General features: G+C 36.5%; 3 protein-coding genes and 1 long non-coding RNA gene across 4 annotated transcripts; 3 read left to right on the plus strand and 1 right to left on the minus strand.

Annotated features, from left to right (window-relative positions):
- Nucleotides 1–881: 881 nt before the first annotated feature.
- Nucleotides 882–21,193, minus strand: LOC119086750. Its single transcript, XR_005090095.1, has 3 exons — nucleotides 21,158–21,193; nucleotides 9,722–9,797; nucleotides 882–1,013 (listed from the first exon to the last, which is right to left on the minus strand). It is a non-coding gene; the product is annotated as an uncharacterized LOC119086750 (long non-coding RNA).
- A 57,227-nt stretch (nucleotides 21,194–78,420) lies between these two features.
- Defb110 (defensin beta 110) lies at nucleotides 78,421–195,661 on the plus strand. Its single transcript, XM_037199576.1, is given in 3 exon segments — nucleotides 78,421–78,427; nucleotides 190,747–190,881; nucleotides 195,427–195,661. Coding segments are annotated over 3 exon segments (285 nt in total). The 3' UTR covers nucleotides 195,570–195,661.
- Nucleotides 195,662–214,369: 18,708 nt separating this feature from the next.
- On the plus strand, nucleotides 214,370–215,310 carry Defb113 (defensin beta 113). The gene is given in 3 exon segments (XM_028868121.1): nucleotides 214,370–214,413; nucleotides 214,415–214,437; nucleotides 215,120–215,310. Coding segments are annotated over 3 exon segments (258 nt in total).
- Nucleotides 215,311–223,947: 8,637 nt separating this feature from the next.
- On the plus strand, nucleotides 223,948–227,570 carry LOC114692379 (beta-defensin 133). The gene is made up of 2 exons (XM_028868111.2): nucleotides 223,948–224,076; nucleotides 227,287–227,570. The coding sequence occupies exons 1-2, from the start codon at nucleotides 224,019–224,021 to the stop codon at nucleotides 227,568–227,570; spliced, it is 342 nt and encodes a 113-aa protein (XP_028723944.1). The 5' UTR covers nucleotides 223,948–224,018.
- The last annotated feature ends 50,863 nt before the right edge of the window (nucleotides 227,571–278,433 follow it).

Consider the following 278,433-nt stretch of genomic DNA (forward strand, 5'->3'; position numbering starts at 1 on the left):
TGATAGGATTAAAGGTGTGTGTGTGCCACTATTTTCTGACCTCTATATCTAGTGGCTGTTCTGTTCTCTGACCCCAGGTAAGTTTATTAGGGTGCATAATATTTTGGGGAACACAATACCACCACAAACAGCCTAGGTGATCCTTGCACTATCTGTAGGACTGGACCATACCAAGTTCCCAGAAGCAGGACTGGAAGTGGCTAATAGACTAGATGACCTCTACACTATCTTCAAGACCACACTGGATCCTTCTCTAGGTCCTTAAGATACCAAGTGTAGTTAATCTATAGAACCTATCTTCATGGAAGAAGGAACATGTACTTTTGAGAAGTGTTATGATGTAATTATGCCTCATCGTGTGTATGGGATTGTGTTACACCAGGAGCATTTTTATTGTTGTTTTTGTTTTGTTTTTTATTGTTTTATTTTGATTTTACAAATTGTACTGTACTTAATAATGCCTAAAAAAACTGCTCAGTGTTAAAGACTATAGAATTTTGAACTGACACCAGTTGTGTGGAACCAAATTTTCTTCTTGACTCACATGGACCATTCTCCTGGCCCTAGTGGTCACAAAGACCCCACACACACACACACACACACACACACACACACACAAAAAGAGTAGAACACAACTCAAAAATTAGTAACAGATAAGCGCATAAAAACACATTTGATAGTAAACATTAAATTCAATTTGTCTCTTCATAACTAAACGACTTCTCTAGATGTGTAGAAGTTCATTAAGTTGTACAAATATGAGACCTTATTAATTTGAGTGGATGGTGATATTTTTTGCTTACAACATTTTAAAAATAACAAAAAACTAAATAATAATAGAAAAGAATGTTAATATCTAAAAAAATGTTCACTTGCCTGACTAGTCCATCCTTGAAAAGTGAATGCCTGGATCTGACGGGCTGTACCCACTTTCTTTTCATCACCTAAACTTGTACATGGAGTAGAACATTTTTTCTTGTCTTCATCTATGATTGCCCCTTTTGTCCTTTTACCTAAACAATAGCATAAGTAAGTATATATATGCAAATGTAAAATAAAAGCCAAACTGAAAACAGTGAAATTTCACATCTCCATTTATGGTTTAAGTGCCCCCCATGCCCCTGTCTCTTTCTCTTTCCTCTCTCTCCAGCTCCCCGACACAATACATATACCATACATTATTATCAGTAAGTTGACCTGACCATCTCCTGAATATCCATCTCTCCTTTAATTACTCTTATATCTACCTATCTCTCCATCCATCCACTGCCCAGCATTGGATGGAATCATTCATTCATCCCACTTGCAAACTGTGAGCTCTTATCTCTCTCTTACTTCAATGAGAAGGAATCCAATGTTTCTCAGGATTATGTCTTCCTGATATTTTCAGAAAAATACATAAAATTGTGCTCATATTTTTCCTAAAGACCATTTAGAGCAAGACTATGAGTTCTTTGTATAATTCCTTCATGTCTGTCTTCTCTTAAGAGGCTTGAGAGTTCTTCATTCACATGTGGCATATTCCATTCATCTAACTTTTGTTTTCTCTCAAAATATGCAAGAATAGGAGTAGAGGTATAATCAGAATCAGAGTTTAATTGAAACTTAGTCTCACCTATTCCCCAGCTGAAGAATACCTTTCTCATACTGTGTCTTAGTTTATTTCTTTTGCTAAAGTGAACACCATGGCCAAAAGCAACTTAGAGGAGGAAATGGATTATTTCATCCTGTACTTCCAGGTTACAGTTCATCATTGAAGGAAGTCAGGGAAGGAATTTCAGGCAGAAAGTTGGAAGCAAGAGCTACATAGGAATGCTGCTTACTGGCTTCTTCATACTCATTCACTCACTCACTCACTCACTCATTCACTTGCTCACTTACTCAGGTAGCTTTCCTGTATAGCTCAGAACCACCCACCTAGGAATGACGTTGCCCATGGTGGGCTGAGCATTTCCACATCTGTCATCAATGGATATGATCATTGACAAAGATGGCCTTTGCCAAATCTGATCCAGGCAAACCCTCTGGGCAAACCCTCAAATTTGATTGCTGCTTCCCCAGTGACTCTAGATTGTGTTGAGTTGATGTTAAAATTACTCATCACACTCTGATTTCTGCCTTCCTCAGTTTCCCACTACTGCTTAAGAACCTGTATGCACAGACAGCATGTGTTATAGAAGATGTGTGTTATCTTCATAACACTTGCTTTCTTATCTTGGCTTCCAATTTCTCTCTTATCCACAGCTCACATCTTAGGCATATTTTAACTTTCTCCGGTTATGACTGGATGACTGATACGGGCAGTCATTGAACTTTCCATAACATTTAAGAGTCTTGACATGCTTCACTCTCTCTATGAGCTTTCTGTAACATTTTAGTATGCATACTCTTTTATGTGTGAACCCACACATTTACACGCATACTCATGATACTTTGGGTGGAGAGTGTTGCCTACTCCATATGGCAACCTCAGTGTGTCTTAGTGTCAGCCCAGATAACACACTGCCTTCCCCTCAACACACTGCCTCCCCCTCACTTCTCACAAGAAGTTCAAGTTTTCAAAATTCTATGCCTTTCTAGTAAGGGACATAGACAAAAAAATGCTGCCTTCTTGTTAGGACCCCGTGCATCTTTTTAGGCCTTGGGACTTTAGTATCTATAGTTCAAATAATACCAATTAGGCATAGAACAAATTCAAATCAGCTTTGCTTCAGAGTAGCTGGCACACTTCTATGTTGATGGTGCTAATTCTGTCTACAGGGTTTGTTTTACTACTTATCTGTCAAATCCTGGTGTCCTAGGTTGTGTTCTTATTGACACTGGAATATGGTCCTTTGGGGTTCATATAACCTCAGTGCTAGCAGGATGATGACTTTTGATTAAAGTCAGGATTGAGATCATTGTATTTCTTTCATATTACTGGATCAGTATCTATGCTCTTAAGTTGAAGCCCCAGAGGATTAGAAGATTTGTTCTAAAACCACTGTTTGGGGAAAATTCTTACTTGGACTTTACTGGGAACTTGGTAAGAGATACTTAATTATTTCATTATTTTCTGATGGAGTGGATGGTTTCGGCATTGATTTAGTCTGCCCTTCCCTTGGTCCAGTCCTATCACTTTTGGTTCTATCCACATATCTCACACTTAGGTTAGCATGTGTAATACTTAACAGCTTTTGAGAACTAGAGTTGGTCATAGATTTCTTTTAGTCTTATATTAGTTTTCAGTCCTTCCTCAGATCCCAAAATGGGCTCCACGAAACTATATGGTCTGTATGGTAGAATGTATTGGTTGTCAAAGCATATATATATATGCTTTTTTCAAAGGTGCATGGCACTGTCTTCAGACATGCCCTTATGTTCCCTGCAGAATTTGACTTCATATTTAGTGTCACCTATGTGTGGCACTGACCTCTAGAGTTCTTGCACCACTCTTTTGTTTTTGATTCTTTTTGAAAAGTAGCTTGCCCTTTGCCCTCCTTCTCATTAGATTTTTCTCACTGGAGCACCATCAATCATTCTTGTCTTTTTTTATGTCTAAAAATAAATGGAAGTAATTAAGGGTGAGTCTAGCCTGACTTCCTTTTAGCTGTAACACTTGTCTCTAAGGCTTTCAGGAGCAGAATTATTTTTTCCTCTGACAGGTCCTAGGAATTTAACCTATATGGTTTAGAATTCATCCATTCTGAAATCTTGTTTAAATATTCCTATAAACCTGCCACAGTTAAGAAAGCTTTGTCCTCCAAGGACTCAATGATTTCTAGAACAACCACATACATAAGCTTTCTAGTAAGCATTTCTTTTATTTGTATATATGCATACACATATATTTGTTCAAATATATGTATACTACACATATTCATACAGAATTTGAACCTTTTAGAATCTTATTGAAATACTTTTCTTAGAGTTGAAAATCTGTTCTTTTAGAGCTATTACATCATTCTATAAGGTGTTTATTCATTTTTAAGGCTTTTTTATTGCATTCAGAAGTCATATAATTCTTGCAGGATAAAAGTTCATATGTTGCATCCTTAGTCAGTGGTCATCTTTCTAGAGAGCTTGGAACATCCCGATCATTAGGATTTTGGAGACATTTCCAAACCAAATCTGTTGTCAAACATGGAAAGGTATGCTTGTTTCTTGAGGAAGTTTGAAATGCTAAGATTAGAGGAATAAAGTATTACCTTCTAGAAGACATTTGCTTCACAGAATTTTGATGACAGATAATAATGAACACATCAAATTCTGGTCACATTGGTTTTACCTTCAATTGCTTTTAACGAAGTATATCAGAAGACATCATTCTTGCATAATTTTAAAAGCACTTGCTCAAGTTCTAGAATTACTTAACAGTCTCCATGTCTGCATGGAGTATACTGCATGCAGTATAATAGTATTCAAATAACAAATAAAGACATCGCAATTCTTCCCTATAATCATTATATTCTAGAGATCATTACTTTATTAAGCTTCTTTCCTTGGTCATTTGGGTGTTAGACACAACATAAGAATATTTTTCAGTTCTAAGAATATGGCTCTGCTATATGCTTCAAGAATAATGGTTATAGAGTTGTAATCTACTTCAGTCAGTGAGTGCTTTGGATGGATAAAGCCCTGGGTTGGACTTCTAACACCAAACTACATAAACTGGGCATGTAAGTGCATGCCTCTAATACAAGGTCTTTAGAAATGAGGGCAGGAAGATCAGAAATTCAAGGTCATCCTTTGCTACATAAGGAGAACCAAGCCAGCCTGGGCTACATTAATGCCCTATTGAAAACAAAAAAAAAAATGAAAAATGATAGTTTTATGTTACATCTATGCTATAAATACTCTTAATATTTTTCTCTCCTTTGACTAATTTGAACTATCAGAAGCAAGCATTGAACTGTTTGAATACGGTCCTTCCCATGCCTGGCTCCCTCAAGTGGAGAGTGGCCAGTCAAATGGTTTTATTTTTATTTATTTATTTGTTTGTTTGTTTGTTTTTTGGTGAATGGTTAGGTGCCCTTATGGTAGTCTGGATATTTTGAACATTTAATAGACATTTAGTAGAAATTATTCCAGGCACAGGGAACATTGCATTTATGTCTAGCTGTTGGGATGCAACCACTGATACGGGACTGACTTTACTCATCATCCACATTTCAGGGATCATTATCCTTATTTTCTTGATACCACTGTCTAGAAACTCCTGTTTTGTATATATGCTATGTATAATATTGCTTTTGTTTTACACAACAGATAAAATAAACCCATTTTTCATTATTTCATCTTGGCTGTAATTTAAGGTTATTTTCTAATGGTTGCTGATATCTTCTGTGATTCTTTGAACTAGGCTAGCTACCTGCAAATAAATTCTTTTTGTCTAAGATGTCCTAACTTGGGTTTTTACAACTAACATCTAGAAAGAACTCATTATTAATAAACAGGCAGGATTCAAGTATGAATTGGATAGACATTGACAAACCTATTTAATTTTCTTAGTGATTAAATCTTGTTTCCTGAAACTCTTTGGTAGTACTTTCAACTATGTCTATAAAACCAGAGCAGGGTATACAGAGTATAACTCATCTGCATTTGCATGCACTCTGAAAGGTCTGATAAGGATACCATTAGTTCACAGAAAGCAGAGACATTTCCATTGTTTTTGACAAAACCACATTTTTAAAAAATAAACTAAAACTGTGACCTAAATATTCTCTAAAGTCAGATGCAATAGAGATTCAAGTTCACTTCAGGCCACAGGAACTGCTCATATGACTAATGCCATTTCCTTAAACATGCTAAGACTCTCATACTTGAAAATAAGCTCCGTAAATAGTAATTCCGAATATCTCAATAGGTAGTCATAGAAGGAGTCATTTGTTCTTCCTGGTATGTGCATGAATCATCATCTCCATTTGGAACCTTTCTTTTCTTTTCTTTCTTTTTTTTTTTTTTTTTTTTTTTTTTTTTGGTTTTTTCGAGACAGGGTTTCTCTGTGTAGCTTTGCGCCTTTCCTGGGACTCACTTGGTAGCCCAGGCTGGCCTCGAACTCACAGAGATCCGCCTGGCTCTGCCTCCAGAGTGCTGGGATTAAAGGCGTGCGCCACCACCACCCGGCTGGAACCTTTCATGATGCAAATGTCATGGCATCTTTGTTTGACATTAGTAAGTGAAAAACCACAATCCTGACCTCATAGTGTGGAACATCAGTTACTGTACAGTTTGAAGGGCTGGGACCAATGAGCAAAAGCTCTTGAGATGTAAAGTATTGTTTTGATAATTTTGAAGCTGCCTGACTTTTTGGCTCATCTCGGTGGCTCTATTCCTACTATATTTTAGTCACAGAACAAAATTTCTGTCCATGGTTTTTGAATAGAAAGTAAGGTTAATTTTACTCCCCTTATCTTTTCACATAATGCTCTTTCACTTGGCATTTATGAGGCCACTTAAAACTAATGCTGAATTTAAAATTACATTCAGTCATCTGTCTCATAACAGAGGGAAATGTCCTGAGTCTTTTAAATGATACTCCACCAAAAATGGAATCTTGGCATGTTAAAAATTTGGAGAAGAAAAGATAAAAGAAATAGACATACTGTGAAATAACAGGAATTTAAATATTTAAATTTACTAAATAAAAAAAATTTATTAACTGAAACAATTAACTGATTATTTTGACTGATTGAAATAGGTACAAAAAGAAGTAACCAGACAGGCCTACTATAATATCCACTCTTTTTAGGAACAAGATGACATATTTACCATATTTGGGCTTGATGAGAAGTTAGAAAAATATGTATGCTTCTTCCATGACAGAATTTGAAGTAAAAATGATCTTGAAGGGTTAGAAAATTTAGCCTAATTTTATCATTTCATCAGATGCAATACATTTCACAAAATGCAAAGTTCTTTTAGAGATTTAACAGTTTTGTTTTGTGTGTGTTACACATAAATATAGCCAGCTAATACTGTTATTAATAATAAAATACTTTGTGAAATGACCTATATATTATTTCATTTTTTGACAGATTATAATTGCTATTATTAATTCAATTGTGCAAATGAAGAAAAAATGCAGCCTGGTAGGTGAAGGACATCATTAAGAAATGAAACTAATTCTAAGTGCAGTTGAAATTGCTGTGGATCTTCTGTGTCTCCCCTGTAACTAAGTATAAATCAGACAATTTACATCATTGATGAGGAAAGCCAAATGACATGAAAGATAATGATATGACAGTAGGGAGGTAACAGTCTTTCTAGACTAAAGCAAAGAAAAATATCTGAGACTGTTTTCTTTGTAAGCTGTTGAACAGGACTCCTTTATCCCAGACACAGGCACGTGTAAACTGAGGGAGGTCATTATGAAACAGTGGTTAATAAGATGCTCTTGACTCTCTTGAAGTTTACTTGCTCTCTCTGTTCATGCTGTATTTTGTTTGTGATTAAATAACAGAGACTGCCTTAAATAACTGAGATCTACTTCTTCATAATTCTAGAGGCTGGTTTGTGGTTAATATATTGTGTGTCCTAATAAACTTATCTGAGGGTCAGAGAACAGAGCAGCCATTAAATAGACATAGAGGCCAGAAAATGGTGGCACACACACCTATAATCTTATCACTTGGGAGGCAGAGATCCATCCAGATCTCTGTGAGTTCAAGGCCACACTGGAAACAGTCAGGCATGGTGACACACACCTTTAATCCCAGGAAGTGATGGCAGAAAGGTATTAAGGCATGAGGACGAGGAACTAGAGGCTTTTTAGCTTTTAGGCTTTTAGCAGCAGTTCAGCTGAGATGCATTCCAGATGAGGCTTCCAGTTTGAGGAAACAAGATCAGCTGAGAAGTTGACGAGGTGAGTTTGGCTGTGACTTGTTCTGTTCCTCTGATCTTTCAAATTTTACCTCAATAGCTGGCACTGAGTTTTTCATTTAATAAGACCTTTTAAGATTCATGTTACACTGGTTCAAGAATAAAGTATGGACACTGGTGGCCTCACCATGGTTTGTCGATAGGTATTATCTTTCAAGTATTTTCATATGGTGATCCCCTTGCGGGCATTTTTGTCCCCCAAATTTCTCTTTTAAAAGTACATCAGTTTTATTGGTTTGTAAAATAAGCCCTCATTTCTTTTTCATCTTAATCACCTCCATATCCAGATGGTATGCCATTCTGATGTAGTGAGAGTTTGCATCTCAATCTATGAAGGCAAAGAACAATTCAACTTGTTAAGTGTGTGGTAGATTACATAGGCTGAGTGACACCTTATGAGCCAGCATAGAGTACTGATCCTGCAGTAGATTCTACTCAGAAAGGGCAGTTCATGGCATTCTGCGTGTTCTTTCTCGCTGTGAGAAATGAAAAGCATTTCTAAGAGAGTTAAAAGTATGAATCCATAACTTTCCAAGAGGATATATCCATGTATTAAAACAAGACATCAAACTACTTTTACTTTTCACTCAGGGTCAGTACTCAATATAACACAGCTACTCGGTTGGGCATTTGATCTTCTTGAGAACTAGTATGCTATTAAAAGTCTAGTTCTTCCACAGTTATCTTTATCCTGCTGGAGTAGAGAGACTCTTGATAAACTGCGAAAGAAGATTACTGGCCTTCATTATATGACTTCAATGACATGTAAACTGTTCACAGCTTTTCTCTGTCTAGAAAATATTGATGCTTGGTGGTAGTGTTCCATGCTCTACACTTTAAAACATTTGCTACATTGCAGCATTTAACTGATTCCTCATGCCCTACTGCTGTGTTATTTTAATGTGGTAGTCACTATGAAAGGCAGGTGTCTTCAACGGCTGATTCAGGTGTATAATACATTTTGGAAATATCCTTTGCATTGCTTTCAGCTAAGCCTTTGTGGTGCAACCTGAAAAGGCAGAGGAATGCACTTCTAAAATGAGCCTGCTTAGAAACTAGCCCACTCTAGTATGAATATATATGGATCTCCTAAATAAAATCCTCATACTTTGTTTGAGGGGAGCGTTACTCTGTAATTATCAACCATGATCTTCTTAGATGCCACAAGTAATGAACCTTCTTCCACTCTTTAATGTCTTGGCTCTGATTATTTTTTCTTTGCATTCATTAAGATTTGAACTCATTGCATTCAGTTACAAATGCATCCTCCATAAGGACCATAGGGCTGCTATCTCAAGCCAAGTACTTTCTGAATTCTCATTACTATCAGTAATGGAGTTTTCATTGACAGGTGGGTGGCTAGTTAGCTCCACAATGATATCATAATATTATTCCTTAAAAAAAATTCCTGGTTTTAAATAGCACAGTGGTTCTCTGAAAATATATTACTGACTTGGAATTCTGTATAAGATAATTAAGCAATGCTTAGGGGAATAGAAAAAAGAATCAGAAAGAAGGAGAAGAGAAGTTGTCCTTATATCATAACATGTCCTCATAAATATCTAAAAGAGCTTCTCAATGCTGGCCAACTGAGCAGGCTCTATTCAACATTGCACATGCTATACCCATGCCATTTAATAAGAGTGCACCTCTGTACACAGCATCAATGCAGTTGAGGACAGTAAAGAAAGCTGAGAAAAGGTCTATCTGCACAGCAAAACTGCTTTATCTCTCTTTGGAAGATGTGATTAATGCATCTCCATTTCTAATACCAAAGTCAGGTTGCATTATCTACGAATAAGTAAAGGAACAATAAATGCTACAGTTATTTTATTTATTTATTTATTTACTTACTTACTTATACAATATGGCCTTAATGAAGGTAAAATTCACCAAGACAGGAAGTGTGTCTAACATGAGCCTCATTTGTAGTGCTGCAAACAGAGATGGGTATGTATCAGTCACACAAAAGGACATCGGGTAAACGCCTTACTGAACACAGATAAGAACAATTACTCAAGTAGGAAAAAAAAAATTCTCTGATTACTGAAAATACCAAAAAATATTTTATTGGAAGTTTGGCAGTAAGAAATATGGGGAAATGAGACCTGTGTTAACTGAGTCAAAATGGGTATTTATGAAACTCTCCTGCTTGGATTTCTTTTTGTCTCAATTTTCTCCAAAATGAAGCAAAGTTTATATCTAACTATCTTTAGTGAGCCTTATTAAATGCAACATCTCATGGTGTTGAGCAAGCAAGCTGTTTGGGAAAAGATTGCTAGAATTAAATATATGTATATATATTTAAACACATACTATATACCGTCACTCCTGTAATTTGTATATGTTCCTATTCATAATAGTTTCAATTAAAAGAAAACATCTAGGAATAAATCTAACCAAGAATTTAAAATTCCTCTATAATACAGCTTCTAATCTCTCAAGAAATTTATCCCACAGAGTTCAATTTGTGTTGCCCATATACTCCTTGCATGTAGGACCATCCACTGTAGTGTGGTTTACTGCTAGAGTCCTTAAAGAAAATTGACTGCAGTAGAATTCTGCATATGAACAGCAACAGGGTTTGGGTATAAGAAGCAGGGTGGTGGACAACAAAAGCCTGTGTTTACTGGATCCAACAGCTATGCATTGGACAAAGAAAGTCATCTCTGAAAAGATTTCTGTTAAGAAATGATGAAAACACATTTTCTTCAGTATTAAATATTTATAACTTTCTATTTAAAACTCATATTTTCTCTTGTACTAAATTTGTGCCCCAAATGTTAACCTAGTAAGCATTTTTCATTTCTATTCTGCTCAGCTTAGCACTGAAGGCATGGGCTCCAGAATAGTCTGCTGTGACTCAGTTTCACGCATCTGAGAAGCAGGGAGGCACAGAGCTAAATTTATCCAGGATATAAAGTACCTTTAATACTTAATCATCACCTAAGAAAGCTACTTACTGCTTTGTTTAATGTTATTTCATCATTTTATTCCTCTTATATCCTGTGAAGTATTTCTTATGTGAACCAGTTTTCAACTTTACTGTGTGCACAAAATTTCAGGTACATAGACTATTTTAACTTTCACAATTCTCTCTCTTTTTTTTTTAAATGGGAATGAAAACAAAAATTCAAAATAATGAGGACACAAAAATGACTCATGGCAAAGAGGTAGATTTATTTCCAACAAAAATGCCAAGACAAAAGTTCGGCAGACTGGAGGTAATATGAGCTCAGGATGGGTCTCCATTTTGACTCTGACAACTCACTGGCTACACATAGAAACTTATCTCATAAGGGCTATTTCCAGACTAGTTAATTACTAGAAAAATCATTGCCAATGTATATGCTAGATAGGTTTTGCTCAATGCAACTGAATGGCTATGATAACAATGAACAACAAGTAACAACAAAGAACTGTCCTAATTAAAGGCTGTGATAAAACAAAAGTGAATTAGTAATAGCTTAAAGGAGTTAAAGACAACCATAAGTGTGAGGGGAGGGGAGGGCAGAAAACAAGAGGGGTAAAAGCAAGCTCTCCTTGACGGAGGGCACTGTCATCCATGTCAGGGCCACAGCATCACAAGCATGCAACACCAGCACAGTCCTCTTTCTGCTAAACAAAAAGATAGGATTTTCCAAGAACTTGGCAGAGAAAATAACTTTGTAAAATGTTAGTGCTATTAAGATATAAGTCTATTTATAAAATTAGACTATTAAATAGTACAATGATAGAACAAAAACAGTCTTGTTAATGTTAGCATATGTTGAAACTGAACTAATGCTTGTTTGTTTTCTTTATTTCTTACCTTTTTCTGATACACACAAACATACAGGTTTTCCTTCCCTAAGGGAAAGTACACAAGGATTATCTGTTTTCACTGAACATGAGAATCTGACAATAATATCTTGTATTTTGTGTTGTATTTTAAAAGCAATATTCAAATTAATACATATTAAAAACCTCAATGTAAGCCAGGTGGTGGTGGCACACACCTTTAATTCCAGCACAGGTGGATCTCGGTGAGTTCGAGGCCAACCTGGATTACAGAGTGAGATCCAGGGCAGGCACCAAAACTACAAAGAGAAACCCTGTCTCAAAAAAAAAAAAAAAAAAAAAAAAAAAAAAAAAAAAAAAAAAAAAAAAAAAACCTCAATGTATTTACTGAAATTTGCCTGGGATGAAAAACACTTTACTCTTAGAAACTCTTACCAGTTTCTAACATCTATTGCGAACTATGCTTCATGTTTGGAACAGATGTAGCCCATTGGGTAGTTAGGACAAAAGGAGGAAAGAAGAGCTTATGTATCCCTCACTAATTTTATTCTTTGATTTTGTGTTTATTTGTTTGTCCATGCATTTATTCATTCATTTATTTGTTTATTTAGAGGTTTGTGAATGTGTAGAGCTAAGAGAACAACATGCTGGAGTGTGTTCTCCTTCCACCTTATAAGTTCCAAGAATCCAACTTGTTCTGTCAGGCTTGGCTGCAAATCCTCTTATCCGTGGAATCGCATTGCTAATCCCTCAGTTACGTTCATTTTTATTATAAAATTCTCCATCTATAATGTTATTTTTTTTTGTTCTTTCCAGATCTTGATAGACAGATCTTGAAGCACATCCAATTCATCTTAAACACTAATCCATATTGAATTGGAACCCTTAGAAAATCAACACCTCTTGTAGCCTCCTCCATAAGAAGGGATGCAAGTTCCTACAAGAGTAGGGGAGACATCAGAATACTATGATAATCACTTACCATCATCTGCACCATTGTTAAAGTTAGGTCAATGCTAGAGCTCACAGATTCAGAAAACCAGTAAAACCGCACGATCATTAATCTCTACTGTTCAAATTATCACTCAAAAAAGTTGAACTTTGTGAGGAAATCTAGAAATATAAGATTTGCTTTATTACACCCAGAATATGGTGTACTTTATGAGAAATTGTATAAAGCAGCTCACATTATCCTAATGATTCTCACCTATACTCCCATGCTGACACTCTGTTCATTACCACATATTTTGAAGTCCAACACTAAGCATTAAAAAAAATAGACAAATCTATTCTTTTTAATCTTTTATGAACATGTACTTGACTTATATTTTAGAAGTACATTCATGATCCATATATAATCTCTGTGTTGTTTCTCTAGTCCTCTTCCATGATTATTTATTTATCCTTAGTGATTTCTTTCTTCCTTTAAGTTAATTGAGTCAGAATAATATGGACTTGTGGTAGTCATTCAAGTGTTGTGCTTTCTCTACTGATGACTATTTTATGAAAGTTCTTTTATTCTTGAAGCTCTCAGACATCATCAGAGAGGCTTTAGGTGAAGTGGGTGGTGGTTAGTGTAGAAACTCACAACTGGCCGTACTATAGAGAGTAAGTGTCAATGTAGTGCTCAGCCACAAATAGGTCATCTATAGGTCACACCTCCCCCAAAGCCCAGAGACCATCAAGAGGAGATGGAATGATTGTAAGAGTCAGGGGTCAGAGAAGACTTGTGTGAAACAGTATCATCTGGACATGACAGGACTTTAGGAGGTCAGGGTGCCTGTGGTTGCCTGAACAATATCTGCACAAGGGGAAGAACAGCAAGTGCTCTTAACTGCTGAGTCATCTCCCTAGGCTCATCATTAATTTTTTATATACTTTTTAAATGTAATTTATATAGTAGTACATATTATTTGTACATAGTGTGAATCCATATTTTACATAAATTATATATTTGCTTGCATTATCATTATTTTCTAAAATTAAGAACATTTGCTCATCTTTTAAAAGAGGCGAAAAAAATTTTAACAATTATTGTATATAGGTTTTGGTAACATCTCTTCCTCTAGTATCATCAGCCCACCTAGATTTTGTGCAAACTAAAGGGAATATTATAAAGTCCACTCTGCTAATTCTACCTTAAAAGATATCATAACAATGAATAAAGAAAATAAGTTAACTTACAGTGTGAAAATGTACACGTATTCTTATTTTCTCCTAGTCTCACAAATCAAATCATATCATTTGTGTTATTTGCCATTTCTTTTCAGTCAGGTCACCTTTCAATGTGTGAAATTATCAGCCTGTATTAAATTAATGTACCAGTATATAAAACATTTATTACCTCTGTCATAGTTACTTTTCTATTGCTGCGGTAAGATACCATTATCAAAGCAACTTATAGAAGGGGCTTAGGATTTCAGAGAATTACAGTCCATAGCCGTCATGGCAGGGAGCATGACAGCAGGTGGCAGGTATAGCAGTAGAGCAACAGCTGAGAGCTCACATCTTGAGATACACCGTGTAGCAGAGAAAGCAAAACATACTGGGAATGGCTAGAGGTTTTTGGAACTTCAAAGACCATGACTGGTGTTACACCTTCCCCAACAAAATCACACCTCCAAATCCTTCCCAAACAGTTCCACCAACTAGGGACCAAGCATTCAAACATATGAACCTATAGGGGCCATTTTCACTCTAACCACCACAACTCTAATACCATGAAACCTCTTGTTAGTCTTTAGGATACAGATTGAACATCACCTACTGAAAGTTTTTGCTCCCCAGGATATCATGGGTAAGGAACTCATGCCTAAAGACAACATTCATTTCTATTTCCTTTAACTTTATACTCATAACCTGAAGGAAGTTTTGTCTGATATTTTATTATACTTATATTTTGACTGCAACATATTAGGTATGGAATTTTCTATTTGTGACATCATGTCAGCACTCAGAATTATTTAGATTTTAGAGAAAGTCAGATTTAGATACATTGTATTAGAGATGGCCTATTTGTAATGATTCTATCATAAATACCTACTATATAAAATGATTTGGATAAAGGTAATATTTTCAAGAAGGAGCTTTAACTAACCCACAGATAACACAATGTAAATGATAAACATTTTAAGATTGATCCTAAAGTAATAAGTCATTAGCGTTATACAGATTTTTTAAAAGATAAAGTGGTACAGATCATTCTCATCATCATACATTTGGACATTCATGTCTTTCTAGCCCTTGCACCCCATCTCCATCTAGTGTTAATATGTGCTGAAAGCTTTGACGCAAATGCTGGTAGCTGAATGTGGTCACTACTGAAAAATAGTTTGACTATATTTCCCATGCACATTCCATGACACATTTAAGAATCATGAGACAGAAATCGAAAGCAAAATCTTTCTCGCGTTTGCTCTTTATTATTTTTTTCCATCCACACCCATCTATTTATCTACTTCCTTATCATTATCTATGACTGTTTCAAACTCTTCTTGTTCTTGTCTTGGCATTATCTAAATATGTCAAAGATGGTAAGTGTATGGGAAGAGAGTGATTTATTAAAATAAAACCAAACCACAGCCCTGTCTCAAATGGTGAGGCTGGCCAGCATATGCAACTAATTCTCACAACGGCGTTCCGGAAAACTGATGACAAGATTGGGACTCTGGGCTAGCCCCAGGGCAGTCAGCAGTGGTAGACTGGTACACACGGCCTCGTGTGTAAAGTTTCTGAACTGACACAAAGCTTAATGGAAATGAACCTTGACGATGTGGCCAATCGAGTGTAAGTGACATCCTGGCTGGCATGCCCTGGTGATTTTTTTCTTTTCCTCTCATGAAGGCGTAATGCTTCCTATGGGGAAACACTGACTTAGAATCCAGTTCTGGGCTTAGATAGAAAATTTTCTAACCCCAAACTGAGTATCAGTGAATTCAGAACCTTCTATACTTCACATTCTAATAATCATAACCACCCCATGGATCATGATGGCCACATCATTAGTTTTATCTGACAAAATGATGATTGATGAATGGCATATTTTATAAAAATTAAAACACAAAAATTGTGCTAACGATAAAAATAAGTATCAGTCATTTCATATTTTCTGAAATGCTTATTATGTTAAGCCTGAGGGAAATAAAGAACAACAACAAAAAAAAAGACACCTGTACTTGTTCTTAGGGAATCTGCACTTCTGTTGGAAAAATATGATATGTAAGATAACGATCTTAATGTTTTGAGTAGCTAGTATTATCTAGGAATTATATAGATAGACATTTTAAAGTAACAAGTTTCATGAAGAAGCAAAGAAGAAAATAACTAAATTTCACTTTTTTCTTTTAGAGGAACTAACCATGTTCTAAGAGAACATGATAGGATAGATAGGTGCCTATTATTCTCTCTACTTCCTTTATCTGGATTGCTCTTCTCATGGTGACTAAGCCTATTAAACTTGTTAATATTTTTGTTAATTATGACAAGATAATCTATGAGGCAGGAAGAATCTGATGGATGGACTATAAATAAAGAAACATATAAAAAAAAACTACTCCAGGCACATTTTACTCAATACATTGAATCAATATGTTTTCAGTTTGTTGGGAAATACATCCCACAAAACTTAGTAGACATTCAGGAAAGATGTAATATGTATTTTGATAGACCATGGAACAGTAAAGCATAGGCAGGACAGCAATTAAGACATACTTGAAGCTGGAAAATAATACTTCAGTAAAGGATTTTCAAAATAAATTCAATATAAGTTTAGATGGACCAGATATGTGGGGGTAGTGATAGAATTTCAGAATTCTTTAAGTGGTACAACTCAACAGAATGAGTATTAATGGAAGAATTTACACTGATTTCATTGTGGTTTAAAGACTCTGAGCAGGTTGTATTTATGTATTTGGATCACACACAATACACACACACACACACACACACACACACACACTATGAAATTGAAATAGAGTAAGGAGAAACTGTACATGGAAAGTTTTGGTGGCAGGAAAGAGAAGGCAAAAATGATATAACTGTATTATAATCTCAAAAATAAAACTATATCTTTATTTTTTTCTGAAGAGAAGGCTTGAAAACTTTGCAATAATTGTGTGCTATTTAAGTACTCTGACAGTGACACAATTGTACCAGAGTAGTAGAGTATTCAGGTTTCCAGAAGCCAAAATATCTAGGAGAGAAGTTGACTGTCTTTTCAGGATATTGGTTTCATGGCCTTACATAATATTTGTGTCTAAATTCTGTGTTTCTGGAAATCTACCAAAGAAAATTCTGCAGAGGTGTTAAAATTCTGTCTTATTATCCAGTCATTTTTCATAGTTAAAGAAGGCATAAGAGACAACTTTGGGATCATTCAAGGGGCCAAATCATATCCAAGTATAATGTTGAATTTATTTGGAATTAATAGATATTAAAACTGACACACACACACACACAAAAACACCATAGCAATGTCTACTCAGTGAGATTCAATTGTGATATGCCATCAGAAATGCAAGAAGAAATAACAAATTAACTTAAACATTGAAGAGTATGAGCTGGTTAAATGACCTTATGGTACAAGGTACTTGAGTTAGCATTGGTTATAAGAGATGCTGTAAATATGATCTTATGTCACCATAATATAGAGAGCATATTTGCAAAGCCATCACTGACTTAAATTCAGTTAAATATTTGCTAAAATTATGATACAAAGCTAAGCTCCATTTATATACTAGTTTTGATAAAAGCTAAATTGTATTTTGCAGTAATTTCTGTCGTTAGTATATGATATACTATATACTAGTATACTATATATATAGTATATTTGAGTGTTTTTTTAAACAGGATCTTATGTATGTAGTTCAGGCTAGTTACAAGATTTCTATGTGGAGAAATCCTGAGTTTCTTTCCATTCTTGCAAATGCTGAGTTTATAACTTGTGGGTTACCCCAAATTAAGAATTTGTAATTGCTATAACATTTGTTTATATTTAAAAAAAATACAGTACGATTATTTAAAACATACATAACATAGTTATTGTTTTATTTCATTGGGCATTATATGGCATTTATACTGACTTCTACATTTTTAATACCTTACTATAGCAAGAGAAATTTAAACAATACTAGTGAGTCTCATAATTTAAATTTTATCTTATACTTACTATTTATTCAAATTTGTGAGGTGTTTCTTGATACAGCTAAGTTATTTATGGGAATGTACTTTTGGGGATACTTATTTAATCATCCTTTTGTTATCTAAAATCATACAAGGAGTATTTCCAAACTGTCTGCACAATAAACCCAAGGATGGGTTTCTATTCTAGTCTACAATGGCCCTCAGCTCATGGTTTTTTCTTTTCTTTTTTTTTTCTTTCTTTTTTTTTCCTTTCTGAGACAGGGTTTCTCTGTATAGTTTTGGAGCCTGTCCTGGAATTCGCTTTGTAGACCAGGCTGGCCTCAAACTCACAGAGATCCACCTGCCTCTGCTTCCCGAGTGCTAGAATTAAAGGCATGTGCCACCACCGACCGGCTCTCAGTTCACTTCTTATGTGGCTACTTCATTATTAGTATCTATGAAGCACAGATATTTTTTTTAAAAAAAAAACTGTAATATTACAACTACAATTATTTAATAATTGAATGTATTTAATAAAGCTGTTGCTGGGAATGTCTCCTATCTAGCAGGTCACTGAAGGATCTTTCAAGTTGACCTGGGTTTGTATCTTTGCCCTGAGACTTAATGGCTTTACAACCTCATAGCACTAAATGATTTGTGAGCTGAAAGCTCTGTTCAAATATCATTTGTCAAAGAAAATTTGACTCCTGGGGCTTATAGATCTTAGACATACCATAGCTATTCATTTTCCTTCTGACTGCAACCACCTTGGCCTTATGTATAGTAACTAGGAGAATACCTGGAAAAGTGTCTTTCAATGTGTCAGAGGACACTCAGGGCAAATGGCTGATAAACTCACTATTAGCATATTTCAAAACTGATCTGCATAGCAGCATAGCAGTTATATAATTAGATTAATTAAAAAGAAGAAAAGAGAGTTAAACCACAAACAGGAGATTGTGTGATTCCATACAGGACAAATGGCTGGCAAATTCTCTATTAGCATATTTCAAAACTGACATGTATAGCAGTTGTATAACTTGATTAATTAAGAAGAACTATTTGAAAGACAAAAGATTTAAACCACAAATAGGAAATTGTCTGATTTCACACGCTGTTCTTCACATCTCTAGGCCCTACCTCTTTTCTTGCTTAAGTGGCAGCTACCTTTCTTGCTGATCTAATATCTGATTACCTCACTTCAAGCTCTGATAACCTACAAGTTACCGTTCTGGTACATTAGTTAATTGTGAATGTTCATATTTTAGGAACCGGTCTTTTATACATTGCTAAATTCGATTACAATGTAAATAAGTCAAGGTATGTAAGAATGCATCCATAACCTATATTCCAAATTAAATTAGTCTAATTGCTTCCTGAACACCAACCATAGTTGAAAGTAGCGGTAGGGATTTCAGTGTTCTGAGATGTCAAATACCAACCCCAGGAAACCAAATTTGTTCAGTTTTGTAATTACTTTTTGAGTGTTAAATGACTCCATTAAATGAAATCCCACAAATTAAATATTGAAATGAACTGACCTGAACAACAAGCTGAATGTGCCTGAGGCATCAACCAGGTTTCTACTTTATTTTTATTCCCTTTTATTTGTGAGAATGATACGACAGACGAGTCTTGACTGATTTTTGAATACTAAATAAATTAGTCATGGCTGGGATGGCATTTCAATCATCCTGAGAGAGCAGACTCTGTCCTCAAAGATCACCTGCTCGCTCGTGGCTTTTCTCAGAACTGGAATAAGCTGAGCAGAAGCTGTGGCAAATGCCAAGCAATTTAGGACAGCCCGGTACTTGGAGAACAAATGTGGGGCTGTGTCGTGTGAGAGCTGGAGCTCACTCTAAGGCCTGTGCTGAGAATGGTCCACATTCACCCACCTTTGTGAGGCCGACAGATTGACGGTGGGAGAGATGGAAAGAAAGACACAGACACTGCTGTGTATGAAGTACAGCCACATGCCAGTGCCTGGGCTGACAATCCTCATGGCCCTTATTCCACTTAAGGAATTATGAAAATTTTAGCTATTAGATCCTTCTCCATGCAACAAAAATTAATAAGAAATCCGGATACATTACAGAAGAAAGTCAGTACCTCTAGTATATAGGGCTATAGTAATTAACTAGTGAATTCCCACATTTGAGTATGTGTGGACATTATTTGTATAAAATAATGGTTTCATTATGATATGTCGCATTTGCCCCATTTTTTTTTTTTAAAAAAAAGCATGGTCTAATTATAGCACAGTTTGACATTGAGTTCCTTATACAGCAAATGATGAACTTGAACTTCTAATCATCCTGTCTCCACATTTCAAAGTTCTTTCTGATCCTCCCATCCCGCCCCTCTCCCAGTGCTAGATTATAGAAATGTGCCACCATGAACAGTGTGTGTGGTTCTGGAAGGTTTCAGCTTGTCAAGCAGACACCATAAAAACTGAGCTACATCTCCATGCCTTTCCTACCCTCTCTTTTCTTTCTGTCCCTGGCTGTGATCCTCTTTTTCCCAAGTATTGTTTGGTTCTACATCTCTTTTTTTTTTTCTCTAACGCTTGATTCTAAGTTTAGAATATGTAAAGTTGATGCACTTGTCTTCTGTTTGTTCTGGGAAATATTAGATAGGGATTAAATGCAAAATGGATTCAGCAGGTGGCCAGATTGCTACCCGGAGCTTTATGTTAACTTATGTTTCATTCAGCTCTTCTCTACTCCTTTGTGTGTACTAAGTGATAACATTAAACTCAGTCTTTTTGTACTTGGTCCCCCTTCTGGTCAGCTTTCACTGTGAACTTGACACAGCCTAGACTCTAGAGTCACCTGCAAAGGAAGTCTCAGTGGAGGAAGTGCCCAGATCAGGTTGGTCTTTAGGCATGTTTATGGGGACTGTGTGATAGGAGCGTCCAGACCACTAAGAGTGGAACCATTCTCTGGCAGAAAGGCAGCTAAGCATGAGTCTGTGAGCTAGCCTGTAATCAGGGTTCCTTCATGGTTTCTACTTCCTGGTCCTGACTGAGTTCTCTCCCTGGCTTTCCTCAGTAATGGATTGTGTAACCTGTAAGCTGAGATTAACCTTTTTCTCCTAAAGCACTTTTGGTCATAGTATTTTTCATAGCAACACGAAGAAATGAGAGCGGTCCCTACAGGAAATCAATCCTTAGAAAGATTAAATTACTGTGGAATCACCACAGACTATCAAAGAGGAGGTGACAGTAAAATCTTCTAATGTACATGGATTCATTATTAACATGTTAATTTCTTTAGAAAAGTAATTCTTGCTGTCAGAGAGAGGCTTATGAGAAAATTTAATCCTGCCATTTGAGAAACATTTGATGGAGTCTTTAAGAGTGCAGACTAGAGATTACCAAAGAGACTACTCTTACCAGATGAAGTTCTGTCCTCAGACTGCTGCAATTTATTGCTCAAGAAAGAGAAAAGGTTGCCATAGAAATACATGGGAGTCATAGAGTCAGTCAGTGATGATTTAGAATTCCGACCTAAATTCCAATTCCGAAGTTCAACCACTTCTACAATCTACACTTCCTTCAATGTTCAGGATTTACAGACATCTAAACCAGACTCATGCTCTTACATCTTTATTCCCAGCCTTAAAACAAGGGATGGAAATGAAAAGTACAGCTTGTATTAGAGGTATTTTTGTATGCTTGAGACTGACCGTTCACGTGTCAGTTTTAGTGAGTGGCCTCTTGAATAGCTATCTGGCAAAACTTCCTTCACATTGACAGAACGCAGTATAAGACCCTGGCAGCCTTTAATGATTTCTGATTCTTTTGGCAAGGTTGCCGATATGGTGTGCCTTTGCCACCTGGAATCACTGACTTAAATTAGCTTATTTCCTCTGTCATCTGTGTAGTTGGGAAAAATCATTGAATTTATCTGATTCATCCTCCTGCTAGTGCACCACATCACCTTTTTCAAGAAGACAGGTTAGTAACACCAGCGTCCTCAGTTGGTCAGAGAAGATAAAATCGTCCACTTCAAGTGATGCTTCTAGCGAAAGACTGGTCTCCAGCCACTAAGAGGTCTCATTATGAAGCAGAAAAAAGTCAGTTGGTCCAAGTGTGTATATAATTTTGTATGTTCTATGAATGGGAGTAGCAATTTCTTCTGTGAGATCATGTGATCATCAATGGTAAGAACAGGGGCATGGAAGTAAAGGCATACTGCTCACAGGGTCAACAAGCTTCACAATTTCTCCTGGTTTAAATGTCAACAATGTGCATGAAAATAATAATCGATTTATTATTTATTATAGGAGATAATAAAAAAAATCACAAATCACTTAAGATACAGGCATCAGTTAAAAGGACTAAAGATGCCTTGCAGAGGCTCTGAGAATAGAAGGAGGCAGAGAGAATGATCTATAGATAAGTATATCCATTACTATCTGCACTGTAACCAAAAGAGTGCAGCACATTCTTGACAAAAGACATGTTGTGAGAGGAAACAGTTACTGTATCGACATATAGTGCTGCACTTCCCACACTTGCCATTCACTATGCATTCTGTGTCCTGAAAGAGTGGAGCATGAAAACTGAGTTAACATTAGCCCACTTATCTAAAATCTACTTAAACAATTATAATGTCTTCAACATTTTTTAGCAATTTCTAAGGCATTTGGTATAATGAATTCATGTGACAGTAAACACAATAAAGAAAATCAGGAGAGCCTTTAGTATCCCCTTCTCTTGACAACATTCAAAAAAGAAAGCATTAAGACAAACACAGGCAATTACAGCCTCACTTGTTGAAGCCACTTCCAAAGTTCCCCTCAGATCCCTTTCCTTATTCTCTGTGCTTGCTTTGGGGTTGTCAGAAGAATCCTCAGGCACCTCTTAGCTACTTGCAAGAGAATGCAATTTAGAATTTGCAGAGTATATTTCCATGGTCTTTAATTGCCCAAACTAAATTCACCAACTTGTTTAATAAGTGCATTTAAGCATATAAATTTGCTGTTTGCAGTTTGATTCAATTAAATGTTTATTTCTCCAACCAAACATGCTCACTCTAAATGTATACCAGAAGAATGATTTGAGGGAAGTGGGTACTTTATCACAACTTTCTGTTACTAGTTTTTCATGGAGAGAAGCTAATACTCTAAAAGTATGTGTTTTGGATACCCGCTGTTTGAAATGTTTATGACCTGAAGACAAACTTCAGAGCATGCAATATTTTAAGAAGTCTTAGCTAAATGTGTTCAGTGAATCTCAATTTGGCAAGCAATCACGTCATCATCAGAGTCTCTCTCAGTGGCACATATGGCAAAGGTAGGTGCGCAGAAATAGACAAAGGTCCCGTTCACTACTTAGAAGAATTCCAGGGGTCTTTTTATGGACCCAGGCTTCTGTTTGTTTTAGGAGAAGGGGCCATCCACAGGATTGGCAATGAGCCTCTTGAGTTGACCAACCTAGCAATGTTTGCTAGCAAACCCATAGGCATGTTTCTCTACAAAAACAAGTGAAATACTTCATTGCATATTTATGAATACAATTTGGCTGGAAATATGAAGAAATTAAAATAACATAAAAGTTTACAAGGAGGTAACAGGTTAACTGTGAATATTCAGCAGGATATTCTGATGTGATAAGCAGGATAAGTAGTGTGAGAATGCCCAAAGCACTTTATTATAGTGGGGGGAAAAACATTCATTCTGAAAACTGTAGAAACATTTCTGGCATTTCATGCATTCTTTATAAATACCCCATCATAGAGCAACATTTTTTAAAACTGCATATGTGTGCATGCTTATATATAAATAAAAATTATTTATCTTCACATGTACAGATGTATAGTTGGTTTATCTGAATAACTCACTAGACTACACTGGTCACCTAATTAGCTGCATCAGTTTTTCTCATTTTGGATGTTGGGTAGATGCTGCTGAAGAACTTATAAAGAAAATGTACATAGCAGCCAGCCCCTGTGCTCTGAGACGACCTCATCTGAGAAATCTAAATGGAACTCTGAGGCCTGGAGAGGGTTATGCTTCTGACAGCTGCCCCAAGACTCCAGGGAGCACTGGCCCTAATCACCAATTCCACAAAGAGAATTCACAAGGGGAAACCAAGAAAAGAAAGGACCTGATGACCATCCCCCCACCCAGCTTCCTCCAACTAGGCCAAGTTTATCCTGCAATGGTGGGTAAAGCTCTTAATAGAGAAACTGGAAGACCTGACAGTCTGGAGGGAAAAGGGGGCCTCTTACAATGCGAATCTGCCCTTAGGCAAATCTACTTTACATAGTCATGGTAATTATTTTGTGTGATTATTCTTCTTTAATCATCATTAGTATTAGCACATTTAATATACAAAAAAACCATTTCGCTTTGTTTTTCTTTCTAAAGACCAATATAAAATATATTTAATAACCATTCAGAAATCAACAGTAAATGCTATTTCTAATTAAAGTTAATGAATTTTTGATATATGCCTTATTTTTTTAATGGTAAACAAGCAAACCCTCCTTAATTTCTCTATACATTATTTGGCTCTTCAGCCTTCTATGAAGCCAAGTAATATAGATGAAATGATCACATGTTGCATGAGAAAGATAGGTAAATGTTGCTATGTAAATCAGTTTCTGTTTCTTTACAGATAAGTCTCATAATGGATTGCCTTTAAAATTCAATTTCTAGACAACAAAGAGGTTTGCATTAAATACTTGGAATACCATGAATTAACTGACATTTTCAGTATTTAGGAAGTAACTTGATTGTTTTTTACATGGATATTTAATCGTCACTCTAAAAATCTTAGACCATTCTTCCAGTAACATTTGTTACCACTGCTGATATCTGTAGTTCCTGTCGGGCCATGGGTAAGTAGGCATTTAGCAACTGCCACGTGGCATATACCATGGGAGTGACTACATGTTTCAGCAAATCAGAGGAGCTCACCTTTGGAGATGTGTCTCTCTACTGGACTATGATGATCAAGGTCCTACATTTGCAAATTGGTAAAGGTGTGTTTTGGTTTGGAGAGAGGCAGCAGGAGAAAATGAAGGATTGTAAGCAAGCCCAGCTGCACATAAAACAGTCAGAAAGCACACCACCAAATTTTTTACCCTGAGTTTTATCCTAGAGGCAGGACTTTAATTCTCTAATTTCATTGTCTCCTTTGTGTCTGACTTGGCTCCAGGTTGTTGAGTTACAGAACATCTTCCTCATTTTGGATACTGACAGGACCCCGGTCTCCTTTCTTCTGTTTGTTCCACACCTTCTCTCTGTTGTCTGGAGCCCATCTGTCCACAACACTAGATAGGCAAATCTAGATATGCCTCCCATGTGGATATAGTGTGGGTCTGCAGTGCTTCAGAAGCAACTCGATTGAAGAAGACAGAGAATCTGTTGCTAATGGAGCTGCTAGCATAGTTTCTCATAGAAAGCCCACCATTTTTGTTGTAAGCTGTTAGAAATGATTTTCGTGAGGAACCCCATCTGCTCACAACTCCATGTTTGCTGCTGCTCTAAAGAGCAGAAGACTGAATTTTTGAGAAAAACAGGTGCTTGCCTTGAGATTTACTATAATTTCTGTAATTTAAGTTTCCTTGGACTAATGGCAAGTGGCTCAGATATCATACAACATTCCTAATGACTTCCATTCAAATGCATCTTGGCAAAGTTAATGCAAGTCGCCTGGACCAACAGTGTCAGTAGCAGAACTTTCAAAGGCCATTGTTTCTCATCTTTCCTGTTATTGTCCTGGATGGCATGAATACTTTCTCCTGTCAACTGGCGTGATGCATGTTTTGAGAAGAGATAATATTCTCGAGAAAGAGAGCTTCCATTGACATTTTTGTAAGAAGAAAATGCTATTCATTTCCTACTTCATCAATCTACTTAATGAAGTAGGTAAACTGATTTAATCACTTTCAATAAAACAATAGGATGAGTAATCTTCAAATGAATTCCACATGGAGGATTCCTATCAAATTAATTGGTGGCTTTGCCATTGTGATCTAGTTAGCTACTTCCTTGAATTCTATTTTTGTTCACGTGAAAAAAAAAAGAGATTGTTTTGCTTTTAAGTCTTAGGTTTTAGAATAGTTATAACAATTAAACAAAAAACTATATTAAACACATTGATTAACAATGTTCAGCAAATTATGAAGTGATGCTTTCTCTTGTTATTACTGTTCCCGAATAAACAACCTCTGTTTTCATTAATCATCTTTGTTCCTGAGCTCCTGCCCTGCTAATTATCTGCCTCTCACATTTAAAAGTTTTATGATTGTTTGTTTTATCCTCAGGATGCAGGACATTTTCAGCGGCTGCATCAGGCAGTGAATAGTTAGGGTGATTTCAAATTGCACATTATTAAACCAGGTCATGTGCTAGGAGACCAAACAAATCGCAACATAAAACTTTTATATTCAGGAGTAGGAAAATTAGAGCATTTTATTGTAAGATAGCTTCATCTTTTCTCCCTTGGAGATATTCTGACCTCTTTTGTGGGGTTATTGTGATGACTATCTAATAAAAATTGTTGCAAAGCACTTTGCAAATATAAAGTGCAACATAATTGCTTAATAATAATAATTAGATTTGAGCCCATTAGCACACGAAACAATCACCATAATCGTAGCAAATAATTTAATTGTTCTGCCTTCCTTTCTTGAGGATTTTCATATTTTGTCTGAGGACACTTACCCTTCTTGTTTCTGAATGACTTTCTCTAACTGCGCTAGCATCAACAAGGCTACAAAACTGCTGATAGTCCTCCTCCTCCCTAACACTGCTGTCTAGAGGCTACAGGCTTATTATGAACTAGAACAGGATTAACGGCCCAAGTTCTCTGGGTTGAACTATGAAGTATGGACAACAGCACAGCAGTATGATTAGAAACAGCCAGGTTTGCTGTTTGAGTAACAGCATGCAGACTCTCTCTTTGCACTTCACCTACTCTCTGGTAAATTCATGAATTATCTTTGTTGTTAGTAAAAATGAGTTTTTAGTCTTTTAATTCATATTTGTTGTAAAAAATTATTTATAGTGTACCATGCAGCATTTCGACACTGTGTATACTGGCAATGATCAAATTAAGGCAACATATTCACCTACTCAATCATTTATCACTTACTTGTGGTAAGATCAATTAAAAGCTCTGCTAGCTTTTTTAAAATATTTGTTTTGTGATTCTTATGGATCTGTTGGTAATGAGCTCAAGAAGAGGGGAAACCATTTTCATTCTTGTAATCAACAATCACACTGCTACAACCCCTGAGAACATAACCAGTATTTACTGAGTGTTTACATCTACTTTGGTTCTGTGACAAGTGTAAAATAAGCATCAAGCATCCTGTGTTAAGTTTTACAGAAACAAATCCATAAGATATTTTGGTTAAAACCTCATCAAAAGTTGCACATGTAGAAAAGAAAGACTCTTATTAAGAATGATTTTCATACTTGAACTATTGTCATGATGGGACTAGAGAGATGGCTCATGGATAAAGGCACCTGTCACCAAATCTGATGACCTGAGTTAGATACCTGGAAACTACAGGGAAGAAAGAGGTTATCAATTCCTACAGGCTGTCCTCTGATCTCTGTTTGCATGCCATGTACATGTATGTGCACACACATGACATGAAATACATAAGTGCAAAAATATTTATAAAAAGAATGGTATCTCTGCAAATAAAAAAAAACAGTGGTTTTTCTCTTTGTGAAACTTCAGGTCAAAATTTAAGTAATTTTAAAAAATCTCGTTTAGAATTTTTAATGCCCTAACTACCAGTTTAACTCTTTTCTCCTGCATAGACACTAAACCTAAAGTTAGCTTTAGGTTCAGCCTGCCTACAAGAGGAAAATAATAAGTATGACAATTTTAGCCAACAGTTAAAGCTGCATTGCAGCCCACTGCTCAGGGATTTATGTGAATTAATTCGTTTCTTCTTCATGGCAGTCATCAGAAGCAGTTCCTAGAAGCAGATGCAGAAATCCACAGCCAAACACCAGGCAGAGCTCCAGGAGTCCAGTTAAAGAAAGGGATTCTAAGAGCAAGGGCATAAATATCATGATGGGGAAACCTACACAGATAACCAAACCAAACTAGTGGGAACTCATGAAATTTGGATCAACAGCTGTGGAGCCTGCATGGGACTGGAATAGGTCTTCTGCATAATGAGACAGTTGTGAAGCTTGATCTGCTTAAGGGGCCTCCTAGCAGTAGAAGCAGAATCCATCCCTGGTGCATGAGCAGGCTTTTTGGAGCCCACTACCTATGATGGGACACCTTGCACAGCCTTGAGGCAGGGGGAGGGGCTTGGACCTGCCTCTTCTAAATGTACCTTTCTATGGGAGACTTACCTTCTTGTAGGAGGGAATGTGAGGTGGGTTGGGAGGGGGAGGCTGGAGGGAAGAGGTGGATCTTTGATTGATATGTAAAATGAATTTAAAAAATTCTTGATAAAAAGAAAAGTAGTTCCTACTATTATTAAGGAATTTAGAAACTTATCAACCAGCTCATGATTCAGAAAAGATGACTGGGAAAGCTGGAATCAATTCCATAACCTAACTCAAGTGCTCATAATCTTAATTGCTGTTTGAATGCATATAGTTGGGTATCTGGTATGAAGGACACTATCAGAACTAAGTCCTTAAGGCACTAAGTAATATTAACAGAAACAAGGGAGGGACATTCTAGGTGCTGTATATTTTAAGATTTAACCATAGAATAAAAGCATGCATGGGAAGCATCTTTGTTCCCAAGAAGCACTGTTCCATGGTTTTAACATATTAGTTAGACATCTCCTTATGTCCTCAGGTTAAAATATCTTGCACCCCCCATCTTGTAGAAATTTTTCCATAAAGGGTCATTTATAAATCATTCAGTAACAGATGATGTTATAACTAAAGCAGTGGGAGTTTTGAAACATCTACATCGGATTAAGCTTGTGTTTATTTCAAAAAAGGCTCTGATCTAGCTTAGATTTTGGCAGGCTCAACATGAGCCCAACATGAACTATTGTAATCAAAGCTCCCTTTTTATTTTTTATTTTTTTGAAAGTCAAACTTGGAGTATTTCCAGTCCCAATTAAATATCATTTGATGTGTTTAGACTTATCTTTTTCTTTTTAGAAAAAAAATACTTCTCATTCTCCCTTCATATTGATGGTCATGAGAAGTTTAGACCTACAATTTTAAAAAGCTGTTATGAAAAATTATAAGAAACCCTCAAGGCTTTTATGAATTTTATATCAATAATTGTAGATCTGAAACTCATAGAAAATCTTAAATATAAATATAGTCATCAAATATACAAATGTACTTTGTCTTCTTTTTCTAATTGTTTCAAACATTTGAAAATCTGGAATACTGCTATTGCTTTGTGCCTCTGCTGTGGATTGCTTCAGTATTTTACAGATGGGACTTATAATTATTTAGTAATAAATAACCCATTCCTGATTTAGCCAACCAAAAAGTGTGAGGCTGCAGTCATACCAATGGGGAGAACTCAAGGGAAGACTCTTTAAATGTCTCTCAAGAGATTTTGTTAACAAAATAATTTATGATTATCTCATACTGTGCATGAATAACCCTCATAAATATGGCACAATACAATCCAATTAATTATGCATCCTAAATGACTTGATAATTTATGAAATTGTGGGATTCTATTTAGCCTCACTTTGAAAACTGAATACACAATTCAAGAAAAGGATAACTTTCTCACATCAAACTGATGTTTTTGTTTTGTTTTGAGTTATTTTGTGGGGTTTTTGTTGGTTTGTTTGTTTTAAATGCAGCTAGAAAAGCAGCTCTCACATTGTTGTGTGGACTTCTATTTTTTGGGGAAAACAATTTATATATATTATAGTTTGGTATTTAATTTTTGAAGTGTTTCTGGCTCAAGTGATTATATTGTAAGTGAATTGCACCCTAAGTAATTCCTTTATAACATTAAAAATATAAATAAGAAAGTGTGCCTATCTAGTAAACAAAACTATATGTCATAAAAAATGGATCTATTGTAAACAATTAATAAAAATCTTAAATGAAATAAATTCTATATGTGAAGGATTAGTAAAGAAATACAAAAGCCTTGGAGTGTACAATGTTATTTATTTTTAAAATGAGGGATGCAGACATCTTCAGTTCACCTGTGGCTAAAGCTCTACATGACCTGAAGAGGATTAAATCTCTGTTTCTTTTGTGGGATCCAAAAGTTGCACATTGCTGTGAGCTACAGAAACAAAAGCCCAGCTGGCTACGGCAGTTTCCACAGCGTCTGTGAGGGTGTCTTGCTGTATTCCAATGTTTTGAATTATTGTGACTTGTTTTACAAACTCTTAATTATCAAGGGATCAATGCTTTGTGAAAGTATCGCCTAGATGAAGAATGAGAGAACTGAAATGCCTCTTGATGGTGTTTAGATAGATGATGGAGTGATTGCCAGGCTTCTCCCTCTCTGGTTTATAGACATCTGAAGTGTATTCATGGCAGAGTTATTGGAGAAAGGCTAACAAGCCCTCCTCATAGCTCAGCTAATTTTCAATGAGTATAACCTGCAAAGGCAGTGAGTTGGATGCCAAATACAATTCTATACATATTCTATAGCTTTTTTCTTCCTCTTAATTTTTTCAGTTTAAAATCATTATATATTTACAGAAAGTAAGGAGAAAGAAAGAAAGGAAATGCCATAAACTCAAATCCTTTGCCTGACTTCACTAATATTAATATTTTGCCTATAATACAGTATTAACCTTGAACCTTGATACTGTCACAAATCACAGACTGAATTTCAGATCTCAGTAGTCAGTTGATTTTCTATGAGTTTCAGGTCTACAGTAGCAGAGGGAATGTCATTGCATGTTCAAGGGTCTGTAGAATTACTATTGCTCAAAAGACCATATTACAAAAGTCAACAGATTCAATGCAATTTCAATTAAAGTTACAATTGCATTCTTCAGAGAGCCAGATGAACCAATCCCATTATGAATACAGAAACACATAAACTTAAATAGCGAAAATATTCCTGAGCAAAGCGAATAAAGCTTGATATGTCACAAAAGCTGACTTCAAATCTCACTACAGAGACATCACTACAATAATGCCATGCAACTAGTGTGAAAACAGAAACAGAACAATTAATAGAATAGAAGCCTCAAAATTAATCCGACACAATCACAGCCATGTTGTTATTCAAAAAGGTAATCAAAACATATGTAGAAGGAAGCATAAATGAAAACTGTATTTCAATATTAAATGGAACCAAATTCATACTTCTCACCTTGTACAAACTAACAAAAAGTGAACAAATTTCTTAACAGAAGACTAAAAAAATTGAAACTACTTGAAAAAGACTCAGTGCAAACACTTCAAAATGTGAATGAAAGCACTGATTTTTCTGAATAAGAATTGCAAAGCTCTGTAAAGAACAAATCCATTAACAAACGGGAGTGCATGAAATTGAAAAGCTTCTTCACACACACACAGAAACACACACACACACACACACACACACACACACAAGTAATGAAACAGATGAAGAGATGGCCAGCAAAATGGGGGCAATCTTCACCTGATATTCACCTATGAAAGAATAATATCCAGAATATCTAAATACTAAAAAAATATAAATATCAAAAGTGCAAATATTCCAATCAATAAGTTGGAAAATGAATTGAAAACACATTTTTCAAATGAATAAGTGGAAACCCGAGTAACTACATGCCCAATATTTTTATGCATCAGAGAAATGTAAATCAAAACTACATTGAGATCCCATCTCACCTCAGTCCAAAGAGAAGAAGAAACAACATTTAAGGGTTGGTAAGGATACAGGAATCTAAAACGTTATGCACTATTGGAAAGGATATAAATTAGAATGGCTACTATGGAAACAAGAAAGGACATTCCTCCAAAAACCCACAGGTAGAACTTTCTTGTAATTAATATGCTTTACATTCTGGAGATGACTTCACTGTTAACAAAGTCCTGATTCTCCTTAAATATTCTGCTTTGTCAGATAGTCATCTTATTTAAGATTAATGTGTACATACTGGCCTAATCTTCTGCTATAACTCCAACAAAAGGTAAGTTTTCAGAGTACTTAAAATACTGTTCTGGTGTCCCTTAGTTTTCTGTTTTCTCTGAGGCTGCTGCATAACTATGGATATGGTACTGCACAACTCCTTCATTACTGGGGCTACCTGGAACCCTTCCATGGGAAATACTGTACAGACTGGCAATGGATATCTTTCTGCCATAAAAAGCGTGGTTATAATGTGGCTGGAAACTTGCAGCTATCAGACAACTACTCAGGAGATGTTCTGGATTTTGATCTTCAGTTAGGAGCTTCTGGCAAGCTCTGTGGTTCATTTCTTGCCAGTCCTCTCACTGGAGAAGCCAAGCCTTTTTGGCTCTTTTAAACTTTTTATGTATTGTAAGTTCTAAATTACAGACCACTCTGAAATACATATAGAAAATAAAAAAAACTTGAGAACTTCAATATGTTAACTTATGGAGGGTACTAACTAATCAATCTTCCATTTTCACATTTATTAGTCATCTTGTTATAGTTGAACTGTACAAAGGATAATTCATTTAAAGGGAAGGAGCAAAGGAAACAAATTTATGCCAACCTGTTCCTAGAACCAGAGTCTTTGATATCCTGGTGTTTAGTTTTCTTTTGTGTACCATGGGTATACTCTTATATAAATAACATCACTGTAAATTTGAAAATAGCACATGTTAGCTGGACAGTGGTGGTGCAGGCCTGTAATCCCAGCACTCGGGAAGCAGAGGCAACTGGATCTGTGAATTTCAGGCCAGCCTGGTTTACAAAGCAAGTTATGGGACAGCCAAAGTTGTTACACAGAGAAATCCTGTCTCAAAAAACAACAACAAAAAAAAAAAAAGAAAAAGAAAAGAAAGAAAGAAAATAACACATGATATTCATTTAGTGCAGTGACTATGGTAAGAGATCTAGCACATATTATTTCTTCCAATCCTGGTTCTTTCTTAATCATGTTTTTCAAAGCTGTTGAACGATTCCACTAGTATTTTCAGAGTTCTCAGAATAATGAGAACAAAACAAAACTATCATTTCTCTCTCTTTTATAGCAGTGGTTCTCAACCTCCCTAATGCTTCAGCCCTTTAATGCAGTTCCTCATGTTGTGGTGACCCCTAACTGTAAAATTACTTCATTGCTACTTCATAACTGTAATTTTGCTACTGTTATGAATCCTAATGTAAGTATCTTTGTTTTCTGGTGGACTTAGGAGACCTCTGTGAAAGGGTTCATTTGATCACTGAAGAGGTCGCAACCCACAGGCTGAGAACCAACCACTGCCCTATAGAAATCGTTGCAGGACAGAGTTACTTCTTTTCAAGTTCACTCTGAAGTGCCAATTCTCAGAATAGGACTGTGGAGTCTCAGTTTGAGAAGAAGAACTGTTTTTCTACTCTTCCTCAGTCACAAAGTGGTTCATTAGAAACAAGAGTTAAAGGGATATTTCTTTCCATGCTTGTAAATTAGAGAAGTAAATTTTTAATGTCCTTATCACTAATATCTTCCCTCAATGTCACTATTGATGCATGTTTATTCCTTTTGACTCAATGAATCAAAGGAGTGTCACACTATTATTAAAAATAAACAACACAATGCATTCAAAACTCCAGACACCAATTATTTTTGATTGAGTTACCCAATTCATGACAATTATAAGGTTGCAATATAATGAAGAAAATATTTTTCAGTGGGTAGTTTGAGGTCAAGTACACCTTTATGTGAAACAATAACCACAAAATTACAAGACATTATGAATAGACATCTGCACAAATAAACATATGTTCAAAAGACTGAATGGACAGAAGTGTGGAAGATAATATGGATTGGAAGATATATAGAAAGATTCTACAGAGCATCATTCCTGGTACCATAGACAGATATCAGGTAAGTAGTAGCATGAATAATTCAACTGTTCCAAATCAATGTTAGTCTTGTGAAAGACAGTACTTTAGGGATGAATACAATTTTGACAAATAAAGAGTATATACGTGAGTCATGAGAATGAGATGACTGGCAATATACAAAATGTGACACACAAAAAACCTACTATTCTATAAGAGACACAAGGCAAATGGATTAAAGGTAATTTCCAGAAAAATGAACTACATCTGCACAAAGACCCAAGGTTTGTCAATAAAGTTTGATCTAAGTGTAAAATGATATGTGGTATAAGGACATGGTCAAGGAACAGTTATGGAGTTCATGAATGTCTGTACTGTTCATGACTTTAAAAACTACCACAGAGGTTATGGACATAGATGCCTGACTGCAGGAGATCAGAAAAGAGTGAGCTTTGGCTGAGGAAGCATGTCATTGGTGGAGTGTTTGTCTAATATGTCCAAGGTTCCGATTTTGATTTCCAGCAATGATTTAAAAAAAAAAGAAAAAAGAATGAGTTCTGAAACTGTGCATATTTTAATATATTTTGGTGTGAAAAAAGATAAATAGGAAAGTAGTGTCAAGAGTTGGGACTTCAAGGGATACTGAAACAATAGTGGATAATAAGGCTTATTTTTCACACTCATTGAAATAACTCAATAGAGAAAGCAAATGAATGAAGCAGAAATGATGGTGACACATATGCAAAACTTTTCAGGTATCATGGGTGAGAAAACATCTGTAAGAAGGCAAGACTATTGAGCAAGGAAGAAGAAACTTAGCACTATGACATCAGCTATATATAGATATATAAATACTTGTGTGTGTGTGTTTGTGTTTTAGTATATAAAAACCTAGAAGGCCTATATGTAAGGGATATTCCCCAGATGTATTCCAGCACTGCTTTAACCAAGGAAGTGATCCTAGATGACTGAGTTATACTTTGAGGATTTTCATCATCCATAACTCCTACCTGACTTTGTCTATCCATGAAGTATGGTTCATTTCTGATGTAAAATTGTTCTACAAAATCCACAGTTCTCCAGCTGAGATTTGACTATGATTTGCTATTAAGAGCAGTTGCTAATACTTAGTGGAAATAATATTTCTCTTCTGAACAGCTTATGATTTTTTCCAACACTCAATTGAAAATAATATTAAAAAGCTAAAAATAAAAATTCCCATTTTTGTAGATACAACAACTTAAAATGCCATTATATATTTTGATGATTTTATAGCTCTGGGCAACATGATTATCATTTACAACGTGTAACATTTAATAAGGCAATTATAAATATAACATGCTGTAAAGCACTAGACAATAGCAAATAAATGGAGCCTTTTCATCTTAGCCCCAGAAAGGAGTTAATGTAGCATACTCCTAATTTATAATCCAAATACTAAATAAAATTCAGCTTAGCAGTTATAGCACATCTAAGGTGTTTCGTATCATAAATTTCATAAAGCTGATGGCAACTCTGTTTTTTTAATTGAATGAGATTTGAGATGAAGTGAATTTTAATACGTATACACTGTATAAAATTATAATGTGCTAGGATTTTAAATAGTGCTAAATTTTGTCAATATTACTTCTCTCTGCTTTAGGACTCTGTATAAATTATATATAAAATAACTGCTAAAACTAAAAGAAATGACAGGGATGTAAAATTAGATGAAAACTTTTAATGCAGATTTTAAGGACAGTAAACAAGAAACACGCTTTAGCACTTCCTGGAAGGAGGGTCTGTAGCTAGAGTTTTCCTGTCTTGCCCACAGTCAGGACAAATCTTTGTCACCCGCCAGTCCCACAGACGCTCAGACCCAACCAAGTAAACACAGAGACTTACATTGCTTACAAACTGTATGGCTGTGGCAGGCTTCTTGCTAACTGTTCTTATAGCTTAAATTAATCCATTTCCATAAATCTATACCTTGCTCATGGCTTACCGGCATCTTCACATGCTGCTTGTCCTGGCTGCGGCTGGCAGTGACTTCTTCTGCCTTCCTGTTCTTTCTTTTCTCCTCTCTGTTAGTCCCACCTATACTTCCGGCCTGGCCACTGGCCAATCAGTGTTTTATTTATTGACCAATCAGAGCAACACATTTGCCATACAGAACATCTAACAGCAAGGGTCAGTCACTACATTTTCTTTAAAGTAAACTTTTGGTTCTGGGAAAACAGGTGAGAAGTTGTGAGTGCTTGCTGCCCTTTCAGAGGACTGAAGTTCAATTCCTAGTGCTCATATTATCAGGTAGCAAATAAGCATGCGTAATTACAGCTACAGAGGCCCCAAACAGCCTCTTCTGGCCTCCATGAGAATCTGCACACATACACACAGACACAAACATATACGCATAAGTAAAAATAAATCTTAATGGAATTGGGACAAAATGACAGGGGATGAGTCATACACAGATGTGCTCAATTCTTATTCATTAGCATATAATTAATGTAATTCATTAGCATATATAGTATTCATTCTCATTGCCCTGTCTTGCTGCCTTCCTGTTTTCATATATCTCCTTTCCCAACTCACCATCCTTCTAATTTCACTCTTTTTGATCACTTTGTGAGTTTAATTAAGGAGCGAGGTTATTTACAACACCATGAGAACCTAATGGAAGGACTTTCATTGAACTGTATTTTGAGAAAGATACAATAAATAAATAAGATGAACAGTATTCAGAGATGCTATATTAGCAGCAGTTATAATTAATGGTAATAGAAACAATACTAAGATTGTTGAACATATTGTCAGTTATTGTTTTGTGCAGTCTTGATTATATAAGAAAACCCAGTTACTCAATATTTACTATAGACTTGAAATTGCCTGTGGGATAGTGTAAAGAGGTAGGGATTTTGATAAGTGATCAAATGCTGGCAGATGAGGCGATAGAATGTAAGATGAGCTTGCTCTTTCTTATTTTCTTTCATACATGCTCCTTACTTTCCACCATGCTGGGCTGATACAACACAAAGACCTTTTCTACATGCTGCCCTTCAACCTTGGGCTTCTCAATCTCTAGAACCAACAGCAAAATCAACTAATTAGGTTTATAAATTATAGAGTTCAGATATTCAGTTATCATAGCATTCAACAGACTGAAACAAAATCCAGCATTATTGTTAAGCCCATGTTCCTCCTCCTCCAGTCACTTTTCTTCCTTTATTTTTATGTCTCTCCCTTGTTCCTTTCCTTCTTCTCATTTGAGGATGACCAAACTTATGTCTGTTTGTTGTAGAAAACCAGATGATTTGAACTATGTATACACTATGATGTTTCCATAGAAAGAGACGTCATATGTATTAACACAATTTCTTACTATTTGTTTTTGTCACTTCAAAACCAAGTTTTTAGCTGTTTTTTAATGTACGGCATGTTGTTATTTAGATATAGCCTCTATTTGTATTCTGTAACTTTAACAAACATTCCATAGCCCCTCAGCATATTTGCTTCCCTCTACCCCTGGTAAGTACTGTTTAACTCTCTTCTTGTGAGTTCAGTCTGTTTTTATTCTACACTTCAGTGAGGTCACACAACATTTTTTATTGTTTGACTTCTTTGTTTAACTTAACTGGCCTTTGTACTCATCTCCATTGTTACAAATGACAAGATTTTAAAATTAACAAAACCCACTGAACTAATCATGCTAATATTGATCCAGTGCCCTGCCTTTCTCATTTCTCATTGCTTTATTTCTTCATGTTAGATGTAGGAAACAAGACAATTTTACCTATACAATTAAGACCATGAAATCCTTTAAACAGTGGGAGAAGGGGGAATTACTGGAGACATCTGCTATTCATTGCTCCAATGTCTACATTGTTAACTTGTCCTTTATACAGCTATTCATTGTTTCTAAAAGTGAGTATCAATTAGTTCAAGAAGATGTATAGAGAGAATGTGAAACCTTGTCTGTCCTTTGCTTCCAGCCTGAGTTTTCCAAAGTGAAATTCAATAGTTACTTCCAAACTTTCAGAAACAAATAAGTTTTACATGTTATAAGGCATGTTATTATTATATTTTCTTAATTCCAAGCAAAATTTGTCATTTTCTCACATTAGAAACTTAAAATACACAAAATTTAAACTTATACATCCCCCAATGCACATAACTTGTTTCCTTTCAGGTTTATTATCATGGTTCTATTTTTAGATTTAGGGATCAAAGCCAAAACATTTTGAAGACTGTTCATTCTGGCTTTCAGACTAACTACTCCTGTTTTTCTGTGTGCAGGAGGAGGCTGAGTAGTCTTGTGGAAATTAGTCAGGATGCACACTAAGGAAAGGTCTGATCATTAGGATTTGTTTCAGATTAAAACTTCTTCTCTTGAACAGTGTAGTAAACAACTCCACACACCAACAGAATTCTATCTGATACTCATGTAATATACATGAGACCTGGGCATTTCTTAGGCAAAATAAATTGGCCCTCTCAATGTAGCTAGTCATGCTTGCTTAGTGAGAAGCAAGACTACACACCTTGCTTCAAATGAATATCATAGTCTCTTCACCTAAGGAGAAAAATAAATTGGTATTATGTAACAAATACCTCAGTCTATAACCAAAACAGGAAAACACTGAAAAAAAAATCAACCAAACTCTCCTCTTAGGCAAGGCATTTTAATACGTGTCTGCAAGTGTTTTGTCTTTACCCTTATAAAAGATGTAGTCTATCTACATTGCTGCCCTTGAAGTACAATACGCATGTGACAACACAGAGGATTACAAATGACACTAAAACTGTGTCACATAAGACCACATAGCTTGAAACTTGCAAGAGTGAAATACTCATTTTAAGAGAGATTTGAACTACAAGATAGAAAGGTTGCTGGTCAAAAATAACACCCATACAATATAGAGAGCTGAGCTTAGCAGGGTACCCCCTCAGGTGAGTCTTCCAAGTAAAAGAATAATTAACAAGTTAGCTAACCAACAACATTCATTTCTTGCTCTGGCCTATGATTTCTCCATCCAGGTTTTTGTTGATATTGTTTCTCCATGTTTCCATTACCATGCATTGACTCTTCCCTATAGAACAGGCCTCATTTCTAATCAGAGGGTAGTAGATTACCCTATGTGGTGGTCTGACTAGGAATGCCCCCAGAGACTCGTGTGTTTGAATGTTTGGAGTGGCACTATTAAGATGTGTTACCTTGTTGAAGGAAATGTGTCATTGTGGGGGTGAGCTTTGATGTCTTATAAGCTCAAGCTATGCCCAGTATGAGACACAGTCTCTGTGAGTCCCAGGCCAGCCTGGGCTACCAAGTGAGTTCCAGGAAAGGCACAAAGCTATACACAGAGAAACCCTGTCTCCAAAAAGAAAAGAAAAGAAAGAAAGAAAAGAAAAAAAAGAGAGATTAAGTCTAAAAGTCAGGTCAAAGGCAATGGAATTTCTTCCTCAAAGAAAACCTGCTAAACAGTTCTTTTTTTTAATTAAGAAAATTTCTTCATTCATTTTACACACCAATCAAAGATCCCCTCTTCCCTCCTCCCACCCCCCACCCTGGCCCCCAACTCACCCCTCCACTCTCCCCCACAAGAAGGCAAGACCTCCCATGGGGAGGCACATCCAGTAGAGGAAAGTTCAAGCTCTTCCCTCTGCCTCAAGGCTGCACAGTGTTCCATCATAGGTAGTAGGCTCCAAAAAGCCCCCTCATGCACTAGAGATGGGTTCTGATTCTACCGCCAAGAGGCCCTCAAGCAAATCAAGCTACACAATTGTCTCACCTTGAAAAGGGCCTAGGGTGCTAGAGGGAAGTTGCCAGAAATCTCCAAGGATAATCCCAGCTTGGAGTATCCAGGGTGAACGCTGGAAGATCAGAGAAGCAGAACAAGCCACAGCTTCCTCACCTCACCAGTTCCCCAGCTGATCCTGTTTCCTCAGACTAGAAGCCTCTGTGTCCTCATCCAAATGGACCTCAGCTGAACTGCTGCTAAAAGCTTAAAACTTAACCAAGCTTTAGTTCCTGGTCCTCACGTCTTATATACCTTTCTGCTTTCTACCATCACTTTCTGGGATTAAAGGTGTGAGTCACCATGCCTGACTATTTCCAGTTTGGCTTTGAACGCATAGAGATCCAAATGGATCTCTGCCTCCAGAAGGCTAGGATTAAAGGTGGGAATGCCACCATTTTCTGGCCTCTATGTCTGTCTACTGGCTGTTCTGCTCTCTGGACCCAGATAAATTTATTAGGGTGCATGACATATTGGGGAACACAGTATCACCACACTAGTGGGAACTCATGAAAGTTGGATCAATGGCTGTGGAGCCTGCATGGACTGGATAGTTGTTCTTCAGATGCAGAGACAAAGATTTGCATAAGGAAGAGGATTCATTCCCACTAAGCCAATGCTACAAAGCTACTCAGAGTAATCTCAGGGGAAGAAACAAACACAGAGTAACAAGATCTAGTGCGAGAAAGCAAATGATTAGTGGGAAAATACAAAACACTAGTAATTCTGTAACCAGGGAAACTCTGAAAGTAATAAGGGAGAAAGAAAATGAGAGCATTTGAAACAGAATAAAATAACAAAGTGACAAAGGTAATACATGCCTCTCAATAATAATTCGGAATGCAAATTGTTCTAATTTCACAATTAAAAGATACAGGTTAGAAAAGAAGACTCAACTGTCTTCTGTCAGCAAGAAACTCACCTCATTGGCAAAGACACACAAAGACAAAGAGTTGAAGCATTAAAATAAGTAGCAACAACAAAAGTAAATAACAAGCAAAAATGATGAGGAATTTGAAAGAAAGCCAAGAGGAGCATATGGGAGAGTGTGGAGGAGAGAACAGGACAGGGAAATGATCTATTTACATTATAATCTCAAAAATAAGATAAAAAGGGAAAATTTTTAAAAAGGAATATAAAGCTATCATGTAGAAACCAGAAGCTTTACTAAACACCAATAACAAAGTTTTTGAGAAAATAATCAGGGAAATAATCTCATTCACAATAGCCTCTCCCACATTGCCCCACCAAAATATCATAAAATAAACCTAACTATGGAGGCCAAAGATATCTTCAAAGAAAACTATAAAGCAGTGCAGAAATAAAGACACTAGAAATAGACTTCCCTTGAGTTCATAGAATTAATATTGTTAAAATGATATTATGAAACCAATCCACAGAGTCAATGTAAATACCATCAAAATCCCAATGATATATTCTTTCCAGACCTACAAAAAAAGTACTACAACTGATCTGGAAACACAAAAGACCATAAATAAAGTATCTTGGGCAAAAATAATTACTATTTGATTTCAAAATATATTACAGAGTGATAATAGTGAAAACAGCATGGTGACAGCCTGAAACCTGGCATGTAGGTCAGTGGAATAGAGTAAATCACCCAGATATAAACTCCTTGACAAAGATGCAAAAAAACATGCACTGGATACAATCAGCCTCTTTATAAATGTGACTTGGAAAACTATGTTTACACAAAAACTGAAACTTAATGATCTCTCATGCTGTATAAGAATCAATGCCAATTTAAAGAAGATATTACTGTAAGACCTGACATATTGAACTTGTGTGTAGGGAGCCGCTATTCAAAGATGGCGCTGGCTTCCTGGTAGCCTAGCTGTAAACAACTCCATATTTGGCTATGATGCACGAGTATGGTAATTGGCCTTATGTCCTCAGCCTATCCCGTGGCTCCCCGTGTTCGCATTCTGGCGGGACCCAATCACAGTACGGCACGTTTGCCTGATTCCCTATATAAGCAGCTGCAGTTTAGTCCTCGGGGCCCCTCACCTCCCGCTCTCCCTTGATCAAGAGGCGCTCCAATAAAGTGTGTTCTGAGAAGGATCCTCGCATGGTGGTCGTTCTTCCTCGCTGGCCGAGGAGCGCGCCGCACTTGTGGGAGGAAAACATACTGGAAACATTTCCAGATATAGGTATAGACTGTGACATTTAATCTCTAATATCTCGGGAAATAATATGAACTGACAAATGGCCTTGCATCAAATTAAAAGCTCCTGCCCAGCTAAGGAAAAAGAGTTTCTTTTTTCAAAAGAAAAACAAAGACAGTAAAGAGGCAAACTGAAAACACATTTCTAAAAAAGAAAGAAGAGAGCAAATACGCATATGCAAATGTAGTCAACATCTTTATTCACCAGGAAATGCAGATCAAAACAAAACTGAGACTCTATCTCACCCCACAGAATGTCTAGCATCAAAAATAGAATGATAATAAACCCCAGAGATTAGGCAAGCAATAAAAGGACATTTATATACTAAAAGAGTGAATGTTCAGTTGTTCAGGAAATCAATACAGAGATCCCAAAGTAATGATAAAACTGCCATGTGATCTCATGAATGTATACCTAAAAGTCAAAATAAGCAGCATATGTGTAACCTACCTTTACTAGGGCATAGTTCATAATAGTATAATTATGGAATTAAACTAAGTGCCCACATACATACATGTAAGTAACAATAATTAATGAATAAGAGACTATGAATTTGAAAGAAGTATATGAGAGTGCTTCAGGGAAAGAAAAGGCAGGGGGAAATGATATAATTATATTATTATATCAAAAAATAGAAAAATAATTTTAGAAAGATGATCATATTCAATAAATATATAATATATATCTTTGAAGTATTTATTATTCAAACATAGAGAACAAAATCATATAATTATAGGAAAATGTTGGAATTTGAGATCATCAAGTTTGCAAACTCAAATAGCCAGCTATCACTTTTATCTCTTATATATGGTATCTTTAAAAAGAGAGAGTGAAGGAAGAACATCAAACTTGAAAGGCAGGCTATGAGTGGGGTTATGGAGTATCAGGTGAGTAGAGAGGAGAGGGCAAGGGAGGGTATTAGAGATAGAAATGATTAAAATATACTGCATGTATGAAACAGTCACAATGAAACTCATTCTTCTATGTGACTAATATATATTACTAATAAATATAGTTACTGAATTATCTCAGTAAATACTTGTCTTTTGTTTTCATTGATAAGCAGTTAATCAGATATAAATGTTAATAAGGTAGATTAAGTTGCATCTAATATTCACTTATGAGTGAGTACATACCGTATTTGTCTTTCTTGGTATGAGGTTACCTCATTCAGAATGATTTTTCTAGTTCCATCCATTTGCCTCCAAATTTCATGATGTCATGGTTTTTATCACTGCATAATACTCCATTGTGTAAATGTTCACATTTTCTCTATCAATTCTTTGGATAATTTTGCCTTCTTTGTTCATTGGTGTGTGGACTAATGTCAGTGTCTTTGAATTGATTCCATTGACACATGTGTCTGTTTTATGCAAATACCAAGCTGTTTTTAATACTATAGCTCTATAGTAGAGCTTGAAATCAGTGATGATGATGCCTCTGGAAGTTCCTTATTGTATAGAATCATTTTGGCTATCCTGGGTTTTTTGTTTTTCCATATGAAGTGGAATATTGTTTTTTTTGAGGTCTGTGAAGAATTTCATTAGGATTTTGATGGGGATTGCACCGAATCTGTAGATTGCTTTTGGTAGATTGCCATTTTAAGTATGTTGATTGTACCTATCCAGAAGCATGGGAGATCTTTCCATTTCTGATGTCTTCTTTGATTTCTTTCTTCAAAGACTTAAAGTTCTTATATACAGAACTTTCACTTGCTTGGTTAGATCTAACCTCAAGGTATTTTATGTCATTTATGGCTATTATAAAGAGTGTGGTTTCTCTGATTTCTTTCTCAGCCCATTTATCATTTGTATATGGGAAGGCTACTGATTTTTTTGTTGTTGTTGTCAATCTTGTATCCTGCAACATTACTGAAGGTGTTTATTAGCTGTAAGAGTTCCCTGGAAGAATTTTTGGGGTCACTTATGTATACCATCATATCATCTGCAAATAACAAAAGTTTGGCTTCTTCCTTTCCAATTTGTATCCCTTTGATCTCCTTTTGTTGTCTTATTGTTCTAGCTAGAACTTCTAGTACCATATTGAATAAATATGGGGAGAGTAGACAGCCTAATCTTCTTCTTGATTTTAGTGGAATCTCATGAGTTTCTTTCCATTTATTTTGATGTTTGTTGTTGGCTTGCTGTATATTGCCTTTATTATGTTTAGATATGTTCCTTGTATCCTTGATCTCTCCAAGACCTTTATCATGAAGGGGTGTTGGATTGTGTGGAAGGCTTTTTTAGCATCTATTTAGATGATCATGTGGTTTTTTTCTTTCAGTTTATTTATAGGGTGAGTAATTACACTGACAGATGTTCATATGTTGAACCATTCCTGCATCTCTGGGATGAAGCCTACTTGATCATGATGAATAATTTTTTTATGTGTTCTTGGATTCAGTTTGCCAGTGTTTTTGAGTATTTTGCATCAATGTTCATGAGGGTTATTAGTCTGTAATTCTCTTTCCTAGTTGCATCTTTGTGTGGCTTGGGCATCAAGGTAACTATAGCCTCATAAAAAGAGTTTGGCAATGTTCCTTCTGTTTCTATTGTACAGAAAAATTTCAGGAGTATAGGTATTAGCCCTTCTTTGAAATTCTGATAGAAATTCTGCACTGAAACAATCTGGCTCTGGTGTTTTTTGTTGTTGTTGTTGTTTTTGTTTTGTTTTTTGGTTGGAAGACTTTTAATGACTGCTTCTATTTTCTTAGGAGTTATAGGTTTATTTAAATTGTTTATCTAATCTTGATTTAATTTTGGCATGTGGTGCTTATCCAGAAAATTGTCCATTTCTTTTACATTTTCCAATTATATGGAGTATAGGTGTTTGAAATATGACCTGATGATTTCCTCATTGTCTATTGTTATGTCTCCTTTTTCATTTCTGATTTTGTTAATTTGTATGCTCTCTCTCTCTGCTTTTTGGTTAGTTTGGATAAGGGCTTATCTATCTTGTTGATTTTCTTGAAGAACCAACTTTTTCTTTCACTGATGCTTTGTATTGTTCTCTTTTTTTATTTCATTGAATTTAGTTCTCAATTTGATTATTTCCTGTCATCTACTGTTCTTGGGTGAGTTTGCTTCTTTTTGTTCTAGAGCTCTCAGGTGTGCTGTTAAGTCACTAGTGTGAGATTTTTCCATTTTCTTTTCTTTTCTTTTTTTTTTTTTTTTTTTTTTTTTTTGGTTTTTCGAGACAGGGTTTCTCTGCGTAGTTTTGTGCCTTTCCTGGAGCTCACTTGGTAGCCCAGGCTGGCCTCTAACTCACAGCGATCCACCTGGCTCTACCTCCCGATTGCTGGGTCCATTTTCTTTATGTAAGCATTTAGTGCTATGAATTTTCCTCTTAGCACTGCTTTCATGGTGTCCCATAAATTTGGATATGTTGTGCATTCATTTTCATTGAATTCTAGGAATTCTATTATTACTTTCTTTGTTTCTTCCTTGACACAATGATGGTTCAGTTGAGCATTGTTCAGTTCCCATGAGTTTGTAGGCTTTCTGCAATTTGTGTCATTGTTGAATTCTAACATTAGGCCATGGTGGTCTGATAAGATACAGGGGGTTATTCCATGTTTTTTATCTACTAAGATTTGCTTTGTTACCTAGTATGTGGTCAGTTTTGGAGAAGATTCCATGAAGTGCTGAGAAGAAGGTATATTCTTTTGTGGTTGGGTAAAATGTTCTATAGATGTCTATTAGGTCCATTTGACTCATAATATCTGTTAGTTTCCTTATTTCTCTGTTAAGTTTCTGTCTGGCAACCTGTCTAGTGGTGAGAGTGGGATGTTGAAGTCTCCCACTATTAGTGTGTGGGGTTTGATGTGTAATTTAAGCTTTAATAATGTTTCTCTTACAAATTTAAGTCCCTTGTTTTTGGGGCATAAATGGTCATAATGGAGACTTCATCTTGATTGATTTTTCCTTTGATGAATATGAACTGTCCTTCTCCATCTTTTTTCATTAATTTTAGTTTGAGGTCTATTTTGTTAGATATTAGGATAGATACACAGCTTGTTTCGTAGATCCATCTAATTGGAAAATCTTCCTGACCCTTTACTCTGAGATAATATCTGTATTTGAGGTTGAGGTGTGTTTCAGAAGAATGGATCCCATTTTTGTACCCATTCTGTTAGCTTGTGTCTTTTTATAGGCAAATTGAATCCAGAGATATTAATGACCAGTGATTGTTAATTCTTGTTATTTTTGGTTTTGGTGTGGTGGTGTTAATGTGTATGTATATCTATTCTTTGGGATTTGCTGGTATGAGGTTATTTATTGCCTATGTTCTGGTGGTTGCAGCTAACTTTCTTGTGTTGGAGTTTTCCTTCTAGTACATTCTGTAAGGCCGTATTTAATGTTTAAATCTGGTTTTGTCATGAAATATCTTGTTTTCTCCATATATGGTGATTAAAAGCTTTGCTGGATAAAAGTCTGGGGTGGCATCTGTGGTCTCTTAGTGTCTGTAGAATGTCTGTCCAGGACCTTATGGTTTTCAGAGTTGCCATAAGTCTGCCTTCATATGTTACTTGACATTTTTCTTTTACTGCTCTTGATATTCTTTTTTTCTGTATGTTTAGTATTTTGATTATTTTGTGGGGAGGGGACTTTTTTGGTCCAGTTTGTTTGGTGTTCTGTAAGCTTCTTGTACCTTCATAGGCATGTCTTTCTTTAGGTTTGGACAGATCAGTTATCTTAATACCAGCAATATGTGGCAGCTCTCTCTTTCTCATTTGAACTCAAATTCTTTGAACTTAAATTACTAATCACTTATAACTCTTTTTTATAAATTAGGTCACTTAGGTATCACTACTTTATTACACATTCATTATATTTATAGCCATATAGCAGTCTGACCTATATGATAAATATTTCAAATTTTTCTTCTTGTAGAAATATCTGACAGCAAATATGTAATCATGGTGCAAGATAATGGACATCTGGTTAAGTTCTGGGTTCTTTGAGAATACATATAGGAAGTATACTGCTTGGTGCTTAGCAAAGATTTGCTAGAAGAGATGACAGATCAGTAAAAATTGGTATGAGTTGCTTTTTGTAGAGAAAGATTGCCTGGATAGACTTTGTAAATGTTTAAAGACTGAAGAGAATGAATTAAGTTTGAAGTGAGACCACACTAAGAAAGGTATCATAATATAAAAAAACTAAAACAAATAAATAAACATTGTTATAAAAGAATTTGATGCTGTAAAATATTTTATGATATAACAAATTTCAGTGTCACTTGAAAATGAACTGAAGCCGCTGATATTTAACTAATCTCAAATGAAAACTTACAACATCAAATGTTTGACTATGGTAAAGAAGAGGACAGGTGTGGTAAAATGCGTGGAGGAGTGGAGGGCCACCTTAGAGGCAGAATGTCAGAGACAAGACTATGGATGTCATTAGTCTAATAGGCTGATGTTCTTGGGAACCAAGGAGACTATGATAGCTGTTGTGGAATATTTAACTATGTAAAGATAGTTATTTGTTTATGCTGCAGAATATTACTTTAACTGTGTAAAGGTGTGATACATTTGTTTATGCTGCATTTGTTTAATGATTTGTTACATTTGGTTATGGTGCATTTGTTTAATTATGTAAAGATGTGTTGCATTTGTTTCACCTTGCTTGTCTAAGGCAGCTGATTGGTCTAATGCAAAAGTTGAACAGCCAATAGCTAGGCAGGAGAGGAATAGGTGGTGCTGGCAAGATAGAATAAGTAGGAGGAGAAATATAGGTGAAAGGTGGGGGCAGGGCCAGAAGCCAGTCAGCTGCCAGCCAGTAACAAGAAGTAGTGAAAGTAAGACATACCGAAGGAAAGAAAGGTAAAAAGCCCCAAAGGCAAAATGTAGACGGAGAGAAACAAGTTGTTATAAGAGCTAGGAAGAAATGAGCCTAACCTAAGATCAGGCATTCATAACTAATAATAATTATCCATTTTATGATTTGGGAGCTGTTTGGTACCATCCCCCCACCACCACAAAAAAAAGTTTGGTACAGATTGCAATGGTGTGGCAACCCTGAGAATGGGATGTTGGATCTGCACTCACAGTCTATATAAGTGACAACCCTATCTGATGGTTTCTGAAGTCGATCTGAATTTTCACTGCAATGAAGTTTCCCAGGAAACAGCAAAATGAAATCCATCAGGGTTGTCAAAGAAGGACAACTTCTGGGAGGTGTGATCCTCCCTGACATTGTGACACCGACTCAGACTCCAAGATGATCTTTCCAAAGTTTTCTCCATCTGTACTACTTTCTCAGATTCTTCACTCAAAGCAATTTCCCTTTCTTTCCTCTCCCCTCCCTTCTATCACCTTACCGTACAACCATAGCTTCATAGAGGTCTGATAAATGATTCTCCAAATCCCTTCACTAACTCCTCATAAGTATTTCCCTGGTGTCTTGCATGTTTAATCCTGTTTAGTATCAGTTTCTTGGAGAAACTGAAATAACACAGAAATAAGGGAACAGATGGAGAAATCAAGAATTTGACCCATATTTATGACTTGTGTTCCTAAGTGGCTAGAAATGTTATTCCCAGAAATAGAAAGTGCTTAAATCTAGGACATTGATAATGAATTTTATTAATATGGGTTGAATTTTTAACCCTTTCAAGGTATTCTCCTTTGCACATGTCTCTGTCTCTCTGTCTCTCTCTGTCTCTCTCTGTCTCTGTCTCTCTCTCTCTCTCTCTCTCTCTCTCTCTCTCACACACACACACACACACACACACACACACACACACACACACATACATCACTTCCAGGAATAATTTACCTCTGAATTTTTTCATAAAAATGCCACATATCCCATGACCTCTGTGAGTGGTCAATTGTAAAGGGGCCTTCTCTTGTCAGGGATGAAAAGAATGTGAGTTGAACTTTACAGTGTGCAGAATTCAGAAGATGATGGATGGACAAGGTTTCAAGCTTGCTTCAGTATTCACTGTCATTTATCTCTTCCTTAGTAAAGAAAAATACAAGATCCAATATAAAAAAAGAATAAGGAACAAGTACTTTCTGAAAAGCCTCCCCCAAGCCCAGACCAAGAAAGATGTTTTTCCCATCAGTATATTGCAGAAGCTTTTTCTAACACAACCTGGCTGTGCCCAGCTCTTTCAGACTGTCCAGTACTGGAGTGGTGATTGAGAAAAAAAGATCAGTCCGATAGATATTTAGGAAATCAAGATGTTTGGACACCAAGGTATCCCATTGCAGTGAGGGTGTTGATGATGTAAACCATTTGCCATTTAAATATATTTATATAAAACCCAATGTCAGCTTTCCATTGCAAATGCAACCTTGATGTCTAAATACAGATTATGACACTACGTTTAGATGCATTTGTCACTTTTATGTATGATATACATGAATTTTAAGTTTTTATTTGGTAGACAAAGAAATACTTGTAATGAAAATATGTTTGTTTGATAGCCATCAACCTAGGAATGGTCATTAAAGCATGGAACCCTTATCTAGGCAACAGTATGTTGATTAGCACTTGAAAGAATAGTAAGTGTTGAGCTATTAATGGGAAATGCAATATATAAAACATTGTAGCATTTGTCTTATATTTCCCAAAATAAAAAATATCTTTTTAAATTGCAGGTTTTTATGATATTTTTTAATATATTCTTGGTGACTTTGAGCTTGTCGTCTTCTTCTTCTTCTTCTTCTTCTTCTTCTTCTTCTTCTTCTTCTTCTTCTTCTTCTTTCCCTATTATTTTTAGATTTGGTCTTTTCATATGCCCCAGATTTCCTGGACATTTTGTGTTATGACTTTGTTGGTTTTAATGTTTTCTTTGAATGATGAATTTAACTACTCTATGAAATTTTCTCTTCCATCTCTTGCATTCTGTTAGTTATGCTTGCATCTGTAGTTCCTGTTCATTTACTCATATTTTCCATTTCCAGCATTCCCTCAGTTTGCATCTTCTTTATTGCCTCTTTCAGTTTTCAAGTCTTGAACTGTTTCCTTCACCTGTTTGATTGCTTTTTCTTGGTTTTCTTGGCTTTTTTAAGTTATTTATTATTCTTCCAGTCTTCTGTTTGTCTTGTCCTTAATTTCTTTAAGGAAATTTTCATTTCCTCTTTAAAGGCCTCTATCACAATCTTAAAGTTATCATTAAGGTGGATTTCTTCTGCTTCTTCTGTGTTGGGATGTTCAGGTCTTGCTGATGTAAAACCACTAGGTTGTGGTGGTGCCATATTGATCTTTATGCTGTTGAATGTAGTTTTGCACTGGCATCTACCCATCTCTTCCTCCAATCAGCGCAAACAATGTCTGTGTCAGAGGGAGCCTCTTTTGATCCAATCGATACTCTTGGTCCAATGGGAGCTCTTGGTTCAATCAGAGCTGGCAGAATTTGTGTCTCAGGGAGCATCTGTGATCTCAGAGGACAAGTAGGTTTTGGGTGGAGTGGGGCTTGTAGGTTACAGAATCCAATGAGGAATGGTGGTAGTCAGGCCTGCCTGCAGGAGTCCTACCTGCCAGCCTGCAACTGGGGCTGCAATGGGTGGGGGTATGGGGACATGGGTTGCACACCTGGCCTAAAGCCTAGAGGCTAGGATAATTAGCTAGGAGAACAAAGACTCACCTCTTCGTCCAATTGGAGCTGGCAGATGTTGTCAAATTGCAGGTTTTTAAAATTTATTTATTTTTATTTTATATGCAAAATATTTTTAATTAAATGTAAATTAGATGAACGAAAAACTAATTTACAATTATAATGCTGTGGGATGGTCTGTATGTCAAATTGCTCTGATTGGTCAATAAATAAAACACTGATTGGCCAGTGGCCAGGCAGGAAGTATAGGCAGTACTAACAGAGAGGAGAAAGGAGAGAACAGGAAGGCAAGGGGAGTCACTGCCAGCCGCCGCCATGACAAGCAGCATGTGAAGACGCCGGTAAGCCACAAGCCATGTGGCAAGGTATAGATTTATGGAAATGGATTAATTTAAGCTGTAAGAACAGTTAGCAAGAAGCCTGCCATGGCCATACAGTTTGTAACCAATATAAGTCTCTGTGTTTACCTGGTTGGGTCTGAGCAGCTGTGGGACTGGCGGGTGACAAAGATTTGTCCTGACTGTGGGCAAGGTAGGAAAACTCTAGCTACATTATAATTTTTAAATTACTGTAAAATAAAACAACATAGTCTTGTTCTAAGGGAATGACAAAGAAAACATTTCCAGGTATAGAAGTACTGGGAATGTGTTTGGGTTTTGACTTTCAAACCTAGACTAGAAGTTCACCCAGGAAAGAGTGAGTAAAGTATTTTTAAGCAAGGAAACAGCACAAGCAACTCCTTCATCAAAGGATATTGCATCTCTGAATGTTTTGTATGTTTTAAATTTTTCTGCAATGTAAGAAGTGCCATTATACAAATGCTAGTATTACTAATTTTCCCACAATTCATTTTGCTCTCCATCCCCAGGTTCCTCCCTTTTTATCAGTTACCTTTAATGCAGATAATTCTCACACACCTTCATAATCATCTTCTTCTCCGAGCATTGGACCATATCCAGTTATTTAATTCTTTTTCACTGTGATTTAAAATTTAAAGGCATCTAAAATAACACATCAAGAGTCAAACTTAAGGATTTTGCCCTCCAAAACTGACCTTCCTATGTGCTCATCTTTTCATAAATGGAGACATCACTAAGTCATTTTAGAAGCTATCAAACCTAGAACTAGCCCTTCCTAGCTTGGCCTCCCTCCATCATTACCAGCAACTGCCAATAGACTTGTTGCATGTCTATTAGCACTGTCTACTAATTCCCAATGTGAACTTGTTATCCGTTTGTTTGGCTTACATTATTTCTCTTTGGGTTTCTATAAAAGTGCCCTACTGATTTTTGTGCTTCTTCTCCCATACCTTTTCTTTTTATGCACTAGAGTGAAAGAAACTTCGCACAAACTATAATTAGGTTACATAGCACCCCCGCCTTCAAATGGTGACTTAAACTGAAACTTTTCAATGGCACTAGACCCTTAAGTTATTGGGGGATATGTCTCCAATATTTGGGTGACAAGATCTCCTAGGATTTGTTAGCTCTCTTGTATAATACCTGTCTATTCAACATTTGTGCTTTCATCTCACACTGTTTCCTTACATCTTTCATTTTGTTTCTGAGAGAAGGCTTCTCTGTGTATATATCTTATCATCACCCCTAACTACACACTTATCTTCAACTAGTTAACTCTTACTAATTCTTTTGATTTCAGATCTACTATTTTTTTCAGGGTAACTTCATATAATTATCAAATTCTCTGAATAAGCTTCATATTAAATTGTGTAACTATAGCAATGTCTCTCCACTCTTCTAAAGTTCTATGAGAATAGGTGAAGTGACAGATTTGGCTGTCTTCGTTTACTTGGTTTACAGATTTGGTTTACTTCAGTGTAAACCTAACCACATAGCCCACCCAGCACAGGGTAAATGTATAATAAAATGTTCAATGAACGTTAGTGAAGGGGTGAAATAACGTGATGAGGGTACTTGTAGTATATCAGGATGCTGGACAACTCATTCAAAGAAGAAACATTTAGTGGTTTCTGTGTGCAATGCTAAAGTTCTATGCCATTTTGCTGTCCAACTATAAAGTGGGATCATGGTAAATTTTCTCTACATTGACACTTGTGATAAAAAACTTAAAATATCCTGAACTTTTGCTAAATCCATTCTACATTAAACATAAGTTTGCCACTAGTAATTGGATGTCACCATCAATACCACAGCCTGCCCCTATGACTTCTGATTAATTTTTAATTGATTCTTGCTATAAACACAATAGATACCTTGCAAACACTCTCTTCTTGTTGTCAACATACCTCACACCTATGTACTCTTTCCCTATGCATGCATATGTACATCAAAGCACAACCCTGGTATCTTTATCACCACTATTACCACTCTGTTTGGTTTGTCATCAAGTCTCCCTCTTCTAAGACATATATTACATAGTATTATTACATAATATTACATATTCTAAATTATGTATTACATATATATAACATACATATATATCCACTTTCTTACTTTCTGTTGTAGTACATGTGTAATTTTCTTTAATTGAATGCCACAACTTCTAATCCACTTTATAACACATATGCAATGAACATTACATTTTGTGTGTGATTATACAAAACCAATGTATAGGCTTTCCCAAATCAAGTTTTCATTTAAATGAGTAATGTAAATGTATTTCCAGAATGGGGTCTGTTGACTCTGCATTCGATTCGTTCTAGTAGAGTGGAAGTATGCCCCGGTGGCATGGCTTTGGTCCCTTCTTTGGTCTCCACCCTCCCTTTAAAGCCCTAGTTAAGTAGCACAGTGGCTTTTCACCTCTTCGCCTGGTTCATCTGGCCCAGTAGTGCTCTTTCTCCCAATTTGCCCACACTGAACCATGAGCACTAAATGAAGCGAATAATCTGGTGCCTTGTTGGGGGGAGACAGTGGGGGTGGGGAGGGGAGGGGACAGCTGACAGTGAATGGTGTCAGCTGCAGAGGCAGCAGAAAAAGCCGACATCTTAATAAAACAGCCTCAGGCAAAATCCCATTAAAGCCTTCAGAAGGTTGTTTCCCTGCAGTTGAGCAGGTAGGCGTTGAGCAGTAAGAGGCAGCCCTGAGTGCTCTCAGGGAGCCCAGTTCAAAAAAAAAATGAGTGCTTTTTTTTTTTTCTTATTATAAATCATCCACCAGCATAGCTCCTCAGAGTCATTTGCAAGGCAGAGAAAGAGAGCTAGCATGGGAAAGAAGGAGGGAGGAAGGGAGAACGCTGGAGAGAGAGGGAGAGGCATAAAGGGATGGAGTCCTCTGCCACAGCAGGAACAGTGAGAAGGCTGCTTGTGCACCCATTAGTAGCGGAGTGAAGACCCCGAGCTGACCTTTGGCAAGGCAAGGAGGCAAGGAAACAGTCAAAACCCAGGCGGAATGATAATGAGGATGGGGCATCCAAGAGGTGTATTGTCTGGCTGGCTCCCAGCTTAAAGAGAGATGGTGCACGAATGGCAAGCAACACTGTCCTGTGAGCTGAACACTGCTGAATAGCCTAACAATTGCTCTTGCAAAAGGAGAGCTAGTATGCCATAGACCCATAGTAAAAAAGGAACATATGTACACTTACGCACCTCTCCAGTGCACACACTCAATATACGGCAACACATGTCACAAGAAGTGCCCTCCCCTCTCTCTTTGGGGTTCTCACAGTGCACCCACAAGAGCTGCTTCTTCAGCATATTGGCTGATACCTCAGGCTGTTAAAGCTACCAAAGAGGGGATTGCACTTGACCTAGCACCTGCTGCAGTGTTCAAAGGTTCCTTCTCTGAGGATGTTCACTGACATATGTAGAAAATTTTCCTGCTATTACTGTAAAGGATCACTTTTAATAGAATGACCACATTTTGTTGATAAGCACTTTAACATAAGTGCAGTCTCTCTAATTGTCGAGAAGCTGATTATTCTTTAGTTGGTAGACGTTAAAGTCTACCTGAAGGAGGATCACTTGTTCAGTGTACATGACTTAATAACTCGTTTAGAGTTTGTATAAACTTCCTACGTGCAGTCCTTCTCTATGTACAGTCTGTATGGTCCTGATAAGTATGTGGGTTTAAAGTCATTATAAATTCAATCACATTTGAGTATAGAAAGTTTGGCATTTAAATAACAAATATTGTGAATTGAGTCCTCCATCAGGTAAGACACCTGTCTCTATGTTTGTTTTGTTTCTTTGTCAGTTTAATGCAGATTTTCCTTATTAGGCTTTGCAAAGATTCTATGCTAAATTAGACACAGCTGATATTACAGGTTTCAGGCTCAGCCTTTCACACTGGGGAACCATGCTTAACAAATCTTAGTTCACTCACTAAAGAATATTGTAATAATAGCAAAAGTTTTGAGAGAAGGCTGCACTTCAGCTTGCATATATTTTTATGGTACTGGGAACTGAACCTAGGGCTTTGTGCATCCTAAGTGTAGGCTCTAGCAGTGGAGTGAATCACAAATATTTTTACGTTTTTAAAAATTTGACACAAGGTTTTATTAATTTTTCCAGCCTCATCCTGAACCTATGATCTTTCTTCCATAGCCCTCTCATTCCTGCACAGCTGTCATATGATTTACCTGAGGCAATAATAAAACTGCTTCTAATGCCTGAGCCTATATGTAATATATGTAGGGGATTATAGGCCTCATATCTTCTAAATAATCAGATTCTATATTCAGTCCTCAGACCAGCTACAAACTATATAAAGGGTATAGATGTTTAATTTTATCAACTTGGGTGAGATTTTTGGCTTCTACTAAAGTTTAAGCTATTTTTCCAGCCCATCACTCCCCAGTGTCTATCTCCAGCACCTGCTAGCTTCAGCTGTAAAAGAGAGAACTAACTAATGGTATTGACCAGGTCTAAGCAAAGTTAATGGAAAATCAATTTTCTAATTCTAAATCAAGGTTATTTAGCATCTGAATCTCATGAGTTCTTTCCTCCTTTATTTCTTTTTAAGGATTTTCTTTCTTTTTTAAAAAATACATATCAGTGCTTCTCTTAGTCTAAAAGAAGTTCTTTATCCAAATGAAGATTACTATAAAATGAACATGAGGCAGACAGGTTTGTTTTAACATCCTCAGTGCAGATGTAGATAAAATTTTGTCTTCCACTCAGTAAGAAAACACAACATATAACATGTGATTTGAGTGGGTTTGAGTGATAGTATATTGCTTTATTGAGTTTTTACATGCCATACCTCAAGAATGTATTAACATCAGGGTTTACGACCAAGAAGATGGGCATTCAGCTATTACTCTGGATTAGTGATCTCTGGGTAGATAAAGTCTGTATGACTTCACTGGGTTCACCGACTTTACTGGGCATTTTGATTCCATGTGGGTCAGGGTGAGATATTATAGGGATAAGTTCTTGGTGATTTTGCTGTTACTGTAGTTGAAGTGAAGTGTCATTTTTCTGTTTGTTTCTAATATGGTGTAACACTGGAAAAATACTAAGAACTGAGGGTTCAAGAGTCAGTGGCTTGGTCATTTCAAGGCTTATCTTGATTAATATTTGACTTGCCTATAACAAACCAGAGTAACCCTAAATCTTACCAGGCTGTGTGCCGTGAGACGCAAAGCCATCTGCAGGCAGGGAGGGTGTAAGTAGGGAGAGACCTCTAGTGTTGAGAACCTCTAATTGCAGTTGCAGCTGTGGCTTGCTGATGATCTCTCAGAGAAAACAGGACAAATGGGCAACATAGGGATGGATGCTTCACATTCCTCTCCAAATGGTCTAGTCATGCCCAGACTCAGACCTCAGTACACACACACACACACACACACACACACACACACAATCACACAAAGAGGGGAGAAGTAAGGAGACAGGGGATAGGATTAGCTGAAAACATCCAAAATTTCTCAGTTTTCTGAACATGAGCACCTGTGATTGGCAGATGTCAATTTTCTGCATTTTCTGCATTCTGTCTTCAACCAATTTTCTCAGCCACATTAAGTGGTCATGGTAATGTCTTTTAAACCCCCCTAGTATGAATTTGACTAGAATGAGATTGTGAAATACATAATTCTACCAGCTTTTTGACTAATAGAGCAAATGAATTTTCCTTTCCTTTTCATGACAAAAATTCCCAGGCAAAGATTTGAGTGATTTGCCTTGTGTCATGCATTTATCGCTGACCTAATGGGGCTCAGGGATTAGAAGCAGTTCTATTATTGCCTCAGGTAAATCATATGACAGCTGTGCAGGAATGAGAGGGAGTGCTGTGACTTCTATGGGATGCCACTGCTGGAGAGTACCTGCTCTTAGAAACTGATGTCAAAGGAGGTCATGAAAATAAATGTTCACTATAACTTCTGTTCCATCTCTTCCAACTTTTTGGGCACATAATTTCCTTCTATGTATAAGTTGTATTTTGCTTAAGGTTATCTATCTGTTAAGTAGTAGTAATACTCAGTGCTTAAAAGTCTTCATTATAGGCAAAGATACAATCTATCTATTTATCTATCTGTCTATCTATCTGTCTGTCTATCAATCTATCTATCATCTATCTATCTATCTTCTCATACAGAGAATCTTGCAGTGTAATGTGGTAGATGCTGTAATGAACCAAGTAGATTTAAAAAAAAATAGATGTGTTACCCGGATTAAAACCAACGTAGCAGGCCGGCATTTAAGCTCACTGCTCTGCAAGAATTGCCTCCTCTATGGAAATCTACTTTACCCAAGGTCATGTCTGTACTCAAAGCAACTCATATCTGAAATCTGATTAATGCTTGCTTAAAACACGCTTGTCCTCTTATTCTAACTGATCATCTCTGAAAGAATATTCTAGCTTGAGATCTTCCTCAATGTCTTACCCAAATCTCACTTTGGATATGTGTTATATAATTTCTGCTGCTCATTTCTGCTTCTTCTCCATCCTTTTGCAGTTCTGGATTCCAACAGCACATTTCAATGAATCTCTCATGCTTGTTCTTCTCAAAGCGTTTCCTAGGGAAGCAAACAGTTTATACAGGTGATTTGAATATAGCCCATTTGAACATGAGGAAATGAAGGTACAGGGGGGAATGAGCCTTTCTTTTTCCAAACAGTAACTTTTTGTATTGTTGTCTGATAATTTCATACCTGCATATAATGGACTTGGTCAAGTTCACCTCCAGTCCCCTACCACTTTTCCCTCTCAAATTCATGCACTGTTTTTACCCTGTGCGTCCACTGAGTGCTGCCAGTATGTGTGTGGGCATGGAGCCATCTGCTGGAGGTAAGGTTTTTGCCCCAAATCACTAATTGAGTAAGTGCCATGGCTGATGCAATGATTCTAGACTGCCTACCCACAAGCCCTGTTCCCTAAAGCTTGCACTTGCCTGGGTAAGCTCCAGTTCACCACCAAGCTCCACACCGTGAGTTTAGGACATGGGGCCTGCGGCTATAACTGAAGGCCTCAGCACAGACAAGGAAGGCACCATTAGGATGAAATGTCACTGCTGTGCTCTGCATACAAATAAGGAGCCATGACATTTGGAGAGCATAACAAGATTTCTTTTTTCTACACAGATTTTCGACGTGTGTTTTTACTAAAATAGTCACAAAATATGAAAATACGGGTGTGATCTCTTCAATTGAAGAAGTTTTAAAGTGATATTTATGATGATATCAATATCATTACCTTGAAGCTGAATCTTTATTTGTGGAAGATTCTGAAGGATACTCATTAAAGTAGGGGTTATATATGACCTTAACTAAGTTTTATTTCCATGTGGCAACCTTATCCTCCCACTAAATAAACATTATATAAGTGGGTATAGTTTACCTAGAATTCCAAGGTGCATCTGCCTTTCAGTCTTGATTCTCCCTGGGGTACCCATCTGTGACCATTTTCTCCTTTATTCTACACCTGTTCTCTTGGCCTCCATTTTCCGAAGGAAAAACAACAGTGTGATTGTAATTACATCATTAGGTATTATGAGGACTGCATACAAACATTCTGTGTGTGTCACTGGCACCGTATCCAAGAAATGCTTGGTGGAACAGCCCCTACCTCTCTCTTTCTCCTTATTTTCTTTCTTCTCCTCCTTTTAATTTGTGTCAGTGTCTAAAGAAAATTTAAGAATTGTGACAATCTTGCAAAGCTAAATTATTAAAGGAGTATATCCTTAGAAGCATGTGTATTTCCTAATTGTATGGATTATATCACAAAGCTATGGCAGAGTACCCTTTCATGAAGTACAAAGTTGTGTGTAGTCATTGATACATGGTTTTAAGACAAAACAAGAAGGCAAAGATTAATAATATGAATGAAAGCTGAACAAGTGCAAAACAACAAAAATATGAGACCATCATGACATTTTGTCAAATATTAGCATGAATAAATATGTAATATTCAGACCCTACCACTTCAGCTTCTTCTGAAAAATCAGAATTCAATAAGACCAACAATTGTAAAGATTAGAGTATATAAAAATTAGAATAACTTTCACTTACAGATTGAAAAGATTTTTGTTTGGAATAATTTGGAAAGATTTCTTCTTCTTGATAATTTCAAAGCCATTCATATTTTACATAAGTAGCTGTAGTTAACCATTTCCAACTCCACCCCATGAGCCTTGTTACCATGACAGTTAGTTTTGGTAATATGTAAATTGAGAGAGTCCAAATCGAGACACAAATGTCATTGTACCCTGCCATCAACACATAGCTTGTCGTGCTTGAGAGCATGTGTCCATACAGTGTAACCACCATGGAAGCACCAATCACCTTCTAAAGGCAGGCTTTTCTCAGTGATAACAATGGAACAGGGGCTGAAATACCAGCAGTACTTCACATTTCAGGTCTGATAAGCTTGCCTCTCAGAGAAGATGGCTTGGGGGAATCCATTCTGTCTGAGGACTATTTAAACTGTAGATGAGAATGTAAGCTGTGGTGTGATGGTTTGAATGAGAATGGCCCCCATAGGCTCCTATATTTGAATGCCTAGTCCTCAATTGGTGGAACTGCTTGAGAAAGATTAGCATGTTGGCCTCATTAGAGGAATTGTGTCATGGGAGCCTTTGAGGACTCAAAAGTCTATACCATTCTCAATTAACTTTCTCTGTCTCGTTCTTGTGGATCAGGATGAAAGTTGTGAGCTACTGCTCTGGTGCTTTGCCCACTTGCTTGCTGCCATGCTTCTTGCCATGATGGTCTTGGAGGCTAACTGCCCTCTGAAACCATAAGCAAGCCCCTAATATTTCTTTCATAAGTTTTCTTGGATATGTCTCTTCACAGTGATAGGAAAGTGACTAATCATTCAGTTTCAAAATTGTTATCAATAGTTCTTTTGTAAAAATATTTTATCATTTATTTATGTAAATGTATGTCATTCATATGGTTGCCCATAGGGTCCAAGAGAGGGCATTGGATCTCTTGGAGCTGGAGTTGCAAGGAGTTGTGAGCCACCTGACAAGGATTCTAGTAAGAAAGCCTAGGTCTCTATAAGAGGATCAAGACCTTTTTATCACTGAGACATCTATCATGCATATACGTGTATAAGATGAATTGCTAAATGGTCTTATTAATAAAAAAAAAACAGATCCAGATATTGGGGTTCAAATGGAGTGATCAGAGGAATAGGACAAGCTACAGCCAACCTCACATCACCAACTCCTCAGCTTCCAAAGAGACCTACTTCCTGTATACCCATGCCTATATGCCTTTCTGTTCTGCATCTCTTCCTCTCTCTCCCCAGATACATCACTTCCTGTCTGTCTGTACAGACCTCCAGACCTCTATGGTTAGTGCTGGGATTAAAGGCATGAGTTATCATGCCTGGCTGTGCTCCTCAGTGTGGCCTTGAAATCACAGACATCCGGATGGATCTCTGCCACCCGAATGCTAGGATTAAAGGTGTGTACTACCATTGTCTAACTTCTATGTTTAACTTAGTGGCTGGCTTTTTCCTCTGATTCTCAGAGAAGCTTTATTAGGGTGAACAATATATTGGGGGACACAAAATATCACCACATACGTAATAATTAATATAGGCAGCTTTTTAAAATAAAATTAAATATCATTTACTTTTCTAAAGTAAAAATTGTGAAGTATGTGTTTGAAATTGTCAATATGTACAGACACAGACATGTCAAGTATAAACTATATGTTAAATGCAAACTTCAATCACTTACTTTTTAATTTTTTTAATGAATTAATACTGAAACTTTTGTCTGACAAGCTGTGGATTTATTTGTTTGAATTGCTTATGTACACAATGCACTAATTTTTGTATCTGCATAGTCATTAACTTTTCTCATGGTTTGTATTTTCTTTTTGTATAAAGTTCAAAGTCTTTTAGGGTGAATATATTTCTGATTTTAATTGAGTTAAAGTCAATCCTTTGTCATTATATGTATGTTTCTGTATCTTACCTACCAAATTATTTCTTTAAAAGAAGCCACATTTTGACAATTTTTTCATAATATTGTGAAACTGCATTTGTTTTTATTTAAGTACTTAATCTGTTTGATCTTTATCTGTCAGAGAGACAATTTTCTTTAGATCTATTATTATTTTTTCCAGATAAACAAGTATTTTCCCCCCAGGGAAGTTTTCTATTTACTGCACGTTCCTCATGGGTTTGCAATACTGTCAACATGTAGCAAGTGTTCATATTAGCTACAGGCCTAAAGGCTTGTTAGTTTCTAAATGTTGTTGCATTTTTAAAAAATTAAAACTTGATTTATCAATGGGTTAATTTTATAACTAAGAAATGATAATCAGAACTTACATTATGATCATTGGGATTTTTAATATTTGTAGTAAATTTCAATGAATCTGGACTCAACTAAGAAACTGGGCACACCTGTGAGGGATTTTCTTGATCTGATTACATTAAATGGAAAGGCATACGTTAAATCTAGAAAGCACTTTCTGGTGGTAACTTAGATAAGAGGAGGTCCAAGAGAAAAACTTTATATTTTTTACTTCCTTGTCTTTGGATCTAAGTGCAGAATTCACCTTCTTGTCTTTGGGTCTAGTTGAAGGATTCACCTACTTGGTAGCTGCTGCTGCTCCTGCCTTCACTGATGTCAGAAAACTGCTTCTTTAAACTTGCAATGTTGACTGAAGAGCAGAGGTTCTCCAGGAATTCCCCAGTTTTTGTCAGAAGATTGAGAATGCTGAGTTATCCTGCTCAGTGGACTGAGAGGCTAATGGCTACTCAACCTCTCCAGTGAGGATAGTCATGTTAGACTACCCAGATCATCTTGTGAAAGAGAATGTAATAAATCTTTCTGTAGTATTTATCCATTTTCTGTTCCTCTAGAGTAGTGGTTCTCAATCTGTGGGTCATGACCCCCTTGGTAAACTTCTATCTCTGAAAATTTTTATATTATGGTTCATAACAGTGAAAAATATACTTATGCAGTAGCAATGAAAACAATTTTCTGGTCAGAGGTCATTACAACATGAACTGTATGAAAGGGTTTCAGCACTAGGAAGGTGGAGAACCACTGCTCTAGAGAAACCTGACTAGACAAGTCAGTATCTAGTGTTTAGTCCAGAACATATAATGTACATTTTCTCGATAATTTTAACTTCACTAGTGCCTTTTAAATTAAAAATAGGTACTCCGTCTTCAAATAACCCCACAATATTTAAAATGTACTTCACAATTCATATTTTAAATCATCCATTTACTAGAGTGCTTAGTGTCTTTCTAATTCCAAGGAGAACTATTTAAAATCTCAGGTGATAACACCATTCACCTTTTATTTTTATTGAAAATAATTTTAGCCGGGCGGTGGTGGCGCACGCCTTTAATCCCAGCACTCGGGAGGCAGAGCCAGGCGGATCTCTGTGAGTTCGAGGCCAGACTGGTCTCCAAAGCGAGTTCCAGGAAAGGCGCAAAGCTACACAGAGAAACCCTGTCTCGAAAAAAATCAAAAAAAAAAAAAAAAAAAAAGAAAATAATTTTAGACAGTATATTCTAATCATAATTTGCCCTCCCTTCTCTCCTCCCAAATCCTCCCTATCTCATTGTCCACCCAACTCCATGCCTTCTTCTCTCTTCATAAAATAAAAAACTCAGTAATAACAACAACAACAACAATAATAATAATAATAATAATAATAATATAAAAACAGTAAAACAAAGCAAACAGAGAAAAGAAAAGTAAAAACAGAAATAAGCACAAGAAACACAGATGCATACACAGATGCATATAGGCACCTTGCACTACACACACAAAAACAAGCAAACAAACAAACAAACAAACAAAAAGATAAAAAATGCTCATGTAAAGCATTATGAGACAAACATCTCCAAAAATAGTGTTGAGTTCATTTTGTGTTGGCCATCTACTGCTGGGTGTGAGACCTTTTTAAGTGTGGTTTGTATACCCAGGTGGTGTCGTGACCACCTCGACCAGCAAGGAAGACGCAACACCGAGCTCTTCTTTCAGCTGTTCGTTCAGGAACCTTGAAATAATCTTCTGCCGCGGGGAGAGCCCGTCCCCGCCTTATATGGACCCCAATACTCCTACCACAGTTCACCATGTGGGCTCTTTTGATAGGTACACGTACACATCAGCAAACCACTCTCAACTGCCAAGCCAAATAAGGAGTTGTTTTTCTCCTAATGTCCCTCCAGCGGGAAGGCAGGGACAGGATATAGGCGCCATCTTTGGGGTGCGGCCCAAAGCGGTCCTCTACAAGGTAGATGCTGTTGGAATTTTTCCTTTGTGAGTAATTGTCAATCACTGTGGGTTAGGGATAGGGTCTTGTGTCCAATTCCCCTATTGACACTGGGACCCCATCTGGCATGAACTTCTTTCTATAGCCCCTGTGCATGCTGGTGTAGTCTCTGCAGACTCACATGTATGTCAGTCCTGCTGTGTTTGTAAGGTGCTATTTCCTTTGTGTTTTCCATCCCCACCAGCTTTTACAAGTTTTTGGACTCCTTTTCTGCAGAGTTCACTGAGCTCTGAGGGGAGGTAATTTGATGAAGACAAGCCATTTATAGGATTGAGTGTTCCCAGGTCTTTCACTCTCTGCATGTTGTCCAGTTGTGGGTCTCTGTATTTATTCCCATCTACTGCAGGACAAAGATTCTTTGATAGTGACTGAGTACGACACTGATCTATGGGTATAACAAAATGTTGTTTCAAATCATTTTATTGCTGTGTTTTTTTTGTTTTTTTTTTTGTTTGTTTGTTTGTTTTAGCAGAAAAATAGTATTTGGTTTTCCCCTAGGCTCATCTATTCTCAGGTTCTTGGCCACCTGGGCAGTGTATGGTACGAACTCCATCTCATGTAGTGGGATGTGAATCCAATAAGACAGTGGTTGGTTGCTCCCACCATGTTTGTGCCACCATTGCACTAGCGTATCATGACGACAGGTTACCATTGTAGATCAAAGGGGTTTTAGCTGTTGATGTTTACCTTTCTCCTATGATAGTGTGCAGAATTCCTACCAGTACCATGAACATTACTCAGTAGAGGTGAAAACTCTAGTTAGGCATCAGCTCACCTTCTCGATCTTCACTGAAATATGTGGGTAGTGTCTTCAACAACAGAGCTTTACCATCAGTTGTAGAGAGCAAACAACAGACTTGGAAATAGTTTGGGTGGTTTGGGTGTTCCCGTAATTACATATAACACATCTCTGAAGCTGGAGGTTTCACTTGGTATCAGGAGAGATAGTTGGGACTTTCTCTCCCCTGTCATTTGTTGATTCCATTTAGATTTTTTCATATATGTATATATTTTAAGAAGCTTCTACTGTAGTAGGATTCTGTGTAATGCTGTTTTAGCTGTCCCTTCTTGCATATATTCCCTCCCTTGCTCCCCCTCCCCTTTTGATCTTTCTGTTCTAGTTACCCTCCTCAACTCCCCATAACTATATATTCTGTTCCCCTACCTTAGGAGTTCCTTCCTTCCCTCCTAGTGCTTTACCCCATACCTAACCACTAGTTATATGGAGAGCAGTATGCCTATTGAAGGCTTAAAAGTTAAGCCTCTACATGTAAGCAAATACATACCACTTTTGTGTCTGGGTAACCTCACTCAGCATAATTTTTGCTAGCTCCACCAATGTACCTGTGAATACATTATTTCACTTTTTAACAACTTAGTAATATTCCATTGTGTAAATATACTGCATTTTCATGAACCATTCTTCTGTTGATGGATATCTAGTCTGTTTCCACTTTTCTGTCTATGATGACTAGAGTATCAATGAGCATGGATGAGCAAGTCTCTTTGTAGTGGGAGATAGAGCACTTTGGGTATATATACAAGAATGGTATGGCTGGATCTTGAGGTAGCTACCTGAGAATCTGTCACACAGATTTCCATAGTGGCTGTACAAGTTTGCATTCCCATCAGCAATGGAGGATCCCACTTCCTCACCAGGAATTTGTCTTATGGATCTTGATCAGTCTGACTGGCATAAGATGAAATCTTAAAATAGTTCTAATTTGCATTTTCCTGATAATTAAGGATGTTGAACATTTGTTTAAGTGTCGTTCAGCCATTTGTGTTTCATTTTTGAGAACTCTCTATTTAGTTCAGTACCTCATTTTAATTGGGGTATTGTTTTCTTGATGTCCAGGGTGTTTTTCGTTTGTTTGTTTTTATATATTTTAGATATTAGCCCTCTATCAGATATGTAGTTGGCCAAAATCTTCTTCTGAGCTGTGGTCTGTTGCTTTGTCCAAATTATAATGTCCTTTGTCATTTAGAAGCTTTTCAATTTAATTTATTAATTGTTATTGTTGGTGCCTGTGTTATCGGTGTTCAATTCAGAAAATCTTTTCCTCTACTAATAAGTTCAAGACTATGCCCCATTTTCTCTTATGTCGGCTTCAGTGTGTCTAGTCTTACATTGAGATCCCTGATTCACTTGAAGCTTGTCACTCATCTATTGTACCAGTTTAAAGTTATTAAAGTATCTTTATCCTTACTTTTAAAATTGGAGGAATAATCAAATATGTTTTGTAGTACTTCCGTGAAGGGAAGGCAATACAATAATTGACAACAGTGAGTATATTAATTATTTTCTATTTTAGTTAGGGTTTCTATTGCAATGAAGAGACACGATGACCAGGACAACCCTTATAAAGGAAATACGTTTAATTGGGTGGTTTACATTTTATAAGGTTTAGTCCATTATCATGGTATGACATAATGGCATGCAAGCCGACTTGGTGCTGGAGAAGTAGCTGAGTGTCTTACATCTTGCAGGCAGCAAGAAGTGAACTGTCTGTCTCAATGGATGTGGCTTAAGCATATATGAAACCTCAAAGCCAGTTTCCACAGTGACACACTTCCTCCAAGACCACACCTACTCCACAAGGCCACACCTTCTAATAGTATTATGAGATTATGGGAGCTAATTATATTCAAACTACCACAATTTATTTATATTATTTAAATATATCAATTAAATTTAATTAATAAACATATTAATAACAGTAATCAATTGTCTTAATACATTAATTTTGTGGTTGTATGATATATGTGTATATATGATGATTTTGTGTATGTGTTCACATGTGTGAATGTGCATGTGCCATGAAATGCTTGTGGAGGTCCTTTGAAGTTCTCAGGTTTCAGTTCTTTACTTCTATCTTGCTTGATACAAGGACTCTTTTGTAGTTCTTTGCCAGCTCCACCAGACAAGTTCATGTACAAAATTCCAGGCTGTGGTGGTTTGAGAAATGTTCCCCATTGCCTTGGGCATTTGAATGCTTGTTTCCTAGTTGGGGAAGCTAAGGGTATGTGTCCTTGTTGGAGGAAGTATACTGTTGGAGGTGAACTTTGAGAGTTTAAAGACTCCTGTCATTTCTAACTCTCTATCTCTTTTCATTTCTTGCAGTACAAGATGTAATCTTTCAGCTTCCTGGTCCTGACAGCATGCCTTTACTCTGCCGTTATCTATCTTATTCCTCTGGAATCATAAGCATAAATAAACTCCTTCTTCTATAAATCACCACAGTGGTGGCATTTTTAGCCCAGTATTAGAAAATAAATTAAATAAATTAAAACACAGCCGTTCTCCCATCTCCACATCTCACCCCTTCACAGGAGCACTTCAGGCATATTATTACTATATGTGACTTTACAGGGGCTTTAAATATTCAATCTTAGGTCAGTGAACTTGTGTGACCCATCCCCTTAGCCCAACACATATTAATTTTGTAAAGTTTGTCTTATTACAAGTAACTTCTGACTTCCCTACTCATTCTAGCTTTAGAACATTTTGAGAAATCTCTCCCTCTAAAATTGCCTGAATTTTCCTTAAGGTCTAGAGGTATTGAGTCATCTTTGAATCCTGACTCACATAGCTTTTAGAGGAGAGAAGAATGAATAGGTGATATTTTTATCACCCTCTCTCCTTATTAACAGAGTTCCTCTCTTCTGTCATATTTCCAAATTCTTCTGCTGTCTGCAATAATACAATAATATTCTTTCCTATTTCTCTCTCATTTTCTTTCTTTCTTTCTTTCTTTTTTTTTTTTTTTTTTTTTTGGTTTTTCAAGACAGGGTTTCTCTGTGTAGTTTTGGTGCCTGTCCTGGATCTTGCTCTGTGGACCAGGCTAGCCTAGAACTCACAGAGATCCACCTGGCTCTGCCTCCCTAGTGCTGAGATTAAAGGTGTGTGCCACCACTGCCTGGCTTCATTTTCTTAAGATACTATTTCAAGTAATTTCTTAAGGGGAAAGACGTAGATGATAAAATAGCTAAGAAAAAAATATTTTTTCTTCACACTTGCCTGAGTTATAGTTGTACTCATCAGAAGAGAATGACTTACTGGGTAACAAGCTACCCAAAGTATCAGGGCCTTAATATGATATAGGTCTAATCTCATTGATATCACATAGATATCATAGGACAACCATGAGAAACATTGGATAAACATAAGGCACAGGATGATCTTCACCAGAAATTATGTGGGACAGCAACTCCTTTTATTTTTTGCTAACAAAGCACTTACTATACATTGACATATCTATCACTGAGAGGATACCAAGAAAATAAATTCATATACTGTTGCCAGAAAAAACACATACACACACAAATAAATGTTTCATGGTCAACATTCATAGCTCTCACAATAATTTAACTCACTTTCATTCTGGAAACTCTGTAAGTTGAAAACTGGATTTCTGAGATTTACTCTCTATGATTTCTGTGTTCCTATGCAGTTTTGGTGTAGATTCTGTTTTTATAGAAAATATCATTATATCCAAAATTATGTCCTCACTGAAGTTCATGATCACTATCAGCAGTTTCTATTACCTTTGCTCCATTCATTTCAGTGATTTTAATTTTACCTCATTGCTTACCTTGTAAACATAAAGACCATTTACCATCTTCTGCTCACCAAGACAGAAGTTGGGACCAGGGACTGGGGTATTGCTGTGATAAGTCTGACTATGGTTTTCTTTGGAAGAATTTGGACTGTGATACTTTGGGATAGGAAAGCAGTGGAACGCTTTAAGCACTGCTCAATGTTCCATACCAGTAGGAGCATGGAAGACAGTGGTGCTAAGAGGGATTTGAACTGTAGGAGGCTAGCTTAAGAGGTTTCAGAGGAGAATAATTTTAGTATGTTGCCTAGAAATTATTCTTGTGATATTTTGGTGAAGAATGTGGCTGTTTTTTTGGCCTTGTCCAAAAAGTTTACCTGAGGCTAAAATGAAGAATTACCCTTGGCTGAGGAAATGTCAAAACAACCTAGAATAGACTCTGTTGTGTAGTTACTAGTGTTAATGCTAATAAAGACATATAATGAGAAGAAGCAAACTGAACAATAAAAAATATTTGAGGAGAAAAGATAGTGTAATGGAGCTAAGTCCTGTATTCAAGGAAATAAACAGAGTAAGAAATGGAATAAAAGGGATGGTGACTTCAGGGCAAGATCCCACCCAGTCACATTTCCAACGTGTGAAAGAAATTATAGAAAAGCTTAGAGCCAGGTATGATGGTGCAGGTCTTTAATCCCAGCACTCAGAAGGAAGAGACTGGTGGATCTGAGTTTGAGGCCAGCCTGGTCTACAGAGCAAGTTACAAAATACCCAAGCTTTGTTAATGAAGGAAATAATCAAAAACTGAAAACTGGTGAAGATGTAATTGAAAGATCTTTGAGTTCAAGGGCAGTCTGGTCTACAGAGAAAGTTCCAGGACAGTCAAGCTTAGAGAGTGAAGAAAACTACCAAAATAGGAAACCAGTGACTGCGTAATTGAACAAAAGGACCATGTTCCAACCCCAGCAAGTAGCAGAGCTTGGTAGCTTTGGCCGTGTGATTCTGGCTTTAGATTTAAGGATAGAAGAAAGAGGCTACAGAATTTGCCTCCAGAATTAAGGAAAGCCACTGAGGTAAGGCATGTGTCAGAGTGCCCCTGAATGAAGGCCTAGAGAGGCCATTGTGTGAAGCTCTGAAGTTGAGCCTGGATTGCCTTAGAGACCCCAAGATGTTGGAGATGACAGATCCATGGGATATCTGTGGAAGAAAGCTGCTAACAGGGAGTGGAACCAGCTTAAGAGAAAACTGCGTTGCAGTCAAAAAGCTGAAAGGAGTTGGAGATCTGAAGAGTCCTTTCTCATCCAACATGGAGATGCAGAGTTTGGAGCTTGCCCAGCTGATATTTGGTCTTGCTTTGAACCGTTATTTCCTTACAATGCTCCCTTTCCTATATTTTGGAATAGTAAAATATATCTTGTGCCATTATGTCTTGGAAGCATGTGATCTGTTTTTATTTTGATTTTGCAGGGCATTACAGTTAAGATATTGCATTACTCTGAGAAGTGACTTTGAATTTTGGTCTTTAAAACATTGTGGAGACTGTGATAGAATATAGGGACTTCTGAAGTTGGACTAAATGCATTTTGCATTATGATATTGTTAAAAGCTTACGGGGGCTAAGGAGTGGAAAGTGGTAGTTTGGGTGTAATTGGCCTCCATAAGCTCATAGGGAGTGACAATATTAGGAGGTGTGGCTTTGTTGGGGTGGGTGTGGTCTTGTTGGAGGAAGTGCATCACTGTGGAGATTTGGAGGTCTCATATATGCTCAGGATACTGCCCAGTGTCACAGACCACTTCCTGTTGCCTTTAAGATATAGGACTCTCAGCACCATGTCTGCCTGCATGCCACCATGTCTCACCATGATGATAATGGGCTGAACTTCTATACTGTGAGTCACAGCAATTAAATATTTTCCTGTATATGAGTTGCTATGGTCATGGTATTTCTTCACAGCAATAGAAACCCTAACTAAGACAGTTACCTTCATAGTACTTATTGGTTCTTAGCATCTTGCTATGCATTAGTCTGTCTAATACTTATCTCCTTTTCCTCTGAATGATATTTTTCATTAGCATAGTGCAATGGTTTATTTATTTAATATTTATTTTTGGATTGGTTTTCTCTGACATGTGAAAAGTTTTCCCAAAATTACTGATGGTGCTTGGTTACTTATTTATTTCACTTATTTTCCCTAATCAGGACTTTGGCTAAGCTAAGTAGAATACCTTTGAGATGGTAGCAAGAACTAAAGCAAGAAATAACTCCTTACAACTCCAACAGCTGCTATAAGAGCTCCTTGTCCTGAGCCTCATAATAATGGTGGTTTTCTTTCTGTATTAAAAACGTTTGTATTTGCAGTTCATATATGTATGCTGAACTTGACCATTTTCATTGAAAGCAATAACTATGATACCAAGGAATGACCGTATACCCAATCACATTGATACCTGAAGAGTGATGAACCACTCAGCTACATCAGTACCAAAACAGTTATTACCCACTGCCAAATTGTTAAAAATGGATTGACCAACCACACATCCACATAGATTCCATATGAATGACCAGCCAGCCACACAGTCACATTGTGGTTGCTGCTATTTTCTTATTATTTAATTTTAATCCATTCTGTCTGGTTTTTTATTATTAAAAATACATCTGCATTTTGGAAGATTATTTAGAAGTAGGGAAGAAACAAGCAAAAAGGAGACTATGGGAAAGACAGTGGGATAAGGGTAGCCAATAAGAACATATTGACATATATCTGTAAACATGCCATAGAGAACCCATCATTTTGTATGATAACTTAAAAATTAATGAAAGCATTTGAGATCAATTCACATGAAATGAAAAACATATATTTTAATTGGACTTTGATTAAAGTATATACCTTTTTACTTATAATTACAATCATTAATGATTGAACAGTCAGTAAAATATTGATATGGTCATCAAAAGTTCCACCATACCCTTTTATCATTACTCCAGGTTTTGTCTCTTTCCTCATTGTCATGGCAAAAGAACCAGACCAAAACACCTTAATAGAGGAAAGGTTTGTTTGAACTTACAGTTTAAGGGCACAGTCTATTCTGGCAGTAAAGACAACTTAGCAGGAGATAAACACATCTGGCCATATTGTATCTGCAACCAGGAAGCATAGAAACATAAATGCTTAGCTTATTTTTTCCTTTTTTATTCAGGCCAGGACCCCAGTCCAGAGGACGGTGCTACCCAGATTTCAGAGTGAGTGTTCTCAGTTATACCTTTCTGGGAACAGTATCATAGACACAATCAGAATTTTGCCTCCTAGGTTTTTTCAAATCTAATCAAATTTCCAATCATGACAAACCATCACTGCTCCCAACCTTTGACTCAGGAAATCAGAAGTCAAAAATCTATGGCCTCTGTTTTATTTTTCCATCTCTTGTACTTAATCTATATAGAACAGTACAACATGTATGTTTGTCTGCCTTCCTTCCCTCAGTACATTTTATAAATACAGACTCAAATCATTAGGTATTAGTAGGTCATTACTAACTATTGAAGAGTGGTCTTCAATTGCAAGAAATACCAAAATCTGTTTATTGATTGTTTTGTTGATGAGTGTTTAGAATTTGTTCAGTTTGAGGGTACTATGCAGAAGGTATTAAGAACATTTCTGTGCAAATCTTTGTGTCCAGATACATTTTAATTTCTTCAGAGTAGAAGCATATGTGTAGGACAGTTAGATTGTGCAGTAAGTATAACCTTAATTTTAGATAAAATTTCTAAACTTTTCCCCAAAGTCGCTATGTTGTTTTATGTTTGTGTGTGTGCTAATATCATTTAAAATATAAGTAAATATTCAGCTTTGTCCATGCATTTATTTTTAATTGTTATGGTCAAAGACATTTTTTCAGGCTTTGTTTACTTACATGATGTTCTTATATGTGTGCCATTGTTATGTCATATTTTGTGAATTACACACTTAAATATTTTTAAAATATAAAAAGGTTTATTCATCTTCATAATATTGAAAGATTTTTATATATGCAGTTTACAAATGCTTTAATCAATGTATATGTTGCCAATATATTCCTAATGTATAATTTGACTTTTTTCTGTTCTCTAATTTTGTCTTTTGAAGGGCAGAAACTATAAATTTTAATAAAGCACACTATATTTTTAATTTATGATTTGGAAGTGTAAGATTTTTGTTTGTTTTTCAATATAAGATTTCGCTTTGTAGCCTTGGCTATCCTGGAACTCTATCAGTAGACAAGTCTGTTCTTGAACTCAGAGATCTACTTTCCTCTGAGTAAAAGGATTAAAGGATATACAATGGTTTCTCTTTCTCCCTGTTATTACTAACAGATTTAGCTTTTAAAAATGAACTTTACAGAACTGGAAAAATGGTTACATGGTAAAGAACACTGGTTGCTTTTCCAAGGGACCTCCTTTTGATGTCCAGCACCCATGTGGCAGCTAACAACTTCTGTACCTAAAGTTCCAGTGTATCTAACGCCCTCTTCTGGCTCCTACAGGCACTGCATGTGTCAGGGACCAAACATAAACCATCGAAAAGTACTAGCTAGGCCAGAGAACAAGCCACAGGCCCTAAACCAGATGCCCTCAAAGATAAAGAACATACTGTGGTCAGGTAGCATAGCGACAGAACAATGGGCCCTGACCAGTGACCTTATCACCTAGCCTCACGACTTGCACGTCCTCCTTCACCTGCATGTCCCCCCTCAACTGCATCTCCTGCATGTCCTGCACCCTTTCCCTCCTTCCTGCCCCCTCCCCCTCCCATGCTATATAAGCCTCGCTGAGGAAAATAAAATTTGCAGCTTGGTCAGAACCCTGTCTTGCGGTCTTCCTTCGTGTCTCCCCGTCTCTTTCATTCTCTCCCGCAGGTTGGTCGCCCCTGTTGACACCCCGCTGGCTGGGGCATGCATGCACATGCCACACAGACATATGCAGGCAGAGAATCAATACAAACAAAAATGAAATACATCTAAAAAGATTATCTTATCAGGACACTGTATGCCTAGGCATTACTTGTTACAGGTATATATGATCAGAAATGTAGTGTATTATTTCAACACATAGCTTTAAATATTTTTATTACGTCATGGCATATAATTTGAATAACAGTTTTTAGGGTTTTTGTTACTGTTATTTGTTATTTCTGAGTTATACTCAATATCATCATTTATTCTTAAACTTTGATTTTTTGTTGGTTTTTTTTTTCATTTTTTAAAAAGTCTCCTCACATCATTTTCTCTTGTACATTGTAGCTCATGTGTTCTTTTAAAATTTGGTCTTTTCTGAAAATTCTTTCATTCATTATTCTTATTTTAGCTGTATGCTCTCATGTGTGTATTTATTCTCTTGCTTTCTTTCAGCATTTTGTGAAATAACAACTATTTTGTTTTGCAAGTCTCTGTGCTGTACTTTTATTGTCTTTGAAGTAAATTATATTTTTCTCTTTTTCCCCTTGAATAAGGTATGAGTTGACTTTGACCATGATTGATTTCTATTGCTCATTTTATTTGAAATTTATCTTGGAGGAGAAATGCCAAATGAGTGAGGGCTTTGGAAAAGTTTTCCAACTTTAAAGAACTCTATCTTCTCTTGTTCGGTCCCCCAACAGTTCTCTTTATTGCTTTGATCTTCAGTTTCTCTTTCTACCTATGTTGTATGGTTTCTATTCCATTGACTGCAACTTTTCTTTATTACAATCTCCTGTTACAGAAAGGGACGCTGGGTTTGAAAGGTAGTCAGACCTAGTGCTGTATCTGTTCTTTTTGATCCTCTGAACTCACAACCCCCCCTTACAGGAGAGGGAAATTCTTACCCACATCTCGTTGCTCTTCTCACTTAGCCAGACCACTTTCCATTAAATAGCTATTTGATTTTGATGTTTCTCCTGTTCTCAACTCCATCAATATCACCTCTACAGTTTGGTTCTGTCCATAAAGATATAGTACTATGTGACTGGGAGTCTTTTCTTTAATCACTTTGCTAATTTTGTCTTAAGTATTATTTAGCCTCGGGTATCTGTTTTTCCAGATTTATTTAGAGTTTAGAAAGATTTGATATCTATGACAATATGTTACTGTCAGTCCAGACCGTCTTACCAATTTGTTGGTTTAAACAATTTCATCCTCTTTCATTCTATCTCTCATAGACTTCCAGTCTTTCTTTAAAATACTTTGTGAAGTACCTTATGGCATAATTAAACAGACTATGGAGACATTTGCTCCTAAATAGTATTTATGCTACTGTTAGTTCTTTGAGAATATTGTATAGTATATTTTACTCATATTATTCCCTCCCTCCCCATCTTCTGGACCCTTTTACACATCATACACCCAACTTTGTGTCGTTTGTTAGGTTTTCTTTTTACACCCATATAATCCAATTTGTGCTATTCAAATATTTTTTGATGTGTATCATTTCACTGGAGTGTGTTCAACTTACCAGCGGCTACACTCTTAGTGAACTGACTTCCCCTCTCCTGGCAACTATCAAATTCCATTCACTACTTGTCTAGGGGTAGAATTTTGTGCTTAACTCATCTCTCTATGCTGGAAGTTTGTCTGGTTTGTGCATACCATGTATAATGTCATAACCACTGTGAGTTAATATGTATAGCTGCCATGCTGTATCCAGAAGACATTCTTTTCTTGTAATCACCCATGGCCTCTAGCTCTGACATTTTCCTGCTTCCTTTTCTTCAATGATCACTGAGCCTTATGAAGAGGGGGTGGGATGTAGATGTCACACTTAGGGTTGAGTATTCCATAGTCTTGTATTCTCTGCAACTTGACCAATTGTGGATCCCTGTTAGTCACTATCTACTATAAATAATAGTTTATCTGATGAGGGTTGAAAGGAGCATTAATTTGTGGATGTAATACTAGTCATAAAGAGTTGACTTAATAATATGGTCATTTAGTATGTTAATACTACTAAGCTCTCCTGTAGGGCCTATTGCTTGTTTGGTCATAGGTTGTTGTCCCTTGACTCAATAATGGTTCCAAGCATAGCTTTCATCTTGTGTAGTAGGCCTTAAATACAAGAAAGTAGTCTGTTATATCCCTGATGTTCATGCCATTATTTCATCACTAGGTATTTCTTGCCTTACCAGTCATTATATTAGCTTACAATGTTTATGGCTGGGCGAGTTTGATTACTGTTGTTCCAAGGTAGCGTGCATAGCACCTTTCAGAAATATGAAAGCTCGCCAACAGAGTTGAAGCTTCCAAGTGAGTACCAGCTTGATAGCTACATGTTTGATGGACTCAGGTACATGGTATCTCAGGAACAGTGTCATACTTGAAGGGTTCACAACATGCCCCCATGGTCGGGCATGTTTGCATATGCCTGGTGGACACTTCTGCCTAGCCAGTTCCAGGTCAGGATAGCCATTTCCGGGTCAGGGCGTCTCTCGTAACCAAGATGCCCGGTGGACCCGGACACTTCCGCCTAGCCAGTTCCAGGTCAAGATAGCCATTTCCGGGTCAAGGCGTCTCCTGTGACCAGGATCCCTGACATTTCATGGCTATGTAAGTGCGCAACATGGCCATGTGATCTACACACATGTGTAGAGTAGTGACGTGACCTGTGCATGCCCAGCCTTTAAAATCCAGCACCATGTTCCCGGTTCCTTCCTCTTCTCCACACATGTCTTTCCCACAGGCCTGTGCACTCTCTGTCCCTTTATCTTTAATAAAACTCTTATTAGCGGATTCTGTCGTGTTTCGTGACATTTTCTTGCAGGGTAAGAGCACAATGCGGTCAATTAACTAACAATACTTTCAAGTTCTGGAAGATAATCAATAGTAATGGGAAAACTCTGTAATGTTTGAGGGTCTGTGGGAACTCACTGACCAACAACTCTAAAAATGGCAACCTGTTTCTGACACTGGACTTTTTATTTGTTAGCTGAGAAAGCAATGAATTTGTCTTCTATTGGTTTATTTAGTTTTTATTGGCGGTGGTTTTGGGGGGAGGGTTGTGTTTTTATTTGCTTTTGATTTTTGAGATAGTGTATCATGTAGCCCACTCCCTCGAATTGCTATGGAGCTGAAACTGGCCTTAAAATTTGATCTTCTGCTCTCCACATCACAAGTGCTGTTTTTGTTTGTTTGTTTGTTTTTTAAATAAGATTGTATAAAAACATCTCCAGCCATGTATAGCAAGTATCAGTAATCATATACTGATGATTTATCATGTTAAAAATTCAGAATAGTTTTATTAAATGGCCCGATTTTAATATCAAACATTAATTTTGTTTGTTTGTTTTTTGTTTGTTTGTTTGTTTACAGGGTACAATTCTTGTGGGCCACAAGAATATACTATAGAGATTCAGCTGTGTATGAAAGCTGTATTTTGACCACCAAGGGCCTGTCAAATGGGAAGCCATTCATCACGGAATATTTGGTGTTATACAGCTTTAATATTCAGCTGTGCCTTGCTATGAATTTCTTGTGGGCTCATATACTACTAGACTATTTGGCAAACAGTTCAGCTTCTCAGACCTGCTGAACCTCTAGGTAACTGACTCCCCTGCTGAGACTAGGAGACAAGCGGGCTATAGATGCTTCTTGTGCAAATGAAGCTCAGACCATCCCTTGCCTTCAGGCCTAGTGGCTTCCTAGAGCAATTGACTGAGAAGAAAAGAGATTTTTACATAACCAGGTGCTGTAAGGACTTGAGCCAAATTCCAGAGGCAGACACAGAACCACAGAGAAAAAAGGAAGACAGAGATTCTGTAGATGGTAAGGCAGAGTGGCTCAGGCTGAGAAGTGAGGAGCAAGGAAAAGTTACTTGTAGATTTTAGGTAAATCAGATCAGGAGAGGAGAAGAGGAAGAGAAGATGGAGGACGAAGAACAGGGAACAAAGATGAGACCAAAAGCATAAGGGCTTAGTTATTACCAGGGCATTGAGGGGGCAAAAAAAAGTAAGTTCAAAGAGGAACTGAGACTCAGGAAGGAACTGAAGCTGTATAGATAGTTTTGTCATAATAAAATAAAGGAATAAAATAAACAGACAAAAGAGTGTAATGTATGCAGATTCCCATCCCATGCCTGACGCAGCATCTTCCCTAGGACTCTGGGAGGAATTTTTGCAGGGCTGGAATTTGGGAAAATTCCATCATACAGTGTACCTATCAAGTTTGACCATGTGCTAACAAAGATATTCTCCAGATCTCTTTCCCTTTCTGTGTATTTGCTTTTCCTCTCTGTTCTCAGTGTCACATTTATGTTGCACTTCTGGTTTCCATAATTTCTTTTAGAGAACTTGAATGGGAATGTGTTAGATAATAACATCCTATGTGATACTGTATAATATTTATATAGTCTTGTTATAAAGTCAGAACTGAATGGACTATAAAACAACATCCAATACAAACTCTTAACTAGAATGATCAAATTGATAAGTAGAAACACAAAAAGAAATATCCATTTTCATTTGTCCTTACTGATGTCTATTTCTGATTCTTTTACTGCATCATGTACTATGATTGCTAGCTCCCTCTCTGTGCAAATGTGGAGTATGTGATTTGGGGAGATTTATGCTTTCAACAAAATTACATAAAGGAAGAAATATTAATGTTGCTTTTTATATTTATATTTAATTTTATATTACAAAATACATATATTACAGTTGTTTTTATTACTATGTACAAAATAATGGGTTCCAATGTGACATTTTTATACATTCCTATAATGTTTTTTGCTTGTCATTTGGATTGGTTATACTGTGCCTAATAGGACAATTATTCTTCTCTTAGATGCAGCTATAATTTTTAAAATATTAAAAACTGCACATATTCATACATATTTGTTATATAATAAAAGTGAACCCTATTCATAGTATTTTTGTAGAAATATTGTTCTAATGATACATTTTTGAAACTAATTATGCACAAAGTTCCTTATTGACAAAGAAGCCTCTTAAAGAATCTTGAAGATATGAGCTATGTAACAGAAAAATTAAAATATCATAATTCACAAATGCGTCCCACTATCCTCCTCCTTAACTTCTTTTGCTCCAATTCTTTTTAGACAGTCTGTTTCCCCACAACTTTGCTATTGCTTTCACCTTGCCTCTGTATCCAAGCTGCAAACACAGAAAGTGTTGCATCTCTTGCTATTGTGACTGACAAGACATTGAATCTCTGGTGACACATTTGGCAGTTTGACAGTGTGAAGGTCATAGGTAGATGTTTTGACTAAAGAGGACAATCACATTTCAAGTTTCATGGTGTAGCATTCTGCACATGTTGGATTAAAGCACAAAACATATAAGCACTATATAAGCGTGTATTTCTTTTTCCTTTTTAAGGCTACAAATACATTGGTTTCTCCAAAGTGGATTAACCAGCCTAGACACACTATGAAATGTCAGTGCAAGTATGGATCCTCTATACACCAGTCTCAGGAGATCAGAGCATGTCTGCCATGCTGCTCTTTCCCAGTCAGATCAATAAAGTCACATATTTTTCCCCACTTTGCGACAAAAAAATATTATCAAAATACAGAGTCAGTGTTTTTTGTATTGTTTTCTAAACAGAAAGTAACATAGGACCAGAACTCAAGAAGGAAAAAGTTAGCTGACAAATAAACACTCAAAAACTTGGGAAGAAAGTATATATATTTTATTACCCACTAAGCCAGGATAAGGGTTATTATCATGAGATAATCATTCCTCTGGAGCCATACAAGACAGGGGACACAGCTGAGTGCTATCATGCCCATGGGATGTGATTAGCTCATGATAACAGCATCCCCTGGACTCATTGCTATTATGAAATGTCTATTTCCCCCCATTTTCTACATATAAATAAATGATTTTGGCGGACAGATTCAATTCCCACAAACTGCAAGTTTGCATTAAAATGCGTCAGCTGTGAGATTCACAGATATTAATCTACCCTTTTGGAATGCTGAACAGTCAATCAGAATCCCTCTTCGTCTCAAGCTGTTTTATGATATTATTACAATGTATTTTGTGACGGAATGGCGGGTAAGGCAAGTCTCAGAGAAATAGGCTTGTTTGGGCTCGATTTAGTTGCTTGAGGGAAACCTCTACATAAAATGACTCTCCCTGCTCATGAAGGCATCCTAACTTTCTCATTATTTTTTTTTCCTGCCTGACTCAATTTCTTTCCTGTATCTTAGAAGTCTGAAGTTCATTCCCCTAACTAGATTAATAAAAGCAGATTTCTCATTTTATATTTCTGAATTGACAGAAGAAAATACTACTGTGGTAATTTCAGAATAAAGTGAGAAAATGCTAGTACAAAATCAGGAAATTAACTTGGAAGTAAGTTTCTTTTTTTTCTATTTAGGAGCAAATGGGAAGATTTTGATATAGTAGCAGATTGGTGGGATAGCTTTATCTTGAATTTAAATGAATATTGTGAAAAGGCAATAATAAGTTGATACAAATTTAAAATTTAATAATCATTAAAAATGCCAATATATTTTGGAAAATATTATTGGGATGAAGCTATCTCCCTCATTGTGTGCACAAGAAGCACAAAAATTATATCAGACATTTTTAATAAAAATATTTTTATCATGAAATATTTGTGTATATGCTAATAATATTAGAATTAATTATTTTATATGAATAAGGTTGGTATCTAAATATGAAGGAGGAGTTTAGGACTAAATTCCAGTCCTTAAAACTATTTCCTTCCTTTGGATTGACTATCTCTTTATCACCCTTTATCGCGAGTGCTCTGTATTGCTGAAACCATCTAGGCATCCATCACTTGAATACGTACTGTCTTTAGCAAGAAATATACAATTTTCTATTTTTCTTTCTTCTCTCATTCTATAAATGCTACCCTATGGTATTAATGAGAACAAGTCTGCCTCACTCCACACAAACAGAATTATATACTGGCTTTTCTGCAACGTTGGATGGAAATACAAATTCATAATCAACTTGGATTCATAAATCATAAAAATACAAATAGTGTTGTATATGTAATTTTAAATTATAAATACTGTCAATATTTTATGAATCAATAGCCTGATATTATTGGCATGATATTTTGAAATAAAATTCTGGCTTGTACATTTCTAGAGAAAAAGATTCTCTTTTCCAATTGATAAAGCATTGGAAAGTGTGTGTCAAGGTTTGTTGAAGTAAGGGAATATATAAAAGTTAGGCTAAACATGCAGCATTTGCTTATGATAAAAGAAATACCAAAATCATTTATAGATAAAGTTCAAGATGATGTAGATATCCTCCAGCCTAATCTCAGTTGTGTTGTTACACACCAGCATCTAAGGAGTTTATGATCGCAAAATATGTTTAAGAAATGGTAAGTGAAGTCTGACAACTTTTAAATGTTTAATTTTGATTTTGTATGTTTTTGTAAGATTTTATTGTATATTTTTAATTATGTTAGTGTGTGTCTGTATATGCATTTGAGTACATTGCCTATGGAGGCCAAAAGACAGCATTGGGTCTCCTGGACCTGTTTGCTGTAAACTGAACTTGGGTCCTCTGTATAAACAGTAAACACTTAACAGATGAGCCATCTCTCCAAGCCCAGACTTTTCATTTCATCTACAAAGATTGTGTTTTACATATTTTTCCTAAAAATGTTCTTAAGTGTATGTCAAAGGTAGAACAAAATATGAACAGGCCCACATCAGTAAGTTTTCTAATTATTTAAGACAATTGCTATGTGGATGATTATTCTCAGACTTGAAGGAGTCCTGTAGCTGGAATAAAGTTTGAAAGTTAATAACTTGTTTCAAAGTTGATAGTAAAAATTAGTTCATGATACATGCAAAAAGTAAACAGCCAAAATGAGGAAAACGTGGTACTTTATCAGATACCTTTCTTGAGTAAAAACACTTTTTTTTGACATTGAATATTGCCTTCCCTTCCAAGAACACATAATAGACCATGAAGCTGCAGAGACCATGGTGTTCCATTGTGCTTGCCTTGTACCTACAGGGCCTCACATTTGTTCCCTAGCACTGGGGAGAGGGGAGAGGAAAAATAACTTCACTCTAAATTTATATGAAATGCTGATTGATAACAAATAGTTGTTGTCTAAGTCAACATTTTAGTATCAATATCAGAAAGTGGAGTGAAAAGAATTCAAATTAGATAAATATTTCACTTGTGTATTCAGAATAGTTAATATGAAAGCATGTTGAATTAATGCTGAAAGAAAACAGCATTAATTTAATGAGGATTTGTCTGTGTGTTAGGAATAAATTTGCCATAGTACACATTTACCTTTGATAGTGTTTCCTCTGGATATTCAAGGAACCTATCTAAAATTTTTTTTCATAAAAGTGCTAACTTTAGAAAACAGTGCTACACTAGTAGTAAAGACTAAAAGGCAACATATTTTGCTATGTACTCTTTAGGCTTTGGGAGCTTTTAAATCCACATTGCCATGTGGAAAACTAAATACAATAACACAATTGCACAATTGTGCTTAACTTGGGTTTTCTTTTTCTTTTTTTTCTTCTTCTTCTTCTTCTTTTTTTTTTTTTTTTTTTTTGAGACAAGATTTCTCTGTGTAGTTTTGGAGCCTATCCTGGAACTCACTCTGTAGACCAAGCTGTCCTTGAACTCACAGAGATCTACCTTCCTCTGCCTCCTGAGTGCTGGGATTAAAGGGATGCACCACCACTGCCCAGCTTAACTCGAGTTTTCTAATCCTGTCTACAGGAACTGACATTTGTCTCTCTCCTGCCTCAACACACTGGCATAGTTGCCTGAAGCATTAGAACACGTGTCTACTAACACATCAAAGAAATCATTTTCAGACAATGAGTGCAGGCCCCCATTATTGATGAAATTAGGTTGTGAGGCCAGTGCTGCTTGTAAAGTCACAAATAGTAAATACTTTAGCATCTAGGGGCCACAAGTGGTCTGTGTTGCATATTCCTTTGCTTCTTTTACCACATTTTGAAAATACAAAAGCATTTTTAGCTTGAGGGCCATATTTAAGAGACTGTATTCCAGAATTTATATGGCCTTAGAGTCAGAGCTTGTGAACTCCGAATTAAATAACAGAAATTATTTTTAAAAGATGACTATAAAGAAGAAAGTATAATTAATTAAGTCAAATCACATGTAGGTAGCTAGTCAAATGTGGTTTGGGGCAGCAAGTAGACACAATGGCATAGAGAAAATTAGGCATGGACAATGGGTTTAATTTATGATGATGGGATCAGGACAGGGTTTAGAAATTTGTTTAATTGAAAATTATGAAAAGATGCTTTGGTTAAATATACCTATGCATCAAGTTATACTTAAAATTTATGATTATGATTCATTATTGTGATTATTATGATTATGTGACTATAATGTCTGTGGGGGTGCATGTGTCATGGTGAGTGTGGACAGCAGAGAACAATTTTATGATATTGGATCTCTCCCTTCACCTTTAGGAGATTCAGGGATCAAATTCAGGTCATTAGACCTGTGCATCAAGTAAATCCTACTAAGCCAAGACATTGGGTACTAAATGTGATTTTATAAACTAGCTTTTATTAGGGTACCCTGTAGTACTTAGATTTTTATAGCACTCTGAACTGAGTGAGCATAAGTACACAATTTCTTCTCACTCTTCAGGTATATCAGTAAGAAAACCTGATTTAGTATGCACTAAATTCCTTAGAGTAAAACAGGAAGAAATACAAGTTTGAAGTCCAAATTTGTGATTTCAAATTTTTAATAGTGTAAAGTTAGAAAAATTACATAAAAAAGCAGACTATGTAAATTTAAAGAAAATATTAATCAGTAAGAAAAATGAGTATATATTAAGAATCTTTGTTTAGGTGAAACTAATGAGTAATAGAATACGTATTTAAATTTATAGTATTCAAAATATGTTGTTTGTGAAAGTAAAGGACTAGAGAAAGTTATGCTTCCAAGTGCTGTATTGATATGAAGCTATTTTTTCCAGAAGTATGCTCATAGTAAAAGATAAATGAGGGAAAAATCAAAATACAATCAATAATATTGGATCTGGAATATTTATTTATTTATACATTTCTGCAAAGGATACAAATTTTACATTTGGAAAGGAATGTGGAAGTGGTTTAAGTTTAGCCAATGTTATTGTGTAATGGTTTTCTATGCTTCACGTGTTGTAGCATGAATCTTAAAAGTTCTTATTAATAAAATCAAACCCGAGGCCAGTTATTGGGGTCAATGCTGGTAGATCAGAGAGACAGAACAAGCCACAGCTATCTCACCTTGCCAGTTCCTCAGCTGGTCCTGTTTCCTCAGACTGGAAGCTTCTGTGTCCTCATCCCAATGGCTCTCAGCTGAACTGCTGCTAGAAGCCTGAATGCTTAACCAGCCAAATGCTTAACCAGCCAAATGCTTCTAGTTTCTGGTCCTCACGCCTTATATATCTTTCTGCTTTCTACCACCACTCTCTGGGATTAAAGACTGGCTTTCTGGGATTAAAGGCGTGTGTCACCATGCTTGGCTTTTTCCAATGTGGCCTTGAACTCACAGAGATCCAGAGGGATTTCTATCTCTGGAATGCTAGGATTAAAGGTGTGTGCTATCACTGCCTAACTAGTGGCTTTTCTGTTCTCTGACCCCAGATAAGTTTATTAAGGTACACGATATTTTGGGGAACACAATATCACCACAACGTGTCCTATACAACTTTTGGATTTTACAACACAAAGAATCTACTGTTATTAGGTTCTTTGCTTTGAAGGTATGTTCTTTGACATGGAAAACCTTATCACAGTTCCATTTCTGGACTCAAGGAGTCTAGACATTGAATGTCAAGTAGGAGTTCTAATCCACTATCTAGCTAATTTACCTCGAATGTAATAATGATGTGCACTGGACATAATATCTTGTGAGTTCTCTCTTTCCAGGTGATGTATGGCAGTGTGCATTCCATGCAAACTGAAGTCAGCAGACTGAGGTGCTGCACAGGACTTCCTTCTATGATTACAATCATTCTACCTCCCCAGGCTTGGCCAGATGGGGGTGCCTCTCTTAATTTAACCAAATATCTCTATTGTGTTACTATTTTTCCTTTTGTGGCCTGACCAGATAGCTTTATTGAGCTGCCCACAAGGCTGCCTGGATCCCCCCTCTACAGCTCGCTGAGATGTGTCAGTCTGGAGGCCTGCATAAGCCTGAGGAAGATGTTCTACCATTCCTTCTGATGTGCTTACATCAGGACCGGCACTGTCTGGTCTGAGTTTCATCTGTCATTTGATTGCAAGGTGATTTCAAACTTCTCCCTCCTAGCAGCTACGTCTTACTTCTACATGACAGGGTGTCAGCATCACTGTTGAACAGAAAGCAGTTTTTGTTTTTGTTTTTAACATAGTTAACATTTCTGCAAAGGGTTTAAAACCCAGCTATCCCGTCGAGCAGAGCATGGCCCTCTGTGGATAGCTTGGGTCTTTGTGCCTGAAGGACTCCCCCATTGTACACCTGTCTTGACAGATTGAGGCCCTAAAACAGTATCGCTTAGTCACACACTAACCAGCAGGGGGAAAGTCTGTGCTTTTTATTAAAGCATACCTACTGGCTTAATGTTTGGAATTCAGTTCTACCTATAAATCAACATCAGAGCATACAACCCAGCGTGTTCAAGTGCTTTGTTTAGACATCAAAGGAAGAACACAGGCAAGCAGGATGATAGAAATATAACTAATCACTTGCAAATACATCTTTCCTGTCAGTGGGAGCTTAACCTTTCTGTTTAATGTGACGGAGAAAATGCAGGTATTTCCATCCTATCTGCTTCCTTTAAAGAAATATGGACTTGTTTCTACGGAAATAGGTATGCGTTCTCCATGCAACGCAGAGCAGAGCGAGGCATGGAAGGAAGTCACAAGAAAGTGAACCCTGTCAAAATCTAAAAGCTGATTGTCACTGAGTGAAGGACAAATGCACTCTTATTGAATCTTCTGTCGCGTAGAAGAAGGGGAAATATTTGTGACTAAGTAGCGTTAGGACCCAAAGCCAAATATAATTTTTAAAGGGGCTTTTTTTTTATAAACATAGGAAGAGGAATTCCTTATTTGTTTTTTTGACTGTCAGGGAATACAGTTTGCTCTTCTGTGGTGCATTGATTGGGATCAATTAAACTTCATCTTCTTCTCACGGTTTAGCCATCCATGAAGGGCCTAGTAAGGATTTATTTGAGGTGCTCAGAAAAATCCTAGAATCTATAAACCCTTCCTTTAATTTAAATGCTACAGATTACAGAAGAACATTTGGTCACCTGCATGGATCAGTGGGATTAGAGACATCAAAGGAAAAACATTAAAAAAGAGAGAGAGAAAGAGAAAGAAAAGAAACATAGAGAAACAACAAGCAAAAAGTGCCACAGTACCCGGTCAGGAGGCAGTGCTGAGGAGAATGTGAGGTTCGGCTGAGATTCGGTATTCCTGAATGGACGAACTCTGTGCCTGTGCTGGCCTTCTATCTGAATCTGGGAGCAATTACAGAGGCAAGACAGCTCAGACTGAGCATCTCTGCAAAGGGATCTTTCTATTTCTTCCCTGTTTGATATCTCTGTACAAGGTTGGAAATCTTGATTTTCAAATATATGAGTGTAATGAAAACATTTGTGGTGCTGTAAGAACCATAGATGATTGGTATTTGATATCTGATAATTGTATGTCAGTGTAGTTCTCCTCATGTACCTGAGAGTTGATGTTTTCTAGTGATACTGGTACCCATGTTAATCTCATAACAAGGGGAAAAGGCAGAACTACTGACTTTGACACATCTAAGACTATCCTGGGTCAGTAGTTGTGAAATGTTGAGTAATCAGTATTTTGGACGTTTTGGAAAATAAATGAACTCTCCCATAGAACACACTAAATTGCACTTTCTAAAACCTATATACCCTATTTAGCAGTGGTAGTATTACTCCTTAAACAACACAGCATAGATAGGGTCAATTTTTTTGTGTCAAATCTGCATGACTCAAGAAAATGGTATAATTAATTGATTCAGTATCTCCCTGCTTAGTATTTATGATGATACATTTTCCTTAAAGAGCAAGATGGTTTTCTTCTGATATTGTAGCAGAATAATAATGAGTTGTCATTGATCACACAAATTTTATCTTACACCTGTGCCCTGGTATCTGGAAGTACTTCTCCACTGTACTTTCAGATATATCAGCATTACCAAATAGAGCATGGCTGTGGCCTCCCACTCTTCACTCCCCTCATGTTACACCCCAGAAATGTGCTCTGTGCAGAACATGGGCACTACGTGGGAGTATTCACATATATCAAGGTTAATAGCCAATTCCCACTGGCAAATGCTAATCCATGTTGCCAATGAGTCTTCTCTGGAATAAAATGTGGCAGTTGAGCCCAATTAAATAAGGCTTGTCTAACAGCACCACAGAATTATGGCACTATTAAAATGCTAATGCACACACAGTGCTTTGAAAGAGATGGTAACATCCTTGAGGGCAAGAATTTGTTCTGTCCTTAGGTTGTGTACTGCATGGAGGAAAGTGGAACACTTAACGATTTTATTCGTAACAGCAAGCTAATTCTCTTTGTTTCAAGAAAAATTTAAGAGTGAAAATAACTTCCTGGGGCTTTCTTCTCAGAAGGAGGAAATAAATTGGTGACTTACAGAAATCAAGTCTGGGGTATCTTAACACCATTAGAAACTTCTGTAACATTCAGGAGATGGAAAGTTAAAAAGTCTTAGGGAATCCACATGTGCTCTGGAAGGAAGGCTGGGCACGGCTCCCTCTAAGTAACTCTGTTCAGAGCACCTCAGTTCTGACATTCTCTAGAGCTTCCACACCTTTCTTCTTTAGGTTGAAACCCAGAACCTTCCCAGTGATATTTCTTTCATGCTTTCAAGGCAGACTAATGCACTGTTCTGTACCCAAAAGTGAGTGAAAATACAGAAGTGTTTAGAATGGGTTGTCATGATCAACTATCAGTTCACAAGAACCTCTACAAAAACACTAGGTGTTGGTGTAGTACAGCGAAGTATCAGAATAGGGTGAGTGGGTGGAGTTTACAAAAAGGATTTGGGAAACGAGTCACCATTATTGAAGTACTAAAAAAACTAGTGATTCTTGGTTACTATCTGTCCATCTGACATAACTCTACATAAGGATCAGAGAAAACATTAAATAAGATACTCTGATTCTTTTATATTCTCAAATCTTAAAATCAACTTAAATCTGTTTATTAAACAAAAGTTACATATGTGTCTAAAGTTCATTTATGTTTTGTAGCTTTCCCTTTTGAAGTTGCTTGGGTAGTCATCTGATCCCGAAAGTCAGTGTTTGAAATAAACATGTATGGATGTATATTGTCAAATATATTATATATTTTATTAAATAGATACATTAATTAAGCCATTACTGACATTTGAACATGAACAGAGAATAAAATTCTCTTCGAAACAATTTTCTCTGGTAGCATTTATTTAATTGTTGGGTTTCTGTGATTTCTGACTCATTTCTGGAAGCTGGAGACAGTTGTGTTAATGAATTGACCAGCATTTTTCACGGTACTCCACCTCATAGTCAGCCTTGAATCAGGCCATAACAACACAGAATGCTTAGGCCACATTGGCAGAATCAGATTTCCTCCCATTGAAGGAAATTACGCATGTGAGTAACAGATGTTGGCAAATCAGTCTCTGCCTTCTCTTTCCTGAGCTCCGCACTTGTAGCTGGACATATAACATGTTGTTAAATGTGCTCACATATCTTCACAAGAGACTAGTAAGTCAACAGAAATAAACAAACAAACAAACAAACAAACAAACAAAACCCTGCTCCTATTTGCTTCACTTAGGCAGACAAATCTACAAATAAATACCTCTAATTGCAATAGAGGATATTACATATTCTTTACCTATTTCTATCATCTTGGTAGAGAGAAAGGGTCTAGTCAATACTTTTAAGAAATTTGTGTAAATGAAATTACTTTTTCCTGTATATATTTTACTGAATTGTGTGCTTTCAAGTACACAACTTCTTTAATGGAGTTCCAGATCCCACATATATAAAATCAGTCCTAGCCTGTGATGTAAACTATGATGTTATATGTTCAGTGCACTGGAAAACCAGTGGTTGCTTCTTCTTTTTCATGTTTCATTGGCCCTGAAATATGAACAGATGATTCTGATCCTAACTTTGACAACAACACAAGAGACACATTCAACCTAGGTGAATTTTCCAAGGGTAGATACTGTAACCAGTCTCCTCAGAAATGACCATAAGTTGAGTGCAGTCAAAAACAGTGCATATTATTTCTACCTGAACCAGAGTCTAAAACCATTTAAACAACACAATGTTTCCCTATTTTTTTCAGATTATTAAATCTGCCATTGTTTTTCCAAGCTAGCTAATTATTTTTTCTCCTCAGCTTTAGTTATCTGCAGGAGATGGCTTGAAGCTTAAATAGTTTTTTTGTGTCCACAAATCCATCCTTAACACACATAGGAGCAAATGCAACACACACACACACACACACACACACACACACACACACACACACACACAGAGTCTTCTCTTCTATAAGGACTTTATGAACAAGTAGAATGGAAGCTACTTGAAAGGCTTGGAGAAAACTTTCAATAATGATCCTTAAGTCTCCTGTCATCCTTTATAGGGAAGAAAGAAGAGGAGGAAACATGTGGGCAATCATCATCAGGAGATATTGCCTTGGTGCATAGATGATCAAAAAGAAAGGTCTTCTCTAGTCAGCTCTAGACTCTTGCAATAGTCAAACAGCTCATCTCTCTGCCTACTGACTAAGACAGAACATCGGATCCTGCTTGCACTAATCCTCCAGCTCCACTCCTTGAGCTTGGCATTCAGAAGTCCTCAACTGCATTGCAGCCTATAGGAAGATGTTTCTTAATAGATTCTCAGCCCAAAGGAATCCTAGTCTTCCCCCTCTGGCCGGTCTATGGGTTCTCCTTGAGAATTCCAAGGAATTATAACATGGGCATACTTTTCATATTTGGTAGTAAGGTGTCTGAGTTCAGAGTCAGTTTACTACATTAAGTTTATTTTTTTCACTTTTATCCATCTCCTAATATAACGATCACTTTTGTTTTCTACATAATGCTGACTTCCATAAAGTACAACCTTCCACAGTTGCAGTAACCTAAATATAGATTTTTTTTCCCTTCTGGACACCACAGCCTACTACAGATTTAATCCAGGCTCAAGTTTCTCTAAATCCAATGGATACACAAGTCACAGAACTCAGAAAAAAAAATCTGGCTTGCTTACTTTAAAGAACAACTGTATTCCATGTTCTATCTGGCAGACAAACTCATGAAACTTAAAAACTATAGATAGTGTAGCATTCGGTTCTATTGGTTAGAGGAAGTAATAATTCCTTTTTTATCTATCAACTTAAAGACAAATTGTGAGCCAGTGAAAAGTGAAGTGAATTGGAAATGTTTATATACTTTTGGTATAACTCTATAATTATTCATGTTATACTGACTAATTCACCCTTCTTCATGGTGTCTAGGTTTTCCTCTTCTGAATAGGAATAATAAACACATGCTTAAAACCAAGCTAACATCTGTGAAGTTTTACAAGGGGCCCATATAATTTTGAGCTAAGGCTCTGCTTCCCGGGGCTTTAGGTTATAACCCAAATAGAAAATTTAAAGCTAAAACTACTCTTCCAGAAAAGAATATCCTTGCAGGATACTAAATTTCAAAGGTGACATAGATAGGGAACACAGGTACGTTTATCTGTCTAGAAACGAAACCACCAGGTGGGACACATGATAGAGATGCACAAATTAGGAAGGCTGGGTTAAAACTGTGTGAGTAACAGACCCTCCCTAATCCTTATCCATCTTAGGTACAGATGACATACTTAGCGATAGTTTATTTCCCACAGAAACTTTCCAAATAAGGGATTTACCTGAAGCAGAAAGTTCAACAGTACATTAAGGTATATATACATATATATCATATCAATGTAGAGAAGCATGTTATAAAAACATGTTTTTGACCCCCCAAAATTGATAATGTGATAATCACATTATGAATATCTGTATCATATGTGATTGTCATGTGATTAAACAGGAATGGTTTGTCATTATAGTTAGTAATTCTTATCTTCTAACACTAGAAGGTTCTTGTCAGAAGATATGTTTTATAAGGCACTGTATTGTCTAGAATATAAAAGGAGTCCAGAATATATAAATTGTAAGGGTTTCAGGAGCAGCTGAGACATAAAAGACTTATTAACTCAAAATTAGAAATGGAAAGTTTGAAATATTTTTTTTCTTTTTTAAATTTTTATTCATTTTTACTCTGAAACTTTAAGAGATTATAATAAATTTTAGATATTTTCAAGTAGAATGCTATGGTAATAATTCAGGCAAAATTTAACTCATAATATCACACACAATGTTGCATTATTCTTTTTTTAAATTTATTTACTTAAACTAAGTTTTTTTTTCATTTTGCATACCAATCCTAACATTATTCTTAATGTGGAATACAATATTCTTAATTTAGAATATAGGAACACTTTCATATCTAATAAGGACCTCTATGGATAAAAGCATTTAGAACAAAAAAGACTGTGTTAAAACGGTCCTACTTCAAAAATATTCTTATTGAGGACTACATGCACACGCACACAGACACATATTTTGCCATTCTTTACAGAAACCTGTCACAGACAGCTCTTTCCCTTCCTAATGCTGTTTAGTAAATACTTTTAAACTTTTGTGGCTTTCTTTGTTATTTTACTTTACTACCTCCGTCGTTATGACAGACCCACACTGGCTACCTCATTAGCACGAGAGACCACTCACATCTACTGATGCTTGCCTGGCACCACGTATTTACATATTCCTTCCTCTTCTTCCTCCTCTTTAATTTCCTTTTGCATTAAGCACGGTGCACCTCCTCCTAGTGGTAGCGCGAGGGAAATCACAAGCTCACTGCACTGCACCACAGTGACAGAATGTCATTTCAATTGCCTTATTAACCATATGAAAAAATATATCACAACCGTGAGAAAACTTCTCAGTTATCTATATCTTCCCCCTTAGGCTATTGTCATGAGCCACTGGCATACTAAGAGGAGTGTACTAATTCAGTTGTCAGCTGGTTCACCTATTAAAAAGGGGGAAATACCAGCAAAAAATACGAAACCCATAACAGGAGTGCTGAAGAGGTCTGGAGAGCTCTGTCCACATGTAGTCCCGAATTAAACAATTGCTCAAAAAATATCCTATTTGAACTGTCAGGGAGGATGCTGCTGTCACACATCTGGCTTGGTAATGAGACATTAGTGTTGTGAAGACACCTTCTGGAGGAACATAAGACCAGGGGCTCATGCTTGAAGTTTTGAGGTAGAAAGAAAGTATCTAGGTATCAATCACCTCCTGTTCTTTTATGAGACAAATTTGTGAGAAAGTTATAAAAGTAAACTAGTCTGGAAGTCGGATCAAAATCATAGGCAAGGCAATTAAACATACACATATTCACAGAGAGAAAGAGAGAAGGGGATAGAGAAAGAGATTTATGAACCAAAATGCTAGTATGAAATATAGAGATATCAAAGTTGTTAGATTTGACCAGAAAAATGGGAATATGCTGATTCTGGGAGACTCAATATTCCAATATAGGAAAATGAATATTTGATTTAATATATAAATGTTGTGTTTTTAAGCTACTAAATATGGAAATATGCATGGAAGCTGATATTTAAAGCATATGTAAAATATGCTTGCTTAATCATAACGGCTAAGGTAATTCCTCATGTCTGTGAAAAAAACTTTTAAACCTTCCTGCTTTGTTCTTTGTGGTTGATTGTTTGAAACAGAGCTTTACCATGTAATTCTGATTGTGAACCAGGCTGGCCTCCAACTCACAGAGACCAACCTGCCTCTGCCCCCAGTGCTGGAATTAAATCATGTACCACCATTCTTGCCTGACATATGTGCTTTGCACTAAAACAATACTTTATATGATAACACACAAGAATACCAAAGTGATATTATGCTGTTCATACACTGCAGATACCAGACACTCTGCAGAGGGCTTTATGGTTTGTTCTATTGTCATCTTCTTTAGCTTGGCAAACGATAGTGTGTGTGTGTGTGTGTGTGTGTGTGTGTGTGTGTGTGTGTGTGTGTGTATGCATGTGTGTATGTGGTCATAGTTTAATTTCTGTAGAGTGTATTTTCTTCACCTGCTGTTATATAATTAACAGGTTACCATCATCATGGCCTTTGAACACAGGGCTGACTCCAGACTCTTTGGGTTTTCCTCTGAAACACAGTGACTCATGAATCTGTACAAAAAGTTTTAATTTTCAATCCACATTAAAAGTCATAAATTGTAAAAGTAAGTTTACTTACATACAGGATGTAAGACTTAAATGTGTCCTTTGGGATTATCCATTAATATAAGATATTAGAAACATCTGTGGTTTGCCCTCTTTCTCCACAGTCTTGGACTGTTTTTCACCTAATTATAAATAACTGTGTTGTCCTTACCATTTGCTAATTTTTAATTTCACATAGATTCTTAAGGTATTCTAATTAAAAAAACCTATATGTGGCAGCTTTAATGTAGCCTTTAAAACTCATATTTTTGTAGATATGAGAAAAGGTCACTGTGTGCTTTCAAAGTGTACATGGGAGACCATGAGAAATATACAAGGCTATACAAAATTCCTTGGTAAGAGTTTTGATTGCCCAGTGAAAATCTAGATTTACAACTTTAGCCACATACAAGACAGTACTGCATAAAGTATGCTGTCTCTGTCCTCACATCTATTTTGAGTGTTTGCTCTGCTCTTTGTTCAGTCTTTAAAAGGAAAATGGTTGGTCCAGCTCATGAGATCCAAAAGTAGAAGACTCAGAAAAACCTATGAGATGGTGGTCTTTGAGGGGATGCATACAACTCATCCAATCAGTTGTATAAATGGTAGTTTATGATTTGGAAGGTTCTTTTCAGACAGCATAGGCTTGGAGGAGCATGAAAAATTATGTAGGGCTTTATGGGGGGTGAAAATAGTCTTTTTATTATCTCCTTGGTAGACAAAAGACACTGTTCTACCAAGGAAGTCAGTACACCACAACTGTGTTTTAGGAAAGTGATTCAGAAAGAGAAGTCCCAACATTGGTGCAAAGTCTCAGCTTAGGTTACATTCACTGATCCTTATGAAATACGGTATTTCTGCTGGATACTTCCTTCCACAGATGCTCATAAAGATAAGCCCGACACGACAAGTGAAAGATCTGAGAGATTAGAAGTTTAGTGTCTAGATCATAGACAGTTGCTCACCTGCCTTTCTCAAGTTTTCTCAATCTTCAAATTTAAAACAGTAAAACCTAAATTAAAAAAAAAAAACCTATAAGGTTTTCTTTAGGATATGTAAAATACTTTTAGCACTTTGAGTGAAGGACTTATTACTAATGAGAGATACACTAGAAAATAAAATATCTGGGACATTGTGATTCTCCTATCTTCAGGAAAATTGGAATTATTATAGACATTATGAATTTAACTGCATAGTTGACTTCAGTTTCAAATCTTTATGTTCTACTAGTTCTTGAGAGTTTCAGGCAATATGCTTTGATGATATTCACCTCTCCATCAGCTTTTCCATGATTCACCCCCATTTCCTAGCCATACAAATTTGAATGCCTTAAAAAAATATTTCAATACCAATTTGTGCTGCCTAAAATTTTGAATGTGTAGTCTTCCTCTGGAGGTTAGTTGACTTGCCAGGGACTCCACTCTTAGAGAAAACTGTCTCTTCCTCACCCAGCAGCTAACAACTGCCAATAACCCTATGGTTAGGAATAGGATTGTGTGCCCAACTTCATTTTCCATGCTGGGATTTGGTCTGGCTTGACAATTAAGGATACTTAATTTATATCATTTAATTCCAGTTTCGGTCTCATTACTAAGAGAGAACAAGTCACCTCTGAGTCTGTAAAATGGTGACAAAAAGTATCTTTAAAGAGTATTGTGAAAGGAAAATTTGGGATGGAAAACATCTAATATTTGAAAAAAAAAACTCAGAAAGCCTAAGTCTCTTAAAGAGTTAACCTTGGATCCAGAAAATTCCTTAAACTTACCTCTTTTCTATGATGAACACATAGATCTGAATTCTCTATCCTCTTTTTATTTCTCCTCATAGTTTACAACAGTATTTTCTGGAGCTTTGGATAGTGGGAGAAAGTATAGGTATGTCTGTATAAGAAAGGGAGGAAGGGAGGGAGGGAGAGAAGGAAGGAGGGAGGAAGGGAGGGAGGGATTTTATATAGGCATGTGGATGGAGAGAATGGCCAGTTCTTACCTATTTGGTAATACACTATGATAACTTTACTCAGTCCTTTAAGCTTAGAGATCTCAACCATAAGAATCATTTGTAGTTTGTTTTTTAGAGTTGAAGGAACATATTGATAGGAAGATCTCATAATTACTGGGCATATGATTTTAAGTTTGTTGTGCTAAGATATGAAAGGAGTGGTGATTATGGTCTCAGGGCAATGATAAGCATAAGTAAATTCCTATGAGGGCAACAAATTTAGAGTTAACTGATGATGAGGATGGATGTTGTTAAGAAAACCACAAAGGAAATCATCACTAGATAGATATAGGGCCTCTAGAGCAAGTATCTTCTGTTCTTTTGGTTTTAATATTCCTACCATGGGACATGTTTGTCTCCTGACATTCTGCAACTTACTACTTTAGGTCACAGTATCACCTCAGACTGATGCTTCTGTGTGTGCAGTTCAGTGTCCTTTTCTCAATGTTCACATGACCATTCTGTTTTTCCTTACAGATAGATAACTTCACCGCTGCTCTTCCTCTGCCTTAGGATGTGATGTTTTGTTCCTATGTTTCACCAGAGGGCTATATATATTACTATGACCACCAGCCATTTCCCTCCAATGACAATGTCACAGATTTGATCCTCAAACATGCTCATCCTAGGGTATATTTTTTAATGTCATTAACATTAAAATACCAACTTCAGACTTAAATGAATATATTTTTGAGATTTCTTTTCCTGTTGCCGTGAAACAAAGTACCCTGACAAATACAACTTAGGGAGAAGGATTTATTTGACTTACAACCCAGGTTACAGTTGATCATTGCAAGAGAAGTCAAGGTGGCAGGGATTTGAAGAGCTTGAGAGATTGCATCCACAGGCAAGAGAAGAGAGCAATGAATTAATACAGGCATATTTTCACCTTTTCATTAGGACCATAGACCAGCATATAAAACGATACCTTCCACATTCAGTGTGGGTCTTCCTATTTCAAATGGCCCAGTTAAGAAAGTCTGATCTAAACATACCCAACTAATCTAAACAGTTCCTCATTGAGACTCCTTTCCCAGGTTAATTCTAGAGTGTGCCAAATTTATAATTAAATCCACCATCACATACATACCAGAAATGTAAATGTCACCTAATCTATAGTGTTATCATTTAATTCAGCGGGCAGTCTAAGATAGTGATGCTCAAAATCTTGCTTACTGATAAATCAGCCCTATTAGTATCTCCTCAGAACTCATGATCAGATGAAATTATGATGAAGAACTTGGCTAGATGATGCTGGAATGCTTTTCTAGGCCAAGTAATTCTGTTACTAGGTGAATATTTGAAACTAAGAAAATTATTTGTGATTGTTTTCTTAGCTAATCATCTGTGGGGGTTCTTCATTTTCATGAACAGCTTCCTGGCATGAGTCGTTTGAAGTTCTGCAATCATCCTCAGACTCTACTGCCAAAGACTTCTTCTTACAATATTGTAAAACACAGTGACAAGTTCATAGTGACGTTTTCACACAGACAAATGGTTTGTTTTTTGCTTACCACTTGATGATTCTCCCTTGTGCCAGGGTGGTCTGCTTCTAACACCAATACAATTCAACTTCTGTTTTAATTTAATTTTTTTTCATGTTGTGGAGGGCACATTTGATTTGTTTACCTTTTCTTCTTCCTCATCTCTTCCCTTCTTTAGATCATTCCTTTGCACAACCCACCTTCTACCTTCCTCGCATGTACGTACATCCCCAGGCATTTAAATGCACAATGTGAATAAGACAGTACTCATGACAATTATCCTTGATTCTTGCTTATTTCATTGAATATGATAATCTCCACACCCATATATTTTCCTGCCATATATATATATGTACATATTTATATAACATATGTAATGTTATATAAGACAATGCAAATATAAATTATAAAGTGTATATACAACATTTTCTTCAATAATTCATCCGATGGACATCTAGGTCAATTCATATATTGTTTGCTGTGGAAAGTGTGGCAATAAATATGATGTGTAGGTGTCTCTGTTGCATTTTGACTTAGGTCCTTCCAGGTGCATACCAATAAGTTGTGTAACTGGATTATACGATGGCTCTAGTTTTCGGTTTTGAGGAAGTCTGTCTGACCTCTATACCCACTGCACTATATATTCCCACCAACATTGTGTAAGACTTTCATTCTCCCTGCATCCTTGACAGCATTTGCTGATGTTTATTTTTGGAACACAAATTTCCCACAACAATGAAATCAAATTAATATTACTTCAAAATTGTACATGTCATTAAAATTCTGACTTGTTCATGATTTTTTTTTTCAGAAAGTTAAATCCTCCAGTTCAAACAAGCTTATTTTTTCATACATAACCCATAACTCCAAAATCTCCTTCTGTGGCATAGTTTTCCAACCAAGGGGAAAACAATTTGCCACATTCCGCAATAAAAAAGTGAAACAAACAAACAAACATAACAACAACAAAAATCAGGTCCTAGTGTGGAAAATAGACTCACACTCTTTGAAAGTACATGGTCAAATTTTAAAGAAACATAGTTTGGGGCGTGGATATTGCAAGAGAAAGGCAGGCACATTTTTAGACACGTCATAACATTTACAGTGAGTTTGGGTGAAAAGAGCAGTAAATTCCAGCAGACCAAGAAAAATCTGAAGCACAGCCTGCCCCAGGGTATCGAAGAACAAAAATCTGTCTTCCACGGAGATCTTGAAACCTTCTGTTGCAAAGGCTTCCTGAAATGTGAGGATGCTGGATATTTTCTCCAGAATTCTGTATTTGCCGCATTGTTAATGTAGCATCTCTAAACACTTAATCCTTTCTTTCTGTCATCTGGGAATCCCTGGGAGTAATGTAGGTTTAGGATTCTCATCATCATCACTAATGCTGAGGACTGATTTCAACTCAGGGTGTTGTGTTTGCTTAATTAGAGGTGAGGGTAATAGTGGGGATTGAAAGTGAAGGGGGGCTTTGGTTTCAGGTGCCCCCTTCCTTCTCTTAACCTTTGGGGTGCCCTCCATATATACAGTCATTTTTTACAATTTGGTTCATTTCCCCCCAGAAGAGGCTGTTCTCTAATTCTCTACATCAACACACTGCTCTTCATCGGTTCTGGGTGTGACTACTAAGACTGTACACTTGCTGGAGAAGTTTAGTGGAGTCACAACTTGGATATACAAAAACCAAGATTCAACCCAAGAGACATAGGAAGAAATTTCATTACTATGATTATTTTCTTCTTTTCATCTTCCTCTTCAACTTTGGTGCTTTATATGTTTTCATTACCTTTTTAAAAACTTCAGTTCTGGCATTCTAACTCTGTTTTTGCACATGCTAAGCCAGAGCTCTTGTAGTGAATTATACTTCTGAGCTGTTTTTGCCTTCATGTGAAAGCTTCAATGCGTACATGCTTATGGGTACACACAGCCAGCTTTGACAACTCTGAATATGGAGAGACTAAACGTATAGCACATTTTACAGCCTGGCATGCTTTGGAACATAATCAACAATATTGTCATATACTGAGATTTTCATCTGTTACTGTACTCTTAATTTTACTACTCTTTAAAAAAAAATTCAGGGCCTGAGATGGTTGTTATGTTTCTAATACCAGACATAGTCTTTCTCCTGTTGAATGGGTCTTAATTCCAGTTAGAGAGCTGTCTGTTCTACACATCTACAAAGATGTGTTCCATTATTGTACCTTTAGGAGTATCTTGTAGGGCTGTTTGTTGTTATGTTTCATGGGTATCACAGCTGAATAGAACTATTGGTTGCTTTGGCAACTTGCATAGCACCTTCTGGTACTGTGAAAGCAAGTCCTCCATAAGGAGGTTCTCAGGTTAGATCCAGCACGAATGTTCTTCGTCTTTTGTCCAAAGTACATGGAGTGTTTTTTCAGCAGGTAATTGCAGCTTTAGCAAATTTCCACTGCAGGTTTCAATTACTCCATGTCTTAGTTAAGGTTTTGATTGCTGTGAAGAGACACCATGACCATAGCAACGCTTACAAAGTAAAATATTTGGTTAGGGTGGCTCCCTTACAGGTTCAGAGGTTCAGTCCATTATTATCACGATGGGGAACATGGCAGCATGCAGGTAGATGTGGTGCTGGATCAGAGAGTGCTGCATCTTGCAGGCAACAGAAAGTCAACAGAGATACCAGGCAACATCTTGAGCATAGGAAACCTCAGAGCCCGCCCCCACAGTGAGACACTTCCTCCAACAAGGCCATACCCACTCCAAAAAAACCACACCTCCTAATAGTACTGCTCTCTATAAGATTATGGGGGCTAAATATGTTCAAATTACCACACTTGGGGTGGCCGGAAATAACGCAAATGAACTGTCCACAACTTTAACTACTTTGTACATAAAGTCATGGTGATTTCTAAAACATATTTATTTTCTTACGTGCCTAACTCAAAATCAGTAAAAATTCTTTTTTTTTCCTTTGTGTCTTTCACATCTTGCATCTGAATTCCATTCATTCACCATCCCTGTTTATCTGCCCCCCCCCCACCCGCCTAGACAAAGTTTAAGAGAAAAAAGAAAAGAACAAAAGGGAGGGAAATCTCACCATGGAAGATGCAGTGTGACACAGTGAGTCACGCAGTAAACCCTTTTATCCATATATCTTTACTTGTAAGTGTTCATTGCAGAGTCATTGGTCTGGTTTAAGGCCTCTGGTTTCTGCTACACTGCATACTGGATCCTCACTGGAACTCCTCTTGGTTAAACTGTTATTGCCCTGTGATATGGAAATCCTGCAGCTTTGGGTCTGCAGGACTGGTCTCTTCACAAGCTCCAGCAGATCACAGATGGGGTGGGCCAACACATAACCCTGGTTCTGGGCCTGAGTAGTTGCAAGGTTGGTCAGCAGGTCAGCTCTCTCTTGTCCTCACCAGCAGGATGAACTCTCCTGCATTGCTCTGATGAGTTCACCCTTTGCAGCGATGGGGGGTGGGTGCAGTTCTCTTTCTTTCTTGTCCTCAGAGTCAAACCCCTACTCCCACACCTTCAGGAATGGCTCTACTGTGGTGCCCAGGCATGGCATAGGGCTACTCTCCTAGTGCTGCTGTAGATGAGGGACAGGGCTAGCTCTCTCACTCTTAGGACCTCAGGGCCAGCTCTCCTACCTGCCTCAGGCATTGATAGGGGTGTGGGGGGTGGAACACAACACAGGACACGCACACACATCTCTCCAGTCCAGCCCATGCTGACACATGACAAGTGAGTAATGGGGAGAGCTCTCCCATGCTCACAACTTTGGGGCTGGCTCACCCACACCTCTGCCAACAGGACTGGCTCTATTGTGCTGCCCAGGCGAGGTCCAGAGTATTGCAGCTGGTGAGGAGCAGGGGAAGTTCTTTGACCCTTCTGACCTCAGGGCCAGCTCTCCCACCAGCCTTAGGTGTTAATGGGTAAGTTGTGGGGAGCAAAAGTTCTTAAACTAACCTGTTAAAAAGCACACACAAACTTACATACACCACACACACACACACACACACACACACACACACACACACACACAAAAGACAAAACAAAAATATAGTTTTAGGGAAAAAGCTGGAATGAAGAGATCTGAACTATTAGGATCTTTTACTATTATTTATTGTTATTATTAAATTTATTTTACATTCTGACCTCAGTTTCCTGTCCCTCTTCTCCTTTCATTACCCCTCTCCCACCTTCCTGTGCCCTCCTCCCCCATTCACTCCTCCTCTGTTTCTGTTCAGAAAGGGGCAGGTCTCCCATGGGTATCAACAAAGCATGGTGTATCAAGTTGTAGTAGGACTAAGTATCTCCCTTTGTATCGAGGCTGGGCAAGGCAATCCAGCATGAGGAATAGGTTGCCAAGAGCCCGCCAGAGCATTAGGGACAGCTCCTGCTTCCATTTTTAGGAGTCCTACAAGTAGAGCATGCTACACAACTGTCATACATATGTAAAGGGCCTAGGTCAGTGCCATGCAGGTTCCCTGATTGTCACTTCAGACTCTGAGAGCTCCTATGAGCCCAGGTCAGTTGTTTCTGGGGGCGGGGGGTTCTGGTGATGTCCTTGACCCCTCTGGCTCCTAAAATCCTTCCTTCCTCTCTTCAACTGTGTCCTTCAAGCTTAGCCTAAAATTTGGCAATGGGTCTTTCGGGGTCTGTTTCCATCAATTACTAGATGAAAGTTCTCTGATGATAATACTGTTGCTAGGAGTCTTAGCTGGGGTCATCCTTGTAGAATTGTGGGAATTTCCCTTGCATAATGTTTCGATCTGACTCTGAAATGTCCCCCATCTTTCCAGGCATCTCTTTCAAAACTCTCTCCCTCCATTTACTCCCCGACCCAACCCCTCAAGTTCCCATCGCCACACTCACTCAGTTCACTTAGGAGATCTCTTCTATTTCCCTTTCCCAGGGATATCCAGGCATCACCCCTTGAGCCTTCTTTGTTACCTAGCATCTCTGAGCCTGTGGATTGTAGCATGGTTATCCTTTACTTTGCGGTGAACTCCTTCAACACTGGCTCTGGGAAGAACTAATCTTCCTCAAGTTCCTATGGGATAGTATTTCTACTCCTGGGTAGAGTAAGGCCCCACCCCCAGTTGCAGACATTTCATTATTTTTAATTTCTTATTTTGCTTATCAACTTACAAGCACCAATCTTTTGCATTAGGTATCGTATTATAGTTTATAAAAGTATTCACATACAGGGCTGGAGAGATTGCTCAATGGTGAAGAACACTTGGCTGCTCTTCCAGAGGATCTGAGTTCCCTTTTCCAGCATGAACATCAGCTCACACAGTCCCAGGAAATCCAATGTCTTCTTCTGACCCCTGTGGGCACTGCATACACATGATGCATAAACTTACATGAGACAAAAAAATTAAACACATAAAGATAAAGGTAAAAAAAATTAAAATGTCCTTGCACATTTACTGTTCTAGTTCCAAGGAAATTTTGTTGAAATCATTCTCCAATTGTGTACTACTCTGTGTAACAGAATAGACTCAACATTATAACAAAGTACAGAAGGCTATTCTGAGGCCCTGAAGAGCATACTCCTTTCTCCAAAAGAAGAGTCTGATTATACCAATGACTTTTGGACCCTTGCCAAGGGCAGAGCAACATGAACCTCTGCAGTCAGAGTTCACTTGACAAAATAAATATTAACTAAATAAATTCACTTTAGGCACTTCAATAAAAAAATAGAAAGAGAAGAATTATGACCTCTCTCCCCAGCAACTTTCTTATCTGCAGAATAAAGAGTCTGCTCAGTAGACTTTGCACAAGCTATTCTTTGCTGCCTAATGCAAACTGAAATAGGGAGAGAAGTCAGGGAGAAAATAACAGAATTTCCACTTATATGACTGTTTTCCACTTCTGCCTAAACAGAATTTTATCCCAAGAGAGAAATGGAATAATCGAGTAGTGTTTTTTGAACACATAGATAGTTTAATGAATGAAAGCTAACATAATCTCAGCCATGGGAGAAAGCACTGAGGTCACCTGTGTTTTTTCCTTCCCTAGAGAACTACCCTGAAACCCAGTCCAAAAACTGGGCAGACATTGAATTCAAGCCAAAATCAGGAAGAAGCAATACAGAATTGCTTAGGTAAGATTCTTATTAAGCTCATTTTTTTCTAATGCATAAAAGTCATCCAGCAATGTATAAATGTAGAGGCTTAATTTTATTGGAAATAATATGTATTCTGAAAAAATAAATCCAAGCAAACCAGGCTGAAGTTGATTCAGTATTTATGTTTCAAGATCAATTACTGAGACACTGAGATAAAAGAACAAACATAGCCTCCAACTGTACCAAATATGATGGCTCCAACCAACCAGTTATAAATTTTTATTAATTAAATTTTCCTTGCTGCATTTTGGGTACATTTCTTTCCTTCCTAAGGAATGATCAATTTCAGTATCAGCCTGTTTTTAGATGAGAGTTTCCATTGGGGATGCCCACGGATGTTGCATAAAAACAATATTTTCTTGTCATTTTTACATTCTCAGTATTGAGTCACAAAATTAATAATGAATGTTATTTTCATTTCTAATTGTATACTTTTAATTTTTAAGAAGTTATGTATGAAGGCAGAGTGTCATGTAGGTCTGTGATTCACATTACAATCTTGCACTGGCACTAGAGTCATGACTGCAGATAGTTACATCCTCTTCAAGAGGAAGAACAGGTTTATAGAAGCAAAGGTTGTGAAAGGAATGGAGATAGATTTCATGATAGTTTCTACTGCTATTTATCCTGCTCAATGATTATTCATCTTAAATGTTCCATACATGGCTATTCCGTTTTAAACTTTAACAATTTGGGTGTGTATTTTTATCAAAATTAATTTGGATAAACAAAAGAAAGATGTGCAGTTTTAAGATGTTAAAATAAAAGCAGAATCCTAAAGTTCAGGACAAAAACAAGAGCAGATACTATTCATATATATGTATGTGTAATATATATTTCAGATATCTTACAATATAAATGACTGTCATTCTGAATATTTTCTTCCCCTCAGTCTCATAGGACGTTTATATAATTTCTGCAATGTTACAATAGAATCACTCCTCTGAGAAATCTCATACTGTGAGAATGTACTGGAGTAATTGAGCTGGCAGATGGTCTTAATATAAGAAATATATTGATACAACTACCACTTACTTTCTTGACCGATGAAGCTGATAAAAGGCAGAGTAGAACGCAGAATGTATGAGGCGGAAGCATTCAGGCTGCTTAGACACCTGCTGTGGGAGTTGGAGTCAACACAGTATAACCTACCTCATTCACTTTGATTAATTTTTTCCTCTGGTGGCATTATTTTATTCTCCTCTCATTGTTCAGGATCTTTACTTCACTGAAGTTATTTTCCATTCCTGTTGATATGAAGTATCAAGTCCCCCGTTTTATTCTCACAGTGAACAAAGCACCCCTTGCTCAGTCTTTACCAGTTCACAGGACCATGATTTCTCATTCGCATGTAAAGCTCCATCTCTTCCCAGAACCTATTTCAATCATTTTCTTTATTTATTTCTGCTCCCAGGTCCCTCAGCACTTGACACACTGTAGATGTCCAATAAGCATTTTTTAAGTGAATCGGGACTGTTTATTAGTAGCTATACCTCCTCGTGAGTTTTGTAGACCTAAATTATTCTCTAACTGTAATTAATTACCTTCCAGAGCTGATCTTTAAGCACTTAACTGTGCTTTGCAAACACATATAACCTCAGTTACCTTAAATTACTTACTCTTTCATAATGTGATCACTACTTCTGCAAGCTTTTCTAGTAGGAAAATATTATCATTGAATTCAGAAATATTTGGATTTAAATTCTGGCTTCCAGAGAGATTAACTGTGTGACCATGTATACATTGTCAATCACCTCTGAAATTAGGTTCCCTTACTTGTGGTAACATCTACCTTCTGGAATATTTTAATCACAGCATTACCAGTGAGTGATCAGCACAACTCCGGCAGCACAGAGCAGCTCACTCAAAGCCATCTATTACTGCTCCCGGGCTTCACTTTATCACAACACACTGAGCCCAATTTTCTAATGATATATATTAAATAGTTCATAATATCTTTCATTAATTTAAACCAAAAATATACTCCTTGAAAAGAAATCCAAGCTGGACTCTAATACTTCAAAAAGTATTGAAGCATTCAATTCAAAACTACTAGTCAGAACAGTATACATATTAAAAGTAAATGTTAAAACTCCTGAATTAAATTGCCCCTGTGATTTTACTAACACTGCTACAGTAAACTGGTATTATTTCCTATGTCATCAAGGTGAAAAGAATAAGGAGCCTGAGTCTTCTGACAAGTGGTGAAGCTACAGGACTGACTGAATCCAGCTGGCTTTTCCTTTGTCTGTTTACACAGCCTCACCAGTTCAACAGTTAAAGACCCACAGGTTACGGTAAACCAATCATGCACAAGAAGGGATATTTTTATAGTAAATTCCAAGAAGAAATTTGAAGAAACAACCTGCTATTGTTCCTTTGACATGATATTTGCTATTTTTGTTTATTAGGTTGTTCATTCTTAGGAAAGATTCTTATTGTCTAGTGTGTCCAGTTTGAGTTCATTGTTGAGCATATGAAATTGACCTTCACCATCAAGTACTTTATAGTCTAATGAAGAGGGAATGTTTTATGGTAAATAAAATGGTGTGGGTGCATATATTTTAAAATGCAGTTTAGAGTTTTCGCAATATGACATGTGTTTCAGAAACAAAGAATAAAGTCCACAAATAACAGCATAGTACTCACATTTGTAATTCACATGTTACTTGGTTTTAAATGTTTGTTATGCTAAAATTTTTGGTTAGTGGGTGGGTTTTTATGCTTTTCTAAAATCCTTTAATATTAATAAATCATTTTCTCACAGTGTCAGCAGAGATATCAGCAAACTAGTATATTGTGTGAGTGTCTAAAGTTTAGGGTCTAAACCCCCATTTCCCTTAGGTTGAAGAGAATATGTTCTCATAGTTTGAAGACTAACAAAAAGATCACATGTAATAAGAGCAGTATAAGTAGTAAGCATAGAGACAACAGTATCTAACACAATCTGAGGTTCCATTTCGTTTCTTATTGTAGGTAGCTGTTCTCACTATGCCTTCCTGAAGGTAAGGGTCATGCCCTTTATCTTGATTTTGCATGTTATATACTGAGAGTCTAAGAAACTGTGATTTCCAGAACTCTGAAGTGGGGTGTGATGTTCTATAGAAACAAAGTGAAAGGAACCGAGGTTCTTCCACCTCTAGAACCATAGACCAGTATCTGCATGATATGGGGTTATGTCCTGTGTTTATAACAGATACCTGAGTGATTGATTTATAAAGAGTAACAGTCTATTTGGATCCCCAGGTTTAGAGGTTTCAATTGATGCAGCTTGTTTATACTCTGGGGCCTGTGGTAGATCCCAGTACTTTGGAGGTAAAGGTAAGCCGATGGGGAGTTTAAGGCCATCTTCAGTTACAGAGCTAATACATGACCTAGACTATAGGAGACTCTCTCAACAAACAAAACAATCCAAAGTTCTTGGTAGACAAGCTTTTGTTGGAAAACAGAAAACACAGTTTTCTAATAATACTTTCGAAATAACAATCGTAGAGTGCCTCAAACTCTCCCATGAGGGTCTATACCTGAAAATTTCATCACCTTCCAATAGAGCCCAGCTGAGGGCCAGGCCATAAGCACATGTACCCCGGGGGAGGCATTCCATAAAGTCCTTTATAATCAGATTTTCCATGTCTGAAAGCTACATGTCAGGAAGCATCTGTCCCCACTTCGGCAGTTCCAGGACAATGTTACCAATAGCAACCTTACAGGCTGACCTCTGGCCCCTCCTTTCTAACAGAACCTTATCAGTCCACCAGTCTCTCTTCCTTGATTTTCAGTTCACCTCTACGTAATGTAGTTACTGAGATGTCTGCATAAGAAGTTGAGGTCAGGAAGTTTAGTGAGTGGCTTGAAGTGGCAGAATTGAAATTCAGGCATCTTATCTGCAGATCTGTGTCCTTCCTCACTGAACTAAATTATTATCCTGGGCAGAGGGTTGCAAAAGCATGCCTGTGCACCCAAGTGTTCACCAAACTTCCCTCCTCATTCCTATGCAACCACAAGGCAGAGAGAAGCTCACCTTCCCTTTGGTAGTTGATTGACCTACTGCGGTGTCCTGTTTGTTCTGCAGAATCATGAACCACCCTGTTTCTTTCTGAAATATTTGCATGGCCCTTCTAAAACTCCTTTTAGCCTTAAGAACTTTTTTTTAGAATGATGTTTTTCCTTATCCCCTTTTCTTCCTCCTATTCATTGTTTCCACACATACACATATGAGACAATATTTTAAAGAACTATGTGTTATCTATGTTAATTTTATTTCAGATTATGTAGAGTGTCTAGAATTATTTCTTCTATCATTAAAAAAAAATAAAGTTTTTTTTTTCAATGGTTGTTCTCTATCATAAAACTCCAGGAAATATTTTCAGGAAGTTTTGCTAAACAGTATTGTTTAGTATTGTACACTAAATAAAAAGGGTGTGTGTGTGTGTGTGTGTGTGTGTGTGTGTGTGTGTGAGAGAGAGAGAGAGAGAGAGAGAGAAGACAAGGAATAGCACAGATAGTTTCAAACCCATGATCCTCCTGCCTCAGCCTTCCAAGTATTAACATTACAAGTATACATCATCCTTCCCAGCATCACAGTAAAGATTTTAAACAAAGAAAATAAGATATTTATTCATAGTAGCTACTTTATTCAAAGATTTTTTTTTAAACTCTAGGACACACAGAATGTATCCTTTAAAAGTTATGGTTCACACGTTTTAGTGAATAGCAGAAGTTGACAATGAATTTTAATCTATTTTATGTTTATTACAGATATATTTTAATCACACTGGAAAATGAAAGTCATACACACTGAGGCCTCTAAATCTTTAAGAGAAGGCTTCGAGAATATAGAGCAAAGTTGCAATGCTGTAGGTTTTCATCGTGACAACATTGCCACCTAGTGCTGATGTACGGCTATAAAGGAAAAATCAACATCGATTTTGGCTTTAAATTCTAGATCTCTATTCATACAAAGGTTGACACTGGATAATGCAAACATTGATGAAACTGGTCAAATTGCTTCAAACTATGGAGAAAGCATACTTAGTTCCTCCGATCATTTTAGCATTCGATAACAATTTCTCAGTTGTCTTAGTGAAAGAAAGAATTATTTGGAAACGAAGAATAAAATTGCATCTCTTTATTTCATCTATTAGAAAAACTAGTTATTAAATTATTTCAGTGTAGTTAAATTGTATCTTTATTAATTGGAACATAAGGAGATGGGACCTTTGTGAATTGGCAAACATTTGAATTACACTCTTTAAAAAATGCAGATTCTGTTGTACAATTAACTAGATACATTGTCACAGAATAGGACTTAATAAACATCCAGAATGACAGGAATTCTTGTGGGTGCCAACCCAGGCATTTAATGTGACTAGGAATTATGTGCTTCATTATGTTGGTTAAACGGTATTTTTTAATTCTCCCTAATAAGTCAAAGGAATAAAATTCTGTACTTCATTGCAGCCTTTGTCCAAATTGTCTAACACATCAATTAAGATACAGATGCACAGGCTCTGTATTTAAGGGAGCCCTATAATCTGCAGTTCATCTTTGAATCTTTCTACAACTTAAAATTGGCTGTTTTGCAGACTGCATTTCCCAAGTAATAGATATAGTCCTGTGGTACAGGCATTCAAAGTCTGTTTGGTTGGTTGGTTTTTGCTCCAAAGGTAGCAACTTCAATGCGAAAGGAGAAATGAACATTATATTTAAATGATTTATGATTTTGACTCTTGAACTTTTCAAGTCATTCCCCCAAATAACTCAGTTCTAACTTTCTTCATGTATGTGGAACTGGTGCTTCATTTTTATGAACAAGAGAATAAATGTTTCTCTAGTTTTCTCTAATAGTTTCCCACTGTGTTGAGAATGAGTTGTTCTGGGTGCAAAAGGAGACTGGCAGAAAAGAGAATCAGAGCACCTAATTCCTTTCTCTTTCGTGTGTGTGTGTGTGTGTGTGTGTGTGTGTGTGTGTGTGTGTCAATGCCTAACAAATGCTTGCCTGTAATCCAATGGCTGCATAGCCTGGTTGCATTGTGTTTCATTTTTAATATGATTCATTACCTAAAGTTTCTAGTTAACACAAAGAATTTTGTTTTATCTTCATTGCAAACACTTTACAAACTAAACTTCCTCTGACATAATGTGCTGTGGGATTATGTCTAGTTTCCCACCATAGAAACTCTTACTAATAAGTTTAAGAAATACACCTCTGTACTTCAATTCAGCCTTTGTCCAAATTGTCTAACAATTATATTATGATCACAATGCACGTGCTCTGCATACAAGGAAGCCCCAGAATCTGTCCACCATCATTAGATCTTTTTAAAGTAAAATTTTAAATGGTCTGTTTTGTAGTATGCATTTCCCAAGTTACATGGGCCATATTTCATGAGGATGCTTGTGGTAGATAGTGTAAATTAAGTTGATGCTGCCAAGTTTACTCACTCACACTATTCCTTAATCTTTACAGAGCTGTGCAAAAAGAAGGAAATGTTTCTTGAAATGCCTTAGCCTCTTTAATCAGTTACTGTTTCCACTTTTCCTTTTCTCCATCTTTTTGTGTTAATGTAACTTGATGTTCATCACTTTACCAGCCATTTCACACCTGCTACAGAAATGGTGGATGCCTTTAGAAGTGTTGGTCCTGGTTCCATGATTTAGTGTCATAAGTCTATCACCAACCAAACAGAATACAGTAAGACCCTTCAGACAACTTTGCAATACTTTAATCTGAGAAGTATATCAAGAGATCCAGTACTTAGGATAGACATGATAGACACCATGACAAAAAACAACTTGGGAAGGAAAGGGTGTGTTTCAGCTTACAATTGTGGTCCAGCATGAAGGAAAGTCAGGGAAAGAACCTGGAAGCAGGAGCTGATGTAGAGGCCATGGAGATATGCTGCATACTGGCTCTTTTTTAATACTTTTCCCAACCTGCTTTCTTATACCATCCTGAACCAACAGCCCAGACTTGGCTCTGCTCACAGTGGATTGGATCCTTCCACATCAATCATCAATCAAGAAAAGCCCTATAGATTTACCTACAAGCCAATCCTATGGAGGCATTTTCTTGATTAAGAGTCCTTCTTCCCACATGACCTTACTTTTTGTCCACTTAACATAATAAAGTAGCCAACACAAGGTCCATAAATGTAAATGACAGTTATTGATGTAAAATTTATTGTCTAAGCACTGTGACATGTCTGAATTCTAATTGGTCTTAATAATAAAAACCCAGAGTTATATATCAGTGTGAATGCTGAAAGATCAGATTGTAGAGCTAGCCACTAGAGGTCAGGCAGTGGTGGCACACACCTTTAATCCCAGCACATGGGATCTCATGCCTTTGATCCTAGTGCTTGGGAGTCACACTTTAATCCCAGCACTTGAGAGGAGGAAACAGGAAGTGATATGGCTGAGTGGAGAGAGGGAGTGATAAGACAGAGCTGGGCCCCTTACAGTCTGAGGGTTCCTAGAGGTAAGAAGTCTTTCTAGTGGCTGGCTGCTCTGCTTCTCTGGTCTTTCAGCTTTCACGCTGCTATCTGACTCCAGGTTTTTATTATTAAGACCAATTAGAATTCGTGCTACACAAAGGGTTAGGAATAAAAATCTATGCCTTATCTGTGTTATTCATCACTGCCATCATATGTTCATATGTCCCAGGACTGGGTTAATCAGCTTTTTTTTTTAATTCATTTTACAAACCAACCACAGATCCCCTCTCATCCCTCCTCCTGCTCCCCACTCCTCATCCCCTCTGCCAACAGGGTAAGTTCTTCCATGGGGGACAGCTAAACCTGGTACATTCAGTTGAGGAAGGACCAAGCTCCTCCCTGCTTTATCAGGATGAGCAAGGTATCCGACCATAGGTAATGGGATACAGAAAGCCAACTCATGCACCAGGGATAGATCCTGATCCCACTGCCAGGGGCGCCTCAAACAGAACTAGCTACACAACTGTCTCTGCAGAGGGTCCGGTCCCATTCAGGTTCCACAGCTGTTGGTCTAAAGTTCGTGAGTTCCTACGAGCTTGGTTCAGTTGTCTCTGTAGGTTTCCCCATCATGATCTTGACTCCGCTTGCTCATATAATCCCTCTTTCCTCTCTTCGACTGGATTCCCAAAGGTCAGCCTGGTGTATGGTTGTGGATCTCGGCATCTACTTCCATCAGTTACTTGATGAAGATCAGCAAATAATTGAGTGACCATTTCAGTATAGACCATTGTCTGTGACTGTATTACGACTGATTAAGGGCATAGCCATTGCATGGATATAGTTGCAAATCCTACGGGGAAGGGGACAAGCATCTGACATGGCAAATCAGCTGCTATGTGCCAAATAGGTAGACAGGCAGTATTTGTTTAAAGGTATGCTTGAAGAGCCTCTGGAGATTGATAACCAGGTAAAACATTTATTGTGCAAGTGTGAGGACCAGCCCCAACACCTATGTAGAAACTGGATGGGCATGGCAACAATCCTTATTCCCAGAACATGGGAGACAAAGAAAGGGATCACTGGAACAAGCTTGCCAAATCATGAGCTCAGGTCGAGAATACTCAAGGAAGACACTTGGTGTCACCTTGGGCCTCTACATGCTTGTACACACACTTGAACCCAAACTCACACTGCACACATACACATGCATACACATAGGCACACCTTATAGACCTACGAACAAAGAGCAAAACAAACATAACACTAAAGGTATGCCTATAGATGTGTACTGTTATGGTTATAAAGGAACATGATTGAGAGAAAGAGTAAAGGCATTTATTGTTAGAGAAAAAAAATGAGAGGCTGGGCATCTAAAACAAGTATGTATATTTTTACTCACTATGCAGTGGTCAGTAAAGAAACAGGTTAAAATGGGGGAAAAAGAGACTTTTTCTAATCCTTTGCTCAGTTGCCTGTCTTAGGAGAAGATTTGATACTTTTTATTGGGGAATATAATGAGCAACAAAAGGAGAAAGAAATGATTAAGGAGAAAGAGATACTCAAGACTCATGAGACAAAAACACAAGATTATTTGCAGGACTGAAAATCTGAAAATTAATAATCAAGTCTAGTTTGAAACTGTCCATAAAATCATGAATCTGAAACCATAACATATGTGCCACAGCCAGCCTCTGACCTAACACCGGAGCCATCACGACTTTGACAAAGAGTGTCAGGTGTTGGGAATTGAATTCTAGTTCTCTTGCCAGAGTAACACATGCCCTCTTCCACTGAACTATTCCTCCAGCCCTGTCATGTATTCTTTCAATAATCATTCCTCCAGTCTGTACCAGGAGCTGTGAAGGCCACGAGGATATGGAAACTCGACCGTCACCACTCTTACCGTTCATGCATTTGACCACATATTGGCAGCTACTGAACTATAAATACACATTAAGAGACTAGGTTTACAAAGCGTAGTCAGAAGTTTAATTCCTAACTCAAGCAGAAAGCATTTCCATTGTTTGGAGAAGACATAAAAGAGTGTTTATTATAATTTGTCATCACCAGGGAGAGGGTTGAGAGGCCCATCTTTCCTTGTCATTTGTATGCCCCATTAATTCTAAATATTATACATATACGAACAATTTTATTGTCCATATATAATTATGATGCATTGTGTACATGTATCACACTATCAAAATGCACCCCCACCCCAAAGATGCTCAAGGGCTGGCTTGGAAGATGGCTTCATGACTAAGAGCACTTGAAACTCCTAAAGAACATCTGAATTTATTTCCCGTACCCGTATTTGACTGTTCATAACCACCTGTAACTCCAGCTTCAGGACATCCAATGCCCTTTTCTGCCCTCAGGAGGCTTTTGTGGACAGCTGCACACCTATAGCATACATTTCACACACACACACACACACACACACACACACACACACACACACACACACACTATAAATACAAATGAATCTTTTTTTCAAATGATGTCTAAATTTCCTGTAGCTGGCAGAGTTTCCCTCAGTGTGGACAGGAAAAGACCAGGAGGTCTCAGCCCTACACAGAGAACTACAGGCAACTAAGGAAAGCTGAGAGCAGGAGAAAGAGTCTTCCCTAGGGAAGAGGACACCAATTAGTTATCCAATGCCATAACATTATATAGGCTGAGCAGGTTGCACTTAAGTAATTGGGGAAATTATGCATATAATTGTAAAATATACATAATATATAGTTGTATATGTAATTATATATAGAATATGTATATAATATATATTTGTACATGTGTATATGTGTATTTGTGTGTGTACATACATTATTAATAGCAAATGAGGCTGTGGATTTGAAAGAGTACAGGTATATTATATGGAAAGAATTGGAGGAAGGAAAGGGTAATGTACTTATATTATAATCTCAAAAACTAAAAGATATAATTTTAAAAGAATGCGCAAATACTACTCATGTACCAATAAAAATTGTTTGTATTTTATGAACAAATCACAACAAAAAAATTTCACCTACTACCCCCAAATTTTTCTACTTTTGCATCTGAACCATAACATCTTTATTTTTTTAAAGAAAATTTTCCACTCATTCTACATATCAACCACAGATACCCCTCCCATCCATCCTCCCACTGCCCCAAAGATACCCCTCTAACCCACCCTTCATCCCCTCCTACCAAAGGGTAAAGGCTCCCATGGGGAGTCAGCTAAGCCTGTTGCATTCAACTGAGGCAGGACCAAACCCTTCCCCTCTGCATCAAGGCTGAGCAAGGCATTCCACCATAGGTAATGGGCTCCAGAAAGCCAGCTCATGCACCAAGGATAGATCCTGATCCTACTGCCAGGGGCCCTTCAAACAGACTAAGCTACACAACTGTCTCCTGTATGCAGAGGGCCTAGTCCAGTTGGGAGACATTATGGGGTTAGGGAGAAGCTTGGTGCTAGGGAAACTTCCAGAAATACACAAGGATGACCCCAGGTTAGACTATTAGCAATAGTGGAGAGGATGCCTGAACTGGCCTTCTCCAGTAATCAGTTTGGTGAATACCATAACTGTCATTATAGAGCCTTCATCTACTAACTAATGGAAGCAGGTATGAGATCCACAGCCAACCACCAGGCCAAGCTCTGGGAGTCTGGTGGAACATTTCTACTTTTTATAAAAAATTAAGCTGGGCAGTGGTGGTGCACGCCTTTAATCCCAGCACTCAGGAGGCAGAGGCAGGCTGATTTCTGTGAGTTTGAGGCCAGTCTGGTCTACAAAGCAAGTTCCAGGAAAGGAGCAAAACTACACAGAGAAATCCTGTCTCAGAAAAAAATTAATGTTTTTAAAATTTCTCTTAATTTTGAGTAAAGTATTTCTTAAATATCTTCTAACACCTAAATTGAATTTGTGTGTGTGTGTGTGTGTGTGTGTGTGTGTGTGTGTGTGTGTATGTGTGTGTGTGTGTGTACTTACATGTGTGCCTACCTAGGTAGACATAGGAATCTATCCATGAAAACGGAGACTAGGGGAGCAGATTATTATGTGTAAAGAATAATTGAAAGAGATAAAAAGGATTCTGGGAATCAGAAAACTCAAGTTAGGGCAACAAATAAATTATTGAAACAAATGAATGCATGATGAACTCTATAAATCATGTAGTTGTTTTCTGCTAAAGTCATTTCAATATAAGCCAGGTCTCAGAAAACTTAAATTTTTACATAGTTTGATGGTTCTTATTTCCTTATCATCTAGACAGAACAGAATAATATTCTTTTACATGGAAATGGGAGGAAAAACCTCTTGCTTTATATGGATGAAACTGTTTTCCCATCTTTGAGTCTTTTGCTCAGATTCTGCACAGAAGTACTGCACCATGAATAGCAGCCCCATGCAGGGTCTCCTAGAAACAACATTTTGAGCTCTTGCCAGGCACAAAGAGAGTATATATTTGGGACACCTAATGTCCCTTGAGTTGGGATGGAGCATGGTCTGTACCGTTCTGAATCAATCTTTCTTTTCCACTTTCAGCTTTTCTCATTTAAGTGTACCTCTGAAGGTTTTAGTGCTTTAAAGCATTTCTTAGAACAGAAAAGAGAGAATGTAAGCTGTACTGAGTTATCTCCAAAAAGTTAGCTGTATTGAAAGTATTAGATTTTGAAAAAATTTCTGGGACATTATTTCTTTCACCTTTAAATGCATATTTTAACAATGTGAATGTGGCAAAGTGCATACTCACCATTTGTAGATGGAGTTTTCCTCCCCGACTGCCTGCTCCCAAATAACCAACACAGAATCTTAATATTATTTATAAATGATCAGCCAATAGCTCAGGCTTGTTACTAACTAGCTCCTACAAAACACATTTCTATTAATCTATGTGCTGCCCCACATCTCGTGGCTTTTATTTCTATTGTTTTGTGTGTCTGACTTGTTCTCCATTTGGCTGGTGATTACTCTGGCTCCACCCTTCTTCATCCCAGCATCCTTGAAGTCTGTTTTTCCTGCCTAAACTCCTCCTGCCCAGCTATAGGCCAGTGAGCTCTTTACTAGTCAATGAGAGTAATGCATATTTATAGTGTACAAAAAGATTGTTCCACAGCATTTACCCTTTTTGTCTAATTAAAAAGGAAGATATTAACTTTAACATAGTAAAACTACATATAACAAAAATAGTTGTTAAGAAAGAATTAGTTATCACATCCAGTCTACTTGTATTTGGCCATATTAGAGAAAATACTGTATTATCTATCTTATCTTTGTGAGTCAAAAGTTTTATACCTAATTTTCCTTTTATTATAACTAGGTAAAATGATGACTGTAACTATCTTGTCTTCAACTCCATCAAAGACCCCCAAAGGATGAAATGTTACCTAAAGATAGGGGCACCAGGCTGCCTGGATACTCACCCCAATGTTCCTCTGCAAAACTGGGGCATCCAACTCTGGCTTACAGGCACAGTATATCTGATAGACTTTTTCTGAGAAGCGGGGAGTTTTGAAGGAATGTCCTATGTTGTTGTCTTGGCAAAGTTTGACAGTTGCCTTCTTTTGCATCCTGCTGGTCCAGTTTGTATAGTATCTGTCAGCAAGTTGAAGAAAGGGCAGTTTCTTTGCCCACATGGCTTGCTTTTGCCATAAAAGAAAACAAACTCCATATGGAGTTTATTTGATGACCATCATCTTGTCTGAAGTAGATTGGTGCTGCCAGTAACAGACATGTCTCACTGTCATGGTTATTAAACATATTAAATGCCATGTTCTGTAGGTCTTTGGAGTGTTTGAAGATCATCTATCTATATAAATATATCTGTTTATGACCTTTAAAACATAACTAACATGACTATAAGTTTGACTATTATAAATGACTATTAAATCTGTATTTTTAATTATACATTGCATTGTTAAAAGAGCTACATAAATGCAATACCCTAAACAACAGTAGAAATATACATACAGTATAACAAAATTAACTTTAAATTTGTATCAATATACCAAAATCCATATTAATGTAAAATACTTATTTCAAAGTAGACTTTACCATCTATGTTTCTATTCCATTACTTCTCTACTATATCCTCCTTTTTTCTTTTTAGAAATCTCTGAACATAATCTCCTTTGTTCAGTTTTTTTTGTCTGATCATGACTGATAACAATTTGTAACTAAACCCCCTAAACAATCGCAAACATCCATAACCCACTGAATGACCGAAAATCATTCACCCTACCTCTTTGGAATGTGGATGTTGTGGTTTCTAGACTGCTTCCAGTTATCTGGGGGCACTGAAATATTTGGGGGACCTGAGAAAATTAGAATAATAGTCAGGTCCTGACTAGAATAGAATGGACCATCTCAGCCAGCAGCCTTGAAGCTGTTCTGGATCTAGAACTCTGAGGAAACTGCAACAGAGGCACTCTGAGAGGCTGGATTATCCGGGCCACCTATTTTCATTGGTGTCTGGTCCTCTGGTTCTGAAAATACACAAACTTTTAAAGGTAACATACATATTTGCGTTAACACAGTATAGAATGTGTGGTGTGCACAAGTCAGGTAAAGATGAGTTTTTGTTTTATATTTGAGCAGGTGAAATATACATTAGGCATCTTTTGGTTCTTCTAGGTTTTTATGTCTATAGCCAGGATTTCAGGGGGTCTTCCCCCATTCAAACCTGATTTTCTTGAACCCAGAATGAATCTACATCTTCTCATTTCCTGTGGAAATAAAAGAATAATCTCTCCCCTAAAGCAATATACGTTTTTAACAATATAAGTTTGAAATCCAGACATTTTCAAAATATATAAGTGGGTTTAATTTAGCAGTCCTCACAATCCAATTGTACTAGTAGCAAAAAAAATTCAAAGACAATAATATACAGGTCCAGAATCTGTGTATTTTTCATCTTTGTGTGACTTTTTTCTGTTACTTTACTACCTTTTTAAAGACTTTATTATTTTAAAACTACATATTTCATTTTTAATGACTGTGTATCTGTGTATATCTTCTTTTTTCTCTCCTAAGCCTATGTATATTTTTAAACACACTGTAACCTGTTTAGAGTTTTTTTGTTTTTGTGTTTTTTTTCCTGAATCTGTCCTTTACTGAGCATCTGTGACTTTTTTTTTTTGTCTGAAGGAGCAAAACTTAAACTGCTGTGTAACTTAGATCATTGCATACTGGCAGCTGGCTCCTTCCTTCCTGAGAACCTAGTCTCATGGTGGAGATACATTTACTGATCAAACTCCAGAAACTTTCTGGGTCTAGGCAGTCACCAAGCTTGCTGCTCATAAACAACATATAAATGTTTGGCATCAGGGCCTGACAAAAATCCCTTGGTTTTTGCATCTAGCACTGAGCCAGGTAACCATTTCTTAAAGGAGTCATTCCTCTGCTTGCTGCCAGCAAACAGAGCCCACCCAAGAAAATATGGCTACCAAGAAGCCATGCCTGACTCCATTCCTGTGTGCCTAGAATTCTTTTTTAAATTTTGTCATGTTTTATATGGAAATTTTGACCCCATGTTGGGTGCCACTTGTAGGCAGAGTTTTCCTATCCTAGTTGCCTACTCCCAAATAATCAGAAGCCACTTCTCAAATAACTGACTTGGAGACTTAATATAAATTATAAATGATTGGCTAATAGCTCAGGCTTGTTATTAACTAGCTTTTACAACTTAATCCATTTCTATTAATCTGTCTGCTGTCCTGAGGCATCCCAATTTTGTGTGTCGGACTCATTGTCCATCTGGCTATTGACTCCTCTGACTCTGCCCTTCTTCATCCCAGCATTCTCTTGGTCTGGTTTTCCCACTTTTCCTTCTCCTGCCCTGCTATAGGCCAATGAGTTCTTTATTGGCCAATCAGAGTAATACATATTCATAGTATATAAAAGATTGTTTCACAGCAGTCATTTTCTCCTGGGTGATTGAAGGAGAGAGATACTTTGGCTCCAGAATTATGCAGTCTTTATTTAGCTGACAATGAAAAGCAGTAAAGGTTCCTTCAAAACAAACAAACAACAACTACAAAATATGAGCTGGGAGATTGGTCATAGTTTAAGTACATGCCATGTAAGTGTAGGGACAGAGTTCAGGTCCCCAGCACCTACTCTGGAGATAGGCCAGGGTTTTCTTGTATTTCAAGAGGAGGCTATTGAAACATTGCAGGTGAGACAGGATGAAATTATGTGAACAGAATTGAAGGCACAATAAGAAAGCAAAGCCTGTGGGAAGCATTGTTGAGTTCGATAGTGGGAGGGCCAAGCAGTGGAAGAATGGAATTGTCATAGCAACTGATTGATGAAGACTTTGTGCAAAGCAGTTTTAATGAAAGAGTTCTGAGCTCTTTGGTGGGATATACAGGGGAAACACCAATTGCCAATATAGCTGGTGTTGTCAAACCACCAGCAGCTACATATAGTCAGAGTACAGGGAAAATTCTGGGGAGGTTATTTTTTTCTTTAAGTTTGTAAACACATTACTAATATTAAAAAATAACCAGCTTCAGAAACATCACTGACATACCAAGCAAAGATGGAGAAAATTTCCCATACTGAAACCTGCCACATCCCAGAGCTAAGATGTCAAAGACACAAAGAAGAGTAGAACAATAAAGGTTCTGGAGAAGGGGCGAAGCTAGCTCCCACAGATGGATCAGAAAGACATTATTGTTCATTTAATGAAGTAATTTTATTTTGTGGGGATAAGTGAAGTTTTCCCCAAAAGATGGTGTTGAGCTTGTTGGTTTACCTTCTTTATTTCATGGAGAGATGATAAAAAGAAAAGAGTTCATGTAGGAAATTTTTGCTATTTGTCTCAAATACTGTTTTTTAATTTGATGGTCTAAAAATCCTTGAAAACCTCAATTGAAAAGATATTGATTTTCAGATGATTAGAACTAACCTTCATGAATCTCTAAAGTAAGTTCTGAAACATTCAGATTATATGAAGTGATAAAATCAATCAGTTTAACTTCTGCTTGTTTTTTTTTCTATAAATACTTTAGCAGTGTACCAATAATTTGTAAAGTTTTACTAATCATGTATAAGAAATGAGGACAGTGTATATTTTATGATAATTTCTTAAAACCCTGGCCATATAACATAGCTCATCCTTATCATAAAAACACTTCAGGAAATGCTGTTTTAATGCATGGATCTTGCTGTTTATGAACAAGTAAAATATTGTTTTGTGCTCTTGCTGCCATTAAATGGTTGACAGATTTGGGAATGGGATGTAACAAGATGCCCATAGTTATCCAATGCAGGTTTTTCCTCTTCTACAAAATATAAAATCAGTCATCGTATGAGTGCTCATCAGATCGTGTACAAGGTGAAACAAACTGGCAAATGAATGTCCTGACCCTCCCGTTGTATAAGTAGGACAGATTTGCAACACACATTCATAAAACTAGTTCATTCTGTAAAACATGTGTGACACAAATGTGATTTTAGGAAAGGAAAAAAACCTCATTGTCTTGAAAACAATCTCTTCTGAGCTCTGGATCACTTGTCATGGTTGAGGGAGGTAAGCTACTATAGTGTTAAAGGCAACCTGCACCTTCCTCTATGAGATGTCACTTTAAGTAGGAGCTGAAAATGACAAAATGAGATTCCATTTGGAAAAAAAAGAAAACCTGCACATTTGGCATGTAGACAGTTGAGAAGAAAAAAATACAGAAATTTATACTGTCAAAGGACTTAGTCACTGGAAGGTGGACAGTTTATGGAATGATCTCACAATCAGTAGGCTATGTAATATTGAGTCTGATAGGGTCGATGTTACTTAGAGATGCAGACATAGAGTCATCAGACTGCCCTGGGAAAGTTGTAGACTCCCCTCTAATGACAGAGACATTCCATTGTACACTCCCATTTGCCTACAGACATCTCATTTTGAAAGCAAGTAGACAAATTGGGAAGCAGTGAGATGAAATGTGATGCGATGATTAAGAGAATGATGAACAGGCATCCTGAAAACATCAGGCAATCAGACACAAATGTAAAACTCCGAGTAAGCAACAGTACAGTGTGAATCTCACAGCTGTGAACGGAGGTGAAAAACATCAATGGCTGAAAGTGGGGCAAGTCAGGAATCTGCAAAAGTTACCTTATTTTCCTTCTGATGATGCCATTAATCATTCGTCTTACCAGACAAAATGCACAAGACATATAGAGTTTGATTCTTTTGAGACCTGCATGAAATCCACTCTTTTTCTAGCAGTGTTCTTGAAGCAGAAGACTGATAAAATATTTCCAAGAGATGAAAGGCAATGCCCAGTATATCTCATGATCAAGAATTAATAACAGAATTATAACAGTATTTTAACTTCACATATGTGAAGTATATATAGAATTTTAAGTACCTAACAGACACACAAAGCCACACCCGTGTTAAAGATTCTGTAAGACTGATTGATCACACTGTCAGGGTTGTGGAGATTTGGAATATTCAGACCCAGAGCCACACCACTTAGAGTTATCTTTAGGCATTTATCACCATACTCCAGTAATAAACCAAACTGGTAATTGACATGTGCACTAACTGATTCAGTTATTACTCAAGCTTAATGCATTATTGAACAGACTATGGTTCAAGAGCAACATCAGAATATGACTCAGAATCACAGAAACTCTTACCAGGTGGCAGAAACTAGGCTTTTCGCTGCATGAATGTTCTCATAATTTGAGGGTGGTGAATGGTTGAGAAAATTACAGTTAGCATTTATTAAAACCATCTTGCACTATGCCCCAAAGTGTAGTGTTATTATTTCTTGAAGCCTGAAATGACCATTGTCATCAAAAAACATAGTCACGGGAGTAAAATGAGCAAACCAACACAGTGACATCCAGGTCAATGATGATAGTAATGGAGCTGATATATTCAATCCTAGGAGAGAGAGAGTGGGTCACAGGATACTCACCTGAGATTCTCTCGCCACTCTCCTCTGCCGTGAGTTTTGCTGGTCTTGTTAGGTGCTGGAATATATAGGAGGCATAAAGTAGACTGGGTTTGTGGCTCCAGTGACTTCAAGAGCCATCATTCCTAGTAGAGAAAGACTTTTCAGTGGTGTGCTACCTTTGAGTTACTAATGGCTCTGTAACTCCTTAACCCATGCTTCCATAAGTAACCACAATCAACTTTTTGAATCACCAACCTGGTTTTGAATGGAATCATTCCTTTGTTCTGTTGGTGTTCTACATGGCACAAATAGATGTTTATCTTTATCTCATTCAAAGAAAAGTCACACAACACCAACAAATACTGGTCTCAGAAATAGAATCTATTATTACAAAAGGGATGTAGTCTTGGAAACCCATGTGGGCAGTAAGAAGCCAAATCAAAGAGCACTTAGAAAAGAGACAAGAAATGGGAGGACTGAGACACAGGCCTGAAAGGTCACTGAAGACACAAATATCTGAGATCTAAACAGAATCTGCAACATGGTTAGTGCTGTATGTAAAAAGATCAATGAGAAGGATTTCCATTGTTAATAACCACCTCATTTTAAATGGAAGTCATATGTGGCCTAAGCTATGACACTCTTAGCTTATCAGGCCTAGAGGGGTTCTGTTCATTGATGGCTTTCCTTTACTTAGATAGATTCAACATCTTTTTTTTAAAATAATTTAATTTAATTTTACATATCAGCCACAGATTTCCTTGTCCTGGCTCTCCCCACCCCCGCCTTCCTCCCAGCCCACCCTCCATTCCCATCTCCTCAAGGGCAAAGACTCCCCTGGGGATCGAGTTTAGGCAGGTCCAGTCCCCTCCTCCCAGGCTGAGCTACGTGTCCCCTACATAAGTCCCAGGTTCCAAACAACCAGCTCATGCACTGAGGACAGGTCCCAGTCCCACTGCCTGAGTGCCTCCCAAACAGTTCAAACTAATTAACTGTCTCACTTATCCAGAGGGCCTGGTCCAGTTGGGGGCTCCTCAGCTATTGGTTCACAGTTCATGTGTTTCCATTTGTTTGGCTATTTGTCCCTGTGCTTTTTCCATTCTTGGTCTCAACAATTCTCAATCATACAAACCCTCCTCTTTCTTGTCAATTGGACTCCTGGAGCTCCACCTGGGGCCTGGCAGTGGATCTTTGTATCCGGTTCCATCAGTCATTGGATGAGATTTCTAGCATGACAGTTAGGGTGTTTGGCTATCCTATCACCAGAGTAGGTCAGTTCGGGCTTTCTCTCAGCCATTGCCAGTAGTCTATTGTGGAGGTATCTCTGTGGATTTCTGTGGACCTCTTTAGCACTTTGATTCTTCCTATTCTCATGTGGTCTTAATTTATCATGGTATCTTATTCCTTGTTCTCCCTCTCTGTTCTTGATCCAGCTGGGATCTCCCACTCCCCTAAGCTCTCTTTCCCTCAAAACTTGCCCTTCATTACCCCTACTCATGTCCAGGTTGTTCATGTATATCTCGTCCATTTCTCTGTCATTGGACAATCCGTGTGTCTTTCTTAGGGTCCTGTTTTCTAGGTAGCCTCCCTGGAGTTGTGAGTAGCAGTCTAGTTATCTTTGTTTTATATCTAGTATTCTCCGAGTGAATACATACCATGTTTGTCTTTTTGAATCTGGGTTACCTCACTCAGGATGATTTTTTTCTAGATTCATCCATTTGCCTGCAAACCTCATGATGTCATTGTTTTTCTCTGCTGAGTAGTATTCCAGTATCATTCTGTTTTTAATCTTAGGATTCTTGGTTTAGCATGCAGTTAAGTTACACATTATAGCTAAGTATTTTAAAACTGTTGGCTTTTTTAAATTGATGAAATTATTAAGCCACAAACTATCTAAAAACAAAGTCCACTATAGCCTCATGAGCAAACTTTGGATATTGAGCAAGAAAATACACAGGGTCACACATTCCATGTCTGCAATTTGAAGAAACACATTGAGAGTTCTTTCATTGCATTCTGGTTTTTATTCTTTTAACAAAAGCAGTTTAGGTTTAAGAAGGGACAGAAAATTAGTTAGAACCCTTTTAAGCTAAATCATCTATTAAGTTTATTTAATTTTTATCTCAGTATCACTCAAGAGAATATTTAAATTTAGGACTTTTATCTCCGAAGTGCAAAGGCCTTTCTTTATTTGCTCCTTTGCAGGTCTGCTTTAATTTTAGTCTAGTAAAGAGATGAAGATATAGTTTTCCCTGCTACCTTTTAGGTTTCTTTAACCATGTAGGGAAATATAGCTGCTCTTGGTTATTCCAAATGGTAAGAATTATGTCTGAACCTACATTTGTTCTGACTTACGCACAGTCCTAGAGCCTTCTAGCAGAAGTCCAGGCAGTGGCAGCCCCATCCAACTACTTATGACCAACAATAACAACAACCAATCAAAGAAGTGAGCAACAGTGAAAAGCAGAGGCAGAAGTTTCAATCAACATTGTCACAATGGAATGAAGAACAGATAAAGGGTCCAGTGATCTTTAAGTCCATTTGAGGATATTGACATGAACTTCAGATTTAGACAGTGATAGACTTTGGTATAGGAGGTAAGAGGCATGCATGATTCAGTAGTCTAGTCCTAGTCAATGTTTTGATTACTTTCTCAGTTCTAGTTTGCAATGTGGTCCTGAAGAAGTTGTCTTCACTCTCATCAGTTGAGGAAAGCAATGTAATTCTCATGAAATGATTACTTTTGATCCATCATAGATAATTGCTACCATTTCAACAAAGTAAATTTGGCAAACTGACAGTAGCTTAAAGGCACTTTGAGATCCATGTCACAAAGTTACTTATTTATTAATCTTCTAATTTCTGGAATTCAAGATGACTCAAAAAGACAGATCAAACAGACACATATAGAGCCAAGGTGGGAAAAGATGGAATTTCTTAGGCCAGTGGCTGTGTGTGTGTGTGTGTGTGTGTGTGTGTGTGTGTGTGTGTGTGTGTATGCTGTGTGGGTATCTATATGTATATCACTATACATATTAAATCTTTTCCTCTCCTTTTGTCCTTTTGAATTTTCTCCTTTTCTTCATAACTACTAGGGCAGAATTCTTGTTTCTCATACAAATATACACATAAATCTTTCAATTTCTTTCTCTATTTACCTCCAATTTTCTCTTGTTTTTTAAGAAAGGTATCTGTTTATGTCTGGTTCTCCTCTTCTAGATTTTTCTAGCTAGACCACTTCTAGGTAGACTCCCTTTTCCAACATGCCAGTAGAATTGATCTCCTTGGGGTTACTAGAGTCTAGAGTCAAACTTTTGTTCCTGTCCTTCCAGTAAGTACCACATTTTAGTCTATTTGCACATCTTAGTACTACTTTCATCCAAGTAGCTTCGTGCCTTTGTGGGACACACTTTACTCTGTACATTGTATGTAAGGCTATGTTGATGGCATAACTGTATGCTAATTAAACCTTTAACTATATTCTATTTATCTGTAATATATAGATACATTTTCTATATTGTGTTTGCTCATATATATATCATATGTATATATATAATCTATGATATATATGTATATAATCTATGATGTATATATGTATATATATATATATAATCTATGATATATTTCCCTTGTCTGAATTCCTGTCGCTGTGTATCTTACTGCTCTCACTATGCATTCTACCAGAATGCCATGAAATGCAATATGCTCACAATGCATAATTAAATAGCTCAAATTATGTTTCAGTAATTTAGGATATGTTTAAAGTTAGTTGACTTGGGGGAGATTATCCTATAAGAGCCTTCATCAGAATAATAAAATTTCATATTTAACAGTGAACATATATTTTCTGACTAAATTAGAGAAAATATTTTTAAGATAATTATGAAAATGATTTTATTGGCGTATCATAATAATTCAAATGTCCAAAAATAAGCCCCAGATACATGAAAAATATAAACCTATACTGGGTGGGCAACTGCTTCTGTTTAGGAAGAGTCTATACTTTTTTTCTTTTTAGAAAATAACTAGGAAAACCTTTTCCTTGCATGTATGAAGTAATCCATTTGAAGCAAAAAGATAAGCAGTAGACACTTCAGAAGTGGTGGATGAATTGGCATGTACATACAAGTTAGTATCAGTCAACTAGAGATGTTTGGTCTATTCCCCACAAATGGCAGCCAAACATAGCATGGGTAAGATAACTCTCAAAATATCCTGTAGGGGGTTTAAAAATTTAAATGAGAATTCTGTTTTCTTGTATTAACATCAAAAACAGAGTGAAAAGGGCAAGAGGGGAGGCTAGTTAGGACTCGTTTTGACTCTTTTTGTAAACAAGACAATGTGATGAAATATGGGGTCAGGAATGGTTTAGTTTGAAATTATGATTAGGACACCTGAATTTCAAGTCCCAGTATATGAAGATGAGTCTTACAGGTGACTGACTCATTGGTGTTTGGTGATGTCATTCCAGAGATGGAATCTGTGAAGTGTTGTGGGTCAAAGCAAGAAGTTTAGTGTGCAATAATGAGTTTGTAATATTTAAAATACTTCTAAAAACATCTCCCAGTGGAGCTATCAGGCAGGAGGGCAACCATATTTCCAAAGTTCTGAGAAATGCAGACTTGGTGCCTATCCATTACCATGGAGCTTATTCTTTAGTCTATGTGTGGGGAGATGTTTCCTAATGAAGTAATTCAGGATGGAAGGCAGGAAGAAGTCACATGAATCCATGAGAGTCTGTTAAAGGATCTCAGGAATTTATTAAGATATAAAATGAAGATAATACACTCACAGATACACATCGAAATAAACACTACCACTAATCCAGCTATTGTTGTCCTACGTCCGTTCTTCCCAAGAGTGATGGAAATCCACTGTCTGATCTCCAACTACCCAAGAGTATGAGCGCCCCCCCTCCTCAGTTTTAACTGGTCATGTACCCAGAAAGGGCCAGCCCATAGGTCCAGATAGCCTAAAGTTCATTGGTTGAATGGTACAAATTCCCACAACAAGAGGAGCTAGCCCTGAATGCTGAGCCAAGATTTGTTAACATAAATGGGGACAGTTCATGGGACCTTAATCAATGACAAAAAACTAAAAGCAACAAGGGAAGGTTGAGACTAGGGAAAGTAGTCTTGCCTAGGAAAGAGCCCCCAAAATGGTTAGCCGATACCACATGTTCAGTTCGAAAATCATAAGAATACAAGTAACAATTAAAAAGACTGAGGAGACTATAATCATTGATTTAGAAAGACATGTAACTAAAGAAAAAGAGAGGATGATTTGAGAGAGAGCAAGGGGGTATATGGGAAATGTTGGAGAAAGGAAAAGGAGGAGGACAGGATATAATTAAGTATATTTATATTTCCAAAAATAAAAAATAAATTAAAAATGAGGACAAAAAGGCCCATTGGACATCTTTGTTTTGTGGCTTCTAACTATAGTTCCAACACTCAGAAGACTGAGGCAGGAGGATTACAACTACAGGCCAGCTTGGGCTACAAAATGGCATTCTTCAACACACACACACACACACACACACACACACACACACACACACACACCAGTTAAAGTTAAAGCCATGGAGATTAGACGGAATGATAACAAGGTGCATGTTTCCTGGGAGGGGAGGTGGGCGAAGGAGCTGAGATTGAGACAAGGATTCGGAAATGAATAGGAAAAGACTGTAGAAAGCACCTGGAGACTGCTTTCAAAATTGTGGAGGGGGTATACAAATAGTGTAAAAGCATCCTGTGAAGAGATGCCAGTGATGAGTTCATTACTTCCTCCCTTCCTGCCCATCTCCCACCTCTCTCTCTTAATATATGGAAGTAGCTGATTTGGTCTCAACAAACAAACATAGGTAACTGGAAAAACTCAATGGTAAGAGAATCCTACGGGCACCTAGGTGATAGCAGATTAAAGTCTTCAAACATCAACTAGAGTGTTGGGACTTGGGAGGACAATTGTATGTAATACAGAAAGAAGGGGCAGTGGTGGGTCTGAGTTGTGGTAGTGATAACAGGAGCTCACACAGGAGGCTATGGCCCTAGCCAATGCTCTGGAATGTTAGACTCTCACTGATTACTTAATTGATAGATGGGTAATTTTTATTATAGCCACAGTTACCAAAGCAAACTTTCAACTTCAGACACAGAAAGAAAATCCTTGGAAGGATCAGAGTGGCTGAAGAGAGCTAGTGATTCTATTCAGGACTCCTATCATGGAGTTAAACTGTTCTAATGAACTCAGAAGAGCTCCTTCCTCTCTCATCTTTCAGTTCATTCATTATTGTATGGCACATCTCCTGTTATCTCACACAGTATCTATCATGCCTATGTAGGGTATAAATACTTTAAATCCAGTAAAGAGAAAAAAGTACTCACTTGCAATGGATGAAACCATTTGGGATTTACTTGGAGTAGAAATGGGGGTTCAAGTGTAATTGTGGGTACAGCTGGGGTTCTCTGGTCCTTCCTTAGAGATGTGCAAAGCTTTGTAGTGATGCCCTGCAGCCAGATCACTGCATTTTCCATTGGCTGACTCTCAGTTTCAGCTCAGTAGTTGCAATAAGATCTGTATTCCACACGACATTCATTCAACATAAGAAAAATCGTAGTCTAGTATTCTGGCTGCCCTATTAAGAGCGACTCAGGTTCTTCCAGGTACATAAAAATTGAAACTGTATGTATTACACTGTGCTGGGTATCAACATATTTGATTGTTCCTTATCCACATAACAATTTTATGTAAAAATGTGATTCCCACTACATGAAAAACAAACTCTACAATTTCTATAGCATTATTATGGTTGCTGAAGAATAAAGGGGCTGGATGAGAATGGGAACAAAAGAGACAAAGGAGAGGAAGCAGGCAGAGCTGGGAGAGATTTCTGGAGGCTAGAATTAGAACCCAGGGATTTATATCTTTGTCACTGAAACCTCAGCCCCTTCCCAAAGGCTCAGGCTAATGGAAACAGAAGATGTCTCTAATCTGTGAGGACTGGACACCGTGGCTTTCTCAGACACACCCAGGGGTCAAAGGGCAGCAGCTTTTGCAAACAGACAGAGAGAGAGAGAAAGAGAGAGAGAGGGAGAGAGAGAGAGAGAGAGAGAGAGAGAGAGAGAGAGAGAGAGAGAGAGAGAGAGAGAGAGAGAAGGGACAGAACCAGGTGGAGTAAAGGCTTGCCCAGAGAAAATTTCACAAGAGGTCCTGCTTACTGTAAAGATGTCCTTGACATCAGCGTGAGTTTCGAAACAAGCCATTGACTTAGTGTCGTGCTGTTGAAATGCATCACCCAAACTTCTGTCATCAGAAGGCATTCAAAGTGCATTTCTCTCTTCAAGCTTGGAAGCAGAACTTGTTTAGGAGGTTGAGATTTGAATCATTCTGCTTTCTGGTAACAAACAAAAGAAAGGTCTCCTAAGGCTTCCCCTCTAATATATTCATAAGTATTGACTTCACTTGTTGATACTCTTTCTACACACACTAAAGAGAGTCTGGTTCAGATCCCTGAAGTCAGCCAAGCACCATCATTGGTGGGAGGTGTTCTTCTGTGTGCAGCACTGTGTACTGATCTGAAATTAGTAATTTCTTCTTTTGTAATTAATTCCTTTACTTCTGTAGTCCAACAGTGTTGGCAAGTTAGTATCTACCTGCTAGTTCTGCTGATGAGGGAAAAAAAAAAGCACAGAGAGAAACTAAGTAGTTGGTCCAAGGTGACAAAAATTTGCCAATGATAAAAGTGACCTCTAAAGGGCAAATTCAGCTCTGGCCAATGTTCTTAAGCACCGTATTTTACTTCTTGGGGGAATTTCCAAAGACGGCTTTCTCAGAGCCATGAAATGGATTGGCAGGTTTAATGAATGTCTATATCCTCATCTCTGGCAAAGATAGACTCCAAGGGCTATGCGTGCATCAAGTACTTTAGTAAGAGGAGAATTTCCTTCAGCTTCCAAGGAACTGGATTGCTTGTGTGTGTGTGTGTGTGTGTGTGTGTGTGTGTCTGTGTGTGTGTGTGTGTCTATGTGTAACAAGGATTATAGCAGCACAAGATAGGCTGTTTGAGGTTTTTTTTTTATTATCGTATGAACCTCCAACCTGTTTGGAAGACACGGTTGCTCCATTTGACACTTTCACTTATTGTGAGACTCACTAGATTTATTATATTATCTCACAAACTAATTCAGGCTGATGCTCAGCGGCTCCATTTTTACCTTGTCTCTGCTTCTCGATATTGCCCAGGATGTCCTTTGTTTGGTTCTGTGGCTGTGGAGGGAGGGGTTGCGTTCTGCCCACCTGTGCTGGTGTCCTTAGGAGGCTACCCAGCGGTTCCTCTGTCACCACAGCCTCAGGCTGACACTAGCATCATAATAGACAGCGCTGGTCCAGGACCTGCGGAAGCACTCCAATTCTCATGTCAACTGTGTCTGAATTGCTTTTTTAAAACAGAAATCTCTGACAGATCTCACCGTGGACCTCTGATTAGCCAGATGACATGTAGATAAGGTTTCGGGCCCTACTACAGAGAACGAAACTGCAGGGCCTGTCACCAGTCTTCTTTTTGTGAAGCAACTTCTTCATCCCGAGGTGTCAAGAGGGCAAAGCTCTGACAAAGGGAGTGCAGAGAGAGCAATCGCTGAGCCCACCACACTGCAGAAGAGACATAGGCAGGAACAGATGGGACAGAGACAACAGCAGGGGCTGCAGCTGTAGCCCGGAAGTCCTGCCTGGCTCACAAAGCCAACACAGAGCGCCGAGTGCCCAAGGCAGGATGCCCCAAACCTGCTCTCTGTCCCCACGACTCTCTGGTGCTCATTTCCAGAGAGGCAGAAATAGTCTCCAATTTTGACAGATACCCAAGGAGGGAATCTGCAATCTCTATACGTGCCTTTGAAATGTACCATTCAAGAAGTTGTACCACTAGGCAGTAATTAAACATCCGTGTGTTTTCTTATACCTGAGAGATTAAACTAAACCAGCATGCTCTCTGTTGGTGGTTGAGGTCAGGTAGTCAAAAATTTCAGATCCAGTGAGCTAGCAGCATATATAGAATGTATAGACATTCTCTGTCTCTGTCTCTGCCTCTCTCTCTCTGTGTGTCCCCCCCCCCCATCTTCTGGGCTGGTCAGTCCTTCCACCTTAACCTCCCTTGTGCTTGGCCTATAGGCATGTGACACCCAACCACTTCATTTATTTTAATATTTGTTTATTTTATTGTACATGTAAGAATGTTGCCTCTGTGTGTGTGTATGTGCACCACATGCATTCTTTGTGCCCTGGGAAGCCAGAGAGGGCGTCAGATCCCCAAGAACAAGAGTTACAGGAATCTGTGAGTTGCTATGTATGTATTGGGAACCAAACCCTGGTCCTCTGAAAGAAGTAAGTGCTTTTTTTTTTTTTTTTTTTTTTTGAGACAGGGTTTCTCTGTGTAGCTTTGCGCCTTTCCTGGAATTCGCTTTGGAGACCAGGCTGGCCTCGAACTCACAGAGATCCACCTGCCTCTGCCTCCTGAGTGCTGGGATTAAAGGTGTGCGCCACCACCGCCCGGCGAAGTAAGTGCTCTTAATCAATGAACCATCTCTCCAGCACCAGCTCAAGGTATGATTGTCATTAAAGAGAAATACTGTATTTACATTTATTTGCTTGGTATACACTACTGAGAATATACTTCTGATCTGACAGGACACCAGTGGGAATGGCAACAGCATGTTCCTCCTTCGCTGATTCCTATTTCAAATACACACTGGTATAGAACACTCTCACAGAGTGAAGGGACATCAGACCATGCCTTTTTGATGGTATGGAACAACTCTTCTCAACATAGAAGAGAGTCTAAACCAATGAATTTCTTGACTAATTTAATTAATGTATTCCCAATTTAGTTTTCCTATAGTTGAATTCCCAAAGAATGACAACATTGTACATTGTAATTTGACCAAGAAAAAAAAAAAAACTTAACTTTTTGCAAACTTCACAGAAGTCTACATTGTATCTTTGGAAACTTTAGTCAGAACCTTTGGGGAGCTTGTGGAAGTAAAGCCTTTAATTTTTAAACTTTTGTAGCCTCCTGGTACTTTGAGAGAGTATAAAAGAAAAAAATAAGTGTTAGAAAGATAAGGAGATAAAGGAGGTGAGATAGGAAAAGAAAAAAAAATTAGGCAAATGTTTCTTTGAAATAATCACCATGCTGCTTTGTCTTTTTAATGGAGGTTGCTAAGTGATGTTTTTAATTCTTCTCCACTTGTATATTTCCATAGTAATAAATCACATGTGATTGGTTACTATTCACATAACTTACTAAATACTTACACAAATGACTTAATGGACTAATTTAAAAATACATAGATTCTTAATAAAGGGGAAAAAAGACTATGGATTTGAGAGAAAACAAGGAGTGTTGAATGGGAGGTGTTGTGGGAGAAAAAGAAAGGGTGGTTATGATGTGATTGCATTACAATATAAAAATGATTGGTATTTTAAAAATTAACTTTGGCTCCTAGTTTCAAGGGAGTTTTAGTCTACTATGGTAATGTGACATGGCAGAGGAAGTCATTCTCTTTGTGGTAGTGGGAGTGTGTTCTGGCAGGTGTTTGCATGAGAAACTTAGGAGGCAGAGAGCTTGAGACCATGAACGAACAGAGGCTTGCTCTCTCAGACTACTTCTGTCCTCTAAGCCTTACCTCATACAGGCTCCAGACTACTCAAAAATGTTGCCTCAAGGTGGGGTCAGAATATTAAAAAAGCAAGTCTGTGAGGGACATTTCAGATTCAAATGGTAACAATATGCAATTTAATGTGAATTTAAAAAAATATACAGAGTGCACTGTAACTGTTATCTCAGTGTTTTGAGATCTGTTCAAATGTTTACAGATAGCCTTCACCATTTTTTATATTAGTTAATAGGCTGTACAATAATGATCATTATGTCACCCTACTTTTGTATCAAAAATATCTAATGAAGATAATGCCTAATCTCTCTTTAACACATAGCACTTTAAATAATATTTCATATACTATCTAATTTTGTTCTGTTTTGGAATTTGTTTGATTTACTTTATTTCAATGAAGTTCTCATATAACTTGCTATGTAGCTGAAGCTGGCTTTCAACTCTGACCTTCCTGTCTCCACTCCACAGTGTTGAGATCAAAGTTCTGTAGCACCCTGCCCAGCAAAACATTTTATAGTAAAATAAATTAATATAAGCAAAGCTATTATTATGTGTGTAATACATAATACAAAGCTACAAATGTGTGTAAAATTATCTGTGTGTTATATCTAATCTATTTGAAGGAAAATACAGCCAACACAGTTTTGTTGGCTAAGTTTTGTTGGCTACCATAACGAGTTTTGGCTAAGTATAGTGGTGAACACTAGCAGCTGGGAGGTGGAGGTAGAAGAACCAAGAGTTCAAATTAATTCTTGTCTACAAAGAGAGTTCTTGGAAAGCCAGTCAAAAGAATAGATGAACAATGAAGGAGAGAGAGAAGGAGGGCGAGTCAATATTACTGTCTCTCGATTTCTCACTCAAATAGAACCATTTTCCTCCTATTTATGGAGCCACTGTTTGTGTCTCCCACAGTATCCAAGTGTACTTGTCTTAAAACTATTAATAGACATCATGGTGTCCTCATGTCTATTTTAAGAAAAGCACCATGAGGATTGGAAAGACAACTCAGCAGGTAAGCACGCACACTACTATTGCAGAGCACTCAAGTTCAGTTCTCAACACCCAATTTGGTTGACTCACAAAACCCCTGCAAGTTCAGCTCCTGGCAACCTGATTTTTTTTTTTTTTTGACTGCACTTACATGCATATGTCTCCTCACACAGGCACAGACAGAAATACACACTTAAAACTAATAAAACTAAGTCTTTTTTCCCAGTTATTAAAAACAGATTATTTTCAAATACAATACATCTTGATTTCAGTTTCTACTCATCCCAGTTCCTCTTTACCTCCTCTCCCATCTAGATCTGCTCTCTTATGCTCTCTCATTAGAAATGACCAAGCTTCTAAGATGTAATAACAAAACAAGGTATAGTAACATAAAACAAAAACCATCGCATTGAAGTTGGACAAAGCAAAGCAACAGAAAGAAAAGAGCCCCAGAGAAGGCAGGAGAGTCAGAGCCCTACTTGTTCACACACTTAGGAGTCCCATAAAAACACTACACTGAAAGTTCTAATACATGTGCAGAGGACCTGGTGCAGACATTTGCAGGTCCCGTGCTTGCTGCTTCAGGCTCTGTGAATTCATATGAGTTTTGATCAGTTGATTTAGAGGCCTCATTTGCCTAAAAATAAATCTTTAAAAATATTATTAAAATAAAATTAAATTAAAACTGAACAAAATAAATATTGCTGGGGCAGTTATTCCTATTGAAAGCGAAAGATTTTCCTTTTGAATTTGTTGTGCTTACAAACTATTCCTTGTAGGACCCTAGCCATTTTCAATGTTATTTCTTGTAATTTGTTTTGTACCAATATGTCAGAATTTTTGTTAAAAATCATCACATCTGCGTCGTTTGCATTTTCTGCAGTTTGGAATCAAAGGCTCTATGGGACTCAGACTAAAAGACCATACATGTGGCATTTTCTCTCAGGGAGAAGTGTCTCTTGTCTGGATTTAACTCTTCTTGTGAGTATTCAGAACTTCACTTACTGATTACTGGAGAATACAAAAGGATAAAACTCATTTTTTAATTTTTTTTTTACAAACATTTTAATGTCATTGATTTTTGGCTGAGATTAAATGTGATTTTTAAATACTTGCATTCAGAATACACAAATATACACCTTCCAAATCCCTTTCCCAACCTCTACCACAATTCTCCTACATTCATTCCATTTTGCTCTCACATACAGGAAAGAATGTATGGTTTTTATTTGTTTGAGTCTAGCTTATTTTGTTTAACATAACACCTTTTGGTGTCTTCTATTTTGCTTCAAGTGATAGAATTGTATGCTTCTTTAGAAAAGAGTAATATTGAATAAAGACAATGAAATGTATATATATACTGGATTTGTGTTCGGTCATCTAATGATAGGAACCTAGGCTTTCTCCATGTCTTGGCTATTGTGAATAGTGCCACGTTGAATGTGGGCTGCAAATATCTCTTTCATGTACTGACTTCATTTCCCTCATACATATATCAAAAAGTAGATAGTGGGATTCTGATATTTTTAGCTTTTCTGGGGAGCCTGCATAACCTTCTTCACATCAATTTTTCTAATTCACATTCAGAGTCACACTTGTAAGTAGTAATAGTTCCTTTTCCTCCTGTGCTAGAATTTATTATTTATTTGAGTTTTGTTTTGTTTGAGACATGGTTGTCCTTGAGACCTCTATTAGACAAGGATACTAATACTTCTATGTCCAGAGTGCTAGGATTACAGGGATATGTCACTACACCCAGTTGTTTATTTATTTGTATATAACAATCATGCTGGCTTGGATGAGACGTCTCATTTCAGTTTTCACTAATAGTTCTTGACCAATAAAAAGGAAGGAATGCACTTTTTAAAAAGCATAATGATCATTTGTGTTTCTTTTCTGTTTCATTAAAAATTATCAAAATCATGATATTTTGCTTCTTTTTTTTCCTTATTTGTCATTTATTAGCTTGAACTCTTTCTATTAAATTAAGTTTTTCTCATTTATTATCTGATTATTTGAAAATACAGAAAAGATACTTTATTCTTCATATACAAGCTCTTCAAGAAATATTTTAGTTTATTTCATTACCTTCTGAAAGTGACCATTTAATAAAGTTCATTATAAATTCAGAGCCTTAAAATCTTGTATATTTCAATTTAGAGAAATTATTCCTGTTGAAGTTCAAATTGATCCATAATAGGCCTACAGAAGACTCTTCAAGTTGTTTCTCGAATCTGATGTAATCCTTAAGACCTTTGCTTACTATGTGATATCAATCATTTTGTATGTTGCCCATGTCAATCTTAAGGTCTGTTCTTTTTCTATGGAGTAAAGTTTCATTCAATGGGAAAGATATTCTGAGAGCACTGACTCTCCCTTGATACTTCCCCATGCATCATTCATATTCATAATCATGCTGATCATTATTTCTGACACTTGCAATGGAGATATGTTGAAAATTTATATGTCACATATTTATATTGATCTTTTCAATTCAAAGTTCACATTTCCTTCTATTTCATACAAGGAAGCGTGGACTTTAAAGACAAAGAAGATGGTATATTACCTCGATTTTTTAGTCTCAATTATTTCTTTTTTTTTTTTTTTTTTTTTTTTTTTTTTTTTTTTTTTTTTTTTTGGTTTTTTCGAAACAGGGTTTCTCTGTGTAGCTTTGCGCCTTTCCTGGAACTCACTTGGTAGCCCAGGCTGGCCTCGAACTCACAGAGATCCGCCTGGCTCTGCCTCCCGAGTGCTGGAATTAAAGGCGTGCGCCACCAACGCCCGGCCTCAATTATTTCTTACTCCCGAGAAAATACCCTACAGACAACTACAGTGACATGGTCATCACAGCAGAGCTACTAAGGCTAGCCGTGTGGTTTCAGGTGCCCTCTCATTGTCCTACATGCTTGTAGCTGCACATTTCCTTAGTCTGGTCATTCTTTAACATTCTCTCATTTTTATTTTTAAAATATGTATTTATTGTTAATGTGGAGCCCAGAACAGCGTGTTGGATCCCCTGTAACTGGAGTTACACATGATTGTGAGCCTCCATGTAGGTGCTGAGACTCAAGGTCAGGTCCTCTAGAGGAACCACTGGTGTTCTTAACCACCAACCTATTTCTCCAGGCCAATTCATCCTTAGATTGTCATTTGGTCTCAATTTTGTAAATAGCTTTATGTTTTGAATGCCCATCCTCAGTCCCCATATCAATGTTCCTCTAGTCATATTTTTTAGAACACTTGTTCCTTACTTGTTCCTTTGTCTAGCCTTGGCAAAATGGGTGTAATTCACTGAGTCTGTGTGGGTCATGAATAGATGTGCCCTTTATGGTTCAAAGTTTGATTTCAGCCAGGCATGGTAGCACACACCTTTAATTCCAGAACTCAGGAGACTGAGGCAGATGGATCTCTGCTATTGGAGGCCAGCCTCATTCATGTAGAAAGTTCCACGCCAGCTAGAGATAAACAGTGAGACCCAGTCTCAAAAACAAATGAACAAAAAGTTCAGTTTATTAGATTTGCAAGTCTTGACACTTCTTATTCCCTTGGAGTCCTCCCCTTTCCTCTGGTGGGAAGTACTGCAGTCTGAAGCATCTGGTTAGGAGCTCATTTTCACACTGTATTAGAACTCCTCTTTTTCAAAGGCAGCCAAAGAAAATTTAGCCTTCTTTATTTCAAAATCGGTAGAACTTAAGGAGGTCTAGCGCTGATCAGTTTCACATAATTGTTCCTCATTTTCCTTTCTGTTTGACTCCGTTCCATGAGATGATTTCTAGAGTTCTGCCAATTTAATGCAACACTTTCTATCTTCTTTGTATTGGTTACCTGATTAATGAAGGTTTTCCATATGTTAACGGACACGAATTTCTAACATGGTCCTCCTTACAGTAGTGTTATCCTGTGCTCTTGAAACCTATCTTACATTTTGTAAGAGTCAAGTGAGACATTTGGTCTCAACACTGCTTCCTTTCTATTTTATTATTAATGGTTTTTGTTAAAACATTAGAAGATTAGTTTTAGGACCCTTGCAAAGTTGACAGTGTTCTCACTGCTGTTTAAATGTAATGTTATAGATGTATGCTCACTGCCCCTTTAGACAGTCTAGCTGTTTCTCTGCTCCATATTTATGTAGTTAGTCCTTCCCCTTTCTTAACCTTTGCAATTCAGCCAGTCAGTACTGTCCACTATTGGTTGCCCTTGTGTGCAGGACCCCCTGTGGAGGGCTGCTTCTTTTCTCACACCCACTGAGGCCAGGCTCTCCCCACCACCTCACCACATGATTGGATAAACAGTAAGTATTCCCAGTTTCATAACAGCACTTTGTAAAATCCAGCAGATACCTGTTATCCATGTTTCAAGTCTCCTGAGCATGCTCAGTTGCTGGGAGCTTCCCTCTTGCTCCCTGACCCCCTCTTTTCACAGTGTCCGATAGCACACAGGCCTTGTTGCTGCTGGGGCTTTACCTAAAAATACTTTGTCATATGTATTTTGTTGCAAATAATTTTATTTGGCTTTTGTAAAACTTTGTTAACTGATTTTCCTTTTGTTTTGATGTGGAAATCTGCTGAGTCAAAACCAAATCATAGTTCTCTTGCTATTTTCTGGAATCTTCCAAAATTCAAAAAAAACAAAAAAAAAACAAAAAAAAAAACTTTAAGTGACTTCTGCTTATTACTAAACTTAAAATGCATCTTCCTTAAAATTATGATTTGATAATATTCAAAAGCATCTGGTGTAGCAATAGAATTTTTATGAATTGCTCTAAAAATACATCGTAAGTCAGAAATATTCCAATATATGATAGCTGGTAGATATAGTTTAAATTGATATTTTGAATAATCCTTTGGAAATTTAATATTTGTATATACTATATTTTGATTTTATTCACCCCCATCCTTCCTTCTATCACCTGCCAGATCAACTTCCACCTTCTCATCCCTCCCAATTTTATGTTCCCTCTTTATTTTATTTTTCAGACTGAGTGTGAACCTAATTTGTCCTGCTAGTATCCACTGAAAGGTGTGTGTGTGCCTGTGTGTGTATCTGTCTATCTATCAATCAATCTATCAACTATCTATCTATCTATATGAAAACCTATAAAATATTTTCATGTGATCTTTTCAAACCTCCTTAGTGTTAGTTATCCCTAACCTTCCACTTCCTACTCCATTCTAATCCCCCCACTTAAACTTGCTTCTTCATCATTTTCCCTTTCTCCTTTATATCAAATGTGGTCTATTCCTCCTTCATTAAGATCTTTCTTCTTCTTTCCAACCAAGGGTCCTGTTCTACATTCCTTGACTGTGTAGGTACTCCTTGTTAAATATACAGATCCAAGGAATTGACCCTAGACTCCACCTTTTTGTGTATCTGCATTTCTTTATTCTCTATTCTATTTTTCCAGTTTTATCTATTTACCTGAAAATTTAGTTTTATTTCATTTTTTTTATAGCCAAAAACACCTCTGTTCTACATAGGTGCCATGTTTTTATTGTCTGTTCCTCAGTTGTTTAACATCATGTTTTCATATCTTAACTATTGTGAATTAAGAAGCTACGGATATGGATGGGCATTAATCTCTGTAGTAGGCAGTAGAATCTTTGTGGTGTGTGCCCAGAAGTGGTATACCTGGGTCACTTGTTAGGTATAGCTCTGGTTTCAATAGTGCCTAGACTGGTTTGAGCTTTATTGCTCTATTAGTTGATTTCTCATTGCTGCAATAAAATATCATTACCAAGGCAATGTCTAGGAGGATGAATGTCTTATCCTTCTAAAGGGTTAGCTTTCATAATGGCAGCAAGCAGATGCCATGGTGGCAGGAACAGGAAGCTGATAATTCACATCTTTAACTGCAAACACCAAGCAGAGAGAGCAAATTAGAAGCAGGCAAAGCTTTCTACTACCAAAGATGACCCCAATTTCCCACTAATGCACTTCCTCCATAAAGGCTGCACCCCTGAACCTCTTGAAAAATCACCACCAATTGGGAACAGAGTATTTGAATGTCCCAGACTGTGGATTTTTTTTAATTGAAAACACAATACTTGCGTAGGCTGAATTTAACCCTTTGGGTTCCAGAATTCCTTCTGACTCCATATTCTCAGTAGCTGGGAAGAAAAATGAGTTTTACTATGATGGAATATCCAAAATGGGTGATTGTGTTTGATTTTTTCAGTGTCCTATAATTAATATTTCATAATTATAATTTTGAGCACACACAGAACAAATACCTCAAAGGAGTAATTTACTTATTATCTCTATGAACAGAACATTTGGACAACTTGAGAATCTCATTTTCACAAGGATAAAGAAATATACAATTGGTCTGAGGAAATGGCAGTGTGAGCAAAGTTCTTGCCATCCAAGTGTGAGGACCGGAGTTCAAATCCTTAGAACCCCTCCTAAAGCTGGGAGTATTGGTAGATATCTCTACCCCTAGTACTTCTAAGCCAAGAACCCAGGCAGAGACATAAGATGCTCAAAAACCAGCTAACTTTATATTCATGGTTGTGAACAATAAGTGACTCTATCTTAAACAAGATGGAAGGCAAAAACCAAAAACAAAGGTGTTTATCTAACTCTGTGAACTGTTGCATGGTGTGCCATTACAGAGAGATGTGTTGGGCTTTGCTGTTTGTAGATACTTCTAAATATTTTTAATCTAAGTGGTTTATTCATAACAGGCATGAGAGGGTCTGTATAAGGACCCACCTTAATTCTTCCACAGTGCATTTGGCATGAGAGCCCGACTCTTGGGAAATCTTTCCCTTGGCAGATAACCTGGTATTTGGGAGGTGATGCTCTTCATTGAAGTGTGCTCAAGACAAGGCTGTGACTGTCAGGCCTGTGGAAATCATACGAGCAAAGTACTTTGGCCTATTGAAAGACAGATGTTGCTGGGCCGTGGTTTTGAAATCAAGCCCCTATCTCGACCACAGATCTGCAAACATGATCATCACTGCATTTTTGGCTTTGCGCAGGAGCTGATGTTGAACTTCAGATTTGCCTACAGAACTGCTTTCCTGACAAGGAGTCACTTACTGCCATGGCATCTTTTCACTTGATTATTAAGATTCCCCCTTGCTGCGCTTCTCCCCGGAGCTTTAATTACAGGATTGCAGCATGTTCAAAACACGCTGCCAGGTTTCTCAGTGTACAGGAGACAGTGCATTTTCACATCCCCCGCGTGTCCTTTATCCCTCTCATTGATTTCCTAGGCAATTCTGTATTGATTTTATCTTCATATTTCAACGCCTCCTTGGTCTGTTTCCTCTTATTTCTCTGAGCTCTTAGAACTCTGGCTTTTTTCCTTGATCAGTTAGGTCATCCAATTAGGATTCATGTGTGATCCTTTTTTTGCCACTCAGAGGACTCTCCGTGATCCAGGCCAGAGCCCAAATATCCTTAACAGGATAGCTTTTATCTAAAACTCACACTGGCTTTCGAAACCCTGGCACCAGGGCGAGCAGAAAGTGTAAAAAGAACGTATAGCTAGAGACCTCCTGCATAACAGTATCATGTATTGTCTTATGCACCCCTCCCCCACCCCACACAAGCAAATAGTCACGATCTGGGCTACTCTGCTTCGTACTGGTAATATTGTTTCATCTGGTGGTTTTGCTTCCATTAAGCACCAAATAGTATCTTGAAAATTGTATGTTAGCTTCTCTTGATAAAATTCAGAAATGATTAATAAAAAGGAAATAAACAGCAGAAAACAATCGGCTTTCAGTTTTACCAACATCCTCGCGGCATCCATCGGGAGCTTCCAGCATCTACTTCAGGGCCGAGTATTTTGTGGATGAAAGAATTTAGCCAACAGGAAAATAGTAAATGACACCTGCGTTGTAATAAAAGGCAGGAAGTGTACCTTCTGAATGAGTTTTAAAAGGGGTAAGTTTGGTCTAAGAGGTCAGCTCAAGTGAATATAATGCACATTTCACAGGAACTTCAAATTGATGAAGCTTGAATTCAAGATGGAAGACGGGGGCATCAAAATCTTTTATTTTAATAAGGGGTTGTTTAAAATTCTTTCACAAGCTGGAGAGATAGCTCAGCGAGTAAAGTGTGTGACTCGGAAGCATAAGGACCTTAGTTCAAGCACCAGCCCTCACCGAAAACGTGAAAAGCATGATGGCTTACACACAGCCCCAACACCGAGGAAGCAAAACCCGGACCAGGAGGAAACCTTGTCTCAAAATAAATAAATAAAATAAAAAGAGGTGAGTGCTATCTGGAGAATGAAGCCCGAGGCTGACCTCTGGCCTCCAGATGCACATATGTGCATGCATCACCATGCACAGGTGTGATGCACACACACACACTTATTATATACTCTGAGCACTGTAAAGGTAAATGTATGAAATTGCAGACTATCTCTTCTTCAGGTAAAAGTTATTCTGAGACTTTGTTGTTGTTCTTATTGGTTGTATATATTGTATGTGTACTATTTTAGGACTGACCACTTGGTGTTGGATCACCAATTACGAGCTTCATCCTTAATTCTCTCTCTCTCTCTCTCTCTCTCTCTCTCTCTCTCTCTCTCTCTCTCTCTCTCTCTCTCTCTGTCTTTCTCTCATGCATTTACTTGTCTGTAGATCTTTGTCTAGGGGTGGGGCCCCATGAGAATTATCTTCCATCTTAGCATTTCTGTTGGTGTTGCCTTTGTTCAGGTCTTGTTTAGGCAGTTCTGTTGTCGAAGTATGGTAGAAGTAGCTCCTCTCTCTTCCTGAGCCTCTCGCTCATACAGTCTTTCTGCCCCCTTCTCCATGATGTTCCCTGAACTTCACTTGTAGGAGTTGTATTGTAGATGTATCCATTGTCAGAAATGGTGACATGATTAGCTGTTCTCTGCATTTGGACAAATTGTGGCTTTCTGGGAAGGCCTCCCTTTGAGACTCAATTTATTAAAATCTACTACTTCTGCTCTACCAGTCTGTAAGGACATGCTCATTCTGTCTTGGCTGTAATGGCAGAGATTTGCAGTTCATTTACATGACTGAAGAAATGCAGAACTAGGCAACAAGTGGCTGTAATCTATTGAGCGTTACTTCATCAATTGGTTTGTTGGGCCAATATGTGTACTTTTTTTCTGGGAGTATAAAATTTAGTGTAACTACTCGATTCTTTTTCAAATATGTGTGTGTGTGTGTGTGTGTGTGTGTGTGTGTGTGTGTGTGCCTGTATGTGTGTTTGCTTACAGAATAGAGATTCAACTTAAATCAATTAAGAAGGATGAATTATTGCAACTGAAATTTTTCCTACATCAACAGGTGTATAATTAGGCACAATTATGACACAGATTTATATTTTATTCTCTAGTAAGATGTATTTGGATACATTCTCTAGTGACAGGTTCTATCATTATGTAAGACTTCCTAGTACTGCCACCTAGACCTCTAGTCTGCCCATTTTACCCCTATAGGTCATATATAGTGAATGACAACACGTATCCTGCTCTCTGTCCTATGAAATTAGCCAATGAATGGCAGTAGAGCAACACAGGAGCCGGCCATTGTGTCTGAGGATGCTCCTGTGGAAGAAGATGGAAGACAGGACTTGGTTTTGGATGATGTCAGTCTCTTGTGGGCTTCTGGTTCCTACCAAGTAAAACAAATGACTGAATAGAGACATTGTTACTGTCTATTTTAGATGCAGAGAAGACGTCTCTGTGGACTGAACAGTGGAGAAGGAAATAGTAAAAGGGGTAACTTAAGCAACTGTCCTCATTAAGAACAGCAAAGTCAAAGGAAGAGAGTGACAGACTCTCAAAGCAGCAAACTGGTGTATCTGATCATAATGGGAATGTTGCTTTACTTTGCAAAGTGTGGTGAGCTCACATTGGACATTTTACCAACTGAATCACAATATTTCTTCAAAGGAAACTTATGCTGCGGTGCAGAGTTTTCCTCCAGAAGATGAACTGTTATTATCCTTTCCCAAGACACTGAGAGAATGTGTTTATGCAACTGCACTAATTCATATTTCCTCTGGGCAACCATGAAGAGGTATTTATTAATAAATCACTCATTTGTTATTAAGCATATAAAATAATGTAATTACTTTGTGGTTCTCTTATTTTTATTTAAGTTGACTTAAAAGCAGAGAATTTATGTATGTTTAGCAAAATAACAAAGATCAAGGAAAATCATGAGTTTTACCATTTAAAATTTTAGCTAATTCCTATGTTAAAAATTTGCAGCCGGGCGGTGGTGGCAGATGCCTTTAATCCCAGCACTCGGGAGGCAGAGCCAGGCGGATCTCTGTGAGTTCGAGGCCAGCCTGGGCTACCAAGTGAGTCCCAGGAAAGGTGCAAAGCTACACAGAGAAACCCTGTCTCGAAAAAACCAAAAAAAAAAAAAATTGTTTAAATTTTACTACTGGGAATTATTTGTGAATTGATTGTCTTAGCTTCCAAGCATTTCATTTTTTAATAGAATGTTTTATTTATTCTTCAATGATTACAAATAAAATTTTCATTACAATATGATTTCAGGGATAGAGGTGTAGCTCACTTAGGAAAATACCTCTCCTAGCATGCACAAAAAGCCTGGCTTCAACCTCTAGTATCTCATGAATTTAGATGTAGTAGCACATACTTACAATCCCCAAACTCAGGAAGTGGAGGCTGAAGAACCAGAAATTCAAGGTCACCCTCAGCTACAAAGTAAATTTGAGCCAGCTTGGGTACAGGAGACCCAGCTTCAAAAAACACAAAAAAGCAAAAAAAAAAAAAAAAAAAAAAAAACACCGCAAACACTTTATAATACCCTCCTGCTGCGAACAGTTCTTTCTTTTCAGTATTTCCCATACAAGCGTTAATTTTTTTTCTAAGTTCAGTGGATGAGTCTTAAGTTCTATAACAAATCTGCAGTAGTTTTCGTGTTCTGCCTGCAAAAAGGGTAATCGGGGACATGCTATGTTTCATCATTTCAATGCTTTCTTCATTATTTGCTGCGTCAACACCTATATTTGCAGTTTTTGGTGTGACCACAGAAAGAAAGAAGCATTTTTTTTTCAATGCTACTAGGATTATGAGTCAAAGACAGAAAATAGGGTGCTAAAAACATGTATGATTAATTATAATAAAACAAAAACGGAATTATAACAGGACAGAAGATACTTTCTACTGATTAGAATTTGCATTTATCCCATGGAACTTAGTAGATAGCCTTATGTGACAGAATATTTCTGAATTTGTACATTTATTTCATCATATTTTTATTTATTTTATCAGTTTATTGAGCTGCATGATACTCTTGATCAAAAAGATTTCATGACACTTCTATACTGTGTATTTAATTAAGAAAAAATAGTCTGTGTTAACATTGGGCATTTGTGAGAATTTATTTTTACTTGTTTTTTATAGTAACAGTGATTTTATTATTAAGTAATAAATTTCTCAATAATAACTTGACACCTATGAAGTTTCGACTTTTAAACTTGCACCATATTATGTAGCAATGTTGCATTAGATCCTTAAACAATAGTAAGAGATACTTTCTCACATGTTTCTAATGCAAACAGACTTTAACACATTTGCATCACCTTTTTATCAAGAGAAATACAATTTTCCCCAAAACCTACATTACATCATTTCTGCCCAAACATTGTATTTTCACATTTTATAAAAATCAAAATGAGGTGTGGGTAGGCTAAAAGTCTGTACCCCCTGCCCCTCTCTCTCTCTCTCTCTCTCTCTCTCTCTCTCTCTCACACACACACACACACACACACACACGAGAAATCAAAGGAATAAGGGATAAATCAAAGGATAAATAAAAATCAAGGAAAGAGGAATATTGAGTTAGAGGACTTTGTTCATAGCACCTAAGTTTTGAATTCTCTTTGTCTTAAAGTAAGCAAATTCAAAGAATTAGAATTAATAAACAATTTCTGATGATGTACATCACCCTCAGTCTGTGAATGGAATTTGAGAAGAATGGTTCATTTGGAATATCTTGAGTTTGAAGTGGTTGTGGGATAGCTACTGGTTATATCCAGCCTGCAATCAAACCCTTCAGTTTGACAACTCATTTTTAAAGAAAAGTGAATAAGGATTATATTCAAGTTTGACAGAAACTGAAATACTATTATGTAATTTAGTATATATGGCAGTTTACAGGAAAATATATTTTATAAATTCTCAACACCAATGGTTCAGTGCAAGTGTACTAAAGAGTTGTTAGTGTGGTGTATTGAACAATGCATGCCAGTTAACACTGACATCACATAAAAGTTAGTGCACATAATGCCAGTAATATCATGTGAACAAATCATCCCAAAGATATTACATATTTTGGAGGGATGCTTATATATTCAAAGTAAATTATTGTAGAAAGTGAATGAAGCATTCCATGTACCCATAAGAAAATAGGTTTTTTTTTTTCATGGTTTATTCACTCTGTAAAGTTAAAAGTAACTGGTCATTTCACATTTATTTAAAGGTGCCAGGTTGTATTATGCTTAATTATATACATGGAAAGTAAAAAACTATTTGAGAGTCTTCTATTAATATAAATGTTTTTTTTTTCAATTTTGAAGAGTGCAAATGAAAAGAGGGTTGAAAAAAAAGGAGGAGGATAGAAGAGAAGTGCCAAATGTGTGTTGCTCACATACATCTCAGATTTAGGATTGTAAAATTTTCAGTATTTAAAGCTCAGTTCCCTGTGTTCCTTTGGCACTTCAGTCTCTTGTGAGAACAGAAAGAGCCAATGGCTGCTCAGAACAAAGACTCTTGAGTCACTCTGGTAAAGGTGAGTCAGATGATCTTCTTTGAAGTAGAGCATGTTCATGGAGCCTCAATAAAGCTGTCCCGAATAGAAATCTCAAGGAGAAAATGAGATAAAGCAACTCTGAAGTGTTGTAAGTTCTCCAAGGTGAATTAGGATTCCCATGCTATGTTATTCATGGTTACATTTACTGATTTTTTTTTCAATGTATTAATGAACAGTGAGGCCACGTGGCAGTTAGAGCTGAAATCTTCCTACTAACAATGACCAGAATAACATGCAATAATACTACACATACAAACTTTTTTTTTTTTTTTTACAAAAGGAAATTACCCAAGTAATATGAATTGACACATGTAGGGACAATATAAAAAAATAGATTTCTCAGAGAAATAGACTTTGCATAAATTTAAATCATTGATATTTTTATAATAGCAGACATACCCTGAAGATTATTTAAGCAAACACATTCATGACTAACACGTTTTCAAATTAGCTATAGTACAAATGAATATTTGATGAAAATGTGTTTTTGAATACTAAGGAAGTATATAAAATTTTTGAGGAAAATTCATTGTCACAGCTCAAGGTAGATCCACAGTTACAACATAAATTCCAGTATCATAATTTCAATTCATCTATTCTATTTTCTTCATAATCATAGGACCATTAACAGACAGTTGGAATTTCACATTTTCCTAAATTATTATTTTGATGCAATTCTCAATAGAAGATTGTACTTGCAAATCCAGGAATATTTTCAACAAATTATCAGCGTCTGGGAATTTATACTTCATTTCTGCAGAAGTAAATAGAGATGGAGCATAAATCCTCCAAACCTCCTCCTGTAGGCAATACTATTATAATGCCTGCCATCTCAAAGACTCAGAATGAGCACAGTTAGTGATTCTGCAGGTGAATCTTCGTCTATTTATATTATCCTCAATGTCCTCTTACTCGGTTGTGCTCCTTATTTGATATTCCAATTTGAATAATAGTCACGTTTTAATGTCTGATGCTCCTGAGCAGCCCCAATGTCTCAACCCCAGTCGGTGCTAACTGCTCTCACCCTGAATTGATTCTCAGAGACATCAGTGTGTGCAGGAGCATGAATAATCTCCTTGCTTCTCCAGTCAATGCCTCTGCATCCTCGCGGTCTGGCAATAACACCCACAATTTGAGTAGTGATGGGCTAGCTGTGAACTATAAAATAGCATATGCATGACCTTCTGTTGAAAAAATAAAAATAGGAAAAAATTAATATTAATAGAGTGATCTGTTTTCCCAAGAAGAAAACACTTAAACACTTCCCTACTTTGCTCTTGCTTTTATCTAGTGACAGAAGACTAAACTTAGCCATCAAAACGGCCAGTTATCAGCAGGGTTAGACCCTGAGATGAATAAAGGGGAATCTGTTATCTTTGTCAGAAAAGTAGGCAAAACTGCTAGGAAGTGAGTGAGGTACTTTGATCTGTTACAACCAGGACTGGCCACACTGAAACTTTACCTGTATCACCCACTGTCACAGCTTAGTTCTTCATCACGTCTGTCACTAAAGCAGTCCCTACTTGACCTATCTGTCATCAAACGTTTTACTTTCCTAACCTGCTCCATTTTGCTGCTAGTGAGGTATCATGGTGATTCATCACCAATCTCTTCACACCCTTGTAGGCTTGGAGGTGGCTCCCCATTAGCAAGAGAAACAAGTGTAAGCTTCTTAGCTTGCTAAGAAAGTGTCTCCTTTATTTGGTCTTAATTTGCTTTCCCAAGATTATGTCTAACGTATTGTTTTCATGCTTCACTGTCTCCTCCCAGCACTCATCTTGTGCTTTATTGCTCGCAGTAATATGAACCCCTCATTCTTACATACTCATGTTCATGATGTTAAGTGTGCTCTTTCCTAAGCCAGTATCAGTAACTGTACAATCACATACCAAGACTGGGTACAAATGAAGCCTCCTCTTCACTTCCCCCAGAAAAACCATGGGTTTGATTGCCAGGTAACACTGTAATATGTGTATCAAGGACTGTACAGGGGTCTCGTGTCTTTTATCAACAAAATTTGAGGTATAATATTCATATTTTATTATCTGAAGAACTTCTTTATCCCACGACCTCTTAAACTTTGTTGATAACACATTACTATACAAATACTTTTCCTGTATGGCATATTGAGACTTTGCAAATAACAAAACTACTCTGGTGTGCTGATGACTTTAGGGCTAACATAGTTAAAATAGAGTGTTGAACCATGTGTGAGGGTAAAGTAATAAATACTTATTCAAAGACTTTCTATCAAAATTCTTGTACTAAATTGAAACATACCAATTATGCTAATAATTATAATTACTTTTTAATAACAATGAAAAGAACAAAGAGTTTGAAATTTTATGTCATACTTGTTAGTAATCCTAAAGAAGATTAATTATTTACTTGGTGTTATACTTCAAAAGATTAGAATGTTTTAATGTTTCAGTAAATACAATGGGGTTACATGGTAAGAAATTGCCAACTTTCCACCTTATCTACTTTTAGACAGAGAAAGGTATTCCTTGTGGAAGAGAGTCTCACCTTAGATACTCCAAGTTCTTCCTTGTGGAAGAGTCTCACCTTAGATACTCCAACTGGGTCTTGTATGTAAGAACTATTCTCTATAGATTTGATGATTATTAAGAGTATTTATTGATGGTGTCAATCAGATGTAGTATGATAGGATGAAGTGATGAAGATGCATAGTGACGATGATCTCAGTGATGGCTCGCTGAAACTCACAAACAATACACATGATTTAAATTTACTCCATTTGTGCTAAAAAAAAATACAGCAAAACAAGCTCATGACAACTTGCACTCCATGAACTAATTCACTGTTAGTAATTCACTGTTGTTAGTATGTAATTTTATACCAAAAGAATTAAAATTAATGTGAAGCTCTACAGCTTCCATTCTGAATGCCTATTCTAACTGTATGGAAGTTCATTCATTGCATTACACAGATTTGAGTCTGGCTAATTTTGGTAGATGAGGTTTTTATTTATCTACAAGATTTTTTAAATAATGAAGTTTATAAAATTAAAACAAAACTGTAATAAGTATGGAAATTAACGGCTAGACGATGCATTGGTATTGATGAAGCATCTACTGTGGGCTTTATTTTTGATGGAGGAATATAAGGACAAGTGAGGTGTAGTGTTTAGTTTTGAAAAGCTATAGTTAGCTCTTATGCAAGACAGACATCAGCATATTTGGAAAGACATTTAAGAGACTGGCTACCCAAAAATATAGTGGATGATTTATTATATTTTTAGACTTCACCTACCTCTAAGACCTTATGAAGTCTCCTGTTTTTATCTATATGTCGGTGAGTTGATTTCTTCTGTAGTCTAAACCACTCACTGAAAGAGAATTCTGAAGAGTTTATGAACATATAACAAAATTGTAAATAAAAGATTATTTAGTCACACACCGAAAGAGAAAAACACACATGTATCAATTACACATCAGAGAACGTGAGATAATATGTGACATTTTGGCTTCTGGAAAGGTCTCTAAACTTAAATAGTGGATGCAAACATTCCATTAATGTGGGGTGAAGGTTCATTCCTTGGTTATCTTGAATTATAAGAAGTTACAAAAAAAAAAACCACGTAGGTGTTAAAGAACAATTGTACATATAACCACTATTCTTTATTGAAATGATTTTTAATGTTATTACTAGACATTTTCTATGATGATATCATTTTCTGGCATTAAAAGTTGTGTCTTTTCCATTATAGGATTCAGCTTTATGTAAGGCTACAAATGATTAAAACTAACTTAGTTGATGAAGCTATATTTCTGCAAGCTATGTGTAGCTAGAGGATGCAAGAAAATTGTTTTAACATTCATATTGTAAGAATTGACTTAAGTTTGGCTTGTCTTTATTTTTCATGTAGTATAAAATACACCAAAAAGATTTTTCTTTAATTTGAAAAATGTGCCATAAACCATTATTTGTACTGAACTACCTGAGAGACAGACCTCCTGTCTTATATGTTATCAGTGTTTAAATTTCCATCTGGTAAATCAAGTCTGTAACCAAATATTTAATAGAAACATGAATTATTGGAAGGTAAACAGATTTGAAAAGAATTTATTTTCTTTTCTCTCTGTTCTAATTCAAATTACATATTTGAAATTGGAAATTGTTTTAATGTGCTGGAAGCCGAAAGCTCTCATGACTTTTATTCAGATATAAACTATAAATCTTGCAATCAGGTATTTTTTTTTGAATATAGCATATTTGCTTAGAAATAGATTGTTTTGTCATCCAATGAAAGAATACGTGCATTTCCAATTTAAAGCTTTTAGAATTCACTGCAATGCTCACATTCCTATTTTATCTTAAAGAAAATTATATGTTTAAAAAAATAAAAGAAGTTTGACAGGTAGGGAAAGATAACATTTAAAAATCTGTCTATACAATTCACCAAATTTTGATTCTAATTATTTTATAAGGCATATAGTGCTTATAAAAACTATGATGAATTAATATTGTGTGCTAGCCAAGAATTTTTAAGAGCTAGATGAGTACCAATGAAACATATGAGGGAGAGTGAAAGCTACCGACATGAGAAAGAAAACAGAGCTGGCCAGTCTCTGCCTAAGCGCTTCCCGCTCCTGTGTGATGAGTTACTTTACTGGGTCACTTTATGTTTCAGTACATTCTTTGAGATGAAGGAAGGGACAAAGCTATCGAATAGTGAAAATGTGGTTTAGTTGTATAAGAATTGTACCAAAAGAAGCATTTCCTATGTAATCAGGAAGACTTTTATTTCTACTGCCATTGGTAAAATTTTTATATGACAATTTCTTAATGTCTTTCAGGAAAAAACAAACAAAACAAAACATGAATTTGTTCCTTTCTAACTAGAGAATAAGCTGAGAACTGTATAGCCTTTCCTTTAAAGTTCTGATGAAAATATCCAGGAATGCACAGGCAGAATATATTTTATATTTGTCTTTTATAATTGTTTAAGTTACACTATCTGTGTCACAATGTGATATAAGGTGGAAAGCCCCCCCCCAAAAAAAAAAACAACCAACAATACAATTAAAAATAATAAAATCCAAAGTTGCTACATGTGAGGCCATCACAGTCATACTGTGGATTTCAGCATCAGTGCCAAGTGATTAATGAAACCACACTGATTTCGTGCTGACTCTCAGTTTGCAGAAGATGCATTAGCCACATTAAACATGCGTGCACTTGCAATTCTACCTGGAGTGATGTTTCCTACAAAAGTTAAATTTACAGCAACATAATAACCAATTCTTACAATTTCAAGATGTGAAATAAATCTGAGCTATCAGTGCCATTTAAGAGAAAAATCTATTTCAAATCACAGATGAAGATACATCACTCTAACAGTAAATGGCTTGCTTTTAAAGTGTGTGTGTGTGTGTGTGTGTGTGTGTGTGTTATGTATGTACACATGGAGAATGCAGAACACAAGAAACATTGGTTAAGTTTCCAAATTGGACAATATTATGATGAGTTGATTCCTATTGGCTAGGAGCTATAGTATATCACAGCCAAACTGGAAGCTGACAGTTTATTTTTCTAAAAAAAAAAAAAATCAAAATTAGCTGAAGTAACAGACACACAGGCATATATTAGACCTCGAACAAAGATAATAAGCAAATGCATGTACACACAATCCAAAGACAGAGATGAAGTTTAGGCCTTTCCCTTTTAGTCTGTTAAAAGCAAACACTGTACGTTTCAAGGTTAGGAGGATATCTGCACAGACAGTCTAATTATTAGTTCACTTTATCTCTGCTGGCTCAATGTGGTTCTCAGCTTTTTAATCACTTCTCTACTGGCACAGCTAGTGTGCCTACAAGTTGTCTAGAATTTTAATATTGCTAAATTTAGTAATGCAAGTTGTGATTAAATTGCAAAAACTTGTTTAATGCAAAACCTGATTGAAGAGAATACATGCTTATTTAAGGAAAATGTACAACTTTGCAAAAATTATATAGCTCTATATATAGCTTCACATTTAACAGCTTTACCAACCTGCAAAAAAGTTGGTTCTTGTAGAGAACTGCCAGGCTATGTAGTCTGAAATCTGGAGTCGTAATACCAGAGAGCTGTCAGTCAGCCATCCATCCATCTAATTGGCTTCTTACCATCTTTCCATCATGTTTTTTTTATAACTGGTCGCCTCTGGCTAAAATGCAAATCATGAGGAAGAGCCGTCTAGAAAAAGCTGCTGCTTTCTTAATTATCTGTCAGAGTATGGACCAGTGGACCCAGGGCCGCACTGTAGAGTTATGCTAAGCAGCAAGGCATCATGGGAATTGGAGTGACAGCTCATTTTCCTCCTGTGTTTTCTGTGTTCGAATGACAATGCAGAAATATGGGTTTTCCCACACTTTCTCTGAACACCTGGGCTATTGCTCAGGGGAGCACAAAGCCAAAACTGTCACATTTCCAGACATGGTCTTATTGCTGTCACTATGACAGGATTGTTGACAAATGCCAGCAGTCATCGCGGCATCTTGGGAAATGTCTGCCATGATTGTGTCAACAGCCTGACAGAAATTGTTAATGTTTAAACTTCTTCCACTGACAGAATCCTGTCTTGCTGACAACATTTGTCATATGAAACTCAATCTTTGTCAAAGTTGCTTAAAAATTAACACTTTCTCAATTTCCTTCTTTTCCCAGTTTACTGCCTAGCAGTGCAAAATTTTAGCAGTATGATTTCAGCAAGGTAATAGAACACAGTAACTTGGGTCCACATGCCACCTAAATCTTTCAAGTGTTATAGCTCATGGACATTCTGTCCTTTTGACCTTTTCTACCAGAGTAATTAGGCATCTACACACGTATAAAATGTGTATCTACAGCTAAGATATGCAGACCTATATAATATATGTATGCCTTAGGATTCAAACTTGTTAATTATTCATGATATATAAAGTATTACTAAATATACAATGAGAAAATTTAATTAAGCTTTCCAATTTTTACTTGTATAAAAATCACTTGCAAGTTTATAGATATACATTAAACAACTTCTTGAATTAAATATTTTAAATAATACCTTGCTAATGTGATATTTGATCTATAACATTAACCTGATAGGTTGAAGAGACATTTTTTTTGCATGAATGCAAGAATTTAAAATACTTAACATGTTATTTTATCAGAGTAGAATATTGTGACAACAGTAATAATTTCTTCATGCTGGCATATCTGTTAGGAAATATTTATGTAAGCATTATAAAATCAATGAGTTCTTAACAAAGAATCATCATTCTTAACATCTACAGGTTGCACATCTGACCAAATATTTCTCTCTACATACATTGCTTAGAGTACTTTGAGGTAAATAAGTCACCTCTGCCTCTGTGTAGATAGACATGTGTTCTTCTACATGATGTTACATTTCTCAGGAATGATATAAAAAGAGGAACTGGTTAGAAGAATTACAGTGTCCATCTGTCCCTGACAAAACAATCCTTGTGAAACTAAGAGTGACAGTTGTTAATAATAGTATAACTATTACTAATTTTAATATTATTAGATAGTGTGTAACAGTGCATAAATATAGGGTACAGTTGCATTAGTCGGAGCATTATCACAAATACTGTATTATTAAAATAGAAGTCTCCTAAAATGGATGTGTCTAGTAGTGTAATTTATCCAAATTGCTGCCAAATATGATTTCTAATATTTCACAGTCACTTAACACACCAAGTACTGCCTATTTCAATGACACATATAGATTTTTATTTGTCATTAGTACATTACATTATTTTATGTACATTTTATATCCAAACACTATGAATACTTCCAATAGAAGATGGTAAGGTTACAAACATGAAGTTGGCAAAATTATGATGCAATAAATCAAATAATAAATATTTAGATATGTCTTCCATATCTGCATAATTCTGCCATCATGACAAATCAATCATTGTTAAAATGAGCATGGTTGTGCTGTGATAAGATGTTGTGTATAGACAGGCAGTAATCTGGTATGATCTGAAGGCTATAGCTTGTCAGTTCAGACCATGACCTAAGTAACTAGTCTCTGATTTTGTATTTTCCCCCTAGTCCTCCACATTAGCTGTTTGATACTTAGGCCACTTAGGACATATCACTTCATCACTCAGTTATTTCTCAAAATAATATTAAAAACTCTATAAATCCCTCATGTCATAAGTGACAGTTGGAAGCCATGACCCTAAATGTTCCAGATTATGAGAAATAAAACTATGATTCTTATATGGGTCTGTCATAATACAAAGCTTTCTATTATTAAAATTTGATGTTTCTTGTAATTCCTATTGAATCATTTTTAGCAATAATTTTATTTATTTAGAATTTCATGCAATATATTTTGAATATTTTTACCTCTCCTCCCCATCTCCTTTCATTGCCAACTTCTCCATCCTTCCATGAGCTCTACTGAATCTGCAGCATGTAGAAGACAGATCCTAGAACTCCCCTGCATTCATAATCCCTTATTATTCATGACATTGCACACACACACATACACATACACATACACACACGCATATATACTGATAGAAATATATTTCTATATGTTTGCATACATGTATAATTTATCCCATTTTAAGAAAAAATTAAACTAATACAATAGCTTTACTCTGTTTCTTACTTTATCAGAATTCAGGATTTATCCAGGCCCTGTTTTAATGACGTTGTACACTTGGTACCTTCCACTGCCATGGTATGGGCAGTATAACATCACTTTCTACTGATCACAGATACAGCCAGAATTTGTAAGAAATATTTCAATAACAACTCTCCCCACACCATTTTGCCAGAATTAGACAAGATGCCTCTGCTGTGTGATGTTCTGTATGTCCTGTGGGAGCCTGTTCTCGGGTTCCTTGTGGCTTTGACAGCAGGTCGGCATAGAAGATGATTAGGACCACAGGCCTGAGTGCAGGTGTCTGAGATGGTCTGCACTTGGCTGTGCTGTGGGATGGTCTGTATAGCAAATGTGTTGCTCTGATTGGTTAGTTCATAAAACGCTGATTGGTCCGTGGCTAGGAAGGAAGTATAGGTGGGACTAACAGAGAGGAGAAAAGAAAGAACAGGAAGGCAGAAGGAGTCACTGCCAACCACCGCCAGGACAAGCCACATGTGAAGATGCCCGGTAAGCCATGAGCCACGTGGCAAGGCATAGATTTATAGAAACAGGTTAATTTAAGCTATAAGAATAGTTAGTAAGAAGCCTGCCACGGCCATATAGTTTATAAAGCAAAATAAGTCTCTGTGTTTACTTGGTGGGGTGTGAGCGGCTGTGGGGCTGGCGGGTGACAAAGATTTGTCCTGACTGTGGGCAAGGAAGGAAAACTCTAGCTACACACCTCTAGATGTTTTTCTCTGAAATTTCAATATAGCATTCTATTAAAATCCACAGCTATGCATCTATTTCATATTAGCTTAAATGGCATAGGGAATTCATAGAAGCATGAACCTTGACTGTAGATAATGCAGTAATACACTAAGAAGGCAAAAAGGGTTTTAAAAGTATCGTGGAAGATTTTTACTTGGGTACATGTGGTTAAGTTCAAATGCAGTCTAGGTACACAAGTGTCCATTCAGAATACATGAACTATAATGTTAACCTCACTTTCATGATTTGTTGCATGTTTTAAACTGATGTTCAAGAAATCTAACATCTCATAAATGGGGTTTTATTTCATATGAGTACCTATCTATTTCCTGACATCAAGATATAAAAAGTTTTAAAATATTGACAGGGATAGAGACATGGCCAAGACTTCAACACAAGTTCATTCCCTGAACCAAGATCTGGTTTTGGATGACTTCCAGTAATTCTTGCAACAAGAAGCTCCAACAGTCTAACCTTCTTGAGAACCAAAATGCACATACATATACCCAGAGGAAGACAGAAAACCCCATTTATGTAAACAATTTGGTTAAGACTTTAGATATCACAGTTGTTTTCAATTTCAAGGAAGAAAACTTGTTTTAAGTCTTTTTCATTGTAGATTTGAAGTAAATACCATGTTCACCAATGACTGATGTGAAGATCCCATTGTGGCTTCCATTTTGCAACATGTGAGAAAGATATTGAAGTGTGGGATATGTGTGGCAAATTTAATTAGTAAAGTTTATTTTGTGGTCCTTAAAAAAAAAGAAATCTAACATCTCTTGGTTATTTTTGCTGTTTCCTAATTAGGGAGGTTTAATAATTAGTCTCCTATCATTCCCTTCTAAAAATTAGTCTTCAGTGATAGTACTCCATACTTGTCAACATTGATAGTAAATTTAACCTTTTGTTAGTGCCCATCAAATCTTTTTAGAAAATGTTTACTTTTGTCTCATTGTTCATTCAAGGGAAAGTATAAATATTCTCCTTCCTAGCATATTTGTGATCTATGTTTTATAAAGGCGTCCTTTCATTTGCTCTTGATTACGTAGAATCATGAAATATAAGTTATTTGTACACCAAATAAAATTTTATGCATAGAATGAAAAAAAAATGTGTAGCCGGAAGTTTCTCCTATCCTGCCCAGCCCTGGGGTCAAGACAAATCTCTCCCACTGGAGTCCCACAGCCATTTGGTCACAAGTAAATACATAGAGGCTTATATTATTTACAAACTTTATGGCCTATGGGTCAGGCTTCTTGTTAGTTAGTTCTTATACCTTAACTCAACACATTCCCATTAATCTATATGTTGCCACTTGGCCATGGCATTACCAGGCTGCTGGCCTTTTGTTGATCCTTGGGCAGTGGGGTGGCAACTCCCTGCCACTTGCCTTTCTTCTCCTGTCTCTTCAGTCCAGATGTCCCACCTAATAATATTCTGCCTTGCTATTGGCCAAACAGCTTTATTTATCAACCAATCAGAGCAACACATATTCACAGCATACAGAAAGACATCCCACAGCAAAAAAATAAATAAATAAATAAATAAATAAATAAATAAAATAAAAAAAAGAAGAAGTAAAAAATGTTTAAGGACTGCTAATAAAAAAGTAAAGACCATTCGCCTCTACTAGGGAGAGGTCATCAGACAACTTGGGTTTTAGTCTTAAAATTTTAAAGTTTTGAGACAGAGTTATATGTGGATTTTACGATGTGTGCTTTGTAATGCATTATTGTAGCAGCTATGGGAAACTAATATAGGCATCAAAATATGAGAGCAATATTCCTCATTTAGAACCATATAAGTCTATAATCACAATTCCTCCATAGAATTCTCTCAGTCAGCTCTATAACTAGAATTGGGGGATATGGTCAACATATAGCCAATACTGAATATATGTTGCAAATATCTTTACCATATATTTTGTTGTCATGATAGAACATAGGTTAACATCTAAAACCAACACAGGTGTTTTAACAGAATCTCAGCTTCTCTCAGAAGATGTTAACTGCTCACATATCCACATGCATACATACATGCATGCATGCACAGATACAGACACACATACACAATCTAAATGAAAACTGGTAATAAGGATTGCTTTCTCTTTTCTCCTAATTATCGATCATAATAAAATATGGAATTTGCTCCCTAGAAACACTAACCCTTGGTGATTTTGAGTTAGGGGCCTTTTTCAGCACGACTTTATTAATTCTCATACTCAAAACTAATACATATATATTTTTGATGAAGTAAGAATAAAACTATAGAGGTAATGTGGAAAAAAGAAACTGTATAGATTTATCTGTGATCTGAAACTCAAGAAACATCCATTCTCCAAAGAGACTATCAAAGGTGGGTGTTTTAGGCACAGACTGTGAGGGCTGATGTATGCTTACTCCCAGAGAATAAATGGAGTTACATTTTCATGGTTCAAGATCAGAAACAGAAAAATAAACATGATTTGATCAATGAATTCTATTTTTGTTCTACTTTTCAGATACCTTATCATTAGGAGGTGAGGCCTCATTGGAGAAAGCAGGTTTCTGGGCACTTATGTTTGAAGGGTGTATATTATTTCAGGAGCCCCTCTATGACCTTAGGAGGGACACTTCCATACATGTCATATCCTCCACCATCATGTTGGTTCATAGCATATGAGCTCAGAAGCAATGGGACCCAGAGACCATGGACTAAACTTTGGAAACTTTGGTTAAATAAGATCTTTGTTGACAGTTTTCTTAGTGTGGTTTTTGTCATAGTATAGAATAATAATCCCTAACACACTATATAAAAGTCCAAGTTTCTCCCAAACTGCAAAGAAAAACCACACAAACTTATAATGACATCAGATTCCAGTGAAAAGAAATGAGAAGAAGCTAATCTGCTTTCTGTGAGAGTCAAAAAGAGCAGAAAAGGAGAGATTATATTCAAAGGATTTAAGGAATGCAAATAGGGTGTATATTGTACACATTTAGCCAGAGAAATAAATAAATACTTTATCTGTCATAATGCTATAATTAAAAGTATTTCTGCTTACAATTGTGTGATGATTTGGGCAAGAGAATAGAAGGGCTGAATTAATAAGCTGAAAAATGAAGCTTAATACATTATTATTCTGGTTTTACATAATTGGCATCATTTGGGAGCAGGGAGAAAGGAATAAGACCAAGAAAGGTGAGCTGCAACACTGGGACACTTTAGCAAATGAAGCATTTACCGCCAATTACCATGCTATTTTGTCTTTACTCCCAGGTTTCATTAAATATCTCGATATCCTTTGGGAAAGCATGTCATACACATGACAAGATGAGGTTAATTATAAAAATATTCAAAATGCAACTCTTTAATGAAATTTCACTCAAGGATGTTTATTTTAAGTAAGTCTCTCAATTTTGGGTTTATGATTACCTAAACTTTGGCAAAGCACTACACTTTGAACAAGTACTTTGTTTTGCTCTCCTCATGCTGCCAATTAAATATTTTTTTTAGCATATAATTCTCCTTATTTCAACAGGGATTTCTCTCTATTTCTCTGTAACATTTCTCTAGCTGGTTCTTGTCTCCAAGAACAGAAATGCTATGATCGTTGATCTTCTGATATGCTAGTGGCTACATATACATTTGAATGTACTATGGAAATCATGACTGTGTAACTACTGACTTCCACAAAGGATATCAAGCATCCATCATTCATCTTTTCAACCTGGTAGAAAAGGCCAAATATTCCTGGTACAATCATTTCTATCTGTATGCACAGGCTTCAGAGACTGGACACTGGCCAACAACTTATTTCTCCAACTTCTATCAAGGAAGATCTGAGTTTTTCAAAAGACAGTTCTTTTATATAATGCTAAAAATTCTGTAAAGTAAGTTTTTTCCCTATATATAGAATTCCAGATTTTAGTACTTGAATGTTAAGATTTGATGAAGTTTCAAGAAATGAACTGGGGTGCTTCACGTTAACTGTAGAGGTTAACACTACAACCTCAATGAAAATTTTAAAATGATGTGAGAGGGCTATCTTTTGAAGTTAAGGAAGTTACTGTTTGAGATAAATTGCTCATGGGACCCGGTGGAGAGAGTCCTGGGAATTTGTCCTATTTATTCAGGTCATCCATTACATCAACATCATGTGTTTGGCCTCCTCAGAACAGAGTGTGAAGTTACATTGATTTTTTACTTTACTTGGTAAATAAAAGCTCTTTTGGTCTCCCATTGAGTCCATTCCCAGAAAGCATTAGAAGGTAGGGATGGAACCCCATGTAAAATTGGGAAGGTAATATATACTAAAACAGCATGTTTTGGAAGGATTGAGGGAATGGCCTGGTAAAAGTTTTAAAAGCCATTTTGATGGAGCTCTACATGATGCACATATTTGGAACATAGCTCTTGATACTTTACACTAGTCTCCTCAATTATGTGGGGTGGAGACTTCCTAAGATCAGGTATTACTGTAAATAATTTGCTATGATCTTGGGCTTATAGGAATGTACCATGAGTAGCAATAGCTGACTTAAACTACTTAGCTGATAGTCATGAGACTAAACGTTTAAGTGTTTTCAGTTTATCAGGCTTATGCATATGAGGAAAACAGTGGAAAGAACCAAATAGCTGAAATTGTAGCTATTATTTGACGGCCAGTGTAATCACTTTTCAGTCTTTAGAGATTAGAATTGCAATTAGATTATTCAGTATAACTAAAAATAGTATAATCTGAATAGACACCAGATTCCCTTTTCTCTCTCTTTAACTGCAGAGTCAAATGACTAAATGACCAGGAAGGGGTTTGCTTACTTACTTACTTACATATTCTTGTTCTGTGTGGTGCAGTGAGGCAGAAAAGATCAATAAATATAGAGAGTCTCAGTACCATATTAGGCATCTTATTTCTCTGCCTTTCATGCTTTCTATATTTCTGTGATATTTAAGAAACCTCACTGTAATAAAGGAAACCATTTATTTTACCACTATAGATCTTATTTTTCTATCCAAAAATTATATATTAAAAAATACGAGTGATTTAAGAGTTCCAAGGACAAATTGAAAAGTAGTAAAAAATACAAAGACGCCAATGAAGAGTAATGTCCTTTTGAAAGAATGCCTCTAAATGAAGTGTATCAAAACTTGCTGCTGCACTTTGACATGAAGGTTTGGGAATAGCACATGTCAGTCTGGCCACTCCATCACAGAAATAATGTCCAAATGTGCAGCAGATGGTAATCAAATTTGACTAGAGGCTTTTGAAGATATATGTTAGGATTAGCCAGACGTGGACTGCACAACTCAGAAATTAAGGAATGTCGAGTCTACAAGAGGAATGTGACAATAATTTGGAGTGTTCAGATCAGGTGGTGACATGAGCCATTCCCAGAACAGCATGGGATGTGACAAGACATGAGGTGGGTGATAGAAGGTGTTAGCAAAGTCATGTATGAATGACACTTCCTGACTTCTCTAGTAACCCTGTGGGATATTAACACAAATCTAAAACAGAATAACATCTGAACAAGTACTTGTGACAACTCCCAAGCATTCACACACATGAAGGACATTTGCAGCTTATGAGTGAGTGTGCTCTGTGGAGGAGGGTTGTAGAACCCCACCCACACTCCATATGGCTGCCAAAATGTCCTCATTGTGATCCGGATGTGAATTAATGACAGGCATCAATTATTGCATTCTTACAGAGCCCTGACAATGATGGCTCACTGATAGTTTATTAAGATAATTATTCTACAAACAACAAATACCCTACAAAATTCAGAAGAAACCCCAAGATAGGACACTGTAAATGAAAATAAGAAACATCATGATCACAATCCTTGTCTTCAACTCATAACATCTCAACTAAGACATTATAAAACCAAAGTATCATTGCTTTTAATTAGAGATGATTTACAGAAAAATCAACAAGAATATGTTTGATGATTAGCTTTGTTTTTGTTATTTGAAATATTAGACTTTTGAAAATTCTAGTCTTTTATTCTGCCATCCACCTCCGATCTTCCCTCCAGTTGGTTTATTATGTAAACGTGGCCTGAATTCAAGGTCATATTTCATGAAAAAATATTTGGAAAATAACTCCAGACTTCTGTTTGAGACTTATTAAGAATTTTTTTGTTGTGGAATATTATTTTAAGATGTGCTACATTTGTTTATGCTGTGGAACATTTGTTTTAATGATGCAAAGATATAATTCATTCTTTTATGTTACAATTGTTTGACTGTGAAACTGTGATACTTTGCCTCTCCTGGCTGATCTAATAAAGAGCTGAATGGCCAATAGCAAGGAAGGAGAAAGGATAGATGGGGCTGTCAGGCAGAGAGAATAAATAGGAGAAATCTGGGAGTAGTAAATGAAGGAGGGAAGAAAAAAAAGGGGGGCAGCCACCCAGCCACACAGTCAGACACAGAATAAGAAGGAAAGAAAGGATGTAAAGAAATAGAGAACAGTAAAAGCCCAGAGGCAAAAGGTAGATGGGATAGTTTAAGTTAAGAAAAGTTGGCTAGAAATAAGCCAAGCTAAGGCCAGGCATTTATAAGTAATAACAAACCTCCGTGTGTGATTTATTTGGGAGCTGTGTGGTGCCCCCCCCAAAAGGAGCATAGAGCCAAAAGAGTGAAAGACAACTGACAACATTTTGTAGTCATAAACTCATTTAACCTTTATCCCAATGTTACGAATTAAGCATCGCTACTTTTACCTTTATTTTATCATCAGGGACAATTAAGCATAGAGAGGTATGAAATTATACAACTAGCAACTATAGAGCTTAAGTCAACCAAGTCAAGCTAGCTGCCCGATCCAAATCTTTCAACCACTATGTCTTCCAGCACCACCCTTCCACACATTTTATCAGTCTCCATCTGCTATAAGAACACTGTGTGCAATGTCACTAAAACATCTCTTCATTATTGTGTCAGGAGTTATTGAACTTACAAGCACATGCCAAAATTATCTCTAGAACTTTACAAAGCTACACACTGAACTGTATCATGTCCTGTTTCTTCACCAAAGCTTGGGGACATTGAAGGACCTCACTCCATTTTTTTTTTTTTTTGGACTTCAATTATTTGTGTTTTATAAAGTGAAGGTACTGAGAAGAACATTCCTGTGGACAACTAGAATTATAATATACACATGGACATAGTCATTTAAATTAGAGCAAATTATATTATGATATGTTTGATATGCTGAAATCAGTAGGAGCCATCCTCTTCATTTCCCTACTATGACAGGACCTTGCTCTTTATCAGACCATGGTTGATAATGGTTCATTTCTTATCTTACTGTCTTGTGATATAGCACACCCTTTAGAGTGGATAATATTGATTATGGAAGAAGGTTTTGAATTTTATACAAGTTTAAGTTTACTATCAGAGCCAGCAAACAGTGTATTTTAGACATGTATAAATTCTTTACCTCAGTGCAGTGGTTGTGACACATTATTGAGTCATACATAGTGATTCTAGCTTATTTCATTTAATACTCCATGGCTTATACACATTTATCCTCACTGTCATAACAACCACAGCAATTGCTAAATAACTCTTTAAGGTCAATGTTTTGTCAGTACACATTTTTCCTAATATATGTAAGTAGCCTTGTAAATAGGGAATTATTTTACTTCTGGGTTGAACATTGAACATCTACTATTTTATTCCTTAGTATAGTATATAATGCACAAAAACCTTCAATGTTTTATGGCTCTTATCAAAAGAAAAAATGCTATTTTCTGACAACTTGAATCTATGAGGGTTTTGAGAATGGTCATGGTCAATTGCAACTGGTGACAGTGAGCTTGTCCCAGGTCCCACATATAGACAGGAAGAGGTATTTCAGCGTTCTTTATTGTTTCATTTGACTAAAGAAATTGTTTATCATTGGAATAACAAGTTATTCTGACAGAAGACATATGACATGATTACCCTTTTTGCCCTAGTGATTGGCAACCAACTGTCAAACAAGATAGACTATTTTTCACTCTTGAGCCTTAAAAAGCATGCTGGCTGCCTACAGATCCTGAAGTACCCTGTTCAAGACTAAGTATGTTTTACCTCAAGTGAAGACCTTCCCAGTAAGATGAACTCAGTGATTTGTGGTTGTTTTAAGCCATTGTTTGGGTTGGTTTGTTATATAACAGAAACTAAGTGGTAAACTCTAATACAATTGTATTCTGAAAGATTGAGCTGATATTTTAATTTTTTTATATTAATCTAAATTGTTGAGGTCTCTATATTATCTTTAATATCTAGAACTGATTTAAATTTTTTTTTCTTTACCTGAAGAAGTGTGAAGTCAGTGACTGTTCTCCAAAGGATGTATCTTCCCCAATCTTTTACAGTACATTGTTCCTCTGTAGCATACTCCAGTTTTGTTGTGGTTACATATTTTTATAAAGAGAGCCTTCAAAATATTTCTTGTAATTAAGTTTGATTTTTAAATAGAGGCCTTAGCGCCAGCTTTTCTGTATGCATGGAATTGTTTATTAAGAAGTGTTTTGTGCATTGCTTTCCTCCAGATTCTTGTCTCTATTCACTAAAATTGAGGTTGCGTGAAAACAGCATCCAGGTATGTGTGTTGTTATCTAATTGGTGTCATATTTTCTGCACCCAGATTTTATCAGACAACTTCCTTTTATCCCATATGTCACAGTCTCCCAGGGCTAAGAGTAGGGAATGAACTTAGTTTTGTTTGTTTCTTTGGACAGAGCCTTACTAAGTAATTTTCCTCTCAGTTGAAAGTAATAGCTCTTATGATGCATGAGCCCTAAGACTGTAGTGAATTAAAGAAGAATGAACAGGCCAAGAGAAATCACACCTAAATTAATGAAATTAAAACTAAATGAATAAATTAAGGAAGGAAGGAAGGAAGGAAGGAAGGAAGGAAGGAAGGAAGGAAGGAAGGAAGGAAGGAAGGAAGGATTGGTGTTCTCCAAAGAGAGACAGCACTAACTCTGATGCCTTCTTTCCCACTGATGGGTACTTCAAAGTGGACGTTTGGTTCACATTAGAGCCTGATGCATATACTCAGATGCATTGGAAATTACATCTGGACTGAATAATATTTTAAATGCAAGTCTTAGCCAGTTCACAGTTTTTTTAAATTCTGTAACATGTACTTAGATTGACATTAGACTGTATGATAAACTGGAGTAAGTGACAGGAAGTCTATAAATACCTGGATGTTCAATGAATAAGAGAGCACAGTAGGTCAGAAAGACTTTCCTCTAATAAGAAATTTTGCCCAAGAATATTTGTGATGGGATTGGTGTTGATCAAAATTGAAGGAAGAATTTTAAAGAGGAGAAAGGGTTGGATAGAAACAGTATCCTTGCCACTTTTGCATGAGAGAGTGAGGGATGAAGGGTGAACAAGACCTAGGGGCAATGGATGAGCAACAGCACACAGAAAAGGGATAATTGTGGGTAGAATATGATTTGGCCCAAGTTGTCTTTAGAGCCCAAATATTTTTACACTTTCAACTAAGGATGTAAGGACATTTATTTATTTTTGTCTTATTTTGGCCAAGACCACGTGTTTGCAGTCATGATTGTAGATAATACCTTTATATCATAAGGCTAGAGTGGAATAAAGTAACAAATATAACTGAATATGGAAAAAAATAAACTGTTGAAAACATTCCATAAGAAATCTCAGCAAACTGTGTTCATGTGGCTATTTAGCTTCCAAAAGTACAGAGTTAGGGCAGATGGCTTTTTGGAGAAAAAAAAGGAAGATAAAGAAGGAAAATAAGTAAACAATGCAGAAGGGACTGAGAACCATTCTAGCTACTTATTTCTGCTACAACCCTGAGCAGTGCTCTGAGAAGTTAGGGAGACAGGTTGTGTGCACTGTGTGCATTCACTTGCTTAGTAACAGTTTTGTTGATGTTGCTGGCTCTCAGAAAGTCTTCTCTCAAAGAATTAAACTCTCTTTATTGCTCTAGGCATCTTTTAGTTTGTTAGTCTGTTTTTCTCATTGTGATGCTTCACATTTGGCGGCTGCAAAATCAAGTCTGTGACTGAAAATAATGATGAACCCAGAGGTTGGAAAGCTATCCTGATACAACTTTGGTTTGTATTTTTGATGCAGTACTTAATAACTTTTCCTTTTTGGTTGCAAACTCCTGTGTAAGGAAACCATTTATAAAGCTTACTGATTTGCTAATGTATTAATTAGTGTTGTTGACACTGTTTTTCAGTTGGCTGCATTATTTCCATTTGAAAGTTAAGCATGTCATCCATAGGTGATTGACTTAATGACAGACACACAATGGAAAAGTTGAAATGAAATGCTCAGTGGATGAGACTAGTAGATATGCTAATGTGAATAGGGGAAATCTCAGGAGACCTCCATCCTATTCAAAAACCTGCAGGCAACTTAACAATGCTGAAGGTAGGATGAATAGTTTTTGTCAGGGATGAACACACCAATTGGTTATCCAATAACAAATGGTCATCCCTGAAAACATACATACAAGCAACATTATACAGACTAAGCAAGACATATTTGTGATATACTGTTCTTGACATATATTTAGATATATGACATATATATATATATATATATATAACATTGTTGATATATGCATATATCAACAATCAAGGAAAAGACACCAAAAATTTGAAAGAGAGCAAGGAGGGGGGTGTATGGGAGAGTTTGAAGAGAGAAAAAGGGAGGGTATAATGTAATTATACAATAATCTAAAAGAAAAAATCCCACAAAAACAATGCAGGTGTAAAGGTACACTCTTGTATTTATAGCATTCCTAAGAGAGACAAGCAGATTCCAGGGGCTCACTGACTAGCAAGCCTAGCCTACTAGGCAATGCTACCAAGCAAAGACCCTGTCTTAAAACAATAAACATAAGGATACCTGAGGAATTAATGGCTGAGGTTGTCCTATGGGCTCCACATGTGCACACACACACACACACACACACACACACGCGCGCGCGCGCGCGCGTGCAAATTCACACGAACATGCACATGTCCATGAATGTCTCCACACACAAATGTATGCACACACATGAACATCTATACAAACGAGCAAATACACACACAAAAGAAAAGAAAGAAAACGGTGTCTCATTCATTGCACATAAAGCTAAATAGTGAATAATTGCAAAACTTTCAAAGGCAAAAAAACCAGAGAGGATCAAATGGTGGTTTTGGTTTATTAGTATTTTACAGTGAATAGAAGGATTTATAATTGTTCATTTTCCTCAAAATACTCAATATTTGGATTCTTTTTACTTTCATTTTAAGATGTCAGAAGCACCATATAATGAACATTTCTATATTAAGACTAATTTCTTTTTCATTTCCCAAGAGTAAGGAATGAATTTAGAATGCAGTAGAAGTGTATCTGGGAAGGATTTGAGATTTTGATAAATCTGTATAAATTAACCGAGAAGCAGTATATATAAAGTATGCACTGAGGAGCCATGGCTCACAAGCCTCTGCCAAGTTGAGCTTGATAAGAGCAATGCTTATGGGACATTTTGAGAACTTAACAAAACCCACATATGTTGTTCCAAAACCGCAATCAAAATATTCATAGCCAACTATTTATAATAGTCATACATTTTCAAAAGTAAACTTTACTTGCAGATAAAAGTGGAGAAATAAGTGTTAATATATTCTTGTAAATGAGACTCTGAATGAGCAGCTTATTACTATGTATAACACTGTGATCAAATCTCACAAACATGATGCTGTATAAAAGGAAACAGACTCTAAATACTGCTTAATATATGACTCCTCCAGATAGAACTGAGTAGTCATGAGGATAACCTGTAACAATAGAAGTCCAATCATTGTCAATGTTTTTTGAGGGGGAGAATGTTGGTAATGACCTATTTTGAGCTTTGGTGCTAACTTCATCAAAATCTATGCAAAGTTTTGTCTGTTGTCAACATTTTCCTTCCTGCTTTTCCTCCTCTCTCATTATTTACCCTCCTAACACACAAACATACAATACTGTAACATTATAACAATTATAGGTATTCTTTAAAGGATATTTATTTTAATGCCATTGTGAATTATAAATCACTACATAGATATGAAAATAATAGCATATACAGCCTGATAGACCATTTGTGGAAAAGATGAATTCCTAACTAAACTCAGAATCATTGACTGTTTATAGTACATAATTATTGTAATACCAATTAAAAATACCCCTATGTAACTCTCAGGTAAAACCAGCGTAGGTCTATGTGAACATTGTGTTGAATGTATGTGGTGGGAAAGGTAGCAGGGTACATATAGGAGAAAGGTTTAATTGACAGACTACTTTGTGTCTTCAAAATCATTCTAATGTCATCATTCAGTTTTTATGCAGGGTGAAGATTTGGGTCGTTTGTCATTAATCCAATCTGGCTTTCAAATCTAAGTTACTATTATTAACTCATTTATCCAATGTTATTCAAATGAGTCTCCTTATTTAAAAAAGTGTACAGATGCAAACAAAACATATTGTTGGTAACCCCTCTACACCAATTTGGCAACATGATAGTGATGGAGCTGGCATTCTTAGTGTTGAGAGCTCCATTGGCATCTGTTCCAACAGAACCAAGATAAAAAGAGTAAAATGAAAACAAGTGGAGAAAGGACAGAAAAGACATACAGGATATTAGAAATGCTCTTTAGATTCCTTGTTCCTGAAGATACTCCTACCTTTTACAAACTGGTCTAGACTCTGGAAATACACCCTGCAGGCAGCAATACAGATGGGTAAACACTACATAGAATGCTCAGGGCAGACAGGCTCTACATCTTCACATGTGTCAAAAGTGTCGGAGGGACTGCTGTATCGTGGCTATCTTACTGTCATTTATCTCCTTTCCTGAGTGCGTGCGAGGGTAAGGGGGGGGGTCCTCACCCAGATACCTTAAGGTCTTAACTGGTGTCTGACTATGCATTAAACAGTACTCACCAATCTATATTACTGTTCCTAGCTGTTAATGCTCACCAATCCTGAATCTCATTCTAGAAAAGTCTACTTTGATAAACTATCAAGAAATCTGACCCCAACAAACAATTCACAATACTAGGACAGATTAATGGTAATAAGCAGACTCTGGAGTAGGGTTCAATTCCTTCACCTGGCTGTGAAAACTATGCTCAACTAGTGACTTCAGTTTTCTTATCAGTACAAGGAGGGATAAAAATATGACCTATTGCAGGGCTACAAGGAGAAACTCTGTCTTGTAAAGCCAACGTATGTAAGTGTCTACTCAGAGAGATTTATAAAAGTTAAATGAATTAAAGTTTCCATTCATTAAAATATTATGTGGCACATAGAAGACAGAATTTAATTTTTACCTCATTTTTTTCTGATTAATACCTTCATGAAGAATTTTTAAATAGTATTTCTTGGAGATGCCAATAATCTATGTCAAACAAGAAACTTTATGATTGAGCAAACACCAAACAATTTATGACATAGAATACAATTGTAAGCAAGTATTTTAGGAGCTCTCAACTTGATCTCCTCATAATTCAAAACTACCCTGTCAGATAATTGTAGCTAAGCACAATCAAATATTTTGAATATAGAATGATAGTTAAGAAAATAAAATGCTGAGTTTGTGCTTTCAGGTCATGCAGGGCAAGAGATCTAGAAAGAGGTAACTTCTAGGGATAGCACAGTCAACAAGCTTTGGCTGGACAGCCAACTCCAATGCTCATTATCATCACTCTGTATACAATTCTGCATCCTCATGTAAGTCCTTCATCACCCTGATGGCAGTATGTCTTCCTACTTCTGAAAAACCACAAATCTTGGATCCCTGTGGCACACCAAGCATAGGATAATTTATTTTAACCTGTATCCTAAATTCCATTCCCTTGCATTCTGCTTAGACTCAGTTGGAGTTCACAGTTTATTTCTGAGATAAATAAATACTAGATGGAAAAAATACATCATTCTGGAATTCACTCAGAAAAAAGTTTTTCTCTATAGTCATAATATATTTCCATAGAAAATTTTAATACATTTTTAGCTCAATTTCACATGGAACTCCTTCTGGTCTCCAAATGTGACATGGGCCAGAATTTATTTTTTCTAGACTTCTGTAAATTTTATGAATTATAATTTATCTAGGTGTGGATTTTTCCAGCAAACTAATCTACATTACACTGTCCACTGATTGACACTCGTGGATAGTGCTCTGTCTGACCTGAGCATGTCTTAAAAGAGTAGCCTATTTACCCATCCATTATTATTGCAACCTGAGGCAAGCTTGTATAGACAGCATTCACCCAGTTTTGTTGAGCTTTAGAACCAAGATAATCTGAAAAGCAATGGCACTAACAGTCAAGTTTTGAATTTACTGAACTTTGATGATGCACTAATGATACCACATTCATTTCTCAGCCTTGGGGAGAGCAGAAAACGGACACACTTAAATGTTCAGAACCTTTCCCAGTTTCACATAACAACTGATTGATGAGTGCAAGATAAACACCCAACTAACTACTCCAAATCTTACCCACTGTGCATCTTACTTTCAACTCTCCAAAGGGTGCACTCTATTTCTATGACATGAATGCAGTGCTTTGCTCAAGGCCCGGTGCTTCTAATCAAATGTTCATATATGGTAACTGGAACAATTAAAAATGTTTTAAGACAAATGTTGCTGAATGTTCTGTAATTTCATAGTACAAGAAATAGGTTTTCTTTCTTTAAGAAATTGAGCCGGGTAGTGGTGGCGCACGCCTTTAATCCCAGCACTCGGGAGGCAGAGGCAGGCGGATCTCTGGGAGTTCGAGGCCAGCCTGGACTACCAAGTGAGTCCCAGGAAAGGCGCAAAGCTACACAGAGAAACCCTGTCTCGAAAAAAAAAAAAAAAAAAAAAAGAAAAAAAAAAAAGAAATTGAGCTTATTTAAGCTTTTTAAATGATTTATTTATTGTTATATAGGTGTTTTGCAACATGTAAGTCTGTGCAATGCATCCAGAGGTCAGAAGAGGGCATCCAATCCCTTGGGATTGTAGCTGGAGTTGGTTGGTAGCCACCTATGGCTTCTGGGATTGAACCCAGATCCTCTGTAAGAGCAATCGATGGTCTTAATTGCTAAATCTCTTATTTAACCTTTTAAAAATAAGGTGTTAAAAGAAAATCACTTTGGCCCCAAATGAAATGTATTTGTAATCCTAACAATTGGGGTAGGAGGGGAGACGGGAAGGAGCAAGGGCAGGGACATGAGTTTTAAACCAACCTGAGGTATGTAGCAAATCCAAAGCTGGAAGACTGAGCTGCACAGCAGGGCTCAACTCAATAATAAATGAAACAACAGCAATAAAAAAGGGGACGCGTCTTCCAGCGGCAGAGGCTCTGTGTTGTAAAATAGTTCAACGGCACAAGCCAAAACTTTAAAGAAGTTATTCATCAATGACCGCAAACATTTTAATTTAATTTTTAATATTTTACATGTGTGTTTTCAAAGTTTGTGTGTATGAGTGATAAGATGGCATGTATGTTTGCGCACCATGTGCTTGTTTGGTGCCTGAGGAGTTATCGATAGTTGTGATGCTAGGCAATCAGTGACAGCAAATACTTAGTGTAAGCCAGAATACATATGAATTATCCCACTTAATCCTTGCAATAATCCTCTGCTTAAATGAAGATAGCTCTAGGGATTGAACCAAGGGTCTTGGATGTGCTCAGAAAGAGATGTACCACTGAACTATATTACCAGCATGCAATTTCTATTATTATCCCAAATCCCATTCATGAGAAATTGAATTTGGTACCTTGTTTGTTTACCAAGCTTGAATGAAGCTGAATTAAATTGGAATCGTAACAAGCCTGTCATCAGAATCTATGCACTTCATAATTTACCACAATAGAACCATAAGGAATGCCCTTACTTTTTTACACTGGATAATTCAGTTTTTTTCAAAACTATTGCTTGTTTTGTATTCTCTTTAAACCAGACAAAATATTCTTGTGGATTTGTCTCACAAAGTCAGAATCTGAGCCCTTCACTGCATACAATGTGCATAGTTTTCATCTGCCACAAGAGGGCGGTAGTCATATTTTCAGGGTAGGTTATTTCCAATTAGAAATGCTTGCTCTAAATGTAATAAAGGCCAATGGCTATTGTCAATTCAGAATGGAAAATGAAAAAAACCACTTAAATGACAAAAAAATGCTTTTATGTACTACATAATACAAGTAGTGTACTCTAGGAATTTGTTATATATTTAAGAAGCCTTGTGTAACAAATCTGGACAGTATATTGATAACTTAGAAGGAGAAAGCACTATGAATTAGGTAATTAACATTGCATATTTATAGAATGTTTTTGAAAGTTAATTCTTTTCATTTTTATTTACTAAATTCCCACATTTTACATTGATATTTAATTGCAATCTACCTTACAGCTAACAGAATTGAGAATTGAAGGTCAATGTCTCGTTGATGCAGTGATGCTTATTAACATGGGAGATTACTCACTGGTACTACCTTCAAATCTATGCACAAGCATTTTCTTTTGTATTTTGTTTTTCTAGAAAGGGATACTCACTGTGGCCAAGCCTGTCCTTGAATCACTGTGTAACTCAGGCCAGCCTTGAACTAGTGGCAATCCTTCTGCCTTAGCCTTCTGAGTACTGGGACTCAAAGTCTGTCAATACACTCAACTAAAAACATCATTCTCACCTCTTACAGAAAGTTAGCATGAAAATGATAAGACTTGACAATTTCCATCAACTTAAAGTTTTGAGTAATCGATCTTTTCTCTACTACTTTCCATCACTCTTAATGTGGTTTGGTGAATTTTTTTTTTTTATTGCTGTTTCCAGAGTTAACTGGCTGAATAGATCAAACATGTATGTGTGTGTTTTTAATTTCACTAAAAAATAATAACTTGGTTCTGAGCCTCAAATCTTGTTTGCCAAGTTTCTACAAGGAGAGAATTTTTATGGTCAAATTATAAAACCCTGAAAATAGGACTTTATAATAGAAACGCTGATGCAACCGTAACTATAGTATTGCAATCGTATCAGTATGAGAAAATTGGTTTAGATAATATACCCTGCTGGAATGAATGCCATTCTAAATGATTGCACATCTCCATAAATCTAAGCTAACTCAGTAATTCAAAATTACTAAGATTTAAGTTTAGTACCAATAAGCAATAAACTTATGGCTACTGCTATAATAACTGCTGGTCGCTCCACCCTTATTTCACAGCAGGTGGTCGGCTCCATGCTGGTAGCAAGCTGAAAGAAAGCAGGAAACACTTGCAAACTAATTCTGGAAGTTGATGGAAGACTCCAGAGCCATTTCAACTGGTGAAATAGTGTTGTCGCATTTTGTGAGGGTTTTTTTTTTTCTTTTCAAATTAAATGCTCTGAGACACTTGACCTTTCTGACAAAGGAAGGGCAAACAGAGCTTTGCTTTAATTTCATGTCTCAACTATGGGCCTCTTGATTCTTAGAATTTTCCTGAGCAGACTGCTGTCAGTTTATAAGTCATCATTAACCAAAACCTGCTATGAATGAAGAATAATTTGTCATTGGAAGAGTTTCTTTGAGTCCAAAATTAGATAGTTTTTCAGTCCATATATGTTTGACACTCATTTATCAATTATGAAATCACATGTCTTTCCTTCTTAAGTCTTAAAAGTTGTACCATTCATTCAAATTACATACCCAATGGATCACACTGACATGTCAAGTTGTCAGATGTAAGAGACACTAGTAAACATTTTTTCCCCTTGGCTTGCAAAGAATTGTCCACATGGCAGCTGAGGGACTTGGTTCTTCTTGCTTTAGATGTCAAATTTTTTCTTGAATCTTAGAAAATACTATTCTGCACTAAACAGTATTAGGAAATACTATTTGAAAATTTATTTGCAATTGTTATTGACATTAACAGTTCAGGTGATTTAGTTTGTCCTATTGACATTGAATATCTTAAATCTCAAAAACCTTTCTATTTTTATTTGTTCTATACTTACCCAGAAGAAAACTTTATATTCAGTACTCACTGAACACATTTCTTTCTCCGTCCCCTACTTTGAATGTGGTACTCAGAAACAAGAAAGTGACATTAAAGACAATAGATAGGAGATGTTTGTTAAGCTGAAATATGACCTCAATATTCTGCTGACTACCCCTTGCCATCAATGTGACCCAACCTAGAACCAGTTGGGAAGAGGGAACCTTAGTCAGGGAATTTTCTGGACCAGATTGGTCTGTGGCCGTGACTGTGAAAGATTGTCCTGATTAATGATTGATGTTGGAGGGCTCAACCCACTGTAAGGGGTGCCATCTCTAGGGAGGTGGGCCTCAGCTACAAAAGGAAGCCATGGAGCAAACCACGAAGAAGTATTCTTCATGGTTTCTACTTCAATTCCTGCTCAAGTTTCTGCCATGACTTCCACAATGACGGGTTACCCAGAAATGTAAGCCAAATGAACACTTTTATACTCTGAGGTACTTCTTGTTACAGTGGTTATGAAAGCAAACTAAAGCTATTATTAAAACAGTGAAGGATATATGTTAAGACACTAAAGAAACCAAAATGTTGGCTATAAAACAAAACCACACTTTGAAATCATAATGGCTTCCCATGAAAGCATAAGTACAATATTAAAATGTTATAAGAACCAGTGTTGAATAGGACATTCTCTACAATGATTTTTTTTTTACTTCAACTACAAACTATTACATGTTTTCACAAACTTGAATCTGAAATTCTAAAATTATTCAGAGCCTATATGCACAAACAGAAATGTATATTTTATTTGTTACTTGGGCTTTGAGTTCAATGGTTATAATAGTCTTTAAGTTCATGGAAATCTATTGACTGTGGAACTGTATATGTATATAAGGTACTTTACAGAAAATTTAAAATTCTGAACTTTCATTCTTTATTCTAATTAGTGTCTTCTGAAGTTTATTCACCCTATGTTAGTAGATACAGAGAACACACATCTTGAACATTTTAAATAGGAAATGGTGAACATTGTTATCATGGAGAGTGGAAAACTCCATTCCTTGTGAGCCATTTAGAAGCCCAACCACATAATTTATAATATGTCTTTCAGTCAATGCATCATCATCCATAGTTGCATTCACTTACCTCGTGAAATATGAAAAGCAGAGCTCATGTCAGATCACATGAAGTATCCTTGGGTTCACAATGACAGCTTCTTGCCCCTTGTTGTCCACAAGTGATGCCAAAGGCCTGCTTGCTTTGCTTGTCTGCTGAATTTGGCATATTAATTTAATACTATTAAATTTATGATTCTTTTCAAATGGCCAATGTTCACTCCAAATGATAGAATTAATCTCAGTTCTTATTGGCACTGCAGAGCCTTGGAGTATAAATGTAGCTTTCATTTTATCTCAGGTTACTATAGCTCTTAAATTTGTGATAAACATCCTTCTACAATTGGCCAGTTATCTGGCAACATCACATTCACACTCACCCAACTTCATTGCTTCTCCACACATTTTTAAATGCATGTGGAAAATTTTGGGTCTTGTCAAAGCTGATATTAACATGAACGTTGACATGGCTTAGAAAATTGTGTCTATTCCCAACCTTAACTTACATATTGCTGGCATGATTAGTAATATTATTTACAGTTCTGATATCACATAGCCGATAATGGTCTTGAACATACTATATAACCAAAGCTGGCCTTAAACTTCTAATCCTCCTGTCAACGGGGTTTTGGTTTGCATTGTCCTGATGACTAAGGGTATTGAACATTTCTTTAAGTGTTTCTTAACCATTTGACTTTCCTCTTTTGAGAATTCTCATTTTTATTTGTTTTGTTTATTTTCTTAGCAGTTTCTTGAGTTATTTATATATTTTGGATATTAGGCTATCAGATAAAACTTGCCATTCTATGGACTGTTGCTTTGTCCAAATGATGGTGTCCTTTGCCACGTAGAAGCTTTTCAGTTCCATGAGATTCCATTCATTAATTGTTGACCTTAGTGCCTGTGTTAATGACATTCTGTTCAGAAAATCTTTTTCTGAATCAAGGAGTTTCAAGGTTACTCCCCAATTTCCCTTCTATCAGATTCAGTGTATCTGGTTTGATATTGAGGTTTTGATTCATTTGGAGGTTGAGATTTTTACACTGTGATAAGTAAGCATCTTAGGGATTCTTCTACATGGAGCTGTCCAGTTTGACCAGCATAATTAATTGAAGATGCTATCATTTTATTCCAATGTGAATTTATGGCTATTTTAAATCAAATATCTGGTGTCTATGTCTTGGTCTTCAATTAGATTCCATTGATCACAATGTCTGTCTTTATGCCAATACCACCTGTTTTTATTATTATAGCTCTGTATTATAATTTGAGATTGGGGATGATGATACCTTCAGCAGTTCTTTTATTATTCAGTTTTTTTAGCTATCCTGTTTTTTTAAATGTCTCTATATGAAATTGAAAATTGTCCTATCAAGATCTATGGAGAATTGTTTTGGAATTTTGGTGGCTATAGCATTGAACCTATAGATTGCTTTTAGGTGTATGACTATTTTTTCTATATTACATCTAGTGATCTATGAGTATGTAATATCTTTCCATCTTCTGATATTTTCTTCAGTTTCTTTCTTCTAGGACTTGAAGTTTGTACCATAAATATCTTTCACTTGCTTGATTAGAGTTATCTGTAGATATTTTTGAACATTTGGGGCTATTTTGGAAGGTGTTGTTTCTCTAATTTCTTTCTTAGTCCATTTATCATTTATATATGAGGACTACTGATTTTCTGAGTTAATGTAATATCAAATTACTTTGGTGAAAGTGTTTATCAGATGTAGGAGTCCCCTAGTGGAATTTTTAGGCTCACTTATGTATACTACCGTATCATCCACAAATAGATACTTTGACTTCTTCCTTTCCAGTATGTATCCCCTTGACCTTCAGTTGTCTTATCTTTCTAGTGAAGACTTCAAACACTATATTGAATAGGTATGGAAAGAGTGGAAAACCTTGACTTATTCCTGATTTTAGTGAAATTTCTTTGAATTTCTCTCCACTTATGTTGATATTGGCTATGGGCTCTACTAAATTGCCTTTGTAATGTTGTGAGTTGTCCCTTGTACCCCTAATCTCTCCAGAACTTTTATCATGAAGGCATGTGGGAGTGATGTCAAAGACCTTCCCTGCAGCTAATGAAATGATCAACTGCTTTTTTCTTTTAGTGTGTTTATATGGTGGATTATGTTTTCCAATTTACATATGTTAAACCATCCCTGCATCTCTGGGTTGAAATTTGTTGGATCATGCTGAATGATCTCTTTGATGTGCTCTTGGATTATGTTTGCAAGCATTTTATTGAGAATTTTTGCATCTCTGGTTATAGGGGAAATTGGTCAGTAATTCTTCCTTTGTTGAGTCTTTATGTGATTTGGGTATAAGTGTATAAAATGAATTGGGCAATGTTCCTTCTGTTCCTTTTTTTTTTTTTTAATAAATTGTGGAGTATTGGCATTAACACTTCATTGAAAATTAAGTAGAATTCTGTGCTAAAACATGGTCTATATTGGGGGCCAGTTGACTTTTAATTACTGTTTATATTCAATTGTATTTATATGTCTGTTTAAATTGCTTATCTGATCTTGATTTAACTTTGGTGAGTAGTATGTAGCAAAAAAAAAATGATCCATTTCTTTTAGATTTTTTCTATATGGTGGAATACAGATTTTTAAAGTATGTCTTTTTGATTCTCTGGATTTTCTTAGTGTCTGTTGTTATTTTCCCCTTGTAATCTTCAATTTTGTTGATTTGCATCCTCTATTTGCATCTTTCACTTAATTTTGATAAGAGTTTGTCAATCTTATTTATTTACTCAAAGAACTAACTCTTTGTTTCATTTATTCTACCAATCTTAAGCTTGATTATTTCTTGTCATCTACTCTTTTTGGATGGCATTTCTTTTTTTTTTTTTTTGTTAGATCTTTCAGTCAGATGTGCAGTTAAGCTACTTGCAGGAGATCCCTCCAGTTTTTTTTTTTTTTTTTTTTTTTTTTAATGTAGGCACATAATGTGTTTTGAATGTGTCTCTTAAAATCTTCTTCATTGTGTCACATAAGTTTGGGTATGCTGTGTTTTCTTTTTCTTTCTTTTCTTTTCTTTTTCTTTCTTTCTTTTTTTTTTTTTTTGAAACAGTGTTTCTCTGTGTAGCTTTGTGCCTTTGCTGGAACTCACTTTGTAGACCAGGCTGGCCTTGAATTTACAGAGATCTGACTGCCTCTGCCTCCGAACTGCTGGGATTAAAGGCGTACGCTACCACCGCCCAGCTGTGTTTTCTTTTTCATTCAATCCTAGAAATTCTTTAATTTTTTCTTAATTTCTGTCTTGACCCATTTTCCAGTCAGGAGAGAGTTGTTCAGTTTCTTTGATTTTGTAAGATTTCTGTTATTGTCCATTGTGATTAGATAGGATGCAGGGTGCTATTTCAATTTTCTTGTATCTTTGGAGACTTGTGGTGTGTCTGAGTATGTTGTCAATTTGAAGAAAGTTCAATGACATACTGAGAAGAAGGTATATTCTTTTGTCTTTGAGTAAAGTATCCTGTAAATATGTTTGGTCTATTTGGTTTACAACATCTGTTATCTATTTACTTTTGTCTGAATGACCTGTACATTTGCAGTATTAAAATCACCCACTATTAGTGTTTTAGGGTCAATATGTGATTTAAGCTGTACTGGTGTTTTCTTTATGAGCTTAGGCGCCTTTGTGTTTGTTGCATAGATATTAAGAATTGCAATATCCTCTTGATAGATTTTTCCTTTAGAGAATATATAGTGTTCTTCCCTATTGTTTTTGATTAGTTTTGGTTTGAAGTCTATTTTGCCACATGTTAAAATGGCTACCCCAGTTTGCTTCTTAAATCCATTTGCTTGGAATATATTTCTTCAATCCTTTACCCTGAGGTAATATTTATCATTTCTGGTAAAATGTGCTTCTTGGATGCAGCAGAATGATATGTATCTTGTTTGCACATCCATTCTTCTAGTATGTATTTTTATCAGGGAACTGAGAAAGTTGATGTTGAGAGTTATCAATGATAATTGGTTTTATTCCTATTATTTTGTTGTGTTCTTTTTTTCTGCTTTTTTGGTTTGCTAGTCTGGGATCGTTTACTCCCTGTGTGTTCTTGTTTGTTGTTAACGTCTTCAGATTGAAGTTGTCCTTTTAGCACCATCTGTACAGCTGGATTTGTTGATGGAGACTGCTTCAACTTGCTGTTATCATAGAATGTCTTTTCTTCTCCATCTACATGATTTAAAGTTTTGCTAGATGTAATAGTCTGATCTGGTTCCATAGCCTCTTAGAGTCTATATAGCACATCTATCCAGGCCCTTCCGGCATCTGAGAGTCTCTGATTGTTGTTCTAATAGGACTGCCTTTTTATGTTACTTTGTCTTTTTCCCTTGTAACTCTTAATATTTTTTTCCTTATTCTGTAATTTTAGTGTTTTGATTACTAGGTGCCAAGGGGAATTTCTTTTCTAGTTCAATCTATTTGGTATTCTGTATGCTTCTGGTAATTTGATAGGTATCTCCTTCTTTAGGTTAGGGAAATTTTCTTCTATGATTGTGTTGAAAATATTTTCTGTGCCTTTAACCTGGGTTTCTTCTCTTTCCTCTATTCCTATTATTCTTAGACTTTGTCATTGCCTAGTGTCCCAGGTTTCCAAATGTTTTGTGTCTGGAGTATTTTAGATTTAATGTTTTCTTTCACTAAAGTATCCATTTCTTCTATCTTGTCTTCATTGCCTGAGATTCTCTCTTCTGTCTCCTGTATTCTATTGGTAGGCTTGTCTTTGAGGTTTCTGTTTGAGTTCCTAAAATTTTCCTTTCTAGATTTCACTCAATTTGGGTTTTCATTATTGATTTTATTACCACTTTTTGACGATTGAACTATTTTATTCATTTTCTTCCATTGCTTCTTTGTGTTTTCATAGATTTCTTTAAGGAATTCATCCCTTGAGGACCTCTAACATATTGATAGAGGCTATTTTAAGATTCCTGTCTTGTGCTTCAGGTATTTGCATTTCTCAGAGCCTACTGTAGTAGGTTTGCTTAACTCTAGTAGACACATATTGTCTTGATATTATTAGTTGAGTTTTTATTCTGGCATCTAGCTACCTGATATGGGGTGACTGTAATTCTAGACACTAATATCTGTTTGTTTGTTTTCTCTGATTCCTGGGAGCATGTGGTGGTTGTGTGTTATCTGGTAGGGAATGTTCTTGGATCCTGCTGTGTAAGGCCACTAGGGGTTATGGCCAGAATGTGTTTCTAGGTATTGGGAGTTGACACTTAGGAAGGCGGATGGGTTTCTGGGGTCTGAGGCATCCACAGTAGGGGGAAAGGAGGTCATTCAATGAGGATCTGTTAAGTTCCTGGGGATGGGGGCAGACAGTGAGCACAGGCCATAACCGATAATCTGCTACAGAGCTGAGAATGAGACTGGGGTCGTATTTAGAGAAGTGTAAAGTTCTGAAGCAAGGATACCTGTTTCACTGGTCTGCTTCCTTCTCTGGCAGGCTTAAGTGGCCTGTTCCTGGAGAATACCTGCTAGGTTTGAGGGCTGGGACAGCAGGATGGATGGGGAGAAAAGTTGGAGGAGAAGTCTAAGTTATCCTGTTGGAGATGGTTTCAGAGCTGAAGAGGAAGCCACAACAAGTCGTCTGCTACAGAGCTGGGAAATTGTATTTGGAGGCAAGCTGAGAGAGATAAAGATCTGCAGTTAACAGAGCTGCCTACCTGGCTAGTGTGACCTATAGATTTCCAGGGAATTTCCTGACTCTGTGCTGGGATTACAGGCATGTATCACCAAACTTAACTTAAAAGTTTTCAGTTTTTTAAATGTGGTATCTAGATCTATCCAGATGTGAAGAACTTCCCGTACCAGACAGTCCTGAACCCTTAATTCAATGTTTTCATAGAAGATTTTGAGCTCTTTTCTTTGAGGAGAAAAATACATTGTTTTCCAAGTGAGAGTTAAATGAACATTTAGTCACCAGTAAAATCAGATACGCTTAATTCTGACTAGCCTTTGAAATCCTACCTGCTTCTCTTTAAGAAAATATATCTAGACTTCATTGTATAACCAATCATATAGGTGAAATTGGACACAGGGCTGTGTTCTAGCACAAACAAAAAGGTTAGTAAGCATTGTAGGCAGCATTTTTATGTAAATTACTGTCAAAAAAGAGTCTATTTCATTTCTTCTTTACACAGGGACCTTGCATATTACACATTGAAAATAATAGATTCCTAAAATGTAAGAAATCCTGGCTGCCAAGATCCATGCTGAAGGAGAAACTTCTTTAGAATAGTGCTCCTGTTCAAATTTCATGAACAAATAAATGTTTACTATGCTTGACTCATGTACAAGTTTTCAATGATTTGTTATAGATGTTACTATGACCTAATTAATTGGCTTCCTAGGAACTTACATCACTATCTTTAGACGAGAAAGAGAAATGACCATTCATCAAGGTTATTCTGAGGATGAACAGGAAAAAGTGGCCACTTTTAAAGTAAAACCCCATCATTTATTTTAGCATGGTTTCAACAAGGGATATTCACAATCTGGATGCCAACACCTGGCCACTTTGTGTCCCAGAATCCTGGCTAGGGATGGTGAGGGAATGAGGAACGTACAGACACAAAGACACACATTCAATTATGTTGGCATTTGGTAGAGTTCATTAACCCATACCACCACAACCTAGAACCCCCATGTGCTTATTAGATATAGCACAGGGAAAGGGTTAGCTAGTCTGTTAAAAGGTCTTTATAGGAAAGCAGCTTTAGGTGGTAAATATAAAAAAGGAGAAAGTGAAATTGCTAGTCTTTGCTATTCATAAACACTTATGTTTGAAATATCGAGGAAAGCTTTGTCTTCTCTCTTGAGCCAAGTCCAAATGGGTAACAGCTCTACCTATTATTTACCAAGGTCCAATTGGTCTCAGAGTCCTGAATAGGCCTTGTTCATGTCAAAATACACATTCACTCAGGACTTTACTCATTTAGGTCTTCTGCCTATCCTTACAGGAAGACAGAAACTCTTTCTATACAAAATACCCTTCTTCAGTGAGAATACATGATGATTACTATAGGCTTTTTTACAGGTATTTATACTGTAGGTAACAATTTATCCTTAGGATTATGAAGATTAACCTGTGGAATGAATAAAAGGAAGATAACATTTGTAAGAATGGAGGTGCTATTTCCATTCCAGTATATGGTTCAGAGAAATAAAAAGAAAATGGGATTTGCTACAGCTCTTCTCCTTCTGCCAAGGATATCCCTGAACCTCATGTATGTGAAACACCACTAGTATATCCTTTTATCATCATGAGCTAAAAGCTGGAACAGAGTGGCTTCAGAGACTAAGAAAATAGATGTGAGCTAAGAATTTGTTGTGCTTGAAAAATACCAGAACTATTTTCTACCTTCTGGTAGAGCTAAATTCTTTTGTCTTTTAACTAATAGGATTTATACATTTAAATGTCTAATAGAAGAGCATTTCCAGTCAATTTTTATATTTTCTAACATCCCTTGTGCCTTTACTAACTGATTGCTTGATTTTTGTTTGTTTCATATAATGGCATAGCTTTCATTTGTCCCCACAATGTAATAAAACTTTATCACTAATGTAATCACTGTGAGTATTTAGAATATCAGTGAAGCATAGACTTGGATCAAAGGGACTATGGCATTTTAATGAACAGCCTATTCTAAGTAGCCATGTGGTTGGGTTAAAATGTAACATGCTATTCTGGATGAACTCTCCTAGTATCACAGACTGTTCTGGGGTTTTCAACCTCAGAGATTTCACATTATTCTCTGTGAGAATAGTTTCTAGTTTGAGGGTCACTGAAAAGTAGCATTGCTTCAAGACTGCTCGAATCACAGTCTCTTCTGCTGCAATGCTTCTGCCTAGTTTCCTTCACCTTGAACTGATTCTAACTTGGTTAGGTCTTCCTTTGATTATTTTGTTATTGCAAAATCCCATTCTTTCCTCCCAATGGTAGCACACCTGTTGAAGCTTCTACTCTAAGTTTGTTCTTTATTTCCTCATTCAGAAGTTCTGTGAGATTAGACGGATGTTATCGATATCTTATCATTTAATATTTGTTCTTGCCTCCATGCACTGCACATGTCTTGTGCTTGGTGTTTATTTCACCAAAAACATTCCCATCTCCACCCAAATATGAAAATGCTAGTCATACTTATTTTTATATCTCACATACTATTGTCATAGGAGGTTAATCAAGCAGGGCTACATATTGAATTAGAGACAGTTTTAAGTTGCAAAACCGGCAAGAGATTGATTTATATCTTAAAGGATCAAGTTTATAAAATGAATGCTCAAAGAAAAAGAAAGTGAGAGACCTGGAACAAAAAATAAACACAATTTTCTTCAAAGTTGAAGAGAGTGATGAGCCCATATTGACAAAATCTTCAGGCAAAAAGAATATGGGTTCTTTGTCTTCTAGGCTAAAGATCAAAATAAGATAATATGAACCTTCTCCACAGTGATAGTCTACATAATGTCTTTAGATATGGAGTGCTGGGAACCATGGAGTTGGCCTGGCCTAGCTGCCTAGAGAGACATGTGTCATAGATATTTTTTAGATTAGAGTCCATAGCTTCTGGGACACTATATGCTTTCCAGATTCTAAGAAAGTGAGGCACTCCGTCAGGAAGTGAATAGTTCAGCCTCTTTTGTGTTTCTTTGTATGTTCTCTTAGTAGTCAAGGAAGCTTCCTGGACAGGACAATTGACCTTAGACATGGATCTTGTGTACCCTGTATAGTTTGCAAATTTCATTGTATCCTGGCAACTGCAACAGTATTTATCCTGGAAATTGCCATTATATTCTGTTTCTGATAAAGGTGTAAAAAGTCTGATCACTCTCAATAAAAGTTGTCACAGCCCCAGTCTTGAGATGGCCCCAGTCTTGAGTTGATCTGGTTTAATAACTCATGATCCTATTAGTTGACCTTGGCCTGGTAAGTAAGCTCAGGCACTTACAATGGAGTATATGTGGTCTCTGGATTGTCTTATGAAATGCTATGCTATAGTTTATACTTAGCACTGGTTTCTCCTTAGAGGCTTATTGGTGTTTATTTAAAAACTCTTTCAATAGATTCATGTTTATATTTAGTGGAAATAGATTTTCAAGGACAATGATGATAGGAATTGTGGAGGGCCATGGATAGAACCTGCAATGAACTTCTTATAAAGTACCTTAAAAGTTGTATCTTTCATCCACTTGGACTTGAGTTTTGTGCATGGCAACAGATATGGATCTATTTGCAGTCTTCTACATACTGACATCCAGTTATGCCATTACCATTTGTGGAAGATGCTTTCATTTTTTTTTCCATTGTACAGTTTTGGCTTCTTTGTCAAAAATCTCGTGTTCATGTGTGTGCAGATTAATGTTGGGGTATTCAATTTGATTCCATTGATCAACATGTCAGTTTTTTATGCTAGTATCAAGCTGGTTGTTTTTTTTTTTTTTTGTTTGTTGTTTTTTTCCATATGAAGCTGAGGATGTTCTCTTGAGGTCTGTGAAAAATTGTGATGGAATTTTGATGGGGATTGCATTGAATCTGTAGATTGCTGTTGGTAAGATTTTCATTTTTATTATGTTGATTCTACTTACCATGAGCCATGTACAACATTCAAGTCCAAGTGGATCAAAGACTTCAACATATATCTAGTTACACTGAACCTGATAGAAAAGAAAATAGGAAGTAGCCTTGAATGCATTGGCACAGGAGATCACTTCTTAAATAAAACACTAGTAGCACAAACACTGAGAGCAACAATTAATAAATAGGATATCATGAAACTGAGAAGCTTCTGCAAGGCAGAGGACCTTAGGCAAAGAACATGGTAAATAAGACAAAATGACAACCTACAGAATGGGAAAATCTTCACCAACCCCACACTTTACAGATGGCTGATCTCCAAAATATATAAAGAACTCAAGAAACTAGACATGAAAATACCAAGCAATCCAATTGAAAAATGAGATACAGAAGTAAACAAGAGAATTCTCAAAAGAATCCCAGATGGCAAAACACATTTACGGAATTGTTCAACATCCTTAGTCATCGGGGAAATGCAAATCAAAATGACTCTGAGATACCATCTTACACATTTCAGAATGGCTAAGATCAAAAACACTGATGACAGCTTTTATTAGAGAGGATATGGAGCAAGAAGAACACTCCTCCACTGTTGGTGGGAGTGCAATCCTGTACAGCCACTTTGGAAATCAGTATGTGGTTTCTCAGAAAATTGAGAATCAATATACCTCAAGATTCAATGATACCACTCTTCAGCATATATCCAGGAATGCTCAATCATACCACAAGAATACTTGCTCATGCTCTAAGCTCAAGCAGTATTATTCATAATAGCCAGAACCTGGAAACAACATAGATGACCCTCAACAAAAGAATAGATAAAGAAAATATGGTACATACACACAATGGAGTACTACTTAGCAGTTAAAAAAACGACATCATGAAATTTGTAAGCAAATGGATGGAACTATAAAATATCATCCTGATTGAGTTAACCCAGACTCAGAAAGACAAACATGGTATGTATTCACTTATAAGTGGATACTATATGTAAAGCAAACGATAACCAGACTACAACCCACAGCTCCAGAGAAGCTATCTAACAAGGAGGACCCTAAGAGGAATGTAAGGATTGCCCTGGGAAGAGGAAATAGATTAGATCTTCTGAGTAAACTGGGAGTGAGGGGGTAATAGAGGGTAGGGTATGGGGGATGAGAACATAAGGGAATGAGATGGTCAAGCTAGAACAGGAAAGGAGTGGGGGATATTTTGATAGAGGGGGACATCATGGGGATAGGGAGAAACCTGGTGCTAGGGAAGTTCCCAGGAATCGACAAGGATGACCCCCAGCTTAGACTACTAGCAATAGTGGAGAGGGTGCCTGAGCTGCCTTGCCCGGTAATCAGATTGGCAAATACCCTAACTGTCATCATAGAGCCTCCATCCAGTAACTGATGGAAGCAGATGCAGAGATCCACAACCAAGCACCAGACTGAGCTCCAGGAGGAGAAAAGAGGAAAGGGGGATTCTATGAGCAAGGGACATCAAGAGCATGATGGGGAAACATATAGAGAGAAACAAATCAAGCTAATGGGAACTCATAAGCTTTAGTCCCATGGAGCCTCCATGGGACTGGACTAGGCCCTCTGCATAGGTGAGACAGTGTGTAGCTTGTTCTGCTTAAGATGCCCTCTGGCAGTAGGATCAGGATCTATCTCTCATGTATAAATTGGCCTTTTGGAGCCCATTACCTATGGTGGGACACCTTGCACAGCCTTGATGCAGCGGGGAAGAGCTTGGACATGCCTCAAATGAATGTACCAGGTTTTGCTGACTCCTCATGGGAGGAGGTCTTACCTTTTCAACCTTTTCAAAGGAATTGAGAGGAGAGTTGGGGGAGGATAGCTGGGAATGGGTGGGGGAGGAAGGAAGAGAGGGGGATCTGTCGTTGGTTTGTAAAATGAATAAAAAATTTCTTAATAAAGAAAAAAAGTTGTATCTTTCATAGCGTCTAAGATTACAGTGACATTTTTTATAAAACTACCACAAATGAAAGTAGAAATTGGGGTTTGGAGGTTTATTCATTTCCTTTCTATAGCTAGATTTTTATGTTAAGATTACAAATATAGGACAAACAAGATGATTATGAACCATTATTTGAGTGCTCTGGACCAAACCCCAATCCTCTGGCATAGTAGCAGTGATCATAACCTCTGAAGCATCTATCTAGCCCCTTCTACATATTTTCTTTATGTAAGGTTAAAATTTTATTAAATATTCAGTGAAAATATCAAGGAAATATATGGCCTTGTGTTTAGTGTATATAAGTAACTAAGGATAATTTTGACTTCATCCATTCTCTTTATTTCCTCCCTTTTCCAAACTAAACTGTGCTTGGAAAGTAGAAAGAAAATCTCATTTAAGTAGTGAAAGTTGAAAATTAATTTTTAGAGAAGATGATATAGTTTATTTATTTGCAATTTTTTATTCATAGTTACATTGTAAGTGATCCAAAAGGTGTGACTATCCTCGTTCACTGACTACCATCTAGCAAATGCATTTTGTATAGTTATATCGTCCAAGGTGATGAGGTTTCTAATAAGTCTAAATATTAAAAATAGTGAATAACTGAATGTATTGATGGTACTGAATGCCAGATCTACACAGAGGAAGACAGTGGAAAGAAAATGAAATGAGAAATGTTTTCTTCAGCATATCCCCTATCGCTTTAATTCCACAGTCAATGCTGGTCTCATTAGATCCTCAAAGCCTTCCTTTAGAAATACTACTTGGCTTATCTGTTTCATTGAGATCCATTATCAGCACAAAAGGTTTTAAATAATAACTGTGAATAAATAGAAAACATCAACTTCTAGGATATTAAATGAATTTGTGTAAAGCTATGAACTCTCAATTTATACCTACATTTATGTAACCTGCATAATTTCTTATGGGAAGAAATTGCAAGAAAATTTTGCAGATGGCTTATTTGGCCATCATCAGCTTTCTCAAGACTCTGTTAACATAGCCACTATTCAACTGGGCATATCACTATTGCCCTTATGAAATAAGAGTTTCCCTCATCCGATTAAATGAGAACAGAAGTTAAGACAGAAGACCAGTACCTGCTTCCTTATAAAACATCAGTCATAAAGTTCTCCCTTTTTTTGTTGTTCATGTTTAATGTGTTTGGAACAATAGGAAATATTAACTTATTGTAATATGTATCAATCTTAAACATCAAGGAATTAGGACTTCTTAAATTAATGTCACTGACAGAGAATCATTGCATTAATATGACCACACCATGGCACTTTATATTTATTTACAGTGTCTAGGGAGAGAAAGTATTGGAATAATTTTTCAAGCATGGTACACTGTTAACATCTGTAATTTAATTTCACTAATCAAATACATGTACATTGTTAGACAAAAGCAATGTTATATTGATTTAATTGATGCACAGAGCATGTTTAGAATTTGACTGAATTTAGCATAATAGATTAGGAAAATGGCATGGTACAAGATTAAGTTCAGAAATCATTTATCCCCAGTATTGTAGAATTTATAACAGAGACTAAGTCAGATAGAAAGCCTTGGTATGTTTGAATTTTTCTTGTCTTACAATGAAGCTTAAATTCACATACAGTCATCTCCCATACAACTTTCTTTTGCCTTTCTGCTTTCTCTAGTTTACCAAGACATATGTTGTTATTGAGATATATGCTCACCATAAAGTAAATCAGTATCATTCCCCACTTTCACTGTCTCGCCTAACACTCAAGCGTAGATCACCTTTTTTAGACAGTTTTTCACATGAGGGAAAAAGTGGTTAAATTTTGACATAGTAGCTCAAGCAGATGAAGTTAAAGACCAGGATATGTTTCTTTTATTTTCATGAGAGTTCACTAGAATATGCTCATTGAAATTGCCTTTATTCTGAAATTTCTTCTTTGTTATGTAGACAAATATTCACTAATGCTTTTTTTTCTTATAATGATTATTATAAAAGCCAGCTTTTGTTGTATTTTCTCCTGGATTAACTCACGACCCAAAACAATACTTAAGTAAAAATAGTCTTACTAGGTAACTAGCAGACTCTTAGTAATGGGGGATACAGAGCCTGAATCGCTCAACTTCTGTAACCAGGCAAGGCTTCCAGTGGCGAGATTGGGGCACTAACCCAGCCACAAAACCTTCAACCTACAATCATTTCTGCCAGCAATGTGTGCTGGAGTAATAATTGTGGGGACCTACCCCACTGGGAACTTAGGTCACCTGTGAAGAGGTGGCCTGGAACCTAGGAAAGGCAAGTGCCCGCTGCTCACTGCTTGCCTGTTCGCCCGCCCATTTCCCAGCCTCCCTCTTACCCAGAGACAATCAGACGCAGCAGGGAGTCAAGTCAAGCAAGAACTCGTTTATTGATAGGCATTAAGCCTCTTTTATACCAGAAAACCTTAGAACCCTAGGAGGGGGTGAAGGAACAAACCAATCATTTTAAAGGGCACCCTATTTACAAGTTGTTTATGTCCTGACACTATCTCTTGTTTTTGAGTATCTTATCTTAGCATAAATAACTTGAGCTAACTTTCTTTCTCACCATTTGTATCCACTCTCTGCAAAAACACCTTAAAGCTTAAGCTCTATTTATCTGAATTTCTCTCGGCACCTCTTTGCAGCCCATGTATGCCCCACAAATAATGGCACTGAACTTGTGGGAGTTGCAAACCAATGACTGGTCCAACTTGAAACCCACACCAGGAGAAAAGCCTACATCTGACAGTGCCAGGAAGCAGAGTCTGGATCACCCAGAGACCTAAAATATAATTAAACACTAATGGAAAAAAATAAATGAAATGATTCAGAATTCTTCTAGGCTCATAGATCTGTGCCTAGCCCATTTGCCATCAGAGAGGCTTCATCCAGCAACTGATGGGAGCAGATGCAGAAACCCACAGTCAAATATTATGCTGGGCCTAATGAAGAGGGGGAAGAAGGATTGTAGGAGCCAGAGGGGTCATGGACATCACAAGAACATGGCCCACTGAATCAACTAAGCAGGGGTTATAGGGGCTCAAAGAGATAGAAACAACAATCCAGGATCCAGTATGTGTCTGAGCTGGTGCACACATGTTATGTTTGTGAGGCTGGCTATTCTTGTGGGACTCCAAACAGTGGGAGTGGGGGTTGTTTCTGACTCTTTTGCTTGCTCTTGGGACCCTTTCCCTACTATTGGTTTGTCTCATCCATCCTTCATATGAGGGTTTGTGCCTAGTCTTATTGCATCTTGTTATGTTGTGTTTGCTTGATATCCCTGGAAGGCCTGAAGGAAACTGTAGGAGTGGATCTGGGGAAGAGGGGAGGTTAGGGGGAGAGAGTGGGAGGAGGGAGGGAGGGGAAACTATTTATTTGAGAGAAAAATAAATAAAAACAAGTCTAAGTTTTATACAGTTTATAAACTACTCGTTTTACTTTTTGGGATACATGTGCATTAAAAACAAAAATGATAGTTAAGGTATTCTGTCAGTTAGGGACATAGTTCAGTTGGCCTAGTGTAAGAGCTGTAAGTGCTCTTAACTGTTAATTCATCACCCCAGCACCCTAAAATTGTATTTTATTATGTATCATGATTTGCCTATTTATAATGCACCTATTTCATTTGGTCTATTTTTTTTAATTTTTGTTTTATGATTTAATTTAATTTTTACGTGTCAGCCACGGATTCCCCTGTCCTCCCTCTTCCCGCCCCCATCCCCACTCTCTCCCCAACCCATCCCCTATTCCCATCTCCTCCAGGGCAAGGACTCCCCTGGGGATTCAGCTCAACCTGGTAGATTCAGTCCAGGCAGGTCCAGTTTCCTCCTCCCAGGCTGAGTGAAGTATCCCTGCATAGGCCCCAGGTCCCAAACAGCCAGCTCATGCACTACGGACAGGTCCAGTCTTACTGCCTGGGTGCCTCCCAAACAGTCCAAGCTAATCAACTGTTTCACTTATCTGGAGGGCCTGATCCATTGGGGACTCCTCAGCTATTGGTTCATAGTTGATGTGTTTCCACTAGTTTGGCTATTTGTCCCTCTGCTTTTTCTGATCATGATCTCAACAATTCCCAATCATACAATCCCTCCTCTCTTTCTCACCGATTGGACTCCTGGAGCTCCACCTGGGGCCTGGCTGTGGATCTCTGCATCTGCTTCCATCAGTCATTGGATAAAAGTTCTAGCACGACAGTTAGGGTGTTTGGCCATCTGGATCACCAGAGTAGATCAGTTCAGGCTTTCTCTCGACCATTGCCAGTAGTCTATTGTGGAGGTATCTTTGTGGATTTCTGGGGACCTCTCTAGCACTTTGCTTCTTCCTATACCCGTGGGGTCTTCATTTATCATGGTCTCTTTTTCCTTGTTCTCCCTCTCTGTTTTTGATCCAGCTGGTATCTCCCAATCTCCTAAGCTCTCTTTCCCTCGATCCTTGTCCTTCATTACCCTTCATTACCCCTCCTCATGTCCAGAGAAATGGATTAGATCCATATTTGGTCTATTTTTAAGACACTACTTATTTAGAAATTTATTGTTTAATTATCAAATTTCTATGACCTTTAAATTTTCTTCACATGTTGATTTATAACATGCATAATTTATTAGAAATACATAGTTTTAATTTCAAAACTTGTTTGTAACTATTTGTATCCTTGTATATTGGCTGCTTGAGAACTGTTTCATGATCACTGGAGAGGAATATGTGTTTTGCCATGTGTGTGTATGTGTGTGTGTGTGTGTGTGTGTGTGTGTGTGTGTGTGTATATGTGTGATGTTTTGCTTTTTGATGGTTTGAATATTCTACAGATGAGTCAGTATGTTTTCTTTACCAATTCTACTTACATAATTTATTATTCAAAGTGAGGTTTTAGTGCCCCAAGTATCATTATATTCACGACTTCTTCATTTCTTCATTCAACTTTGTCACATTCAGCTCTATACTCAGTGTATTTTCAGGATTCTATGTTAGCATATATATGAATATAGATGTGTTGTTGATGGATTGATACTTTATCATTACATGACGTCATAATTCCGATAGTAATTTTTCTCTTAGAATGAAATTTATCATAACATCTTAACATCACCCCAGTTCTATTTGATTGATGACTGAATGTGATTTCTTTGTAAATCCTTTACATATAACCAATGGTAAGGGGCAAATGTCCTGGTAGTCAGGCTGTATTCATCTATATTTTCTATCTAAGCTATACCAGTACACTGCTTTCCAAAGCAGAAATGTTTTCATGATATCCTATGTGTCCAGTAATGAATGGAACTAGAAGTCATCTACTGGATTCTAAATGTCAATGCTCCATAATATCCATGTATTAAATATTACATAGTAGGATAGCAATGAACTTTATCTCCAGTTCAGCAATGGTGAATTCTCCATACTTTATTCTTTCTCAGGAAGAAAATATTCTTCCACAGAACCTGAATCCCTTCTTTGACATTTGTCCTCATTCCACAGTTTCCATTGTTACTTTATAGCTTGAAACGTTTGTTGCATGTGTTATCATCAGGTTTTTGTAAGTTCAACTATCATTGTTTCCCCTCTCTCATCTGTGGTGAAAAGTGGATGAAAATTTCCAACCAGCTCCAGTCTTTATGAATCTTCTCATGTATTTATTTTCTGTATGGAATGGGCAGATCAGGTCTACCAGTGTAATGTACACTGCCTTTCAATAGTAATAACAGTTCTTAGTCTTAACAGAATTGCAAATTCTGAACCTCCATTTCCAATCTACCAAATCAGACTTGGGGAGGGGGCTCTGAAATCTCGATTGAACTAGCCCTCTTGGGAATTATTAAGTAGGTAAAGTTTAAAAACAACAGGCCAGTATTTTACTTGACTTGACCCTGTGATAGGGGAATCCATTGCTTTCATTTTTACAATATCAACTTCTGTAAGCTGGGTCAACTGGCAGCAATTTAATTTTACCATATGTAAAATAAGGATATTAAAAGCATGTATATTGAATCTGACATCATTTTCAGGCCCATAAAAAGAATGATGGAAAGTATTAGATTTTGAAGGTTGAAATTGAATGGGTAATTGTTAAAAATTAATAAGCTACCATTAAAATGTGTGGAAGTCTTCTCCACAATCATCAGTGAATACAGAATTCCTGGTCATGTAATATATAAATAATTGCATCTTATAATGGAAACAATCACTTGGTCTCTAAGCCTCTAATATTTTAAATTGTAAAACACAAAAATTCAATCATAATCTCCAGCTCTAAAATTCTGAGATATCACCGAATGATTTAATAATAGGTACATTTGAACAGTTAGCACTAAAAATATCATAAAACTGAATGCCATGTAGCTGTAATTTTCAACATTTCTCTTTTAGCAATCATTTTAAACAAATATTCCTTATTGAAATAGTTCAGAAAAAGTTACTTACTGGGAAGTTCATTATAAATTAATCCAAGCACGTTTTGTTTTTCTGAGGAAATTTACTAGTAATAGTTTTATGATCATGTTCTTTGAAAATGACACAATTCACCCACACATACAAATAGTTTTGGTTTTTATAAGCTTCAGTAGTTAAATTTCCTTTCTAGGAAGATCTATAAATAAAAGTGGTCATTGTATCCTGATTGCAAAACAAACTGACTTTCAAAAGAAGATCTGCTGTCACTTCTTGCCTAAGAAACTGTACCATGAAGATTCATGTCTTTCTCTTTATTCTGCTCTTTTGGGTCACAATTTTACCAGGTAATATGTAAGCATTTGTCAGGGGTATTTGTAGAAAAGGATTTTCAAAGGCATCAGTTGCTATTTCTTAAAAATATTTTTTTAAATAAGAATGAAAATATTGTTTTACCAGGTTTAGTGTGGAATTTTTAAATTGCAACAGAAAATAGTTACTAGTGGGAAATCTGGTGAGACATGAAGATATGTAGTTTAATCAATAATATTGTATTAATATTAATTTCTTTCCACTTACAGATAATATCATACATTTTCATGTATGACACACAGTAAGATTGGCCTCCACTGTGTTCAGAATCCAACATGTTGAAATCTGAAATGATTAGAAAGTTTAAAATTAAAATATTTATCCCATTATGTTTGCACAGAAATATATATTTGGTATTCATTCCTAATGGATTTATACCTTTTTTGGAAAACTATTGTTGAGCATTATTAACTGTAAGGTGTCAATAACTCAGTGTTAGAATATATAACTTATATTTTTGTACTCTACAATCATAGAGAATTAGTGAAATGCTTTCTAGTATTCTTTTCTCAGAATTACAAGCCAATTACATTCCTTGTTGGTTTTCTTTTAAGTATTTCTTGTCATTACCAACTACTGTATTTTGGTGGAAATTTTCCCTGAAGTCTATTTTATCCCAGCAGGCAAACAGTGAGATATTGGTCTTCTTATGAAGTGATACACATACATTAACTGCAAAACAAATAAACAAACAAAACAAAATAAGAATGCTGGCTTCACTGTATTTATTTATTTTTATAGTAATAAATTAATCCATTCCTTCACTCATTTCAGACAGTCTAGCTTAATAACCTTTACAAACCCCAGGTTTCATATGGCCTCCAATATATAATAGATCATATTCTTATATATTTTGTAAGTAACACTAATTAACACTAGTAAATAACTATGTAAGTATATTTCAAGCCTATATCTTTTTTTGCAATGAACATCTTCAGGTGCCCTTACTAATAACCAGAGTTACTTATCCATTCCTTCAACAATATATATCCATTCAATATAAATGTAAAATTTGTATTGAATACAGGCTTGGAAATTATAAATCACTTAGATGATGGAATAGCATAAATTATATTGTGTGTCAATAGTCTTATGTATTTTTCTTTTACTTCCAAAGGGTATGCTCTTTTTGAAATTATACATGATCTAAACCTACAGAGAACTCTTATTATTACAGACAAAAATAGTATGAAAAGCAATAACTGTAACTCTGTCTGGATGCTCTTTTCTTTTCAATAGTAGGAGAGGTATATTATAAAAAAAGTTTAGGAAAGGAAATTAATAGGCTTACTATCACTTTATATCTCACAACCTATCTATGGTAAAAGAATGAAATTCACTACAAACATAGAGCACTGGTGCTGAGGAGATGGCTGAATACTTACGAATGTTTACTGTTCTTAAAGGGGACCTGAGTTCAGTTCCTCAGTTCTGAGCACTCAGAGTGGGTAGCCCAAGACCACCTACAGCCCCAACTCTTGGGGATCTAATGATCTGTTCTGCCCTCTATAGTAACATTCATATATGTGGTGCACATAAACTACTATTATAGAGGCACACATACAAACACGTAAGTAAACTATAACCCACTGGGTGAAATTAGTGGTCTCCATGTACTCTTGGGTATGGAGACTTCCACCAGAGTATGACCAACCAACCAGAGACCACACCCTTAAAAAACATTCTCCTCAGAAGCCATGAACTGTTAGTAGTTCCTCAGCTAATAGTTGGGCTTCATGCAGGGCTGTTGACTGGCTCGAACTTGCCTAGGTCTGGGCAGATAACCACAGCTGTCCAGAGTACAGTAGTCCTATATGTGTTAAATACAGTGTTTTGATTTGATCCTCTCCAAACTCTGAATGTCTAAACTTGAATATTATTTACATGAAACAGAAATATAAAGTATCATTATACTACCAGTAATTATTGTCCTTAAGATTACTATGCCAGGAATTTCCATTTGTGTGACTTAGTTTTCTTCTGCATTTTCTAGACACTATAAATACACGTAAAGTCTAAAAATGGAATATTTTTTATTGCTCCATTCTTTTAATTTTTTCTGACAAATTGGAAATTTCTTTTATTATGAATGGGTATTTTTATTTAATCTTACATATGTTATAAATGCAGAGCAGCGTGTTTTTGTATCAAAGAGATCACATTGTCTTTCTTTCCCTGATACCTGCAAAAATTCAAGGTAATCTAAGGAATAAAACATACACACAAATAAATAAAAACAAAAAGAAGTTGTAGGTGAAAGAATTATTTGGGGAATAATTCTGTACATTTTTTTATATTAATTGAGATTCATATACTACTTAAAGAAAATTTCTATCATCTGAAGCTATTATAATAGTATAAATGGTTCTTTCATGAGAAAGTAAAGGAGATGGATTCTTCTGAGAGTCATAAGATACTTTAGAGTAAGGATAATATGTGATTAAATGCATTTGAAGACAGGGGGTTATTTGTCTTTTCACAGTATTATTAGAACACTATTATTAGGAGTGACATTGCACCTGAGAAGACGTTAAGAAATGCTTCGAGAACATTTCTCACTGCCTGTATTACTGGCAAATGTTGGGTAAAGTTTTCAGAATGGGTGACAAAAAACCCTGAAATGCACAGAACAAACCCCTCAGGACAAATGTTTGCTCAACCACAAATTCAGCTTTGTTTAGGAAGAGAAGCCTACCCTAGAGCCTGCCATAGCTCCCAAGAGTTATTCCTATGACAGAGAAAATAACAGCCTGATATAGTAGCAAACCTCTGTAACCCCAACACGGGGGGAGGAAGATTCAGGGAAATCAGGAATTCAAGTCCATCCTTAGATACATTGAAGTCAGCCTGAGTTTCATAAAATCCTGTCTTTAAAAAAGAGACTTTAAGGCTGGGCGGTGGTGGCGCACGCCTTTAATCCCAGCACTAGGGAGGCAGAGCCAGGTGGATCTCTGTGAGTTCGAGGCCAGCCTGGGCTACCACGTGAGTCCCAGGAAAGGCACAAAGCTACACAGAGAAACCCTGTCTCGAAAAACCAAAAAAAAAAAAAAAAAAGAGAGAGAGAGAGAGAGAGAGAGAGAGAGAGAGAGAGAGAGAGAGAGAGACTTTAATTTTGCAGTTCTAGACAAAGACATGACAAAGTTCACCATGGCAGAACACCACTATTGGTAGAATCTGCTCATGACTCCAGCTACAAATTTTTCATCCTTCTTTTTTTTTTCTTGTTTCAAAAGGAATTAAAAGCAAAGCAGGAGTTAGTAAACTGTTTTTTACCTAAAAATAAAGTAAGTAAATATTTCAGGTTTTATGCGGCCTATAAGCTCAACTGTCATTGAAATATGAAAGCTTTTATATACAATGTGTAAGTAAGTGTGTGCTAATGGAATCGTACATCATAAAAAAGTGGCATGGTAGATTTGGGTCTTATGCACACTTCATTCTTACCAAGATTAACACAGCAAACAAAAATCTGAAGAATGCCTTTTCAAACAACTATTATTTCAGAAATGTTGTGGTATTCCCATAAGGGTGAAAAATGAATGCATACTCTCTCTCTCTCTCTCTCTCTCTCTCTGTTTGTGTGTGAGTGTTTCCCTCTCTTACCTCCATCTCTCTCTCTCACTGTCCTTCCCTTTTCTCTTTGATCAATGCTTTTGTTACATATAGACATAATTTAGTTCATATATTTGGGAAAGAAAACCACAAAGTATCCAGGAAATTTGAGAGCATTTGAACAAATTGTTTACCATTGCCTAATTCTGAATACTTTTGAAAGACAAAATTAAGTAGCAATGAATTTTAGTAATAATGTTCAGTAATGACTCATAAGGCATAAGGCTTAGGTTGATTATTTATGAGAGCAGAATAGGGCATCCTTAATTCTATGGATAGCTGCAGAAAGAAAGCCAGGCAGAACATAAATCATGACCCACTTTTATGATTGTCAGCTGATAATGATTGATTAATAAATAAGATGCTAATTGGCCAGTAGCCAGGCAGGAAATATAGGCGGGACCGAGAAGGAAGAGAACGCTGGGAAGTGGAAGGCTGAGGCAGGGAGATGCTGCCAGCCGCTGTGATGAGAAGCAACATGTAAAGATACCAGTAAGCCATGAGCCACATAGCAACTTATAGATTAGTAGAAATTGGTTAATTTAAGATATAAAAATAGCTGGCAAGAAGCCTGAGCCATTAGGCCAAACATTTTAAATAATAAAAGTCTTTGTGTGTTTACTTAGGTCTGAGGGCCATGGGAGCCGGGCAGGAACAGGATAACTTCAGCTACAATTATCTTCAAGAACTTTTCCTGGGCCATCACCCAGTCATTTATGAACACCTACTTAGCCCCATGACACTTTCTGAAGTCTAGAATATCCTTCCTGTAAGACAACAATGAATTCACTTAAATTTTCCCCAGCATTGGAGAATGGTCACACTATAATCTTTTGTCTCTAGAACTTTCTTTGTATAGTTATGTTATATATAGTTTACTAATTCCAGCCATTCTTTTCTTCTTGCAGCCAAAAAGAGGTATCCTGAATATGGTAGCTTGGATTTGAGGTGGGAGTGCAGAATGAGTAAAGGTCACTGTAAGACCCAGTGCTCTGAAAATGAATTTAGGATTGCTTTCTGCATAAGACCTGGAACTCACTGCTGCATCTAGAACTGAAGACTGTGGATGAAAAGATACACATAACTCCAAAGGAAGAACAAGTCTAATTAAGTCTTCCCAGCAAAACTTTCAAGATATGTGTGTCTCTGTAAAACAAAAAGAATTAAATAAAATTTAATCCTGAATCATTCGGAAGTGGTCCTAGTTCACGTATTAGTTGGTGCATTCAGAAACAAAACTGAATCCATATAATGCAATATAATCCTTGAACAGAACTCAGAGTTTTGTGTCTTGTGGTAGTTGACATAGTAAGATGATGGGAAATCCTAAGTCAAAGAAAGGACTTGTATCTCTGAGATGCAGACTTCCAGTAGACATGCACGATTAATTTATTACCCACAAGAAAATGTATAAAGTCCTAGGCTTGGAGACTAGATGTTGAGAACACAGATCAATCTCATGAGATACAAAGGGCTTAAGAGAGAGACTAACCAAGGCATAGGAACAATGTAGCAGAGAAAATTCACATCATCACTAGTGTCTACTCATGTTTATTTAGTGTAGAGAAGTGCGAATCAAAAAGGATGGGGGGGCATTTCAGAAAGGAGAATGTAGACATAATTATTTTGTATCAAAATATATACTATGCCCACTACTTTAATCTTTTCTTTACTCCAAAGAGTAGATATTGCAAAAGGAGATACACATAAGGAAAGAAGGAACACTCATCTTCAATTTTCACCTTTTTTCAGCCTCACTTTCTCTCCTGCCTCTGAGTGCAACAATATTCTGACCTGTAATGCTACATAATAAACCCATACAATATCCACCCAAATTTCCCATTTTTTATTATTGCATAGCATTACAATTTATCAATTTGTATCAAATTAAAATTCTTGTGAAACATTCACTCACCCAATAAAATAGAATAGGTTTTGGCAAATTAATTAATGGAAAGGGAAATTATTAGCAACATACACATGGACTAGAATTTGACTCAGAAAGAGATAGGAAATAAATAATTTATTTTATTGTTGCCTCTCTGTGAGTTTATTCCTGTATCCAAATACAGATAACAGATGTGAGCAAGTATATACTAGATATTATTTACACCAGTGCCACACGTGGTGGGAATAAGCTGCCACTGCAGAGGTTATACTGCAATGTGTATGTGTGTGTGTGTGTGTGTGTGTGTGTGAGAGAGAGAGAGAGAGAGAGAGAGAGAGAGAGAGAGACAGAGAGAGAGAGACAGAGAGAGAGAGACAGAGAGAGACAGAGAGACAGAGACAGAGATCAATTTTCAGTATTTTAATTCAATGAATACTTGAGTTCCATCCTGAAGCAATTATTTTCTAAGCACACATTGGAGCTTTTGTGTCTTTTCCAGATTTTAATATCTTTAAAGAGTCAGATGAACTCATGTGCTCTCTTGTAACACATACACTGAAAAGTATTTTATCTTTCGGTAGTCATTTGCAGCAAGTTCTTTCTGCCTTGGCACTCTTGGTATTGTGGTCTGGATAATTCTCTTTAGAAGAGCTACATGTTACATTGCATGGCAACTGGCAGGACATGTCACAGCATCCTGGGCTTTTACCCACTAGATGCCAACAGCACTGGTTCCTTTAAAGATAAAAATTCAAATGCCTACATATGGTGACAAATATCTCCTTTGAGGAATGAAACATGTAGACACAAAGCACCCATTCTCACAGAAATTAAAATTTTAAATGGAAACTAAAATATTACTAACATTGGCAATGTGGTCAGTAATAACATGTCTGTGTCTTGTAAGAATAATTAGCTATTCAAAACTTAATTATATTGGTATATATTAGCTGAGGATATATTGATAATTCCAGAAAAATTAAACTTCATTTTCTGCAATGAGTATATACATTACATTAAGGAAGAGATTAAATTATGATTTTAAAATGAATGTTTGTGATTTTTTTACCTAACCCATTCCTGAGTTATTACTACCACAATCTTTCTACTAGAGTAGAGAGATGAAATATGCCATCTGTATAGGGAACATCAGAATTCAGCTTGTTAGGAACTACCAAGAAGTTGAAGATGGTTAGAAGTTCTCCATACAAAAATGGAGCCATCTCTACATTTAAATCAGGCTGTCCTAGCAAGTCTGGGAGTCTACCCACCCTTTAGTGCTCCTTTGAGAGAAATCAAATCCCTTTCAACTATACATGGAAGCCACTGCCCTAGGTCTTCACTCAAGATGAAAAGGCTAGAAACTTGAAGAGGATACTTAGGAAATTGTTTATGTATTTTCTATTTATATCAGAATTTAAAAACTAAGCATAGATATCTGTGGTTATAACCCCAGCATTGTGTGCAGAGTCAAGCAGTTTCTGGTGAGTTGCAGATTCAGCTAAAGACATTTCCTTGGGGAATAAGGAGATTATAGAGGAAGACATCTGATGTTGTTTGTTAGGTGTGCTTGTGTGTGTCCATGCGCACACAACCACTCACTCATGCAGGTTCACATCACACACACACACACACACACACACACACACACACACACACACACCACACAAGCAAGTGAAAGTATAAAGGCTGAGTGTATGCTTGATATGTTAGGTAGAAGCAACTCATCAGAAGTTGAAAAAGAGGGAGACAAAGATTACTCTAAGATTTCTTGTCTGGGCACTCATCAAGTAAATTTTGTCATTTATTGAAAGCAGACAGTCACTGGAACAAATTTGAGTTAGATTACTCACTTAGTTCTTTGTATGTGAACCTGTAAAGATAGAAGAGATTTTAAAAGTGATTATGTGGAGAAGAAAGAAAAGCAGTGATTATGTGTCGGTGAATTGGTAGGAGAGGAGAGCAGCTAGTTTCAGTCAATGTGTTGGTGATTTCTCATAGCATGGGGACTGTGTTTTTGTTCATTTGGGGTAGTAGAATGCACAGACATAGATGCGGGCCGCTAAGCTCACCCAGTGCAAAAGCCTTAGGATGTCTCTTCAAAATTTTCAATTGGGTTACTGAAGGGGGAACAATGAGAATAGTTAGGAGTGGAGATGGCAAAGATCTGGAATTATTAACTAGATTAAGTGCTGTGATGCTATCTCTAAAAGCACAGAAAGTCACTTAGACGTGACCTGATTCACAAAGGTGATAAACCCATTTTCATATTGATGCATGTAGCTTTGTACTGGGCATGACTCAAAAATAATTTGAATGTTCTGCCACTTTATGTGTTTTTTTTCTTGATTAGTCCAATTGTTCCCAACTCTCTTATCTAAAAACAATTGGACTCTCTCATCTTATTGTTTTTTCCATGCTATTCTACAAACCTGTGTAAATTCTATTCTCTACCAAACTCCTTGACAACTAACCTAGACTTAGTTTCTAATTTCCAACTCTTACACACAGTTGTTCACCTGCATTTACCAATATTTATCTCCTGTTCCCACTGAGCACAAGACCCAGTACAACCTAGTTACTATTTAAAGCATGTGAATTTTTTTTAAAAAAGGATGGTTTCTATAAATCTAAAAGTGAAAAAAATCAAGTTAAAAGATAAGTTTAACCAGCCACAAATCTATAAATCATCTATACTAAGAAAAATGAAAAAAAAATTGTAAACCATAAACTAGAATATATATGGACATTATCATTTCATGTGATTGCACACAGTGTCCTGAAGTGGAAAATTATTATAAACTACACTTTATAGCCCCAAAAAAATATAGGCATACTTACAAGATGTACAGCACTCAGTAGGAACACTGACCTTCAACTGACTGCCTCAGTTGCTCTATTCCCTTGAAAATGCACATTCTGAAAACCTCCTCTGGGGGGAGCTTCCTGTGAAGCCTGTTGTTTTCATGATTTAAGAATTTTCAAAAATGGTTTGATTTTTTTCACATAAAATGCCTACATAATCCATTAATTGTTGATAACTGAACATTGATATCACTAATTTTACCTTGAGATTATTTTCTCTTTATAGTTGTAGTAACTTTTTGTTCATATAATTTGAATCCCTGTAAATAGAGGGATACATATCCAGATTTTTCAGCTCCTCTTATTTTTAATTCAAATAGAATGACATCATTTTGTCACTCCTTGTCCCTCTTCCAGCCCCTACCAGCTACCTTCACTTGCACCTTCCCATCCCCTACGTTGAAGTTCACAGCCTCTTTTTCTTTAATTACATTAGTTATACACACACACACACACACACACACACACACACACACACACACACACAGGTGTATGTATATGTGTGTGCATGAATATATATAAATACAAATTGCTGGGTGCATTTTGTCATTTGTGTGCACAAGCTTTCAAGGCTGACTACTTTGCCTTCACTTTCTCTTAGTAAATATTTTAATGTTATAAAATGCCTTAAAATTGCTAATAATATTCTCTGCTTGAAATATTATTTGTCATACCTTAAAATGGGCCCTCAAAGTTTCTTTGAACTAATGCTGGCATATGATATCATTTTCCATTCACTTACTAAGGATTTATCCTTGTTTTAGTAGTTGTGATGTGTTTTTCACATCTAGTTGAGGGGTCATATCATTAATTAAGTTCATTTAGTAGGTACTGTACATAATTTTGCTTATATGTTATAACATATTAGTTCTTTTTATGACTATGTTTTAATTAATTGTTTACTTTAAATTTATTTTGTTTCTTTTATCGAATTATGAAACACAACACATTGTGTTACTTTCAAGGATGTTCTGGTGTTTGATGATGTGAGCTTTGTTTTTCTTTTTCTATTTCTTCCTGACAGTTGTACTGCCATTGATCTTAATCATATATAGTTATTTTCCTCTATATTCGATTTTTATTTCTCTGTTTTTGAAGATTTTATCCATGACCTCAAATATATTAGCAGAGTACAGCATCATTCACACAAACAACAGTGTTTGTTTTCTCTTTTCCTGTCTTTTTTTCCTTTTTATGGAAGATGTGCCCTTAATGGCACTACTTTTATAAGTGTCCAAAAACAGAAAAAAAAGAAGACATTGTTTTAAATTTACACAAATTTTCATTTTAATAAATTCAACTGCTATGTAGGTGTTATTTCATCTCTACAAAAAAATACAGTTCTCACCTCAAAGGAAATGGGATAGCTTATTCTAGAGGCAAGTAAGAGTGACCATGGTCCAGGAGTACAGATTTAGATCACCCCAAATTCCATGTTCTGTGGGCTTACAATTTGAAGAGGTTTGCATGCAACAGAACAAAGTAGTAAGGTAATTAAGTATATCAGCAGAAACATTTCACGAGTTGGCAAGAGTTTCCACCTAAAACCTGAGAAAAGATTCTAAAATGGAAGTAAAAACAGCTTCCTAATTGTCTCTCTCAAATGAGCAGCAGCTGCTGGTTTGAGTTACTGGCGGGTTCCTGGCATGTGCGCTTGACCTGCAGTATGGCGGGAATGAGGCCTCTGCAAGTGGCACATTAAGCTGCGTGGTGGATTTAGCCTTTGCTAGTACAAAACAAAAAGAGGTTTCTGGGCTACACGCTGCTTTGATAAGAAGCATAGACCCACTATTTCTGAGAATTGATGGCTCCCAAAGCTGGCGGAAAACGTACCACTGCCATGTTGGGAAGCGGAAGTGGGTGGAGTCAGCAGGCTTAGAAGGCTGCAGTTTAAAGCAATAGGCTCAAGGTAATATAAAAATAAGCCATGTAAAGATGGCTACCACACAGAGAATCTGGATTATGTTCTCTTTGATATTCGTAACTGAAGAAAAACATTTGATTGCAAAAGCTGTTGAGTTATGCCAAAATGTTATTTTAAAGGTACCTTGACATCAAAATTTGGCTATAAGGATATGTTGCTTTGGAAAAGAGGCTCTGCTTTTGTTTCTACAGAAAGCCAGAGGCTATGGATTTGTTCCAGATTAAGATACATCAGTTTGACCAGTCAAGACCCCCTGAAAGGTCTCCGATGACACCATGGCCCAGATGATCCAACATCCAGAATTGTTTCAAGGCAACTGGCTCAGACGATACAGCCTCACGGACTACTCCATGATCCTTAAATTTTCTTTGTGTCCCCATAAGATACAGTGCCCCCCTCCAGCAGGAAGTAGTAAGAGAAGCTACGCCCAAATTCCCAAATATACCAAGCTGGCTTTAGAGATGTGTAAAAGTTAAAACCTTCCTTTAAAAAAAAAAAAAAAAAGAAAGAAAGAAAGAAAAGGGGAAGTGCTGTGGGATGGTCTGTATGTCAAATTGCTCTGATTAGTCAATAAAAAAAAAACACTGATTGGCTAGTGGCCAGGCAGGAAGTAGGTGGGATAAGGAGAGAGGAGAATTCTGGGAAGCGGAAGGCTGAGGAGGGAGACACTGCCAGCCGCCGCCATAACTAGCATCATGTGAAGATGCCGGTAAGCCACCAGCCATATGGCAAGGTATAGATTTATGTAAATGGATTAATTTAAGATATAAGAACAGTTAGCAAGAAGCCTGTCACGGCCATACAGTTTGTATGCAACATAAGTCTCTGTGTTTACTTGGTTGGGTCTGAGCGGCTGTGGGACTGGCGGGTGACAAAGATTTGTCCTGACTGTGGGCAAGGCAGGAAAACTCTAGCTACAGTTTGTTTTCTCTTTTCCTGTCTTTTTTCCTTTTTATGGAAGATGTGCCCTTAATGGCACTACTTTTGTAAGTGTCCAAAAACAGAAAAAAAAGAAGACATTGTTTTAAATTTACACAAATTTTCAATTTAATAAATTCAACTGCTATGTAGGTGTTATTTCATCTCTACAAAAAATACAGTTCTCACCTCAAAGGAAATGGGATAGTTTATTCTAGAGGTAAGTAAGAGTGACCATGGTCCAGGAGTACAGATTTAGATCACCCCAAATTCCATGTTCTGTGGGCTTACAATTTGAAGAGGTTTGTATGCAACAGAACAAAGTAGTAAGGTAATTAAGTATATCAGCAGAAACATTTCAGGAGGCAAAACAGAGACATCAGTTGTGACAGGCCTCAAATGCTATTCTATGTCTGAGCAGTGGAAACTAGGTACTAACTTAAATGTATTTCAAAGTGTTTCACCAGGTAGTCATGAAGACATTAGATCAGACACATCAGTGTGAAAGCAATGGCTAATGGTAGACTAGTAATGGCTCAAGATAGTTTTTTTACTAGGCTCTGAACCTGCAACATCCCAACCTCTCCCCTATCTTTGAAGACCTCTTCAATTTCCAGACCTGTAGAAGTTTTGGTAAACATTGCAGCTTCTTTTTTGGACCTGACCTTCACCTAATAAAATTAGACATAGAGACAGACACAGTGGACACCAATGGCGTTTGACACAAACTGCAGTGGAATACAACCCTCCTCCTAGAAGAGTGGAACCTCAGATCCAGAAAATAAAATCCTTTGGTATTTTAAAAGATGTGCAACCACTTAGAATATTTCAATGGTCCCCAAAATATTAGTCTTTAATCAGCAAGATCCATATTGTATGGCTAACTTTGAAGCTGTGTTCTCTTTAATCAGCAAGATCCATATTGTATGGCTAACTTTGAAGCTTGTGTTCTCAGACCTCTTGAGGATGAGAAACACTAGTTTAATCACAACACTGGGCTTCACTGAATGAATGCTTTGCACGATGCTGATGCATGCTGATGTCTGAGACCGTTGCTTCCATGTAACATCTGACAACTGATGATCTGAAGGAGGCTTTGACCTGAAAGGAGCAAGAAGAGGAGGGAAGATAGGTTGTCTTTTGAAAAGAAAATACTTCTTGAATGTGTCATGGCCTTAATTCTTAAAATCATGAGACAAAAATCAAATTATGATTTATGTCAATTGCCAAACTTATCATATCACACTAAAACATAGACATCAAAGGTTCTAAATTTTTCAGTTTAGAGTACTTCATAATTTATTAAGAATTCTCCCTCATTGGATAAGGAGCTAGCAAGGGACTCATAAACACAGTTTTTGGCCCTGGAATTTTCACTCTGTGATAACTGTGTTAAACTTTCCTGCAGTCCCATAATTTAAGGTACCCACAATAATATGGTAAATATTCAAGATTTAACTAGAACCTGGCATTGTACTATAATTCTGCTCCTGACAATAATAGTGACAACATCTAGCCCTTTGGCTTAGTGTCCCAATCAGTTTTCTCTGTGGTGGTCCATCTTCTCCTTTGTTTTCAGGGCTATACAATTAGCTTGCTATTTGCATTAACTAACCCTCACTCCCACGTTTTTGATATGCTCAAACACAATGCAAAGCAACACTCAGAGAAACCTGTGAGGAAATTATTTGAACAAAATATTGTTGGTCATCACTCTTACACAGGCACTCCTAGTCTGAGCTATGTGCTTAACTTTTTTCTTTGCTTTAACTTGGTATGAATTGTTTACACTTCCCTTTTATGTTTACACTACTTGGTGTCACTTTCAAGTAAAACTTGGAATTCAGAGATTTTATGTAAAGGATGAAGGGGAGGCCGCTTGAAGACATAAAATAACTGAAACATCTTTGAATATATTATCAGAACTTTAATAAGTATAATTATTTATAAAATTTAATAAAAGTATTTTGTAGCTTCACTGGTTTTTAGCTTTCCTATTTCCAAAATAAAAGTATTTGTTTATAGCTTAAGCATCACTAATAGCTGCTCTTTAATCTTTCACAGAGTAGGTTTTATTGAGACTGTGGGTGTGTTCCTCTAGTAGGATACTGACCAGCTTGGCTGCTCTACAAGTCCTCCGTATTTACTCTACTCATCTCTCATGGCCTCAATGCTTACCTATCAGTACTTCAGTATTCTTGCCATGGCTTGCCTGTCTCAGATTGTTACTCTATTTTAAAAATAACTTTTAGGGGGGAAATCAACAACTGTATTTCTAAGTAATGTAAATCAGATTTTTGGGCCTCCTCCTTCAAAAAATAAAACTTAAACAAATTAAATTGGATAGGTCTATTTGTAAAAAGAATGTTTTAGAAATTGGGAAACACCTTGACCTAGTGGTAGTTCACCAAGTAGTAGGAACAGCAGCTGGAAATAGAAGCAAACTAAATCAATTGCTTGATTGACTACCAATAGGTACTCATTTTATTTCTAAATGGTATAATGGGGAGTTTTTCTTACTTGGGGACGATCTAATTGGTTGGTTTCCTGTGACTGACAGAAATTTGGCTTCTTGTGGTTTGCTAAAATTTGACTGCTTTCTTATAAATATATATATATATTTTGGTTTTTCGAGACAGGGTTTCTCTATGTAGCTTTGCGCCTTTCCTGGAACTCACTTGGTAGCCCAGGCTGGCCTCAAACTCACAGAGATCCGCCTGGCTCTGCCTCCCAAGTGCTGGGATTAAAGGCGTGCACCACCAACCGCCCGGCCTTCTTATAAATTTTTAAAGGTTATTTTAAATATGCTTAAAGAGTTATTCTTACTTTTAAATTATATGTATGATTGTGTGTCTATGTGTGAGTTTGTCCATGTGCTCATAGAGGCCAGGAGAAGGTTTCTAATTCTTAAGCACAGCAGTCACAGGTAGTTGTGAGCAGCCTCATGTGGATGCTGGGAACCAAGTTCAGGTTCTCTGCAAGAGCAGTACTGTTCTTAACTACTATGCAAGTCTCCAGTCCATACTGTGAACATTTTAAAATGCTATGTTCAGTTTCAGTTCATGGTACGAAGGATGTTTCCAGGTCAGATTTAATGTAAAAGGTCCTTCTTAAGAAGAGCACCAACCTATGTGTTTTAATTGATGCAGCAAGATGACCTTCAGATCACTATAGACAGATAGTAAAGACGCATACTACCACTGTTCCAGAAATATGTAGGGAGATAGAATGTAGGCTCCTCTGTCACTTTCCCAACACACACACACACACACACACACACACACACACACACACACACCCCTCACAATTGCTTACATCCAAGTCATATTTTGGCAAGTAATATTTTTGAAATTTTATTTAAAGGAAAGGACTACTTTTTCTTTATACTGAAAACTCAGTGTCTGGGCTTTAAAATATCCCTTCATTTGTATCACTACTTTTGACTTTCCTTTGATCGATGATTTATTTTAATTGTCCTCTGAACAGTTGCTTGCTCAGTGACTTACAGATCAGTAATATCAGTCAACAAGGTGTATCATACACTCAACAAGTGAAAGACAATATACAAGGGCCAGATCATACAGTCTTTCATGTTCATGTTGTGGAGATGACAAAGTCAAGTTATCAAATATATCAGAACTCAAGAATTAAAATAGACCTTATTGCATTGATTTTGAGGTAATATAGATATTTAAATATTCTTTCTTTTCTTAAAAGACTATGTCCATCTTTGTAAATAAATTTCCTTTCCTTAGTCTTGTTTGATGCTCATGGCCTTTTAAGAAATGAGACATTAAAAAAAAAGCACAGTCCTTTTTATTTATGCTAGGCTGACAGGGAACTAAGAGATGTCCTTTCACACTATGAACATTGATAAAATTAAAATAGAATACAATATAAAATATTTATTTATAGAGTTGTGTACCTAGAATTAGGCAACATTACTTACTAAACAAAAGATGAAACCAAAAGCAACAGTGAAGTGGGTGAGGACTAAGTTGGTTCAATGTGTGGTGGAGGTGGGAAAAATAAAATTAATCCATGTAGGGACTCTAGGTTTTACACAGCATAAAAAATAGTCACAGCTCCTTGCAAGAAAGACCACTGGAAAACTCATTGTTTACAGTCTAGATGTAAGTAAGTGGTAGAGTGCTTGCCTATCATGTGTCATGCTCTAGGTTTAATGCTCGGCATAAACAGAAAACAAACAAACAAACAAACAAAACAAAAATACAACAAAAAAGAGAAACAAAAAAACAAAAACATTGCTCAAGATGCTGACAAGTAAAATTAAATCTATAATATGTATATGCCAGAAAAATAAGAGTGCATGGATATATACTTTGCAAGTGAGAGAAATGAGACCTTAAATCAGTCAAGCAGGAGACGTTAGCTGAACTGTCCCTCAAGGATGGCAACAGTGACCCAGGTTACAGGAGGAGCTGGGAAGTGATAGTAGTACCCACCCAGTACCACAGCAACCAAGTTCAAAGCAAGGAGTCAACAGCAGACTTCTAAGACAGTGAAGACTGCCTTGCCACTTCAAAGGAGCACACACTTGGCGTCACAGAGAACAAAGAAGACATAAGGAGACTCTAATGGGCACAGGGAGATCTGTGGGCTGGGTGCTCCAAATGGACTGTCCGTGACTAGGACACAGATTGTTCAAAACCTTTCACCCACAACACTTTATTTTAGCCCCACAGTTTACAGGGAAACAGGAGCAATGCTAAAAAAAAAAAAAAAACAAGATTAATGAAACGTTTCAAGGGAACATTGGAGATTTAGAATTGACTTTTAGGAAATCCACAATGTAACTTTCTTTTTATTAAAAAATATTAACTGTACATCATTTAAGCTACAGAGACAAGTAACAGCCTATAAGCTTGCATTAATTCTTTAAAGTCATGTCAATGAAGCTTTCTACAAACCAATTCTCTCAGTAGGTTACAGATTCCATGACCCTCTAAGATTCATTAACATTAGAGAATATCTGAGTTGTAAGTCCCTTGCTTAGCATGCGGGAGACTTGGGGTGCATTCCCCAGCATGAGAAAAGAAAATGCAAGCAGCTAAGTAATATGCCTCACGGATGAAATGTAACTATGTCTCATCCTCCAAAGTCAGGCAATCTTCCTCTACACATTTCTTCTTTACGAATCCTCACTAAAAGTATAAATAGATATTTTTTCTAATATTACTTTAAATAAGCATGCAATAGTTATTGTAATCTTAAAATTCGTAAATCTATAATCTTCAAAGGCACATTCTGGCTAGAGGCCCACTTACTCCAATGGGAACACACCTCTTAAGTCTATTTGGCCATGAGCTTATGAATGAATTAATCCACCAGAGAATTCAGCACACTAATGATTCACTCACCTCCCAACAATGTCACCAGCTGCAGACCAATGAGCCTTTATATCAAAACCAAAAGTTTCCAAATACATGCCCTTTCTCACCAGTTTCTTTTATTTCATACATTGGAAAAAGACACAGAACCTGTCTTCCTGTATTGATTTTTGCCCTCTGAATAACAATCCATCCACTGAATAGGAAAAGAGATTGACTGCAGAATTCCAGTCTCCTGACAATTGTCTAACAAAGGTGCATATTTTCACATCTGATGTCTGATATTTATTTCAAATTTGAACACAGTGAAAATATTTATTGAAGACTGGAGTTTGCTAAAAGAATCACTTTCTAATAATATACTCATATGTATTTCTCATCACATCTTGGATATCACGTATCTATAAGGCAATATTGATAAGGACCACAAATAGGGTTGTGATAGAATAAGGACCTGCTTAGATGATGTGCTCAGAGGTACACAAAATGTGCTTTGTATACCTGCAGCATTTAAAACTACACGTAATTTGTACAAAAATAGAAAACCTCAGTTTTGACCTTAAACTACTAAACTGAAATCTGCATTTTAATAACTTAGGTTATTCATATACACACCAGCATCCACAGAATACTGCTTCAGTAACTCAGGGATGCATCCATCCACCAACAATTCTCCCTGTTCTCTTTCTACCCTCACATGCTATTGTTTTCTTCTTCCTCTTTCTCCCCTGTGTCTTTTCTTCTCCCTGTCTTTCCTCTCACATTTTTGTTACCAGTTTTCCATTTTGAGTTTACTTATCTCTTAATTAACCTAAAATATCTACCCTGGGAGTTTTATTTTTTCTGTTTTAAAGGCCACATGGTTGGAGAATGTGAATGTTCTCTAAATTAAACGGGTATCAGAAGACACAAGAAATTCATACTGCTTTAAACTCCCTCGTGGCATTGTTCCTCCAGAAACCAGAAAGAATCTAACCTAAGCCTTGTTGGAAAGTGGACAATATCATATCAGATCCTTATCGATATCAGTCATCTGGCAAAGAATCAGCATATCAGAGACTGGCTCTCCTCCACTGTGATCAGATTTGGGCAGTAAGGGAAACTTTGCAATGTGAAAAACCAGCAGAAGTCACAGGAAAAGGAAAGCACAAGGAAGAACACACTGAGTTAGTTCAGAATCATTTCCCCATGGAGCTACCATCTTTTCAATCACAGAATTCTGAAAGAACCTACATATTCATCACCCTTCCTATTCCTATGCCACTCCAGAGTCCTCCATCTGCAAGCTACAGGGATCTCCAAATCCTCTGCTGTCACGTGCCACATTTGTCCTCATTTCATGTTGTTGCTATGACAAACACAGTGACCAAAAGTAACTCAGGGGAGGAAAGGGTTTCGTGTCTTAAACTTCCCAATTAAGTCCGTCATTGAGGGAATTCAATGCAGGAACTGAACCAGGGAGGAACACTGTTGTTCAACTTCCTCACAGTCTCACTCTTAACAGATTTACCATTTTTCTTTTCTTCTTTCATGACCTTTTTAAAAGAAGGGGTTACACTATGTAGCTTTGGCTAGCCTGAGCTTCCTATGTAGGCCAGGCCTCAAATTTAAGGAGATCCCCTGCCTCTACCCCCCCTCCCCCCGCCCAGTGCTGGTATTAAAGGAGTGTGTCATCACAATGAGCAATTAGCTGACTTTCTTATGTAGACCAGGATCTAGGGAGTGGGACTGCCAACAGTGGGCTGAGATCTCCTTTATCAATGAGTATGAAAACAGTTCCCGATAGACATCACTATAGGATAATCTGATCAAGTAACTTCTCAGTTAAGGCTTTCCTTTTGGTTTTTTTGATAATTAAAGCTAATTAGGACAACACTTATTATAACATCCAATATTTCCTTCTAAGTATCTGTCCATGTTTCCTATCTATGTATATCTCAATATGCATTATCTCACTGGCTTACTACAGGCATATAGTGCTTTGAAGAATGTTTAACATGTTCCCCCTCCATGGGACATGGTTTGGTTTTTGTCCCACTTTAGGGATGATAGAGATTATCTTTTACCACTGAAGACATCACTATCTTTCCCAATAACTGGTTGTATTTTGTGCAGCACATGTAATTTCAAAAATAATTTATTTGAATGATTATTATAGGCTTTGTCTATCTTACTGTTCTCTCATGGAGCCTATCATAGAGCTGTGTCAACATACAGTCAGATATCAGCCATTCTTTAAATTATAAGCAACCACTCTGAGATTTATGCATAATTTCATTGAGTATGCAAACTAATGAATCGTATTATAATTATTAGATTTTAGAGAAGAAAACAGCATCAAAAAGGTCACATAGCCAATGGAAGCAAGCCTTAAATACAAACACAACATTTTATAGTAACAACAACAAAAGGGCAAGTTATATATTCTTCAGAGTCTAACAAAGGGGTTGCAACATAATGGTGCACATAAGTAGGCAATTATATTAAATACACTTTATAAATACGTTATGAATATTTCTACACTTCTCTAGACTACCACCAAGGTTCTGGAAACACATAGTGGATAGTTCTTGATATCCTATACTTTAATTTTGGTTCTTACAACTAATTAACTACTCTGCATTAATTACTACCTAATATATACAAGCATTAAATTTCACATTAGACTTTACAAATATGCACAGATATATGTCAATTCAAATATTTAAAAAAAACTGTCGTTTATCTTATCAGATGTTCTATGAGTTGTAGTAGGGTCTTTGTTTACCAAACTGAGGTCTTTGGCAGTAATGTATACTTGTTGATTGTCAGGAGACTAAAGAAAGTTTAGGTTTTTCCATGATGTTATTAAAGGACATTTCCATAGGTGATGTCACAGCTGGTGATAGTTATTTCTAGATATTATTTTTCGGTCTTTCAGTAATTTTAATTCTTTAATATTCCTCTTGGTTTTAGGCTGTAAGTACAATATGTTGAATATACACGCATACGCATATAAGCATAGATTTTCTTCATCTGTAGTTCCCCCATTCCTAAAGAATAAGAAAATATCAAAGAGAAGAATTTCTGACAGAATACTGGATAAAGATTTCTGGCAGTGCTGATGCAGTCAAATGTAAATTAGGAATTTCCAGGGAAACAGTTTCAGAGAATTAATTATTTTCTTATGTAACTTAGACTACATGAAGATGGCAGTTAGTTTTATTCTTAAATCCAAGTGCTCAGACAGGAAATGTGCCTTGCAGAAATCCTGCAGAACTGCAAGCCCATAACACAAGATTTATGCACATGGAAAGCTACCTGGACAATGAGGTGGGTTTCACCTCTGCAGTGTTGAGATGGTTATTTGTGTTGTGTGGGGAGAAGAGAAATATCACTCTCATTTCCAGACATCATCTAACCCTACTTAAAAGAAGTGCGGAGACTTAAGCGGAAGATATTATGCAACTGAGCTCATGCCTGACAGAAACAGATTGTTGGCTATGCATGTGGTAATTGATTAAATATAATAGAGATTAGAAGTGTGGAAATTTTTCTATGATGGAAGTTTGGACTAACTGTTAGGAAGTTAGGTTAAGTAGGGATGACGTGTAGGCTGTACATTTTCTTTAAAAGATCATTCTAATTGATTCTAAATGCTATGAGGTTCAGAGTATACTAATTTAGGTAATCTCCCTGGTATTTTAGTGATTAATTTACTTTTAAATGGATTATACTAGTTGAAATAATATGTTTTCTCTTGGGGAGTGGTTGTTGAAAGAATGAATATTCCTTTATACTAAAAAAAAAAAAATAGAAAGAACATCATGGCTTTGAAATACTAAGCGATCTGATACTTATCTTTGGTTGTTATTCCTGGATGAGAAACTAAGATTCAGAGGCTGACCATCAAACCAAAGGTTTAATAGAAATGGAGGAATATCGAGGTTAAACAGAATAGCATTTCAATTGCCATCAGTTCTGCCCGTCTCTCTTCTCAGCATGGTGTTCTTTGCTTGTGTTTTCAACACCTGTGTTTTGGTCTAGAAAATTTCTTATGTGGGTGTTTTTCCGTAGCAGTCTCCTGAAACTCAATCACACTCTCTTCTCCTAAAAACTTTCCTCTCCTACGCTTTTTTTTTCTGAATAAGAAGAAAGTGGAAACATTCATATTTTGACCTCGAACTACACAGGTCTCACTATGGAACCCAGGCTGACCTTGATCTCAAGACTCTTCTTATGTCTCTCCACTGCTGGGATTACAGCCACATGCTCAGAGGCCCAGCTCAACTCTCAGAATTCTGATTGAATTGTATAAAAGCATGATACTTTACCCATCTTTCCTTTGGGTTCATGTACTTAAGGACAGTATTCTATTTTATTTAAAAATCTCTATATCTTTGGTTTTTCTTTATAAATCAATGCCTCTTCCCATTCTCAATCTACTTTTTCCATTTTTCTTTAAAACAAGCCACAAAATGAGGCTTTTGTTGACAGAAGAATAAAATGTGAATTTCTTCCACCCTTCTCTGAAGGATTCTGAGCAGAGGCAGTAAGACATTACTTTTTCTTATTTGGGTTTTATGCAAATATTCTGTATTATCAAAACCTTCCTTTATTTATGTGATGCTAACTACTGTCAATCAAATATGGTAAAGTCACAGAAGTTTACAGGGTCCATCTGATGCACTACATTGATCTTTGTGGCTTAATGTAGACAATAAAATGGGTTTGGGCTCCACTGCAGCAGACTTTTGTGGTAGGTCATATTTTATTTAATTAAATACTAAATTAATGATGACATTTACCTTTTTAATTGTGTTTCATTTGTACTTTTTTTTTTTTTACTCAACAACAGAATGAGCTAGAACATAAGTTGGTCATTTGAGGGATGTATCATTTTGGAGTTGAGTATCAAGCTAAGCATGACCAAAACTGTTAATGTTCATGTGTCATTTATGTCAGATTTCACAAGTGGTATTTGTTTGGTACTTTCCACTATAATTCTAAGTATAAAATAATGGCCTTACCAATCCATTTTTCAATGGATCCTAGTAGCCTGGTAAGCATTTCTTTTAATTGTACAGATCATGTGTTCATACATGAAAGTATCAGATTGCAAGATATTCTTTCCCTAAATGTAGTGTTCTTCAGACTCTTAACACACTGTGTTCTACTATAAATCACATTATTTCATGACGGTTTAGTTATATGTCATAAAAAGCACAATGTTGTCTATTTAACAAGTAAGACAACTTTAAGTAACAGTGTTAAGATATTTATAAAGATATATTTCCTGTTTATATTAAATTAAATATCTGGACCAGGTCATGTGTACAGATGCAGAAATGTTCTTCTCAGATGTGAGGAATCCAGAGGTGAGGAGGTTGAGAAGACATGTCCAGTTAGCACAGTAGCTGAGAGTTCATCTTAACTGTGCCAATGAGGACATAAGTCATTAGGAGGCAAGGATATGCTCAGTTAGAAAGCAGTTTCTACGGATCTCTGTGAGTTTGAGGCCAGCCTGGGCTACCAAGTGAGTTCCAGGAAAGGCGCAAAGCTACATAGAGAAACCCTGTCTCGAAAAACAAAAAAACAAACAAACAAAAAAAACAAAAACAAAAAAAAAAAAAGAAAGAAAGAAAGAAAGCAGTTTCTATTGATTAGGATTATCATGAGGATTAGTCTGCTTAATATGTGCAAATACATAGAACAAGAGCTGGGACATCACTCACAAGTAAAATGGATAAAGCACTAGCCCAGTATGTGTGAGTCTTTGGTCCAAACCCTGCACTACAAAACAGTAAAAACATCTGTATGGCAGATTCTCTGTTTTTTTTTTTTTTATTTCCTTCATTTTACTAAGCTTTTAGTGCACAAAATAATGAATCTCATTATGACATTATCAAATATGTGTCTCCTTGTACTTTGTTTACATTCAATAATACACTTTTGTTCAACCCTACCCCTTCCACTCTTTTCATGTCTGTCCTTAAATGCTTCTGCTTCTGCTCTCATGACATATGTATGTGTGCCTGTATTATGTATGTATGTATATATGTATGTATGTATGTATAATCTATCTTCCACATATGAAGGAACTATCATCTTTTTTTTTTTCTGGGCCTAGTTTATTTAGCTTAGCATTTATGTTCAACTAATTGCCAAGGGTACTTTAAATCCATTTTTTTCTCTTGTCCCACAGAAAATGAATTTATGTCTGGCTCATTGAGGCAACAGAGCAAAAAGTCCTATATTATAGGTATTTACTATTCCATAATATTTTTGCAAATTTTGCTCAGTTCAGTGTAGCAAGAGTTTTCCTGCCTTGCCCACAGTCAGGACAAATCTTTGTCACCCGCCAGTCCTACAGCCACTCAGACCCAACCAAGTAAACACAGAGACTTATATTGCTTACAAACTCTATGGCCGTGGCAGGCTTCTTGCTAACTGTTCTTATAGTTTAAATTAATCCATTCCCACAAATCTATACCCTGCCACACAGCTCGTGGCTTACCGGCATCTTTTCATGTTGCTTGTTAGGGTGGCAGCTGGCAGTGACTCCTTCTGCCTTCCTGTTCTTTTATTTCTCCTCTCTGTTAGTCCCACCTATACTTTCTGCCTAGCCATGGCCAATCAGCTTTTATTTATTGACCAATCAGAGCAACTTGACATACAGACCATCCCCCAGCACAGCCAAGTGCAGACCATCTCAGACACCTGCACTCAGGCCTGTGGTCCTAATCATCTTCTATGTGGACCTGCTGGGTAAAGCCATGAGGAACCCGAGAATGGGCTCCCAAAGGACATACAGAACATCCCACAGTTCAGAAAGGCATAATTAATCAGAATTGTAACAGCTGAGAAGGTTCTCCTTTTCTTCAAAAGAAAAGGTCTTTGAGCTTTATCCTAACTACACTTGAGGAATGAAATCAGCAATGAAGATATTTTGCATTTTCCTTACTGTTATCTCCACTGTCTTGTGGTCCTTCAGGTGTTTGGAATATGGGAAGAATGTGAAGGGAAATATTGCTTTATTTGTTTATTTATTCATTCATTTCTTTATTTATTACTCTCTTTCTTTCTTTTGTTGGAAATATTGTTTTGAGACTCCTCTTCAGCTGTTCAGTGGATACTCATTTTATTGTTTGAAAAAAACAAGAACAAATAGTTAAGAAATGAGAATATTTGTCCACAGAAGCAGCATTAGAACTGGTGATTGTGTTAAATTGTATAATGAGACTATTTGTTATCAGAAGGAATCCTGTTTCTTTCTTTCAAATGTAATTTCATTAGCTGACAAATTAAGTTTTTGCCATTAGCTCAGAAATAAGAGGGGGGAAGAGAGGGGATGGTTATTTCTACCAAAGACCAGTAAATTATTTTTTTCTCATCATCTTTTCTCTTTTGAGAGGTTATATTGAAAGTAAATATTTGAAATACATCTTGAAAAGGCTAATGCTAAAAGCAAAGAAAAATATTGTTGGACAAATAAACTTGAAAGAGAAAAGGTTTCATTAATGTTGTTTAGGTATGATTACACACACACACACACACACACACACACACACACACACACACGAAATTCTATGCAACAAATAAGTGTATCCATCCATCAGTTTGTCTACCTGTCTGGAATAAGTGTGGATTAATAGGTTTTGGATATTTTCCTCCAGCTCCTCAGATGAAAACAAGACAAACTGCAGAAAGAACACATAAGTGTTATCTGGTCGGCGGTTCATGCAAGTCTGAATGTAAAGCTTGGCAGTATGTCTACAATTACTGTGACATTGAGCCCCGCTATGTGGTGTGTGAATTCCAAAAGCCAATAGTGAGATTCTTGACTATTCCCAAGGCTACAACTTAAATTATGAATTGTAAGTCTAATACATGATGGACATTGTACTAATTACTAATAAAGATGGATTTTTGCTTTATGTCATGAGAGATGCTTCTGACGTTTTAGATTGCACTATGATGACCAATGATTTCAATGTTGGGTAAAGGAAATATCAAAGAAACATAAGAATGAGAGTGGTTCATCCAGAAGCTGGAAGATTTCCCAATGTCCCTCACTTTCTTACTTGTTTTATTCAGAAGCCTCCCACACACAGTTGGAGTTATCACTAATCACTCAACCAGATCTGATACTGCCACTTAATAATTTCATGACTCTTAGGCATCAGACTGCACACAGTCAATAAAAAAATAAGGCACTATGGATAAGGTAACTGTAAGAAGAGAAACTGAACAATAAAGGATAGGAGATACAGCGGAAAATGCCTAGGTCTTAATTGTGCCAGGATATAAGAAAATGGCACAGGAAAAAAATCAGTAGAAAGGTGATTTGAGAGATATTGTCTCAAAAGGAAATGTTTGAAATTTTATCTTCATAAACTGAAAAAATCAAATTGATAAAATTGTGATTGTAAAGGTCTTTATGAAAATTGGAAGAATTTTAAAATATGTTTTAAATATCTCTATAGGATATCACAATATATAATTTTTCCTCCCTCCTAACAAAAGGGTGTGTGTGTATGGGTGGAGAGAGAGAGAGAATGAGAGAGAGAGAGAGAGAGAGAGAGAGAGAGAGAGAGAGAGAGAGAGAGAGCAACAGACAGTAAGACAGACTTAAAAATTGTAAACCACAATTTTTGAAAAAATTACAGGATACAGAGAATCTTTCTTCTGCCGTAGATGAAAACAAATACAGAGACCCACAACCAAAGAACAGAGAGTGAAAACTTGAAATCCTTAGTCATAAATTGGATGTTTCCATTAATTTCCTCTGCGCTGGGATCAAGGATCTCTGCAGAAGAGGAGGTAGAAACATAATGAAAGCCAGAAGAGATGGAGGACACCCTACATGTCTTTTGTTCATATGATGGTTTCTAATTTTGTGTCTTTATGGGATTTCTGTGTGTGCCTTATGAATGTGTGTGTCTCTGTGTGTATAAATTTCTTGTTCTTTTTCACTGTCTCTTTTTTTCTGTTCCTTTCTTTGTTCTATTCAGATTTATTTGTTTTTATTTTATCTTTTATATTATTATTATTATTCACTTAAGACATCTGTTTTCTAGTGAAAGAGAGCACAGAGGTGTGAGTTGGGTGGGTTGGGTGGTTGGAGAGGTATGGAGGATCTGAAAGAAGTTAGAGGAGGGGAAACCATAATCAGAATATTTCATAGGAAAAATATCTACTTTCAATAAAAAATTACTAGACAATATGTTCATATAATCAATAATTTAAGCTTCTATTTTAAGAATCTAGAAGGGGCCAGGCAATGGTGGTGCACATCTTTAATCCCAGCACTTGGGCGACAGTGGCAGGCAGATCTGTTTGAGTTTGAAGTCAGCCTGGTATAGATGTAGTGAGTTTCAGGACAGCCAGGGCTACACAGAAGGAAACCTGTCTTGAAAAAACAAACCAAAAAACCAATCAGTCAAACAAACAAACAAACAAAAAACCACAATAATAGCAGCAGAAACAAAGAATTTAGAAATGTAAACTAAACCCCATTTGGCAAAAATATGCATTTCAATAATGTTTTTTATTTCCTTTTCTAAAGAAAGAAAACAGCAATGATTAATGATAAATTAAATAAAAAACAAACATTAATAGGGCAATTAAAATTTTGTTTTGCCTTTTTTGTGTGTGTACAGTCTCACACATTTGTATATACTATGTCCACCCATAGTAGTACATTCTATAGAATTTAAAAAGAAAGGCATTTCATGTAAGGGTGAACCATGAAAATGGTAATAAAAGATTCATATTATATAAAATTCAATTATATTTCTAATAAACCAGTAGTAAATTACCAAGAAATGAAGTATTAAAACATTATGTATGAAATAAAACAAAATAATGAAATAACTACATTTATTAATTTATATACTCATTAAAACAGATCTTACTATATGACAACTACATTGCTAAGAATAATTAAGAAATATATAGAGTCCTAAGGATTCTGGTCACTGAAAAGAAACCCATTCCACCTAACTTATAGATCAAACTGGAGATTTCCATGAAAGACTGACTTATGAAGGAAAACAACGAATTCCTATACTAATACATTCTATTCTTCATCCCAGCATCAAAGATTTGAAGAACTTGTAAAACAGCAGAATTAGTACATAGGCACAAACAAAAATAAAGGAAACAGTGATACTTCAATGGGAAAAGTGGGCTTTAAACAAAACAAAGCTCTCTAGAATGTATATAGACAGACATTCTGGAATCTTTTCATCTATAAATCCAGAATATTACTCCGACAATAGAGATGGATCAGGATAGAAATGTTATGGCATGTTACTCAAAGATAGAGGCTGATTAATATATGGGAGGCCCTGGGTTCAATCCCCAACAGTGTAAACAAAAATAAAGGGAATGGAGGCAGCAGAAAAGGTACTTATCACCTATAGGTACATCAATCATATAAAAATGAAAAGAAAGGCTAGAGCCTCTGAGAGTTTAGAATAAAAAGAAGTACGGAAGATATAATGGAAGCCGTTTCAAGACATTGAGTTTTTACTAAGTAGTGAGACACAATTATTAAATAAATAAAGAATAATGATATTAGGAACATGTCTGGCAACTGCAGTTAATGTATATGAAAATATAATAAATGGAATATTGTGGTAAGATTTTACATAATATTGACTTACTCTAGAGGTAAAATATCACCTGCAAAATAATATTTGTATGGATATATGAATTTCTAAATTAATTTTATGTTTTGCAAATGAATATATATTCTTGTAAGAAATTGATTATATTTAAGATTTACCCCTACAAATTAAAAAAAAAGCAAGACAATTTGTGACAAAAAAATGAAAAACAAAACCATTATCCACCAAATGTAAAAGAAATTCATTGTTTTTAATTATTCCAGTAACACAATTGACCAATTGTACAATTTAATTGAAAACATATTCTCAAGATATATAATTGAAGACAAAAATTATAACTGCAATGAAGAACATTTTGTTATAAAAATTTTGTAAATCACTGGCCAACTTACAACCCACTCTCCTCTCTGTGAAAGCTTTTTGGACCTGAGGACATGGCTCCACAGGCAAAACTTTGCCATATGCAAAGAGTGAAGCCAGAGTTCTCTGCATAGAACACAGAACGTGGGATAGGCATGTAGCCCACCTACAAATCCAACACATGGCCAGTAGAGACAGGAATCACAGGAAACATCTGTCTAGGTAGAGGAGCCAATATTGAGAGCTCTGGTTCATAAAGAGACCGTCTCAGTATATGAGGTGGGGATCCATCGAGTACACCCAGTGCTAACCTTAGGCTACAGAGGCATGTGCACACACATACAACCATGTATGTATACAAACCACACACTTACACACATAAAAAACCCACAAAGCTATGCTATGTTTTTACATATATATTGAAAGATGATGAACATTTTTTCATAGTTTTAAAATATTAAACATTTTATATAATCTGGTGGCTAAAAGGTAACTAAATTATCAAGTAATTTTCAAGTTACAGAAGACAATTACAAGGGAATATCAGGGAGCTCTGGAGAAGCTAAATCCAGCTGGGAAAAAATACAGCATGAATTTTAATGATATGTTAACAAAACATGAATCTTAATTTTATATATCTATCATGAAACATTTCATGTATCCATATCTCTTATATTTTCTTAACTTGATAACATCAACTTATAGAACTTTCTGCAATAAAAAAAAGATACATGCTTGACCTAGTGATCAGTAATTTTAGATACACTTCTTTACTGTAGCCGCATAAACTTTCCTGAGTTCCAGTAGGCTTGGGATGTAAACGTCAATGGAGGAGACATTGCCTTGATGCTGAACTGCATGTTGATATCTACCTCTCAGCGTGTATGTTTTTCTGCATTGAGATGGTGTGTTGAGATTGTCTTAAGAAGCTTGTGAAAAAGCATGTATGTAGACTAGTGGAATATGATTCGTGCCTCTGAAATAACTCCTCAAACAGTACTAAATCATTGTCCTTTGCAGAACTTAGTTATGTATCTGATGGAATGAGCTGAAGATTTACACAGAAGTGTGTCTGTAGCTAAAGTCCTAACACATGCTTCTTACCAGGTTTCCTTCAATTTGGATTTTTGGAGCACCTACACTTATATAGCTTACAACTTCGGCTCACATTAGAATTTCAGTTCTTATAAGTCAATATTTGGGTGCTTACTGGTTGTCTAAATAACATCATAAGCTTATTAGAATCAAAAACCAAACCAAAAAGGAAGAAATACAGGTGTACAGTGCAAGCTAGGTATTATTGGTTCATCCTCTTTTTTCTCTCTCAAAGTTTGATTGTTCACAAAAGACACAATCCTTACATTATTTAATCCTTTAAGAACTGGGCTTCTTTAATCCCAGCACTCAGGAGGCAGAAGCAGGTGGATATCAATAAGTTCAAGGCTAGCCTGGTTTACAGAGTGAGTTCCAGGACAGGCTCCAAAGCAACACAGAGAAACCATGTCTCAAAAAAAAAAAATAAAATAATAAAATAAACAGGAGGTAGAAGCAGAAAGACTGGATCCAGTTGGGAGAGAAGGGGGTTGGGGGATTGGAAGGAGTAGAAGAAGAGAAACCATAATCAGGATATATTATGCAAGGAAAAAAAATCTATTTTCAATAAAAAAGAAGTAGGTCTAAATGAAAGCTGAATTTAAGCTAAATAGCCTAGGCCCATAGTCAAGTTCACTAACATTTTGTTATTAGTACTGGATTTCAAGTTCACCATACAAATTAGACAACATAAATATTTTCTTCAATATTATTTAAATAGTTGGTTAAAAAAATACAGACACTAGAAACAGTTTTCTGGAAAATACGAAGGCTGCATTAACTATGAATGAACATTGTACCAGGTACTCAAACCTGCTTACTTCAAATCTAATTACTGCTTCAGCATTATTTTGTTTTGCTCTGACTTATTAACACAAAAGTATGCACAAATACAGCATCATGACTAAAGCTGCTGGTCAGGACTGGGAATTTGGACAGTCAGGGATCAAATGTGTTGGAAAAATTTGAGTAACATGTACCTCCAGACGCAAAGTTTGTTTCATTAGAACACAGAAGTTAAAGACAGGAAGGATAGCCAAGGTGTGTGATCATACAGGTTCAGAAGTTAGGGCCGAGGATCACATCTGTGGAAAGAAGGGAAAATGCTGGAAGTTAAAGGGTTAATATAGGTGAGGATAGAGAATGGTGAGAAGGGGTAATGGATGGCTTCACCACAATTAAAAGTGCATGAACATGCCTTTTGGAAAGCCACTAGATAGTAAGTTAATTTTCACTGTATGTTTAAATAAGACATCAGTAATCCAGCTATTTCTTTTACTGTAGCCATATACACACTGGTGAGTTCTGATTGCTGTTCACAATATACAGGTCACTGTAGGAGAAACTGCCTTGAGGATGACCATGTAGGTTAAAGAAAGGAAATATATAGCTTTAAAAATATAGCAAAAAGTATAACTTAAAAATTAAAATGGCCCCGCTAGCTCAAGGGCTCCTCTCCCAGGGCAACAGGTAGGCTGAAGGCTGACCCACACCTCTCCTACTGCTCCTGAGATCCAATCCCCCCAGTCTCATCCCCAGCTCTGTAGCAGGAAGCCTGCTGTGGTCTCCCTTTTTTTCTCTGGCTCCATCGCCAATTAATCATAAAGATCTGCTCCCTAAACCTGCCTTCCCCCAACTCATCCCAGTATCCCAGCTCCAACATCAGCTGGCATTCACTGGGAAAACACCAGCTGAGCAGACCGGGAAAATAGGTAACACAGCCATGGCACTCTCCAAAACTCCAGAGAGGAAACAGAAACCAAGGAACAAAACACCCACCCAACAAAGACAAATCAAGAAACTGTCCCCTAGACCTGTAATCATCTCAAAACCAGATGCTTACATTTCAACATAAAAACACAATGAATAAAAGCCAGGGCAATATGTCTCCACTAGAGTTTAGCTATACTACCATCGCAGGTCCTGAATATTTCCACATAGCAGAAGCACAAGAAAAAGGCCTTAAAGCCAACTATATAAAGATGATAGAGATCCTTAAAGAAGAAATGAGTAAATCCCTTCAAGAAACCCAGGAAAACATAAACAATTGGAGGAAGTGGATTTAGACATTTAGAGAAAACATGAAGAGTTGAAGGAAAGGAATAAAACTGTTCAAAACCTGAAAATGGAAATAGAGCAATAAAGAAAACAGAAACTGAGGGAATCCTGGAAATGAAAAATTTAGGAATTTGAACAGAAACTACAGAGGTGTATTTCAGCTTCTGATCAAAGTCCTGGAAAATCTATGAAAACGGAACACATGGCTAGCAAGGCCATAGAACCCAGAGGAAAACCCGCTCTTGCCACTTTCCTAAGGTGGTGTAAGTTTTAACTGTTTTCCAAATATTTATATTTATAACAATAAATAACTGTAGCTCCTCCTTCTCATCAAAGAAACTTCTTTGGCAAAAGACAAGAGATCATAACAGAGAGCCAAACTGGCCAAAGTGCAGAGACCAAGTGACTGTGAGGTCCCTGTCTCCAGGTAATTATTACTATTGCAATAATCTCTACAATTAAGGCTCAGAGAACATCAACAAAGAGGGAGTAGACAGCTTGTAAGATCGAGAGAGGTTCAGGACTTCTGTGAGACAGTCTTTTCTGGGAGGAAAAAAAATAAATGTGGGAGAAGAAATAGAATGTGGAGGAGATGGGGAACTGGAATGGAGGGCAAATGTTATCACGATGCATTATATGAAATTTTCAAAGATTTAAAAATTATTATTAAAATAGCTACAGCCCTCTAACTGTACTCCTTATTACACAGTGCTCAGGAGGTAGGACAGAGGGTTCAGGTATCAGACTTTTGATGACCACTTAATGGCTATATCAGATAGAGCACATTACTTGGTATCTTAACAGCTGTGTTTCAACGTCCATAAACAAGAAGTGATTACAGCACCTTCTCCAAGGATGCTATAAGGAGTAAATAAAACATACAAGCATTAGACATATAACAATGTCTAATGGACAACAAATTATTTAAATGCTAACATTTTAAGAAGTTACCCTTGTTCCATAGTAGTAATGGTGAAGCCTAGATAAATTAATTAATTAATCAGGATGATTTTTACTGTTAGTACCAGATAGAACAGAATTTGAGTACTTTCACAAAGTGCTTGAGACTAGTTCTGAGAAAATAGTCTGAAGCATGTGGCCAGGTGGAAAGGAGCTTTTAAAATCTCCAGGCTTATTTCTTCCTGTATTTGTTTCTGAAATGCCTGCAGAGATGTGGGCAGTCTTGGTAATAACTGCTGCGCTGGGAATTAGAATATGCATTGGGCCTGAATAAGCACCAAACTTTAATTACACTCTTAGGACTCGTGACCACTTTTAATCAGAATCTACTCACCGTGGATTTGAGTAATTATCGAGGTTTTGAGCCCACTTTAAGGTAATCACAGAACAAGATAGTTCAGAATACCTTATCCCACCCAATCCTACCCTGCTTTTACAAATCCATTCAAGAAACTGGCTCTAGAAATTTGTTGCCAATCAAACAACCATTGAATAATCTTCCAACATTTGAGGTAGCAGGGTTTAGCAATTAAACATAAATGGGTTCATGGCATTTTAAATTTTTATTAGAGCTTTCATTATCCTCACAGAGTGCAGACACTGATGCCTATGAATTAGTCATCAAATTAATTTTAACTTCTTTTTAAAAGACTAGGAGGTTCATTCCTAACATTCCTGTTATTTCCCAATCTTTAAATATTTGTAGCCAAAACAAAGCAAAGGAGAAGGAAAGTTTGATCTGTTGCTGGCACTCCTTTCACATACAATAATTAATAGCAGCATATTATAGGAGCGTTTGTGTAATTAACCTTCTTATTAACAAGACATACAACTTATTGTCAGTATTAGTACTTAATGTCTTATACATATATTACATACATTTTTTTTTACTAATTCTGTGGGGAGAGAGTAGTTCTCTCTCATTGTGTAGTTCTTATGAATTTCACTGTCTCTGAAATCTACATTGTGTATGGTACAGACAGTAAAGAATGATTTGTTTCACCCACCATCATGAAGATTTTCAGTAAAAAACACATGTACAAGGACAGGGTACAGTCTAGTGACTAGTAAATTAGGATGCAAAATTGTAAATATTCTTTGGTTCTGTAAACTGCAGTTGATTTATACCATGATTATACCATGTTTAAAAAGCAGAGGAAAAGCCAAGATTAAGTTATGTATACATCCCCCAGACATCCTGTGGAATATTCTCAATGACATTGGCCTTTCTTGGAAAAATACTTACTTAAAAATAAAATCATCAGCTGACAGTTACAGTACTTTTATGTTCCCTAGATGAAAGAGAAGGAATGTCTAGCCCTTTTGCCCCAGGCACCAATAAACAGAGGGCTAACTTGAAAAACATGAATGACCAAATCCATTTCACTGCAGGAAGAGACAGAGACAGCAAAACTGTCCATCTTTCTCTATTTAAAGACACCAGCCATTCTGCTGTAACTGACTCTTCATCATGAAACTGCCTGCTCTTCTCTTGATTTTGTTTTGCTTTCTGGACCTGCTGTGTACAGGTAAAATGCCAATTGAAACGACAAAGCCTTCAGGGGAGGAAATCTTGTTAAGTATCAACTGGGGACATGGAAGGGATTCAGTAGCTAAGGCAGTAGTTAGGTAAAGTCTCAGAATGTATCATGAATACAGGACTTGTGGCCTTGCTACCAGTGAGTCACATCACTGTGTGAAACTAAAATTTTAGGTTTTAGTTAAAACCTAAATCATAAGAAAATCAATTAACATTAACAAAATGAGCATAATCTTGGAAGCTACTGATATCTAAATTCAGATTTGATTTCTGTCATATATTGGTTTTATAGCTATCCTTTAAACCCATTTGTTTATTTAATTCATTTATAAATTAAGTATATTAATTGTATCTATATAATATTATTTTCATAAAGATTAATATATATGAATATACAATACTTCTCAAGTAGTAAGTGAGGATAAGTTGTAAGGAACTTAAAACTGGTATTGTAATTACTTTTAAATTACATTGAAAATTCTTGAAAGCAGATAACATCTTATCTTATAGAAAGGGCATCTTCTTTGATGACTATTGCCAGAGAAATAAAAGTGAAATTTACCATCGTAGGTTTCACTTGCTTGGACTGTGTCCTTTCTTTCTATCCCATTGAACTCATTACTCTGACTTTGGATTAGAAGCCCAAGGAAATCATTTTGATTGAGGGCAGGGAAAAGATTGTCTTGACACATTTCAAACTACATAAGACAGGGCAGATATTTTCCTTGTTTACTCAAAAATACTGCAATTACTTCCAATCAGCTTTAAAAATAAGGATGTTATCTTAGCAAACACACAAGGAGTCTTTGAACTGTTTGATTTTAATGTTCAAGTACATTCTGTAGGAGCACAAAAAATCAAGAATTCTATCAATAAGTCCAGTCTGAGTAGATTAAAAATCCCCACATAATTATTTTTCACCAAAGGGTGATGGGGTCTGATGTGATGAAGTGGGATACACATACAGTCCTAACTTCTTAAACAGTCTGAGACAGGAAGATCATTTGAGCACAGGTCAATATCAATATGGGCATGATAGCAACAAAAAAAACTCAAAATAACAACAACAAAACCAACAAAAATAGTTCAGATAATTTAAATATTTTATAATGCAATTATAGATATAATTATTATATATAAAAATATATAATTATAATGCAAATTAAAGATATTAAGTGATAATTATGAAAATTATGAATATATTACATTATCTGAAATTTAAGGTAAACTATCAAAATATTTTAAATTTTTAAATTACATTATTTTTCTCCTTTCCTTTTTCTCCCTTCAATTCCTTCCACATCCCCTTCCTTGTTTTCTTCAGAAATCATGGCCAAACAGTTTCAGAAAGCAGAAAGCATGCTGGCATTTAGCACAGCCGGGTTTGTATGATAAAATATTAACTCCAGTTTTACTATCATGATTTACATGTGTCTCTTATGTCAGTACTTTGGAAAAAATATGTAAAGTTCTTCCTGACATTTTCAGTACTTTTAAAACCCTGAGAGACATAGTGTATGTGTGTGAAGAGTTTTATCTAGAAGTTGAGGAATTTGCAATTCCTTCTTGTTGCATGAAAATGAATTTTAATATGGAACAGTAGCTGTTATCTAGAGAGAAGCTATTTGTTATTTTTGTTACTAGTGGAAGAATGCTAATTTATAATTCCCACTTAAATAATGCTATTCTTTTTCTCATACTGATGCTTGACAGCTGTCATCTTGTTATTTGTGAATTCCAAATAAGTCAAAATACATTCTTCACACCCTCATGTAGGACAGTGTAATTGAGGATGTGTTTTTTTTTTTAAACTAGCTAAATAATGTCTTTCCCCCTGGCATCAAAGGCAATAAATAGCATCTCTCAAGATAAATATAAATAAGGAACCATCATTAATTTATGCAGTAGAGCAATGGTATCATGTGGTTTAAGATATATGATAAAAATTTCTTATTGGACTGGTGATGTAGCTCAGCAGTAAACTTTTTTCTAACATGTACAAGGCCCTGGTTTCCATCCCCAGTACCTTTATTTTCCAAAACCTCTTCCTTCCCAAAGTAACAGAGATAGTATTGCTAACCTAAGTTCACTGAAAACAGAAAACATGAATATATTGAATTATTAGTACCATCATTTCCACCTTGCTTAGATGCTATGAATTATCCCAAGTGAAAGGGGATGAAAACTGTTAACATACCTTCTTAGTTGATGTCTGATAATTTCCCGTTACTTTTCTTGATTTTACTTTGAGAGTTTACTGCACTATGGGACTATCTTAAAAATAGAAACAAATCCCAACCTGATGAAATAGAAGCCTCATTCTTGTAAGGTAGATGAGTTTATCAGTTGTTCTAAGTTGTGATCTTGCAGATTTGAGTACTTTATAGAAGACTCTGTAGGTAGAGACTAAAGAAATACTGAGCAATTGAATTTCTTTTTTTTTTTTTTCATGATGTCCCTAAGGGTAATCTTGCATAACAATACTTGTACTCCTTGCAACCCATTGTCCCCAGCTGGTACTTGGATCTTTGTACATGTTCAAAGAACCCATCTTACCTCAAAGCCTGCTGGTGATTTTTGTTTTCCATAAAAGTAATTCTAATGATTTTCAGGTTATACAGTAAGATAATCACTATTAACTAATTTTCCTAATATGTATCTGAAAGACAAAGGTGTTTATATGTTTTGGTTTATTTGAAATTGGGAGGAAATATTTGAAGATATTGTATGTACACACATACATGCAGTTTTAGATGCTGGTACCATGAATGTTTGCATGAGCCTCAATTATTCTTTTAATTGTATATATGATATAGACATATCTTTGTGTGTCAATATACTTCAGTAAAGCTGATTTAACAAAGCAAATAAGTAGAAAGAATGACAGAGAAATTGTTGGTGTACATCTCAAGGCCACTCTAGATTTTACAATGTGTAACTGAACATTTTAATGTAAGTATGAGCACCTAGTGGGTTCAACCTATCAGTAATAATTGGAGAGAAATCTGACAATGAAACAAACAAAAAAACACAAAGCTATTATCCTAAGTAAAATAGGGAAAAATAAATTCTGAAACCCCTACCACATAAAAAGATGTTATATTTATTTTCACATCAACAATTGAATTTTCCCAAATTTAGGTCTATGGAGTATGTAAATTGATGTAGTGATTCCTTTGATGTCTTATTCTCTTCACAGTAAAAGCTGATATGAAAGACACCTATTTTTGCTTTCTCAAGAGAGGCAAATGCAGACACGTGTGCAAAGGTGGTGAAAGGGAAGCTGGATTCTGCACAAAGCTGAAAGCTAATTGCTGCATGTTTGCACCTGAAATGAAAGCCCTCTATCCTGAAGATCAAAGCACAGTGAGTATCAAGATTAGTAACAAACAAAACTGGGTTATCAAGCCCTCCCACACAGTCCATGTTGTTCCTTTCATTAAATGGTGTTGCTGGAGAATACTCTCGTTTCCGAGAGTCTGACAATAGTGTGAGACTTCCAAGGTACAGGGTAGATCCATGGAAACATTTGATCATTTTTAGATACCATGTTTTTCCTAAATGGTAGAAGGATGAGTAATGTCGGAAGAAATTATGATTTTCAGCACCCTTTAATTCAAAAACTGTTAAAATGAATAAGAATCTATCTCCATGTTAGGGAGGTAATAAAACAGACTGAAGAGAAGAGACAAACACACATTTCAGCACTTTGGGGATTAAGGGAGCAGATTCATTATAAGCAGGAAGGTTTAAGCTCAGTGTAGGACTTTTTTTGCATATGCCCAATTCTTGAGCAGAGAACTTTCAAAAGAAAACATTCCTGAAAGTTAGACACAGGAGTATACCGATAGTAACAAGTAACAAGTAGTATGATGTTTATGGGTATTATTGCTAAGGCCAGAAGGACAGGAGATAAAAGTTCTAATGTGATCAGTGTGGAAATCACTAACTAAAATACTAGATGTTTTATTAATAATCTTACCATGTTCCTTGTCTGAATTAAGATGAGTGTTAATACTTAGTATTACAGATATACTTTGGATGGACTCAAAATTGTGTGAGTTAATGTAACAAAATAACAAAAAACAGAACCAAGTACATGAACACTGAATACAAGCGATTAGATCTAATTTTGAAATCAAACAACATCTAAATGCTTATTAAATTAACCCAATTTGGTAAGTAATGTTTATAGCAAACGTGGAGTCCTTAAGCTAAGTAAACAGACTGAACTACGGTTTATGCTCCTGCTCCAGTGAATAAAATAAATCTATGTTTGAATACGTCTATTCTTTGGAACTTTTTCACAGAGCTGGAGAGAGAACCAATATGAATATTGAATTGAACAGAAAAAAAAAAAAACCATCAGAGGAACTAAAGAACAGACAAGGTGAGTCTGAAGAGTCAGCTGGGGATGTTTAATAGTAAGCACAAGCTTTCTGCGTACTTGTACCCACCAACTACTTCTAATTGATTATAAATTTCTTAACATCAGCGTTGATGATCTCATAAATCCCGAATGTGCTCACCGTGCCATCTCTTCTATACCACAGTAACTAGGCAGGTATGAGAGTAAAATAGTACCTCTCCTAGTGTGCAGTTTAAAATATTCACATTCCACCAAGTTCTAGTAAAAGTCTTACTCAACTAGTTAACCAAATTCATTATAGTCTACCTCTGAATTCAGAACTAAAGTACAGTATTGTGAGGTAACGGTAGAAAACAAAAGAGCAACAAAACTGAGCCAACCTAAGAGAGGCTCTCAAGGAAAGAGGTGTCACCCACCTTGCTACAGAGAGAGAAACATACTGACATGGTGGTTATTGTTAATGTCTGATTAAAAATCAGTTGCTTAGTCCAGAATCTGTCAAAGAACAGAATCTATGCTGTGGCAAATGTGACGTAGAAGGGAACCATACCCCTTTAGTCATGAGATATCTTTAATTGAAATTTCGTTACTTGGCTGCCTGATTTTTGCCTCCTGTAGAAACCTCAAGTTTCTATAAATTTGACTCATAGATAAGAAGGCATTGAGACTTACCCAAGATTCAGAATTTTTTAAAGATTCTCTCTGGATAAGCATTCAATACCAATTACTCCCTTGAAAATGGAAACAAAAGGAAAAGAAAAATTCTATATTTCACTGGAAAACTCAATCAACCACAGATAACAGTTATAAACTTAAAGAAAATAGAACAATATTCACTGACAGTGCCATATGCTCAATATGCAAAGTTATTAAATTATTAGATAACTGCATTTTAAAACTAAAAACAAGTATTTTAATTAAATTAATTAAAATTTAAAAATTGATTTTTTCAGATATGCACACATTATATGTTTATCTGTTTACCATACTCTCCCTCACCTTGTACCTTTCCTTCTCTTGCTCCCTCATCCACCATCAGCTCCAATCAATAAATGGACTAATGAAATGAAAAACAAATCTTGAAAGATGAAATACAAACGGCCAATAAACATAGTGTGTGGGGTGCTCATGATTACCAGCCTTCAGAGAAAGGCAAAACAAAACTATGCTAAGATTTCATCTTATCTCAGTCAGAATCTCAGCCCTTAGGAAAACAAGAAGTGCTGGGAGGAATACTAGACTACTCACTCTGGAATTCAAGATGAAGATTTTCAAAAACACTAGTGATAGGTCTTTCATGTGACCCCACTATACCATTATTGGATATTTACTGAAAGGACTTTAAGCTTCATATTATAAAAGTACTCTACATCTATATTTATTGCAATAATATGCAAAAGAGTATAAGTATGGAATCAATTTGGTGCCCAACAATGTAGGAACAGACAAAGAAAAAAGGAGTATATCTATAATGGATTTGTTTTCACATTGCTTTGGGGGGTTACGGTATCAAATATGTCTTAATAAGTAAAATCTATGGCAGGGGGCATAGCTCAGTTGTTGAAGTGTTTGCTTTGCAAGCTGGGGGACCTGAGTTCAATCTCCAGAAGCTGTGTAAAATAAACAATGCGGTGGCATGGGCTTGGAAACTCAGTGTTGGAAAGTAGAGACAGGTACCTAGGGCTTGACTCTAAGCTGCTTTGTCTTTCTTGGCAAGTTCCAAGCCATTGAGAAACTTCAAAAAGAAAGAAAGAAGGACAGAAAGAGAGAGGGATAGGGAGAGAGGGAGGGAGGCAAAAAGGTGGTTAGTGCCTGAGGTGAAACATCTGAGGTTGACCCTCTGACTTTCACAAATATGTATTCACATGTGTACATACAGCATACCAGCATACATGTACATCCACAAACACACACATATGATTACACACATATACAAAATTAAGTACAACTCAGTATTTGTTTTTCTGTACCCAACTACATCTAGGGAAACAGGAAAGCCACCCACACCCCCCAAAAAGTGGGGGGATCCCAGGAAGGAACTCTTGGATGAGTATAATTGGATGGGTTTGGTGGTTGAATGTAATTGAAGTTATATAGAGAAGCTCACGCATTATAGATGGTAGGGTGGGCAAGCTTTGCAAAATGGGGCAGATAATACAAGTAGCTGAGCTTGTCACTATGGTTTTCCTTTCCCTCTGTCTGGAGTCCTTTCAGAGGCTTTGATGTTGCTGCTTATTGTCTGTTTTCATGCTGTGTGGCCTGTCTTTCTCTGAGAAAATTTAACCTTCTCTGGACCTTCGCTCTGTTACCAGGAATCATAAGCAGAAACTTCTCACAAGTTTCTCTAAGCTATCTAGGCAACATCTGACTTCCTGTTAAAAACAAGAATCTTGAGAATCAGAAACTATTTTCAGAGATTATCAAAGGACCAAACTACTGAAAATTATGTTAAATGGCTAGAGAGAGAAAGAGCCACTAGCATTCAGTGTACCTCTTAAATATAAATGTTGATTAGACAATTTTTAATTTATAATTAATTCTAGAGAGTAGGAATTCAAACTCTGAATTAACCTCTTGCTTTTTTCTCCTAGTATCCATTTAATCACATGCCACCTTTCACTTATAGAATATGAAGCTGCAACTGAGCATCAAAATAACAAGAGACTTACTTCTGGCCAAGAGAAAAAGAAACAATGAATGTATACTTTATGTATTAAATGTGCAAATAAACATTCTGTGCTTTTCACAGTTCAATTTCATAGGGATTATAAATTGAAATGTTAGAAAATTAACATAGTGTTAAATAACATCTTTAAAAATCATTAGCTTGAGAATTGGGAACAATGATAAATAAAAAGATTCATAAAGATATATAACCAGGGCCTCATGCCACAGCCACCGAGGGCAGAGAACAAGGTAAGGCATTGAACCCCATTCACTTGTTTGAAAGAAGTTATTTTGTACATGAAGACATTATTAATTGTGATGAATCTTATTTTGGATGTCTTCCTGTTGGACTTTTATGAGGTCCAAAACAGAGGTAGAAGAAAATACAATGAAATATCCAGCGGCATTCTCAGACAAGGTGGACTACAGTTCTCAGAATTGTGATGTGAAATATATCCTGACCTCTGGGCCATCTTCTATACTCAGTGTTAAGTCTGACAGCCATTACCATTAGGGAACAAGGACAGGAGCCTTTATCCTAATGAGAAAATGGAAAGGAGCTCTAAGTAGCTCCCTCTTCTCTGCAACAAAACGATAGCAAATCGCTAAACCAATCAGTCAGGAGTCACAACATGGGGTAGGGGGAAGAGCTGGGGATCTGATATATAACATTGCAGTGATCCCAGCTACAGAGGTACAGTCCTGAGCGAAGCCAGGAGTTGACCAGATGTGAGGCATGGCAGCCACTGTCTTATTCCACAGTCATTCTACAACTGCTGAGAAACATGTATGCTGATATGATGCCAAAAGAAACTGATGTATTATGTGATTGGGTTATGTTTTCATCTTCGGTGTTAGCTGGGAAGAGTGCAAAAGAAAGTGGATATTCTCCTTAGAGAGTGGGAGGTAAATAATTCCTTGTTATGTTTTTGTATAATACTTTTCAGATTATGATGACCCACAGCCACAGATGACTTGAGTTTTTTATGTACCCTGCCCATTTCAGTCTTAATTGAACACCACTGAAGCTCTACAGCATTACTTGAAACCATGACTAAGTTCTCTGTTGCAGACAGGATAGTGTGTGTTCTGTAATCAGGAAAAATACAGCTTACACTTCACCTTACATTCTATCCTTAAAATTTGTTCAGTTTCCTTCACAGATACATATTCTGACTTGCTTCTGTCCCTTCAGGAATGCAATCCTTCCTGTGAACAACACATTGCTGTCTTCATCTGAGTCATATTTCAGCTTATCTTAGAAACTAACACTGATGAAACCATTTCATGGATTCTTCCTGTGCTGTGCTGGTTGGTCAACTTGACTTCTACCTGGACATATCTCAGAAGAGGGAATCTTATCTGTGAAAATGACCCCATTATATTAGCCTGTAGATAAGTTTGTGGGGGTATTTTCTTGATTAATGATTGATGTGAGAAGTCCCAGCTTGCTGGGGAGGTGCTACTGGGCAGGTGGTCCTGGGGTGTATAGAAAAGCAGAATACACAAGAAAGGAAAAGAAAATCAGTAAGCAGCATTCCTCTATGGCCTCTGTATCAGCTCCTGTTGTTGCCCTGTCTGAGTTCTTGTGCTGACTTACTTCTGTAATAGGCATTGATGTGGAAGTGTAATATGGAATAAACCCTCTGGTCCCTAAGCTGCTTTTTTTTTTTTTTTTTCAAGACAGGGTTTCTCTGTGTAGCTTTGCGCCTTTCCTGGGACTCACTTGGTAGTCCAGGCTGGCCTCGAACTCACAGAGATCCACCTGGCTCTGCCGCCCGAGTGCTGGGATTAAAGGCGTGCGCCACCACCGCCCGGCCCTAAGCTGCTTTTTTGTCATGGTGTTTTATCCCAACAATAGAAATCATAACTAAAACGCCTTCCTTGTAGGTAATGCATCTGTTGAGAAAGGTGTCTGTTCAAGGGTCTGCTATCTGTGCTTCCATTTTATAAGTTTTATAAAGATGAAGATGCATTCTTCCTATATTCTAAGATAGTGTATAGAATAAAAAGTGTCTTCCGTAAATATTTCTCAGTGAAAAAATTCATGGGAGAAGCCAATGAATGAAGAGGAGAATATTGTGAAAAGAGAAAATTTATATAGATACAAATCAGAACCTCATATGCCAGAAAAACATCCATGACAGTTACTGACAATTAAACAAGACTTTTGTTTTACTTTAGGAAGTAGTGATTATAATTACAAAGCTATAGTATTCTCTCAGAGATATGAGGTTTCTATAGGGATAGATAAATCAGAGAGGTGGAGAAGATCCATAATAATAAGCTCAACTTTATTGAGATGAATCCACTGAGTCTATTTAATGATCAAAGGAATTTATTTGGGGGTAAATAAACTTACAACCACGAGAGATTTATCAAAGGGTCCCGGAAAGCTGACCTATGTCCCACATCAAACAGCTTGGTCCAAGATCTCAGCATCCAGAACCACAAGGTAGCCAAGAAGAGAGGGTGTCCCTGCATCCCCTATCTTAAGGGTCCTCACTGGCCCTGTCCCAGGGTGGGTCCCTCAAGGTCATAGGCAGGTGTAACAGCTACAGCTGCCTCACTAGGAGAAGCGCTTCAGGGCACGGCTCAAGCAGCTCTTCACTAGACAATCTAGGTCAGATTGTTTTGCAATTAGGATTAAATCATATAAACCCAAAACAACAACAAGCATAGGTAGTGTTAAGTATATAACAAAAATTAGTACTTAAATAACAATGAAAATCATCATTATGGTCGTCATAATAGGTCAACCATGTGATAATTAAAATATTCTAGCCCTAACCCTGTAACAATACCACATTTGTATATAGATGTCAGACTTCACCGTGGAAAGGAAAAAAAAAAAAAGAAGACTCTCAAACATGGATAAAACAAAAAAAGACACAAAAAGAATTCCTGAGGCAAGGAGGAAACCCTAGGATGATTAAATTTTTCACTTCAAGGAGCCTGCACCTCCTGAGTAAGGAGGAAAGGCAGAATACACATGCTGTAGAGCAAACTCAGAAGCTTTAAGCAACTTGTCATGGAAATAAAACACATACACATTTTATGAGAAGACTGGAGTATATTAGTCAGAAAGCTCAAAGTCACACAATGTAAACTACTAAGCACTGAGTTCTTCCTAAGCCCTAATCAATGCATCTCTTGGAGAAGAAAGGAAAACAAGTCTAAAGGACATATTATTGTAGATGCTATGATTATACACACTCAGCTCTTAATTCAAAATGTCCCAGAAAGCTAAACCCTTAGGAAAAGATAGTAATAACTATGAAAATCACTTAAAATTTTAGAACCAATTCGTCATTTTTTCTTTATCGGTTTTAATCCAAATATGATTGATTCTGTAGGCCTGATATTCAGGGTCTCTAAGCATACATTTACACCTCATATTTTAGAAATAATTTCCTGAGCAATTGCATTTACATAATATCATCAAGTGAGATAAATTCAAATTCATAATTATGTTTTGAATTTGAATATTGGTTTTAGAAATCCCATATAATAAGGAAAAAAATATAACAGCTGAGAAAAAATAAAATGAACTTCTATAATCTTTGTATAATATAAATATATATAGTATTATAATATATAATACAAATATTAATGTAAAAGAGTCAAATATTTTGCAAATTGAGCAATCAGCAAATAGTTGGCAGATTGTTATTTCCTGAAATGCACAATCAGATTGAAAGTTCAAGAAATAAATTTGTAACTAATAACTGTAATGGCAGATTATATGGCTTATTTAGAATCCCAGGTTCTCCAGGATTTTTAGTTCACAATGGTTGTACATAATGCATGTTTTATATTCTTTGCAGTCTAGCATATAAACACACTAACCAGGAACAAAGAATCTATTGTGAAGTAAATGGTCAAGTCTCATGGGCATTTGACTCTGTTCTTCCATAGCTTCTACCATCAAGTGATAATGTACTTTTCATTATAGATTTATGACTCCATGTAATGGTAGGATTTCTTCTAGTATATTCCCTGCATTATACTTACCATATCTGCCCTTAAATAATTTCAAAACAATTACAGCAAATTTTAAACTTCCTAGAGGAGATAATTGCATTTATTTTTACTCTTTAAAAAATAGTTTTGTTGAGAAAAAAATATATGTTGCCAACATTTTGAAAAGCCATTTCAACAATTTTGACAAAATTATACTTCAGTATACTATTACAGAAATTAAAATATATAATATTAGCATGTTCCAAAGAGATTCCTCTTGTCCTCTCCATTAGGAGCCACCCTCAGGCACCACTCGTAGCCCTCAGCTCCAGGAAACCTCTGACATTCTATTTTGTTTTTCCTGGATTTTCACTTGAAAGGAGTTGAACTCATGTATTCTTTCATGTCTTGTTTCTTTTACTGAAAAATACTTTTAAATTTACATATACTATTCCACATTTCAGCAGTACATTTTTTTGATGTTTTCTGTCTCATTGCATAAACATACTATTGTTTCTTTAATTAGTCACCTATTGGTTGATATTTGATATTTTTCTAGTTGAAGGCTACTCTGAGTAAGTCCATTGAGAGCACACACTTCTGAGGAGGCTATGGTTTCTCAATTTAATTGCTGTTAATTATCAAAATGGAGAATTCTCTGCTGTAGAGGAATATCTTGTGCATTCCTAAATTTAAAAAAAGAATAAAGAAGAAATATCATTGAAGAAATTAATAGATAAGCTACCAGTTGAGAAAAGTGTTTGGAACACATATGTCTTCGGAAACTGTGGTTTATAAAGAATTTCCACAAAATAGTAACAAAAAGAACAAGTTAAAGATGAACAAAAGACTTGAAGTCACTTCATAAAGTGGAAGGCATCTTGTTAAAGAGCACATAAGATATTCAATATGATCATGCATTAATTATTAAATTAAAATAAACTGTTGTAAGTTGAATTGTTAAAGTGGAAATAATTAACAATACCAAACATAGAGAAGTATACAGACTAACTAGGACTGTCATACATTGCTGGTGGAAGCATAAAATGAAACACCCTCTTGGATAAACTGTTTGTCAGTTCCTTAAAAAAGCTACTTATATTTTACACTGTCCCCAAGGAATTCCATTCTTGGGTATTACCCAAGAACAATGGTTGCACATGTTCCTCTTGCAAGGGCTATTTAGTAATGTCTGCAGGTATCATTGATAACTTATAACTCTGGGATAAGGATGGGTGATCCTGGCATCTGGGAGATGATTGCAGTTTTTAAAACCAGTTTAAAGATATCTTAACTCATGACCAGTTACAATTATGTTCATTGTAACTTTCATATCATGGTTTTGCTTATTGAGATCATAGTTAACTAGTAAAGTTAATACCACTAACATGTTAAGAACATTGCCACAATCCAACATTTCATTTGATGTGCATTTTTTTTTCCTGAAAATTCTCATGTGCTTTCTGACTTTTCATTCACTCTTGTTATTTGGCCACTACTCTGAAGATTGCTCCATGATATTACATTATGTCTTCTTTGTAGAACCAAATCCAAGATTCCATGAGACTGTTGACTAATGGAAGAACAACTCTGTTGTTGGTGATTGCATTAATCTACTCACATAATTTGATTGACTTATTACAATCAAAAATATGTTACCTAAACTGTATCTAATGTGCCTCCTACTACTATCATTGCTAAGTACTCTAGTTAATAACTTTACTTCACCAAGACAGCTAAACTAACATATTGTTCACTATTTTGCTTTCAAATAGAATTTTTATTTACAAAGCAGAGCTGAGATGAGTAGTATAGCTTCTTAAATCCACACATTTCCAGACACAACTACTATGTTTCATGAATGATTTCTTTAAAATACATTTGCATTGATTCATATATTTTAGAATTAAAAAGTAACATATTGGAATCAATGCATATTATCTAAAGTCCTATGATTTTTCCTGTTCAGTTAAAAGTTATTAAATCTTCACTACCTGCCAATGCTGGTCGATTAGAATACTCTTAAGAATTTCAAAGTGTTTCCACCAAGTGGAGATGTGAATCCTCTTACTTTCAGCAAGTTCATATCAATAGACCTTTCTTCTACCCAACTTGAGCTCCTTTCCTCTGCAGTTAACACCTTTTCTCTTCCTTCCTGGCTTGTTAGAATTCTTGATAGCTATCCACATTGTTCAAGACAGGAAGAAGTTAAGAATGCTGTGGAGCTGAGGGACTCTGTATCAGTAAGTGATTTACTTTAGGGAAGGCTGCAAGGCAGCTTACCTCTCTAGGGTTTGTCTTGGTAAAGAGATAGAAATAATATGTTTAGGGGAGTCATGCCCAATCTGAATCAAAGCTTCAAAACTACTTATGCATCACATTGTACATACTAGACACTGGATGACAAATTTTTCAGTAACTTTAAAATACTCATGACATATTTTTAAATTTCCATACCTACATAATGTAGGGATCAACCTCTAGGGAGGTTATCTTTTCTCTTTCTCCCTGTATTATTTCCCATGCTTATCGGAATATTTGTCTACATTTCCGAATAAGCCAGGCATAAGTTTCAAGGTCAAGCTGGGATGTAGCTCAAGCAAAGTACAATTTCAGAAAAAATGAGAACAAAATAATAGTGTCTAGTGTAAGGAGTCACAGGAAGTAAAATGAAAAAAAAAATTAGAAAAGTTAAAAAAGGGAATGATCTTGTACTTCTGTGAAAGAAAATATTACCAAAAGCTGTAGTGTTCTGTTAAGTAATCTTTGTGTTTGTCAGTCTTATGAAGTCAGAACACAGGCATTAGGGTATTCACTTTCAGCCACAGGCAAGGGAACACTATTGGATCAATCTGAGTTCCTTCTTTCTTTTATTATTATTTTAATACAGTTTTAACTAAGATAAATTTGTATCACTTTCCCATTTTCTCTCTCCCCTCTAACCCTACCAAGTGCCTTCCTTCTAATCCACCCAGAACCTCTCTTCTCTAAAATTAATGGCTTCGTTAGCTTCATTGCTGTTTTACATACAACACACATAAAGCCTGCTGAGTCCATTTTTGTTGTTTATATGCAATGATTTCAGGACAGACTATTTTGTATTGGGTAAACAATATGGAGGTTTGCCCCTGGGAAAGGCTAATTCTCCCTCTCCCAGCAGTGCTTGGTTCTCTATAGTTGTTTGTCTATAAGTAGGGCCCTGTGAAACTTCTCAACAGAAAAGAAATTGTACCTGACTCTAGAACCCCAGTCAATTTCCCTAAGCTAGTAAAATCATGGACTTTAGAAAGAATCGACTATCAGTGCCACCACTTGTTTAGACCAACGTAATTCCTTACTACATTCTATATCATGTCCTTATGCCCATAGGTAAGGATAACTACAGCCCGTCCTCATACTTATCCTTGTAACAAATGAAGAACTTCACAGAATCCCCAACTGGACCAAATTGAAGCTCACAATTTTCCCATTTGTGAAACAAGATTTAAGTAAAGTAACTTTAGATAGTCCCAACTCTAGAAAAGCTTTTCCAAAACACGATTTTGAAGCAATTCTAACATAAGATACTTCGTTCTATGAAAGTTCTGAGATGTGTTTTGATGGATGTCTTGCATGTATTGACTCTCAATACAGGTTGTTCACGTACTGAAGGAGGCTTTGAATTTAGAAAATAACTACATGGCACTGATCCCCAGAGAAGAAATAACACTACAAGATGTGAACTTTTCTTTTTTTTCTCTCATTAAAAATTTACCCATGAAAATCTGCATTCTTTACTGAAGTAGAAACAAGAAGATCTGGGTTTCAAATGTTTTGAGATGATCTAAGTGTGTATAAACACTAATAAATCTTAAAACACATTGCAGGGTAGTATGCCATTACTGAGACCTCATTTGTTCTGGAGGAGTAACAGTACAAACAACTGCCTTGCTGACTGCAAAATTAATACTCCAATGTACTCTGGGAGTCAGTATTTTAAGCCTTGTACAGAACACAAATCAACCTTGCCTTTCTTAGCATGTAGCAAAGGTAGGGGGTACAATCTAAGTGTACTAAAGCAGTTATAAACAAAGCATGATTAGGCATGGGTGTCACCTACTGAACCATCACAAAGTGAATTCTTAGTCACTACATAATTTAAAACACAAAACAAACAAAAACAAAAGGCGGTATCCCCAGGCTTCTATATTCTTTAGTTTAATACACTTTAATTGGCATTTTTGTACCATTTCACTTGAACCTTTTGCGTATCGTCTTCTTCTGACCTTGGGTGCTTTACTCAGGCCAGCAATGTGCTCATGATACTAATCCCGGATCTCTGACAGTGATGCCCTTTCTGCTTTGTCAAGTATCCGAAGTTTAATTGCTGCAGCAACTCAAAATGAACTCCACATTATTAAGGGTTATAACTGCCATAAATATATCACTAAAACTTTAATGAAATCATTGAAGTGAGGCTCAGTAAAACAGCGGACTTTTCTTAGTTGTACAACTTATTTCAATATGGAGAATTGGATGCATTACTGCAAGCACTGTTATGGTATTTAAATTTTTTTTTCTTTTTAGTTATTGAACTACTCACTGATTTAAGTAACCAAAGCTTTCCAAAAATCATCATCAAAAGTTTCATTAACATATTTATTAAGTTAAGGTTGCTTTGTCTACTGTGGTGTTATATCTATAAATACCTTGAGAGTGTTGATTCTGTCATTAGCTCTGTGTCTTAAATACTTTCCTGGGCAACACAAGCAATGAAAGGCTGCCCAATTTAGCCCAATAAAGATGCATCACACTGAAATCTCAAATGTTTCAAGTACAAGCTAAATAGAAAAAAATATCAGATTTTATTATTGCAACTCAGATGGCATTTATATAACTATCTGAATTTACTACTTAAATATTTATTCATTAAATTCCACACAATTCATGGTTAAGACAAAATGAAGGTGCTGGAATGCATGGAGTGCCCTCCCCAGAGAAATTCAAAAGGAAACAATTTTGCCTTAAAAATTGAAACGATATCACAAAAAACAGAATCAGGTATTTTCCCCAAAATCATACCCAAAGAACTTAGAAGAATTAAAATAAACAGTCCTTTATAAAAATGTCTTAATTTTCTTCAGTATGGTAGAGCCATATGCTCGAGTATAATCTCTACAAACTAAGGAAAATACACACCAGGTATCCCAAGCTTTTTGTGCATATGACACTTATAGAGGCAGAGTATATGGCAAGTTTTCTGTAAAAAAAAAAATGCAAAACCAAGAGTTGGGAGCATTTGAACAAAAATAATTTGTTCTATCATAATTTATATATAAAATTCTGTGCATATAAAATAAGTATTAACTAAGGGCTAATATAACATGAATCTTAAAAGGTCTTATTAATATTTTTTTTAAAAAGCTAGATCCAGATATTGGGGTGAAAGCTGAAAGATCAGAGAAACAGAACAAACCAGCCATGTTCTAACCTCTATGAAATTCTCAGCCTCAAGAGAGTGAGTTCCTGTTTCCTCGTGCCTTGTATACCTTTTTCTGCCCTGTAATCTTACTTCCTGGGATTAAAGGCATGTGTGTTTCCCAAGCAAAGGCATGAGATCTCAAGTGTTGGGTTTAAAGATGTGTGCCACCATGCCTGGCTCTATTCCCAGTGTTGTCTTGAACTCACAAAGATCCAGATAGATCTCTGTCTCCTGAGTGATAGGATTAAGTGTATATGCCACCACTGTCTGGCCTCTATGTCTAATCTAGTGTCTGGCTTATCTTCTGATTCCCAGATAAGTTTTATTGGAGTGCACAATATATCATCACAGGCTAGATTCCAGTTTGCATTTGTCAACGTTGTGTGAGAAGACCTAAGTGGCAAACAAATGATTCTTCCACTCCTCACAAAATGACTTAGATGAAACTATATGACAGGTAAGAAACTCTGTAGAGTATAGAAGTCATGTCTTCTACCTAATAACTTCAGATGTAGAGATATGTAAGTCTTTTGATAGAAAACCACAGAGCAAATCATGACAGGGAAAGGACTAGAGGAATTAACTTCTAGTTCTGTCCCTCCGTGTCATAGGGCATGACTTTATATGGATATGTTTAATTTACAAATATTCAGTGTGGTGAACCCTTATTATCTGTCCTGTTTATATCTGCATGATGCACTTTTGGTGACTTATAGATGTCACTTTATTGTTTCCCTTCCAAGAGCACTGCTTGAAACCCCCTTACATTCTCAGTAAAAGCCTACACTTAAATGGCCTGTAGGATTCTGTCTGATCTGTTCACTCCCCTTTTTATCCCATTTCCAACTCTGCTGAATCCTTATTGGTCCTTAAGATCTATGGCACAATTTGTATTAGTAATTTCTTTTTCCTGAGTGTTTTTATTGTTCCAAAGATTATCCTTCAGATGAATGTGTGACTCACACTTTCGTTTTCTATGTCTTTGCTTAAATTTCTGTTCCCCATTTAGGTCTACACTGGTCAGCCAATTTAATGTTGATATCTGCTTTCTAAAATATCATGACGCACCTCAGTGTTCAAGATGTCTATCAGCCAAAAATTTACGGATGAAGTTGAAGTGGGAAGTCATTCATAAATAGTTAATAATATAAGAAAGAGGTTAAAGTGGTAAACTCACCATCTATGCCCAGGGCAGTGTCAAGGAAACACCCCAGAGAGGTAAAAACAAAGAAAGCAAGTCAGCAAAAAGGAAATTGGCCAAGGAGAGTTGCCATGGAAACCAATGCACCCAATTTGCAATGAAGCAAGGTACATATGATGAGCAGCTCTAGAATGGAGACCCAAGAAGGATTAAATTCATCATTAATTTTTTGAAAAGTACTGTGTTAACTGAAAAGAGATCTTTGAGGTATCAGAAAGATAGCAATTGTCTTTTGCAGAAGGAATTGAACCATTGCATTACATGTTGAACACACATACCATTTTCTATAAAGTACTGAAATGTACCATATTCAATATTTCCCAATCATGCAATTAGTAGAAAAAACTAAAATGAGAAGTCAGAATTGAAATAACCAAGGATTCTTTTCACTAGGCTTTGATTTTATTTTCTGAACAACAACAGAACATCAGGTCATATTTTACACTGCAAGTATTGGTCTTAGTATTTATATGGAAAGCAAAGCTCTTTTTATAATTTTTAATATCTTAAAGGCAATATAGAAACTGCCCTTGAAGATAAAATATGTAACCATAAATTAGAAAAGAATACTTTGTACTGTAACACAAATTCTTAAACAGTCTTATTAATAAAAAAACTCAGAGCCAGATATTAGGGTGAAAGCTGAAAGATCAGAGGGATAAAACAAGCCAGCCACAAATTCTTACCACTAGGAAATCCTTGGCCCAAGAGAGAACTACTTCCTGTATACTCATGACTACCCACCTTTCTGTGCCCTGCCATCTTACTTCCTCTTTCTGCCCAGCTACATTACATTCTCTTTCCACTCAGCTCTATCACTTCCTGTCTGTCTGTACAGACCTCCAGGCCTCTATGATTAACTAGTGCTGGAATTAAAGGCATGTGCCACCATGCCTGGCTCTGTTCCCATTATGGCCTTGAACACACAGAGATCCATATGAACCTCTGCCTACTAAATGCTGGGATTAAAGGCGTGTACTACCACTGCCTGCCCTCTATATTTAATATAGTGGCTGGCTTTTTCCTCTGATGCCCAGGCAAGCTTTATTTATTAGAGCACAAAATATCACCACATTGTATATCTTATATGTCTATGAAAAAATTATTCTATTGTCTTAAAATCTCTTAAGATGGGTGCTGGAGGGATTAATAAGCCATTAAGAGCACTGACTATTCTTCCAAAGGACCTAGGTCCAATTACCAGCACCTATCTAGTGGCTCCTAACTGTCTGTAACTCCAGTTCCAGGAGATCAATACACACATCTGGCCTCTGAAGACACCAATTAAACACTTAGTGCAGAGCCATGAATATAACCAAACACTCATATACACATATATATGATAATAATAATATTTTAAATAAAAGACAATTTTTTTTTACTAAAAAGAAGTTCTCTTTTATAAAAATAAACACCATATAATGGTTATTTATATTTAAAACACTGATGACTTTTTTCTCCCATTTATAAGTTATTTGAATTCTAAACAGAGAAATACTTTTGTAACTTTTTAAGATTTTTGAAAATTACTAAAAAAGATGGCAAGGAAATATTTATGAATCTGCATTTTAAAATTACATAACACACTTTTAGAATTATTTGTTTTATTTTATGTATGTGCATGCTTTGCCTGCATGCATGTCTGAGTACCATGTGCATATATGGTGACCATGGAGGTCAAAAGAGGCAAAAGATCTTCGGAACTGGAGCTACGGACACAAGTAGGTCCTCATAAAAGTATTGGGAACTGACTTCTAGTTCTTTACATGAATAGCAAGTGCTCTTAACCACTGAGCCATCTCTCCAGCCCCCATAAAATATATTTTAACTAAAAATTGAATAAATCTCTACATATGCCAAAATAATTAATATTTTAATAAAGAAGCAATGCTAATACATGCTTAACATAATTGTTTTACTTTTTATTTTATGAGATTAGAGTATAATTATATCATCTCTCCTTCCTTTACCTCCATCCCAACTCTTCCATGTATCCCCTCCTTGCTCTCAAAATTACGACCTTTCTCTTTAATTGTGCTACATATGTGTGTGTGTATATATATATATATATATATATATATATATATATATTCTATATTAGGAATATATTATATATATGCATATATTTAATGTAGGAATATATTCCTAAATATACAATACAACTTGCTCAGTTTGTATAAAGTAATTTCTACATTCAGGAAGGTGGGACAAGAGGTACACAAGTTCAAAGTCAGTCTGGGTTATATATGTTGAGACCTGATTTCAAAACAAAAACAAGGTTTTTAAAACTGAATGTGAGGCTGTTATGCTTTAAATAGAAACTAAAATAAAGAAAGTAACTTCAGTAAATCTAACGGAGTGTGTGTCAACTTGCTTAATCTTGGATTCTCTTCAAAATAGTTGCTGCCTGTGTTGAATGATATATACAGCTACACAGCTTACTTAGACAAAATACCTTCAGATCAGTGTAAAACACTTGTTTGTTTCTTTAAAAACAAAACAACAACCAAGAAAAAAAAGCAAGAAAAGGAAAAACAGGTATGACTTTTCCCTGTATACCACCCATGATATTGTGACTGACAGCAGCAGCTCTTGTAAGATGCATACATATTTCTTTCTTCAGTGTCTTTTCTTTTCTTTTTTTTTTTTCCAATGGGACTGCCACATGATTGTAATGCAGTTTAATCAGAAAGGGGCATTCTGTGTTGACTTCATTATACATTCACACATTCAATCACACCAGCACCACTTTTCAAATACCATCTCTTCCAAATGTATGCTGTTAACTTTCTCAACAGGAAAGGCAAGCATGTGATTTCCACCCATCAGTGGAGACTTAATAAATCACCCCGCATATTACATTTTCACGCCAAGTTAGCACCTTCATCAAGGAATGAAATTAGCAGAGCAAATCCTGGCTAATTGTGAAAGATGCTAATTACTCACTCACCCTACAAAATAAGGCATGAGTGATGTGCGGCAAGCCCTGCATAAAGTCATGAACACTTGGAAATGAGACACTTAAATAAAGTCTAAAACTGCTTATGCAGAGAGAAGTGAAGACCAGACAGTGAGCAAAATTATACAGCCTGTAAAGAAAAAAAAATATTTTTCAGAGATTTAAAAAAAAAAAAAAAACAAACAACTAATTTTAAGACCATTGCAAGACTTGTGGGGACTTGGATGACTCAAAGGATTTATTGTGATCTCTTCTAGGTCTGAAGCCAAATCCCACCAGATTATTGCTGGGAACAAGTCCTTTACTGGGTAATGGCTGTTCACAGCAGGACAGAGAATTATTATAAAGGATGTGTTCTCCACTCAACTAACCTTGGGGGAAGGGAGGTCCAAGTTGTAGACTAACGGTAATTAGCTCCCCTGCTGGTGGTCTCTGCAGAGAGGCAGAAGCCAAACAGGTCACAGGATGTGAATCCTGAGCAGACATCAGAGGCTGCCAGCTCCTTGTGATCTTGGCTGAGATGAACTGGTTGGAGGTGTGATGGGAGGATTTATCCCTGTCACCATCAATCTGGTACCCAGTCTCTGGATGTTGGACTCTTTTCCCTAAAGTTGCCAATTTGTCACCTTTCAGCAGCATGGGGCTCTCATTAAGAATGGAAGCATGTTATTTCTTAACGACGTGTTAAGTGTGTGATTTAAAAAGGGAAGAAGACAGGAAAGAGATGCTATAGCACGTTCTACTGTCCTCTAGTCTTTCTCTCTCCTCCAACCACTTAAGATTTCAATACTATCCAAATCTAGCTGAACAACCAAAACTAACACCCTTTCAGTTTGTCTCTTACGATTCACACACCTAATTTGCTAGTGAAAGGCAATTATCACCTTACATTCAATTAAAATGTCTCTGATTAATGGCTTGGACAAGCCTCTAAAGCAATTATATCATTTAAAATTGCAAAGGTAACCCAGGGAGAGAGTTTGTGTTGGTATTAATTTGTGTAATGATGCAAAGGTGATAAATCATTAAATCCCTAGAGAGATGATGTGGAGATGAGTTTTGTGACACCATTACATAATTACAACATCTGGAGGAAGGAGATGCAAATCTAATACAACTTCCATGCTGCATCTTTTAACAAGAAAGCATGACGGCACAATGAACATGTGTTTACAGCATTATTACAGGGATTACTTATCATCAGATTCCCTGTGGAAAAAAAATAAGTAGACATCTTCTGGTTTCTGTTTCTTTTTTTCACTTTCTCATCATGAATAACAAATTCTTAACATGTTATGATGTCTCTTCCTTCATAAAATGACCACTGTTTTCAGAGATCTGCTTGTTTTAAGCTGTTTATGAGTTAATTGTTTCAAAACAAATTTCAAGCCTAAACATCATCACTCCAGCAGGGAAGAAATGCCACATAGAAACTGCAGCAACAATATGGTGCACGGGGAGAGAGAGACTTGCTTTTGTTTTATTTACGATCCACATAATGTAATAACCTACAAAGTTCTCTGCTTCTTTACCTCCACTGGAACCCTGCTTCTCTATAAGAAAATATTTTAAAAGCTGACCCACTTAAAATTAAGCAAATATAACATGTAGGATCTGTTCAATACAAGCTGCATATCACAGGTAAACTGAGCTTTCTTCATAAACCATTCAGTCTTTATATACTACATTATTCTGTTAGTATTTCACTGTGTTAATGTCATCTTCTCTCCCAAATTTCCATTTGTTAAAATTCTCCTCCTATATTATCTCCACGCCAAGGAATGTGTTGGCTTTCAACGGCTCTCGGTAAAGGCTATCTAGGATCTCTTTGAATTTTAGAAAAGCCTACACACTCATATTATAATCATTTTCTCACTGATTAGTAGATCTCTTCTTGTAGTGACAGTTAACTTGTGAGAATAAGCCCCGTTAATACCACGATACCCCACAGTGAGAACTGACTATTGTTAAGTAAACAAATCTAATCCCTTTGAATTTATTAAGATTGCTGTATATTTACCAGGCAGTGGTAGAGCATGCCTTTAATGCCAGCACTTGGGAGGCAGTGGCAGGAAGATCTCTGTGAGTTCAAGGCCAGCCTGGTCTACAGAGTGAGATCCAGGACAGACAGGGCTACACAGAGAATCCCTGTCTCAGGGGGAAAAAAGAAATAAAAAGATTATTATATATTCAAAAAATATTCAGTTGTTTATATAGGACCCATGAAATACCTGTTGATTATATGAATAAGACAACTCAGATAAAGGGAAGGGATAGAGGATAGATCAGGAAATTATGAACATGCACATGCAATGATACATTATTATTAAGAGTAACAGCAGAAAAAAAAGGGGGAGGGTGGTTAATAGTGGCAACCTGGATTGAACATAAGAGTATATATTTAAAATGAATTTAAAATTCATTTTGCCTATTTCAAATTTTTGTCTAATTTCTAAAAATGGTAAATCCTGGAAAAATATAAATAATTTAAAAGTCAAGATCATGGCCCAGATTTGATTATGCACTTGGTGGCAGAGGCAGGTAGATCTTTGAGTTCCAGGTCAACTCGATCTACATAATATCCATGATAGTCAGGGCTACAAAGGGAGACTCTGAAAACAAAACAAAAAAAGAAAGAAAGAAAGAAAGAAAGAAAGAAAGAAAGAAAGAAAGAAAGAAAGAAAGAAAGAAAGAAAGAAAGAGAGAAAGAGAGAGAAAAAAGAAAACCAGCAAACAAAAAAGATCATACAACTTTGATTTTCAGTATTAATAGTCTTAGTAAGGTTATACTTCCAAGAGTGTATGTCTGCAGATTGGTCTCAATGGGTTTTTAAATAAAAATGAAGATGCAAAGCTGGGTGAGTATAGAACAGGGCATGAATCTGGGATGACCTGGGAGGATGAATATGATCAAATTGGAATGCATAAAGTTTGTGAAGAATTAATAAAAATTATTTTAAAAAGTGGACTACACACAAGTTCACTTATATATGCTCATGTGAGTTTGTAGATACACTGGCAGTATATACCATTCAAAATAGCCAGATTCAGCATGAGTGACAGGTTTCTATCTTAGTATAGTGGCAGTTGTTCCAAGCTTCTAAATATAAATTTTCATTTTTATAATTTTTCTATTTCAACATCCTTGTTTTGATCATATTCTTTCCCCTCCCACAATGCCTCCCAGATCCTCCCTGACACCTACCTACCCAAGCTCATGTTCATTCTCACTTTCTTAAAAAGAAAGAAAAAAATATAAACACAAAATTAGTGCCAAATTTTAAGCAAGCAATTTTTTTAATCACTGTTTTACTAGGTCAATGTCAGTTACTTTTATTTATTAATCAAATTCCTCCTAGATTAAAGATAGTCTCTCTTCTGAGCCTGTTTCAATTACCTCAGAGTCAGGTACCAAGTTGTCAAAACTCTCAGCTCTGATAGTGTAACTGCAAATAAATATAAATATAAACTACTAAATGATTTATTAAGCCACTTCTCTCCATTTTATTTACATGATTTAGTCTGTGAATTTTAGTCATCTAAGCACTAAACTATTGGGTAAAAACTTGAAGCATAAAGTATTTAAGGATTAGTTTCACCATACATAATAAAAGCTGATAACCTTTTGACTCTTAGTGCTTGAGATAGTTTCACCCCCGGGAAATTTTGAATGATAAAACAACCTATGTGTTTCTTTTGTCTTTTTCCTTTACCATTTTATGATTATAAAAAGAACCAAAAAAGGTCAATACCAGAGCTTACTTATAAACTCACTTGTTCCTAATGGAAGAAGAAATAATCTGAAGAATTCAGTGGGTTGTGTTGTGCAGCTCTTTTTTTCCAATATTTCCTGCTGATGAAGAGAGGAAACTTCTACAACTCAGGAAGTAACTAAATATTACAAAGCTCTGGAGGCTTCTGGAAGCTTCAAAATTCCTAAAGCCTCTCACTCAGATTATATGTGGTTATAATTAATGTTTATTATATATATATATATATATATATATATATATATATATATATATATATGTATGTATATTGATGGTGATTTTATCCATGTAGTCAAAAAGACCTAAAAGGTAAAACCATCTTCAAATTTTCAAACTGAAAAAAATAATCATATTGTTTAAAGTTGTTTTAGTTGAGATCTGCTTTTCAAAAACTCTTGTCTAGATGGGAAACAACCATCGGTCCTGACCTGCCACTATAACCAATACTGTCCTTTGGCACCGTAGTTTCTTGTATTGCTATGCATACACTTAGGCTGAGAATTTAATTACCATTTACTGTAAGTGAGTTTGGCTTTTAGATCACAATGCCTACATTTACACTACACATCTGTGGTGGTTTGAACAGGTATGGTCCCTATAGACTCATATGTTTGAATGTTTGGCCCACAGACAGTGGCGCTATTAGGGAGAGTGGCCTTGTTGGAGTAGGTGTGGCCTGGTTGGAGAAAGTGTGTCACTGTGTGGGTGGGCTTTGAGGTCCCACACACTTAGGCTACACCCAGTGTGGGACACAGTGTCCTTCTGCTGCCTGCTGATCAAGATGTAGAACTCTCAGCTCCTTCTCCACCACCGCATCTGTGTGCATGCTACCATACTTCTCACCATGATGATAATGGACTAAATCTCTAAAGCTGTAAGCTATCTCCATTTAAATGTTTTCCTTTATAAAAGTTGCCATGGTCATCATGTCCCTTTACAGGAATTGAAATCCTAAGACAGTATCTATTAGAAAAGTGAATCAGTTTTCTAGATATAAATTAATAATCTAGTATTTCAGAATAGCAAGAGGCAGTAGGCTATATACCAACTAAGGATAAAATAATAGTATTATTATATAAAATAATATATTTAACATAATTATCTTAAATAAAACTGTAACACATTAAATTTAAATATGAAACAGTTTATATCTGTTGGAAAACTTTAGTGATAGCCCACAATGTATGTACAAGACAAGTAGCAGGCATTTGGGAATTTTAATTGTATCAGAAAGGGTCCTAAGGCTTATATGTGAATTTTCTTATGAATGTCTCAGCAATCTCTGACATAGTTTATAGTGAGTATTTCATCATCCATAATGTAACTGAAGCAGAAACAACTTAGGGGTATAAGTAATATCCTGCCAACTAGTACTGTGGTAACGTCAATATTAGAACCATAGCATTCTGATGTTTTTAGCCAGTTCAGGTGAGTTCTATTCTCTTGCATAAATTCTGCCATAAAATACAGATACTTGGGCTTCCAGAACAGACTGGGATTCGTGTAATTAAAAACCAACCATTAGCTGAGTGGTGGTGAGGCATGTCTTTAATCCAAAGTGGATGCAGAGGCAGGTAAATCTCTGTGAGTTTGAGAACAGCCTGGTCTACAAAGAGAGTTCCAGAACAACCAGAATTGTTATACATAGAAACCCTGTATCAAGAGACCAGGAAACAAACAAACAAAAAAAGGAAAACAAACAAAACAAAACCAACTGTTATAGCATATAACTCAAGCATAAAGACAGAGTGGAAATTATGGTTTTTGTTTGTTTGTTTCAGGAAAGTGGTTCAAACTTGAGACAGTAGTGAAGAAAGTGGAGGAAGCTGGCTCTACAAGACATTTTTTTCATATATGGAAACCTAAAACAACAATAATAAGGCAACAACAATAAAAATCCAGGAAGATATGACATTAAACAGAACTACCCTGGAAATATAAGATGAAGGGGAATGTGGGAGGGCAAGAAAAGATTGAGAGGTAAACATGATTAAAATGCATTAATATAGTCATAGAAATGCCATTGTTCACCTCATGCATATAATATGGTTTCAAAAATGAAAAATCATGCCTGTGACTAGAGAAATCACCAACAAATACAAAATTTTAAGAATTAAGGGGGCAGTGGGGATACAGTGATTTCTATCACCACTGGTTAAGGGCAGGGTCTGCTCTTCCAGGGAACCCAGGTTTTATTCCTAGCACCCATATGACCACTTACAACTGCCTGTGGCTACAGTCAGACACCCTCTTCTGGCCTCTTCAGGTACCAGGCACATACATGGTGCAGACATACTGGCAAGCAAAACACCACACACATAAAAATAAAATAATTAAAATGTATTTAAAAGATTTCATGGGGTGTAGTAACAGAAAACAAGAAAGTCGATAACTAATTCAAGAATAAGTAGCACCAGGTGGTAATGGTGCACACCTTTAATCCCAGTACTCGGGAAGCAGAGCCAGGCGGATCTCTGTGAGTTCGAGGCCAGTCTGGTCTACAGAGCGAGATCCAGGACAGGTACCAAAACTACACAGAGGAATTCTGTCTAAAATAAATAAATAAATAAATAAATAAATAAATAAATAAATAAATAAATAAATAAATAAAATAAAATAAAAAGTAGTGTGTCAAAAAAGTTATTTAGAAATGGCGATAAGTCATGAAATGTTCTGTGCATAGTTTTCCTTAAATAATTTATCAGATATGAATTGGTTGAATTTTAGCAGTGACTAGGAAAGTATATGTTGGAACTAAAGTGTGTGGAAATTGACAAATTGAACCATTTCAATAATGAAGTAATGTTATCATTAACAGGTATTGTGTTTACATTAAAAATCTAATGATCATGGTTTTGGAGATACTGATTAATTGTTAAGAATGTGCTTGTAACCACATGTGAGTCTAGTTCAAGGGCAATTTGACACCTTTAGCTTCCCTTTCATGGCACCTCTATACAGGTAAACACACACATCCACCACCCACATATAATTAATAATAAAATGAATCATTAAAAAGTCATTTGTTGATCAAGCTGGGATGTAAAATCATTCACAACAAAGAAGCTTGCTTTATACTCCTCAAAACCCCTGTACAACACACCCAATTTTCCACTTTTTACGTAATTAAAATCATGAGAATGACAGAGAAACACAAATATCACTTCCAAGCATTCCTTGTATTACAGATTATGTTAGGAATTCTCAAACGTTTTCAAGGCCTCTTTTGGTAGTGGAAGCTATACTGCATTGTGGGTGTCACTCACTGCCTAACACACTCTTCGGGAGCCTAGAGTGCAGTGCAGGCATGTGTCTGTGCATTCTTAGCATTGGGGGTGATGCTGTGCAATACAGATTCTGATGTTTTTCAATTCTGCCTTGTTTGGGGTCTCACGGGTATTAAAGCAGCACATAAATTGCATTGAGGCTATAACTATTTTTCTGTTGTATTCAATATCATGATTTATTTGCTGCCTAAAAGATTTTGTTAACATTCATGAGAAATAAATGCACCTCACACTGGAAAATATACCAGGTAAAAGACCGAGGATTAAAATTAAGCATTACGAAGTGATAATTTTATAATATATTACTAAATAATTACTTACCACACATTCTTGTCTCTCATATATCTACTTTGACATAATGTTATTAATTCTCATGTGAGTGTCAGATTTGACTGTATTTTTGTTATTCTTTACTTGTATATTTGTGATTTTCTTTTCTATTCAAACAGAAGGCTTTTATAAAGGCCAGAGCTCACTGACCTTATAGTCGCTCTGTCTAGTTATAGAAATAACTCAGGAGTAGAACTAAAAATACAATAATTTGGGGGGATTACCAAGACTTTTAAGTCTCTTCTCAACTTGAAGATATTGCATTTGTCTTGAGATGGGACTGTAACTGTTCAAGACAAAGCATGGCATATACCATTCATAGCGCAGATGTCAGCTTGCCTCTGATGTCCCTCTATCTAACACAAAACAGTAATGTGTTGTATTTGGTTCCTAGAAGTTACTGAAATGGCTATTTGTAGAACTGCTTGTGATTTCTTGTTCTGACAAGGACCAGAACAGCAGCAGTGTGTCCTTACCATCAGCATCACTGTCAGGGAGAGAGGCGTGCCAGCAGTCAGCAGTCTGCTCGGGCCTCTCTTGGCACCAGCTATTGTGCCGCTGACAGTTTCTTGGCTCACTGATCATGTTTAGCACTCCATACAGTCCAGACCCTGAGGGCCTAAATGGGCTACATCTACATTTTGATCTGTTTTAGCATTAAGTAAAGTCATGAATGCTCAAAGTGATTTAACAAAGGTTCTATAACTCTTGGTCTGCAAAATAATATACTCTTTGGTGTAAAAATTGTGTCCCAGTGGTGATTGAATGAATGGCACACCCTCCCGCCCCCCAGATGTGCTTGCTGAGTGGAGGAGCAATAGTATAGAAGATGCTACAGGTGATTAAATGCATCAGCAGTACCTGTCTCCTACAGATCCATGCCCACTTCAAATACATGATAGCATGTATTTCAGAAATGAGAGGCTTAAGTAGATGGCAAGTTTATCTGGCTTTAAATAAATATTTGAGATGTGTTAGGCTATTTTCCTCCCAGCTTTGCTCTTCCTTAGGCAGCTCCTAACAGAATAGGTTCTGCAAAGCATTGGCAGGTCAAGGGAATCAACCCTGAATCAAAAAGAAATCATATTGATGGAGTAAACTTGGATGCCTATTCTTTACACTTTGTTTCTCCCCTGCCAGGATCTTGGGCTTCGTTGATGGAGAGTCAAATGTGAGGTTGTTTGTTGGACAATATTTCAAGCTTTTAGACAACAGAATCAGCTTCAACTCTTCAATCTTGAAAGAACGAGGACTCCTCAAAGTGAGGGGTATACACTTGGGTAACTTCTTGTTTGTTTGTTTCTGAAATTAATATTGTGCTTTTTGTCTACATGCAACAGTCCTTGATACATATCCAACTGATTTCATTTCATAGCCTTCTGTTTACTTTTGGAATGTTGCTTTATTTTTTTTAAAGATTATTCAAACTTAATTTGAATTCTCATTTATATGGCTCTCTTATTTCTCTTCTCTCAAATGATCTCTTATTGGTATCCTTCCATGAAATCAGTGTTTCTTATGGCACCATATTTTGGAAAGGAATTTCTTGGCTGGCTGATTGTTTTCTCTTCACACTTCCTTCTCTATGTTGGATCTGCGCTTGCTTTTCTTAGCACCTCACATGTCTCAGGTGAGAACTAGTTCATATACTTCTGGTCCTCTATTGACTTAAAGACACACATGGAAGTGATGAACTCTCAGAGACAGAGTATGAATTAGTCCAGTTTCTGGTTGACGTGTCTAGATAAAAAGCTAGGAACAGAAACAGCACACCACAAACAGCCATTTCAAAGTCAGAAGAGCTTGCCATATATTCAGGTCTCTAGTTCCAAATGTTTTGCTGTCATTCATTTGAAGTAGGCATGAATCATAGACCAAGGCTATAGAGACACAGTAACAATGAGACATAGCATCTTCCCTGTAGCTCATCCACATTACAAAGTATTAGAAACACTTTCTACCTGAAATCTCCAGGGACCACAGCTAGCATGATTCTAGAAGAATTTCCTACCAGGCAACACACCACCACCACACCTTCCTAAAACAAGAAAGAGCAACAGCAATCAAGGAACAAAACACCCACGAACAAAGACAAGCTCAGCTATCAGAACCTAGATATACAAAACAAGATGCTTAGAGTCTAGCACAAAAACACAATCAAGAACCATCAGGGTAATGTATCTCTACTAGATCCAAGCAATCCTACTTAGAGTAGGCCCTATGAAATGCAACATATCTGAAGCACAAGACAAGGACCTTAAAATATCATTTATAAATATGATAGAGGTCCTTAAAGAGGAAAGCAATAAATCCTTTAAAGAAATCTATGAAAGCGCAGATAAAGCAGTTCAAGGCATGGGATCAGTAACGAAAACCCAAACTGGTGGAAATCTAGATATGAAAATTTTAGGAACCCAATCAAGAACCTCAAAGTTCACCAATAGAGTGCAAGAGATGGAAGAAAGAATCCCAGGCATTGAATACACCATAGATGATGAATTGGCTACCTTGATCACAGAAATGTTAAATGTTAAAGAATTCTGGCACAAATATCCAAGAAATCTGGATCACTATGTAATGATCAAATCTAAGGAATTTAAGCAATAGAGGAAGGAAAAGAAACCTAGGCACAGAAAATATTTTCAGCCAAGTCATAGAAGAAAGTTTCCCTAAACCTAAAGATGGAGGTGCCTATCAAGGTACAAGAAGCATATTGAACAACAAATAAACTGAACCAGAAAAGAAATTCATCTCATCACATAATAATCAAAAAATTCAACATACAGAATGAAGAAAGAATACTAAAATGTGGATAGGAAAAAGACCAAATAACATATGAAGGCAGTCCTATTAAAATTACATCTGATTTCTCAATAGAGATTCTAAAAGCCAGAAAGGTCTGGATAAATGTTCTACATATTCTAAAAGATCACAGATGTCAGCCCAGAGTTTTACAACCAGCAAACTTTCAATCACTATAGATGGAGAAAATAAGACACTCTATGATAAGACCAAATTTAAGAGCCATACAGAAGATGCTAGAAAGAAAACTCCAACCTGAAGATGATAATTAAATCTAAAAAAATTCATGAGCAGTAATCACACACCAAAAATTCACACACTTACACACACAGTGCAAAAACAACAAAATAAAGGAAATTAACAAACACTATTTATTGATATCTCTCAATATGAATGTTCCTAATTCTCCAATAAAAAGACACAGACTAACAGTATGGATGCAAAAACAGGATGCTCTTCTGCTGCATTCAAGAAACATACTTTAATACTAAAGAACAGACATCACCTCAGTGTAAAAGGATGGGAAAATATATTCCCTGCAAATGGAAGTAAGAATCAAGCCACTGTATCCACTGTAATATCTAATCAGAAGAGATAAGGGAAGGAAACCACATCTTTATCAAAGAAAAAAAATCCACCAAGAGGATACTGCAATTCTTAACATCTACACAACAAATAGAAGGGCACCAAAGTTCATAAAAGAAACACTATCAAAGCTTAAATCACATATTGACCCTCACACACTAATAATGTGAGACTTCAGTACCCTGCTCTCACCAACAGAAAAATCAATGAAAACTAAACAGTGAAATGCTGGAGCTAACTGATCTCAAAAAACAAATGGATCTAAAAGGTATTTTCAGAAAGTTTTACCAAAACAAAAAATAATACACCTTCTCAGCACCTCTTGAAACTTTTTCAAAACTGACTATTTATACACAATGCAAATACAAAAAATTGAAATAACATCCTGTGTCTGATCTGGCCACCACAGAGTAAAACTTAATATGTTCACTTGTATGTGGATGTTAGCTGTTAAGTCAATGATATCCAAGTTACAAATACAGCCACAGAGATTAGGTATAGAGGAAGAGATTGGAGCAGACACTTATATCTCCCTGGGAAAGGGGAATAGAACAGATCATTATGAAAGGATGGGGAGGCAGTGGAAAGGGAGGGTCAAGTAGAGAGTGGGAAGGAAGTGTAAGATGCGTGAGGGAATACAAGGAAAGACAACTAAAATTAGTGGGCATTTGAAGAATGTTACAAGATCATAATATAGTAGAAGCTTCCTAAAATAGATGCATATATGGAGGTGATCTAAAATCGCCACATAACAGTGGAAAACAGAGCCCCAACTAGGCACCTCTTGTCACCAAATGAAGCTTCCAGTTCCAGGCTTGGTCACCTTCAACAATGGAGAAGTTGACCTGGTGCCTATGTAAAGCCTTCATCCCTACATGCTAGTTAGTGTCCATGGTACAGAAAGTTACTCTGTACACTACCAAAGGAGAAATGTAAACATCAACTCAGACACAAACCTTTTGGATCTATAATGTTGTCTGGCCTCCCAACACAGTTTGGGTAACCAAGAACCAGAGAATAAATAGCCCAGGGGCGTAGAGTAAAACCAAATACTACTGTTCTAAAAAACAAAATGAAACAACAACAAAAGCAATAGATATAAAATGACTCCTAATGGCATTCTGATATACTCATAGGTCAGTGCCTTCCTCAATTATCATCAGTGAAGCTTCAGCCCACAGGAGACAGGAAAAAATACAGAGGCCCATACCCAGATATTATGCAGAGAATGAGAAACCTTGAAACACTTGGCCTTACATTGTATGTCTCCATCAATTCCTACCCACATAGCTCAGGGAACCCTGTGGAAAAGAGGAGGCAGAAAGAGTGTAAGTACCAGAGGAAATGGAGAACATCAAGAAAATCAGGACCTCTTGTCAACAGTACAGACCCATATATGAACTCACAGAGACTGAGACAGCATGCATAAGGCCTGCACAGATCTTCACCAAATGAGACCCTACAGCTGAAATGTGGAATGGGCACATGCTCCCATCCCTAACTCAGAAGCTATCTCCAATTGAGGATCACTTGCAAATGAAAATTTAGTTTCCTCCAAGGGAGTCTCACTAGGGAAAAAAGTCTTAGGGGTAGACTGTATGTCCATCAGTAGATGGCCAACAGAAAAGGAACTCAATGGCATCTTTAAAGATTCCTTGTCTCATAATGTATCCAGAATTTTTTATTATTTTATTTTTACTTATTTTTCTCACTTTTACCCTACACTTCCTTTGTGTATATATTATGGCTTCCAGTTTAATGTTTTTATAGTATCTTGAGTGTACAAATGAGTGGATCTCTGAGTCTGTGTCTGTTTCTTGTTATAACAATAATAATTATGTTCTTGTTATAGTAATAACATAAATGTTAAATATATCAGAATTATAAATCATATTCCTAGATGGTTTATCCAATTTAAAAATTATATAACTAAACCAGGTGCAGTGCCACATGCCTTTAATCCCAGGATTTAGGAGGCTGACATAGGTTAATCACTATGAGTTCAAGACTAACCTGGTACACATAGCCAATTCCAGGACATTCAAGGCTTTATAGAGAGACCCTGTCTCAAAAACAAACAAACTAAACATTATAGAAGTAGTGTTGATAGTAGAGCATAGTGCTAGAATATTTGCAGTGTGTATGCTAGACCCTGGATTTGATTCTCTCCACCATTGCAAAAACAAATAAATACATAAATGAATAAATATGTGATTAAAAGTAAAATACCATACAAGTAATAGGTAGAAATATCCTTTCCTATATTTGAAAAAGATCAATTTTTCCATGTATTTACATACTAATTTTGTTAATAGGGGAGGTTTTAGAAAAACAAAGATTTCATTATGAAATAATTCTTAAAATGTTCAGTGCCCATTCTCTAATAAGAATGTGACAATATTTATAAAAATTAACTTGAACTGCTCATTTATCTAGCTAACAAGTATCTGAAGGCATCTATTCTTTACTAAGGCTGTTTGTTTATGTTGATACATAGATCTAACTAAGGCATCACACATCCTAAATAAGTGCTCTATCTGTGAGCTGTATTCCCAGCCCATATTAGGTAAGCATTAAGTGACTCACAAAATCTCGTTTTTTTACGCTAGAGACCCATTTGTACACTTTAGTAGGCAGCATTTTCTTCTATAAAGAATTTCCAACACAATGTAGAACCTTCTGTGTCAATGTTCAATAGGAGAGATTTTCTTCAAACAAAACAATTATTTCTGTATCGGTAAACCAGATGAGGGACATCTCTTGGCCTCTAGTAAATATTTGTGAAATTCAAGTAACATCAGTATGTGATACTCAACTTTGGAGACTCCTAATATTTTACTCTGGGACCTGATGGGGCCCCTGCAAGTTTTGTGGCTTGAATGGACATGATCCATGCAAGGCAAAGAATGAAACTTGAGTTAGCATCGCTTTTGCAGACACTGGGTCTGAACACCCAGATTTGACCTTGTGGTTTATTCTTCTTACACATTGAAGCACAGTGAAACTTTGGGAAAAGGTTTCCTTGTGACAACGATGACAAATAAGCTTTAGGCATAGATACATAGGGACTCCCTAGCAAAGTAGCAAAGCACCTGTGACCTTCACAATAAAATGAGTTCTATTGGCTGATAAACAGTGCTCAGGCTGAGGCCTATGGGGGAAGGATTTGTAATAAGCATAAGGTTAGATTCTATTGGTGGAAGATGCCAAGTACATGGGGCCTCTTTCATGAGATGAGTTCTAGTCACTAAGAGACTAAGGTCAGGATTAGGGCCTAAACAATGCCCAGAACTTGGGGATTCAGGAAGGCTGGCTCCATAGAACAGTAAAAATATCACCAGATTGTCAGACAACATCCATTCCAGTCTTCAGAGTCACCAGACATCTGTCTATTTCTTGAGGAAAATAGGCCCTCTTGTTTAAGAAGCCTGGCTCTTCCAATGCTTTCCTTAAGCTGTGCCTTGTACCTGTTCTTTCACCTTTGTCTATGGCTTTCGCCATTATTTCAAGTGCTTCCAAGATTGCCTCTGACATAAATGCACAGAGTATCTCTGCTCCTTGTATCCATTTCTGTTTAACTTCCCATTAACTCCCAATTTCCTTTGTCTGCTTATTTGAGATACATTTTTGTAAAGAAGAAGTGATTTGTAACTACGTGTTTTACTACTATATATGAATTTTACAAAATAGTAAGTTTTACTACATTGCTATATGTAGATGTATTTAAACCATAATCAACCCCTCACTCACCTCCTATTACCTAACTTACAATAGTGCCCTTATCTTACTCCCTAAGACCTCATTAATATTCACATGTTTTAAAAATCTGCATACAGCACATATAGAAAATATGCTCATTTTTTCTCTATATATCTGTTTTATTTATTTTAATATGTTGATCTCCAGTTCCATCCATTTCCCCTATGAATTATCAAGTTTCATCTTTTACATTTCTACCTTTTAAAGAGTACCTGCACTTACTCCATGACTTCACTATTGTGAATAGAGTTTCCTTAAACATGGGTGTTTAGCAATCTCTATTGTAAGGTGATTTTGATTGCTTTACATACATATCCAAGATTGGTATATCTAGGTCATATAATAATTCTAGTTTTGACTTTCTGAGGACCATCTACACTGACTTCCACAATGGACTGACAAGTTTACATACCCACCAACTATGCAAAAGGGTTTCTTTACCTAAAAGCACACACAATCCATATAAATGTATGTGCATACACACACAAATACACACACACACACACACACACACACACACACACACACACACACACACACATATGGGCAGAGTAATCCAAGTGATTCCCAAAACAATAAATACTATGTCAGTTGCCCTTGGTAACCACACAGAGTTTGAAGATAAACCCCTATTGCTGGAGACAACACACAATTAGGATGTAAAATTTTAGTGATTTGAACTGGCTCTAACCTGAATGTCTTCTTACTGTGATCTGGCTTCCATAGTACCAGAAAATACTATAAAAGCTGCTAAAGGAGGGAAGCTATTAATAATCTTATCCAGCTATGACTCCTATGAGCCACAATAATAACCAGCATTGTAAGATATCTGAAAGGTGGCTTGAGTGTCATTCAAATATTGGTGGTAATTAACAGTTATCTAAATTGGAGTTAAGGCCCTCTCAATGGGAGAGAAAAATCATACCTGGTGCTAGAAATCCAGCCAGCCTCTTGGGCAAATGAGTTCATGGATCTTAAAAGAGGATCCACTACTGCCATTTTGTTATACTAACAAAAATTGCTAACTGCATTTTAGACTTAGATCTTATCTTTATGCCCATAGATAAGTGTAGAACCATCCCTCCTCAAAGAAGCTTGTTCATAACAAATGGAGATTATCACCAAGAACCTTAATTGCATACCATGCAGATCAGCAGATGATGGGGAGCCCAGCCCACATGGACATATCTTCATCACAGTTTCTGCATCTATTGCTCAAGAAACATCACAGAAGAGAGGGCAGAAAGGTCGTAAAAGCAAGATACTAGGAAGGCTGAAGGAGAAAAATTCTCATGGGGGTACTGTTTGTCAGTTCTTGCTTTATGGCTTGGGCTATCGGAAATCTGTTCAAAAGCCATTGACAATCATTTATCATGACAGGGTTTTCCTCTTTTTCCCCTGATGGTTTCAAATCTTATATTAAGACCCTTGACTCATTTAAATTGACTTTTGTACAGTATAAGAAATACTGTGTGTATGTGAGTTTTGTACCATATAAGAAATAGTGTGTGTGAGTTTCTTGTGTTTTTTTTTCTCTTTTTTGCTGTTTTTACCTGTTTGTTCTCTAAAAAAAGAGAAAGAAAGGACCTGCAGTTGGGTAGGTGGGGAAGTTAGAAGGGTCTAGAAGAACTTGGAGGAGGGAGAAAACATGATCAGAATATATTGTATGAAAACAATTTTAATTAAAAAAAAGAAATAGGAATCTAGTTTTATTTTAATTGTGACTATCAAGTTTTCCTAGCACCATTAATTAAAATACCTGGTCCTTTCTCAACTACATGGTTTTGACATCTTTGTCAAAAATCATGTGACCATTTCAGTTTGGGTTTTTCTGAAATCTAATATTGTGATAACTTTAGTGTTTCTGATAACTTTGGCTGTCCAGTGCTTTGAACTACTTCAGGAATTAAAGAGGAATGTTTTCCACTGCTAAACCAAACTCACGTCTAATTGCTAGAACAATACCACATTCCAAAAAAATACTAATGTTAGAATTATATTCCTTAATATAATCCATCTTCCTGTAACTAGGTCTACAAGCTGAAACAAATTGTAGCTTGTCTAGTTATAGTTATTACCTAGATCTTTATAGGGATGAGGGAACTCTTACCAAAATCATAAGTTTAGTAGCTTACTGCCTGGAATGAGATTCTTTTTTACTGAAATCCACCAAAGGCAGTTTCTACACACAGCACATTTGTTCTAGCCTACACTTCTGTATATTTACCATTAGAATCAGCTCATTAGCATAAATGGAGAATTGAAGACTTGCTTGCTTATGTGTTAATGAGAACTAGAGATTTGAGAGGGGTTTTCTAGCCTAAGTCAAGGTTAACAAGCCTTGTTGCCAAGTCTAGTTGGGAATACGACCTGCCACTGTGTCACCACCTCACATCTGCTAGATGCTGACAATAACCCATTTTGGGGCTGAGCATCCTGATGAACAGCACTTTCTTGTGATTTATTTTTGGCATGTCTTCAAGTATTCATGAGTACTGCCAGAAAAATATCATTTGTTCCTACAGGAATTCTTAGAATAAAAATTAATTACTTCCTTAGTTATGGTTATTGTGTATAGATATAAAGTAACAAAGAAAAAGATTTTGCAGGAAAATACACCCTTATTAATTGAGTAGTGTTGTAAAACACTAGCCATAAATTCATGGCGTTCTGTTCAAATCATCAGACAATAAAAGCTCAGAAGAATTACATTAATGAGAGACAAGGGAACAAGTGATTATGCATGACTGTATGTTAGACAAAGTTATAATTACTGTTATAAGCAAACAGTGATTACTTCATTGTTCTTCATTTAACCTTGTATAACAAATTGCATAACCTTGTATAACAAAGATTCAGCTCCTATCTTGCTAATGTGTGATTAATGTGAACTTTATATCTGGCTCTCCTTTTTTAGATTAATTTTTTTTGTTAATTAAGTTTTCTTGACAGTTTCTCACATGTACATGATGCATGCTAACCACTCTCATGCCCAGTCTCCCATTTCCCACCCACTTCCCAATTGCTCTCTAAATCTGTTTATACCCACATAAAAACTATACCCATTCCTAATCAGAGAATTCTAGTACTTAAAAAGAATAGGTAGAAACTTCAGCTCTCTGATTTAGCCAATTGAGTTCATTTTTTTTTAAAGTCAGGGATGTCAAAACTCTTTATATTATGTGAAAGCAAATTAATTTACAGTTTTCTTTATAATATATGGATATATAAATGTTTTCTTTCTTTAAAAGTCTGTTAATGAGTACTATTTAGAAAGTAATAATCCATTAGAAAAATGAAACTGAGAAAGAATTAAATCATATGCTGTGGATATCACTCTATATAAATAAAACACTGATGGCCAGTCACCAGGCAGGAAGTATAGGTGGGACAAAGAGAGAGGAGAATTGGGGAAACAGGAAGAAGAGGGGAGAGACACTGCAGCCACTGCCAGGACAAGCAGCATGTAAAGACGCCGGTAAGCCACCAGCCATGTGGCAAGGTATAGATTTATAAAAAATGGGTTAATTTAAGATATAAGAACAGTAAGCAAGAAGCCTGCCATAGCCATACAGTTTATAAGTATTATAAGCGTCTGAGTGATTATTTTATACGTGGATTGTGGGACTGTGGGGTTTGGTGGAACCTGGAGAGAAGCCCTCCAGCAACAATCATATATATAGCCTAAAGTTTCTTAAAAGTTGGATTGAATTATTTTTCCCAACAAAAATCATCCATAATTATATATACTTTTGGCTCAACTTTTGGAATTGTACCAGGGAAATTTTTTTTCTCTTTTTAGTTCATTATTTTATTATTTTCTATGTGTACATATCTGTGTATATACAACTGCACATGCATTTAAATGCCTGGGGGTGCCAAAAGGGAATCAGATCCCCTGCAACAGGAGTTACAGGTGTTAAGAGATACCTGAAATTGATGTTGGGATGCTATTCTTATAGATAACATGGCTCCTCACAGCCAAATCTGGGTCCCCTCCCTACAAAGGCAGTAAATGCCCTTAATATCTAGCCCATATCTTCAGCCCAAGATTTTAAGTGTATTTTTGTTTTGTTTTGTTTTGTTTTGTTTTCTCTGTGTAGTTTTGGTGCCAGTCCTTGATCTTGCTCTGTAGACCAGGTTGGACTCGAACTCACAGAGATCAACCTGGCTCTACCTTCTAAGTGCTGGGATTAAAGGCGTGTGCCACCACCACCCAGTTTAAGTGTAATTTTCTAATACTTATTTTTTCATGTATGCACATGTGTCTGTCTGGGTTCAATATACATGTGTATGTCGGTGCCTGTGGAATCCGGAAGAGGGTGTCAGATCTCCTGGATCTGGAGTTGTAGGTGATTGTGAGCCACTAGGCATGAGTACTGGAAACAGACTTAGTATCCTCTGCAAGAGATTCAAGTCCTCTAAACTGTGAAGCCATTTCTCCTGGTTCTGGGTAAAAATTTAAATTAAAATCATTTTTCTAAAGTCTCACACAATGTGAATTACATACAAACCATTGTCAGACTGTATTGTGCAGGAGATAATGGTAAGAAAAACAGTCTGGACTTGTTCCGTCAGCTGTACTGTGTTTATTGAGAGTATCTTCCATCTGAAGTTAGCTGAATCCATAGTTGTGGAAACCGTAATTGGTGCAGTTGGTGGCTTAAGGAGGCCCACTGTGACCTGTTTCAAATGGCCAGCACTGAACTTCTGGAGGCAGAACAAGGAAGAGGAGTACAACAACAAGATTCCTTTAATCAAAGGCTCTTCCATTTGTAGCAGGATTACAGTTTTTTTTTTTTCATCGCAAGGATGACCCCACCTACTACTAGCAATAGCCGAGAGGGTGCCTGAACTGGTCTACACTGGTAACCGGATTTGTGAATACCCTGTCATCATAGAACCTTCATCCAATTACTGACGGAAGCAGATTCAGAGATCCACGGCCGGGCGCCAGGCTGAGCTCTGAGAGTCCAATCGATGAGAGAGAGGAGGGATTCTTTTTTAATTTAATTTAATTTTATTTTATTTTACAATACAATTCAGTTCTACATATCAGCCATGGATTCCCTTGTTCTCCCCCGTCTCGTCCTTCTCCCCTTCCCACCAGCCCACCCCCCATTCCCACCTCCTCCAGGGCAAATCCTCCCCCGAGGACTGCGATCAACCTGGTAGACTCAGTCCAGGCATAATATCCAGTCCCCTCCTCCCAGGCTGAGCCAAACGACCCTGCATAAGCCCCAGGTTTCAAACAGCCAATTCATGCAATGAGCACAGGACCCGGTCCCACTGCCTGGATGCCTCCCAAACAGATCAAGCCAATCAACTGTCTCACCCGTTTAGAGGGCCTGATCCAGTTGGGGGCCCCTCAGCCATTGGTTTATAGATCATGTGTTTTCATTCGTTTGGCTATTTGTCCCTGTGCTTTATCCAACCTTGGTTTCAACAATTCTCACTCATATAAACCCTGAGAGGAGGGATTCTATAAGCAAGGGACATTGAGATCATGATGGGAAAATGTACAGAAACAGCCAAACTAGTGGAAACCCATGAACTGTGGACCAATAGTTGTGGATTACAGTTCTTAAAATGAAATGTTATAATGTGGAGCAGCGTAGGGTAGAGAGAGAAACTCAAGGTTAATATAAGAAAGAAGCCATTTGACAGAAAGCCTGGAGAATCTTTTCCACCAGGACGACATGGATACGGAGATGTCTGGAGCATGAGTAAGCCAAACAGGATCTGCATCCCTGAAGAAACTGACTCTTCCCCATCCCACCCCCAAAGGCCACAATCTATGCTATGATTTTGGCTAGTTTGACCTTGTGCAGGTTGTGCATGAAAAGCCACAGGTGCTGAGAGCTTATGTGACCAATGGCCCTGTCATGTCCAGAAAGCACTGTTTCACAGCTGTCCTTTGCAGCTTCTGGCTCTTGTACTCATTCTCAACTAAGAACTACCTTATAGATATTCTAAAACTTAAACACTCAGTACAGTAAGCAGGTTCAGCAGGATCTAGCACACTACAATCAATCATCAAATGAAGATAGTAGCACATACTTACAGTCCCCGAATTTTGAAATCAAAGGTAAGAGGTTCACCCCAAATTCAAGGACAATCTACATAGTGATTTCTAGGATATCCAGGTCTACATAGTAAGACAACAAGATATGGGGTCATGATAAGTTTGGGGAGACCACAGAAAGGAAGGGATCTATGAAAATACAAATTTCCTTTGGGGAATATTTTAAAACATTTTTATAGAAATTTGCACTCCTACTTTATATATAATTCACATCTCAATCAGCAGTACTGGGTGACTGTTATGGCTAGTGTTGCCAACATGACAGAATCAAGAAACACCTAGGACAGATGGACCTCTAGTCGTGCCTATAGAGGAGTAGCTATGAAGACCTGACTACTGTGAGGGGAACCATTCCCCGGTCAAGGGATGCTGGACTGTAAAAAGTGGAAAAGTATGATGAACACTAGCTTGCATGCATCTCTCTCCATTTCCTAATTGTGGATGTGATCAGCTACTTCAAGCTCCCAATATCTTGACTTTCCCTCCATAATTGACTAGACTTTAAACTGTGAGATAAAATAAACCCTTTCTCTCTCTCTAAAATATCTGTAGTAAGTTGGGCAGCGGTGGAGCACACCTTTAATCCCAGCACTCAGGAGGCAGAGCCAGGTGGATCTCTGTGAATTTGAGGCCAGCCTGGTCTACAGAGAGAATCCAGGACAGGCACCGAGACTACACAGAGAAACCCTGTCTCGATAAACAAAAACAAAAACAAAATCTGTAGCAATAGATTCAATATCCATTGTATAGAAAATATTTTATTGTTTAGGCTCATCCCCACCATAGTCTTATTTAGTGATATCAAGGCATGTTCTAGTTTCTAGATTGCCATGCTTACTTACTTCTTGGCCCATTATACTAGCTTCTTTATGAGTTCCTTCTCCATTGTAGTCCTGGGGATTCTTGTTTCCCAAGAGCAGCCTGGTAAAAACAGGGTTGCTTTCAGAGACCACTAAAGATTTGTTTAGAGAATAAACTTTCCAGTTCTCTCGAGAGAGGTGAAGTAGATAGAAGACACTGAGGGGTGACCAGCAGTAAGCACTCCAGAACGTGGACACTGCTATAGATGAAACCCAAATCATATTGTCTAACTTCCCATATATAAAAGCAAAGAAAATACAATTTCTTTCATGTGTAATTAAAATGACTCATATTGATAATATATTTTGTAAAATTTTCCTCAATTATCTTTAGGTGGGGACTCTAATCCTGTGTCTGTGGGTTCATAAATCATTTTGTCAATTACATATTTCTGACTTAAGTGTTTAGGGAATAAGCTTAGGAATTTGTACCTTTTAGAAGACATTCAATAGTACGGTCATGTGTCTAAACTTTAACATACTATAATAAATACTGGGCAAAGGATTAAGACATTATATGTTATGACAAAACTTGACAGTATCAGTGCTAATGCATGATGTAGCCCTTAGGTCTCCTTGTACTCTCCTCTACCTATAAGTTTGCACACACTGAATAATACTTTACTAACCTAAATTACAGAAAGTATGAAATCAGTGGCTATTTTTACAAGGTATCCTCTTGCTCACTTAATAGCTATTGGTTGTCTTTGGCTAACACTGAGCACCAGTGCACACTAACAAATGATCATTGAAATTAATGACCTCATATTGTACTAGCTTCAGGACAGCTGTTCCAGAATCTTCTAACGTGAACTTATTATACTTCTTGCTGCTAAGGCTGACGTGGCCTGTGCCATTGCACCATCTGCTCAGCTCTCACTCACCAGCATCTGCTATTCTTGCCTTGGCACCATCTGCCTGGCCATCTCCATCCCCATCTGCACTGCTCAGTGGTACTGCTGACATTACAACACATTTCACCTACTCCAAAACAGAGGAATTCCTGAGTCCTGAGTCATTTCTCCTTTCAGAGTCAGGGAAACCTTTTGTGAAAAATCTATAAGGTTTACTTTAAGAATCCCTTCATTCTCCTGAACACAAATTTCACACTATTTGTGATTTTTTTTTTTAAATTGGAGGGAGTTCTGAATGGTTGGCTGTAGTAGAATACATGGAGTTTCATACTTATGATTATAAAAATACTTGGCATTCAGACAATGTCCTGCCTTTATATTCAGAAAAAGTAGAACAAATGCAAATGGATTTCAGCAATATTAGATGTATAAACATGTCTTATATGTTTGTTCATCATATAATTAGTCAACAATCAAATGTAAGAAGCATGATGTGGAAAATATTAAACTTAAAAGACATTTTCATTCAAATTTAATAGTAGAGAAGTATTTGAATGATTGAAACAGGAGGCCTACAGTAATTTGTGGAAAGTCTGCATTTAAAGGTTTAAGCTGCTACCACTTTTTTTTAGTGACTTTCTTTATATACATATACCAATGAACCCTGCCCCTGCAGAAAAAGGGATCTGATACTAGAAAAGGCTTTGAGTTCAGCAAGATGATGCCCAGGACAATGAAAAGTTGTCAAGGAAAAACCAAAAACAGTGAGACTGAATTGTGTGACAATCTTTACACACTGGATCAGTATTCTCAGTTTCTGCTTTTCATGCTACTAGAAGACCATGTCAAGTCTCATCTCTTCACTGTTTTTTTCTGCAGTCAGAAAGAGGGAAAACTTCCATCAGTTTCCATTTGAAGTTTTTAGAAAGTTCAAAGGGGAATAAATCATGATTTTACTACAAATAGAATATAAACTTGTATCACATGGTTTATGTCAGTAAAAGAATGCAGGTTTAGAGGTTACATACTTTTATAGGAAGGATCATTAAAGGGGGGAAAGGAGCAATAATAATAAGAAATAAAGACAAGAAAGATGTCTGAGCTCAGTTACACCAAAGCTTCAGGGCTACTAAGGGCTGATTGAAATAGTGCAGGACTTGAAAGCGTTAGAAAGCAGCCAGTTAATGTCTGTCTTTATTCATTAGTTTATCCAAAACAAAATCAAATCCTCACATCTCACATCTGTATGACAATCAGAACAAGAAGCACAGAATCTAGGAGCAGAGTTGCTGTTTCCTTTAAAGTAGTCAGAAATAACTCTTGTGTAACAGAAACCTTTGCTATATATAAGGACATTACCTAGAGTAAAAGATAATCTTTCACATTGTGGGGAAGATATTGATTAATTGCTGGAGCAAGTCTACTGAGAAATTTTATATATATATATATATATATATATATATATATATATATATATATCATGGCTAATAAGTAAGAGTTAGCTTGATTAAATAATTCTAATGCTGAGTGTATACATTAAGTGATCTTCATAATTCTACAACAAATGACTACTTTAAGTTAATAAAAGCATTTTGCTTTCAGTGAAAATAAAGGACATAAATCTGTATTCCTGTCATTATTATTCTACCTAGAGATTCAATTTCAATAGTAACTGCTAATTTTAACCCCATCCAGCATAATGTCTCTTTCATAAAGAGCAGTGGGTAGATTATTCAGTAGCTGCTCAGAAGTGCTGTTATTGGAGACCACAGTTCCAGGCATGAAATTAAAGTCCTGAAACCTTCCATGGTGAAGGAGGAAGACCTGGAGGAGAATAATACTGATATTCTGGAAATGCCTTTTAAAAAACATTTTAAAATGCAAAATAAAACAAAATAAAACAATTAAATTAAAATAAATTGAGAAGGCATGTAGAATAAGGACATACAAAAAGAAATTTTTTCTTACAATTGTGAAATGTATGTGTATTCTATTTTTTTTAAAGTGTAAAAATGTTCAAAAATCTTAAAATTATAAAGTAATACTGGAATCATAAGCTAAGGTCAATTTTTCTTTGAAGAAATAATTATAAATTTAGCATCTTCCAAATTTTGCTGCTTATAAGTCTCCGTTAGATACAGTCATGCCCTTGGCCTTCCCTGTCACTGGTTAGTCACAGTCACCCCGAGATGTTTCCTCATTCATAGTGCTCCTGTCTTACAGGTGGAATTGTTTTCCATCCTTTACACAGCACATTTACTATCACGTTTCTATGTTGAACTAGGCAAACACATTGTGTTGATGTAGCATGAATCTTAACAGGTCTTAATGAAATAAAACCTGGGGCCAGGTATTGGGGTGAATGCTGAAAGATCAGAAAAGCAGAACAAACCACAGCCACCTCACTTTGCCAATCCCTCAGTTGATCCTGTTTCCTCAGACTAGAAGCCTCTGAGTCCTCATCCAAATGAGTCTCAGCTGAAATGTGCTGCTTAAAAGCCTAAAAGCTTAACCAGCCAAAAGTTTAACCAACCTAGTTCCTGGTTTTCAAGTCTTATATACCTTTCTGCTTTCTGCCCTCTCTTCCTGGGATTAAAGGCTCACTTCTTGGGATTAAAGGCGTGAGTCACCATGCCTAGCTGTTTCCAGTGTGGCCTTGACCTTACAGAGATCCTGGAATGCTAGGTTTAAAGGCGTGTGTGCCACCATTTTCTGTCCTCTGTATCTAATGGCTGTTCTGTTCTCTGACCCCAGATAAGTTGATTAGGGTGCACAATATTTTGGGGAACACAATACCACCACATTTACAGTTGTCTACTATATTCTATACAATATTGTACTGCTATGTAGCACAGAAGAATAGGCTATCCTATAAAGTCCAGGGTTAGGGGTGGGAGGTGCAGGTTGCACTGTCCTTATTGAAGTGTACATTATCATGATCATACAAGAAAACTCCTTCATGATACATTTCTCAGAGGGACTCTCATTCACTAAGTAATACATGAGTGCATTTTGTTAATGTGATTATATCTTTTTGTATTTATGTGTTTACTCCCCTCCTCTGTGTTTTTTTTTGTGTGTGTGTGTGTGTCTCTCCGTGTGTGTGTCTGTGAATGTGTGTCTGTGTGTATGCGTGTCTGCGTGTTGGCATGGCATGTGTGTAGAAATTACAGGACATCTTTCAGGAGTCAATTCTCTCTCCTTCCATCACATGTGTCAGTCTGATCCCTCCGGCTTGGTGGCACACACGTTTACACACTGAGACATCTAGTCAGCCCTAATGTAACTGCAGCTAACACACCAAGCAACATGGAATTGAGTTACTATTGCTAATAATCCAGACTATTTTATCTGTTTTTTTTTTATTGCAGATGAAAAAAATCTTTTTTTAAAAAAAATCTATACAAACTTGAAAAATGTTATTCATGGGTCCATTCTTTATTCCTAGTGACCTATTTATAAATTAGTTAGACCTATTACCACCACTAAAAATATGTGAAACATTATTTTCATTTATATTTTTTGTCTTATTAAAAAATCATGTGGAGCCCTAGAGGATAACAGACCCTAAATTGTCTAAAATTAAAGGGCCTGCATTCCAGTTTATCTACTTAAACTTTCTAAGATTTGAAGTAAGCTGTAAAATGTAGGTAATCGTAGCTACTATCATCCAAAAGTATTAGAACTTAGAACTAAATTCAGAAGGATTGCAAATAGGCTAGGAGCTGAGAAGGCATGGCAGCATCCTAGATTTTCTTCTTAAATATATACAATTTCTATTCATTTATTAGTAATTTATGTTTTGGGGTTCTTACAATTGAACACAGGCCTTTTCACATGCTAAGGAAGAACTTTCTCATTAAGCTACAGCTCCCAGCCTTAGAAATTTTTATCTTGTTTTGTTTTGAAGACAAAGCTAAGCACTGAAGTCCTAGCTGTATTCTAACTCCTAGGTTCCAACATTTTTCTGCTTTAGCTTTCTATTTTGAAGAATATATAGATGTGTGCTGCCAGACTATGAGGTTTTCTTTTTCAGTATTTGCTGATATGTAGCATATCCTGGGAAATGCTTCATGTGTAATGAATCATACAAGCATTATGTGTGTATAGCTACATAACTACTGGTCTATGAACGTTGACTATTATTTTGGTTAGTTTTTGTTCCAGGTTGTGCTGAAGGAGATGATTTTAAGCTGATATCATGCAGACTCTCTTCATTCTGCTTTTCATTTGAATTGAAATTTGCTAACGATTACCTTACATCTGTATTTTCAGTGAAAACCTCACTCTAGACAGAATAACTTCTGGAATGACCAGAAGTTGAATGACAAATGATCCACTCTTCCAATTTGCCATCTCTGCTTCTGAGTTTGAAATTTTACCATTTGGCCTGTTGTAAGTAACAGAATCACAGGCACACAACAGGGAAGTATAGTTATGCTAACTGTAAGGACCAAAACTTAAGGAATGAGTTTTAAAGAGATTTATTCAATTTATACCATTTCTAGGTATATACACATAGGAGTCTAAATGAGCATACCACAAAGATCCATGCATATCATGCTTACTATAGTACTACTCACAGTATTCAGGAACATAATGAGCCTAGGTACCCATCTAAAGACTATACATACTCACATGTACAGACAGATAGCCAGATATAAAGAAGGATGAAATTATATTCTTTGCTGCTTAAAGAAAGAATGTAACCTGGGATCAATGTATTAAGTGAAATAAGTCAAAGTGAAAGACAGCAATAGTACAGGTTTTCTCTAATTTATGTATCACAGAGTCTTTACAGATACATAACATTTTTCATTTATGGCATGAAATAGGACAGAGACTAGAAGAGGGAAGAAGTTTCTACTACTGTAATAACTTCCTAAATTATACACATACATAAAAATAGTTTAAAATGGAGTTACCCTAAAACAGGGTAATGATGCCCCTTCTAGACACCACGGGATAATAACTAAAAGACCTAGGGCCAGCAATGGGTTTCCTTAGGTACTCACCTGGAAGCTTTACTGGCTGGCTTTTCATGGTGCTGGAAGGTTCTATGCACATTTCTGGAAAAGTCATATTAAACAAACCCCTAAGAACTTATCTGTGCACCCATAGATTAGGGCATCTCCAAATCCTCATCAGAGAAGCTTCTTTTGGCAGTAGATGATGATTAACACACAGACTCCCAACCCATCAAGGTGCAGGAAACAAGAGACAGCAGAATGTTCAGCCCTAAACAGGACATCCATACCATACCCCTTACCCCCAAGTCTCAGGAGTCATTGTAGAAGAAGGTAGAAAGAGAACGAGAGCCAGAAGTGATCAATGACAAAAGGAAACAGTGTTTTTTTAGATACAGGAAGTTTTGAAAATAAATTCACACCAGTTGAGACAGCATTCATAAGACCAGTGCAAGCTCAAGCCAGATGAAATCCCAGTGTGGAGAGGGGAGATGAGTTTGAAGTCGCATGCCTAGCTGAGGAGGTACTGATTGACTGCTGTTGGAAGAGAGTCCATTTTTCCTGAAGATGTCAGCCCCTGGTGGACTGATCATGCTCCAGTGAACACACATTCAAGGGTGTATGAACAGCACCGATCATCCTCAATGAGCTTAACCTAAAGAAAAGAGAGAACACAAATTGGGCGGGAAGGGATGGGAAGCATGAGGACTTGAATATGATTAAAACACATTGTACAAAATTCTCAAAGAACTCATCAAACATAAAATAACAAATCTAGAATATACACATGCTTTTTGATATCTATTTAAGGTTATATATCATATTGATAATCTAGCTATTCCAGTTCAGTTGCCATTCAAAGAATTTTCAGATTCTCGTGTCCAAGAACAAGGAATTTGACCAAGACACATGGATAGTAAGACAAGCAGATGCAGTTTATTACTAATACATATCTAAGGAAGGAAGTGAGCCAGACCTGGGAAGAGGGCTAAATACTCAAAGGCAAAATGCAAAGGATAGGGCTCTTATGGGTCTTTTGCTTTGTGCAGGTTTTCTCAAGCATCACTGTAACAGGCCGGAATGCTGGGGGTGTCCAGTCTTTCTGCCAACTAGTCTCTTTCATATGATAATTTTGTAATCCTTCAGACATTAACCTCCACCTCCAGAATCTTTAATAAAACTAAGAGGAAAAGGATGAAGGAAATTATCATGATTTTAAAACATGACTTTATTGATTTTGTTTCCGTTAACCAAAACAAGGCAAAGCATCTTCTCCCTTTTTCATTTGAACAAATCTCTTTACCCATGAGAATTCTAGTAACTGAGTTCATGTTGCTCTTTGAAAACATTATGGACCCTGGGAGGACAATTTAAATTGTGATGTGGATAGTAATATGTAAGAAGCCTTGGTTAGAATCACAACTTCAACACATGATAACTGTGCTATGTTAGACCAGCTATTTATTTCCTGAAGAACAATGGGGTTTGTCATTATAAAATTTTAGGTTCCAATGTCTCATGTCCTCATTAACTTCCTGGATGAACAACATTGATCTAAATCTACTGGTATTTTCCTTCATCTTTGTCACTGAATGAAAAAAAAAGGTATTAACACTCCACTATAGTTTCCGTGAAGACAGGACAAATGGATACATGGGAGGCACCTAAATCACACTGTGCCCTTATATTTCAATAGATAGTATTTGTAGGTTAACATCAGCATTTTCTTTTCTATATATTGATCAGGCAAGATGATGATTATTATTATCATATTATTATATCATTATTAAGGATAATTAAACAAAATAATTTTCTATAATAAAAAATAATACCTAAATAAATTTCTGGGATTCTTGTAACACCGTGAACTTGTGGGACGTGTGCCCTTATGTGGTCTGGAGTATTTGGTCAAGTCATGGCCAGTTTTCTACAGTCAGTAAATAGGGGTGTATGGCTATATGCTTTCTCATTTCAACCTCATTAAAAGCATGCCAATTAATTCTGTTCTTGGATCACTTGTTCAGGAATATATAGGTGTCATACATTAGGCTTTTCAATCTAGCTCTGTGGAGAGGTAAATATTTTTCTTTTCCACCAAAGTTCCTAATATCTTTATTTCAGTCTTCCTAATGCTACAAACATTAAAAACAATTTTAAATATTATATGATTTTATTTTTGGGTATGTGTACACACCATTTGAATGCCGGTGCTTGTGGAGACCAGAAGAGGGCATGAGGTCTCTAGGAGATGCAGTTACAGTGAGTCACTAGATGTGTGTTGTGGGAACAGATCTCAGGTCCTCTGGAAGAGCAGCAAGTACTCTTAGCCACTGAGCCATCTCTCAAACCTCATGAAAAGGTGCTTTAAACTTTATCTGAACACAGAGATGTTTGTAGACTGCATTGCTTTTCACTATTCAGGAGGCCAGTCAGGAAAGTACCCCAAAACAAGGCAACCTTCATGTCATGAATAAACCAACTTGGACACAAACCACAAAGTTGACAGATGTCTGTGTCCTGTACTGACACCTGGCTGCTCTTGGTGAGACACCACACTCAAATCTGAGTTACTAAGACCCAGAAACTGTTGAGTATGCATATTGTTTTAAACTCTTAAGACCTTTGGGTTATTTCTTACAGGAAGTAGAAAGAAAAAACAATTAGACTAGAAAGATGGATATACATTAACAATATTATATAATAATAAATTGTAAGATAACATGAGAAAAAAATCTATTCAAATTAAATTATAAAAATGACTGACTTTATTCTCTAGGTGGGCTATGTTTGGATTTGATAGAGTCTAAATTTCACATGTACGGAACCAACTTCACCATCTAGAGAGACTTTGAAGCATAAGCAGACATTTTTTGAGTGGTAGTCAATTCCCAGTAAACTTTCATTAAAAAAAAAAAAAGAGTTCAGCTAGGGAGAAAAAAATAAGACACAAGGGTATTTCATCTTGGGGACAAGGGAGCATGAGAATGGGGCCATGGTGGTAAGAATTGGGGGAAAACAACTTTACAACTTTTTTGAGATTATAATTGAATTGCAACATTTCTCCCTTCCTTTTCCATCCTCCAAACGCTCCCATAAACCCCTGCCCACTCTTTTTTAAATTCGTGACCTCTTGCTTTACAAATTGTGATTCCATGCCTATATGTATGTTCGTAAATATAACCTGTTCAGTCTGTACAGCGCTACCTGCATGCATGATTTGATCCTCTGGCACTGAACAAATGAACTGGTGTTCTCTTCTCGAGGAAAGCCACCTCTCCCCCCCCCCAGCTTTCCTCAGTTGCCCACACTTCATTGCACAGTATTGAAGCCTCGTGGACTCTTCTCCATCCAGTTTGCCATGTTCCCTGGTGTCATTCTTGTTCAGTACATGTTTGGGAAGACACGTTGTTGAGCCATTAGAAATGTAGCTTCTGGTATGGCTAAAGGACACAAGTTCACAGCAAATATCCCAATCCTATGGCTCATAGAACTCTTCCAGTACCTCTTCCTCAGTGTTCTCTGAGCGTTAGGTACAGGAGTGGTTTTTAGATGACTCCGTGGGGACTGGGCTCCATGAGTCTGTTTTTCGATTGGCTATGGTTTTCTTTAGTGTTCTCCATCTGTTTCAAAGAGAAGTTTCCTTTACAAGGAGTGAATATGTATCTGTGGATATAAGGGCAACTGTTGATAGATAATTCTCAGGAATGATGCTGTCTTAGTAATTTAGTATTGTAGATTCTCCTCCGGTAACCATGACTTCACTAGCTTTGAATGGTTAGCTAGGTTTCCAGTATCAGTCATCTAACTGGAGTCAAGAGAAACAAGAGGAGATGCTTCCAATGTCAAATCCTGCACTATGAGATTTTCAGCTAGAATATATGTAAAATTTTTGGGAAAAAATCCTATCATATTCAGCACACAGATACTGGATCTTTGCTTCATTGTGTATTATACATTTATGCTTACTAAACTTTCGGTAGCTGATTTCTGAGTGAATGATTGATTTTAAAGTTTCTTTTAAATGCATTTATTTTAATGAACAGGATGTGTTCACAAACACGTTAGTCTTTATTTATCTCCCAAGGGTTTTTTGGGATGGCTCCAATTTAAAATACTCTATCATGTTGTTACATCATATGTTAGACCAATGTGTCTTGATTCTTTGTTTCAGGAGAAAAGTTGCTACAGATCATTTCCTACTCTGCTAAAAAGCTTAAGCAGAAAGAGAACAATTTATGGAAATAGGAGAGAGATGAGCAGAAGCAGCCAACTGGCACCATGTTTGGGGCTTGCATGCAAATCAAGTTCCTCTGTGCTTTCCAACACGTCCCAAATTCTTTTGAAACCATATTTAAAGCTGGATAGCAACTCTATATGAAGTCATCAGTGATATAAATACAGACAGCACTGTGTTGGGTAGAGCAATGCCAGGGAATGACAGGACCAACAGATAAAACCAAAGCAATTAAGTTTCCATAAACAGTTGACTTGGTGTTGAATCAACATTCTTCTTTGTAAACAGCAGTGTAGCAAGAAATAAATGACAATCATACATTTCCAATATTCAAACCAGGCTGGTTTCTGGGAGAAACAGAATTCTTTTCCAGTTTTCTTTCAACATGGACAAATAATTTCCTCAGTAATCCATACGCAAGTAGTTAGGCAAAGTTCCTTGTCTTCAAAGATTCAAACAACTTTTAGATAACTTTTGATACTTTATCAGCTTATTATCATTTCCCCAAACATTTCTGGCTACAGGTTAGGAAGCTTTGCTAGATACCTAGTTTTCATTTCTTGCAGACTGTTTTTTAGGGATTCACTACAAATTCCTTATCAAAGACAGAAATTTCTGTTCTATAAGCCTCAGTTTTTTCTTAACTTTTATTTAACTCTCATGTGAGCACAGAATAACTCATTACTGCCTACTTCTTATTTGCTTCCCCTCTAGAAACTCAACTGACCTTTCTTTTAAAAAGATAGGAGGAATCATTTTTATTAAATAATGTCTTCAAATCTGCAATGGAAATTATATTAAAAAGCCATAGGAGAAAGCCTTCCATATAATTTTACACAGACAGAGGTGTGTGTATATATATATATATATATATATATATATATATATATATACAAATATATATTTGTGTATCTATCTATAAGTATGAAAAATTATACTTAATAGATATTAGGTATTAGGTAAAATTGTAGGTATTAGAAAGAGGATGGATAGATGACCTATAGATAGATAGATAGATAGATAGATAGATAGATAGATAGATAGATAAGGTCATATAATCATTATTCTGATTTCTATGTCCATTTCCAAAGTGTCTCTGATTTTAATCATATGCATGTCAAATTATGCATTGGCAAAGGAGAGTAAATAGGAGAATCTCCCTAAAAATTCCCTTGAGAACAGTGTTTTATTCTGTATGCACTTAGAACCAGCTCAAAAAACTCCTAACCCCATCCTTTGATGTTTCTGAAATAATAAGAAATGAAAAGCAACTGTAAGAGAAATTCAAATCATCAGTCCTAGAGTGAGTATTCTATTTTCATATGTGGTTTCTGTCTGTTGGCATGAATTGTCATTCTTTGCTCTACAAAGCTCTGTTTACTTCTTCCCACAAACTCTAGCAACATCTGGATACTTGGTATTCATTTATTTAACATTCAGTACAAACCTCCTTAATATTTCCAGCATTCTCAAGGAGGTTTGTTATTTCTATGTACTTCTGATTGTATCACTGTCAAAATCTTATCTTCTTGTAGTTTTTTTTTTTCTGTAATCACTGAGATTCTTATGAGTGTGGCCTAGCTTTCTTTACATTCTTGGAACTTCTCAACCTGCCTGGAATTATATAGTATCATCACATAAATGCACTGCAAGCATTATACACTAGACACTAAAGAACAATCCCCGTAGATTTCATAGTTTGTGTATTTTTTATTCTAAGCAGCCAGACATGCAGAAAAGAAACACTTCATTTTAATATTTTAATACAAGACTTGAGAAATGACTCAGTAGGTAAAGTCCTTGCCAGACACAGTAGGAGCATAGTTCAATCTGATTCCCAACACCCAAATAAAAACCTGGAACAGCAGACACACTCTTTTAATCTTTGCACTGGGGATATGGAGACAAGAGGGCTCCCGGAAATTGCTGGCCAGATAGTATAGACAGTGAGAAAATTCATCCAAAATATGAGGTTTTGAGTGGTTGAGGAAGATGTCCTACACTGACTATTGACCTCTGGCCTCCACACACAAGTAAACATAAATGCACACATGTGAACACAGGTGTACACATACATGAGCATACATATTCATAGAACACACACAGCATATACACATCTCAATAAATAATTTTTGTTTTGTCTTTTTGAGACAGGGTTTCACTGTGTAGCTTTGGAGCTTTGGAGCCTGTATA

This window comes from Peromyscus leucopus, chromosome 16_21 (assembly GCF_004664715.2).
Source record: "Peromyscus leucopus breed LL Stock chromosome 16_21, UCI_PerLeu_2.1, whole genome shotgun sequence".
In the NCBI taxonomy this organism is placed as follows: Eukaryota; Metazoa; Chordata; class Mammalia; order Rodentia; family Cricetidae; genus Peromyscus; species Peromyscus leucopus.

Coding starts and splice junctions, on each gene's coding strand:
- LOC114692379 (XM_028868111.2), top strand. CDS start 224,019: ATGAAACTGCCTGCTCTTCTCTTGATTTTGTTTTGCTTTCTGGACCTG. Junction 224,077..227,286: donor TCTGGACCTGCTGTGTACAG/GTAAAATGCCAA, acceptor TTCTCTTCACAG/TAAAAGCTGATATGAAAGAC.